Source organism: Citrus sinensis, chromosome 6, assembly GCF_022201045.2.
Source record: "Citrus sinensis cultivar Valencia sweet orange chromosome 6, DVS_A1.0, whole genome shotgun sequence".
Classification (NCBI taxonomy): Eukaryota; Viridiplantae; Streptophyta; class Magnoliopsida; order Sapindales; family Rutaceae; genus Citrus; species Citrus sinensis.
In genome coordinates, this window is record NC_068561.1 from 23,006,968 (window position 1) to 23,251,326 (window position 244,359).

The 244,359-nt window shown below is 34.1% G+C and overlaps 36 protein-coding genes and 2 non-coding genes across 50 annotated transcripts; 23 read left to right on the forward strand and 15 right to left on the reverse strand.

Annotated features, from left to right (window-relative positions):
- The first annotated feature begins 5,689 nt into the window (after nucleotides 1–5,689).
- On the forward strand, nucleotides 5,690–9,031 carry LOC102626318 (glutamine synthetase nodule isozyme). The gene is made up of 12 exons (XM_006482057.4): nucleotides 5,690–5,922; nucleotides 6,523–6,562; nucleotides 6,677–6,780; nucleotides 6,879–6,927; nucleotides 7,051–7,157; nucleotides 7,248–7,335; nucleotides 7,627–7,755; nucleotides 7,868–7,942; nucleotides 8,072–8,125; nucleotides 8,223–8,260; nucleotides 8,344–8,503; nucleotides 8,630–9,031. Exons 1-12 carry the CDS (start codon nucleotides 5,849–5,851, stop codon nucleotides 8,780–8,782), a joined length of 1,071 nt encoding a protein of 356 aa, XP_006482120.1. The 5' UTR covers nucleotides 5,690–5,848; the 3' UTR covers nucleotides 8,783–9,031.
- A 2,122-nt stretch (nucleotides 9,032–11,153) lies between these two features.
- On the forward strand, nucleotides 11,154–19,404 carry LOC102626616 (uncharacterized). 6 transcript variants are annotated; one of them, XM_025100187.2, is made up of 18 exons: nucleotides 11,154–11,408; nucleotides 11,515–11,619; nucleotides 11,997–12,187; nucleotides 12,272–12,376; nucleotides 12,554–12,650; nucleotides 13,217–13,290; nucleotides 13,498–13,509; nucleotides 13,660–13,725; nucleotides 14,084–14,152; nucleotides 14,253–14,309; nucleotides 14,526–14,603; nucleotides 14,813–14,910; nucleotides 14,990–15,035; nucleotides 16,139–16,266; nucleotides 16,838–16,946; nucleotides 17,493–17,555; nucleotides 18,146–18,211; nucleotides 18,866–19,404. In XM_025100187.2, the coding sequence occupies exons 1-18, from the start codon at nucleotides 11,297–11,299 to the stop codon at nucleotides 19,058–19,060; spliced, it is 1,671 nt and encodes a 556-aa protein (XP_024955955.1). In that variant the 5' UTR covers nucleotides 11,154–11,296; the 3' UTR covers nucleotides 19,061–19,404. The 6 variants fall into 6 exon arrangements, with proteins under 6 accessions (XP_024955955.1, XP_024955956.1, XP_052299535.1 ...); XM_025100188.2 differs by lacking the exon at nucleotides 18,866–19,404 and adding an exon at nucleotides 18,321–18,852 and having other exon boundaries at nucleotides 12,550–12,650; nucleotides 13,212–13,290; XM_006482058.4 differs by having other exon boundaries at nucleotides 11,157–11,408; nucleotides 12,550–12,650; nucleotides 13,212–13,290.
- On the reverse strand, nucleotides 19,401–19,781 carry LOC107177551 (geranylgeranyl pyrophosphate synthase 7, chloroplastic-like). The gene has a single exon (XM_015531479.1). It carries the CDS (start codon nucleotides 19,779–19,781, stop codon nucleotides 19,401–19,403), a length of 381 nt encoding a protein of 126 aa, XP_015386965.1.
- Nucleotides 19,782–21,074: 1,293 nt separating this feature from the next.
- LOC102626904 (uncharacterized) lies at nucleotides 21,075–22,713 on the reverse strand. Its single transcript, XM_006482059.4, has 2 exons — nucleotides 22,087–22,713; nucleotides 21,075–21,536 (listed from the first exon to the last, which is right to left on the reverse strand). The coding sequence occupies exon 2, from the start codon at nucleotides 21,517–21,519 to the stop codon at nucleotides 21,319–21,321; it is 201 nt and encodes a 66-aa protein (XP_006482122.1). The 5' UTR covers nucleotides 21,520–21,536; nucleotides 22,087–22,713; the 3' UTR covers nucleotides 21,075–21,318.
- Nucleotides 22,714–22,838: 125 nt separating this feature from the next.
- LOC102627172 (valine--tRNA ligase, chloroplastic/mitochondrial 2) lies at nucleotides 22,839–38,216 on the reverse strand. 5 transcript variants are annotated; one of them, XM_006482060.3, is made up of 27 exons: nucleotides 37,937–38,216; nucleotides 37,763–37,838; nucleotides 37,536–37,662; nucleotides 37,353–37,436; nucleotides 36,821–36,915; nucleotides 36,158–36,249; nucleotides 35,624–35,677; nucleotides 34,602–34,654; nucleotides 34,445–34,506; nucleotides 32,911–32,986; nucleotides 31,705–31,788; nucleotides 30,629–30,777; nucleotides 30,422–30,539; nucleotides 30,187–30,303; nucleotides 29,643–29,857; nucleotides 29,115–29,204; nucleotides 28,555–28,666; nucleotides 27,931–28,041; nucleotides 27,635–27,772; nucleotides 26,566–26,616; nucleotides 26,290–26,402; nucleotides 25,851–25,998; nucleotides 24,977–25,081; nucleotides 24,743–24,844; nucleotides 24,456–24,528; nucleotides 24,141–24,307; nucleotides 22,839–23,426 (listed from the first exon to the last, which is right to left on the reverse strand). In XM_006482060.3, the coding sequence occupies exons 1-27, from the start codon at nucleotides 38,079–38,081 to the stop codon at nucleotides 23,298–23,300; spliced, it is 2,886 nt and encodes a 961-aa protein (XP_006482123.1). In that variant the 5' UTR covers nucleotides 38,082–38,216; the 3' UTR covers nucleotides 22,839–23,297. The 5 variants fall into 5 exon arrangements, with proteins under 5 accessions (XP_006482123.1, XP_024955640.1, XP_024955642.1 ...); XM_025099872.2 differs by having other exon boundaries at nucleotides 24,977–25,084; XM_025099874.2 differs by lacking the exons at nucleotides 37,536–37,662; nucleotides 37,763–37,838; nucleotides 37,937–38,216 and having other exon boundaries at nucleotides 24,977–25,084; nucleotides 36,166–36,249.
- Nucleotides 38,217–38,426: 210 nt separating this feature from the next.
- Nucleotides 38,427–41,234, forward strand: LOC102627672 (pentatricopeptide repeat-containing protein At1g66345, mitochondrial). 3 transcript variants are annotated; one of them, XR_008055849.1, is made up of 2 exons: nucleotides 38,427–40,422; nucleotides 40,930–41,234. XR_008055849.1 is itself a non-coding variant. In XM_052443848.1 (1 exon), the coding sequence occupies exon 1, from the start codon at nucleotides 38,461–38,463 to the stop codon at nucleotides 40,120–40,122; it is 1,662 nt and encodes a 553-aa protein (XP_052299808.1). In that variant the 5' UTR covers nucleotides 38,427–38,460; the 3' UTR covers nucleotides 40,123–40,511. The 3 variants fall into 3 exon arrangements, 1 of the variants encoding a protein (XP_052299808.1); XR_008055850.1 differs by having other exon boundaries at nucleotides 38,427–40,198; XM_052443848.1 differs by lacking the exon at nucleotides 40,930–41,234 and having other exon boundaries at nucleotides 38,427–40,511.
- Nucleotides 41,235–41,365: 131 nt separating this feature from the next.
- Nucleotides 41,366–43,002, forward strand: LOC102628253 (geranylgeranyl pyrophosphate synthase 7, chloroplastic-like). The gene has a single exon (XM_006482063.4). It carries the CDS (start codon nucleotides 41,641–41,643, stop codon nucleotides 42,733–42,735), a length of 1,095 nt encoding a protein of 364 aa, XP_006482126.1. The 5' UTR covers nucleotides 41,366–41,640; the 3' UTR covers nucleotides 42,736–43,002.
- A 2,711-nt stretch (nucleotides 43,003–45,713) lies between these two features.
- Nucleotides 45,714–46,949, forward strand: LOC102628549 (geranylgeranyl pyrophosphate synthase 7, chloroplastic-like). Its single transcript, XM_006482064.4, has one exon. It carries the CDS (start codon nucleotides 45,799–45,801, stop codon nucleotides 46,861–46,863), a length of 1,065 nt encoding a protein of 354 aa, XP_006482127.1. The 5' UTR covers nucleotides 45,714–45,798; the 3' UTR covers nucleotides 46,864–46,949.
- Nucleotides 46,950–49,694: 2,745 nt separating this feature from the next.
- On the reverse strand, nucleotides 49,695–50,910 carry LOC102629106 (geranylgeranyl pyrophosphate synthase 7, chloroplastic-like). The gene has a single exon (XM_006482066.4). It carries the CDS (start codon nucleotides 50,849–50,851, stop codon nucleotides 49,748–49,750), a length of 1,104 nt encoding a protein of 367 aa, XP_006482129.1. The 5' UTR covers nucleotides 50,852–50,910; the 3' UTR covers nucleotides 49,695–49,747.
- A 6,802-nt stretch (nucleotides 50,911–57,712) lies between these two features.
- Nucleotides 57,713–58,854, forward strand: LOC102629396 (geranylgeranyl pyrophosphate synthase, chloroplastic-like). The gene has a single exon (XM_006482067.4). The coding sequence runs from the start codon at nucleotides 57,862–57,864 to the stop codon at nucleotides 58,783–58,785; it is 924 nt and encodes a 307-aa protein (XP_006482130.1). The 5' UTR covers nucleotides 57,713–57,861; the 3' UTR covers nucleotides 58,786–58,854.
- A 691-nt stretch (nucleotides 58,855–59,545) lies between these two features.
- On the reverse strand, nucleotides 59,546–63,195 carry LOC102629685 (glutathione S-transferase DHAR3, chloroplastic). Its single transcript, XM_006482068.4, has 6 exons — nucleotides 62,811–63,195; nucleotides 62,012–62,102; nucleotides 61,651–61,794; nucleotides 61,367–61,484; nucleotides 60,787–60,927; nucleotides 59,546–59,883 (listed from the first exon to the last, which is right to left on the reverse strand). The coding sequence occupies exons 1-6, from the start codon at nucleotides 63,016–63,018 to the stop codon at nucleotides 59,797–59,799; spliced, it is 789 nt and encodes a 262-aa protein (XP_006482131.1). The 5' UTR covers nucleotides 63,019–63,195; the 3' UTR covers nucleotides 59,546–59,796.
- Nucleotides 63,196–72,483: 9,288 nt separating this feature from the next.
- Nucleotides 72,484–75,189, forward strand: LOC102629959 (DELLA protein GAI). Its single transcript, XM_006482069.3, has one exon. The coding sequence runs from the start codon at nucleotides 73,205–73,207 to the stop codon at nucleotides 74,933–74,935; it is 1,731 nt and encodes a 576-aa protein (XP_006482132.1). The 5' UTR covers nucleotides 72,484–73,204; the 3' UTR covers nucleotides 74,936–75,189.
- A 6,659-nt stretch (nucleotides 75,190–81,848) lies between these two features.
- LOC102630256 (uncharacterized protein At4g22758-like) lies at nucleotides 81,849–83,645 on the reverse strand. The gene is made up of 2 exons (XM_006482070.4): nucleotides 83,311–83,645; nucleotides 81,849–82,219 (listed from the first exon to the last, which is right to left on the reverse strand). The coding sequence occupies exons 1-2, from the start codon at nucleotides 83,603–83,605 to the stop codon at nucleotides 82,041–82,043; spliced, it is 474 nt and encodes a 157-aa protein (XP_006482133.1). The 5' UTR covers nucleotides 83,606–83,645; the 3' UTR covers nucleotides 81,849–82,040.
- Nucleotides 83,646–86,683: 3,038 nt separating this feature from the next.
- On the reverse strand, nucleotides 86,684–89,608 carry LOC102630556 (protein PTST, chloroplastic). Its single transcript, XM_006482071.4, has 8 exons — nucleotides 89,445–89,608; nucleotides 89,019–89,319; nucleotides 88,761–88,850; nucleotides 88,122–88,190; nucleotides 87,681–87,786; nucleotides 87,399–87,487; nucleotides 87,146–87,258; nucleotides 86,684–87,032 (listed from the first exon to the last, which is right to left on the reverse strand). The coding sequence occupies exons 1-8, from the start codon at nucleotides 89,462–89,464 to the stop codon at nucleotides 86,930–86,932; spliced, it is 891 nt and encodes a 296-aa protein (XP_006482134.1). The 5' UTR covers nucleotides 89,465–89,608; the 3' UTR covers nucleotides 86,684–86,929.
- A 3,796-nt stretch (nucleotides 89,609–93,404) lies between these two features.
- On the forward strand, nucleotides 93,405–95,732 carry LOC102630860 (protein C2-DOMAIN ABA-RELATED 4-like). The gene is made up of 3 exons (XM_006482072.4): nucleotides 93,405–93,882; nucleotides 95,055–95,150; nucleotides 95,259–95,732. The coding sequence occupies exons 1-3, from the start codon at nucleotides 93,772–93,774 to the stop codon at nucleotides 95,547–95,549; spliced, it is 498 nt and encodes a 165-aa protein (XP_006482135.1). The 5' UTR covers nucleotides 93,405–93,771; the 3' UTR covers nucleotides 95,550–95,732.
- Nucleotides 95,733–110,970: 15,238 nt separating this feature from the next.
- LOC102624703 (transcription factor MYB114-like) lies at nucleotides 110,971–119,230 on the forward strand. The gene is given in 4 exon segments (XM_006482321.3): nucleotides 110,971–111,014; nucleotides 111,016–111,089; nucleotides 111,177–111,306; nucleotides 118,563–119,230. Coding segments are annotated over 4 exon segments (789 nt in total). The 3' UTR covers nucleotides 119,104–119,230.
- A 9,512-nt stretch (nucleotides 119,231–128,742) lies between these two features.
- On the forward strand, nucleotides 128,743–131,569 carry LOC102631172 (GDP-L-galactose phosphorylase 1-like). Its single transcript, XM_025100261.2, has 5 exons — nucleotides 128,743–129,475; nucleotides 129,681–130,045; nucleotides 130,142–130,327; nucleotides 130,426–130,686; nucleotides 131,237–131,569. The coding sequence occupies exons 1-5, from the start codon at nucleotides 129,355–129,357 to the stop codon at nucleotides 131,567–131,569; spliced, it is 1,266 nt and encodes a 421-aa protein (XP_024956029.1). The 5' UTR covers nucleotides 128,743–129,354.
- A 2,956-nt stretch (nucleotides 131,570–134,525) lies between these two features.
- On the reverse strand, nucleotides 134,526–135,423 carry LOC112498675 (calcium-binding allergen Ole e 8-like). Its single transcript, XM_025100262.2, has one exon. It carries the CDS (start codon nucleotides 135,330–135,332, stop codon nucleotides 134,871–134,873), a length of 462 nt encoding a protein of 153 aa, XP_024956030.1. The 5' UTR covers nucleotides 135,333–135,423; the 3' UTR covers nucleotides 134,526–134,870.
- A 2,326-nt stretch (nucleotides 135,424–137,749) lies between these two features.
- LOC102631481 (probable fructokinase-6, chloroplastic) lies at nucleotides 137,750–142,756 on the forward strand. Its single transcript, XM_006482074.4, has 7 exons — nucleotides 137,750–138,191; nucleotides 138,420–138,637; nucleotides 140,049–140,261; nucleotides 140,753–140,950; nucleotides 141,056–141,193; nucleotides 141,760–141,876; nucleotides 142,481–142,756. The coding sequence occupies exons 1-7, from the start codon at nucleotides 138,065–138,067 to the stop codon at nucleotides 142,613–142,615; spliced, it is 1,146 nt and encodes a 381-aa protein (XP_006482137.1). The 5' UTR covers nucleotides 137,750–138,064; the 3' UTR covers nucleotides 142,616–142,756.
- Nucleotides 142,757–142,911: 155 nt separating this feature from the next.
- LOC112498663 (polcalcin Nic t 1) lies at nucleotides 142,912–143,519 on the forward strand. The gene has a single exon (XM_025100202.2). It carries the CDS (start codon nucleotides 143,060–143,062, stop codon nucleotides 143,312–143,314), a length of 255 nt encoding a protein of 84 aa, XP_024955970.1. The 5' UTR covers nucleotides 142,912–143,059; the 3' UTR covers nucleotides 143,315–143,519.
- Nucleotides 143,520–145,356: 1,837 nt separating this feature from the next.
- On the reverse strand, nucleotides 145,357–148,972 carry LOC102607165 (probable serine/threonine-protein kinase PBL7). The gene is made up of 6 exons (XM_006482076.4): nucleotides 147,858–148,972; nucleotides 147,500–147,757; nucleotides 147,227–147,399; nucleotides 147,050–147,129; nucleotides 146,795–146,942; nucleotides 145,357–145,952 (listed from the first exon to the last, which is right to left on the reverse strand). The coding sequence occupies exons 1-6, from the start codon at nucleotides 148,414–148,416 to the stop codon at nucleotides 145,608–145,610; spliced, it is 1,563 nt and encodes a 520-aa protein (XP_006482139.1). The 5' UTR covers nucleotides 148,417–148,972; the 3' UTR covers nucleotides 145,357–145,607.
- A 7,472-nt stretch (nucleotides 148,973–156,444) lies between these two features.
- TRNAS-AGA (transfer RNA serine (anticodon AGA)) lies at nucleotides 156,445–156,526 on the forward strand. The gene has a single exon. It is a non-coding gene; the product is annotated as a tRNA-Ser (tRNA).
- Nucleotides 156,527–156,708: 182 nt separating this feature from the next.
- Nucleotides 156,709–157,599, reverse strand: LOC102624992 (uncharacterized). Its single transcript, XM_025100162.2, has 3 exons — nucleotides 157,250–157,599; nucleotides 156,978–157,154; nucleotides 156,709–156,853 (listed from the first exon to the last, which is right to left on the reverse strand). Exons 1-3 carry the CDS (start codon nucleotides 157,418–157,420, stop codon nucleotides 156,776–156,778), a joined length of 426 nt encoding a protein of 141 aa, XP_024955930.1. The 5' UTR covers nucleotides 157,421–157,599; the 3' UTR covers nucleotides 156,709–156,775.
- A 658-nt stretch (nucleotides 157,600–158,257) lies between these two features.
- TRNAN-GUU (transfer RNA asparagine (anticodon GUU)) lies at nucleotides 158,258–158,331 on the reverse strand. Its single transcript has one exon. It is a non-coding gene; the product is annotated as a tRNA-Asn (tRNA).
- Nucleotides 158,332–160,009: 1,678 nt separating this feature from the next.
- On the reverse strand, nucleotides 160,010–161,875 carry LOC102607460 (pentatricopeptide repeat-containing protein At1g77360, mitochondrial-like). Its single transcript, XM_006482077.4, has one exon. The coding sequence runs from the start codon at nucleotides 161,706–161,708 to the stop codon at nucleotides 160,260–160,262; it is 1,449 nt and encodes a 482-aa protein (XP_006482140.1). The 5' UTR covers nucleotides 161,709–161,875; the 3' UTR covers nucleotides 160,010–160,259.
- Nucleotides 161,876–163,292: 1,417 nt separating this feature from the next.
- Nucleotides 163,293–164,712, forward strand: LOC127903141 (uncharacterized). Its single transcript, XM_052443830.1, has 2 exons — nucleotides 163,293–163,432; nucleotides 163,632–164,712. The coding sequence occupies exons 1-2, from the start codon at nucleotides 163,294–163,296 to the stop codon at nucleotides 164,225–164,227; spliced, it is 735 nt and encodes a 244-aa protein (XP_052299790.1). The 5' UTR covers nucleotide 163,293; the 3' UTR covers nucleotides 164,228–164,712.
- Nucleotides 164,713–164,782: 70 nt separating this feature from the next.
- LOC102607749 (double-stranded RNA-binding protein 4-like) lies at nucleotides 164,783–168,102 on the forward strand. The gene is made up of 5 exons (XM_006482078.4): nucleotides 164,783–165,186; nucleotides 165,389–165,651; nucleotides 166,256–166,466; nucleotides 166,574–167,105; nucleotides 167,576–168,102. The coding sequence occupies exons 1-5, from the start codon at nucleotides 164,988–164,990 to the stop codon at nucleotides 167,631–167,633; spliced, it is 1,263 nt and encodes a 420-aa protein (XP_006482141.1). The 5' UTR covers nucleotides 164,783–164,987; the 3' UTR covers nucleotides 167,634–168,102.
- Nucleotides 168,103–169,553: 1,451 nt separating this feature from the next.
- On the forward strand, nucleotides 169,554–171,543 carry LOC102625275 (transcription factor RHD6-like). Its single transcript, XM_006482323.4, has 5 exons — nucleotides 169,554–170,541; nucleotides 170,657–170,770; nucleotides 170,876–170,941; nucleotides 171,055–171,120; nucleotides 171,227–171,543. The coding sequence occupies exons 1-5, from the start codon at nucleotides 170,035–170,037 to the stop codon at nucleotides 171,347–171,349; spliced, it is 876 nt and encodes a 291-aa protein (XP_006482386.1). The 5' UTR covers nucleotides 169,554–170,034; the 3' UTR covers nucleotides 171,350–171,543.
- A 12,053-nt stretch (nucleotides 171,544–183,596) lies between these two features.
- Nucleotides 183,597–186,543, forward strand: LOC102608055 (U-box domain-containing protein 4). Its single transcript, XM_006482079.3, has 2 exons — nucleotides 183,597–184,089; nucleotides 185,473–186,543. The coding sequence occupies exons 1-2, from the start codon at nucleotides 183,749–183,751 to the stop codon at nucleotides 186,323–186,325; spliced, it is 1,194 nt and encodes a 397-aa protein (XP_006482142.1). The 5' UTR covers nucleotides 183,597–183,748; the 3' UTR covers nucleotides 186,326–186,543.
- Nucleotides 186,544–188,493: 1,950 nt separating this feature from the next.
- On the forward strand, nucleotides 188,494–190,129 carry LOC102625545 (probable aquaporin NIP-type). The gene is made up of 5 exons (XM_015531480.3): nucleotides 188,494–188,709; nucleotides 188,839–189,060; nucleotides 189,146–189,343; nucleotides 189,436–189,497; nucleotides 189,766–190,129. Exons 1-5 carry the CDS (start codon nucleotides 188,575–188,577, stop codon nucleotides 189,953–189,955), a joined length of 807 nt encoding a protein of 268 aa, XP_015386966.1. The 5' UTR covers nucleotides 188,494–188,574; the 3' UTR covers nucleotides 189,956–190,129.
- A 1,597-nt stretch (nucleotides 190,130–191,726) lies between these two features.
- LOC102608343 (uncharacterized RNA-binding protein C1827.05c-like) lies at nucleotides 191,727–193,308 on the reverse strand. The gene is made up of 7 exons (XM_015531514.3): nucleotides 193,210–193,308; nucleotides 193,002–193,116; nucleotides 192,866–192,921; nucleotides 192,446–192,493; nucleotides 192,256–192,353; nucleotides 192,023–192,092; nucleotides 191,727–191,900 (listed from the first exon to the last, which is right to left on the reverse strand). Exons 1-7 carry the CDS (start codon nucleotides 193,306–193,308, stop codon nucleotides 191,835–191,837), a joined length of 552 nt encoding a protein of 183 aa, XP_015387000.1. The 3' UTR covers nucleotides 191,727–191,834.
- A 2,750-nt stretch (nucleotides 193,309–196,058) lies between these two features.
- LOC107177552 (uncharacterized) lies at nucleotides 196,059–197,406 on the forward strand. The gene is made up of 2 exons (XM_015531481.1): nucleotides 196,059–196,935; nucleotides 197,009–197,406. Exons 1-2 carry the CDS (start codon nucleotides 196,059–196,061, stop codon nucleotides 197,404–197,406), a joined length of 1,275 nt encoding a protein of 424 aa, XP_015386967.1.
- A 30-nt stretch (nucleotides 197,407–197,436) lies between these two features.
- LOC107177553 (uncharacterized) lies at nucleotides 197,437–198,111 on the forward strand. Its single transcript, XM_015531482.1, has one exon. The coding sequence runs from the start codon at nucleotides 197,437–197,439 to the stop codon at nucleotides 198,109–198,111; it is 675 nt and encodes a 224-aa protein (XP_015386968.1).
- Nucleotides 198,112–205,011: 6,900 nt separating this feature from the next.
- On the forward strand, nucleotides 205,012–219,508 carry LOC102608635 (protease Do-like 7). Of its 2 annotated transcripts, XM_006482082.4 has the most exons (25): nucleotides 205,012–205,460; nucleotides 205,571–205,641; nucleotides 206,006–206,140; nucleotides 206,260–206,318; nucleotides 206,416–206,452; nucleotides 207,221–207,346; nucleotides 208,399–208,488; nucleotides 209,061–209,126; nucleotides 209,229–209,285; nucleotides 209,365–209,430; nucleotides 209,565–209,672; nucleotides 209,742–209,822; nucleotides 210,451–210,500; nucleotides 210,840–211,005; nucleotides 212,137–212,314; nucleotides 212,414–212,649; nucleotides 213,474–213,656; nucleotides 213,731–213,836; nucleotides 213,968–214,138; nucleotides 214,227–214,306; nucleotides 214,385–214,612; nucleotides 217,195–217,410; nucleotides 217,614–217,771; nucleotides 218,383–218,494; nucleotides 218,980–219,508. In XM_006482082.4, exons 1-25 carry the CDS (start codon nucleotides 205,187–205,189, stop codon nucleotides 219,154–219,156), a joined length of 3,231 nt encoding a protein of 1,076 aa, XP_006482145.1. In that variant the 5' UTR covers nucleotides 205,012–205,186; the 3' UTR covers nucleotides 219,157–219,508. The 2 variants fall into 2 exon arrangements, with proteins under 2 accessions (XP_006482145.1, XP_006482144.1); XM_006482081.4 differs by having other exon boundaries at nucleotides 205,013–205,460; nucleotides 212,137–212,649.
- Nucleotides 219,509–228,039: 8,531 nt separating this feature from the next.
- On the reverse strand, nucleotides 228,040–228,945 carry LOC112498545 (uncharacterized). Its single transcript, XM_025099561.2, has one exon. It carries the CDS (start codon nucleotides 228,576–228,578, stop codon nucleotides 228,126–228,128), a length of 453 nt encoding a protein of 150 aa, XP_024955329.1. The 5' UTR covers nucleotides 228,579–228,945; the 3' UTR covers nucleotides 228,040–228,125.
- Nucleotides 228,946–231,562: 2,617 nt separating this feature from the next.
- On the forward strand, nucleotides 231,563–232,068 carry LOC102609307 (hypothetical protein). Its single transcript, XM_006482083.4, has one exon. It carries the CDS (start codon nucleotides 231,709–231,711, stop codon nucleotides 231,940–231,942), a length of 234 nt encoding a protein of 77 aa, XP_006482146.1. The 5' UTR covers nucleotides 231,563–231,708; the 3' UTR covers nucleotides 231,943–232,068.
- A 779-nt stretch (nucleotides 232,069–232,847) lies between these two features.
- Nucleotides 232,848–233,249, forward strand: LOC107177554 (uncharacterized). The gene has a single exon (XM_015531483.1). It carries the CDS (start codon nucleotides 232,848–232,850, stop codon nucleotides 233,247–233,249), a length of 402 nt encoding a protein of 133 aa, XP_015386969.1.
- Nucleotides 233,250–237,573: 4,324 nt separating this feature from the next.
- On the reverse strand, nucleotides 237,574–239,822 carry LOC102609580 (uncharacterized protein At1g66480). The gene is made up of 2 exons (XM_006482084.4): nucleotides 239,024–239,822; nucleotides 237,574–237,817 (listed from the first exon to the last, which is right to left on the reverse strand). Exons 1-2 carry the CDS (start codon nucleotides 239,636–239,638, stop codon nucleotides 237,755–237,757), a joined length of 678 nt encoding a protein of 225 aa, XP_006482147.1. The 5' UTR covers nucleotides 239,639–239,822; the 3' UTR covers nucleotides 237,574–237,754.
- Nucleotides 239,823–244,359: the final 4,537 nt, after the last annotated feature.

Genomic DNA, 244,359 nt, shown 5'->3' on the forward strand with positions numbered 1-244,359 from the left:
AGAACATACCCTTAACAAATATTCCGACATCAAAATATTCCTTCAAAGAAAACCACCCATACTAGGAAAAAGAAAAAAGAAAAGAAAAGAAAAGAAAAGAAACTGAAGAAGAAGACGAGCATCAAATATCAATTGTACTTTTGTTCCATAAAAAGATTGGTTTAAATTGAAATCACAATATGTACGGGTCCTAGCTCATCGGTTTGGTCTTTGGTTCTGGATAAAGGTACTTCTGTTTTTTATTCTTACAGAATAAGTTCTTGGAATAATACGGCAGCCCATACCCATTGCCACCCAAGGGTTTGTAGTAGTTAACTCGATGAAAAATTTTCTTGTAAGAATCATCTGCAACCCACACGGAAACAAAAGAGCCTGCTGCCCGTTGTCAAGTTGGGCACCAGATGCCGTTGGCCAATTAACGTGCGGATAAAATTGCGTCGTCTGCGCAATTTCCTCGTCAGGTGTCTCTAACAAGAGGACTTTTATCATCAGCTTTTGTCATCAACAAGGCCAATAATACAATTCCCAACTTTTATCTACAAAGCCAAAATCTCCCCTCGCTTTTGAATTTCTGTTTATACAAGTGTTTAATAAACCACGCAATGAGGTTTGCGAAAGAGCGATTTTAAATGACTGATTTTTCACTTGAGATATATAGTAGCCACATAGTTAAGGTGACAGTTGCAATTAAACCAAAATTGCTTAATACTTTTGTCAATTTGCTTGTGATATTTTTGTTTCTTCTTGAATTACTAATGCTGATTAATATACAAATGTTTAGCACACTTGCTTTGAATAATTCAAAGCCTAATGCCAGGGATGTAAACTTTTCGTACAATCTACTCTAAAGTGACACGATTATAGATTATCACTTAGCCTGTAATCTTTATTTTTAGTAAATGTATCAAACAGATATTTTTATTTCACACTAGTTTGTACCCAATATTTTGTTTGACCAATTTGCAGAATAAACATTAATTCGAGTCCATCAATTTGTAACACAATTTGACGTCCCAATAACTTATATTAGTCAATTATAGCCTGATTGGGATGTTTGGCTAGCGAAGAATAGTCCAATTATGCCAATTAACACAACTAATTTATTTTGTCCCATTTCAGCTTATGATCTTGTGCACCCCATATCATTGCGTCATCAGCATGCAGGCATTGATAATATCGTTTGTAATTGCCTGTGGCAGCCGTACTGATGATAATTAAGAAAAAAATAAATTAATGAAGGAAAGAGCTTTTGCAATTTAGATATGGAGAATACAAATTAAAGGATGCGACGCTAAGATTAGACATAGTAGATTGACTTCGAATTTGAGATTCAATGGTTCGATAATCCTTTTCTTGTAACACGATTACTAAGTTTGTAGCCAATTAAGTAACCCGTGATGTAACAAACAAAATGATAAATCCAAAATTTGATGCTTGCCCTTTCAAGTTTCAAGATAATAAAACGACTGTCGTTGTGACCTTTGTGCCTCCCAACGATTATTTCGATGGTATTGGCCTCTCATTGAGAAACAAAGCTGCAAGAACCGGCACTATTAATTAATATCTTTTTAATTGCTGTTTAAAATCATAAAACATTGATCCAAACCCCCCAAAAAAAAAAAAAAATGAAGAGTCAAACGAATTGGCACCACCCATGTATCGAAAATGACACATATGTTGATATATAAAAAAAAAAAAAAAATTAACGAGAAGAAGGGTTGTCTGAATTTTTCGTACTTTCAATTTAAAATAAATTAAAGATGTGAACTATGTAATAATTTAAATTAAAAGGCCAATAGAAGACAATGGAAATTGTATATAACTACAAATGATTAAATATATAGTTTAAAGGACTATTTAACATAATTTATAATCACAAATACTAGAACTTAAAAAAAAAAAGTATGGTTAGGTGGGATTAATAAGAACAACGTGTGATGCTTGGTTTGATAAATCAATGGATTCGGTAATATACTATTAGCATCGTTATTATCGTTAATGATGCAATTAGAATCTCAGACATTAATCGAAGATGTTGATGACACTAACTAACCTGGTAAGTCGTACATTAGGTTGTTGAGGCTTTAATTGTGTTATTGTTTTATTAATGAATAGACAAACTGATATACAATTAAATTACCAAAAGAATCACGCTTCCAACCTGCATATACAATAACACAATTAAAAGAAACCAAAAGTAATCATGCTTTCAATTCTAAAAGAAACCAAAAGTAAAAGGGAAAGAAAGAACTGCAAAAAGCGATCAGATTCGACTTCTGTACAGGTATTGAATACGTAAAATTATTTTAAATTGATTTGGCATAAATAATTTATAAATTATTTTGTGGAAATTCTGACGGAATCTCAACTTGATAATTGGGTTGGTGGTGTGCAGCGTCTTCTCGTCCCTCAGCCGCTGCTTTTGGGCTTTCAGGCCGAAATGTCAATACTTTAGAACCATTGATTTATTTTTACTTTATTAAAAAAAAATTAAGGAAATGTAAAATAATGAATCATTTAGTAGAGCGTTAGACCAACTTTGAGATTATGAATTCCTGGCACGCACGGAAAGATAACATAATTAGAAGACTCAAAGGGCATTTCAAATTCAACGCTTTGAATTTGGCCACATTGTTGATTTTGTCATTTTTGCCTTTTCGTGTTTATTCGAGCAATGTGGAGAAATTAAGGTTCTGTATTTGATTTTATAGGCTTTGGAAAACGCTTTTGGTTCTCTCTGCGCTATTGAAAAGACCAATTCAATCATCATGACTTAAAAAATGTCAAGTTTGTTGCACAATGGCAAAGATGAGAGCAATTGCGGTGATTAATAGAGCTGAAATTAAGATCGACATTTTTATAATTCGGACTGAACGATTATTAAAAATAAGAGAAATTGTAAGTACTTTCACCATATGCCTTTTTTTAAAATTAAAATGGTGTTATTATCTCTCAATCAATTAAATGGAAAAAAATGAATATGTGACAAGAATCGAATTAGTGAAAGAAAAAGTATATAAAAGTAGTTTATCCATAATTTTTTCCAAGAAAAAGATAATATTTTTTATTTTTTAATAAGTAGCTATGACCCAAAAAAAAAAAATTTAATGCCAGTGAAGTCAAGCAAGGATGACTATCTTGCCACTTCGGCCTTGGTCGGAGTGGTGGGCTGCTGCCCTCACAAGCATTGTGAGGGCAGCGGTTCAAGCCCCCACAAAAGCATTTGTGGGGGCTAACGTGCTTATTTGTTTAATATTTCAAAAATTTCCTCTTCCTCGTGCAATATGAGTGGAGTATGGACATCCATCTTCTGTAAGGGATTATTTGTCTGGGCATGTACTTCACATAATTCAATGTAATAATATAAGTCCCAATCATGTATTTCTGATTGTAAATATCAGTGTAATATATCTGCTATAATAGCAGTTGTAATTATCTGTGTAATGCAGTAATATGATGATTAATCAGTATTCAAAAAAAAAAGGACGACTATCTTAGGGTTCAATTAGTATTTTAAATTTTATTTTTTAAAAAAGCATTATAAATAAATTTAGATTAAATATTGGGTTGGATTATTGTATTTTGTGGTACTGTATCCAATATTCTTAGCATCGTTAAACAGCAGCGGAATCAATATTTTATTTTGAGATTGCTAAAACATAAAAATTAGTTATTCTCTTAAAAAATATGTTGAGGAATAATTTTTTTTTTACTTTTTACATTATTTTAAAGGGTATAGACTTACTTCTCGTATACCATTAAATGATAAAAAAATCGATAAAATTTGATGTTCTAACATGTTCAAATTGTGAGTTAATGCAGTCATAGTCTTTATTTATATGATCTTGATTTCTGCATTCGAAAATTTGTAGCTACTTGAAAATAAAAAACTTGAAATTTTAAAAATACAGATTTCGAGAATTTTGCTGAAATTTGATTTTAGCATATGGTAGCGCGAACCAAATATAAGTTAAAATTTTTTAAACAGAAAAACTATCTACTTGTGCGAATAAACAAATGTTGCACAAAATTAAAATATTCTTTTGAAAAGATCATAGCTTATATGTATAATTATACGATCTAATTTTTTATATAAACTACGTAATATATCACCATCGTTTGAATAAAAAAATACAGTAGGAAATATATAATTCATTTTTTTTATTATTTAACCAATTAATTATATTTCATCATATCGATTTATAGAACATTGTTTGTACCACTGTCTGTCTCTATAATTAAACTTATAAAGGGTGCATGTTACATGTTGGCCGGTAAGTAATTTCACGAACTAATAACTTGGCGCGTGGTTTGGTCACTGAATGGTATCGTGATTTAAGTAATTATTGTATTTTCGAGAAAATAAAAAAAAACTTTTTATTGGGTATGATTAATTATTTCAATATATTAAAAAAATTATTGAAAATGCTATCGTAAAAAGGGTTTCAACCGATGTTTTTCAATTGGGAGTTTCGAGGCGGACTGGGGCCCACCCGATAGGAGACTCCAAACCGCAGTGATAGTGGACTTTTCAACTTAGACGACACGTGGCGGTAAGTACGATGTCCTCACCTACAGTAGAGGCCCCACGTCCTTCACCGTACGACCGCATGCTCTGTTACTTCACCACCCACCACACCAGTTCCCAAATTTCAACGACTTTTTCCTGTATATTTATTATTATTAGTATTATTATTTAATTCTCCTTATTTTTTAATTATTAATCACCATTATTATTTTATATTAAAAACATGTTTAAAATACTAAAATATATTGCTTATTAGTCTGATAATCACTTATGATGGTATTAAAAATAAGAGAAATACATCAGGACGGATCATGAATCTAGTATATACGAGATAATTGAAAACAAAATACAATTTAAAAGATCATGTAAATATATTAATAAAATTCTACCATCTTATTCGTCCTGACTCTGTCTTCATCTCTAATACAAACATAACATAAAATATTTAATTATCAATTTTAAATATTCGTTTCAACTATTAAATTTTATGTTATATTTGAGAACTTGTGTTTTTTTTACACAAACTTTTAGAATCATAATGAATAACTTAAAAAAAAAAATATAACAAAATTTGTTAAAAAAAGTTGACAATTGTATTTGTATTTTAAAATTATTATATACTCAATCAAGAACAAAAATTCATAAGATTTTACTTGTTTCAATAAAAGTCAAATTATATTATTTATTGCCGCCACTAAACTTGCAATATCTTTGAAGTATCCTTCTCTATTATAATGTCAATATGTATAAATGGGTGCACTAAAACATCATAACATTTCAAATTTAAAGTATAATGAAAACAAATTCCAAATTTAGTATTTTACCGAACTTGCTTAAATTTCTTAATCACTGATACAAAAGAAATTAAATTCCAAAAAAATACAAAAGAAATTTTTTTCTTTGGAAAAAAGACAAAAATGACTCATCGTGGGGCCATTAGCCAGTCACCGGGTAATTAAAAATCTCTGCCAACGTAGGGCCCCTCTGATAAGATTCTACCTGCACGAGTAAAATAGTAATAAGCATCTTCAACTCCCTTTCACAAGATGACACTTCATTTTAAGTAATTTTTTTTCTATAAAAAAAAAATTTACCAGCAGTTACGATTCCTATTTTATATTTCTATTTCTCCTGGAAATTGAATCAAATACAAAATAGAATTCTTTTTTATTGTCAACACTGCGAAACCGCACTATAAAAGCCAGGCAACAACAGCCTCCTCCGTTCACGTCTCTGTGTAGCACATTAACATCCCTTCAATCACAGCAATCTCATTACCAGTTTCTTTGTTGTGTTAAGAGACTAAAGAGTCTTCGAAACATGTCTCTGCTCTCAGATCTCCTTAACCTTAACCTCTCAGAATCCACTGACAAGATCATCGCTGAGTACATATGGTTCGTTTCTTGTTCTTCTCTTACACTCAACTCTGTTTCTTATTACACTCATTAGTAATTACACATGTGTCTATAAGCTTGTTTTTTATTCGTCCGTGCTTGTTGCTGCGTGTGCTTTAATGGGTGTGTTTTGTTTTTGAGTGTTCTTGTTTTGATCTACAACTAAGGGGCGGTGCAACATCTTTCATACACAGAGTTTTGTTTGATGTTTTCTCTTATGACGCTTTAATATAAATGATCCACCACTGGTTCTATAACATCTGTGTTTCGTTGATTCTTTTTGGAATTTTTTTTGCTTTGTTATATTTGCTAAGAGAGTGGTAGAAGAAAGAACAATCATCTCATTCAAAGCCAAATAGTTGTCGCAGTGTGCTTTTGTTTTTATTATTTCCTGTGACAAAATATGAAAGTTTTTGTTTTCCATTTTATTTTTACTTTCATAAATTAGCAACAATAGAAAGAGGGGCTCTGTGTTTTTACTTCTTGATTTTTGTCTATGTGACGAGTCAACGGTTTTGTTCCGCAGATTTTCATCTTAATACTTGTGTATGGTTGATATGTATGCTGATTTTGTAATTTTGTTTTCAACTTCTTAAATAGGATCGGTGGATCTGGCATGGACATGAGGAGCAAAGCAAGGGTAATGATGAACTTTTTCTTTTTTAGGAGAATAAAAAGAAACTTTTGTTGTTTTTATTAGCTTACTTGTTTCGGTTTGTAATTTATTTTGTGTTTTTTTGGGTGATTTGTATAGACTCTTCCCGGTCCCGTTAGTGATCCTTCCAAGCTGCCTAAGTGGAATTATGATGGTTCCAGCACAGGCCAAGCACCTGGAGAAGATAGTGAAGTGATCCTCTAGTAAGTACTCTGGTTACCTTTTTCTTTCTCCATCATCATTTAGTTTAAATATTTATATGATCTGACATATTTCGTGTGATTTTAATGTAATGCGACAGTCCTCAAGCTATTTTCAAGGATCCATTCAGGAGAGGCAACAATATTCTTGTGAGTTCCATTTATGCACTAAATATTATGCTTCTTATATCTATTTATTCCGTCACAGATTCTGTATTATATTAGTTTTCTTGAGATGAAATTGATTTTTTTTTTTAATGTTAATTGACTTAGGTTATGTGTGATGCTTACACTCCTGCGGGAGAACCAATTCCAACAAACAAAAGACATGCAGCTGCCAAGATTTTCAGCCATTCTGATGTTGTGGCTGAAGAACCATGGTAATTTCTGCTCCTTATTTCTATTTGTGTACTTGTTCTGTATTTTTTTCATAGGCGATACAGTTAACTTGCTGCTTAATCTGGTGACAGGTATGGTATTGAGCAGGAATACACCTTACTGCAGAAGGATGTTAAATGGCCTCTTGGCTGGCCCATCGGTGGTTATCCTGGGCCTCAGGTTTTATTTGTCTTCCCTATACTTACACTGCAATTCTTCGATTTATTGCAATTTCTTTTGGTTTTGTTATTTACTGCATTGGTGGAAAATTTTCCTTATGGTTTGCTTGTGCTTAGACGTGACAAATAATCACACACTTCATGTTTTCCTTTGTCAAGTACTTTCTAATTCAAGTACAGGACATATTATCACTATGATCTCTTACTTTCTGTTATTTTGATAATTGGTGATGTCGTTGATTTATTTTCCCTGATTAGATGTATGATTGAGTACCGTGTTGTGGCTTAACAGGGACCATACTACTGTGGTGTTGGTGCTGACAAAGCTTGGGGGCGTGACATTGTGGACTCCCATTACAAGGCCTGTCTATATGCAGGAATCAACATCAGTGGCATCAATGGAGAAGTCATGCCGGGGCAGGTAAATTATCATAACTTTTCTGCTTATCCTGGTTATTTTCATTTTTTCCCTCATACACTTGGTAGCTAAATCTAGTTTTTAATAATTAAATCATTCTCCATATTCTGTGCAGTGGGAGTTCCAAGTTGGTCCCGCTGTTGGAATTTCTGCTGGAGATCAGTTGTGGGTTGCCCGCTATATTTTAGAGGTAATCTATTATACTCAATATATATATATATATATATATTTTTTTTTTTTGAGAGGATACTTCCGTAACTACTACCGGTATCTATTAAAGATTTGAAGTGTTCTTAATGCCAACATTTGAATTTAACAGAGGATTACAGAGATTGCTGGAGTTGTGCTTTCTTTCGATCCCAAGCCAATTCAGGTCAATATTTGATTCTTAGAGTTTTCTGCTCAAGTATAGTCATTTTTCATTCTTGTATATTGACTATTTGTATCATTTTTAATTTTTTCCCTATCAGGGTGACTGGAATGGAGCTGGTGCTCACGCAAATTACAGGTTACTTATTTGTTCTCTTTGTGTTAATTGGATCACTGGGATAAAATTTCCATATCCTCATGAAATATTCGACAATGCTGCAGCACCAAGTCGATGAGGAACGATGGAGGCTTTGAGGTTATTAAGAAAGCAATTGAGAAACTTGGACTGAGGCACAGTGAGCACATTGCCGCATATGGTGAAGGCAATGAACGCCGACTCACTGGCAAACATGAAACAGCTGACATCAACACTTTCAAATGGGTATAAATCATTTGTGGAGTGATTTAACTTATATTGCGAATTTGAATGTTATTTATGAAGTGTTTTCTTGTTAAAAACTGAACAATCAATGTGTTTTATTTCTCCTCGAATGCTGTCATTTTTCAGGGTGTTGCTAACCGTGGGGCATCAATCCGTGTTGGACGAGACACAGAGAAAGAAGGAAAGGGTTACTTTGAGGACAGGAGACCTGCTTCTAACATGGATCCATATGTTGTCACCTCCATGATTGCAGAAACCACTATTCTGTGGAAGCCATGAATGCTCCTCTAGCAACCTTTGAAATATTTTGTTTGATCTGCTGGCTTTACTCAGGATTCACGAGTTCACGACAGAATTGTGTTCTGCTAAGGATGCTTTATTAGTAGTAGTTCAGCTTTTGTCTTGTTTCAATCTCTGCCCCTGTATTTGCAACAGTGGGTTCTTTGCTTCCTGCTGTCATATTGGGTTGAATAATGTAAACATTTAATTTAATAACATTATGGAAGGGTCAATTCCTTTTGTTCAAAACCTTTGTTTTGTGTTATTTTATTGCAGTCTCATTTCACTAAGCATTCGAATTTCAGATTCATTTGGCACACAAAGACTAACATGGGTGTGCTTCTGATGATTTTAGTTCCTGAAACAAGTTTTCATATTAAGAACGGTTTTGATGTCTCTATTCTTCTTATTCCAAAGTATGAGGCGTCTATGTCCCATGTAATGTGATTCCTGTATTATGAAGTCCTATCTACTGTGCATTATTTCCAACATTACATGACCACAATCTTCCCGTCACGTCTTGAAACAAAAGCAAGGATAAAAATTGACAGAGAACAAGTGGAGTGCAATGAAAAGTCATGATGGGTTTAACGCTGAGGCTTGTGCACGGCAGAGTATGCTCATAGCAATATTAATAGATGAAAGAAAAAAAAAATTATTGACAGGCAGCATATGGCTTCCTGCTCATCACTTGCACATAAATAAAAGAGACCATTCGATAATTCATTCTTTTTCAGGATGATACAGCAAATAGATGAAAGGAATCATTCGGAGGACTGCATTATTTGAGGTTCTTTCCACAATTCAAGTCCAAATAGCAGGCATAGTTACTTCTAAGTCACCAATCACCATTGCACTAATCAAAATTTCCTCTAATCCTATTATGTGGTTATTATTACAAATGAGTCTTATCACATGATTCTTACAAAAGGAAAAGGCATATCATTATTGAATATGTGGTATCTGAGGAGGAATATGGGCTGACACATCCAGCTTGCTGCCTACCCAATCTCACATGCTTTTTCTTGCTTTTATATTCTTGTTTTTTGTGCTTTCTTTGAGTGAACTATTGATGCTTAGCCAGTAGCCACTCTTGTTGGCCTTGAAAAGATTATTTATGGGCATAATGTTTTAAATATTACAAAAACCTCGAAAAAAGAATCATTAAAATTAATTCTTAAAGGATCCAATTTTTTACAAATAGTTTCTAAATAAAAAGATTCTTTGAGAGGTATTGCCAAGAGGATCCACTGGAATCTGGACCTTTTTGTTATTGGTTGTCCACGCTCTCTCCATTGTGCCAAAAATAGCTAATACACGTGCCATGCACAAGATGAAGCTTTTAAATAAGGACCATCTAATTAATTGGTTGTCTACACACACTCCATTACAAGCAGTATCCCATTACTAAATCATACTCAAAGCCAATCTGAAGAATCTCCATATGATTCCAAGTTCTGACCAATATTTAAATGTTTCTTAAGTAACCTGTTTCTGTTACCTGTATCAGTACTTGGCACACCAAATTATTCAAGTAAAATGTGGGCCAATGAGAAAAAAAGGCATGTTTCATATGTTATTTAATGATTTTATATAGTCTTTAGTTGGGAAGGATAGAATTGTAAATACCTGCACTTTGGGCCTAGATCCTGGGCCTTCAAATAGAAGCCTAAGGCCAGGGTTTTTAGGATATATACATGGGTGGAGCTATTGCCACCCCTCAAAGCCCCTCTTAAAACCTTTTTTCTTAATACCACACTAAAATATTTTAAAATTATACAATCTCCTATAACAACCCCTTGAAAATCGAAAATAACCTTATTTACTGGGTTTTCTTCCTCATTCTCTTACATTGGGGTTTGGTGCTACATAAACCCTAATAGATTATAGGTAAAATATGTAGTTGCAATTTTTTTTATTAAAAATAAATTATGGTTCAACTTCTCCTATGATTACTGGCAGACAAAAAGCTTTGAAATTTATCAAAAAGAAAGTTGGAGGCATACAGTGAATTATAAAAGACTTCCAGCAAATATTACAAGCCTTCTATGGCTCCTTGATATTGCCAGCTCATCTTCTCTCTGGCCTCTGCATTAAATTTCACCAAATCAATAAATAAGGAATTATCTCTTTTTTTTTTAATTTTAATTTTCATAATTTTTGTATAGTATAAATTTTGTAATTTCTAAATGCAGTCACAATCAAATAATCTGAATTAGTCTGTTAGTTTAATCGTAAAGTGTGGGTTCTCCACAACAATTTTTGGGGTATACTTAATATCACACCCTAAAAATTTGAATAAACAAGCCCAATTAGCAACAAAAAAGCTCTTATTACTTCATTAGCCAATCATGATGGCACCGTATTAATTACAAATCAAGCCGTGACTAATGAGTACTAATCACAAATCAGGCGCTAAACAATCCCACCTCTTCAGGATTCTGGGTTTAAGGATTTAACCGTTGAACCTTCTTCTTTCCGCTCTCGGTGAAGCAGTGACAAAAATATCAAAATATGTATCTGCGACAGCAAGCAATAGCTAACTTGCTAACAAGATTCCGCCACGTTCGTTCTCGAATTTTCTCTTCTTCTGGCGCTAACTCGTTGCCACTGCTCCAAGTCTCCTGTATGAACAAATCACGCCTATACGCTTTTTCAATGTTAAATGTTTTCAAATAGCAGATTGCATCTTCCATTTATTAAACAAATTTTTTGATTGTCGTGTATTGCAGGCAAAATGAAATTTTCTCATCAGTATGGTTCTGCAGCTGGAGGTTATGCGTGGAGAACAAATCAAAACGATTCTCGTTTATGGATTCTTTTGTTTGCTCCAGCTTGTATATTTTTACCCTCTCGTTTCTTCGCTTTTTATTTTTATTATTTAATATGGCTATAAATTTTATTTTGGAAGTAGCAAAGGCAATTGTGTAGACATTAACTGGTAGAAGATGAAAGAACGAAAATGTAGGCAACTAAGAGCTTGCATGTTCGTAATCTTACGAAATTGAATCTCTCTCTCTTTTTTTTTTTGTTTGTGATTTTCTGGTGCCTGCACTCATATCTGAATAAAATTTATTTAATGTACATCTGTAGCTTCATTTTGAAAAAAGAACAATGTATGTCTCTGTTGTTTTAAGCTGAATTTCGTTTTTGTTTACCCTTGTTAATTAATGTTGCAAATGATTTCTTGGTGACAAATCTGATGCTTTTGCAGCCTTAATTTATGGGATAACTCCAAACCCTGTCTTAGCGGAAGATATTTCAATCGAATCAACTTCTCAAAATGACACAGAAGGGGAAAATGCTTTTGGACTACGCAAAATTGAGGATGGTTCAGTGGTTTCTAATATACACACATCAAAGTGGCGGGTCTTTACTGATAGTGGAAGAGATTATTTTTTGCAGGCTAGTTTTTTAGCTGTTGTGTTGCTTTTTCTTTCATTTGTTATCCTTTCAACTCAGAAATTTGTCCACACTTCCTCTCCATAGGGAAAATTGGCAGAAGCGGAGAAGTTGTTCCTTTCTGCCCTCCAAGAAGCTAAAGAAGGATTTGGGGAGCGGGATCCACATGTTGCTTCTGCTTGCAATAATCTGGTTAGTCTTCTATTTAGACAATTTCAGTCACATAGGATTGATTATATCTTCATTTTATATCTAGCGTAGGCAGTTGGTAGAAAAGCCTTCTTAGGATGGTACCAGTCTTGAATTTATTTTTCCTAAATTTTTATTGAAGAAGTTGTCATTACTTTCTTTTGTTATCCTAATAGGCAGAGCTATATAGGGTTAAGAAGGCATTTGATAAAGCTGAACCTTTGTATTTGGAGGCCATCAAAATCCTGCAGGAATCATTTGGTCCTGAAGATATACGGTAATGCATGCATGGATACCTATACACATTCGTCAATATGTACATGTATGTGCATACAATTTATACACATGTATTTACATACATATGTTAATACTTGCATGCATGTGTGTGCTTGCATACATATGTAGTTACATGCACAACATACATGAATATAAAAAGTACTTGGACATGAAATCCAGCATTGCTGATATGCACATATGTATATAGACAGGTATAATATAAATAATTACAGTCATTGAACCCTATTTTGAAGACTTTTGCATGAACACTATACTAAATACTATGGTCATTTATTTAGTATTTAAAATAACCATATACCAGCCAATTGCCAACAAGTTCTAGCTTTGTCTAGAAAAAGCTACATCAGTTCGAGCATACATCTTCTGGGGGGCCAGAGCTTGACGTTCTCTGAAAATTGGGATGGTCTCTTAGCTTAAGCAAGAATCTGGTTTGATTTGGCTTTTCCCTTGCTTCGCTAGATAAGGAGACAACAATCTGTGCAGTGCTTGAAATATTTGAATCATTTTTGCTATTGAGAAACTTTTAACTGTTTTCATGCAGTATAGGGGTTGCTTTTCACAATCTTGGGCAGTTCTATCTAGTCCAGCGGAAACTAGAAGATGCTCGTACCTGCTACGAGGTAAGATATGTTTTTGATCTACAATGCATTTAGTTTTTGGGAAATTATCTTTATTGATTGTGGTAAGAGTTTCATTTCCCTTTTTTGTAATTTTTTGGAGTTTCAATTAATAATATTTCAGCTTTTACTTTTGTATAATATTACAATATCTGCTGATCTGTTTTGTTTTGTTTTGTTTTGTTTTGTGTTTGGTGATTTCTCAAACAGCGTGCTTTAAAGGTATAAACCAGAAGTGTGTATTACTGTTTAGTGTTGAGAAACTTCTTTAATGCTTGAACTTCAACTTATCCTTTTCCTCCATTTATTTCTTCTGTGTTTTAATGGGATTAATTATGAAATTATGTTCTTAATTACCTTATAATAATCCAGATAAAGGGACGTGTTCTGGGACATGGAAACATTGACTATGCAGATACAATGTATCACCTAGCAACAGTACGTTCTCCAATACAATTTTTTTCCTTAATTTTTTAAAAATTTTTATTGCAGTATTTTGTTGATAAAGTTTTAATAGTATAGTTAGACTTTCACCTATCAGTTAAGCTTTTCAATTAAGTAATAACTTTATGATATAGAGCTAGTTGGCCGAGCATTCTGGTGTTCAAATCCCCCAAGATATTAACTAAATTACAATAAGTTGTATTTGTGGTTATGTTTATGTGCTGCTTGTTGTTTTGTTTAGTCCATGACTCTTGTATGTAAAAGTTGAGGTATTTTATCACGCTTTTTTGGCCTTTATCATTTTTATGTACCCGGCTCATTATTATTGTGTTTGAGTGACTTGTTACAACAGGTGCTGTATCTTCAAGGGAAAGAAAATGATTCTGAGGCCCTTTTTCTAGAGTCTATCAGGATTTTAGAGGTGGCCAAAATTTTACTTAGATTGGTGCTGATTTTAGTTTTTCTGGTATTTTCAAGTTGATATTAGTGGTCTTACAACCATGTATTGTATCCTTGCATAGGAAAATGGTGAAGGGGATTCAATGACATGCATAAGGAGACTTCGTTATCTTGCACAGGTTGGAATTTTACCTACTTGCTGATATAATTATATTCTGTTGACTCAGTAAGGTGTAAATAATTTTGGAAGGATTTCAAGCTCAATGCACCTAATTAAATAAGAGGTTTGCGTCAGACTGTGTGTTCAAACATGGTTGCAACTTTGCATTCTGCTCTAGAATTTGCCTTATTACGTTGCTACTTAATCTTACTTATATTTATACTATTCTTTCTAGACGTACGTGAAAGCCAATCGTCTTACAGACGCTGAGACCGTACAGAGAAAGATCCTGCATATTATGGAATCATCGAAGGTTTTTTTTTTTTTTCTCTCATATTTAATATGTTTATTGTTTCTGTATTTAAAAAAAGGTTCTCTTCAATGATGTTGTTGCTATAATTAAAAAGATTATTTATTGAATTGTGTTAGTAGACACAGATGTTATTACCTTGTTCTTTACTCTGTGAAACTTTTATTTTGTCATTATCAATTACCTACCCTAATAGCAACTTTGTGAGCCAGGGATGGAATTCTTTGGACACTGTAATTGCAGCTGAAGGGCTAGCCCTTACCCTACAATCAACTGGGAGCTTAATGGAAGCACAAGAACTTTTTGAAAGGTGAATAATTAAATAATCTATGAAACGAAAGAAGAGATTAACAAAAGGTCTAACATTAGATTTACAAATTTTCTTATAGGTGCCTTGAAGCTCGGAAAAAATTAATGCCTCAGGACCATATTCAGGTTTGCTTTCTTTGACATATTCAACTCCTCAGACAGTTATGAAAGATAGAGTTGATATCATCTCAATGGATGGACGTGTTTTCATTTATGTCTCTTTCTTTACATAAAAATATGATTGAGGTACCATGACATGGAAAGAGATGGTTTATGGAAGCTGTGAATGTGGCAGAAGTACAGGGAGAATGTGTTATTTCTTTTAACAAAATGTTCCGGTAGCAGATTACTTAGTTATGTGCAGTGGGCTCTAAAGGACTTTAATGGAAAATGAATAGGGAGTAGGAGCCTCAACTTTCTTCGCTGGGCATATTGGTATCCAACTAAGGTTTGTGGTGAAAAAGTGGATTAGCTTCTTCGGATTGCCAGTAAAATAATGTTTTTAATAAGCCCTTGTGATGGGAGGTGGATAGGTGGTTCTCCAGACTACGGGATCCCTTCAGTAGAAGAAATTTGGTAGGTTAAAACCGCCACCGGTACTTTGTATGTTTTACGGGGACCATTGCCTGAGAAATATCTCCACTGCCGATTATCATATCAGGAGAGATGAGACTGTCATCACTTGGTGTTGTATATGGTCAGAAAGTTGAGTATTCATAATCTCACCAGCTCTGCTGTGGGATTTTGGTCTTCAGTTCTTCTCCTTTCGTTGGTTTCTTTGGCGATTTTAGCAACAGTAGCTAGAAGGTGACTTCTTGAAAATTCAACTTGTCCTGCAGAACAGGATTTGTGGGAGAGCATCTTCTAATATATTATAATTTTTCACAGAGTTTCTACATTGTTTCATCTTATATTTTTAGTGATTAGTCAATCTATTGTCTACATGCATATTGCTGTTTTGATTCTTCATGTATCTTCTTTTTGCTTATACAAAATATTTAATAGTGATTAACAATGAGAATGAGGTTGGATCAATACAAGGTATTTGTATAAAAGGGTCAAACCGAATGGAAGTTGTTTATTTTAAATTGATATCAAAATTGTATTCTTAAATACTAATGCCATATCTATTTGTTTGTAGATGGTACATTGTTAATATCTTATAAATCTAAAAGGCAGAATATTATGGTAGCACACCTGATATGAGTTGTTATCTTTCTTTATGCTAGATTGGTGTGAACATGCTTCACATTGCTAGGGTAGTAATGCTAAATTCCAACAGAATGAGGAAGATGAATATTTCTGAAGCAATTGATGAGCTTGATCGGGTGAAAGAACTATTAGACAATTCCACAAGGTTAGTGCAATACGACTACATCTACCTAATTTTCTGATTGTTGGAATCAATATGAAAGATACAATGACTTTTAGAAGTGTTGTAACTAGCATAACAGTCCGTCATTCTAGATACGGTATCTTTGGATGGAGTTCTTGAGACAATCATTCTATTGGTCAGGTTCTTTAATCTTGCTTTGCTTAATTTATTCATTTCATTAGGTGCATTGAATTTCCATAAGCAAGGTTTTATGTCAGGGGTTTCTTTTTGTGTCATTTCTATGTCCGTGGCTTAGTTTTATGCTTCCATTTTGGCATCTTTTTTGCGCTATTAGCTGTCCGTTGAAAATAGGTAGATCCCCTTGCAAAGCTAGTGCCCCAAAATGTTTCACTGATACTTCAAGGATCCCTGGTGCCTCAATGTGTTTCACTCATTTAAATAATGATTAATTGCAATGAAGATGTTATTGATATTATAACTGAAAGTTTATCTGGACAAATTCAGGGCTATGGTGACTTTAGTTTAGTTTGTTGATTTTGTTAAGAATGTATCTTGATATTGTGGATGCATTTGACTTTTCTCTCCTTGATAGGATAGCACGACATGTTTTAAATAAATTGATAAAACAGAAAGGTGAGAAGCAAAATTATGGAGCATCCGGAGAAGCCTTAAGAGAGGGGCATACTGCCTTCATCATCCTGGTACGTTAACGTTCCATTGTGAATATTCCTTGAACTTTTGGTTTCGGTTTTCCAGATTATCCTGTCTTTCTAATTTCTAGTCACCAAACAAGATGTACCCATAGATGTAGAGGTTCTGATAATATTCTTTTTAGTTATTTCCTCCGATATCCTGCACTATGTAATACAATTGCAGGCATTTCCTTTTATCTTTTACACATTAGTACTGCTTTGCAGCTTTTAAACTCAACTTACAAGTGTGTAGAGAAATCATTCATTATGTATATTTATTCTATCTGCTGTTGATTTTATTTTTCGGGTAAAGATATATTTATTAATTCAAAAAAGGTAAGTGTGATACTGGTTGCCACCAAGGGCGTGGTCGGGTTAGTAACAGCACGAAGCTTGTAGCCGCTGACCACCCGGGTTCGATCCTTGGGGGTAGTAAGGGAGAAAAATAAAAAAATTATTTGGCTTTGCCCACCCCCCTTACTTCAAAAAAAAAGTGTGATATTGGTTCACAGATTTTCTCCAACACGTACTGATGGGCTATGGTTGTGTTTCCAGTTACAATCGCTTGAAATTCTTGCACTTCTGGAGACAAACAAACAAGAACTACAGGAGTCGAAGGTTAGTGCATAAATTTTTGCTGAGAGATTTGGAATCACGAATACCTGAATTTTTGGATTTCATGATTGAAGATTTCTTAATTCAATTTGGACATTTTTCATAATGCTGTTGAGATCAGTGACTTCTTAAAGGCAACATTTTTATTACATCCCATGTAGTTTGTAGTTCACTGATTGTTATATTCAAGTAGATAGCTAAAGGCAGATCAGTAACCTGGACCCACCGATCTTGCATCTCCAGCTTGAGTTAATATATTAAAAACTTGAAAACATATATGCATCTCAGGAATATACATTCACCATAATTAACCTCCAAAACATTTAGAAAGCAATCAGTATTTTGTTTCCAGTTTCTGCCTGTTTTTAGTATTTGCCAACATTCTCACTGATGCAGCCTAAAATTGATGCATGATTGCCTAAACAATACTCTGGAAATTGAGAATGTCGTTTTCTGGGACATGATTTGTAAGAAATGGCATAATGTTTACTAGTTCAAACTCACGATTTGACCTAGTTTTTGTTAATTTATTTTATCCCATTTCTTTTCTTACCATTTGCTTGCTAACTACGAATGTTCTTGTTCTAATCCAGGAGGAAATTTTGGCTTGTTATGAGGCTGAAAATGCACTTTTGGAATGCATTTCTGCTTACAAAGAGGTAATGCATTTCATGATCTCTCAGAAAGTGTTCTGCATATTATGTATTTATAATGTCTTGGTAGGTTGTTTCAATCTTTTTCTTATAATTTATTTGTATTACCATGTAGTAAGGTTTCCCATTTCACTGATTTCTGGGGTTGTGTGCCTTTTTTGTTAACTCATGTCCATTAAAAAAACTGAAGTTGGCTACTTTATTGATGAAATATGACTGTCATCAACGAATAAGTTTATTAACAGTTTGCTTGGTTTGCTTGGTGTATATTAATAAAATTCACATTACAAGCCTCTTAAAAACGAGAAGGTATTTTTGCTAAGATTGTTGTGAAGTTTATACTAGGGTTATTGTGAAATTAGAAGTGGAAAGTTTGATTGATCTGGTCCATTTTTCATCGTTCTGAGTTTTAATCTATTTATTATTTTGTCATTTGGAATGTTTAGTTTATTATCTTGATTTGCACTCCTAGAACTTAAGCGTTCTGATTGCTGGCGCCTAGGCTGATATTGTTGGTCAATAATTTTATGAAACATTATAGGCTATAATGATATTGCTTTAGTTACTGAAAATATTTGGACAAAATGGGGAATTACCGAATTTTGTTAGAACAAGTCTTTTCTATATTGGGACAATGGAATTTGAACTTGATTAATGCAGTTTGGAACTGAGAAGCCAATTGGTGATTCTTTCGAAGTAAAGGCTGCATATCTTTCATGTTTGAAGCATCTTTCAAGTTTGATCAGTACTGGTAGAGCACAACGATCAAAGGAAGCAACTCTACAGGGCCTGAAAGACGAAATTAAGCGTATAGAAGCTGAGATTTCTTCTAATAGGAGGAGGCACAAACGCTAAACTTCCTGCTGATTTTGGTGGCACCGGAAGTTATAGCTTCGAAGATGATTGTGTACTTGGATCCCGAAGCAGCGGTGCTCAGCTGGTGCCCGTACTTTGTGGTTTACTGTGAATAAAGTAAGTCACTTGGTTGGCCCAATGGATGGATGGTTGATCATTTTCTTCCACACTTCCACAAGCATAAGTTAATTTTTTCTTCATAGTCTTTTGTAATCTAAGTCCCAAAGTGAGAGTAACATTATCCGGAGGGAGGGAGAGGAAAACCAGCGTATATTTATTTGTTTGGATATGTTGCCTTGTCAACAAATTAATCAAACAAAGAAAGTGAATAATCAGCGAACTAATTTCGACGAGAAACAACAATATTAGCCATATGACACGAAGGTGCGGCCCTTGTAGAACCAAAGTAAGCAAGCTCTTGGTTTGCTTCAGCCACCAAATCCATTGCATACGTCTTTGCACCATCCATACCCACAACATTCACATATGTTGCCTTATCATCGCGAGAATCCTTCTCCATATCCGAAGTATCATCCCACACTTGATAAGCCAGCCCGACGCATTTTCCATACTTGTATAGCCTCTCAGTCTCTTCTTCATTCCCCGCTTCAAATAAAGCTCCACCTTCATCCGATTTCTCTAGGATCTTGCCACATTTCTTCCCGTGAATCGACTCCACTTCGCTCAAACTAACTTCTTTAACCTTGCTGTTAATTCCCATGATCTGCCCTGCCGGACATCCTCCTGAGCCAGCTCACAAGCATATGTCTGCAATGACTCGAAGAAAGGTGGCCTGGTGAAACGCTTTTGGTCCTGGTTGCAATAAGGTCAATGGCAAAGAAGAGCAAATCTTGACAAGCAAGAACTGAGGTAGGCTTGCCTCGTCGAGAATCAACGTTGTCCAACCAAGGGAGGTCATCCAGAGAATCAGCCGTCGTGATGAGTATCTCCATTGCACAAGCCAGTGGCATCACCGTAGAATCATTGCCTCGTTTGATTTTTTTTTTTTTATTTATTTGGCTTTCGTGGCCCTGTATTTTATCAATTTGAAACTCAGCAGCCAAAGGGCAAGGCTGCTGGCTTTTAACTTGACCGTCAGGTTTTCTGCTATGAATAGTTGCTGATCTAGTAATGATGATTTTGGAACAAGGGATGCCTTTTCGGCCTAATGGGATTTCTGAGTGGGATTGTTGTAGAGCAGCAATATTGATGAAGTTGGTTATCAGAGTTGAGCCAGTTGAGCCATATTTTGAAATAGATAGATATATAGCGTTCACTGTTTAGCCAAACAGACTACTGTTAACACCTTCTCAAGTTCTAGGATTTATGTCTTTCTGTGTAGTTATGAGTGTAGAATTTTTTTTGTAATTTAATAGTAATCCCCATTTTAAGAATCTAAAAAGATCCATGTGATCCTAATTCAAAAATTCAAATTCGTATAATTAAAAAGTGGATTTGAATGAGGGATTTTAAAATTTACGCTGATTTGGATTCAAAAGTAGAAGTAAGTAATCTAAATTTTAAAATTCGAACGATTATTTTATGCATTGACTAATTTATGTTTATATTTGTTGATACTTTATATAATTGAATTGATGCTTATTTTTATTCATTTATTTATTTCTTTTTTTGAAATGGGCGAGTCAGTTTAATATGATAATAAGAAAATATTAATGTTTATGTTATGGTTTTATACATTAAACCATTAAAGTGTAGAGAGGATAAATATTTTGACCCAAAATGAGCAGACTTTTAGCTCAATGAAGATGTATAGCTAAATACGACTCTTTTTTAAGATTTGAAATGTCTAAGGATCAGCGCATAATCTAGAAAATATTTTCTAAAAGCATATGCCCTATAAAATTTTGGGAGACTTTGAGTTATATTTAATGTAACTTAGCATTTACTAAAATTTACACTGTACTTTTGATGGATTGTTTGAAAAGAGGTCTCAAATACTTTTGATTATAATGTCGGTAAAATTATATTATAATATTAATAAATAAAACAACTGGTAAATTAGAAAAAGAAGAATATTAATTTATAACACGAAAAACATAACTGAAAAGAGCTGTTGTTTTGATTTATAATACGAAAAACACTAAAATAAATATATTAAATCAGAGACTCGTTGCCATATCGAAATGAACAAACTTCAAAACTGAACAGTAGCTAGCAAGAGCGTGAAATCTAACTATGGCCATGATCCATATATTATTATTATTATTATTCACGACAAGGGAACAAAGCCTTCATTATCAACGAAGCCTCCTTGCTTCCCTTTCACTCTCAAGCAGTGTGAGAATATCGCCAACTCGAACAGGTCCCTTGACATTTCTTGTAATCTGACGCTTTGTGTCGTCCATAAACTGAACCCGAACCTGAGTCACCTGCCCTCTCGATCCCGTCCTACCGATCACCTTTATCACTGTTGCTTTCTTCGGTCCCCCCGTATCCATTTCACAAACCTAATCCACTGGCAAAAGATTATACAAACAGTCAGTCCATTTGGAACCAAAATCAAAATGCATGAACGTACGTGGTTACCCGCGCACTGACATGCTGATACCCAAATTTTGATCATCAAATCGAACCACGAATATCCACTGGGGTATTAAGAATGCGTATGTTTCAATGTAACCAACGTTTATATTTTCTTGTTCCGAAATATTGTAAAGAGTTTATACATAGTCTATAATGACCAAAACCAAAAAAAAAAAGAAAAAGAAAAGAAAAAAGAACAAAACGAAAAGAAAGTCATAACATGCAAGGGCTTAAAGTGTTGAATAGAACGCAGCAAAATATTAGAAAATCACACCCACTATTACAGATCATGGACTGAAAAACTATACCAAGGAACATAACAAAAAGAAATATGAATACACAAACAAATACATAAAGTGATACAAAGCTGATGAAACGATTTTTAAAAGGAAATGTATACACATATAATGAATATCAATGTGTACAGCAAATAAAGGAAAACCCTAGTGTGGAGTTGAAGCATGGAGAGATAGATAGGAAACCTGTTTGTTAATTTGCTTTGAGGATCGGGATAATGTGAATATGGGGTAGGGAAAGATTTGTTATTTTACTCAAAGATTAAGAAATAATAAATGAAGTATTTATATTAGGGTTTGTGAAAGCAATTTGAGTTCCATTTTTATTGCTTAAATATAGAGCATGCAGTTGTTTGTAATGACGAAATTACCCATCATGAATATTTACAATTAAACAAACCAACCCGAGTGAGCGAATATCAATAATTTGCCTATTTATACTGAAACGATTGAATTATCATGGATTGTTAAGTGCTGCAATGTACTGTGATGGACTCAAACGTCAATACTCGAACGGTTTTTTTTTTTTTTTTGTTGTTGGTTGATTTGAAAAGAATTATGAATCGATTTGACATAGAAATGATATCTTTATTCGAAAATATGCAAAAATTCAAGTTTCTTGGTGTCATTACTTCTTTTAATTATGCTATTAATTTGCTGCTTGTATACTAACTTATGAAACCTTTGTTTATGTTATTAAGAACTTATGCAACTCAAACATGGGATCGATCTAGCAGTAGCTGCTGATAGTCAGCTCCGAAACTCAAGCTTATTCATAAAGGCCAACAGTGGCAGTTTAATCTTACTCCGAATCTGGAAATTCTGATTCTATCTCAAGAATGATATAAATATAATTAACTTTAGACTTAGGTTTGTGAACTGAGCAACAATCTATAGCATTTTCCGAAGATGAAATTGGTAAGGAAAAATCATGAATCTACAAGCAAACTAGTATTTTAAAACAAAATTAATTCATTCCAAGTATGTATACACAAAGTTATACATATAGAGAGGTGAACTGTTCCTGGTCTAAAGTATAGACACATGATAAAAGCAATCTGAACAGCAAACAAACAGGGGCCTCAATATTGGCGACGGCAAACAAAAATGCATCACCACATTGCCCAGATACGAAGGAGGTAATGATACATCACCAATGATTCCCTTGGGCAGCCCAGCCCCTGGAAGAACGAAATGAAGTTACTAACACGCAATTCGTCTTGTACTTCCATTGTATGCTAAAGCAGAGAAAATAGCTGAAATCTGTACGAAGTTCCTTGTTGACCTGGATGCTGTGCTGCCTGTCCTTTGAATGGTACTTGGTCAAAATAATGATTCCCCCCCAATCAATCAGTCTCAGTTGTGGCGAGACAACGAAACTTTGTCACTGATGAAACCTATTTTGTAACCATAACTGTTGATCTAAGAAAGGCCAGACGGTTCTTTGTCAGATTTATTTTCTCTTCCGCTTCTGCAGCTTTTTCTTGAACCCCACGAACAACATCCTCTGGAGCTTTCTCTACAAACTGCAGAGGGGAAAACAAAGAATGTAGAGTTGCAATCCTTTTGCACATTTTTGAGCAAAATCTTTAAGATTTATTATATCTATAACTACATTAGCACACATGCACAGAAACATGATGGGAGTATGATTTTCACTAGTTCCATACACGAACTCCGAATGTTTCTATTAATTTTTTCTTTACCGTTCAACGATTTTTCGAAAGAGTTTTATTCGATCTGTAAGCTAGAAATCCATCTACAAGTGATGAATTTTTAAAATACAAGCACAAAATGTTCAGAATCAAATGCATCATCTATTCCTCCCCCCCCCCCCCCCCCCCCCCCCAACCCCCCGCAAAAAAAAAAAAATAGGAAACAACAAAAATTTTATTGATATAAAGAGAAAGTAAAAAGGATGGACTCGTACTCCAAAATATAAAGATTACAAGGAAAAGGGATACAAGTAAACTAGAAACAGCGATTATTTGATTGCAGCTTCCGAATTTGATGAATAGAATGAAAGAAATACCCTTAAAATCAGTAAGGGCAAATACATCATTGTCAACCTAAGACCTATTCTAAAAAATCTCAAAAGGATTGATCAAAGAAATAAAAATATTGTTCATCTGGAATTTAAAACTTCTTCTACGATGTGCTCTCCATAAAGTCAAAAATCCAAAGTGAATGAATGTGTTTGGGTAAAGTATTTGCATACAATGAGTAAATTAAGATCATACCTTGGAAGAACTGAGCCGAGCTATAAGTCCATCATACTCTGATTGCATCTTGGAAAGACGTTTCGAAAGGCGCTGGACTTCAGCAGAAATATCCACCATATCAGCAAGAGGAAGATATGCCTCTAGTCCTTCACTAGCAACAAGGTGGACTGATTGATTTGCATCCCCTGAAGTATAGTGACATTTAACATCACAATAGTCCACAGTTAATCATCCCATTACATGTAAAATATAATAGACACCAGCCAAAAACCTATACAAAATATAATTTCCAGACCAGGGCTATGAGGAAAATCACATTGGAACTACACATACCAGGAGGAGATTCTGTAAAATGGACATTCAGTAAATCCAGCCTGGACAAAAGAGCTAAAACTTCCTTCTCCTTCTGCGTTAAACAATTAATATAAATTTATGAATTCTGACAGAGACAATGCAATAATCTCTTTACCCGGCCCTAAAATTTCTCTAGGTAGCAGTAAGTAGCAGGGTATTTATATCGGCACATCCAAGCTCAAGACTACTTGAAATTATGCCGCACAGTTAGAAATAGAGCACATATTCCCCCCAAGACAGTAGCCTGGAAAATAGACAGTACTTACAGATATATACTGGATGACTTCTTCATTTGCAACTATAGAAGCAGATATACGCTTTGCCGGCTCAACAGAATATTCAGCCCGAGCATTCCGAATTGCCCTCGTCTAACTCATATAAAGAAATTAGTGATTCTTTCATTCCTGTGACTTGGAAAAAGAGAGATAAAATGTACTAATCCAACTAAAGAGAAGGCTGGTGAGGAGGTTTGGAGTGCAAAAAGACTAGATTAATATTACCAAAGATTGAAGATTTTCAAATCTCTTTATTGCGCTCATATGCCGTGGAAGAGAAGTTTGGGGCCATGGGGATACAATAAGAGCTTCTTTCCTTTTTCGGAGTGACTGCTTATTAAATTAAAATAAATGAGGGCCCAAAAAAAAAAAAATGAAGGCATCATGAATTTGAAAAAATAAAAAAAAGGTCCCAAGCAATGGAGATATCAAGAATGCATTTAAAGAATAAAGAGAAGGCAACAAATGCGTGTTTCATATGTAACAGAATTTCCAAGAAGTGCCTTGGGAATGTTTCATATCATCACCTATTAGTTCAAAGTATGATCTTCAATCAACAAGCAAGATTTGGGAATTTTTTTAATAAGAAATAGAATGACTAAAAAGATCAAAAATTCAAAACGCATAAAATACACACAAATGGCTAAAACAAACACAACATGAACAGCAAAAGCTGAATCTTTTACAAGATAATTATAAGATTTCACATTGAGAAATAACTCAATAGCGAACTGTTTTGCTAATATAGTGATTCATATCAAGAAATAAAGTTCCAGTACACTAGCATTTTAAAAAAATAAGCACTTTTAGTATATCACTGGGCTACGCAACAGGAAGTAGCCCTTCCTACCCTAATCCCAACTATTCTCCCAGGAAACCAATGATTTTGTGCATTTTAAGAAGTGTATGCCAACAGGGCACAAGACCCTTGGATAAATATATGATGTCATTAATCAGACTTAAAGACTATTAATGGAAAATTTTAAACCTGGCAAAGATTGGCCAAATGACAATAAACAATTTGATAGCAGAAGGTACCGACAGCAAAGTCCAATCATTAACTTTAGGTTTAAGACAAAAGTACCAAAAAATTCCTTACCTGCCACAGTTCCTCAGTTACAAATGGCATGAATGGATGTAGCAACTTCAGTATGTTTTCAAAAACATATAATAGAACTGCCTGAGCTATTATAGCATCTGAGTCATATTCAGAGCGGTATAAACGAGCCTTACTGGCTTCAATGTACCTGGAAAAGTGAAAATGACAAATCTCAGCAATAAGAATGCTATTTATAGTCCATCCATGGAAAACTTTCGAGTAATGTGTGAATCTCAGCAAAAACATCACTAGGTGTGACCCAAACACTAGACCACACACATCTTTTTCCCAAATATTCTGGATTCAGTGAGTGCGTACACACAGATAGGAATATCAAGTATACAACCACAAATAGATGACCGAGAGAGGATATAACTGCATTAACAATATCAATACACACTTTCCAATGAAATTACTTCAATCAAGTTATTGAACATACCAATCTGCAAAATCACTCCAAAAGAAATCATATGTTTCTCTTCCAACATCTCCAAAGAAATACTTGTCATAGCTTGCAGTGACGGTATCAATAAGCATATGGAGTTTCGAGACCTGGAAGTTAATAAGATTTATTCGTTTATTTTCATGACCATTTTGCATTATACAAACACCAAAAACCAGACATCATACGTAGCAGTGAACTCATTTGATTAGCTAAAGAAACATAATGGTTTGAGAAAGCAGCACATACTACATCATATAATAATTTTCTTACCACCCAACATTCTGGTAAAGGTGCTTTACATAGACACTCCTCTTCATCAAACTGTAAAAGGAAAAGAAAAAAAAAATGTCTAAGTTCAGATAATAAGATGCCTTCAACATCTACACTGCAGATAGCAGACGTGGAAAGAACAAAAACCCTATAATCAATAGAGAATAAGGTCCAAGGACTTCAATAAAAATACAATGGTTAGATATTTCTTTCATATTTCATGCCCTCATACCGTGTGGGCTAAATAGCAATAAGAATGCTATTTAGATACTTCAATAAGAGATGTTGCACATTATGTAAATAAGTTAGGGTGAAGTTCGACTATGAGCGCAGGGCAATAGTCTCAACTCTCATGACCTGACTTTGACTTGGAATGCAGGGAGTTTGTTCCTCCCTGGATATCCGAGTTAGACCTTACAAAAGTGAAGCAGTTACAGACTGTAAATGAGAACATCTGGGACTTGCATCAAACTGCCACAATCTCAGAAACTTAATCTTGCTCTAAATTAGAAGCTTTGAATGATTGTTGTCAGAAAACTTCACTGGCTCCTAAAAATTTGAGTTTGTGCTCAGGAAGGGGTAGGGTGATTGCATTTTGTGTTTAATATTATCAAATCTCCTTTGATTGCACTCAGTGATAAGAGTGACTTACTTGCATGAGAAGCAGGAATTAATGATTGCATTTTGTGTCAAGAAAAACTTAAAACTATGGAGAATGCATAAAAATTATCTAGTTCAGTTAAAATATTAAAAAAAAAATTGCTCATATTCAGTTGCTACTCCCATCTTAATCTGAAGTAAGGAATTTAAAGAAAAATTCATCAGTAATTAATCATATGTTAAGTGATTTTTTTTTTTTTTTGCTAAGAAACAAAGATTAAATATAACTATAAGAAATATGTACAAGGATATCATATGTTAAGTGATTTTGCAAATCGAATATGTGATATTTGCTTCACAATTTATTAAATTCTGTCTAATCAAAAGAAATTCAGAAAGGCAGGAAATGTGTGGAAGTTGTCAAACACTTGCCAGTATCTCTCTAGTTCCCATACGTCAGGACACAAACCTTATAAGCCAGTAAAATTTCCCATCGAGATATATCATTTTGACTTGGCAAGTTCTGTAAAATGAACTTGCCAGCATTCCACAACTTGTTGGTGAAGGCCTTGTTGGCGGTCAATCTCTCAATAGATAAACTGAGGTCCTGGAAAAAAAGAATGTGAAGTTAGATGAGATGGTAAAGATATTCATCAGTCTAGGACCTGCATACATTTAAAACCAGCATAATGTCTAGCTCTAAACTTTATTATTAATCATTTGATCTAGCTTTTTTCTAGTCATTTTAAGAATTTTCAGACAAACCTGACCAGCAGTTCCTAAAGAAATAGTGAACCGTAAAGCATCAGCGCCAAACTCCTTGATCGTATCTATTGGATCAATCACATTCCCTAATGTTTTTGACATTTTTCTCCCCTAAAATTCAGCAAATGATTTGTCAGGGCAACCAAGATAACTATGCTACAAAGCATACAAGATAAGACATGGTTATTAAAAAAGGAAAAACTGAAATTTATTCTCATGGAAAAACTCTTTTGTCTTGTCATTGTTGAACATGCACTTTTATATGCCCATTTGAAGCTATATATAAAGACACTTTTCAGTTTATGAACAGCAACAAACAGAGAAATTTTATTAATCCACTTAGAATTCAAGGTTGCAACATTAGTGTTTAAAATCATGAAGACAGATAAAATTAAAAGCATAATTAAATCAAAACATATCAGAGTTCAATATATGGTATTGTAAGCACAAACCAGCTCTCCACCAACTAAACAAAAAACCATCTGTCCACCAACTAAGCGAAAAACCTGCAGAGTGAAACCTAAACTTTTCTGTAGTAACTAGCCATTCTGGAAGACACATTGCTCTTAACTAGATGACAAAACCAATGTTCAAGCATTAGCTTTGCTTGTGCATTCTACTTACCTGAGAGTCACGAATCAATCCATGAAGATAAACATGGGAAAATGGAACACTCCCCGTGAACTCGATTCCCATCATTACCATTCTTGCCACCCAGAAAAATAATATGTCATGCCTGCCCAAACAAGAGAGAAATATCAGCACCACTGATCATTAGATAACCATTAACGTGGATATGCAGAAGAAAATTAGCAGGCTTCCATCACAAGAAATGGAATTATTGGATGTACAAGAGAGTGAATGAGGATTTAATGCTAGGTAGATTTTCCACATTCCCAGTCTGCATTCTGATTTTGGCACAAAACTTATCAATTAATTGCAAGGCTATGCAGAACAAAGCACATGTTTATTCTATGTGCCAGAAAATTTACTTTAGTATAGAATATTAATGCTAACATAGACAAATTTGAGGTGGTTGTAAGGTTTAAACACATTTCTGCTGTACCTGGTTAATTAACAGGCCATGATGATGAAAATAGTCTTAAATTGGGCAACATTTGTCCATTAACTGACTAAATCAGTTATAGTCCTTAAAACTAAAGTAGCAACAGTAAGATGCATACCCAGTTTCAAGCATCGTTGTTGGATAAAACTTCTTAAAATCATCAGCTGACACATCTGGCCACCCAAGAGTACTGAAAGGCCAAAGCGCACTGCAGATGAAAGGGAGAACTGATGTCCAGTAAAGATAAGTAGTATTTATCACATAGAGAAATTTAATATGTGTACTTGGAAAGAAATTCAAAATTGTATCAAAAGAGAAAAAGGTTAAGGCTGTACAGCTTTAGATCAGATCGTCCACACAGAAAGCAGAATAAACTTGGGGAAGGGAAAAAACTATACAGCACGCATACAAGAAAACAAGTGTATCCATCCCTCCCTAAGCGAAAACATCCTAGCTAAGCAATTAAAATATCAAGAATCAGGTGAAACCAAGAAAAAGCAAGCATGAGAATTATATGCAAAACCGTAATATGATGACCTTGAAACGCAAGTGACTGTGTATAATTCAAGAGTATAATGCATTCATCAACCTTGTCCCAACCAAAAAAAAAAAAAAAATTCAGCATAGATCAGGTTGTTCAATAAACCTCGAAAACCAGGTGTCAAGTACATCCGGATCCTGATATATTTCCACATTTTTTCCATACTTTTGATGGGCTTTCTCAAGAGCTTCATCAGCATTCCTAGCCACTATATATTCCTCTTCTTTTCCAACAATATACCAAACTGGTATACGATGCCCCCACCACAGTTGTCTGCTTATACACCAATCTTTAATATTTGATAGCCAATGATTGTAAATCTGTTGTCAACAAGAACGGAAAAAAGAATAGTTTTCAGTGGATGGTAAAGATTATGATCCATGAAACAATAGCAGGTACATGGGTATTGCATAAATGTCAAAAAGGTACCAGGTTAAAACTTTTTTTTTTTGGGTCCCCAGAGATAGATAAAAGCAAAGGATGTTCCATAAAGAGTAGCCAAACAAAAAAAGAGCAGGGTAGTGAATCCACGAACTGTAGAGTACTGAATATATGAGGTTGAGGAAAGTGGTAACCACAGAGTAAATACAGAAGACACTGTCTGCCTGTATTGGAGGCAAAAAGAAGTCTTCATAATAACTCTACATACCTTCTCAAATCTTTCAGGCATAATTGTTAGTTCCCCTTTCTCAACTGCATGAAGGGCCTTTTCAGCTAAAGGCTCCATGGTAACAAACCACTGCTTGCTTACTAGGGGCTCAATTACCTAATAGAAGAGAGAAGAAACAATATTAGTGAATTTCCATTGAAAGAGGCATCCTCATTCACATTAATTCAGCTTTCAAAATATGAAAGGGCATCAGTAGGATACATAAGTATCATACTTCTCCACCTCGCTGGGATCTGGGAACTCGTAAAGTGTGGGGTTCCTTTTTGACAGCTAGGCCTGTCTCCTCAAGATCTGACCACAATTTCTTCCGTGCCTCAAACCGGTCAAGGCCACTATTGTTCAATAGTTACAGCCAAAAATTACAGGGAGAACATAAAGTTGTTTCATAATCCTCCGCAATTAATTTATTCCAATGTATTACCGGAACAATCCTGCAACCTCGTTAAGTGTCCCATCCTTGTTCATCACATTAAGTATTGGAAGGCCTAGCTTTCTTGCAAGAAGGTAGTCATTATGGTCATGTCCAGGACTTATCTTCAATACTCCAGTCCCAAATTCTTTATCAACATACTGTGACCACAAAGATGTCAGATTATTAACATAAGGTGTTTGGAGTACACTTAACAACCAAAGAATTGGTGAGTTTGCATCTTTTCCAATCCGCAAAGAAAGAGAAGCAAGCAAAAGGAGAAAAAAAAAAAAAGGAATTGCACAATGTTTTATTCAAGAACATTATGATAAATTTCATGTTCTACTATCTACTAGAAGAAAGGATAAAGCGAGGGTGGCTGCAAACTCATAATGACCATAGTAATAGAATATTCATTTTCCTGGAATACAGACTGACAAGCACCATGAAAATATATAATTATCAAAATGGTATAATTTTAAAAGTTTATAGTCTCAGAAACCATGAATTGGGTTATTATGAGATCTTTATCGAGATATACCAAAGGTTCCATGCATGCACAAAGATGTAAGACTATTCCTCAGTAATTGGATGTACCACCTCTTAACAGCTTGCATTTCCTTTACCAGAGACTAACAACCATATAAACCCAGAACTAAACTTGGTTAGCCGGATAGGTTTTCTTACAGTTGAAACTTAACAACATAGAAAAAAGTAACCAAATACATTTCATTATTCAATTAGACAAGAAGTGAAAAATTGCATATAACTCGAGAGGACCTAAAACTCAGGTTCTCAAAAGCAGTATTAAACCTTCCCACAATGTGAAAACAATTGTTAATCCATTCTACTTTCTGAAACCCCCATAATTTACAACCGGCTAATTGTTTTAAAGCAAAAGGTTCATATTTCATACTAAGATCATAAACTTCCACCATATCTAAGTGCCTTATGAAATTATTATTAAGTTTGCAGAATGGAAAAGCCACCAAATGATGCTGAAGCTTCAAGGAAAATAAGCATGATACAAGTAACATAAATGTACAAGTCAAACAGTTATTAAGAAAATGGTGAATGGATACTTTTACCTTGTCGGAGATGATAGGGACATGACGGCCATATGTCATAGGCACAATTGCCATCATCCCAATAAATTGAGAATAATGCTCGTCCTGCAAATGAAGAATAAATATAAAATTTCAAGAATTGATAACCCAAAATGTTTTCCTGAGTCCTGATTCATAAAAATATTCATACGCCAGGATAGGTTAGAGAAATTGAGTGTGTGCGCCTGTGAATGCACTGTATACATAAACATGCAGTGTCAGAGACATCTAAGCACTTTAGTATGGTTAGGAGTGATTATCAAGCTTGTCACCAAAGGCACACCATTTCTCAGAGGGAGTAGAACTTATATGGTGTTCTGCTCCATAAAATTCTACAAAGATGACTGAAAGTTATATTTACCCAAGTCATACTCTTTGGTTCAGCATGCAACAAATCAGCTTAAAAAAGAAATTATTTGGAATATATAAACAGCTTAAAAATAAATGAAGTAAAATTTTTCGAGACTAAGCTCCGACAATTAAGACAAAGAAGACCAGAAGATGCCCGAAATCAGACTAGCTAATGAAGGCGAACCTCCATGTGCGTCCTTCTCTAGAAACCAAATACTTTTGTATGGCCCCCAGAAATAACAGAATGATTATCCCTTTCACCTCCCATACAAGATAAAAGATAAGGAATAATATAGTTTCTGGAAAAAGTCTTATAGTCCATAGAATCATGTATGTAACTGAATTAATGGATTGAAATTACTCTTGTCCTAAATTTAAATTAAACATTGAAAGCACTATGAATATTTCTGTGTCTTTTAGTTAAAGTTATTTGCAAAAATTAATAAAATTCGATCACTGCATTTTATATCTTTGAATCCTTGTGTTGACATTTTACACAAAGTAACTTTTGAGCACCAGGCCCATCCATCTCTAAAACACTAAAGCATTGTTTAGTATTGAGAAGCTGTATCTTAAAAGCTAGTAAATAAAAGCTAAAACTGTATAATAAAAGTTAATAGTGTGGTTAAATATGACTCTAAATAATAACTTTGAAAAAAAATAGTAAAGATATTATAGGTCTTTCATCATACAAGTGAAGTGATGCATCAAATTAACTTGGCTTCCAAATCACAACAGCTAGTGTTCACCAAACACCTTCGTGCTGCAGCTTAAGCTACAACACTCCAACCTAAATACCAAACAGGGTCTAATACAAGGCAAACAAAATTGTCATACCTGAGGATTGACTGCAAGAGCCACATCACCAAACAAAGTCTCAGGTCGTGTTGTTGCTATTGTCAAGAAGTCACTCCTACATACCAGTAAAATCTCAATATCAATAATTATAAATTATTTAAATTACAAAGGATGATAAAAAGTATGTAAAATTAACATAAGAGGCGATGTTCAATCACATGAAAAATTATAAAAGTTGGAGAAACAGAAAGAACCAGATAATACTAGTGGTCTACAGTTCAAACAATTTGTGATATTCCAACATATGTTAGCACAGCAATGCAAAAGACATCTTCCTTCTTCCATGGTACCATTTCAAGAACCAAATGAAGAAAATAGTTCATTTTTGGTATCTTATATTCCATATCTTACTACCTCTTATTATTTTTAAAGTTAATTCTTTCTCACAATTATCCTTATACATGTACGTATCTATGCATGTGACATATAGGATAACAAGGCTCCCAAGAAAAGTTGCAATCTCTTAAAAATTAGCCATGGATTTGCATCCACCAAAAATAAGAGTGCCCATGAGATTCAACCAGAAGCTTCTCTTCAGCATACCCACCAATTATTAAAAAAAGGGCTTTAAAAAATCTACTATTTTAGTTGATAGCCAATGAAAGAGGACAGGATGCTTTTCAAAAATTTTCTTTTCTCTATCTAGGAAACACAGTACTTCCTCTGTTTGAAACCATTTTTTCTGACAGCACTGATTAAAAAAAATAGCACAATCACCTCATTGTAAAGAGAAATATAAAGAAAAGCATTCATCCATCAAGAAATTATCATACTTGTCGACATTATTGACTTCTTTGGATAAGTTCATTGAAGTTTTGTATTAGAAATCAGTAGAACAGTTTTTAAAAGAAAATCTTTCTATTTGTCTTTCTTGTCAGTCTTACAACCAGAAAAATTTATCCACCTTCATTGAGTTGCCTCTCTGATCGGCTAACTGAGGCACTAAATAACTGAAGCATCATCTCAGTAATCCCTATATCGATCTTTACAAAGTCGAAAGGGAAGAAATTCATCGAACTTCACTATCCCAACTTATTGGCAGGTCAAAAGGAAAGGAGATACTTGGATCTTTTGTTGCTTAGTGAGAGATAAACAACTAATGTGTTCTTCTGCAGATTCTGAAACTCTTACGCCATCTGGCCATTTTATAGCTTCAACATGAGTTCTTGTCCCACTGCCCTAAGCTTCTTTAATGAATATCTAACTAAGAAGTACTGATAAATTTTCTTTGACAAAAGGAAACATAATAAAGCCTCCATTTTCTTTGAGTTCAGTGTGGCCAGATTTACATCCCATTTGGTTGTTCAACCATTTTTCACTAAGCAGGTAGCTTAGCTTCTCATATCAAAGCAAAAGCGCATTCCATTTATTATCATAATTAGTACACTTTTTTATTATAAAAAGGCAATTAATTCATTTTGAAATTTTCACAATTTCTAGCGAGAGATTGTAATCTACAAGAACAAATTTTCGTTTGAGAATAAAAAGAAAGAACAGTCAGGTAAATAAATACCTTCCAGCAACGCGGTACTTAATGTAATATAATGTACCAGGTTCTTCAGAATATTCTACTTCCTAGACAGAAAGGCAATATGATGTATGTCAAATGCTATCACTTTGAATAAAAAGTCACTAAGAACAATACCCGCATGAAACCAAAAATAGCATACCAAGTCTGAAACTGCAGTCTGCAGATTAGGAGACCAGTTAACCATGTATGACCCTGAAAGAAATGTCAATTCACCTTGAGAACTAATCATACATAGAATGTCAATTATAAATGAAATATCACTTAATAACCTAAGATTGTAAGACAAGTGGCATACTTGAGCATTATTAAAAAAAAAAATTAAAAAAAATCTAGGAACCTTAAATTTTAAGCAGAAGAATAGTATAGTGCACTTTATGCTATATATATATATATATGAAGAAAAGCATAGTGCGCTCTATGCTATATATATATATATATAGTAGGAGTACCCTCACATTGCAAAATCTCAGTATCTCACAATTTATTTCAGAAAGACAATTACATTTAACCCATTATAAACTTATTCATAAGTTATAGACTTTTGGGTTAATAAACATATATAATTTAAGTGTATCATTGCATTTCACAATTTCTGTACGTGAACTAGGCCCTAGATAGAGTTGAAGATTCATGCAGCCAATACCAAGCAGCTTGAATATACATATTTGTTAATTTATGTGGCGTCTACATGTATAAACCTATAACTATTATTATATCAAATATATAAACCAAATCCCACAACAACCTTGATGTAGGAGCAACTTGATCCCAGACCTTGTCGTGTAACCCTAAGAGAGATTGTAGCAGTTTAGCTAACTAGTTTCCACGATTAAATTTTAAATCTAATACTTCGATAATAATACATTAACTATATCTAGAATGATTGAATGTACCATGCATGCATTGACATTCTGCTATAAAATATGGAGCTCAAACGAGATTTTAGGCGAAAATGAGACAAGTGCAAGCATTCAGATCATAGAACTCGTTGCTAAAATATCAAGGTGCACAATAAATCACGTGGCCACCTTGCTAAAATATCGTATGGGCTATAGAGGTAAGTCCAGATCTAAATATTTGTGAAGTTACGAAACCAGTCAGTCTGAGTTTCTGGTCAGCAAAGGCAACAAGTACAGTGATCTATGGAACTTTGGTCTCTACCTTGATAGATCAAGCCTTTCTCGTGAAGCCTGATAAATGCTTCAACAACAGCTCCTGCAAAATTGAAAGAACATGATCTCAGAACAAGTCAAAATTAAACACTACGAGGTAAATTGAAACTCCACATATATTTGAGCAACAATTCGATAACCACGGTTTTCAAAGACACATCTCCATATACACAAAGACTTTACACATCATGTGCTAATCTAAATAATTTTTTTTTTTTTTTTTGGCTACGAAACAAGAAACATTGTATTTAAATAAAAATCAATTAAAAAAGGGGGTGACCAGCAATGCTGAAGGCCCTAACAAGAGCAAAAACTGTAGATAAGAGAAACGCCTCTACGAACTGTAGCCACAGGACAAGAAAATCACTATCACTTCCCAATTACCAAAGAAAAGGTAGGAGATTTCCTGAACTCTAACAAAGTAAAGGTCCAAACTTCATTTTGACCAAGGGGCACAGACTACACTACTCTCAATGATCACAAGAACTTTCTGGAGCGCAACTAGATAGAAAAACTGTCTTACGACTTAGCTGCTCATCAAGCGTGAACCGTTCTCTTGTCCAATCACAAGAAGCACCAAGTCTTTTAATCTGGCTGGTAATAGTTCCACCATATCTGAAATTAAAAAGAAAAGAAAAAGCAAGAAATTAAGAGCAACCCCACCCTCCCAACCAAATAAATAAAAAAAGTCATACCTGTACTCATAAGGATACATAATGATAGATAAAATAATTGTAACATTAATGGTTAAAATCAATCACAAACCAGCAAGCAAGCAGAAAAAATAATCAAATTTCAGAAGGTGCGGATATTCAATCGAGAAAGTATCCAGATAAACTAACAAAAACTAAATAAAAAAATTGTACAACTTCACTCTTTTTATGTAGACACAACAAAAGAAAAAATAAATAAATTCTATATCATGTCCCGAGAACTGAATCTTATGCTCAATGATTAGAATTTCTAAAGACAGCTCATAAATTAGATTTTGACTATTCTTACCCCATAAAATGATTTAAATCTCTATGACATGTGGGCACAAACAGACACAGCAGAGATGGGGGGGGGGGGGGTGAAAGACAGGGGAACAAATATGGATTTAGCCGAACGCTTTGAGGAAGGTAGAGGATACACTTAATTGGAAAACATGTATTGCTGAAAGAATATGTTATGGAGGAATGCATACTTTTCTTTCCACTCCCAAACTCGTTTTGTGAACTCATCTCTACTCAGCTCAACTCTTTTAATTCCTTCAGCAGCCAGCATTTTTTCCACAACCAACTGCATAAATCATGATAAAGTAAAGACATTTTAGCTTCCAAAAATGAATTTAATCTAAAAATCTCAAAAGTGCGACACTTAGCTAAAATTCTATTCTAGCATACAATATATATGATATAGAGATGTAATCCATGCACGTATCCACTCAAAACATGTATTTTCATGCATGTCTATTTGTATGTGCACATATGTATGTGTGTGTATGCATTTCTGGATGAGTGAGAAGAAATAGAAGCTTGTAATCCCCGTGTTTAAATCATAACAAGTGGCATAGAAGTTAAAAATCTTTGTTCTTGGAGAAATGTTTACCACAAAGAAAATAGAAAATAACTAACTGCATGGCCAAATGTATTTGACAGAAGAATCATATGAATTAATTTAGACAAAAAAGCAATATACTCATGCAAAATAAATAGCCTTTCAGTGTGATAACAGACCTGAGTTGCGATACCGGCATGATCTGTCCCAGGAAGCCAAAGTGTTGGTCGACCCTTCATTCGATGGTATCTAACCATAATATCCTAGCACAGAAGACCATAAGTGGGGATAAAAAGATTATTATAAGCACATGAAAAATGCAATTGAAGACGTAAAATGTCTTTTAAAACCATTTTAACAACCTCAAGAGTCACAAACATTGCATGCCCCATGTGCAGCGAACCGGTAACATTAGGAGGTGGCATCGATATCACAAATGGATCACTTCCCCGTTCAAAATTTGGCTTAAAATAACCTTGAGACTCCCACCTAACATCCAACAATGAGCATAACAAGAAACCATACAGAGGCCAACGGATACAAGAACTAAAGAGCATGAAGCAATCAACATGGTAACATATCGAAATACCAGTTGTATATTCGTTCCTCGGAAGTAAAATCAAATGTTTTTGGTAATGTATCCTTATTGTTCTCTGCGGCAGCAACTGAAATGCAAAAAGAAGCCATAATTCCACTGTAAAAGAACTAAAAGAGAATATAAAAAAAAAATTGTCAAAAATTCAGTGGGGGCAAACAGCGATACCGGCAAAGAATTTTTGTTTGGTACGGTTGAAATTCCAGTGAGGGAGCTTCATGCAACGCTGTCGTTTAGAAAATAGTAAAGGATTGAGTCTGTAAGAAGATAAAAGAGTAGGACCAGAAATCAAAGGACTCATTTGTAAAATCATTTTTGTTTCGGTGAAAAATTAGAAAACACCGAAAACCCCTGGCTTTTGAAGATGGAGTGGCGTTGTGCTAAGCTATGCAGTGCAGGGTTTAACGTTTCAGTGGCATAGAATGGATGTGTAGAGTGCGGACTCAAGTGAAACAAAGTGGATGATGAAATAATTTCTTATGGAACGAGAAGATAGAGCCCAATACATTCGTGGGCTCAGGAAAGGCCCATCGGTGTGGCCCGTTTCTAAAATTCTTACAGGTAAATTTCTTTGGAGGCCTAAAACTATTTCTAATTATTGATAAGCAAATGATGTTTTGAAACTATACTTAACAGTCCAAAATATTAAGTATGTTCTTTGATCCGTCATCCATGATGTGTACAGCAGAATCATGCTTCCACTCCGTCAAAGAATTCAATTTATCATCTCTAAATCATTCTGCAAATCCAGCCACTTACTGTTGCCCAAATTCATTCATAGTACCAGAAAGCCAAAGAGTAACTCACTGGTGACAGCCATTTGTGATTGTTTTAGAAGAGGCTGGAACTGGGACACACTCAGTAAGCAATTCAATTCCATTCATTTAAACGATTCTCTCGTTGAGAATGTATTGCTAGAACTGAAAGAACCTGTCGATGCAAAACGCGCTTTGGGGTTCTTCCATTGGTCGGCTCATCATAAATCCTATCAACACAATCTTTGTTCTTACAGTGTCACTATTCACATATTAGTTCAAGCAAGACTGCTTGTTGATGCCCGTGCTTTAATCGAATCAGTTTTGGAAAAACATATTGGAGATGATTCGAGATTCTCAGTCGTGGATTCACTGCTTGATACTTATAATGTTGCGGATTCAATTCCGCTTGTGTTTGATTTGTTGGTACAGACTTATTCTAAAATGAGATTGTTTGAGGTTGCTTTTGATGTTTGTTGCTACTTAGAACAACGTGGGTTCTCTTTAAGTTTAATAAGTTTCAATACTTTGATTCATGTTGTGACAAAATCTGATAGGAATGATCTAGTGTGGCGAATTTATCAGCATATGTTAGAAAATATAAGATACCCAAATGAAGCGACAATTAGAACTTTGATTAGTGCTTTATGCAAAGGAGGGCAGTTGCAAACTTATGTGGATATGTTGGATAGGATTCATGGGAAAAGATGTTCTCCTATGGTGATTGTTAATACGAGTTTGATTTTAAGGATTATACAAGAGGAAAGAATTGAAGAGGGTATGGTGTTATTGAAGAGAATGTTACGAAAGAATATGATTCATGATACCATTGCTTACTCATTAATTGTTTATGCTAAAGTGAAAATGGGGAACTTGGAGTCAGCGTTGGTGGTGTATGAAGAAATGCTCAAGAGAGGATTTAGTGCAAATTCTTTTGTTTATACTACATTTATAGGAGCCTATTGTGAGTATGGAAAAATTGAAGAAGCAAATTGTTTGATGCAAGAAATGGAAAATGCGGGTTTGAAGCCTTATGATGAAACCTTTAACCTGCTTATTGAGGGCTGTGCAAAAGCAAAAAGGATAGAAGAAAGTTTAAGTTACTGTGAGCAAATGATGAGCAGAAAACTTCTTCCTAGTTGTTCAGCCTTCAATGAGATGATAAGAAGGTTATGCGAGTGTGGGAATGCGAAGCAAGCCAATGGGATGCTAACTCTGGCATTAGATAAAGGGTTTTCACCTAATGAGATCACATACTCTCATCTCATAGGTGGGTATGCAAAGGAAGGTGAGATTCAAGAAGTTTTGAAGCTCTATTATGAGATGGAGTACAAGTCAATCTCTCCGACACTGCCAGCTTACACATCTTTGATTAGTAGCCTTTGCCAATGTGGAAAACTAGAGGAAGCAGATAAGTATTTTAAAATCATGAAAAGTCACTCATTAGTTCCAGGTGTAGATATTTACGAGTCATTAGTCGGTATCCACCTTGAAAAGGGTAATAAAGCAAAAGCCCTTCACCTTTGTGAAGAGATGGTTTCTGAAGGATTGAAACCTAGCACTTCATACCTCTGCAGTGCTAGTACCTGTAGAGGCTAGTGTTTCCCTGGTTGTTGGCCATATCTGCACATAATCTTTCTCTGGCCTGATAGCTGTCACTCAAGATCAAGTCCACGTAATGCTCTCTTGCTTTCAGTTTTTGAAATAGACTGTATATCTTTATATCTTATCAGGCATAATTTGGTGAAAAAATGTCTTTCCACGGAAGTTCTGCTTCCGTGATTGGTTTGTTGATAGGACGGCACTATGAATTGGTGAGTTGCCTGAACAAGTGACTTTTCGTCAATCTCCTTGTCCTTGATATCTGAATCAATTCACAGTGTCTTCTAGCTGTGGAAGGTAGTTACATGTTTCTTCAAAAACCATCTGCTAAGCTCATGCTTATATTTCTATCCTTTTTAATCTTACTTGGGTTGCTTTTACCATTAGTCAAACCTTCTGTTTAAGCTCTAGCTTCAAAGAGTATATATGTGTGCATTTATGTTGATGTTGTGTACAATATACTCAACAGACAATAAGAACGAAGATGGCAGAGTATATAATTGACTCCCAAACTTATATCTTTTAGAAAACACACTCGTGAATTATACACAAGATTTATATTTTTATGATAAGGTTTTATAATGAGAGATGATTAAGATCTGTTATTGTAAGAATAATATTAGAATATCTTCTGAAATTAACATTGAAAAGAAATTGGTATGGCTAAATTGATGATATTAAACAGAGGCACCTGCTCTGCATGGTTGACCCCGTGTTGCAAGTTTTTGCTCATGATTTTGCCAGATATTGCACTAAAATTTGTCCTCAGTGAGAATCTGATACTCCTTTCATTTGATTTTGAAGACCACACGGTAGACTATAGGCCAACACGTGAGCACAAAAGGGAATATGTCTTGCTCAGAATCAAGGTAACAGGTGTGAAATATTTTGGCAGCTTCTGGCTTGGAATCTATTCCTCTTGCTTGTTAGGCAGGCTTCGGAATCATTTCCTCATATGAGTGGGTTTTATTAATACTATTATTTTTTCTTAAAAAATATAAATCTAGTTTAGGCATTTGATTCCCTATTGATGATGATGAATAGAAAGTAATGAACTGAAATGACTGTGAATTTATAATAGAAGTAAGTTTCCATCAGCAAAAATTGTGGGTTCTTGATTTCAGTTTTAGCATATTATTAGTGCAAAAGATGCTTCTGGTTTTTAGAATGTAGTTTATGACAACTACCTGATTATTTTAAAGCCATATTGATATTGACCTAATTAAGGCACAAAGGTGACCTGTCAACACCTGGGCAAACTCTAATAAAAGAAATTAAGAAAGTAATAATAATGAAAACAAGAAGAGACTACATATATAATAGTTATTGTAGTAACAATAGCATAGCCAAATGATACATTAGATTCCAATCCACAACAAAAGGAATAATCATAAGCCAGTGATTTTGGCACCCAATTCAGCATTTATTCCTCGCTCGCTTTCTATAAATAACTACAGAAAAACTGGACAAGATCTCTCATCAACAAATTAATTAAGATCGCCAATCCTGGTTTCAATGGCAATCTCTGCAACCATCCATAGCTATTGCAATTCAGTCCTCCACAATTATCCAATCAGTGATTTTAAAACCCTCTCTAAGATCCGAGTTCTCCGCTTGAAAGAGTTTCCCATGAAAATTAAAGCCAGTTATGCTGCACATTCAGCTTTGGTGCAACCGCTCCAGGCTGAAGAAATTGTCAAGCTGGTAATCATACCTCCACTACCCATTTTCCAGTTTGAAGAATACATGACCAGCAAGGCGAAACGCGTGAACAAAGCATTAGATGAGACAGTGCAGTTGCGACATCCAGCAAAGATACATGAGGCCATGAGATACTCTCTTCTTGCGGGAGGCAAGCGCGTTCGTCCTGTTTTGTGTATTGCTTCGTGTGAATTAGTAGGAGGAGATGAGTCTTCAGCAATGCCAGTGGCTTGTGCATTGGAGATGATTCATACCATGTCCCTTGTCCACGATGATCTCCCTTGCATGGACAACGATGATTTCAGACGAGGAAAGCCAACAAATCATAAAGTTTTTGGTGAAGATACCGCAATCCTTGCAGGTGATGCTCTCCTCTCCCTTGCCTTTGAACATGTAGCAGCCAAGAGCACTGAAATTTCACCTGACCGTGTAGTTCGAGCCATTGCTGAGCTAGGTTCAGCTGTTGGCTCCGAAGGGCTTGTAGCAGGAGAAATTATGGACATTGATTCCGAAGGGAAAGATGTGAGTTTGAATGAATTGGAAAATATTCATCTGCACAAAACAGCAAAGCTTTTAGAGGCTGCTGTTGTTTGTGGAGCGATAATCGGAGGAGGAAATATGATTGAAGTAGAAAGAGTTAGAAAATATGCAAGGTGTATTGGGTTGTTATTTCAAGTAGTGGACGATATCTTGGATGTGACTAAGTCATCAAAGGAGTTAGGAAAGACAGCAGGAAAAGATCTGGTGAGTGATAAGGCCACATATCCAAAGCTGATGGGTATTGAAAATGCCAGGAAATTTGCATGTGATTTGTTGGCTCAAGCCACAGAAGAGCTTGCTTATTTTGAAGTTGCAAGGGCCGCCCCCTTGTACCATCTGGCTTACTACATTGCGAGTAGACAACATTAACTGCTAGCAAGTGGTTTTGTTGGCTTTTGTCCGCTTATCTGTTTGTTATATATATATATATATATATATATATAGATGACGGAGTGACTATGGAAAGATGTGTCCTTACATTTGCAATATACATGCCATAACTTTAATTCGTGTTCGGGGATGAAGTTTCTGTCCATTTACTTACAAGTGTATTTAGTTCTGTCTAAAAGCTTAAGAAGTGTATTATTAAGAATGTATATCAATTAATTTTCAGGGGATGTCCCTCTCTGTTTATAATTGTTATCTAAACACTCATAATTGTTATTATTTAACACCTCAACAACTGATAATTCTCAAAGATTGGTTCGCCATATAAAAAAGAAATGATATTTTATTCAAACCTTATCAAAGATACTCTCTTACAGGTTATTGGCCACTTTAAAATAAGTTATTTATGGTGCGTTTGAGATTAAGATTAAGCAGCTATTGTTTAAAAGTTACCGTATTAAAGTATTTGGTAAACATTAGTTGTTGTACTTTAAAAGTTATATTAATATGATTTTTTACTTGTATGATAGAAAATTTATTATATTTTTAATAATTTTATCAAAATTATTATTTAAAATTTACATTTACTATATGCCTGATATCATCTTGGCTCCAAGTCAATTATCATTCACCTCCTTTCAATGATGAAGAAAAGGGATTATCACCAATAGCATAAGTCACTGATAGAAGATGTGAATTCTTGCACTATACTCTATCCTCCTCTGATCTCTCTGTTGTAACCAGCACACCAAAAACGATCATCAGCACAACCTCAAATCTCTGTTTGTTTTAGTCTGGAGCTGTGCCTGCAAAATAAAGCTAAGACAGTGAGAATATTGTTAAAAAATTTATTCTGGAAATTAACAATTGGAAAGAGATATTTGTAAGCTACATTGATATATACACATGATCATTTATTGCAAGCTATTAATCTGTCGCGCAGCAGTTGAAACAAGGAATATCTGTTGATCAGGATTCTGATTGAATTTAAAAATAATGAAAATCAAACAAGACAATGGCTGGAGTTGAATATTTTTTTGCAACTTCTGGCTCAGAATCTAATCCTCTTGCTAACCCAGGTAGGCTTTAGCATCACTTGCTCATTTGGGAGTTTCTTTTTTTTTTTTCTCCCTAATATGTAAATCTAGCAGGACTTCCTCCCTTGATGATAAAGTTAATAGTTCATTGAAAACAACGAACTGAGTTGCGAATGAACGGCTGATCCATCATAGAAGCATGGTTACCTTCAGAGTGCTTGAAGCATATTATCAGGTGCTCATTTTCTAAGCCAAATTGATGTTGACCCATTTAACTAAGAAACAAAAGGAATGTACATGATAGTTACTGTACTAGAAACAATAACATGATCTCCCAACACAGCACCTATCAATCCATCGCTTTCTATAAATAACTAAACAGAAACTAGCCAGCCACTCTCATCAACAGATTATTAAGTTTACCAAAACCATTCTCAATGGATGTTATCTCTGCAACCATTCATAGCTACGGCAATTCAGTCCTCCACAGAAATCCAATCAATTATTTTAAAAACGAACGTGAGATCCCATTTCCTCACTTGAATCTTTCCCCCATAGAAAATAAAGTCAGTTATGCTGCACACTCAGGCCTCAGCTTTGGTGCCAACATTCCAGGACGAAGAAATCATTAAGCCTGCGTTTGTTTTTTTACCCCTAATATTACATCAGTTGCGTGTGTGTCTTTTACCCCTGATATCACAATGAAAGCTTTGCTCAGTGTACAGATATGTCCTAGTAACTATGTCAAAACAGACAAGCATTAGCTTGGCTTTGTATCTGTTTTGGTTGAATTTTCAAGACTGAGTTCAAAAAATATCCACTCATTGGTTCAAAGCACTTTTATTTTACCATCTTTTGTGAAATTTCTATTCTACCGTTTTCAGTCATAACGCCTGTTGAAAAAGACAGCAATTGGTATTTGTAGGTGGAACGTATTTGGAAACAAAAATAAATGCCTTTAATATACAAAAATAAATCATTTAAGTATACAGTCAACGTAGAACGTTATTAAGTCGATAGTATCCGCTAGTCTATCGGTCCTTGAAGATGTAAGTAAAATTCTTACATTGTATTATTATATTTTTCGAATTGTCTATATCATATCATTAAATCAGTTTCTACAGTAATATTTATACAAAGTGCTTGTGTTATATCATATTTTACAAACAAATGAAAAATAGAAAGGAATATTCAAAGGTCAATTTTGAGCGAAAGTAGGGATTATCACACAGCAATTCCTATTATTTCCTGTAAAATTAAATAAACCAGAAGTTTTTCAAAATTTTACACTGCAGTCCTTTCTGTTAAAATTTTTCACACAAGTCAGTTGATTGACGTTCACCAATTACATCTTAGGTATTTGAGAGGGCAAAATGGTAGCGCCATTTTTCTCCCTCTTTTCTCTCTATAAATCTCACGAGTAATGAATGAGGATGTATTTCTCACATTTTGGGTGTCCAATCTTTCTTCAAATTTAAATGGAGACTCTCCAATTTTCATAGATGTTAAGCAACCGTATAGTCTGATCAAATTTCTTAATTGTAATAAACCAGAACCATTATATTGTGTGAGACTGTGAGCCTATAAAAAAAAAGAAGAAAATTATTTAAATGTTAAAGATAAAATAACAATCAAAATTTGTGTTTTCTGAACTTTTCAACATTTAACGGTAATTTCAAGGTAAAAAAAAAAAAAAAAAAAAAAGAGAATTGAAGGATTAAATTCGTCATTTCAAAAAATCCGTTAAGGGGATTTTAACGGTTAATGTAGGTCAAGGGTCTATCTGTAAAAGAGTTGAACAAGCGAGGTTTATGAGCTGAAACATTCAAAACCAATGGCGTATTTGATTTGGCATAAAACAACAGGGACTTCAGAGTCACAATCCGAAAAAAAAATAATAATAAATAAAGGCATCATTGTATTTTCTATACATAATGTAGAGAAGAAAAACCGGCCGCCTGGCCGCCCCATTCCAGCCATTCTCATCAACAAAATTAAGATCTATACTATGGCAGTCTCTGCAACAATTCCTAGCTATGGCAATTCAACCCTCTTCAGGAATCCTATCAATGATTTCAAAAAATCACCCTACAGGGCTCCAATATTCCGCTTTAAACTATTTTCGAAGAAAATCAAAGCCAGGCATGCTCAAAACTCAGTATTCGAGTCAACGGACATACCTCTACCTACTTTCCCGTTTGAAGAATACATGATCAGGAAGGCAGAACAAGTCAACAAAGCATTAGATGAGGCAGTGGTGTTGCAACCTCCGGTAAAGATACACAAGGCTATGAGATACTCTCTTCTTGCTGGAGGCAAGCGTGTGCGTCCTCTTTTATGTATTGCGTCGTGTGAATTAGTGGGGGGAGATGAATCATGGGCCATGCCAGCGGCTTGCGCGTTAGAGATGATTCATACGATGTCCCTGATTCACGATGATCTCCCTTTCTTGGACAACGATGAGCGGAGACGGTCAAAGCCCGCGAGTCATGAAGTATTCGGTGAGTCAACCGCAATCCTTGCAGGGGATGCTCTGCTTTCCCTCGCCTTGGAACATGTAGCAGTTAATATCGCTGGTGTTTCCCCGGACCGTGTGGTTCGAGCCATTGCTGAGATGTGCTCAGCCATGGGCGTAGAAGGGCTAGTGGCGGGAGAATTTGTTGACATTGCTAGTGAAGGGAAAGATGTGAGCTTGAAGGAATTGGAGTACATCCATGTGCACAAAACGGCAAAGCTTTTGGAGGCGGCTGTTGTTTGCGGAGCTGTAATCGGAGGAGGAAATGCGATTGAAGTCGAAAGAGTTCGAAACTATGCAAGGTGTATTGGGTTGTTGTTTCAAGTTGTGGATGATATTCTGGATGTGACAAAGTCATCGGAGGAACTAGGGAAGACAGCTGGGAAAGATTTGGCGAGTGGTAAGGCCACATATCCGAAGCTAATGGGTATTGAAAATGCCAAGAGTTTTGCAGGCGAGCTGCTGGGGCAAGCCATTGAAGAACTTGCTTATTTTGAAGCGTCAAAGGCGGCCCCTTTGTACTTTCTAGCAAACTATATTGCCAGTAGACAAAATTAATTCATGAACTCAATCAGAATTTGTAGCTTCATTTGTTTTGTTTAATTAAAAGATACAGGAGAGTGACTATGGTGTTTGGTTGGTCAGAGTGTCCTTACACATATGCAATTTGATATTAAAGTCATAATTATGAAATTCTAAGAAAATTTGTATCACCAGATTATTGCCCAATTTTCCTTTTCTGCTGTGAGTTTCCTATAAAAAGCAAAATTCAATGCATAAAATGAGAAATGGTCCGCGATAAGCAATGAGGAAGTCAATTAATGAGTATTATGATATCATTATGAGGAAGTCAAGGAGATTCATGCCGACAGCTGTGCTCACTGCTCATGGATCTTTGAACTGGAGATAATGGGCCGTGTCAGGATTTGGGAAATTGGCATTTACCCCCCTCCATTTTGGGGATTTTCTCACCTTCTCTTCTTATTTTTTATTTGAAAATATCGATATACTGCTACAAAAATTTCATTAGAATTTTTTTTTTTAACTTCTATTCTTCTGTCCAGGGTTGGCCCAGAACAAAAAAAGAGGCCTGGATTCAGGATCGGCAGGCCCTGCCCGGCATGTGAGAGGGCCGACTCTGCAAAACGCCTGGCCCAGTGTTTCAAACTAAAAATTGATTCTTTTCGCAGAAATTACATGATATACCCCCATTTGTGTTATGTTAATTATAAGAGTAATGATACACGTTTCAACATTGAAAAAAAAAATCGCGATTTACGTACTTCTTAATTTACAATAATGATAAGAATATTTCAAATTTAAATCGAATCCTAATGTTATGTATCACTTATAATTTATTTACATAATTTATTTGAACACATTATTGATAGTGCAATGATGTTTTCAAATTTTAATTATGATGGGAGTAAATTAAAGTATACCGTAACTTGAGGGGATAAAGTGAAATTTTACAAAATTAATTAATAAAATTATCTGTTATTCATTGTCTCGCTATTTTTTTCCTTTAAACAAAAACAAAAACCAAAAAACCACTGAGTACTTTTTCATTGTTCCATCGCAATTTTGCCTATAGTGAGCATTTGTTGCTTTCTTTTGGGCTGAAGAACTTCTTTCACGTTAAAAATAAAATAAATAAAAATAAAATAAATGAGATCCATGCCAATATTAATTTCAAGAAGAGACAACCGTCTCTTAGAAGGCAAATGCTAAGTTACAATTATTATAACTTACACCTCTAATGTAAACTATACAAATTTTCACGTGAAAAAATAAAATAAATGAGATCCAGGTCAACATTAATTTCAAGAAGAGACAACCGTCTCTTAGAAGGCAAATGCTAAGTTACAATTATTATAACTTACACCTCTAATGTAAATCACACAAATTATGGGTCTTATAATTTTGTGTGATTCACATAAAATGTATAAGTTACAATGATTATCATTCAGAGGTTCCTCTCTTAGAAATATCATGTGGGTTTTGTTATAAGTAGTTAATTATTAAATTGTATAAAAGTGGGTCCGATATAAAAAGTACGAACTTAGTTTGTTTTTGACTTGTCTCCCTTTTCCTACCCGTCTGGCCCAGTGTTTCAAACTAAAAAATAATTCTTTTCGCATAAATTACATGATATACCCCCATTTGTGTTATGTTAATTATAAGAGTAATGATACACGTTTCAACATTGAAAAAAAAAATCGCGATTTACGTACTTCTTAATTTACAATAATGATAAGAATATTTCAAATTTAAATCGAATCCTAATGTTATGTATCACTTATAATTTATTTACATAATTTATTTGAACACATTATTGATAGTGCAATGATGTTTTCAAATTTTAATTATGATGGGAGTAAATTAAAGTATACCGTAACTTGAGGGGATAAAGTGAAATTTTACAAAATTAATTAATAAAATTATCTGTTATTCATTGTCTCGCTATTTTTTTCCTTTAAACAAAAACAAAAACCAAAAAACCACTGAGTACTTTTTCATTGTTCCATCGCAATTTTGCCTATAGTGAGCATTTGTTGCTTTCTTTTGGGCTGAAGAACTTCTTTCACGTTAAAAATAAAATAAATGAAATCCAGGCCAACATTAATTTCAAGAAGATACAACCGTCTTTTAAAAGGCAAATGCTAAGTTACAATTATTATAACTTACATCTTTAATGTAAATCATACAAATTTTCACGTTAAAAAATAAAATAAATGAGATCCAGGCCAACATTAATTTCAAGAAGAGACAACCATCTCTTAGAAGGCAAATGCTAAGTTACAATTATTATAACTTACACCTCTAATGTAAACCACATAAATTATGAATCCTACAATTTTGTGTGATTCACATAAAAAGTGTAAATTACAATGATTATAACTTAAAGGTCCCCTCTTAGAAATATCATGTGAGTTTTGTTATAAGTAGTTAATTATTAAATTGTATAAAAGTGGGTCCGATATAAAAATTACGAACTTAATTTATTTTTGACTTGTCTTCCTTTTCCTACGGGCAGTGGCACCTTGATAATGAGAGTAGAAAGCATTTAAAGTGATAGTGGACCTTGAGTCCTTGAGTAGTTTCTAGTTTCTATCAATAGAAAAATGCTACACTAGGATTTTTTGCGCATTAACAATAAGCTAAAATTGGGATTTAAGTTGACATTAATTTCAATAAGAGACATCATTGAGATCATGTTTTACAAAAGTCTCTCGAAAATATCATATATTTAATTATAAGTTAGTTAATTATTAGTTCACATAGTAACAGGGTTCTCGAGAATTTTTTATTATAATATATTATTTTACAAATTTATTAAATTATTAATTTAGCACCTTGCCCCAAATCAAATCGAAACTAATCAAATCTATTGTGAAATCAAAGTTATTAATTTATAAATTTGTTGAGATTTAACTGTAAATTAGTTCTGTCTACTAACAATATATTTAGCTAAATGGTACAATGGGGCAGCCTTTGAAACTTCAAAATAAGCAAGCTCTTTAGTGGCTTGAGAGAATAACTCCTCTGCAAATTTCTTCGCATTCTCAATACCCATCAGCTTTGGATACGTGGCCTTATCACTCACCAAATCTTTTCCTGCCGTCTTCCCTAACACTGTAGATGACTTAGTCACATCTAAAATATCATCCACCACTTGAAATAATAATCCTATACACCTTGCATAATTTCTAACTCTTTCTATTTCAATCACATTTCCTCCTCCGATTATCACTCCGCAAACAACAGATGCCTCTAAAAGCTTCGCGGTTTTGTGCACATGAATGTACTCCAATTCACTCAAACTCACATCCTTTCCTTCACTGTCAAGGTCAGTAACTTGTCCTTTCAGGAGCCCTTCTGCTCCAAGTGCGGAACCCAGCTCCGTAATGGCTCGAACCACGCGGTCAGTTGACACACCGACGGTCTTGGCTGCTACATGTTCAAAAGCAAGGGCAAGCAGAGCATCACCTGCAAGAATTGCTGTTGGTTCACCAAAGACTTTGTGATTTGTAGGCTTTCCTCGTCTAAGATCATCGTTGTCCAGTGCAGGGAGATCATCATGAATGAGGGACATCGTGTGAGTCATCTCTAGTGCACAAGCCATTGGCATCACCAAGGACTCATCTCCTCCTACTAATTCGCATGAAGCAATGCATAGAACAGGACGGATACGCTTGCCTCCAGCAAGAAGAGAGTATCTCATGGCCTCGTGTATTTTTTCTGGATGTTGCATGGGCAATGCCTCATCTAATGCTTTGTCCACTTTTTTCGACTTGCTGGTCATGTATTCTTCAAACTGGAAAGTTGGTAGAGCTATCTTTACCGGCTTGAGGTTCATGATCGATTCTGCACCCTGGGATGGTTTTACCGAAGCTAAGTTTTCAGCGTGGCAGGCGTTATTTTTCATGGGAAAGGGTTTCATGTTCGGAAATGGGATCATAAAGGGCATTTTGAAATAATTGAGTGGGGAGTTCTTGAGGAGAGCTGAATGGGTACAGCTAGGAATTGTTGCTGAGAAGGCCATGGAAACAAGATTTTGTGATCTTAATTTTCTTGATGAGAATGGCGCCTCTTCATATTTATAGAAAGCAAGGGAACTGATACTTGTAGAATAAATTGTACAATTAATTTTTTTAACAAAAATCACGGCTCGAAAAATAGCAATGGATAAGTCCTGCGTTGTTGGGTGCCAAAAGTTGACTTATCATTTAAAACCTTGATAAATAAGTACATCTACCTTGATTTGGTCATATTAGTCTTATTGATTAATAGTTGTGTTAAATTGATAGCAATAATAACATCATTGTAAACCTTTAAAAAATAAAAATAAGATCCTTCTAAGATTTGCCGAATGAGCAATGACTCTCCTTATTGTTAGGAGGATTCCTTGTTGCGGCTGTATTTTATAAATGAAAGCAATGTTAGGAACTTCAAAATCTAAATCTCAATTTGAGTCATAAATCTTAATGTAGCATTCATTCAATCAATGGTGATTTAGTACTTTTAGAAACTATAAAATCCATCATTTAACAAATGAGTAAAATATAGTTGACAAATACTCATTTAATCCTTATATTCTGGACAAAATATATGTTTAGTTCCTATATTTTAAAAGTACTTCATAAATCTTAATGTAGCATTCATTCATTCAATGGTGATTTAGTAATTTTAGAAACTATAAAATCCATCATTTAATAAATGAGTAAAATATAGTTGACAAATGCTCATTTAATCCTTATATTATGGACAAAATATATGTTTAGTTCCTATATTTTAAAAGTACCTCAAAACACCAAGTGTTAAATATGTTACACTTATACCTTAATTTTTCTTAAGTTTTACAATAATACAATTGCAACAATATTTTTAAGGACATTTTATTAATTTATCCATAAACAACTAATTAAGTAATACTTAATTAAATTATCCAATAATAATTTATTAGCAAATTAACCAATAATTAGCAATTTTTTTAAAGGTAAAGAGGGGGGGGGGGGGGGGGGGGGCAAGCCTAATACATATTTTACCCCCTTACCACCCCAAAAATCGAACTTGGGTTCTAATAGAGGCTACAGCTGCACTGCAATCAACCCGACCACACCCTTAGGGGCCAATAATTATTAGTTTGAAAGAACTAGTATTTTTCATATCCTCCAAACAATCTTGTCAATAATTATTTATAAATAAATTAAAACCAGCCAACTTGAAGTAATATTCAATACAGTTGCAATAATAGTGCTAATAATTATTTATAAAAAAAGTTTAGCAAAATAATCCTAAAAGTGACAAAAAAATTTACATTTATTTTTATTTTACTTTTAGAGTTAATTTGTTAATTAAATTTTTTATACATAAGTTAATTAATGTCCCTAAAAATATCATTGCAAGGATATTATTAGAAAAGTTAAGAAAAAGTATACTCAACCGTTAACATATTTAACACTAGAAGTGTCTTAAGGTGCTTTTAAAAATATAATAATTAAATAAGTATTTAATCCAAAATATAAGAACTAAATAAGCATTTATTTGGAACATAACATTGTGATTCAAATGTTGAGATTCTTAATATTATTATTTATAAATTAACTAATTAATATGAAGCCATAATAAAAGCTATTTTTTTAATACATCAAAACATGTAAACAACCCTATTTATTTTGATTAAAAGAGAATAACACACAATATAGTAGAGCTGGCAAAATTTGATATGATCGAATTACTTAACATAAACACAACACGAATAAATAGGTATGAATGATCAAATTTCACTTAATTATTAAATGGGCTGGTTCGAGTCCGACACGATTTTTTCTCTTGTCAGATTAGGGTTAAAGTTTTTTATTCATTTACCTGATGACTCATTTCCCGTGTTAGATTATGTTTAAAACCGTGTGGTTTTAAAGTTTTCTCAGACTTTTTCGCACTTTAAAATTCCGAACCAGAAGACTATTATAAATTTTTTATTTTTTTTTTCATGTCGGGCTAGAGTTTCAATATTTTAACATGACTATTGAATAGATTGAGTTTGAGATCACTTAAATTTGACACAATATGAACACGACTACATGGCTCGTTTTGCTAGCTCTACATTATAATATTATACAACAATGAAGACATTTCATGTGAAAACATATTTTAAATACAAAACACACATTTTACGGCAATAATTTCAAGACATTTCACATGAACTTATATTTTACAAAAGCTTCATACAAGAAGCAACATCAAAAATATTTTTTTTATAAAAGATTCTAGACACACACACATGTACATTATGAATCTAACTTTAAATTAATTAATTATTAATTTATATAGTAATTGACCTATATAGAAAAGTTGTGGCTGTTGAAAACAACCTTTAAATTGAATAAGTAAAAGTATTTAGTTGATTTTTTTCCTGCAGTATGGTGCTAATTTTGTATTACTATTTAATTGTATCGTTTTCTTTTTCTCTACAGTAGGTTTAATTCAAAAAATTATTTTTTCTTAAAAAATATAATAAAACCTCAATAAATTAATAATCTCGATCAAATAAATTTTTTTTTTATTTCTAACATGGAGCCAACATGCTAAATTAATACTTCAATAAATTTATAAGATAATATATTTTATAAAATCCTTGTAACTTCATATAAGACCCAATTACTACTTATTTACTAATATGCATATAAATGTATAAAAATAATCGATACTAACAAGTCAATAATACAAAGATAATCAATATTTATGTGCTAGGTATATAGAAACAATCAATTTCTAACATGAAAATAATATAAAGATCAATGAAATACTGGCTAAAAGGTTGAAGAAATCACGTGTTGCAAGGGATGTGATCGAATGGCCCACACTAGATCAAGCTCCTGTGTTGTTTTTTTTTTTTTTTTTTTTTTGAAGAGAAGCTCCTGTGTTGTTAACATCACATATATTTGATTCGTTGGGGTGAGCTAGTTTTCATTCGACTCCTTCACATATATAAAGATAATTAACATTTACGTGTTTTGTGTAAATATTATAGAGATGGGTGAGCTATTTTCGTTGTAAATATTTGTTTACAAAATACTAAAATATATGTTTACGAAATTGGAAACAGGGTCCCGAACATTATAAAGTCTGGAATTCTTGGAAGGAGAAATATTTCGTATCGAGATAGTCAATATTTACAAGCCTATAATGTAGAGATAGTCAATATGCACATGCCATTGATATATGGATGGTATTTACATATCACTAACATAAAAACAGTAAGTATTTAGTAACACGTTAGTAATATAGAGCTGTAGTCATTAGTCAATGTTTGCATACCAGTAATATAAAAATAGTCAATTTATTTGTGATGGCATTTTGTGGAATCATTGCCGATACATCTTTCGTATTGAACGATTTAATATCAATGTTATGTATGGGTTATATCTCTTGACGTAAGATAAAGATTCAGTGCTGAGCTGAGTTTTGCCGAGCACTGAATCAATAATTGTTAGGTAAGAAAAATAAAAAAATAAAAACTCAAAATAAATCTTGATAATTGATTCAGTGTTCAGCAAAAAAAAAAAAAAAATTATCTCGAGCTTTTATATCCAATAACAATAATACAATATCCAAAGATATAACCTTTTATTTATTGTTTATGGATTAGAAGAGAATCATATTTCATTATTTTTGTCAAATCTTACTCATAACCTACAGTTAAGGTAGCGTTTATTTTTTATAAATATTTTCAGATAAATTATTCCTCCAAGTATAAATATCACAACTCAAATCCATATGCGAAAGACAATCTACAGTAAAATTGCCCTCTCCGAATATATGGGAGCATCAAAATTAGAAGTTCCAAATCGCCTTAAGCGATTCATCCGACGAACATGTAGAGAGCGAGACGGCTGAAATTTAGAACTAATTAAATGCAAGCAACAGCAGCTATTAAATCACTTCAACCAAGATATAAGGCAATCGTTTATCATCGGCCACTTCCAAAGCCTGATAATAGCAAATTACATATTGTATTTGTAAAATTACCAAAAGTACGTGTTCTATTAATATTTTTAATTTATTAATTGTATGTTTATTACATCATCGATGCCATATTGAATAAGTAACATATAAATATTTTGAATATTTCAAAAATCTTGGTCATTTGATTTAAATATGAAACTTTATAATATAGTTCGGAGAGGTGGCAGTGGAGCTAAAATCATCGTCGTTCGGTGGTGGGTGGCACGGAAAGTCGTTTTACATTGCTGACACCGACGATGGTTGCCGAAGGGAACGTTGACTCCGGCAGTGACTGTGCCTAATTTCGAATTGATTTAAAGTTTGAAAGTATTAAATTAATTAATTATTATTAATCAAATTATTTGAAATATTTATTAATTTGTCTATCAGTTGCAAATGTTGTTGTAAGGGTATTTTTGAAAATATATGTTTCCATAAACGGAATTCTGGTATTACATATTATAAAAATTTAGGGTCCGGTTGGTATTGTCTTTTAAATGATGGTTTTTTGTTTTATTTTATTTTATTTTATATTGTGGATAAAGAATTAATTGTTGTCAATAAAAATTAGTTTGTCTAGAGATTAAAATCTAAAAACGACCATAATAAAAAGATTTTTGGTGGCTTGTCTCATAGAATTTTATGTAATCAAGACTTATTATTAAAGCTATACTTAGATTAAAAATGAGACGTGAATTGGAGGACAATATTGTTATAATAACATTAAAAAAGTAATGCGGTCCCTATTTTAAGACCTGAGATTGTAATGATTAATAAAATAAATAATTTTTGGTTGGTCGATAAAATAAAATACAAATTATAAAAAATTTAGTGTTTGATATATTGTGTTAAAAACTTGTCGATTTCTCGGTCAACAAGTTCCTGACACGTCATTTCTCATCATCGGCTAGCATGTATGGGAGGTGGATACGTTACAGATTCTGTAACCATACATCCCCCACTCCATGCACTCCACGTGTCCTTGTATGTGAAAACAAAGTATGCAAATGGCACCCTTGGGGAGCTGGCTAAACTGGTCTGTAAGGTCCAGAAGCTGTACCGCATGTATGCCATCTTATACATGGCATCTGATGCAGTAAGTGAAACACATGATTTGTCACGCGTGTCACTTAAACACATAAGGCTTATGCAAGATGCTCAATTGCTGCTCTGGAAATTAAAGCTTGTACGCGTGGGACACGTAGACTTGAGCTATTCAGAATGGCGGTTATGGCTGTTGAAGAAGGGGAGAAAGTTCTGGGTTTTGTAACAAATCCAGAAACGGGTATTGACACAGTCTAGGGATGTTTCTAAATCCATATATGATTATGTATAAAGTCTGAGAGTTTGCTCATTCGATTCTTTTACAGTTCCTTAATAACATTGTGCCTTGTATTCTCACCAATTAGCTAGTGAAATCTATCATCTCTTCTCTCTTCATAGTGGATATATATGGGCTAGTTGGAAGCCGAACCAATATAATATTTTTTTGTTGCTTCTTTGATTCCTGTTACTTCTTTGAGTTTGAGCTTGACAAATTAGATTCTGATTTTCAAGGTTTAAGCTTAAGTTTGGATCTTGGGGTGACTTGAAGTCAACATCTTGCTGGATCAAGCACAACAGATATATTATGATTTGATTTTTTTATTTTTTTTTATAAGATTGGAAATTTACTGAAGGTGTGAATTCATACATTTGTAGCATAAAAACTGATGAAGAATCCTAAAGTGACAATATGGTGGGAAAAATAATCTTAAAATAGTGTAGTGCTGTAGTGTTAATTGAAAAATAATAATATTAATTTTTTAATTAACACTGTAACGCCATATAGTTTTTACAATTGCTTTATGGCCGTTGTATTAAATTCTTCTTCTTTCAAATATCAATACTCTTGCAGCAAACCTCAAAAATACTTTCACAATTATTGGGAGATTATCTACTTCATACAAGGAAAATTACCATTAGGGGCTTGAAGTCATGCCCTCCGTTGGGCTAATGGATTTAATTATATATATATATATATATATAATTGAGGAACCGGATTGCCTCTTGTTATTTATTTATTGGGAAAATTACAGATTTTTCCCTCAAATATAAATTAGAAAAACTTACAATTCCCTTCAAATCTAAAAATGCTATAATTAATGCCTTTTCACTAACAATTTAAGTTATTTTATACTAAAAAGTCTATATGCCCCTAATCAATTTAAGTTATTTTTAAAAATCATAAAAATAAAATATTATGTATGCATTATGACTATTATATTTTATAAGTTGAGTTAATTAACTAATTTAAGAATTTTTTATTTTCTAGACTTAAAACCTAAAACAATAGGACAATGTAGTATTTGAAGGTTCAGTGAAGCTTGCTTTATATGCTAGCAATGACAAAATCAATTGTCTTATGTGAGAAATAAAATTAATATACAATCCATCACGTGATGAAAATTGAATGAATGAAATTGTCTTATTATGAAAAAAAAAATTTTTAAAGAAAATCCAATATACAAATAGTTTATATTTGTATCAAAATTTTAAATTAAAAAATATAAATTAAGTAATCAACTTATCTTATCAAGGATAATATTATCATATCACACAAATATATATATATATATATATATATATATATATATATTGATGGATTTTTATTGTTTGTAAATTAAGTTAAATTGATTTGCAGCAATATGAACTTTTTATTATAAAAGAACTTAAATTGTTAGCATAAGGTAAGTTTTATGAATTTAAAAGGATGAATATCACAATGTATTTTCTATTCTATTTATATTTGGCGAATCCATAATTTTCTCTTTATTTATTTTGCTGTCTCTTTAGTCTATTTTTGACTCGTGTGCGAAAAGTCTTAAAAATACAGCGGATCCGGTGCATAAAAAAATTAACAAACAAATGTCGATCAATTGAATTGTGATGTGCATTATCTGCCAGTAATAAAAAAAAAAAATTGTTCACTCTGAAGAAGCATTGTCGCCGAGAAGAATTAATCAACATAAACAACAGCCTGTTTCACTAACTATCATTTCAATTATGGCTTCAGCTCTGATGACCAGCTCTATGAATACTCCTCTCCATCACCACTCAAAAACCCCATTAGGCCAACCTAAAGTTGCCCCCAACCCCAAGGCGTCCCATGTTCCAAAATCATCATCGTTGGATCAGGCCGAAAACCTCACGATCAAGTCAAACAACAACAACCCTTACCCTGAATTCCAGATTGATGAATACATGAAATTGAAGGCAAAGAAAATCAACAAGGCACTATTTGAAGAAGCAGCAGTTCCATTAATATTGCAATACCCAACTCTCCCCAATCATGAAGGGGAACGTGTTCATGGAACTCTATGCATTGCTTCATGTGAGTTGGTGGGAGGAAATGAGTCTTCAGTGATACCACTGGCTTGTGCTGCAGAGATGCTCATGACTCTGGCTCTTAGCCGTGCTCTTCTTTGTTATGCCGTTGAGCATATGGCAACGAAGACCAAAAATGTTTCCCCTGACCGCCTTGTTAGAGCCATCGGTGAGATAAGCTCAGCAGTAGGCACAAGAGGAGTCTTGGCAGGGGGGATCATGGAAATTAATAGTAAGGGCAAAGACGTGAGTTTGAGCGAATTGGATTTCATTCAGAGGCACAAATGCGGAAAGCTTATTGAGGCATCGGTTGTTTGTGGAGTTTTAATTGGTGGGGGTAGTGAAGAAGACATTGAGAAGCTAAGGAAGTATGGGAAATGTGTAGGGTTAGTGTATCAAGTGTGGGATAATATTTTAGATAATATGAAGAAGGAAGCTGGTGACGATAAGGTAACATATCCAAAGTTGATGGGTGTGGATGGGGCAAAGAGGTATGCCAAGGAGCTGGTGGCTGAAGCAAATCAAGAGCTTGCTTACTTTGATCCTACGAGGGCTGCCCCTTTGTATCATTTGGCTGATTTTTTGGTTTCTCGACACAAGTAAATAGATAATTTTCACTCTTACTTTTGTTTATTTTGCTGGAATGTTAATTGAAAGATGTAAATTAGGTTATGGAGTCGTGAGAATAATAATAACCCGCGAAATATTCCACCGTTTTGAAGCACAAACAGACTCTGGAGGAAACGGCTTCATTTAATTTAAATGCAGAGTGTTTTTTTTTTTTTTTGTGTGATGAAGTGAATTTAGCTTGTTGAACAAATTATTGTATAAAAACTAATGTGACGTGATGAATAAATTCCATAGGTCAAATAACTACTAACCAACAATTATAGTGTCCATTGGTTTCTAAAAAGAGATTATAAGCCCTGCTTTTTTATGATCAAACTTTTCAATTTGCTTTCAACTGTAAGTCCGTAATACTTCATTAGTTTGAATCTTAGATTGATGAACATACTTGCAAGGTAAATTTCATTCTGGTATGTTTTAGATGCATCTGGAGCTACAGAGGAGTTGGGGACGTAAGCTGGCAGAAATTTGATGTGAGATAAGGCAACCTATCAGAAGTTGATGGGTATCGATGAGTCCAAAAATATGCAAAGGAGCTGGTGCCTCGAGCCAACAAACAGCTTGCCTACATTGATTCTACTAGGGCTGCTCCATTATATAACACCTGGCTAACTTCATATATATATGATAATGAAAAATCCATGCTTCGTCGTTTAGAATGGAAGCCAATTAGCCAAAATAAAACACCCCCATGAAGAGGGACTCACGAGATACATTTCAAGAATATGAAAACAGCTTGTAGAGAATGCAATGCTACATAATATTTGATTAAACTGAGATTGACATGAGTGATTTTTACCGTTTGGTGATGTATCCCATCTTCGAGAGAGGATTTTATTTGATTTCAAGACTAGGATACATGCAAGGAAGTTAATATACAAGATCTCATAGAATTTTACCACTTAACCTCAGAAAGGGAAGTTGACAGGATATATATTATACCCAAAGAGTTCATAGGGAAAGAAAAGGAGCAATGACAAAAAGCTACTAACCAAAGACCTTTGGCCGCCAACCAACAATCACATCATCTGGGAGTGCTCTTGTTTTGATAAATGAATCCATTGAGAAAATTGTCTGAATATCAGAGTAATTAAGAACCATTAGAGGCAGAGATAATTGGATATGAAATTGTCATATTTTAGCAAATATTAAGTTCAATTAGTTTGAATGGAAATCATACTTGAGAATTTAATCAATCACTAATATGATTAATCATTACAGATGACAGAGAACCTAACAATTCAATTAGATGTATATAACAAAAGCTGCCCGATGTAGAATAAATGAAATGCTGGAAAAGAGTTCAATTACGGGTGCATGACAAACACGCATATCCTATTGTGAGGAAAACGCACAAATGTTTTATTTATTTATTTTAAATTTATAGGAGTTTGCATTAAAAATATACAAGGGTGTCAACTGGCTGTCAGTAGAATATGCCTTCAAACTATATTGAATTAGTTTTAGATACAAATGCTTTAAAATATCATCCTCCTGAATATCATCCCCTAGAAGATACTGTTCCAACGAATTTCACAAATTGCCTTGCTCCTACATCCATACATTACAGAATTAAAAGATGGGTATGATTGCTACAATCGATAGCTACAATCTACAGGGAGCCCATTTGAAAGATAAACATGAGACTTGCCTAGGTACTGATATTAGCGTTGTTGAAGCTTAAGAGTGGGAAGTAGAAGGATGGGAAGGAAAGGCTAGTCTTGACCAATTTTCTAAACAGTTATTACTAACACGCTCCTATTTAATACATGAGAAACATATTGTAAATGAATTTATTGTTCATTTGATGGATTTTTTTATTCTGCCCAGCACCAACAATGAGGTGATTTCATGTTACACTCACTAAAAGGTAAAAGCTCATTTTGTATGCGCTAATAACTGTCTGTATTCTTCATATGCTGTGTGTTTTCTTTAATGCAACAACCAGATCCAAAGATTTGTCAAATTTGGACATACCTTCATGTAAGACTTCACGTGTGGAAGTGAATCTGGAACCGACCAATTTTTATAATGCCCCAGAGCAATTTCTAGATGATAGAACTTGGGTCCCAGGGACAAATCTGCAGCAGAAACCTTTCCCCCAATGATAAAAGGGCCCTTCAAGAAGGATGAAGAAAAGTTAGTGCAGACCATAGGTGCTACAGACCCTGGATGAAAAACAATATCAAGAATTTGTAACATTGCTTGAAGCATACAGAAGAGATCATGGATGAGCATATCCAGTGATTGTCATTTTCTTCACAAAAAAATATTTTGAGTTATCTTTTCTGCAAACATATTTTACTTTTGAGTGCATATTACTAGCATTATTTAATCTACCAATGCCTTATAGATATTTAGTTGGAACCTATTATATGTGCTGTGTCCTCCAAGATGTAAACAATGCTTGAAGAGAATAATAGCAGATTTTACTGAGGAAAATTACATTTAAGAGATTAGAGGCACAAGTCATCATTAGAGAAAGTAACTAATAACATCCTATCACAGATCATAGAATTATGAGGCAGCATGGAAAGTTTTAAGATAGAAGCCTCACATTTTCCTTGATGTAATCATTGAATGAATTTAGCTCATTCAGCAATGCCTGCTCAGATCCATCACTGGGGTCTTTGCTTTTCAGAAAACCAATAAACATAGAGAAGATCTTTGATCCGCTACAGTAAGAAATTAAATAGCAATCATATTTAATTCATATAATCTAATCCGACAACAATTTGGAACTGTTATTTAGGGGGGGAAATTGTGCACAAGTGAAACAAGGAAAAAGCATTAGCAAGTCCTCAAAGATTGCAATTATATTGCAATTAACATAAAACATACACTGAAGCCTTCTCAGGCGGGGTTCGTAGTGGCGGATCTGGGTATTTTTCTTCCAGAGATTGTGTGATAACATCTGAATCTGGAAGCCACTTCTCATCCAGTTTTATAACAGGAACTTTACCTTCGGGGCTAATTTTTAAGAACCTAAATGCCATTACAAGTATTAGTAAAATTAAAATATAAATAAATAATTCAAATAAGAAAATATAAGAAAACAACAACGATAAAAGACAGTACACAGACTGGAATAAAAACATATTAGTGCACAGATCGGATCCTATTTAATTCCCCAAACTGATAGGTTCAAAGGATTGTGTTAAACTTGAGAAATACAACACAGAAATGACATAGAAGTAATCACCATTCTGGCTTGTTTCCCAAATCTACCAACTTCATGTCATATGGGAGATGCTTTTCCTCGATAGTCAACAACACCCTTTGGCAAAATGGACCTGAAGAATTAACATAATAAATATTTTATACATGATCTCTCAAAGCTGCAGTACTAAACAGAATATATGCAGTTTTGCGATCAACATTTTTAGATATTAATATAAAAATTCTAAATCCTAAAACAAAAAGATGACTAAATTGGGCACTTTCAGAATTGAGCATGTTTACCACACACTTCAGCTGATGTTCTTTCAAATTAAACTAAAACAAAAAGTTTACAAACATACCCCAAGTCATACATACTGTTTAAACTTAATATTTTTTTTTTAAAATTTGTCTTTACCTAATGAACACTGACTTGGCTAGCAATACAGCACTTTCAGAATTGAGCATGTTTACCAAACACTTCAGCTGATGTTCTTTCAAAATTAAACTAAAGCAAAAAGTTTACGAACTCACCCCCAGTCGTACATACTGTTTAAACTTAATATAGTTTTTTTTTTTTTTTGTCTTTACCTAATGAACACCGACTTGGCTAGCAATTGCATATCCTACATTTTTTTTTTGGGGCTTTTGCTTTAATTAACAGCACATTTGGCATTGTGGTGCTATAAGCTTCAGCGACAAAAAGATTTAGACATTTTGAAGTAACTGGTACTGCATTTCCAATATCCATGGTGCATATCAAATTTAAGATTATTCAGATAAAACAATACTCAAATTTGACACTAACGAAGCTAAAGTGAAGAGAGAGTAGTAGTACTGACAGTCGCCGAGTCTGTTGGGAGAAGCGGACGAAGCTTTGACGCAGACTTCAAGAGGATCCGTAGCCACGGCCATCACGGAGAGGTTCCGAGGTCGCTTCGAAACGCCGTAGTTTTTGCAGGGGAGGCGGAAGGAGAAGCCAAGGTGCAGGTTCTTTATAGTTGACGATATTGCACTTGTTGTGCTTGGTTGAATTCTAAGCGTCGACATTTCCTTCCTCTGCCTCTGCCTTCAGCCCTCCGTTTTGCAGTTTATCAATCAATCAAAATCAGTAGATACAATTCTTGATTTGATTGTGTGAGTTCAACACGTGGCGGCTCTAGAAGGCGTGCAGTCTGGATTATATCTTTATTCTTCTGCCTTCGGCTTTCCGTTTGCGGTTATCAGAAGTCTGTAGACAAATAATTATTCTAAAGATTTAAGATGTGCGTTTCATCTTCATTGGGCTCTCTCTGTTTCCTACTTCGGGCCGGCAATTAAGATATTGACGTATTGGGCCCAATAACTAAGATAGCGATTTACGGACTGGGCTTGTCGACATAAACTGTATCACCACCTCATGAATGCAGTTAAAAAGTGGTAGATTTATAAAACCGCGTCACTTAGAAATTACGGATATATTTGGGATTCTGGTGCTACAGATCCTGTGAAAAAAAAAATTATAATTATTAAATAAAAGTTAATAATATATATTAAATATAAATTTTAAATAATAATTTTGATAAAATTATTAAAGATATAATATATTTTTCATCATACAATTGAAAAATTATATTAATATAACTTTCAAGTTACAACAGATAGTGTTTACCAAATATTTTAGTGTTGTAGCTTTTAAGATACAGCTGCGCAACCTCAATCCCAAACGCACCCATCGTTCATCATAATGTGTCGTCTACTTAATGACTTAAATGATTGTTTTCGAAATGAGAAATGTGATATTTTGCATGCTTTTGAATTTACCACATGGAAAATGATCTATGTTTTCGTCTTGAAGGGTGAAAAGGGAAGACATTCGTTTGAAGGGAAGATTCACCACCGGCCTGCGTCAACATTTAAAGACCCACATTCCATAGAAATAAAATCAAGAATTGGGACCCGTAATGTCTCAAAAATCACATGGAAATGGACGGGAGTTGCGGTTTGAGATAAGCGACAAATTGCCCAAAGAAAGAGCCCACCGGTCCAATCTCTCATTTTCTCTTTCGTTTTGGCAAAGGCCAAAGCTGCCTCAAACATCAGTAACATGAAATGAATTGCCTCAATTTGGGACCCCATTAAAATTATTGACATGAGAAATACAGCAAAAACGACTTTCCAATTCCAGTTGATGTTTGCAATAAAGATGTGCATTTGGGGATCATCAAGCACAACTTTTCAATTCCAGTTGATGCTTGTAATAAAGATGTGTCTCTGGGGATCATCAAGCACATGGGAGGTATAGATTGTGTTTTATTGTTTCTCTGGTCCTACTCCTGTGGTTCAATTAGAGATTGGTAGTTGGCTCACAGAGTAGTAGTCCATGCATGGCATGAGTTTTAATATTAAACCTAGATATTAAATTAGAATGTTGAATCTTTTACTTAATTAATTTGCTCTATTATTACTATTTTGCGTCTAACATTGGATTCACAAAAATTTCTCCAATAGAGACTTTCCTTCAATGAAATTTCTTGTTTCTCATCTGTTCCGTTTGTAGAACGGATTGAATCTAATTTTTGCTATGCTTTATAACAGATCATAATACTTTGTCATCTAAAGTTCTCTAGGGTTAGGGTCTAATTACCTTTAGACTTTCTAAAGAAACTCCAAAATACATCGTTTTCTGGCTATCATCTCAAACAAACACTTAAACTCAAGAAAAGTCCTACTATCTTTCTCTTTCAGTAATCAATATCCATTTTTATTTTTAAAGCTATTCCATTTTCTTTTATTTCCTTTTCACAATTGTACAGACGCACACTTCGTTAATTAATCCACCGAATCAATTGTTTTTCACATGCTTTTTTTTTTTTTTATGGATTCTATTCCTCTTTCTAATTTATATTTGATTTCACTCTCTCTATTGATTATTACAATTACTTCATCCATTCTGAGAAAGGACTCAGAATGGATGTGTGAGATGAACGATCTATACGTATAGGTTATCAATTGGATACATATAAGAAGATAAAAGACCTATGTTAGCAATCAATAAAAAGAAATAAGAGAGTGAATAAATCTCAACCATAGAAGTTTAAAACTGCCACGTGTCTTAAGATCTTCAAATAATTAGTAAAAATTAGATTAGGAGAGGTTTGAGTTGTACTGGTTGAACTCCAAGAGTACTTGCAAACGATAAGGTTCAGTTCTTGATCACTAAATCAAGGGTTGTTTAGCAATATAAATGGAAAAAAAAAAGACATATTTAAAGAAAAAATATAATCCATGATTAAGTGTGTAGCAAAAGCTCAATTCAGCATTGAATCATAATTTCTTGCAAAAAGAGACCCCCTTGTTAAGGACAATTTACAAATAGTTATTACTATGGAGATAAATTTCTTAAAATGAAATATAGAAAAATAATGATTTATTACGATGTAAATCTTATTTTTATTAATAATTGATTAAAATTAGAACCAATTTTTTTTATAATTATATAGATATTATTCTTATATAAAATATTACTATAAAGAACTTTTCCTACATTTATAATAAGAAATTTGGCAAAAAAAAATAACTAATTTTGGCTTGTCAATCATATGATTGAAAAAATAGATAAAAAATGAGCATATGATTAAAAAAAAATCAGCATTTAATAAAAAAGAGAACAGATGAAAGTCACCTTTCGTGTATATAGGTCATTGGTCTCTCTTCCATCCATGTCCATGAATATATTTATTGCCAGGTGAGAGTGAAGTTATTCGTACGTTCGTTGGCATTCAATTTCTTTGAAAGCTTTTGCACTCCAAAAATGAACAAACTACAAAAACCCACCAAAACTGGCTTGACGGACAGATGGGGCACAAAACGCAGTGACAGATTCACATGCGCGCCTGATCCGATCAAGATGATGGAAATGAAGGGCCCTGATGTACGGCTGGCCGGTGGTATTGATTATAAAAATGGGGGGGTGGGCCACTGGAGAGGGTCTCACGTCCATCAACTTCAGAATATAAAGCGATGAAGACAGTAGAAAAAATAATAATAATAATAAGAATAAAAGAAACTGACGTAGAGCAATATTCATCACTAAATGAGCAGAAAAATTGAAAATCGAGTTGAAAATTAATTTTGATGAAGTAGTGCCAGTGATCCAGCAAGACGGGACACTTCGATTTGACGCAAATTTGTCACCTACACTCACTCTCCCTCCACCACCACCACCCCTCCCCCACTATCTGCTTCTGCTTGAAATTGTAATCGTTGATGCCACCAATGCATTGCACATTATGTCTGTTGTTTTTTGTACTCAAAAGCAAAAAAATGCTTTTTAGGCTTTAAATTGATTCAACTCCTTGTTGCCAAACGATAATACCGCCAATGCCACACCCATCAATAGGAGGAGATTCACTGTGTGAAATAAATAAACAATCAATCATTGTTGTAGCTTGGATGAGGCTATATATTGACCGTGACGTTTCTTTTTTACCTTGGATAATTTTTTTTTTTTTGAATTTTAATATACATATAAGATGGATTTTGAAGAAACAATAATTCTAACATCAAACTCAAATGCATTAATCTGCAGGGTATGATCAGTGAAAAAAAATATACTAATATTACATGTCATTCTAGAGTGTAAAGGCTCTTTTTAATGTGTACACAATGTTCATTCCATTTTGAAATGAACAAAACATAGTGAAATTTGGTTAGTTACATATAGCCACGGAGTCAACTCATATTTAATGAGTTTATTGAGATATTAACTAGGAGACTTGATTCAACAACTCAATGATCCCAACTTTTCTTTTTCCCCCTTCTTTTGGGTGGTCAATTCTCCCATTATTTTCAAAGTGATCTCATCAAACGTGGCAATACGCATATAATTGTAGCATTACCCAAAAGTATATTATTTTTTTAGAGGGTACAAGTTGGTACTAATCAAACAGGTATTAGGTTAATATCTTGATTTGATTAATTATTAATCTCTTGGTGGAATGTACTTTGTCTGCATCGCTTGCGGCCGGCGTGAATACTTGAGGAACAATAATCGAAATGATCTACAATTAAATAACACAAGCCTTTAACTTAAAATTTAAATCATGTAGACACATGATAATGAATTTTAGCTCCGAGATTGGGAAATTGAATAAATATCAATTTTAATAACAGTAGGCTTTACGTAAATGGGACAGCGTGGTACTTAATTGATAGGGATCTCAATTTATAAAAAATTAAGGAATCTTATTGACTTCTATTTGAACGAGGAGTACTTGTATTGTATCAAGATGCCATGCCAAGTGGGAGATGAAAAAAATATTGGGGATTTGCATGTGAATGCAGACAATCATGTGAAGTTAGGGATTTCAGCTCGATATGTGTTGGCCTTCTTGATTTTGACCATTTTAATCGTTTCAAGTTTCTTATCATCAAATTTTTTTTTAATTGCTTTTGAACGCTTCTCGTTATCAATTTCAACTCTTAATTACCAAATGGAACGAGGCAAGAAGAACAAGAAATCATAAAAACTGCACTTATGAAAATTGTTTCTATTTTTCAGATACATTTTTTAATGTCAAATAAATATACATCTTGATCGAGTTCTTAACCGGCCATATGGTTCTTTGACATGGTCAAAAAATTTTCTTGGTATTTGTATTTGCCAAGATTACATAATACCTTTTCTTCTTGGAACAAGAAATTTAAGCATATTTATCTAGGCAGAATCCAGAAGAAATATACTTATATTGATTCAATCGGTGACTCTCACGTATTCAAATATGTAAAAAGATAAGTAGTTATAGCAAGAGATTTTAATTTAACTGTTATTCCTGACGTGATAATCAAATCTAATACCAAATACTTTCATTAATTTTCTATCTCTCTTAAAATATTTGAGTCCAAAAATCCACAAAATGTTGAATGTTATTTATAAGTCTTAACAGAATGTTTTTGATCTGGCTAATTAATTAAGACTTAAGTGGTGGAGCATTCATTATAATTGATCCATGTTCTTCAACCGCATCCACGTTAAATTCAAATAATTTTTTTAAAGACCTAGGGAGTTTTGTTTTGTTAACTTTGAAAATAGTTAAATATTCAATCTTAAGATTTATTTTTAATACTAATGTTAGATACTTACCTAGTATATTGAGTTTTTGAATAAAATGATTTACTAATTGACGATATTAGTGCTAATATTTCGTATTTGAACTCTCCACAAGTCCATTTATTATCGATTAAATTGTGTTTCAATTATTCCTCATCGGCATACATCCAACTCTCTCATGCTTGCTTTGTGTTAATTTATGTTTTTTTTTCTAATTCTTAATCATTTTTCAAGTCCAACCCTTTTATATATTTTTTCAAACATTTGTCCGATCTCTTGGAATTCACATGATCTTAAAATCAAATTTAAATTTATTACAAAGAAATTACTCGAACTTATATTTAACAGTACTAACATCGAATCCTCATCGTTTTAGGTCCTAACATCCACCCCCACAAACAAATTTAGTGAAACCCACAAATAATTGAGAGCCCACCAAGGAAATTATTAACAAAGGTGGCTTTAAGTATAAATGAATAAGGCAGTTGTCTAAGGTCTCATTTTTTTAGAAGACCTTATTTTTTTAAGTATTTTCTTAATAATTCTCTAATTAATAAATATATTTTTAAAAATTAGGTATCATAGAAAAGCCTACATCTCTCTATTTAATAATTATCATACAATTAAGAATTATTTTTTTAAAAAAAATCAATATTTGGTAACCTTAGTGCTAAAGATATATGATGAATAATATTGTCTATCCATTAATTCATTCATTATTAATATTTTCAAAAGTAAAATGAAATTATTTACCTTTTTAGATTCTTAAGAAAAACTTAATTATTCAATGTTAGAATATTTAATTATTAGTATTCCTTTTAATTTCTATTAAAAACCAAAAATCAATAGATGAGAAAATTTTCTTGCTCTCTTCTCTACAAAGAAAATCATCACATTTATTGATTCATTTAATAAAGAAAAATTAGTTTCTTGAAATACAAAGTTCATATATATTATCTGATCATCAATTCATCATTTCATCGTCTCAAATTTTTATGTGCTACCATTGTAATTATTCTATTTGAAATAATATTATTCTTATTTATTTGTTTACTTTTGTAATGATTGTAACAGAAGTAAAAAAAGACATCTTCTTAACTATTTTTTAAAGTTTTGTTTTAAAATTGTTTTAGGGTCTTTTTAATTATGGTTGAAATTTAAGAATTAAAAATATAATAAACTTTAATTCCTTTCATATTTTCTTAAGTATTGAAATTGTATAATAAAAAGAAACCCCACAAAAAATGTTCGCTTAAGGCTTCAAATATTGTAAAACCGGCGTGGAAATTAATGTAGGTGTAAAAAAGAAAATTAGCAGAACTGTAGCAACCGCATGATTGTTGCATCGTAATAATGCAATACTATTGTGAAAGCCATCATTTATTGTTATTTATGAGTTGTCCTTGTATTTCATAATTAAGGGAGGCTGCTCTAATTTAGAGTTTTCTGATTAGTAATAACAACCCGCATTAGCTACTATGATATTATAAACAAACTAACACATCATAAATGAAAAAGAAAAAAAAATATTGCAGCTTTTTTTCTTTAACGACTATAATTTAAAAATAAATTATAATATAAGGTAAACTTTAATTTATCACTTACTTAGAATGATTATCTTCAATTTCTTTTTCTTTAAAAGTGTAAAAACATCTATTTATTCTCATTTATTATTAAGAAGAAGAAAATATAGTCATCAATGTATTTTCCATTTGTCATTATTTTTAAAGTGAAAATAAGGACAAAATAAAATATTTGTACCGCATTAACATGATTTTGGTTCAACCTAAAACACTATGAGAATTTTTTTGCAAAAGGTAATTTTCTGGTGAGGATGTAGACTGAGTTGAGCTGAAAGTAATTTTTTTTTGGAATAGTGATGATTGAATCAAATCTAAAATCATTAGAAACAACCGTTTGAGGCAGTATGTTGACATTAGACGGTCAAGTTGATGGGTTCGCAGAAACACTAGAATAAGAGAAAATTGAGTGACTTTATGAATGAGTTCACTTGCTCTCTTCGTAAGATCAATATGACCTTTTAATATAAAGATCCCATGAGGATATCTTTGTACTCTTTTGGACATATGGCGAGCCACGATTAGTGATTTTCCTCTTTAAGTAGTGTTTTTAAGTAATTTAACCCCTCTTGTTAGGGCCTTTTAGCATGTTTGGATTGGATAGCTTTACCTTTAGGGACAATCTATGTTGGCAATGTGCCCTAAGATCTAATTGAGCCATTTTGATTGACCTAATGGATTGAGAAGTACCTGATTTCACTAGAGGTAGTGCATGTGATTTTGTTTGTAGTCCTCTTTCCTTAATTTTGATTTTGACAGCTTATAAGAAGGTATTTTGGAGACAGTCCAAGTAGAAACCGTACTAAGATGGTGTTATTTGGTGCTGTTGGCATGGGTGTCATTGTTCCGTGATTCTATATAGATACATGATAACTTAAATATTTTATAGAAGGCATTTTTCTGTCACTCTTAGACAATTTACATAGCTGATGTTGGTTCTTGAGAATCTTCTCATTTTATCTACCCTTCTCAGCTTTTCCTTAAAAATTTATTATTATTATTATTATTATTGGTATAAAATAAAGTAGAGAACAACCACATGATGGTATAGATGTACGTGAGACAACCTCGAGTTTTTCCCTCCAGTCCCCCAGAGAACAATTCTTTGGCGTTGCAACTCTCTAAATAGTAAATTCCTTGATTCCCAATCAAAAATTACAGAAACCAAATTTACACCTGAGAAACACCGAACCAAATCTCTTCTGCTAATTCTTTATTAAAAAAAATAATAAAATTCTAGGTTAAGGGATTTGCAAGTTGTCGCATGGGACCACCGAGATTAGGGAATCTGCGCAACGTGGCATCACCACATGCTGATTGGTCTGGACCAATGTTAAGGAGGAGGTGTCCTCCTGTCAGTGAAGCCTTTTCCTCAGTTTCACTGATTTTTATCATTTTTCTTATTATTAATAATATTTAAGTAATAAACAATAAATTAAAAGAAAGCCCTTAACGTCACTCTCAGAAATAGACACACCGATGATGTTTAATCTTTATAATCTATTCCACCACCGCTGCTGCATAAACAGAAGACAGATCTTAGGAAACGGAACTGGAAATGAAAAACATTTAACACCGTTAAAATAATTTCACTGCGTAATTCTTCTTCTTTTTTTTTTTGGGGGCACAACTTTGAGAACTTGGGTCCCACTAGGATGTTATGACATCCTAAAATCGATGTTGACGTCTGAATCTCCCTCCTTTGATCTCATCTTCACCATTTCGTGGGCCCCAATCAGAACCATGATATGAGTTCCCTTCAGTTTTCAGTTTCTGCACGTGGGATGCGTTGTGCGTGGCAGACAGATTCTGTGTGAGCGGCACCACGTGGCTGTCGAAGGGCACTAAGTTCTATCAGCACGGCGTCTGTGACGTACTTGCCTCGGTAGCGCGTAGCTTGCTAAAGTTGACCCTTTGATCTCTCCTCATGTGGTTATGTAAGAAGTAAAACAGTTAGCTCACTTGAAGCATTAGGAGCGTGGGGGTCACTTTGCTACATTTTTTGCCATGTCGGCATTATAGAATATTATCATTTTATTTTAAAATGAACACTCTATCATCTTTCAATTGCCCAGTGTAATAATAGTTTTAAAAATTTGTGAAAAGAATTATTATTATTTTTTTTGTGTTTAACATGGTCCAAATTAATTTCATATTGAGGTATCATATCAATTATTTCTTGTTGTATTTTACATTTTAAAGAGGAAATTATTATTTTTTATTTTCATAAATCAATCATACTAGTGGAATAAAGCTCATTCTTCAGCTTTTTCTTTTTCCCGTGCTTATATTTTTATGACCAAATAAATAAAATATAATTTAGAAACAATAAGTACGAATATATAGTAACAATTAATTTATGAATACACAATATATATAAATTTGTATTAAATAAAATGAATTGAGATAGTCATATAAATTATTTTTACATTGAATTTACATTTGATCAGTCTCTTAAATTGCCATAATTTTATGAGAAAGTTTAGGTTAATATCTCAGCCTCTCCGTTTTCTTTTGATTTAAGTGGTTTTGTATCTATTAAACTTATGCATAATTATTTGTCATTATTGAGAAAATTAATATTGTTTCTTGGAATGATATAATTTTTGTAATGTTTACAAAGTGTTGAATAATCAAAATCGAATGTATTAAATAGTTTCACTATTTTACTTTTTTAACTTTCGCCTTTATATATAGTGATTGAGTTATAGAATGCATATGGAATAATTTAACTACAAATATGTATTGTTATTATGGAGTAATTCAATTATAAATTTATTAGTCAATTTGGAATTAACTTACTCCAAATTTAGCATGATCAACTGAAAAAATTAATAAGAATTTCCTGGATATATGCCTAAATAGTAAATACATAAATAGAGAGCGTGTAGACGCGCCCAGTTAAGGGGAGTTGAATTAGCACAAAACACTCCTGTAACTCAAAATTGGCAGCTGGACCCCACGTCTCATTCTCATTTCCCAAAAACCCTTAATCGATCAACGTGAGGCCACCAGATTTTCTAATTTGTGGGTCTTTGGTATACACGAGCAGTAGTACATTATCATCAACAACAGCATCAGCAGCAGCATCTTTTTTAGCATTGCGGTGCTGCTACGGCTCTTTTGATGATGCTTTTAAATGCTTGCCGGAGCTAATTTTCACAAACCACCTTTTCTTTATTTATTTACAAAAAAAAAAATTTAAAATATATTAACGTAACTTCATAACCCAAAAACAAATTTTTAAAAATAATAATAATACAAATAAAATAAAGTCCCATTATTATGGCCTTCGTTGTTCCTTATCTCTTCCACTCGCAACCCTCCCTGTTGCTTCATTGGACCTCCCACCCATAACATTCCTTTTCTTTCATCATTTCCTCCTAAAACCCTTTTCAAAAAATGCAAAAATTTTCTCCAATATAAGCCCCCACTTCCCTCTCGTGGCCAAATTCTAGTATCTTTCCTCTACTCCTCTTCTTTTTCTTTCAGAATCAAAGAACCCAACAAAAGAGAACCCTCAACAAAAAGAAGAGAAGAAAAAAAAAGGAAAAATCTCATCATCATGAAGAGAGATCACCAACACAGTTACGGTGGCGGTAGTGGAAGTGGAAAAGGCGATTATTCTTCGTCAACGGGAAATGCAAATAAGGCAAAGATGTGGGAGGAAGAGCAAGACACTGGCGGCATGGACGAGTTATTGGAAGTTTTGGGTTACAAAGTACGATCTTCAGAGATGGCTGATGTTGCTCAGAAGCTTGAACAGCTGGAGATGGTGATGGGCACTGCTCAAGAAGACGGAATTTCTCATCTTGCCACTGACACTGTTCACTACAACCCATCTGATGTTTCGGGCTGGGTTCAGAGCATGCTCGAGGGGCTCAACAACACCGGATTCGATTCACAAGCTCGCCCAATTCAAGATCCTGCTGAATCATCCACCGTCAATTCGATCCTGGGGCAACAGACTAGTAATCAGTCGAGAATTTTCAACGATGACTCAGAATACGATCTCAGAGCAATTCCAGGCTCTGCTGCGTACCCACAACCTGATTCGGAAACCGAAAATAATAGGAACAAGAGAATGAGAGTTGAGATTAATACTGCAAATACAAATACAATAATCCCTACAGAGTTAGCTCGTCCCGTGGTGGTCGACTCTCAAGAAACCGGAGTCCAACTCGTCCACACACTCATGGCATGTGCGGAAGCAATCCAGCAAGAAAACTTAAAAGTCGCGGATGCGCTTGTGAAGCACATAGGCTTACTGGCAGCAGCGCAAGCCGGCGCCATGAGAAAGGTGGCTACTTATTTCGCGGAAGCATTGGCTCGAAGGATTTACAGAATTTACCCACAAGATTGCCTTGATTCATCTTACAACGACATCCTTCAGATGCACTTCTACGAGACCTGCCCGTATCTCAAATTCGCTCACTTCACAGCTAATCAGGCCATTCTCGAAGCTTTTAACAACGCCAATAGAGTCCACGTTATTGATTTTAGTCTTAAACAAGGCATGCAATGGCCGGCTTTGATGCAAGCTCTGGCTTTAAGACCTGGCGGCCCGCCGGCTTTTCGTCTCACTGGCATCGGCCCGCCGCAGCCGGACAACACCGACGCGTTGCAACAAGTGGGTTGGAAACTGGCTCAGTTGGCTGACACTATTGGGGTTGAGTTCGAGTTCCGTGGGTTTGTCTGTAACAGTTTAGCCGATCTTGAACCGGATATGCTTGATATCCGGCCGCCGGAAGTCGAAACCGTGGCTGTGAATTCGGTCTTTGAGCTTCATCGCCTCTTGGCTCGCCCCGGTGGAATTGAAAAAGTTGTTTCTTCCATTAAAGCAATGAGGCCCAAGATTATTACAATAGTCGAACAAGAGGCGAACCACAACAGCCCGGTTTTTCTAGACCGGTTCACCGAAGCCTTGCATTATTACTCGAGTTTGTTCGACTCGTTGGAGGGGTCTGGGTTGACTCCACCGAGTCAAGACCAAGTGATGTCCGAGGTGTACTTAGGGAGACAGATATGTAACATCGTTGCTTGTGATGGAACCGATAGGAACGAGCGACACGAGACGTTGACTCAGTGGCGAACTCGGCTGGGTTCGGCCGGGTTCGAGCCGGTTCACCTGGGTTCAAATGCGTATAAACAAGCCAGTATGTTGCTGGCTTTGTTTGCTGGTGGCGACGGGTATAGAGTTGAGGAGAATAATGGTTGTCTGATGCTTGGGTGGCACACACGGCCGCTCATTGCCACCTCGGCCTGGCAACTCGCCAAGTCCACTCTCGTGAGTTGAGTGAGCGAGTGAGAGAGGAGGTTGAATACTTGGAGAGTTGGAACGAACAAATCCCCAGGCCAAGTATGTAATTTTAGTTATTGTTGTTTCTCCCGTTAATTTTGATTTAATTTTTGTTTAACTGGTTGGATGATGACCTTTGCAATGTAATCTTCTTAGATTTTGAGGTGCGATCAAAATGAGGATGGATGTGTATCTATTTTTTTTTTTTTTTTTTTAACTTTTTAATAAAATGAGATCATCATTCTCAATCACGTACGCCCTTGTTGTCCATTTGATGTTAGTGTCTCTCCGTCTGCCGATTAACACGAGGATTGTAAATCTTTGAAATTTGAAAATTCATGCAAAGAAAATAGAGATTAATAAAACTGAATTCTAACTTAAATACAACTACTCAAGGTGATACAAATACTTATGCCTTCATGTGGGTTTTGGGGGTTGGGTTTCTCTAATGTAAATTTTTTGACTTTTAAAATTACAACTTAAATGAATTTTCATCTATTGAATTTATTTAATTTTAATTTGGATATTTTTTATTTTAATCTAAGGGTAAATTCATAAAAGAGCTAAATATTATTTTTTTTTAAGTGTAAATTTATATTATTAAATTGGATGGATCTAACGAATAAATATGTAAGTCAAAATCTGAAGTTAAAAGAATCCCACCTTTATTTAAATCAACCTCAAAATTTACATTTGGATAAAGAGCTTATTGGTAACATTTTTCCTTCTCCAAACTTCTTTTCTCTCTTTTTTTTTTCCTTCTCTTCAGTCGTTATTTTTACTTTTCGTTTGGATTCTCCTCTAAACTCTTTAAGAAACCCTGCCAAACCTTCAAAAAAGTTTCAATGAGCAACATTTTTTATTTAAAAAAAAAACTAAGATTGTAGCATACAAAATTTCTACTCCAAATATTAAAAACTTGCAAATCAAATGATATTAAAAAAACTCTGATTAGAGTACATTAACTTTGAAATAAAATAATATGTCCAAAGAAGTATCACAAATTAAACTAAAATTTCCAATCAATAAATTCAAATGTTGTTGTTCCATGCTTGAGAGCCTTGAATTGTATGCAGAAATTAATAAATAATCAAACATCGTCGTAGAACACAGCAGATTAAAGCAAAAGTACAAACCGATGCATGTATGAATAATATTATATTAAACAAATATTATTATGTTGAACAAATATTAAAACAATCTGCGCAATCTCTTTCTTTTATTATGTATGTTGAAGGCTTGTACCCTGCTGCTGCTGGATTCTTTTAAAACAAAAGCAAACCAACGACAATGTCTCAAGAAAAGAAAAGAAAAAAGAATTATTAGTAAAAAAAATTTAACGGCGTGTGTTTGTTAGTTTTTTAGTTAGCCAGAAACGATAAGTTTTTGTAATTATTAAGGAAAGTTAAGAATAGATCTAATTTTATCCATAGAATTATGTAATTGCCATATGTCTAAATCTCATATAAAGATTAGGAAAGATTAGATTAGGAGAGGATCCGAATCTCATTCTCAATCATGTACGGCCTTGTTGTCTATTTGTTGTTAGTGTCTCTCTGTTTGCTGATTAACACAAGGGTTGTAAATAATTAAAATTTGAAAATTTATACAAGAAAATAGAGATTAATAAAACTATTCAAGGTAATACAAATACTTATGCCTTCATGTGGGTTGGGGGGTTGGGTTTCTCTAATGCAAATTTATTTTACTTAAAATTACAACAGAAAAGAATTTTCATCTATTGAATTTATTTAATTTTAATTTGGGTATATTTTATTTCAATCTAAGGGTAAATTCACAAAGAGCTCAATATTATTCTTTTAATTTGAAATTTACATTATTAAATAAGATGGATCTAATGAATAAATAGTTAAGTAAGTTAAAAGAATCCCACCTATATTTAAATCAACCTCAAAATTTACATTTGGATAAGGAACTTATTGGTAACATTTTTCACCCACGTTGATTGTTGAGGGAGACGGGTGGGCAGTTCTTGAAAAGAAAAACAAAAATGCAAAGCCAGATGCAATCTATTAAGATGATAAGTGGATAAAGATAAAGATTGAGTGTTAAAGGTTGTCTGTCGTTTAATTATGAAGATAGCTGGTGCCATGGTGGTTAAGGTGAGTAATAATTAAGCTGTCAAAGGAAAAAGGTAATAAGATCAAGATTGGCGTTAAGGTTTATCCAGAAATTGATGATAGGTGGGGAAAACAGAGACTTGTTTTTAAGGTTGGTCTCACCTTATTATAAGCTATTATTGCTTTTGTGTTGAGGTTGTTCATTTTATAAAAATTTGAAATGGCCGTAAGTTAAAAAGTTGTGATTCTTTATATTGAATTCATTATTAAGTTGCCCCTTACGAATGAAATTCCTATCTCCGTCCCTAGTTACTGCAATTGCCTACAGGACATTATAGTATGATTAAACCAATCATATTAATGAATTTTAACCATTAAGGTTTTTTATACTATTATAATTTGACTCGTAGAGAGAATGGGAAAAATGGGAAGTAGAAATGCTAAATGTCAAGATTGATCTATGCAAAGAATGAGTTTAATAAAATTGACTTCATTTTCAACATTTGCTTTCCAACTAAGACTCTCATTATGATCATCTAGACTAATCTAATTCTACAGAGCTACTACAAATTGATTGGCCAAAATGTCAATATCCCCACTATCAGGAAACGCAGCAAAATATTTCTATGGGTGTTAGGCTGTGGAAAATTGTCTAGTGGCTTCATTTGATTTTGACCACTTCCACTAACAATAAGCACTTCTACTATTTTTTTCCTCCTCTAGACAAGGACATAGGGACCCCCCCTCTGCATGAAAAGCCTCTTTCCACTCCACACATTCCAGTGCCAGTACTTTTCGACAAAACTATTCCTTGCTAAAATCTTCCTTTTTCCATAAGTGTGAGAAGAAGCACTTTTTCTTCACCATTTGTCAAAGGAAAAAAAAGGTGCTTCCGATTTAAAGATAGGCCATAACTTTATACCATCTGTAGACTCTCTCGTCTCTCCTCACTCCTCACTCCTCAGTCCACCCTTATTAGAAAGCATGCAATCATTACAATTTCACCATTTGTCGGCTAGAGAAACGTTCAATTCCATCCCAAAGTTTATATCTGTTAAATAGAATGTTAACTCTGGCCACGCCTTGCAACTTTTGATTCTAAATTAAGGTATTAATTAATTTTTAATTATATTATACATATTCCGTATAAATCTTTTTATAAGTTTAATTTAATTATATCTATTTTATGAACGTCACCATCATGTGGCGCCATCTTATAAGAACAATATTAAAATTTATTCACATGTAAATATCAAAATTTATTCACATGACGGCACGTGATTTCTATTTGTATCGTATTTTGAGCGATTACGTGTCAAAACAAATTCCCTTTAGACATTTTGTTGAATAGTTAAGGAAAAAAGAAAACAGAAAAAAAAAAGCCTTATACGGCCCTTATATAAAAGAGAGAAGATCCAAATTGCCAACGTGTTCCGTTATTTTGGCAATATATTTTAAATTGCTGATGGTGTCATCGTGTGATGAATTTGCAACAACCGCGGACTGCATGCTATTGCCGTCTGACGGCATCGGACGGAATAATTGGCTAACATAGTCTTAGCAAATCGGCTCCATTTTTTATTCAATTCAACCCCTCGATTGAACATATAATATAATTAATCATTTCTTGGCATGTTATTTGATTGGTTCAAAAAAAAATTTGTGTCAAGCTCAAGCAAATAAATTTTAATATCGTACTTATACGACGGATGAACTACTGGTATTTAATCAGTATCAGGAGAAGAAGAGATGATCTAGCTTTTGGTGCACGCAACAGCCGGTCCAAAACTATTCAAATACGCAATTGAGGCTAGCTAGGCAAGTAGAAATTCGAAAAACTTTTGAGGTTTGCTATTGAGACGTGTGCGTACGAACTAGGCTTGATGGGTGAACCAATCAATGTGTCTGAGTCTAGGAGCAAGACTGGAAGACCAGATTTTAGCATGACGGGGACAGAATTTTGATTTTTTTTTTTTTTTTATAAACTTGTGATAGTAATTATGAGTTGCATCGCTTACGTATATCTTTTGTGTCATTTGGTTTGGCTTCTTCATTGATCATAAGAAGTGAGCTATTGGAAATAGAGGTTAATTGAGTTTTTAGAAGAGTTAAATGTTTAAAAGTTAGACTAAACGGACCGTAGACATCCATTTGAGAGCTAAACTTGATTGAGCTAAATTATACTACGTACATAATTAATTAAGAATCTTGTATCAAATCTTCGAGGAGGGCACTTCTTGTTCTTATTTAGCTATTTAGTCCCAAGAAGCCCAAGTAGATTCTAGCACGTTCCTGGACCCGGCAGTTTGTTTTTGTCTATGTAAGGAGTTCGGACTATTGGCACCCCTCCAAAATCCTTTTATAATATCCTTTTTAATTATACTCCACTTAACACTAATTTGTTGATGACCTCACTTCGTAAACTGAACAAAACTTCCAAGAATTCTAATTCTCTAAAATGGTAAATCATGCCAATTTGAGAGTGAGAAAAATATATGGATGGTTTTATTTCTATTTGTATTTTGTCATTAACAAAGGGATGCCAATAGCCTGACTCCTATGGGAAATGCATAGACTTGTGCAACGCTCGCGTATCTGATTGTTTAAAGCCCAGGTTTTCTGGCATTCAGGCAAATTTTGATAACTGTTCGAGGCCATTTTGATCAAATTACTGCGGGCATTTAAAATACAAAACCTGAGCCATTAAGATTTGAGTTTGAGTATTAAATGTAAAAGTTGGTGATGGGAACAAACTCAGGGGATTACATAGCAGAAGCCACCGTAGCAAATCAATTGATGCACTGTTTGGGATTAAGATTGAAACTCAATAAATTACTTATTTCGTAATTTGTAATAAAATATAATGTTTGATAAATTTTATAAAAATTATTTATTTAATAATTTTATCTATTTTGACAACAGTTTTTTAATACAGGTAGAAGATTGTTTTTCATAAACATTTTATTAAATAAGTTACTACACATTTTTAAAGTTTTTATTATAACCTTAATATTTAAAAAAATTATGTCTTATTTTTCTATGCACCCCCCATTATATAAGCCATTATATATCATATTACCACCACAATCAAATTATCGCCACAATTACTGTACATTCTCTCTAGTATTAAAATTTTGATATGGTAAGTTTATATTTTATATATTTTAGTTTTATTTTTCTATTATAATATTCAATAAGATATAATATATGATTAATAAGTATTTTTTTAATTATGAACAATTTCACATGAAAGTTAACTATAACTTTTAAAATAAATTTCATAACCATTGCTTTTAACGTTCAGTCTATTTCTACTTTTTCCTATAGTCATGATGTTTACTGCAACAAGTTTAATGTGAATAGAATGCATATTACTTTTTTTATTTTATTTGAATTATAGATTAATATGAATTTTTATCATATTTTGTGTAGCAAATTATGAAGCTCATTATATTTTATCTATTTGAGTTTTTTTTCACTTTATTTAATTTTGTGTTTTAAAAATGAAAAGACCTATCTAAACATCATTTCTAAACATTATTAAACATACTCCAAAAAAATGTAAGGTAATTTAAATTTATGTCTATTTTAATGATTATATAATAAAATATTAAGTTTGAAATAAAATTTACCAAACACACGTACATTATTTTTTAAAATCACAGCAATTACAATAACACAATTTATCAAACACATATTATTATTTTTTAATCAATTGTTTATTACATCTATACAGTAAAAGTAACTTATTTAATTAGTAATTACAATCCCAATCCGACTAAGTGTGTTTGGAGAATTAAAACACCAGATTGTAAAGTCGACCCGTATGGTTGAATGCTTATGAGAGAATTTATATATAAAAAAAAAAAAATCAATGACTGCTTGATTTTTAAGACTAATCAAAAGCTGCCACATATTTACCCTGAATGATGCTGAATTGGAAGATATTATCTCAAGTCAATATGATGTGTCCTCACTTTGTAATTAAAAAAAAAATCATTTGCTTTAATAATTGGATGGTCCAGATGATACAGCACCAACTTAAACTTCAAAATTCAGGCCTTAATCCCATCTACAGGAATTGAATAACATGAGCTTTATGTAGGGATGGGAATTTTTTTTTAATGGGAATTTTTTTTTTAATGGGATGGGATTCGATTTGAGATGGCATTGAGATATATTTTTATTCCGTAAAAAAATTTAGGGACGGGAGTGAGATATTTTTTTATCCCATTTGTATATACAGGACGAGAGTGATATTGACATATTATGTCTCATCTTGTCTCGTTGCCGACTAAGAATGTGAATTTTTCCAATTAGAGGATCCCATCTCTTTTGGGACGAGATCAGAATATATTTTTGTCCCAAAAAAATATAAGAACTGGAGTGATACATTTTTTCATCCCACTTATATATATGAGACGGAACTGAAATTAGTAAATCTCATCCCATCTCATCCTATCATGTCTCATTACCAACCCTAACTTTATGTAACCATTTGACTAATGTCTTTATTTAGAAATTCAAAATGCAATAACTACTTTTAAAAAAAAAATGCAATAACTCAACCATTGAATTTGAGCCTCTCTTTAAACAAAAGTCATATTCTTATACGTATTCATATTCTGTAAGCAATCAATACTTTTTCTAAGAACCGCCCATTTTGCGAGAAATCATCATCCATCAAGTAGCCTGTCATCATCGATAAATATAAATAGAATACAATAATTCAAATAAATGAAGTCCAAAGGAGATGAATAAACTTTAAAAAAGAAAAGAGAAAGGTAGGTAGGTGTGATTGAACAAACAACGCCACGGCATTTCCAATGTATGCAAAAAACATATTATTTGAAATATTCAAAGACCACTTATACATGTAGCTTCTTAATACAACAACAAAGTACATGGGAGATGCATTCGTATTGTTTGTATATGTGGGTGACGGTTGTGAATGAAATTGATGGCCCAACTAACCCACATAACGCAGTAAAAGGATAAAAAGAAAAAGAAAGAAAAAAACCTCAGTGACAGAGAGTTGTTATTTTAAAAGTAAAAGATTTGTTGAGCCATGCTTTCCAGCCACTCCCCTTTTCAGCCACCGTTTTTGCCCTGCCTTCCGTCATCTGTGATTGCAAATGTTTCTTGCACAGGAGAAAGTTTCTTCCCCCACAAGATCCTATTTGCTCTGATGGACTCAATGCTTTAAAGAGAAATCCAAACAAAATTAAGCAAAATCCAAGCATAAGAAACTATTTCAAATAACGAATTGGCCCTACTATATATATTTCTTTTTTTGTTTGATAAAGTACAAAGCAAAGCAGTTGTCTCTTGGCACAGAAGACTATCGAATGAAATAGGGTAAACTTCATATTATGCCTTCGTGAAATACCAATCTTTTAAATTATTATAAACTTTAATTTACCTCTTTTTTTTTTTTAAAGATAAGAGAAAAATAGACGTGGATTGATAAAAATTTTTGTCTTCTTAACAAAAATAAAGGGTAAGTTAAAAATTATAATAATTTAAGTGTTTTTTTAAGATTATCATTTCACAAGGAGTAATGTGAAATTAACCCAATGGAATATTAATATTAAACATTTTGACTAACTCAGGCAGGAGGGTATTAAAAGTGTAATAGAAATAGATAAAATACAAATCCATATAATAACAATTTACAGCAAGATTAGGTGACATGCTAATATAAATGTTATAAAAAGGGGATTTTTTAAAATTAAAATAGCTTATGAGAACAATGACTGATACTTCCCTAGTTATAATAATTCATAACTCAAATTGGAAAAATAAATCTCACAATTATAGTAGACATAAAACACCTAAACACCACCTATTAATTCACCTAATACTAGCTTCAAAATCTCTTTTTTTTCCATATTTTTTAAAAATATTACATATCGAGGTTAATTTTAGATTACCTTCCTCATGAAAATGAGGATCTTCAAAATCCCCTAAAGTTATTAAATCCCAATTTCACCTCATTTTTATTAAAAAAAACAAAAAAAAAACTATCAAACCCAATGAAATGGGGAGTATATTGAAGTTTATAATAGTTTGAAATATATTAAAGATTGTCATTTTCTTAAGGGTAATCCAAAATTTACCCTTAAACCAAGAGTAAAACTCAAAAACAAGAAAAGGAAAAGGAAAGCATTTGGACACCATTGATTGTACTCGTTACAAAAAGGATTGAAATCTATTAAGAACCGAGAATAATAAAACTCACCAGAAAAATGGAAAAAAAATTAATCAGAAAGAAAAGATTAGTGAAAATACCATTTGATCCTTCATTTGCGCAGTAGAGAAGAAACTTATCAACATCGAATCCGAGAACCGGAAGCCGGCCTTCACGAGCAAAGGTCTTCAAAGCAGTGTCAATGACAGAGGCAACAAGATCGTTTCCATTCACAAGAAACCTGATAGGCCCTGCACTTCCAAGAACATTCACAGTAATTAAGAATCTACTCTTCTTCACATTATTATTATTGTGGTTGATGTCATCTCTAGGTTTCAGCTTCTTATTATGCACTTGTATTGGCATCATTTTCTCATTCACATTACTCTTCTTCATTATTTATATTTAGGAGAAAGAAAGGGTTTACAGAGAGGGAGAGAGATAGGGTTTAAGGATCAAGGCCAAGGCAGCGATAGTACCAGGCTTGTTTGCAGGAACCAAAGGCGGAGGAGGGGGAGGGAGAGGACAACACGTGTGGTACACGCACGGGTGCCCTCTGAGGAAGAAGAGAAGAAGAACAAGAGAGAAAGTTCATCAAAGTATGGGGATTTGTTTCCACCATTCAAAAGAATTTTGTTCGTGGGTTCTGTATGCTTGGTTTGATGATTATGATTTATGAAGATGAAGAGAAGCAACTGTTTTGTAAGTTACTTTTAGTTATTTTGGTTACCATTTATAAGTTACTTTTAGTTTTATCAAGTAAAACGAACCAGTTAAGTGAATTACTTTAAGTGAATTATCAAGTAAAACTCCCGCAATACGAAACAGTTAAGAATTTAACAACAATATTTTTATTTATTGTTGCGGCACGTCAAAATAATAATTTTCACAAAATTATTAGAAATATAATAAATTTTTTATTATACAAGTGAAAAATTATGTTAATATATTTTCCAAACTATAACAAGTAGTATTTACCAAATACTTTACTGATGTATCTTAAAAGTTAAAAATGTCCAATCTCAATTTCAAATGCACCATAGATTTTACTTCTTAAAAGTTATTGAGCTGCGTGTTGTCCGACCGATTGGGTAATTTAACGGCTCGTTGTATGGCAGCTAGGATTACATATATTCTTGTTTTTTATTTTATTTTTTATCAATGATAATTACTAATTTTATTTATTTAGTTCTTAATTATGCTGCGTTTAAATGCAGCTACTGGTGTGGTTCACGTTTGCGCAATTAGAAAACTAGGGGAGGTTCGATGTTGGAATTTTACGTTGTTTCAAGAAACATGGCATATGTTCTAGAATTAAAAGATTTAAAGTTGCTTTCTTCTGAGTAACCGGAAAGGGGTGTCTTTAAAAAAATAATAATGATTAAATTAAATTTAGGATGTTACGGCACGTGACATGCGACAATTTGATCGATAGATACTACTACTTAGAATTTTAGATCCCAACGGCGCACGGCTTATTTATGACTCTCAACGCTTAGCTTCTTTAAGTCAAGCAAACCACGTAATAAAAATTAAACATCATCCTTTTTCATTTTTAAAAATTTTTTTTTTGAAAAGATCCTAATTTAGAATTGGAATTCTCTCATATTGAGATCTAATAAAAAGATCCTAATTCAAAATTGAAATTCTCTCTTAATAATATCTAATCAAGACTAAAAAATGATTAGTTACACTTAATGTAATTTACAACAACCCAATATCAAAAAATGATTGTATATAAAATAAACGAAAATTTACCGATAACTATTTTTTAAGTTTGTGATATAACTTAACAAGGCACCTAATCAAAACCTTTGGGATTACATTATTTTTAACAAAAAGATGGAGACTCTCTTCCATTAAGATTGTAATACTGTTGTGACTTTTAAGTTGCAATTAATCATAGATCATGTTTGGAATAAAGGTGTTGTAATTTTTAAACTATAACTGCTATAGAAAAAAGCTTTAATTATGAAACAAAAAAGCTTTAAGTTGATAGTATATAATAACTATAATTTTTAAATAATAATTTAGATAAAATTATTGAAGATATAATAGATTTTTTTTATATAAATAAAAAATCATATTAACATAACTTTTAAGTTACAGTAACTAGTGTTTACCAAATAATTTAATGCCTTAATCCCATACATGTCTATAGTTTTAGGATTGGGTAAAGGGTAAATTAATAAGGATAGTGTACCCATTTCATCAAACGGTTGCCATCAGTCCAAATGAAGCCTAAGAATAAAATTAAAAAAAATAAATAAAAAAAGCGCCAGGTCTAATGGCCGGCCGAAATATCAATGAAACACATATTTTTGTCATTCTATTTTTCTTTCGGAAGAGAACTAGATAAGCCTGACTAGATAAGCCGATTGCCGGTTAGAGAAACCCCACTTGCGTGATTGCAATTTCAACAAATTTGAATATAGTCAAAAGCTTTGATTGTCGTCGTCACACGATCCTTTAATTTTCGTTTGGTTTTGTTTCATTTTTAAATTTTAGTAATGTATTTTCGGCCTTACATGTAGGGGTGGGCAAAAAAACCGTAGTGTTAAAAAAACCGAACCGAACCGACGGTTTTTTCTAATTCGGTTCGGTTTTTATTTTTTTAAAAAACCGAATATACCGTTTGTAAAAAAAATCGAAATGTCGGTTCGGTATTCGGTTCACTTAGCTGAACTGAAAAACCGAACCGAAAAACCGAATTATTTTTTTATTTTATTCAAATCAAACATGTGTTAATAATTTTATTCAAATCAAACATGTGTTAATAATTTTATTCAAATCAAACATGATTTTATTCAAATCAAACATGATTTTATTCAAATCAAACATGTGTTATTTCTCTTTATAACATTATGATTATGTTTATATAGATGGAGTATTGGAGTTTGGTTATGTATTTTGAAATTTTAATATTTCATATTTTGGGAGTATCTTATTAATAGTTAGTAAGATATTAATGATAAAATGTGTTTTGAATACTTTGTATTTATTGTTAATATTTGTAATAAAATTAGGATAAATTAATTGTTGAAAAAAATTATTACATTCATGAGGCTCAATGGACTAAAAAATTAAAAATTCAAAATAAGCTCAATAGGCCAAGAACCGTAAAAACCGAACCGAACCGAACCGATCCGAAAAGAACCGTTTGAGTTCGGTTCTTATTGAGTTCGGTTCTTATTCGGTTCTTTTTATAAAATAACCGATTTAAATCGGTTCTACTTAATTTCGAATCGAACCGAACCGAACCGAACCGTGCCCACCCCTACTTACATGCAAGAAATGTTTATATATTCGCCATTATTTGGCAATCACAAGATCTAAAATAATCAGAAACTCTATGACGACAGTCCGATTGAAGAACCTTAGCCTAAAAAATATTTTCAATTTGTAGGATGGCGCTTTGCCATGGAGTACACATAACAGCATCCTAATTTAATTTCTTGAGTAATGAGAACAGAATACCATCCAAATCATTTGTCAGAATTTTATTTCTAGCCGCAAATCCCCATTATAACGCACAAAAGCAGACCCATGGTCCGATTTATGTAACGATTTCTTTCAAAATTTTAAAATAGGTAAGCTATCACTTGCAGCTACACAGCAGAGAAGTTATAGGTAATAATAAGAACTAAATTAAGTGGAAGAAGATGGTACTCGGGATGCAGGTTGCTCTACACATTAAATAAAACAGGAACTGCATTGAAGCTACTCCACAATTAGTAAGTTATTTTTCATTAATCCTTCACCAACTGTTGGAAATTCTGGTGATAGCTGCCACTCCCCATCAATCAAGAACTTGATTTCATACCTTCATAAAATATTATGGGCTGGAAGAATTAACAAGTTATACTTTTTGGAAAGAAGAATTAACTAGTTACTTTTTGGAAGTCCCTGACATATGTGGACTAAATATAATCATACCTTCCAGGTCTCAGCATTAATGTTGTTGAGAATTTAGTAAATGACCCATTGTACTCTGGTGACAAGTGTTCCCCTTGACTCCAGCCATCAAAGGTGCCCATTACTTGAACACTCTAATATAATAAAAAATTCACTTCAGCACTGCCTGGATTATCTTGCTTTTTATGTAATTACAGATATGATAAGTTCTGCAAATACGGATACCATTTCTCATGAGAAAATAAAATATTAAGGTAACCTGAGCCATGTTTACCTGAGCCATGCCACACCAGAATAAGGGAACCTCCTTGGATTGTACAGCAATGACATCCTTTATCTGTTCCTTTAATTTCTCATGCACAGCTTTACACCGGATAGAAGTAAAGGCAGCACTATTTTGTTAGAACTAATTTGGGAAATTTTGCTAAAAACTAAGGCTCTTCAGAACTAATTTTTTTTTATTTTTCATGTCAAAGAAGTAATTGTCAACCACAAGGACACCAGTGCAAAAATATAATTATGTCAATCTAAAAGAATATGGCTAACATCATCACACCTTCTAAGCGGGAAAGAAGGTGAGATTGAATGAATTTTCCATTGATCTTTCTAGAACCCTCCGGAATGCCAGATTGAGCTATTTCTTCGGCCAGTGAGACTAATGCCTGCCCATTGAATATCAAAAAAGGAGTAAAAATGTCAAAAGATAAAACATTCATTACCAAACTCTGATCTGACTTTAACCCCCAACACATGCAGAAACATAGACACTGCTTCATACATCAAAGGTTTGCCATGGCACTTAAACATTAAATAAAAATAACATAGGTTTAATCCATCCCTTCATAGTCTTGAATAGTCAAATCCTGTGGAGTTAGGTATGGCTTTCACTTGCTTGGATAGCATCTGGAGATCAAACATTTAAAAAGCAGTCTTCACGTTGATTCACTCTAAATTAGCTTATTTAGAGAGAGAGAAACAGAGGGAGTAGAAAGTGAACCTGCATTTCAAGTTCCATAACTGCAAGTTCACTTTTGAAGTCGACTAATGCATCCTCCTTTATATGTAGCTGTAAAGAAAACATACAACAATGCAATGTCAATCGAGGCTTTTCTCCCCCACCACTCTTTAAAATTTAAAAAATAGAAGTCCTAGCAAGAGACCAGCAGTCCAAAACAATTTGCTATTTAAGCATAACATCACAAATTGTACAAAATTGAGACATGCCCTACGAGTAATCATTTTATATTCTGCACTCACATTCTATTATCTGGTACTTTCATCCCGAGTAGATGACAAATTACACATGGATGGTTGCATAAGTAAGTGGAGGAGAAATGAGACCGATGCATGGGCAGGTATCACCAGCGGTCATAATCTCATTTGCCAGGTTAAGGCATATATTCTATTTCCATTTCAAGGGAACAATGATTGATGTCCACAACCACCAACCACATGATAAGTGTAAAAGGAAATTTACACCTCATGATCTCCACATCTTTTGGAATTTTAGAAGAGCATATACCAATAATCAATGTATGTGGTTTCTTAAGAACATACAAAGCATGTTCAACACTTTTGCACCCACTGTCAACAACATCCAAGAAACAATCAAGCAATAGTTTTTTAACGTACAAACCTGGCGCTTGAGAAACCTGTTCTGTTGATTGGCTTCACTTAGTTTGGTCATTAGCTTTTTTCTTTCGGAATCAGCCAGCAGTGACATCAACTGTTGAAAGGTTTACAAATGTAGTATTAGCTCATTATTCCTCAATTACTTCATTCTATGAGTCTACCGCCTACGTGTAAACCAACCCTGGCATCTAATTCGTGATCGGCAGATAGATAATTTTATCAAATAATTCACAAATGCATCGACTGCTCATTAGTTTTTTACCTCATCATTGCTCAAAGGCTGAGATAGAATTCTCTGAGGTGAATCCTCAGAATCATCCTCTGCATCCTCAGCGCGATCTGCGGCCACGCTAACCGGCATCGAATACGCTCTCCATAAAAGACGGCTACTTCGATGATGCCTCCTAATCCTAGCGGAAACTATATGTTCATGAGCTAATTTTTGATAACTCGTCCTCAGATTCCAAGCAGCAGCAACTGGATATGAAACTTTGCGGGCATTTTTCCAACCTAATTCGCTTAAATTACGCGAAAAATACGACACCGTTTTATCTAGACAGCCCCTATTGACAATCATTATAACACAAAAATAAAAATTAGCAGAACAATGAACAATCACTCTAAATTAAGTAAAATTTTAATTCAATAATAATTATCGAAATGAAAAAAATTTAAAACAAAAACTTACCTTGCAGTACCGATCTCCATATTGTCTTCTAATTAATACTAGAAAGCGAATGGAAGTTGAAATTGCACACACTATCTTCTACTTCAGTAAGTTGTGCAGAGGAGATTTTTTTGTAACGAGATTTTGGTGGTTTGTTTCTCGCATTAAGAGAAGCTTCGTGGATACGTGGCGGGTTTTTACATGCTAGAGTTTGTGCTTCACCAATCACAACTTCACATATGGAAAAGAGCACGTAATGCATACGACTGACTGAGCGTGAACACACGTGCATAAACTTGAACTGACAAAAGATGGCTGGGAAATTGGGAATGAACACAACACACGTGCATAACATTACGTTAAGCTAATAGTTTAATGAAATGAATATTATCGGGCGTTTTTTTTATTGAAGTTAGAAATTTATAATTTTTAAGTTATACGATTAAAATATTTAATAAATATTAAATAAAATAATTTAAAAATTATATTAGTATAATTTTTTATGATAAAAATTTATCATATCTTTAATAATTTTGTCAAATTATTATTTAAAAATTATATTTACTATATACTATTAATTTTCATTTTATAGTTATAGTTTTTTTTTTTTTTGCACATCAGCTGTAACTTAAAAGTTACAGCTACTCAATCTCAGATAGGGCCTAAATATCTACTAAAAGTTTTTTACATATCAATTAATTGCCAAATCTTTCTATCAATTATACTTTATCATTTAATATTTCAGCTGTTACTATTTTATCACAAAAATTTTAATATTGCAAAAAATTATTGAGATCACTAGAGTAAGGTGGCGTTTGTTTTTTAACTTAATGACTTAAAGTGACTTAACTTAATTAATTAAGTTAATTAGAAGTGTTTGTTTTTATAACTTAATGAGACTTTTTATATAATTTTGACTTAATAAAATAAGCTAATTTTTTTGGCTTTTTACTTAATGGAGAAATCTGAATTAAGTCAATTACTTGCTAATGTCAAAAATATCCCTGTTTTATAATTTATTTTTCATGTCTATCCCAAAACTCACCCATAGATATTTACCCCACATAAAAATATCCCTATTTTTTCTTTCTTATATTATATACGATAAAAATTGAAATTTATGGTATTTTATATATTAAAATTCTAAAATAATTATGTATTCACTTGAATATAGTTTTACTTATAAATGTTAAAATATTATGGTATTTAATATATTATTTATTTGACATTCAAATTTAATAAGGATACAAATGTAAAAGTACATATTTTCAGCTTTTTAAGTTGAAAAAAAATAACTTAATACTTATTTTTCGAGATTCAGACGAAAAAACAAACATATTATTCAGATTCAGACATTCAGACCTATTCAAAATTCAGACTAATTCAGGTCTATTCAGATTTCAGATAAAAAAACAAACGCCACCTAAGTTATTTTCTCATTTTTTTCTTTTTTTGAAGATTTTTATCCTTTTCTTTAAAAATCGTATTTATAAGCCTTTTTTGTTTCCTTTATTTAAGTTATTAGAATTTTATCATATCAAAATACCTTAAAATAGAATTCTAAATTTTCTAACAATAATTCAAAAATTTTTGTGGATCCATAATCAAACTAATTCATGATATTACTTTCACTTGTACAAAAAAATTTCACCATATTAAGCTCCATTATAATGAAAATAATTAATTATAAAATTATATGAATTATTTTGGAGATTTCACTATAATTTAGCTTAATATGGTAAAATTTGTTTGTACAAGTAAAAATAATATCATGAATTAGTTTTTTATAGATGTATAAAAATTTTAAAATACTATTACTTTGTCAGAAAGCCTAGAATTTTATTTTGGAAATATTTTAATATCATAAAATTCTCATAACTTAAATAAAGAAAAAAAAGCTTGTAAATTGGATGTTTAGAGAAAAAGATAAAAATCTAAAAAAAGAACAAGCAAAATAAGAAATAAATTTCATCTTGAAATTCCTTAAATACTTTTGTGACTTTATCAATTTTTTTAACAATATTAAGGTTTTTGTGTTAAAATAAGGGATATTATCATTTTCCCACCAAAGGTATTCTGACACATCATGTCAGTACCACGGTTTGGTAAAACCATCAATTTACCACCAAACGTTTAAACTGTTAACATTTTCCCACAATTCCGTTAAAACTCAATTAATATGTAACAAAAAATTCATAAAAGGTCAATTTTACCCTTGGAGAGTAAAAGACCATGTAATTAACCTTTTATGAATTTTGTAATTAAATCATCATTTATTGTTCTTTCTTCTTAAAGGGCAAAAATTACCCTTTATGAATTTTGTAAAATTGACCTTTTAAAAGACCATGTAATTTACCTTTTATGAATTTTGTAATTAAATCATCATTTGTTGCTCTTCCTTCTTAAAGGGCAAAATCGTCTTTTACGCTCCAAAGGTAAAATTGACCTTTTATAAATTTTCCGTTACATATTAACTAAGTTTTAACGGAATGGTGGGAAAATGCTAACATGATGTGTCAGAATACTTTTGGTGGGAAAATGATAATATCCGTTAAAATAATAACAACTCAAACATTATATGATTCAATGTACTAGTTCAAAAATCTTAGCGTCAAATTGATATGTCAAAAAACTTTTGGTAGATATTTGATAATATTCCTTAATAAAACAGAAGGATGCATATTGTGAAAAAAGTAGTAACTGGCAAAGTAAAAAATGAATTGAATATCTCTCTCAACCAGCAGAAAATTACATTTGAATATTTCTAAGGATAGCACGTAAAAAAAATATATATATTTTTCATGGAGATTCATGGAGAAATATATTGAATGATTATTTATGGAATTCGAATGAGTGTTTCTAGAAAGTATATTGCTTTTTAGTGTATTTTTAATGGATGCATTTAGTAAAGATGTTTTATAAGAAATTTAGAGGGGGGCTCGTACTAGTAGCTCCACTCAAAAATGTATATCAACAATGATCCAAAACGGACTGGGTGTAATAGAAGAAAAGAAGCTAGGTGGGCTTAATTTAATTTTAATCTCAATTATAAATTTAGAACTTTTGAAATATTCATTAGGTTTTTAAATTATTATTAGGACACTTTTTTTCTTTCTTTTCTTTTTTTCCCCTTACGGGATAATTATGAAATTTTCAAGAAACCCGGTTCACCTTATTTTAATTAAACGCGTTCAAGTCCTTGTCCTTGGCCCCCTACCGTGCATGCTGACAACACGACTGTTGGAAGATTATTAAAAAAAAAAAAAAATTCCAGATCATGCCCCAAAACAACTATTTTTTTTTTTATTCCCCTAAAAAAAAAATAATGTCCCTACGTTACTAACACATAATTTGATTAAGAAAGATACCTTCAAGTCAATTCATAACACCTTTACGTAGAGATCATAGAACCAAAGGATAACCTTAATTTCTATATAATATACATTTAAAAAACATGAAATTAATATATACAAAGAATATTTTCCAAATTCTTCAACCAAACATATCATCACACGTCTAACAACCAAATATTTTCTTTCAAATGTCTCCAGCTAAAAGGTCTTAAACATAAGAACAATAATTATTGTCGTATATACCAACTCGGAATTATTTGACACCTTTATTTATTAAAGATGAGTTTTATTCCAACACCCTCCACTGCCATTGTTTCACTATTTTATTCCAAAGACTAAACGTGGCTAGCGAATTTTGTTCAAAACGTGCGAGTTTTATTATAGAATTTTGCATCTTCCATTAATTTATTCCTAGCATTATGCATTTAATTATTTTAGTGAAACAATAGGGGCTTTATCATTTTCTATTTGTATTTAAATCGAGTTTAAAAAAAAAAAAAGGAAAAGTTGGGTCATGTCGGTCTGGCACTTACTTCGCACCTCTTTTGTGTGGTCTAAATTTATTGGGAAAAAGAACATTTAATAATTATTACACAGACAAAAAAAAAAAAAAGAGATATGTTTTTTGGTTACTACCACACACTAATAGTCTTAGATATCATTTCCCTTCTAAAAGTTCTCACCAAATTGGGTTGTAATCGTGAATTGAACCATTGAAGATTAAAGGTAACAAATCAAGCAGCCTCCAAAGCCCACCAGAATCACTTTACTCATTTAAGCAATTATGAAGTAATTGTCCAAGTCAAGTCAAGTTTCTAAGTCCTTCTGTTACAGCTGCAATAAATATAAAATAATTGATGCACAGAATCAATAGCCCAATCAGCGCGTGACTCTTTGCTTGTGATATAACATTTTCGCTTTACAGCATTAGCGCGAGTGTTTTTGAAAGATAATAAAGGAAAGAAAAGTTTTAATCTTTCATAGCGTTGTTTGCAATGGAGAATTTGATGGGTTTGCTCAGAGTTCATGTTCTGAGAGGAGTGAATCTTGCCGTCAGAGATGTCGTCAGCAGTGATCCTTATGTTGTGATCAAGATGGGAAAACAGGTAACTTTTTCTCTCTCCCCTTTTTCCTTTTGTAATCATTTTTGTGTGTTTAGTTCCACTTCTGGCTTCTAGGCTTGCCGAACTTTGAATTTTTTGATGATGTTTTATTTATCTGTTTATTTTTAGTTTGCTGGTGTTGAGTTGCTCGCTGGTGGTTGCTTGGTTGACTTTGTGCTTTCGTGGTGTTTTTGGCTTTATGGGATTCATACGAATCCCAAAAAAATGAAAAAAAAACAAAAACCATTCCGATGATAGTTGAAGTTTGAACAATTCATGAACATCTGAGATGTTTTGCAGAATCTGCTGGTGTTGTTGGTTCTTAATAGTATCTTTTTTGAAAGAAAAAAAAAATTCCTTAAAGATGATTAATTGTTGCCTGAACTCCTCATCTTCTCTTGAATTTTATACCAGAACCAAAGATGGTCATGATTTTTATTTTACAAAAGTAGACCTTTAGACTCCAGTATGCTGTTCTTAGAGCACTTCAGTCGTTGACAAAGCTTTCTTTTTGAGATTAAAAAATTACCCAGAACATAGATTTTGTTTAAGTTTTGGTTAATGGTTGTTTGGTTGTGTGTCTCCTTCATATTTAGTACTATTGAGTTGGCAGTTTGCTTTATTTGATTGAACCTGGGCCAATTGATAACGTAAGCATGTGTTGTGAAATTGTGGCCTATATTGTTTGGTCCCTTTCTTTTACAGTTTACACAGAAAAGACAAATGAATTTTGCCGACTGAAATTTTAACTTCGATAATTGCCTCCAATTTTTCTTAAATTATTATGGTTTTAGGATTTTTCAAATCTCCAGAAAAGCATTTATGTATATTTGTAGTGATCAGAAAGGACTGGAAATTCTATATGTAAGCACTTGACTTGATCGGTAGTTCTCTAGAGAAAGAGTTCAACTGCTTCTACAGAAAGCACTTTTAACTCGAAAGCACTACTAGATGTTTCTTATCTTATGCTCTGCCATTTGACCCTAGAGGAAAAAGTAAATGTTCACGGGTTGTGCTTGGTTGTTGTCCCTGGCAAAATTGAATTTATAGCTGAAATTTGTTTCCTTTGTTACTAGCAAATCCCTTTCAGATTTGTTTTTCTATCTTAATGATTACTAGATCTCTATGTTGCTTATTAGAGCTGAATGTTTTGAAAATTAAATGCCTTAACGCAGAAGTTGAAGACTCGAGTTGTGAAGAACAATGTCAATCCTGAGTGGAATGAAGATTTAACCCTCTCTATTTCAGACTCTAATCTTCCAATCAAGCTTGTAAGTATTACAAAAAAGCAAATGAAGTTACAATCTATACAACGTACGAGAAATTGAGAATTTACTTTGAAATTGCTTATGAGAATTTGGCTTTAATGTTGACTGCAGACAGTTTATGACAAAGACACATTCAGTCCAGATGACAAAATGGGAGATGCAGAATTTTACATCACTCCATTTTTGGAAGCTCTAAAGATGCGATTGGAAGGCCTCCCAAATGGAACCATTGTCACGAAAATACAGCCAAGCAGGGAGAACTGCCTTGCTGAAGAGAGCCACATTGTCTGGACTGATGGTAAGCTTGTTCAAAACTTGTTTCTAAGACTTCGAAATGTTGAGGTGGGTGAAGTTGAAATCCAATTAGAGTGGATTGACATACCTGGTTCCAGGGGCCTGTAGATGACATCTACGCACTCTCAGCTGCTAATAAGCATAGTGTACAAAAAAGTCTCTGAGCATCATTAACGGGCTCAGTTGGAGTTTCTTCAATCAGTTCCTCTTATTCACATAAATATCTTGCTGCTTACCTTTTGACTGGATTTTAATTATTAATGCTGTGCAAATATTTTGCTGCTTGCCTTTTGACTGGATTATTCTTGTTAATGCTTTGCTATGCCATCAACTTTCGGTGTCGTTGTCAAGTGGTTAATATAAGGCTAAAGAAACTGTTTGATTGTTCCCTGCGATCAAATGTCAAATGGGCAATTTTGACTCTTGCCTTTCATATCATGTTCTCTTCAGACATGATAATTAATATTTGCCGATTCATATATATTGTGCTCTCAGTTTAGTTTATAAACACTGCATGCTGCTTAATTGGGAACTTTTAAGAGTTTCCTTGGAACAATGTTATTCTTAATGCATCAGATTAGTATTGTTGTTTGGTAACAAGAACATATTGAAACCATTTGCTTAAAACATGTTCATTCTATGCCTTGAACCATGATATTGTTGAGGTCAAATGAAGATTTTTTGGCCAAAAATTGGAATTTGTCAATAAACTTGACAAATTAGCAAAGATTGGATAATTTATCAATAAACTTGATAAATTAGCAAAGATTGGATAATCTGTCGAGATAATTTGACAAATTAGCCAAAGAAACACATAACATCTTTGACAAATTGCAAAGGAGTTGGTGCAATAGTGCCATTGATTTTTTAGAACAATATCGAGATCGATTTGAATAAGGGTATCTTTAACTTCGCGCCTTCACATGCCGAAGTTGATTTTCCCATTAAATTTTTCAACATCGATCTTTTGGCCTCCTATAACATGTGCTGAATGACGACTTGACAAATCTCGTCTCTCATCTGAAGTGTCTCTTAAAATAGTTTCGGTAGATCTCTCCCTAATTCTGAAAGTTTCACATTCTACCATTTTTTCAACAAACTATTTCTACTTGAAAAACAACTTCTATGATGTTAATTTCGCCTGAATAAATGAATCATGAAAGTTTCCAGGAGAATGGAGGGGTCACAATGATCCCACTTAAAACCCACTCCTTAAACTCTTATTGTCTTGTTGACAAAATTTTCCTAACAATGCATAAATACACACTACTTACAATAAATTGTCTCCCAAGTGCAAATGGTTGTCTTCACCATATTCGCGAACAGTACCGTATATAGGAATAGTACCGTATACATGAACAGTATCGTATCCCCAAGTACGAATCGTCGGCTTTGATACCACTTGTGTGCGGAATGTGGAATCAAGCGCACCAAATAATCACAAAAAAAGAGCAAAATATAACATGGTTCGGCAATATGCCTACGTTTATGGAAGCAAGAGAAAATAATTGTATAACTAACAATTATTGGAGTACAAAATTTGAGTAAAGAAAATTCATTTTTCAAAACTCAAATACACCCAAAGCACTCACACACACACTCTTCAATTGCTCACACTCTCAGAATTCTAGAATTGCTTCACTTACAATTTCTCTTAAGCTCTCAAATTTTGGGATGATTTCAAATGAAGAATTACCACTCAATTTATAGGAAATCAATGGCACTATTCTACCTACTTCTTTGCAATTTATCAAGGTGTTAGGTGTTTCTTTGGCCAATTTGTCAAGTTTATTAACAAATTATCCAATCTTTGTCAATTTGTTAAGTTTATTGAAAAATTTTAATTTTTGGCCAAAAAATACTCATTTGATTTCAACAAATATGAATGGTGTGGTTAAGCGTATGAATTCAATTTGTTGAAGTTAACAAATTGTTGGTTGCAGCTAACAATTGTGAGGAAGCAAAATCAAATTTAATTTGATTTTGCAGCCGGAAAGAAATAATGGACAAAGGGGATGAAGCTGAAATGTTTAAAAATAATAATAATTAAAAATTATCTTTTTAATTATTTTATTCTTTGCATAGTAATTCATTTCTCCTATGAATAACTAAAGATTTTATTCATTTTATTCATCCCAAAATTTGAGAGCTTAAGAGAAATTGCAAGCGAAATAATTTTAGAGTTCTGAGAGTGTGAGCAATTGGAGAGTGTGTGTGAGAGTGATTTGGGTGTATTTGAGTTTTGGATTTTGGGAAGTGAGCTTTTTATTACTTAAATATTGTACTCCAATAATTGTTAGTACTACAATTATTTTCTCTTACTCCCGTGAACATAGGCATTTTGCCGAACCACGTTATATTTTGTGTCTTTTATTTTCTTGTAATTATTTGATGCGCTTGATTCCGCATTTCGCTTCACAACAATTGTAAGGAAGCCAAATCAAATTCAATTTGTTGACTTTATAAAGAGTGTGTGTGAGAGTGCTTTGGATGTATTTGAGTTTTGGGAAGTAAGGTTTTCATTACTCAAATATTGTACTTCAATAATTATTAATTATACAATCATTTTCTCTTGCTCTCATAGACGTAGGCATATTGTCGAACCACATTATATTTTATGTTCTTTATTTTCTTGTGATTATTTGGTGCATTTGATTCCGCATTCCGCTTCACAACAATTGTAAGGAATTCTTGATAAGTTCACTAGTTCTTAAAAGAACCAAAGAAATAATGATCTTTCAAATTCAAAATAACATTCATTTCTAATTGTCTTACATAGCAAGGTTGCTGAGCTTAAATAGGATAATAGAAACCCAAGATCTTAAAAATACAAATGAAAATATTGAAACAACTCTTTAAATATAGGTTTGTCAAATGATACTTCAAAAGTCTTAAACAACCCATAATTTGTAATGCTAGTCATTGACAAACTTAATGCTAACCTATCATAATTAATGCTATCATTAAAAAACTTAATGTTAGCTCACCATCATTGATAGTAGACTTACTTTACACATTGACAAATTTGAAACAAAACAAACAAATGAAGTTGAATAAACAATGGAGTCATTAGGAATCCTAAGTCTGAACAAGTTGTAATAAATTGGTCATAACTCTTTTTTGAGAACTCTAAATCCATGTTCAGACTTGAGATTTTCAATGACTCATTTGTTTATTCAACTTCATTTGTTTGTTTTGTTTCAAGTTTGTCAATGTGTAAGGTAAGTCTACCATCAATGATGGTGAGCTAACATTATGTTTGTCTATGATAGCATTAATTATGGTAGGGTAGTATTAAGTTTGTCAATGATAACATTAATTATGATAGGCTTGGGTCATGGTTTTTGTTTCACTTAAATCTGTTTAGAACTTTATTGGGAAGTGATTGACACTAAAAAGTGTACATTTAATAAGGATAAAATTATTAATTTTTTACTTATTGTGTCGATTAATGTGTTCATTATTTCTAAATTATTTTAATACTTCCCAAATATATTTTATATTAAATTAATTCATAATTTGTTAATTTTTATCTTATAAATATTTTTCAAGAATAAAGGTGAAATTAGAATTGAAAGCGGGAATAAAGAAGAATTACTGCAACACAATTGAAGAGATGTAATAATAAATAAAATAAAAAAGAGCAAAAGAACAAAAGCATGTGTTGGCCTCCTGACCATCACATTATATATATATAATATAAAATATAAAAATAATAAATAATAAAATAAAATAAAATAAAAGAAGACGATTCCCTTGCCTATAAAAGGCAAGGGGATGCAAGCCAGAGAGGGGAGAAGCAGGAGAAGCTTGAGCTGATTTTTCAAAAGCCGAGAGAAAGTTTAGCTTAAGAGTTTCTTTTTTTCTTTGTTTCTTTTCTTTTCTTGTTTTCGTTTGTATCAATTTTTTTTGTAATATATTTCAAAAAGTTTATCAAATAAAAAGAGTTATGTTTTCTTTCAATATGAGTAGATAATTTTATTAAGCTGAGGTGAAGGGTGAATCTCGAGGTGAAGGGTGAATCTGAATGTTTCAAACTATTAATTATTATTATTTTCTCAAATGAGTTTTTAAATTTACTTAATTCTTTTTTAATTATTTTTATATCATGTTAATTTATAAATTTCACTGAATTTTATGGTATTTTGACATTATGTTGACATATTAATATAGTGTGGAACATTATGTACTTTATTTCATATTTATCCACACACATAAAATTAAATGATATAATAATTAATTGGTAAAAGTAAGGCAAAATATAAATGAGAGAGTATTAAAATTATAGTTTGAATACAGAGAATAGATCCTAAACCTTAGCATATTTTTAAATTGATTTCAAATAATTTCTTTTCCCACAATTAATTTTCTTAGTTTTACTAGATTTAAAACTCCCTGTGGTTCGACCCCGGTCTCACTAGATTATGTTATAACTAGACACTCTTATACTTGAGAGTAATACACTTTTGAGTCGTGTCAGGAAGTTCTCGCATTATTTTCTCAATTAATCTAAAGAAATAATGATGAGATCCATTAAGGGAATACTATTAAAATTTCAACTGATTCTTTGCACATTCATGGAGACCCAATTACAAGAGTTAGAGCAAAAAAGATGCAAGTTGCTTTAAATGGATTAATTGAGAAAATAAGTATTGAAAATGCAATTCAAGATGCAAGACATCATGAATTGGGGTTGGAGAGAAGACAATGTATTGTGGGCATTATTCAAGCTATTGGGCAGCAAAATACATAATTTGGATCAAATGCAGAAAGCGCAGATTCATAATAAAACTGAATAAAACTGGTATTGATTGAGCCAGAAGTAATGTGCAAGATATATATTGTTGGAAAAATAATTAAGTTGACTTTCCAATGCAATTTACAGAGCTGGATTTTGAGTTCTCTAGAAGGAGTTATGACCAATTTATTACAGCTTGTTCAGACTTGACATTTCTAACGATTCCTTTGTTTATTCAACTTTATTTGTTTAGTGTGTTGGTTTGTGATATTTAGTGTGCCACCTGAGTTTTTTTAATTTTGTTTATTCAGTTCAATAAAGAACTGAAAGAGAGAATTAAGTGTGGTAAAAAAAAGTTTGTGAGATCATTAGAGGGTAAAGCTAATTTGTATGTTAAACACGAGAGTTAAATGACATCAAATTGAGGGAAACATGTGAGGGAGTGTTGTGAGGTATTTTTGCTAACATTCTTGTCATATCACAAATATGTCAAAAGATCAAGAACCTATAGACCAATCAATCATGCTCAAAGATATGCAACAACAATTTGAGCACATGAATATGATGTTTAGAGAGATCCATGACAAGTTGGAGAGGTAAGACATTGTTATCGCCAATCTACAAAGAAGGCAACAACCAATAGCTCTTAATGTAAAAGGTAATCAAGGGCATGTTGCCATAGGAGAAGAAGATGGTGATGACCTAGATAATTTTGATGACCAGCCATTGTTGACATGCATGGAAGAGATAAAAGAAGAGCAAGATGTATAGATTGTGATTTGGGGAGTATCAAACTAAAAATTTCTTTTTTTCAAGGTAAAAATGATCTGAAAGCCTATTTAGAGTGGGAAAAAAAAGGTAGAAATAGTATTTGATTGACACAACTACTCTGAGGCGAAAAAAGTAAAACTAGCTACTGTTGAATTTACTAATTATGCTATAATTTAATGGGATTAGCTTGTTTTGAGTAGGAGTCGTAATCGTGAAAGACCAATAAACACTTGGGAGGACATGAAGTTGTTACCTTTGTAGTTTCAACTTCCCAAGAAAGTTCTAAACAAATTTAAGCGAAACAAAAACCATAAACCAATGTTTAAGAAAAAATTAACTAGATGTATAGAGAATGATATGGACGCCACACTCAAGATTTAAATGAGAAAGTGAGTGATAAGTTTATTTTAGAATACTACAAGAATGTAAATTCTTGATAAGTTCACTAGTTCTCAGAAAACCCAAAGAAAGAATGATCTTTCAAATTCAAAATAACATTCATCTCTAATTAAACTTAATCTTGGGTTTAAATGAAAGTTCTCAATTATTTTTCAAAGCAACATTGAGATCGATTTGAATAAGGATATCCATAATTTCGCGCCTCCACATGCCGAAGTTAATTTTCCTATCAAACTTTTCAATATTGATCTTTTGACCTCCTATAATAAGTTCTAAATGGCGATTTGACAAATCTCACCTCCCACCTAAAGTGTCGCCTGAAATAGTCTAGGTAAATCCCTCCTTAATTTTGAAAGTTTCACTTTATACAATTTTCTCAACAAACTATTTTCACTTGAAAAAGAACTTTTATGATGTTTATTTCGCATGATTAAATGCACTAGAAAAGTTCTCAGGAGAATGGAGAGGTCACAACGGTCTCACTTAAGACCCAGACTACTTAGACTCTTTATCGCCTTGTTGACAGAACTTTTCTAGACATGAAAAAATACACACTACTTACAATAGACTGTCTCCTAAGTACAAATGATCATCTCCACCGTATTCATGAACAATACCGTTTACGAGAATAATACCATATACATGAACAATATTGTATCCCTCAAAGTATAAACCATCGGTTCTAATACTACTTGTTATGCACAGAATGTGGAATCAAGCGTACCAAATAATCACAAGAAAATAAAAAACAAAATATAACGTGGTTTGGTAATATGCCTACGTCCACGAGAGTAAGAGAAAATAATTATATAATTAACAATTATTGGAGTACAATATTTGAGTAATGAAAACCTCACTTCCAAAAACCTAAATACACTCAAAGCACTTTCACACACACTGTCCAATTGCTCACACTCTCAGAATTCTAGAATTACTTCACTTGTAATTTCTCTTAAGCTCTCAAATTTTTGGATGAATAAAATGAATGAAATCCTTAACTATTTATAGAAGAAATGAGTTACTGTGAAAAAATTAAAATAATTAAAAAGATAATTTTTAATTATTATTATTTTTCAAACATTTCGGCTTCATCCCATTTGTCCATTTTTTCTTTCTGAATTTGATTTTACTTCCTTACAATTGTTGGCTGCAGCCAACAATTTGTTCACTTCAACAAATTTCTACCTCTGCAAAAATTTGCCAAATTTGAGCCGACATTACCGGACCATTATACTTTATCTCCAAATGATCCTTGAAATGCTTCAAAGTGACTGCATCGTTGTGATTGCTTATGTACCCAGAGTTTGGGATCAAGCCCACCGTAGTTTAAAATTCCAAAGGAAATAACTTAACACAATCGAATGATTTGAATTAGTTTTAAGTAGTGTTGAAACTTAACTTTAGAAACTACCTTCGTCATCATATCTGATGGGTTATCCTTGATATCGATATTTTTCAATAACAAATCACTGCCCTCGATAACATCTCTCACATAATGATATTTCACATCTATATATTTTGTCCGAGCGTGATATGTTGGATTTTTCGCGAGGAATATCGTATTTTCGTTATTATAAAAGACTTCAATATTCCCTTGAATCACTCTCAAATCACCCAACAAGCCTTTCTACCGGATAGCTTCATTTACAACCTCAGTTATTGCCATATAATTTGCTTTCGTAGTGGATAGAGCAATTGTTGATTGCAGAATCGACCTCCAACTAATCGAACTTCAACCCAATGTGAATACATAGCCCATTGATGATATTCGTTTATCTAGGTCTCTGGCGAAATTAAAATCACAATACCCAACATATTATTGACCACAATCCTTCTTGAACAATAACCCCACATTAACTATCACATACAGATATCAGATGATCTACTTCACTACAAACCAATGATTTTTACCCGGATTGTGCATGTATCTACTAACCATGCTCACTGCTTGAGATATATCAGGCCTTGTACACACCATAATATACATTAGACTACCCACGACACAAGCATATGGAATATAAGCCATGTAATCGCGCTCCTCTTGAGATAAATGATATGAAGAAGAGTTTAATTTGGAATGAGGAGTTAGAGGAGTAGAAACTGGTTTAGTTTTTTCATCCATACCAAATTTTTCTAGTACTTTATTCAAATAAGACTTTTGAGTCAACCATACGCTCTCATTCCTTTTGTCTCTATAAATCTCCATCTCAAGTATTCTCTGTGCATCACCCAAGTCTTTCATCTCGAAAGACTTGGGAACTGAAGTTGTAAAAAAAATTATTTGGTTGAAAGACTTGTTTGGAGATTTGAAAGTAATCCAGAAGAATATTGAGGTCTTATGTGATAATCAAAGTGCGATATTCTTTGTGAAGAATCAAACATATCACGCTCGGACGAAATACATAAATGTGAACTATCATCATGCGAGAGAGATTACCGAGGGTAATAGTGTGTTATTAAAGAAGATCAATACCAAAGATAATCCATCAGATATGTTGACAAATGTAGTTTATAAAGTTAACTTTCAACATTGCAAAGAATCAAACACATTATTCATTTTTCATTTAAAAACACCTAAAAACCTTCTCATACTTTTTATGTTGCACGTTTAAAATAGTGCTCCGAATTAATATCATGCAGCAAAGCAACTGGTGGTAATTCAGGAAAAAAGGGGTAAAGACTCAAGTTGTACTTGACATTCACCGCCATCATTGGGAATTGGAGTCCATGATTATGAAAACTGAAAAGGGTCTTTTAGTCTTTTAGCATAAGTAAATGATTGGTAGGCCTCTAATCCAATCATCGGGCCTTCAGCCTTAAAGAGTATTTAATTGGGCTCAATTCTCTCATTATAGCCCAGCCCATCTGGCATTTTGGCAAGCTTGCGTTGTGGGTGTAGCTTAGCTAATGGATCTCACATCAACAAAGAAATAAATAATTAAAATAAATTAAAAAAGAAAAGAAAACTGATGGACCAAATGAGGTTGAGATAAAACAGTACTAATTAATAACCAAGTTAATTGAGTATTTGAGATCGACAAAAGTTGAGCATAATTTAAATTTGGAGTAATGGACATTAATCCCAATTAGTGAGCTTGAAATTGAATAATAAAATAAAGATTAAAGACCACACTAACAATGTTTTATGTTCTATTCTGCAGGCAAATCGATCTACCACTAATTGACATGATAATTCCCAAGCCTGACGTTGACGTAGGATCCTTCTTCTAAGTTCTTTATGTACGTCACTAAAAATTACAGCGGTTACATATATATAAAAAATTTGTGAGCAAAGGACACCAAAGATAAACACATACATATTCGTTGATGAGGATGATCAAGTTTTGTCATTTATGTGATATACGAATGCAATCTTACCGAATATAAACAACACGATTATGGTCACTATCATACGAATTATAATTGTAATCATGGCAAGGGACCAATTTTCCTCTCTTTTTAAAACCTCCTCTTTGCTTATACTCATTAACATTCATCTCTGCTTGCATAATATTTTGGTTATTGAAAATCGATCACACCCGATACACATGTCAAACAATAAGTTAAATATAAATATCCCAAACAAATAATAAAACTCTACTTAAATATATTGATCGATTAGTTATATGTATATGTACCATCAATTTTTAGGAAACATGATATGATTAATGAATATATCATTTAAAAGTTAAATTAAACCAAATACTAAAAACAAACGTACCACAATATTTATATACATACAGATGAGAAGACTGGAATGGGGAGGTAGCTCAAATAGATGAAAATTTGTGACTAAAATTGATTAATTGGAAAGATCAACAATTGATTGATGAAACGGAGAGATTCTAGCTGGTCAAAGTAACTAATGATGGTGGTGATGGTATTGCTTTACTGCTGCCATGCCATGCATCATTGGCAGCAGATTCGATCGTGATAATTGCCATTAGAGGTAGCATGACATGCGTGTGGTCTGATGTGATTAGCTCACCTTGATTACTTAATTTTAAAAATTAATCTACCTGTCCGTGAAAGTGATATATATTTATTTGGTCGATATTAACATAACAGCGAAAAGCAGGTATCGTTTTTGGGAGTAATTTTTGTTGTTGTTGAACTCAGGGATATGTTTGGGTCACAAAAACACGATTCCGTTGCGAGCCAAGAAATCAAACCCGGGTCAGTCGGGTCTCATATACAGAAGAGAATTACAGATGTTTCCATTCAGAAGTTAATGATTTTGGCAGCATTAATTTTGATGACATAAAACAGTGTTTTTGCTGTGTCAGATTCTTTTTGTGAAAAAAGAAAAAGAAAAAATAGTAGGTAAATTTGTCATCAAAATACATGAAACTTGAATTATTGGAAGCATAAGTAGTTTATCCGAGCCATTGTTGACAGATATATATGTGTGTATTAGGTAAAACAGACCTGCAAGCACGACATTATCTATAAACACAAATATTGCAGAAAAGACTTCAAATGGACTGTTAACCAATTTGTTGTACATAATAAATTATCAGCATATCATGTACACGACTTTGCTGCTTTTAGCGGGTAGATAAAAAATAAGAGGTTTATTGTTCCAACTTTATTCAGTGGAAAGAGAATTTTATAATAATAATAATAATTCTCTGACTATATTAATTTAAAGACAAGTTAATGGATTAAAAATATATAATTTTTAATGCATTATAGAATCAAATACTTAGAGTGTGTTTTTTTTTATTGTTTAGTTTTTTTTTTATTTTAATATAATATTAAGCAATTATTATATATAATAATTTTTTGTTTTGAAATTTTAAAGTGCGGAATAATTTAAAAAATCTTTAAAATTATGGAGTTTAATAGTATTATGAAATTAAGTTTTAAGATCGCACAATTTTAATGTTTTATTGAAAATTTTATTATATATATATGTGAGTGCAACACATATATATCAAATCAACGATGCGAGTGCAACACATCAAGAATACGCAATGCTTTCTTTAGGGCTGATAGGGCATGGCCCCTAAATGATTCATAGCCAGAGATGGTGATGGGTCGATCATCAACTATCAAATCATCAAAGCGACACAAACGGCCAAAGTCCTTCCATGGAACGGTCCTCATGCTGCCATGCACTTGACACACCCTTGTTTTGTCGTATTTTCATGACATATTGTTGTTATTGCAATTGACGTCTTCAAGCATGGAAAGTTGGCGGAACTTATTTGCTGGCTGAAAAATGGAGGCAATCCGGGGCTAAACCACTGACCACATATAACTTTAGAGGTCGATTAAGTTGGATTAGCTCAACGGTGAAGTATTGATAATTATTGCACGATCATAAAAATAAATATTAAATACGCACTTATTATGATTCTAACGATTATCATCGATATTTTATCATGACGTTAATCCAACTTATTAACTGTTGAAGTTTTAGGGAGTTGACCCTAGCCACTAAACCACTTCCAATTTAAAGAAAATTAGTAAAATAATGAATGGTGGAGATATTTTCACTCCATTGATTTTTTTAAAATTTATCTAATTTTCAAAAAATAAGTAAAATAAATTCATATTATTTTTTAAATATACAAATCAAACTGAAGTTTAGATAATTAATCCATTAAATTATTTTTATTATTTTTATTTTAGGTACTTTGACTATTGAGATTGCTTTAAAAAAATTATTTGATTATTTTACCATTAAACCATAAAATAATTAAATTATCCGAAGCAATATGAGCCCTTATATCTAATAGTTTAGGTACTTAATTTTTTTTATTAAATCTCCAAACTTCTTGTTTATTCAAAAACTTTAAGAATAACATGAACTAATTGTAATTATTTCATAAAAATGAGGAGGATTTACAAAATTTATGGTGAAAATATCACCGGCCAATAGTAATCTAAGATCAATTTTATATTGGCACCCTTAGTTTTCATATAATTTTGTTGAAGCCTATTATATTTAGTGGCTTATCGATTATAACCATATTACTGACCTACTCAATTTTATCCGTTTTATGTAATAGCTTAATCAAATAAGTGAAATACTGATTTCACTACAGGAGGTAACTAATGAAAAATGAAGATTTATAAAAACAGCAGTGATATTCTTACAATATTTAGCACCACACTTAGAACCGAATGATGCGTTTTGAGCTAAATATTAATTGTCCACACATATTACACACAACACATGCTGCTCACTCGTTGACACAACACGCACTGCTCACTCGCTGCTCCCACCACACGCTGCTCAGAACACATGTCAAAAATTGACTTGCAGCTTGAATCACCACAAGCTGATTCTCACTCTCTCTCCCCGTCGTCGATCGCATCTCCCACATCACTAAAAGGCGTCTTTATTTGGTTGAATAAGCAAACAATCAGATATCTTTTGGGTTGTAATTTTGGTTTTGGTAACAATCAGCAAAAGATCAAGCTGTTCTTATGCAACATATCATGTGCCAGGTTAAGTGTTAATCTTAAATGATTGTTCAAGGGCGGAATCCACAAAATGTACAAATCTTTATATTAACCGCTTCACTGGTACAAGAGCACTCTTCTTTTACTTCACTCAAAATCAATCTAAATGCAATTACTAATCAATTTGAACTCACTTGCCAATACAAATTGATTACAAATGCAAAACTTGACCACATATGCAATCACCACGAGCAACACAATTCCAGCTGAATCTTCACAAATTCAAGCCATAAATTTTCCAAATTTTCGAGGTAAGATTTGTGGAGAGACCCACGGAAAGAGAGAGAAAGCCGACGGTGAGAAGGGAGCGCGGTGAGATTTGTCGTTGGTTGAGAGTGTGAGATTTGGCGTGAGGTAAGAGGGAGAATGCGTGTGTGATGCATGAACTGTAGAGAATTTATATTTAGCTTAAAACGCAACGTTCGATTCTAAGTGTGGTGCTAAAGATGATAAGAACCTCATTTTTCTTATAAAAAGGAAGCTTTTCTCGGCCAATGCATCACCAAGGTGTTGGCTGCTCCTCTTCCTCGTCCACCACGAACAAAGTCACGAACAAGTGTCTTTTGTCACATCACTTGTCGGGCACTCTTTATTTCTACAAGTGTCGTTAAGACACACTCTGTGGGGGCCCACTGTAATCTCCCTTGACTTCGAGCATCAATCATTCAGGGCCCCAGCATCCGTTAGGAATCAGTAGTTAGGAATCCATCATTCATTAAGGTAGCGTTTATTTTTTTGATTGGATTGGAAATCCTGAGGAGTGGGAATCCTAGGATTGAGAGTGTGGAGTAGGAGTGGGAGTAGGTTGTTTACTTACACTGGAATGGAAGCATGGATTAGAGATCAGAATCCAATTTATGTGTTTACTTTGTCTTGGATTGGGAGTAAATAATTTCAAATTACAATTTTATCCTTATTTAAAGAATTATAGTTTTTAATTACAAAACTAATAAAAAATATATTTAATGAATAATATTTATTTTATTATATTTATAAATTTATTATAATTATTAATATTCTTAATTATGAACAATAAATTATTAATTTTAATACAAAATGAAACCTTATTTTATTTTATTTAATATAATTATATTAAATTTATTATTATATAAAATAATAATATAATATTATTTAGTACAAAATTAATATTTTCTTAGAATAAACTATTTATTATTATTAATATTAAATAAATATAGTACTATTATTTTTAAAATAAATATAATAATATTATATTTATTAATTCTCTGTTGATATAATAATATTATTTTAAAATAATTTTAACTTAGAATCAATGCAAATTATTATTTAGTTAAATATAATATTATTATTCAAATAAATATAATAATATTTATTTTATTAATTATAAAATATTAAATTAAATTAAATTAAAAAAAATAAAATGATAAAAAAGGGAGTGGTGGGAGTGGATTCCCACTCCCACCTCCCCCAATGGGAGTCCCACTCCCACTCCCCACTCCAAAAATGGGTGGGGCCCACGGAGTGGGACTCCCACTCTCTTCTCATTTAGAAGAAGTAAACGCTGGAGTGGGAGGAATCCACACTCCTCACTCCCACTCCAGCAAGTAAACACAACATAAATGCTAACTTAATTTTTGGACTCTTTCTATTTCATTAATAATGCTGCTACAATTATAAAGATGACCCGGATGGGATGATACATTCACACATATCTATAGACACTACCGAGTAAAGTGAAATCATAAAATAATTAGTGATCATTTAACCCAAAAATCTTGAGATATATCAAAACGATCCCATGCTTTCAGAACATCCAAATCCATGGTTAGCTAATTACTTTTTGTGTCGTTTTTTTATTGTGATGGAGATGGTGGAATTTGAATTCGTCGAGCTACATTATGTTATTTATGGCACACTTTCGATATTATCTTCATTTTTTAGATCAAATGGTCATCAGTCACGTTGTTAATTAAGTTTTTCATTAATTTTATGACAACGAATCCCTGGGTTTTACGGAAACACTAAGATAAATTAATTAAGAAACATTAGGTTAGCCTCTCTCTATTCCAATCTCTGTTTAATGGTTGTGCCCTCCCGCTATCGGCATTCAATTTTCTTATCAACTTTCTCGGTAAAGGTCTTGTCAGTAAGTTATGTATGTTGGCAAAAGTCTAGGTCCAAAAAGGAGGTAAGGATTTTATTGAGTATTGAATGAATAATTATTTAAATAAACAAATAAATAAAAATTTAAAATAATTTTAACTATTGATTTAGTACTTAAAAAAAATTAACTAAATTTAAAATAATTTTAACAATTGATTCAGTACTCTAAAAAAGTTTAGCTCATCAGTTAATTTTAATTCAAAGTTTTGATTCTAATTCATCTTTTTCAGGCGTTAATTACTTTTTGCATTGTCGGCATTTAGCTGCTTTAGTTTATGCTTTACTCCATTATCATCATAACTAAAACTCATGCACAAGTAGGCTTAAGGCTTACATTAATTATTAAGCGACAATAACTATTCAATGCATGGCAGTGGTATGAAATCAAGAGAGAATCAATTTATTGAGTTATGTTGCACTTGCATAATTGTGGTGTCATATAAGGAGAGGTCAAGTTTTCCTTAGTCAATTTAGAGTAATGTTGCACTAACATAGTTGAGTTTGGATACAAAATTTACATCCCCAACGATAAAGTCAGTTAACATCTAACATATGGTGTGGCATGCATGTACATCATTCTAAACACAAACTATTCATCTCAACTATGTAATTATAATTATTGAAATTTAATAACAAAAAGAAAATCAGAGAAAATGATCGGAATTTCAAGATTTACTTTCAGCCAATGTCCCTACATAGAGCGAACCAAATGAGCGCAAAGTATAAAAAGCGTATTATAATGGGCTGAAATTAATTAATGGATTACTGTTGATGCAGTGTCGGCTGACTTATGGTTGTGAACAACTCCCTGTTGTGAAAAGATCGATTTTATGTATTTTCCAGTTTGGGTAAAGTCTCATAGCAGATATGTGGACAGTATACTCGCACGTCTCCGTACTTACAGAACATCAAGTGTTGGACGATGAGTATAAGCACTATAAGTAGCCCCTTGGAGGCTTTTGAACAAATTTAAACAGCTATCCGTACTTGATTTGTTATCAAACAATGTCGAGTTCTGTGGGGGTACTGAGAAAAGGGTCCTGGACTGTAAGAAGATAATCTTATGAGAAAATGCGTTGAAATGTACGGAGCAGGAAAATGGCATCAAGTTCCTCTACGAGCAGGTATACATAAACATATCAATATGCATTAATGCATGAGATTTTGATTATAATAAAAATTCTTCTGAGTTTATTTTAATTTATTTGCAGGCTTGAACAGATGTAGAAAAAGCTGTAGACTGAGATGGTTGAATTATTTGAAGCCTAATATTAAGAGAGGCGAATTCGCAGCAGATGAAATTGATCTCATGATTAGGCTACACAAGCTTTTAGGCAACAGGCAAGAGCATATGTTATTATTATTATATTAAAATTTTAGAGGTTTTTACTTCTCTATATACTCCTCTCTTACATAAATAAACGAAATCCAAGAATAATGTCTCCTATTGACGCGAGCTTAACTACTTACCTTGCCAAGATTTATTTATTTATTTATTTAATACGTGCATGTGCACAAGTATTCATTAGTTTTTTCTTCCCCCAATTGTTTGTTACCAATCTCATGTTATATTTATTCAGCTAAAAGATTTTTTTTTTTTTTTTTTTCTGAAGGTTCTGTCTTCTGACTAGTATTGGGATGAACTTCAACCCTCGACAGGACTTTTAATACATTTATATTATATTATATTATATTATATTATATTATATAATACACTATTAATTCCAAGAAGAAAAAAACAAAGTGGCGAATGGCCAATAAATCAATTATGATGACATGTATGTCTATTAAATGTGAAATTAAATGTTCACATTTAATAAGATAAAACAAGAACCCATTATTCTTTCAGAGCAATACTTACTGTGTTATAATGGTCAATAATCTATACCATTGCCGCCTGCTTGTAGGTGGTCACTGATTGCTGCTAGACTTCCTGGAAGAACATCGAATGATGTGAAGAATTACTGGAATACCCACATTCGCAAAAAAAAATATTACCGATGCTAAGAAATTGAAACCGGAGGCCCCCAAAATCGCAAAACACAACGTAATAAAGCCTCGTCCTCGAACCTTCTGCAAGGACTTAACTTGGTTAAGGCCAAAGGTGACGGTTCTAGAAAACGTTCAAGTTCAATTGAAAGATAATATTAGCAATAAGCTGCCATCTCCAATAACAGTGGATCAGACAGCACTCGAAAATGATGATATTAAGCGGTGGGAGACCCTGTTGGAAGAGAAAGTAGATGATGGAGGAAGCACTTACTGCTCCACCAGTGGAGAACACAATATAAGCCTAGGTGATGGAGGAAGCGCTTATTGCTCAGAACACAATACAAGCCTTTGTGCTGCATCAGAAGCGGGATGTTATAATGCCGGTGAAGTTGGACAATGTCAATGGAGTGATATTTCTTTCGATGCAGATCTTTGGAATATTCTTTAGTGCAAATTTAGGAAAATATTTATTCAAGAGTACGTATTTTCAATTATATCATGTTAAGTAGTAGCAAATAATTAATTTAGATTATCTAGTTATCGAATAATAAATCATCATGTTAAGTATTTTCTTTCGCATGCTACGACGTCCTTGCAAATTCCAGACCACTGTAAGTGTACGTAATTGTGTTTAAAGCCCGTGGTTGATTTTGGCTCTTTTAATTTGTATAATGCATTGCATGCTCTAAAGTCTAAACACGCTAACATTCATGACAACAAGGCATGCAGCATTGTCTTCAAGCTCTTTAATTAACGTTTTTCATTATATAAATGCCACAAATGTTCTCTGATACAATCTATCTATATCTATATATTTATATAAAGCTGAGACTTGAGGAGGTGATGTGGCATCACCATTTCTCATCTTTGTATATTCTCTATTATCTAATAAATAGAGAAATTTTCTTTTAAATTTAGCTTTTCATCTTCTCATAATTAATTTGATTGTTATTACACAATAATAATTATGTAAAGATTTTAATGAGTCACATTCTTTGTAATGAACATCCAAGGGGGAGTGTTATGAATTTATTAAAATAAATGTAGATATTCATAACATATATCTCTTAGTCTCCCCACTATCTCCCGTTAGCAACCTTTAGCTTCCCTATAACTCCCACTATCTCACAAGGAATTATGATCCATAATTTTTCATTAATTTCATGGAGTGATTATGTAACTATAAAAGGAGAGCTCATCTTTTTGTTTTGTACACACACAATTGGAATGAATAAAATCACTCTATAATATATTCTCTCATTTTATTCTTTATCTTGCGTTGCTTCTTTATTTGTATTGCTGGCTAATAGCTTTTTTTTTATTTTTTATAAGACTGCCTCATCTTAAAAAAAATCAATTCATATTTTTTATCAGTTTCATCAAGTGTAAAGTAAGAAAAAATGATAATACTAAATTCTTTTTTCAAAGCCGTGTGAAGCGCGTTATATTTTCTAGTTATATATATATATGGCTAAATTAGAAAAACAAAATATAGAATATTAGGACAATTTCAAGAATTCACTAGAGCGCAGAGAATTACCTTTGATAGAGGGAGTAGAATTTAAAAATACTTTTTTATAGTGGTTCTTGTTCAAACGATACATATTTTTATTAAGATCCCATGTCAATTAAGAAAGCCAACAATGAAAAACCTTGTGCGGAAAAGCAAATTAAATGCACAGGCAAAGAACAAATTTGTCCATTTGCTCCAAGCTAGCTTCATCTTTAATTCCAAATCACCTTCTGTTTTCTCTCTTGACAGTTTAAGCTTACAACGATTTGTGCATAAATAATAACACAAAAAAGTATATTTTATCCTTTTTTATTTTGAAAATAGGAAAAGAATTGATACACCCTAAATATTTAGAGAAAGGAACACAAAACTCTCTAACGTTTTAAAAAAATATTTCCATCCCAATTCTTTAACGGATCTAGTTAGTTTAAGTAAGTAAAAGGTTTTTTTTTTAAAAAAAAAAAGTAACTAAAAAGTTAATATGAAATATTACCTTACTATTAACCAATGAATTTACCCAAAAACCTCCTCTAAAAATCACAAACCTAAAGCAATTAAATTTCATCGATTATTACCTAGAAAAAATAAAAAAATCCTTAATAGAATTTCCTAACCCACCACACGCCCCGGTACTTGTCCCTTGATGCTACTGCTCATGCCCTGAAATTGTTGCTTGTGCCACCCTTAAGCCGCTACTCTTGCCGCCCTTAAGCCGCTGCTCGTGCCGCCTTTAAGCTGCTGTGGGGCGTGCCACCCTTAAGCCATTGCTCGTGCCCCCCTTAAGCCGCTGCTCATGTCGGAATTGGGAAAAATCAATGGTTAAATTGGAGAGTAAATTAAGTTCCTTGTGATTTTAGAATAATTAATTAATTATAGGTGCATGCTTCATAGAGAAATTGTCTTGTGTTTGAAGCCATGGATAGGATTATATGTTGAACTCGTAGAAATATGACTTTGTAGCCTTTGGAGTTGGATTGCAAATTGACAATAATGATTTTTCATGGGTCTCCTAATTCTGATCTGAGAGCACTTGTGATATGTACATCGCTGCATAATCTTTTGGACTACATGCTTTTATTGTTTGCTCCTCTCTTGCTTTGCCGTTGGCGATGAAATGTTTATATGCTATAGAACGTGGATTTGGTTGCTTATTCCATGTTGTCTCTTTGATTGTTGAAGTCAAGCTAACTTAATTAAAGATTACATGAATTAATTCCAGAAGTTCCGAAGTGAAGGAGTCTTCAGGTCTCACGATGATGTAGGATATACGACAAGGGCACATCAAATAGGCCTAGTAGTTGATTTATTCCAACATCGAATTTGTATACTATATTGCAAGAATCAAAGTCATTGTATCATTCACCGATTGAAAGAATAGAGGTTTTTATATACACACACATACACATTGAATTTTTGTGTAATTAGGCTTTTGAGTCATTAAAAATAATAAGAGTGAAATAGGTATTTAATTTAAAATATATGAATTAAATAAATATTTATCTTGTGAGAAATTCACTAATAATGAAGACACATGATTTTACTTTTGAAAAAAAGATTTGTAATTAATTGGGCAAATTTGGTAATACTGTAACTTTTAAAATAATTATTGTTAGTTGTGTTATAAATATAATCAACTGTGAAGATAATCAATTAAATGTTTGATAAAATGTGTATATAAAAGTGCTATGAGTTTTAAAAATAGTCGTATATATTTGGTAAATCTTATTATTAAATCGTTGTAAGAATGTAAATAACTGAATTTGATGTAATATTGAATAAAATTTATGTATTCATTTATAAACATGTGTGTAAAAAAATTTTAATTGTGTACATATAATAATTGATAACTAAAATAAAATAAAATTTTCTTATTATTAATTTTTTTATTTTGTTATCTCAATATAATTGGTAATAATACTAGATTACTAGTCTTTTTAAAATTAATTATTATATTTTTTAATTAATAAGGATAATTTTTTATTCTTATAATATATACGAGGATATACATGAAACTGTATTAAGTATAAAATTGATTTTCAAAATCTTTCAAAATTAGATTTTGAAAAATTATTCCTTCTCAACTTTTCAAAATCTATTGTAAGATGAAATGATTTTGTTAAAAGTAATTTCTAAAAAAATTTAATAAACACCAAAGTTAATTTTTAAAATCACTTTTGAGCCTCTAAAAAAAAATCCAATCAGCTCTTAATTCTGTTTGGTTGACTTTGTGTTTTTATTTTATTTGAGATTGAACAAACTTTATGCTTAAAACACCGTTGAGTCTGGGGTATTATCATTAATAATTAGCAAAAGGGTTAATTTTTGCCTACCTCCTCGTGAAGTGATAATTTTCAAATTGCTCTCTTACTATTAAAAATATCAAGTTACCCCCCAAAACTCGTTATATTTAACCATTGACCGCCGTTGACTTATAAAAGTGTGAAAGTACTCATACCCTAACAAAATATTCTTGTAATGATATTGTGAGACTAAAAAAAAATTTATGTATGACTAGTCCTTAAAAAATGAAAAAAGTAGATTTATGACTAGTCATTGAAAAATAAAAAAAATTAACTATTAAAATATTAATATGTAAACAGTAAAAAAGAATTAAAAAATAAATTGTTGAAATGACTTAATGGACCTAAATAAATTTATAGTTTTCCTAAATTAGACATGTTAGTTAAGTAAATTACAAAATATGTCATCATATGTAAATCACGATAATACCTCCAAGATCAAATTTCAAAATTACAAGTCATGCCATCTCTGTCTGCTTCTTTCATTTTTCATTTTCTTTTATTTTTCTTCTTTTTTTTTTCATCCTTATTCCTTTGTCTTTTCATTTCATTTGTTTTTTTCTCATCCTTACTTCTTCTTCATCTTTTTCTTTATTTTTTTTTCTTTCCTTTCATGTACATGACAACTATAGAACCATTATTCTAGTATATTCTCACATTAAATCAAAACTAAAACTTAATTTCTATAGATTAGAGTCCAAAACCTAGAAATTAGAATCTATAAAATCCAAAACTCAGAACAACCAATATCTATTAGGAGATTGAAAATACTGGATGAAAGTCACATGTAAAATAAAATATAGCATTGAGTATTAAATTTTGTTGAAATTAACAAAAGAAAGTACAATTAGATGGCTGTGTGTGTTTGTGCAAGTGGGTTTTTAAAGCTACCTTCAGCAATGACGAATTTTACGGAAAAGAAGGAGAAAGAGAAATAAAGAAACAATAACCAAAGTGAACTTTGTCAAAATCCTATCCAAATTGATGCATCAACAATAGTGCTATAGGAATTAGGATGATGGAAGGTGTGAGGCTTTCGGTTTTGAGTTTGGCTGTTTGTGGGAATGGGTTCAAAAGAGTGGAGTCTATTGTCCCTCTAATTTGTGTGATTTGTTTTTATTAGAATACTAATATTTTGAGTTTAGCAAATAAGCAAAGAATTAGAAGATTTCTAGGTTGTGTGCGATGAAGGTGGTTTGGTGAAACTCCAGTAACAATTTTCTTTTGTTCTTTGATTTTCCTTTTTTTATATTTATATTTTCTTTAAATACCTTTACAAAATGAAAAAAAGAATAATAATGATAATAATAAAAAGTATGAAAAAAAGAAAAATATTATTCTTTTTCCATTTATAGCTTTTAATTAATTTCTATATTTATTTTTAAAATAAAATTTTAAATATAAAAAGGTAAAATTTAATCCGTTCAAGAAAATTAGTCATATAGACACAAAATAAAAATATTTAAAAGTATTAGGGAGCATACTATAAATATTTAAAATATTTATATGTGTTTAAAAACCTAGAAAGATTTGGACCCATTAAAATTAGTCTACCTAAGTTTGACATTTTTTCTATTATTTGACGGTTATGAAAATATACAAATACTATTTTATATTTTTGGCCGTTAAAAACAAAAGAGAGATAATGAATTTTGAGAGTAACTTGATGTTTTCAATAATAAGAGTGTGATTTGAAGATTGTCATATCACAGAGTGATATGTCAAAATTAACCCTTAGGAAAATGATTTATTCATTATTCAAAGCTCAAATTGACACCACAAAAGTATCAAACAGATTTGATATTAAACAGCGTTGCGACCCCATTTAAAAACTGATTAGATTATGATCTAGAAATTATTTTGCTTTTCTAATTTTTTTTTTTTTTTGTTATGAGCTGTCTTGCTCATCACCTTTCTAGTGTTAACGTTATAATTGCGAATCATGCGAGTAGAGACCTTATCGACAGATAACATTATGACAATCTTATTGGTTGACCTCTTGAGTCTTGATCTGAGATCAAGGAATAAGAGTGTTTGTAAGACTGTTTGTTTTAAGAGGCAAGTATAATTTGAAGTGGGAAAATGTGGAATGCAATATGTAATTAAAAACAAATAAATTTAAAATATGCAAGGAACTAACTCGGATACATCCAATTTGCGGTTGGGTGGGTAAAGACGTAGGTGAAGTGTACTGTAACTTGAAAAAAGAAATTAAAAAAGAAGTTATTATATTTTTTTTAATAAATTGATTGTATAATGATAATAACTATAGAATTGAGCAACATGTGCATATTGGTTGAGCAACATATAGCATACGCATAAACTACCCCATCATCTAACAAAACACTTGTCACAAAGTTTTCGTAAATTAGAACTCTTACTATATTAGCAGACTTTTCTTTTCGTGGCATGTACATAGGTTTACAGGTTGTAGGCCGGAATTAAATAGGAATTAATCAGAAATTTATGATGTACTTTTCAGGGAATGGTGACATGTTAGACCTTTCAAATTCAGCCTTTTACAATAACACGACGATGGATGGTTATCCAGTTATTAATTTCTATTCTTTAATTTCTTCTTATTCGAATATGGATGGTTATCCAACCTCTCGGCCACCCTTTTAAAGCTGCAGAATATATATTTAAGTAGTACTAAACTTACAAAATTATGACACAGAATTTGTAACAGGATGTGGGTTCAACTTTACTTTTATTATAAATTATCGTTTTGTCCCTTTTTTGTTGGCAAAATGCAATTCTGATATACTGTAATTTGGTTGAATTGCATGTAGATGGTCACTGATTGCGGGCAGGCTTCCGGGAAGAACAGCGAACGATGTGAAGAATTTTTGGAACACGTACCTGCGCAAGAAAGTGGATAAATGCTGCAAGAATAATAAAGAGATGAAAGCAAAAGCTGAGAAGGTGGAAAAGATCAATATCATAAAACCTCAACCTCGGACCTTCGCTAAAAACTCACAATGGTTGAAGGGCAAGGGAATGACTTCAAATAATTTGCAATTAGGAGATTACAATCTCGGCAAACAATCCACCCCGTCTGATGATGATCATCATCATCAACAGCAGCAGGAGAATGAAACTGAATCTGTATGGTGGGAAAGCTTTTTATTCGGAGACGAATTGGATCAACAAGGAATTTCAAGCTTATTGAGTCGGCCAGAAGAGGAATCTACTACGGCAAATATTTTTGCCGAAAAGTCTCCAGTAGTGACAAAGGTGAAGGAAAATAGAGTCATTGAAGCAGGCCAGAGTTGTACGACTGATGACTTCGCTTTCGACGCGGAACTTTGGGATCTTCTCAATCCAAACTAAGAAAAAAAGAAAAATTACTTCAACTTGCTGTCCTTAAATTTACTACTTCGTAATCTATCTTTTTTCCAAGCAATAAATATGCAATTAAATTAAGCAAATTGACTGTCGGTGCAGTGTGTTATTGTTACTTCTGTCGATCGTTAATCAGCTGTTGATGATATTATTGCATGAGATCAATTACTGAAATTTTAGGCACACGCGGTGTGCTTCATAGTGCAAACAAAGCTATCTCTTTCAGGAAATTTTAATTTGAAACGGAAAAGCCTAAATGACAGCACAATGTTATTATCATCGCTCTCGAACTAGGAGTTGCTTTAAGCAGATTGGGGGACTGAAAATGATTGTTCAATATGAAAGATTGTTTTATTATTTATAGCAACATAAATATGTATATTGGTTTGTACATATATATAATAGGCGGTTCTCTTAGTACATGGTTTGATGCCCACGTGGATTTTTAATTATAAAATATTTCTATTCACATCTTTTTTTTTTCCTCCTTCTATAATAAATCTGGACGTGCGAGGGAACTTTAATTAATTACCAAATATTTAGTGATAATCAACTACTAATATTAATTGCATCAACGTTTCCTTCGAAATTATATGACTGATTCACAAATCATTGTCAACCAATCATTATTATTAATTTCTTTTTCTTTTTTTTTACTTAGGAAAATCAATTATTATTATTATTTGTCTTAACCACGAGATATGCTGGAGAGGGCCCCAACTGTGGGAGACGCTTTTAAACCCGTACCACAACCCAGACTAGAAGTTCCCGCTCGAACCGGGTGGTACAAGTTCTCCCAATATAGACGACTTCCCTGCGACTTGAACTGGAGAGCACACCCAGTCAAGCCACTTTAAGGGACTCCATTGCCAGTGGAGCCAACACTTTGTTAAACCAATCATTATTATTAAATTGTTCTTCTTATGTTATTTCCTTTTTTAAGTTAAATCATGTGTGAATTAGTGACTCAGTCTGGTTTACATATTATTGTCACATTTCCCACAAAACATCATATTTTCAATCATGTAAAATTGCAAATGGCCAACAAATTAGATATGACTTGTGAGTATGATAGGATTAAGGTACAATGTGTAACTTCTAATCCATTGATATTGTTGAATGGAATAATTACATGCTTATATTTTTAGGTTCTTCATCCTGATCGCCTTTGAACCGTTGATTTGTTGAATCCAAAATTATAGTTCTGCTACTGATTAACCAGATGCAGAACCGTGTAAATTAACATGCTCCGTATCGTTTTCATTTTCCGTTTAGGTGCTTCCGTTAGAACTGGAGTGTGATCTATTTCCTCAACTACCATATCATTCATATTCGGTGTCTTATTAGGTCACTATTACAAGATCCACACCTAGTAGACTAGAGTGATTGATGAATTTATGATGACAAATAACAACTCTTTTGTCTCATCTTTAAAGCCCTTAATTTATCGATGGAGAGAATCACACGTTCACAATTTGACACCATAAAACTAACCCACAATTACATCATCTTCATAGATAGAATTCAGAACTTCTGAACATAATAATATATAGACAAACATAAATGTTGGCTTTAAAATCTACAAATTAGATAGATAGATAGTAAAATCTTTCTATAATTATATTGTTGGGACTAAATTAATTTTTTTACTTTGAGAAGATTATAACTTAATAGAGACGTAGTTAAAAAAAATTAAAATTTTGACTTAGTTATCCTTAGTGGAAGTGATATAGAGATAAAGTTTGCACTTACGTTAATAATAAATTAAAGGAACATTTAAAATCTAATATATAGACATTGATAAATGAGATAGACATGATTTCATAAAACTAGTACATGTGTCGACCAATATAATGTTGGGAATATATAAAGTCATCTCTAAACACTTAAATCATTGTCCCAAATAATGTTTAAAAAAATTATTACATCTTAAACCTTTAATATAAATTTATTGAAATATACATGTAATTATTACAATCCAGAGGAAAGTTTCTTAAGATGAGTTTATTCTTATTTAGAACTGTCTCTAATTGGGATCAGAAGTTTTTTTTGTCACTGCATAGAGATTATTTGTATTACTATAAAGAGGTTTTACTATATGCAAATTTCTCAAATCAAACCATTGAACGATTAAATGAAAATTATAGCATATGATTTGCACAACCATTTATATGCTGCCCATAATCAGGTGTAATCGTATCATTTAACCATTGCCGTGTTTGTTTCGTCAAGTATACTAATTAAAAGATTCATCAGCTGTGATGAATTGATAATACAAGATCTTCCTCCGGTACTTGGAAATTGGAAGTAACATTAATTAAGGGTGAAGATAATCAAACGTTAACTAATTATCAGGAACATACCATGGAATATGACAGCCACCAGCAATAATGATTCGATGATATTGAGTTGCGAAACCGTCAATTTTTATGAAGTCAACACAAAGCTTTCTATTTTTCTTCATTTAGCTAGAAAAATAATTAGTTGAACGTCTGCCACTTTTTCTATCGCTTTAAGTAAGCGAAAGACAGATACGAGAAGACGGATTCATGTAAATGAAGCATTAATATTTTCTAGCTTCTTTATGTATATACTATATAGCTTGAGAGTGACAGTTCTGTTGAATGTTGATGAATGTGTCATTTCTCATTGAAATTTCTAAGTTTGGCAACCGGAGGAAACAAAATGTTAGAATCTGATAAATGCGGTCGTGTAAATTTAGACTTAACAAATTGCCAATAATTCATCTGGATGATTAATTTGATAAATTCTAAAATTATTTAATACTTCATCCGGACGGGTACCTCATTTTGGATGGTAAAAATTAATTCAAAACTTCAGCAGGTTTCGATAGAGGCTTTCCGCAGCCATACATTTTGAAGAGTGAAGACCAAGTTAACCCAAATTCGGGTTTTCTCCGGTCCGATGTTTTTCTGGCATGCATGGGGGTGAGCGACGTGCATTATACAAATGGCGAAACTATATCGTCTTCCATTGAATTATTGTAAAAGCTTAAGCATCCAAGTGTCATTACCCACTCCCCAACATCCAAACACCTTTTCCCGCAAAAACTTTGAAAATAATAGACGCAAAAGTACTCAAGTCCTATGCTCAACGTATTGAATTTCGACACGCATTAGATGGCAGCCACTGGGTCCGTGTATAGGGCAGAGCGCTGAGCATGCCTTCCCTCCAATCATAGAGTTGGCCCACAAATTACACCATGTGTCGTTTATTGTTTACAACTTGCTCGACGGAGGCAACTACTACGCTCACCGGTTCATTAGCTGCGTGTACACAATGTACTTTACAAAATATATCTCCAGTGATAAGAGCACTAATCAAAGCAACCATCGTGTTGTTTGGGCGAGATAATTACACGTTCACAAAGCCTTTACCATGAGATCCATTTTGTCCTTGTAATGAAAGGACATGCAAAAAGTTACGTTGATAATCAGTAAGTACTAGTCAAGAAATTGACTAAACAATCAATCAGTACAAAGTGAGATGACGGATTTTGAGCTTGCAGTCGTTACTCTTACGCGATGAGTGATGCAACGGATGCTCTTTACGTAATCTGACGTTCATAATAAATTATAATATATAGAAGGCAAACACTACTTTAATGGTATATTTTTCACATAAACAGTGAATGGGTCTCACTCATTCACTGTTTATAAATGAAAAATGTATCATACATTAATTTAAGGTAGTGAGATCCTATATAAAATTATGAGTATGGACAATGTGCCTTTTAAAATTTTCAAATTCTATATATATTCTCCATATTTGAATCTTTTCACCGCGAATTTAATTAATTGTGGGCAAAAGTAATCCCCATTGTCCAATACTTCATAACTAGGCAAAGTTTGTAGTAGCGTAACGTATCACAAGGTGAAATGCTGGATTGTCTTTCTAATTTGTTCTAAAATTCAACCAAGATACCCTTAAAAAAAATAATCAACCAAGATATTGATTTTTTTAATATTAAATTAGAAGGATAAATATCAATGATAATCAATTTGTCCAAGGACAAAATTGGCTCCGTCTATCGTGCCCCTTAGACACTATACCCCTTTATTCGTCTTGTTGTGAAATCACCCTTGGATGAAAAAGACAATATCATGTAGCTATGAAGTGTGCCAGGGGGCACAAGAAGCAAACCGGGAATGCATGTCATTAAATAGGAATTGTTAACGTTGCAATTATTTTATTTAAGGGAACAAGAAGATGTCGGTTTATATAACAATAAATTAGTTAGCTGAAACAAATATTTGTAGAAGCAATTAATTAGTGAGGAATAGTATGATGTATGTTATTTATAGTTTTGTCGTTGCAATTAGCATAAAATCTAGGTGATTGTAGCAATATATTATCGAATGACTAAAAGTGATGTTAATGAAAGTATTTGAGCAAAAATAAAAAACAAAAAAAGAACATGAACCACTGTATGCAGCAATGTTTCCGCCTTTGTTGAGGCCTTCTTCGTCTATCAAAATTCCATTACGGTCGGAACCAGCCGCCCATCTAACCCCAAGCAAAACCGCCGTCGATTTCTAAAAAAAAAAGATGTAAATCGATCTATAACAACCACGAACACTACTGCCTCTGTTCATCATTTTTCACCACGCATTGATTAATACCACCACCATCAATCAACTCGTCTCTACTAGTGCAACCTTTATAATTATTCATCATCACCGATCGCTGTACCGATTGCTATAATTGAAACCCATAAAAAGCGTTGCTACTTCCCTAACATTTTCGACCAAACCACCGATTTTTTGGAAGAACCTCCGCCGCTATCACATTTACCATCCTCAAAACTTTCATAACCACACTACATTAAGATCACTCCCTAACAGCATTCAAAAGCAATTCCAGTCATATTTTACAACACTCTAAGACCAATAACGAAGGTGCAACGGATTGAGATGGTAGCCCAACTTTATGTTACTATTCATTCCCAAATCTTATTTGCGCAATTAGACTTGTTGTAATCTAACATCTTGCTAGCAAACCAACAACTAAAGGGGGCATGGGGGAACGATGATGGCCGGACTCGACGAAATTAGGGCCTTGTTTAGAATTGAAGTTGGTAATTGTAACTTAAAAGTTACAGTATTAAAATATTTAATAAACACTAGTTGTGATAGCTTGAAAGCTAAATTGATTCGATTTTATATTTGTATGATGAAAATTTATTTTATGTTTACTAATTTTGTCAAAATTATTATTTAAAAATTATATTTACTATAAACTATTAACTTTTATTATTATTATTATTATTACTATTATTATTATAATAAAAGTTAATAGTTTGTAGTAAATATAATTTTTAAATAATAATTTTGAAAAAATTAGTAAACATAAAATAGATATATATAAAACTATTGTAACTTAAAAGTTACCATACCTTAATATCATATGAGGCCTGCGTTGTATACAAAGATTTCAATACAAGGAAGTTTGAAGTGTAAGAGTTTAACGAAAAATGATCAAAATATCTTATTGTTTGTTGAATTATACTATTTGTCTCTTTCAAAATCTATCAAGATCTCTTAATTGATTACAAACCTATTAACTTCTAATTTTCTATTATGATTTTAACTATTTTACCTTAAAAACTTGGATCTAGATTCTCTCCCAGGCATTTTCTCTCTTATTCATCCTAAACTTTCAACGATCCATTGACATGTGTCATTAATGAAATTAAATAGCCAAAATTTATTTTATTTAATTTTTATCTAAATAGACATCTAAACTCACATGTGACTCTTATAAAAAATTTCCCCTCAAATTCTTTACCTCATAACTCATGTTGATTTCTAGCAAATTGTTGAACGAAGAAAACTTCTGTTTGAAATTGGATTGGCAATTTCCTTGTAACTCAGCTCACTTGCATCCTCATCGTCGTCCTCATTATCCTCCTCGTCGTTATAGTTCTCGTTATCTTCAAGTATTCTCTTCTTAGCCGAACAATTAGGGCACTTGAAATAGTAGGTAATAGTATTTGTAAGTTTGAAGGATTTGGTGGTAGTGATATCTTTGCCTTTGTCTTGAGAAGATGAAGATGATGACTTAGACTTTGGCCTTATGGACTTGCTGATGAAGCCGCAGTTGTCTCATTCCACAAGCACTCCAACATTTCTATTGCTATTATTCACTTGGTAAATTTGTTTTTTGGATCATACTGGTCGTCGTCCTGATGATATTGAGAATGACATAAAATGCTGCACCTTTTTTTTTGTTCTCCGTTGATATTGAGGAAATGACACTCTTACCTATTAGGAAATTGGTAGGTGAAGCAGAACCACAGTTAAAATGAAATTCGAAGAAAATAAAAAATAAGCACATAAGAGAACACTAGAAAATTACGTTGTTCAGATTTTAACCTAAATCTACGAGCAAAGACAGAAAGAAAATATTTTACAAGTGAAATGATGATTACAAGTATTGAGTAATTTTGCTTACTACTAAGAACCTCAATACACTCAATCTCTCAAATCACTAAAATAAGAGCTTATAATTTTGATGCTCTCAATTCTCAATTTCTCTCTAAAGAAGAGGAAATAAAATTGAAGAATGATATGCCGAGAGGGGAATTGAAGCCTTCTATTTATAGGCTTCATTTCTCATCTTTTTTTTAATAAAATAATTATTTTATTATTTTTCTTCAAATCTTGCGGCTTCTTCTTTCTTATTTTCTTTTTCTTTCTTCTTTCTTGTCAAAGCTGTTTGCGTCTATTTTCCTTCAAACTTTGCTGCACCTTCTCCATTTTTTTTCTTGATTAAAAGAATGTAGCAACAATCGCATTATTCTTCAATAATGGCAGGTACTACCTTTTAGAAAGATGGTGCTTTCCTGTCATTTTTTCACATTCTCCCTCTTGGAGATTTGATTGATAATCTATCAATCTCCACACCATCATTTCTGTTTCGCCATTGTCATGTTGTTTACGTTTTTGCAAGGCCATTAGAGGTTCTACTCCATACAAATTTATCAACATTAATTGGCTTGGTCATAACATCTGCTAGGTTCTTATTAGTATAGATTTTCTGTAAATCCACACTTCCATCTTCTACTACTTCACGAATAAAGCAATACTGAACTCCTATATGCTTTGTCCTAGAATGAAAGGTTTGATTCCTTACAATGTGCAGAGCATTCTGACTATCACAAAACACATATATTTTTTTCTTGTTTGTGCCCGAACTCCTTCAATAACCTTTGCATCCATATAACTTTCTTGCAAGCTTGTGTAGCTATCATATATTATGTTTTTGTTGTAAATAGGGCCACAACGGTCTGCAATTTCAATACCCAGCTTACAGCTCCTCCTGCAAGTGTAAACACATAGCCAGTAGTGGATTTCCTTTTATCAAGATCTCCTGCAAAATCTAAATCAACATCGGAGTTCCTCTAATGTATCTCAAAATCCTCTTCACAGTTTTCCAATGTTCTTCACCAGGATTTACTATGTATCGACTGACTGCTCCAACTGCTTGTGCAATATCTGGTCTTGTACAAATCATAACAAACATTAAACTTCCCACTGCTGATGCATACGGTACTCGGGACATGTCCTTCCTCTTTGCTTTATTGGTAGGACACATACTTGAGGATAACTTGAAATTAATAGGAAGTGGGATAGAAATTGACTTACAATATTGCATGTTGAAGCGTCGCAAGATGTTTTTTTAAGTAGTTCTTCTGAAAAAGCCAAATCTTCCTATTATTTCTATCTCCATAAATTTGCATCCATAGAATCTTGTTTGCTGGTCCCACGTCCTTCATTTCAAACTCCTTACCTTATTGTGCCTTTAAGTCTTGGACTCGATCTTTATTGGGGTCTGCTACCAACATATCATTCACATACAACAGCAAAATGATGAAAGCATTGTCTTTAAACCTCTTGTAATATACACAATGGTCTGAACTGAATCTGTTGTATCCAAGGCTCATGATAAAGGAATCAAATCTCTTATACTAACACATCGGCACCTGTTTGAGACCGTACATAGATTTGTTCAATCTGTAAATCAAGTTCTCCTTTCTTATTTCAGTAAAACCTTCTGGTTGGAGCATATCAATTTCCTTTTCAAGTTCTCTATGAAGAAATACAATTTTTACATCTAACTGCTCTAGATGTAGGTCGATGTAGCACACATTGTCAAGACTACTCTGACTGTCGTGAGTCGAGCCATCGGAGAAAATATCTCGTTGAAATCAATACCTTCTTTCTGAGTATATCCTTTCACCACTAAATAATATTATTTTATTATTATTATTTTTCAAATCTTGCAGCTTGTTTGCCTTCTTTCTTATCAAAGTCGCCAGCCTTCATTTTCCTTCAAACTTTGCTGCACCTTACCTTCTCTATTTTTTTTCTTGATTCAAAGAATGCAACAACAGCCGCATTTTTTTCAATAATGGCGGGCACCCCCTTCCTAGAAGGGGGTGCCTGCCTATCATTTTTTCACATCACCACTCTTATTCTTCTTCACCATGTTAAGCAATTACGAAGGATTGTCTTAGGAGGGAACAAATTTGTGAGGAAAAAAAATTTGACAAGAGTTACATGTGAGTTTGGATGTCTATTTAGGTAAAAATTTATTAAAACAAAATCTTAGCCATTAATTTCACTAATGACACATATCAATAGATCCTTGAAAGTTTAGAAAGGTTAGGAGAAAAAAATGCTTAGGAGAATGTCCAAATTCAAAAACCTTTTATTAATTAATAGTGGGTTTATCAAGGATAAAATAATCACACAAAATTTTGAAATTAAAAATTTTTTTAACATCATTAAATTTGAAACAGTTTTCTTTTTTTTTTTTTCTTTTTTACTAAACTTCTCTAATTTCGTTGAGCTTCATTATTTTTTTTTTAAAAAAGCAAAGATTGTTTTTGGATTGCCAAAGGTATATAAATTTGTTCTTTTTAAAAAAAGAAAAGCAGAAAAAAGGCAATTTGGGGCTTTGGACTTCTCGAGCCGGGCTTCAATGCATTGTTAATTGGTTACTAATTTTAGCCCACAAGTGACATGGGAGGAGAAAAAAAATTAAAGGCAGAGAGAGTTCAAAGGCATTTAAGAAACTGAGGGAGGGAAAAACCTAAAGAGAATTTCGGAGGAAAATTTTAGTTTGGGTTGTGATATGAGTTTAAAGGTGCCTCCCACAATTAGGGCTCTCCCCAGAATACCTCGTGGTTAAGACAAAAAAAAAAAAAAAAGATTTGCCAGAAATTTTAGGACATTATGGACTTATTATGAATTATGATATCACGGTTATAATTTCTACATATTATTGCGAATATAGAATCCTAAGGCTCTTTGACATTTGCCTTGCAGACTCGGAATTAAGAAGATGCAAGTGTATTACATCCACCTGTAGGAATTGTGCTGTGAAGAAATAATTTATATTGGAATTTGGAAGATCTCCCAATCTAATATTGCCCTTTGCATTGTACATGATATAGAAACTTCATAATTTTTATGGCTAAAATCATCGTTAATAAACTTAAGATAATTAAATTATTATTTTATTCACAAAATTTACTCGTGCCATAATATGGAGTTGCAGGTTGATGATTGGAGTTGGAGTTCTTTAACAAAGACAACAATGAAGAGTGCATTATATATATAAAACTAATGTTACTTGTATAGATGATAATTCTCCCTCAGGCACACAAGGCCATTCTACTAATTGATTAGAAGATGAACATGGGATGAATTGAAAGACCGGTTTTTCTTTCAATCTGATGGTAGAATATCTCGTGAATTAATTATGTTATCTACAAACTTAATGTGATCATAATAGAAAATCCATAAACAAAAGGGTGCCAGATATAAATTGACCCTTGTTTCGGCATACAAAATCTGGTACTAACACGACGTTAGTATAAAACTATAAATAAGCTGGCTGCTCCGTATTTTAAATATGAACCCACTTTGGTCAAAGTCGGTTAACGGCGCCACCGCCTGTAACTTAATATTCATAGGAGCCGAAACGTGCATCAAAACCCATTCTACTAATAGGAGAAGAATTCAGAATCTCACACAAAACCAACAAGTAAAATCTCCTTTTCCTCTCAGGAATATTCTGCAGATTATTTATTTATTTTTTTATACATCACTCCAAAATGAAACCCAGTTTTTTATATTCATAACTTGTTTCATCAACGTTGGTGAAACAAAAACAAAACAGCAGTGGCACAATCATTAACCAAGCCTTAACATGTTGACAATTAAGAGGGTTCCCACGGTGGTTTCAAATTACCAGGACCAGGAGGAGACTACTTCCGAAAATTCAGAAGCTGGCTGCGGAAGCAACTGTCTTGGAAATTGCTCCCTACCCGGTATGTGCCTTGCTGCTTCTGTTGTTAAAGAAACTTTACTTGAAGTGGTAAAATGTATTTTTTATTTTTTCCGGAAATACATTGTAATGATTTCGCAAATTTACGTAAAGCAGGCTTGTCTCCTTAGCTTTGCAGCATAACTGGTTAACCAAAATTGTATATTTGTCTAGAACATTAAACTGGTCTAATTTATTGATGATTTCAGTATCAAAGTTGCCTTTATATCAAATCACGAAAGATAAAGTTGATTTGACCGAAGAGGCATCAGGTGAAGAGCCTCGGATGTCTTTCTTGCACGATTTGTTGCTGGGGCAATGGGAAGATCGAATGAACCGTGGCCTTTTTCGGTATGATGTAACTAGTTGTGAGACAAAGATTATCCCTGGAGAATACGGTTTCATTGCACAGCTTAATGAGGGCCGCCACCTCAAGAAACGCGCCACTGAGTTCCGCATTGATCAAGTTCTTCAGTCTTTTGATGAGAACAAGTTCAATTTCACCAAGATTGGCCAAGAAGAAATGCTTTTCAGACTTGATGATTCAAAGTCTCCTAGTGTTGTTGCCATCAATGTCAGCAGACTGAATCTTTCAATGTGCTTTATTTAACAACATTTAGTGTTGATATCTGTTGTGGCTAATAATGGTTATGTCAATTTTGATGATCAGGTGAGCCCGATTGAGTATGGACATGTTCTATTGATACCCCGAGTTCTTGATTGCTTGCCTCAGAGGATTGATCATGAGAGCTTCTTGCTTGCTCTTTACGTGGCTAAAGAGGCAGCTGATCCATTTTTCAGACTTGGGTACAACAGCTTGGGTGCTTTTGCTACTATTAATCACCTACACTTTCAGGTTCTACACTTCTTTTGTCCATATGGACTATCTTAATGATTATCTAATTATGGATGAATTAGTCGTAAATAAAGATTGTTGATTCAACTGCACTGCAGGCATATTACTTGCCTCTGCCTTTCCCCGTTGAGAAAGCTCCAACCTCAAGAATAGTAACAGTGAAAGGCCATCAAGACACACAAGTTATAATTTCACAGTTATTGAATTATCCGGTTCGTGGTCTTGTCTTCGAGGTGGGGAAGTCGTTGAGGGATTTATCTCATGCAGTTGCTAGTTCTTGCATTTGTCTGCAGAACAACAACATTCCTTTCAATGTACTCATCTCTGATTGTGGCAGGAGAATCATTTTGTTCCCGCAGGTAATTCTTTTACTCTGATCTCATAGCTTCATTTTCTGATTTGGCATTTTCACTGGCAAATTAATAAACAATGTGAATGTACCATATAGATATCTTAAAAGGCTCGATTGAATGATTTGGACCATAGACTGTGTCGCTTTCTCTATTTTTTTATTTTATTTCTTCACAGTGAGTCTCTTGTCATAGCCACTCGGCCTTGGGCCGAGTGGTCAGGGCTGCTGCCCTCCAGGCAGCAGTTCGAACCCCCATAAATGTATTGCGGGGTATTTTCTTCCTTAATTAAAATTGAGTGAAGGTAGTCTTCTCCTTTATCCAAGAGTAAAGAGTAGACATCTCTCGAATATTTGTGAGGGTTAAAATCTGGACAGAGCTCCATTAGCATTGATGTAAGTTGATCCCAGTAATAGTCTGATTTGTAAATATTAGTTATAGTCTCATATAATATGAGTTGTAATTTGAGCAATAGTCTGTAATAAAAAAAATAAAAGGTCCCTTGTCATACATTATGTATAGTTTGGCAAAAATACTGAACTCTGCTTGTGTATGCCAGTGCTACGCGGAGAAACAAGCACTTGGAGAAGTAAGCCAGGAGCTTCTGGACACTCAAGTAAATCCAGCTGCTTGGGAGATTAGTGGGCATATAGTGCTGAAGAGAAGGAAGGATTTTGAAGAAGCGCCAGAGGAATATGCCTGGAGAGTTTTATCTGAAGTATCACTCTCAGAGGAGAGATTCCAAGAGGTTAAGGCTTATGTATTGGAGGCAGTAGGCTTGCAAAAGCCTATTTTGGAGGAAAATGGCATAATTCAAGAGGAAGATTCTCTTGATAAGCTACCTGCTCTAGAAGCTCAACGGGTAGTTCAAAATTGTACGGTTCAGCATTGAAGCAGTATATCTTTGGCCAACGTAAGTGGAGAAACCAAGGATTTGTTAACACTTAACAATTTAAAATGTTCTTAGAATAAGATGCCTAACCCACGATGTAATGATTTTGCTAGTATCTTCTTGTTTTTATCTGATGAGTAATTGCAAATTATTAGATTTGAGAACACTGTAGACACAGCTTCGATCCTGTTTTATCAATTTCGAGAATTTCCTTTGCTCATGAGAAGTTCATTCAAGTAAAGTTTTGTAGAATAGCCCACACTAAAATTGCTAACGCATCTACCTTCAATAAAAAGTTGGATTTACGAGGATGATAAATTTAAAAGGTTCTCATGTCAAAAGTAAAAGAAAAGCCAGCTACTATTGCAGAACTGGAAACTAATCGAACCATGAAAATCACCTCTTTTTATTGGACAAGGTCGCTTTCCTGAGGCCTAAAGCATGTTTTACTCGAACAACACTCAAACCAAAAAAAGTAAAGTACTGTCTTTTTTTTAGTATGAAATTTAAATTTAATTTTTTTTCATACATACAATTTGTTTATTTTAAGTTGTTCTTTTTTTAACTTATCACTTATTATTAGACAATTTTATATGAATAGAAAAGGTAGAAAAAATTTACTTTTATCTAAAGTATAAATGAAAAATTTTAATTTCAAATCTAAAAAATATCCTTAATAATTTATGTATTTCCATTATTATATAAAAACATAATATTTTTGTACTATTCTTGAAGTTATTTTTTTAATTACTTTAAATTTTTATTCACATGATAACATTAACTAAACTAAACTATTGAACAAACCAAATTATGTCCGTTGTGATGAATCAAAAATAAAATAACAGTGTTGACTTTTATAATAAAATTTGATGTTATCATTTCATCTTTTATTTAAAAAATTAAATCGAGATCAACAATAATAATATTTTTTTAATGCTACCAAATTAATTAACCTGTGAAAATTATAAATTATGAAGAACAAATATATGTAGCACTTAAAATGATATTTATGTTAAACTACTAACTTTTTAAGTTTTTCTCTTCAGATGTTGAAAAAGAAAAGTAAACATGTCATTCAGACATTTTCATTCAGATCTATTCAGACTTCAACTAAATTCAAATATATTCAGATTTCAGATAAAAAAACAAATGCAACCTAAGACTAATTATAAATTATTTTTAAAATTTTCACTGTTAGTAATACAACATAAATAGTTGTAAGAGTAATAACTATACCTTGCCAAAATACAACTTTCACATGATTTAGGTTAGTTTAGGATTATTTTTGAGAGGTTAAAAATGATTTAAAAGTTAATTTTAGTATTTAGTAATTTATTTTGGATAAAAGCTTATTTAATCCCTATATTTTGAAGTTACTACCTATTTAGTCTCTGCATTTTTAAAGTATCTCAAAACACTCATGCCGTTAAATTATTGACACCTGACTGTTAATTTTGTTCCTTTTATCTAACTTTTATAATATTATCCTCTTATAATAATATTTCTTTTTGACACTAATAAAAAAAAATTATGTTACTAAATTAACACAAAAAATAAAATAGAAATAAAAAGAATCTATATTAATTTTTATGGAAAACTCTGCTAAGGAGTCGATATATTAATTTATTTACTAATGTCCAAAAAAATTGGTAATTTGTACATACACGAGCATCCACAAAAGTTAATATATATATATATATTTTTTCATTATTTAGGATTAAACTAGTAATTTAATTTTTTCTTTTGATTAACATCTAAAAGAAAGAAACATTATTGTAAGAAAGTAATATTTTAAAAGCAAGCCAAAAGAATAAAAAGTAACAATAAGAGTGTTAATAGTTTAACGACAAGAATATTTTGAGGTATTTTAAAAAATACGGAGATTAATCAAATTATAGGACTAAAAAAACTTTTCCCCCCCCCCCCCCCCAAATCACTGGTAGAATTAGCTCATGTTACGATAGATACTAAAAAGTACAGAAGGAATAATTATTATAATTTAATTTTAAAAATCAATTTCATATGTATTATAAAAATTCAAAATTATCCTCATAAATTAGAAAATAAAATCATTAACTTTAAAGAAATTATTATTATTACTAATTACATTGAGATAATAAAATAAAAAATAAAATTAATAATGTAAAATATTTATTTTAGTCATTAATCATCACATATATATATATATACATAAAATAAAAATTATATATATGTGTGTGTGTGTTTATAAATGTGTCAATAATTTTTTTCAATATTATATACAATTCAGTAATTTATATTTTAAGATTTACAAAATACATATGATTATTTTATAACTCACACTATTTTTAAAAATAAATTTAAATTTTATCACACTTATTATTTTAAATGCTATAATATTACCAAACTAATCCTTATTAACTTGAGAAAATTAATTATTCAAAAGAAAATAATAACGCTTTCCACTGAGCAAAATTACTGAGACATGTGACCCTACGATCTCTACTCCCCCAGCCGCTACTGAGACATGTGACCCTACCATCTCTACTCCCCCAACGGCTCCAATTGACTTCCTTGCATCAAATTGACTAGTGGAGGAAACCGATTAAGCGGCACCACAGTATTTATAACGACTCAGTTTCGTAAACATAATGATGCGTTTAATCACAGTCTCAAATCCCAATTCCGCGTTGACATCTACACGTCCTCGTCTCCGTCGTCTTTCTTAATCTTTCTCCACAACTCCACACGTATTCCCATTATTATAATAACAAAAATGTTAACATTAATGTTAATTTAATCCCTCCCAACTTAAAACGTTGACTGAATCATATCCCTATTTGTTAAACGTCTAACTTACAACCAATCAAAAAAAACTTACAACCAATCAAACAGTTCCACGTCACTAGTCAAATTCTTCCTTTCCAATTAGTAGTGAATTAAAAAGTTATTTGCTATTATTTTTAAAAAGTAATCGTCAGTGAATAGTAATCGATTGTGCTGCTAAAACTTAACTTCATTTGCCAGGAAGCCAGAAGACGCGGCGCGTAAAGCATGAAACCATTTGTAGCAATAAGAAAGCAAGTCTAGTTAAAGGATTACTCTGAAGCTAATTCTAAAAAATTCCGTTCAAGTCTAGGGCGCCGTCACCGTTAATCGAACAGAAAAAACAAGAACGGAAATTAAAGAGAAAAAAAAAAAGGAAAAGGAAAAGGAAGCTACCGAAAATTAAAATCCTAATAACTATACACAATTGAAAACCTGAAAACTAATATTATTAGGTCAGCGAACTTAACTTGATGGATGATCATCAATCAATCAATCAGGAACGAGTCATCATCTTCTTGAACTCCTCAAAGTTAACGTGGCCGTCGCCGTCGGCGTCAACCTTCTTAATCATATTAACGCAATCTTTCAACGAGCTCTTCTCACCAAGCTTCTTCAACACGGCATGCAACTCGTTAGCGGAAATCAAGCCGTTCTGGTCCATGTCGTAGAGATCAAACGCGTCCTTCAGTTCCTTCGTTCCGTCGGTGGATCCGCCCGCGAGATGGAACGTGGAGAACTCTTTGAAGTCAATGTAGCCGTCGCCGTCAGTGTCGATCTCATCCATTACGCGTTTGACCTCTTCGGGGGAGGTTTTGGAGCCGAGAGAACGGAGGACGTCCTTGAGCTCGTCGGCGGAGATCTTGCCGTCGCCGTTTTTGTCGAACTTGTTGAATACCTTGCGTACTTCGTCCATTGAGCCGAGATAATTGGCGCCGTTTGAGTTATTTGCTGCCATGATTGTTTTGTTTTGAGAGAAAAGAAAGAAGACTGAGAAAAATAGGAGCTTATACTTCTGCGTGTTTTTGTATTTTTTTAAAATCAGAATTCCATGGAGATTAGTTGGCAATTTATAGAGCAGGAATCACGCGGTTTCCACGCGCTTATGGGCTTAGTCTTCGAGTCCTTGTACGATTGTAACTTATAAGACGGATATTAACCAATAATTTTTAGTGGGTGGGATATTCTCTGGTGCGGTCCGATACTGTGTGTCTGCTGCCACAGTAGCCAATAAATGAGAAATCTTGTAATTTGGAGAAAGTGAGAAGCGTGGGGATTTTGAGCTGTGGAGGCTATAATGAGTTTTGATGCATACGATCGCTGCCTTTGAGCATACGGAAGCGAATACGACTATACAAGTGCGGGGCCTGCAAGCAAGTTTTACTTTTGGCTGCTGCTGATCGTGTCACTGACGAATACCTGTTAACGCGTGATTCTCGTTCCTATGGCTGCATCATGACGCGTGGCTGAGGGTTTTATCATTCATTCAATAATAATAATAATAACAGCGAATAAAAAAATAATTGAAATTTTTTCTCATTAATTTCTGTCATTCATGAAATATCCCTTGAATCCTTCTGTCAAAGAGGCTAATTATCAAAACTCGATACTGGTTTCAAATTCCATCATCAAATCTCATATTAATTGCCGTAGTGATAATTCTGAGTCATAAACAGATCAGGATTCTCTCATGATCTGATTATGTCCTGATCATATATGGAGTAAATAACTTAATTATTAATTAGTTGTTAATAAATAAAAAAATAAAAATTAAATTTTATCCATATACTACTATTAAAAGATACATGGTAAAAATTTTTTAAAAACTCAGTAGAATTCAAATTAGGAGAGAATCATATTCCTCCATAAACAAAACCTTGCTATTATTTTCTTCGTTATACAATTCTCTAATAAGCTCCCAGAACACTCCACATTTGATCAGAGGATTTTAAAAATATTTTCTAAATACCAAAATATTCATAAGAACCATCCATTAGCACAATGATAACCCCTTATTATTATTATTATTCTACATGTGAAAGTCTTCCAGAGTCCGAACATCTAAATAGCGCCATAACGAAAAACTTAAGAAAGAGTTTCTGTAAATATAATATATTTTCATAAGACTAAAATGGTTATTAACGAACAAACGAACAAACAAAAAATGTTGCAAGTAAATTTGCTCGAACGAAATGTAGTTGAAGTGTGCTTAAATATTTATTCATAGAAGTTGAAGGAATTCATGAAACCGCGTAGCCATTGGAGTGAAGCAAGTAAAGAAAAGGACATGGACATGAGCACTTTAGTCAGATTTTTTAAATAAAAAAAAAACAAGAAACATTAAAAAATATATATAAATAAATAAATAGCAACATGGGCAGAGTGCCGTGAATGGAAGCAAAAACACAAGTTGTTGCCAGGCTTGGCAGGTAGGTTAGTTGGTCAATAGTTGTAACGAACGATCAAAGGTTAGTCTTCAAGCATTTCTCAATCAGTCTGATTTTTTGTCAAAACGAGTTGGTGTCTAGAAAACGCGTCTTCTTGTTGAATTATTACAGCCATGAACATCCCGTGGTATTCTTTCTTGTTGGGTCAGGCCGAGGTTTAACAAATGACGGCATATTTGTAAAACCCAATGAGGTTGAGGCCCACCTGTTTAAAGCCACCTAGCTCTAGTTGCGCCCACCTGCCAAAACATTTTTTCACTAATCACAATTTTCATCATCAGTTGACGTTTCTATCACAAATTTTAAAAAGGCCACGGCGATTTTGAAATTGTTTTAAGACAAAACACGAATTATAACTATACACGTAAAGTGATAAATAATAAAAAATTCATTCTAACTTTAAGCGTGCGATTATAAAAGGGTACTCTATCTTAGAGCAGTTCCAACATATACGGACCCTCTTTAAAAATATATACAACTGTCAAATTTTATATCAAATGACCATTACTAATAAGGAAATAAGTGTGTTGGATCAATTTTTTTTTAATTTAATGCTCACCGAAAAACACAACATGAAATATAATGTAAATTGACCCAATCTTTGGGCGGTCATAACATAATCAAATTACATTTTTAAATAAATGACATGTGGTATAACATTATTGTAATTGAAGCCAATATAGTCACCCTGATAATAAGGTTAATATCTTATATATATATATATTTATTTATATAATTGTCCTCATGTGCATATACTCTTTTTTTTTTAACTGCAGACGTTATTATTTTTTTAGTGCGGATATATTCTTAAAACATATAATTTAAGAGAATTAAAAATTAATTCTCTTAAATTTCATAATTTGATAGCGTAAGAAGAGAAAAACTATATATATATATATATAAACTATAAAGCGGCAAACGAGGAGGAAAAGCCGTAGAAAATCCAAAGCGCAACACCCAAAGGCCAAAGCGGCAAACAATAAACTAGTTTCACTTCTCTTAGTTTTCTCCGTTACTTTCTCAAAGCTGTCCCCACTCTTCTTGCCATTTATCCAACACTCTCAAAACGCTGACACTAGACTAAACTAAATAATATCACCACCACCACCACCACCACCAATCCACTCTAATGCTATTGCCAGCAGAAATCCCCACTATTTTATCCGTACATCAATCTTAACGCCTGATCAAATTTCAAAAACCTTCATCAACCACCAATTAGCTCAACGACTAGCTTCTTGCTATGGCTCTTCATTCTACTGCATTTTGCTTCACTGGTGCTGTTTCTTCTTACTCTCACTCTTCAGTTAAGCTCAGTACTCACCCAACGATCAAAGCTTCATCTCCGCTTCCTCGGTTGAATGTTCGAGGTGGGTGTTTCATCTTAAATTTGTTGATATTTTTTAGTTGATGAAATTAAATAAAAAATTTTAGCTGAAGATTGTTATGCATGCAGGAAATGGATCATTTAATGGGTTATTTTAGCTCGATTTGATCTTCATGTGTCATCAAAAGTTGTAATTGGCTTATCAGTGATCAAAACTGTATGTATTATCGTTAGTGCTGAAATTTTATTGTTCAACTTTTATACATGGCAGTGAAAGCACTTCCAGGTGATGGGTTATCTGAAACAAAGGAAACAAGGGAATCTCCGCTCGTGGTTTGTTTTGGGGAAATGCTGATTGATTTTGTTCCAACTGTTAGTGGACTTTCATTGGCTGAGTCGCCAGCTTTCAAGAAAGCTCCCGGCGGTGCACCTGCTAATGTGGCCGTTGGCATCGCTCGCCTTGGAGGCTCATCCGCTTTTATTGGGAAGGTACAGTAATTGATAGTATATGTTCAATTCATGGTAACTTTAATTTGTTTCCTGGGTAGCTTGTTTTCCTCTTCAATTATTTCTTAATTGTTCAAACTTAGTTGGAACTATTGTCTGTCAATGTTTCTGTTTGATTATTCTAGTTTTGTAGAGGTATAAAGAGGGCAAGCGCTTAGGGAAATGAACATCAGGATGACAGGATCAAATCAGAAATTAGCACATGAAAAAGTCCTTTCTGGATATCAAATATTTAATTTACGAGTCTCCTGATTGAGTTTCGTACCTTCTATCTCAGAGAATTTTTATGTTGTGCAAGTGACAATTTTAACTCGTCATCCTATTTTTTTCCAAAACGTCTAGAAGTTTAACAGCCTATTTCACCTGCTAGCATATGCAGATAAACCTGACTCTTAAGGTTCTGTCAATTTTAGGCTTATGATCACTCGACTTTAGTTCATAATATCTTATCTTATTAGTCATGCGCACAGGGCCACACTCTCTATACTCGCTAACTCCTTTGTTTTCCCTTTTGGGTTTCCCTTGTAATGCTTCGATTTCAGTGATATTGTTCTTTCTAGTACAGCAATAAGTTCTGTTAATGGATAAAACTTTTCCATCTTATGTCTTGATTTCTTAAATTTTAACTGCCTCTAAAAGTTTAGTCCCTCATTATTGCATAGCTGATGGCCTTTTTCTCATACTTGCTTTATGCTGCAGACTACTTTGTTCTGTTTCTATGAACATGTGAAAGTTATCAGTTTGCCCTCTCTTAAAGTAAGGAATGCTGCTTAACAGCTATGGCCTATACCAGTTTCATGGCACAGCGTGCAGATTATTATACCTACTGTATCCCCTTCCTAGCCTATGCAGAAACATCATTGTTTCATCTTTTCATCCCTGTGATGCTCTGTTTTTATCCAGTATCATATTACCCCTGCTAGGTTGCAGAGCTGACTTGAGGAGTTTCCACAGTATTAAGACTTATCAGCACAGAAATTTAAATGAATGTTAAGTATTCATTGATGCATCTAATTAAAGGTCATCTAATCATTGTAGAAATAGATGATTAAAGTAACTGCCTATAGATCTTGGAAGCTGAATTGAAGACAGCTTATTGTTCCTGACAACAGAAATCCCTGGGCCAGAATTTGTAAAACATCCACTCTAACAGCCAGCAAAAACAATCAGTTGTGTCTTTAATTTTTTCTATCTAACAACTCTGTAATGTTTTTATCGTCTCATTTCATTCTGTATACAAAAAAATAAATCGATGTATTCAAGGTTATTTCCATATGAGAAGGAGCAAATAATCTACTTCTTGTTCACTGAGGAAGCATATCCTACTGTGTGTCTATTTATGGTGAGTGTGAAGGTTCTCTCAGAAATGTAATGTTTCTCACAACATCTGCAGGTTGGTGCAGATGAATTTGGTTACATGCTTGCTGATATATTGAAGGAGAACAATGTGAATGGTGATGGGATGCGCTTTGACCCTGGTGCACGTACGGCTTTAGCATTTGTTACACTAAGGAGTGATGGGGAACGCGAGTTCATGTTTTACCGTAATCCTAGTGCTGATATGTTGCTTCAAGAAGCTGAACTTGATCTCAGTTTAATTACGAAGGTATTGCAGGATGATACAAGTTTCATTTTTTTTTTAAATGTAATTATTAATACTAACAGACGAGCAAGAGGGAAAAAAAAAACTTATAAAAAAATAGTGACAGAAAAGAGTACTTCTACGGTTAAGTTTGCAGTGACAGAAAGAGCATATATATTAAGTTTGTCCATAGTTTCTTACACTCAGTTTAATAATACTTGTTGTCACATGATTTGCAGCAGGCAACAAGGACTCGAATTCTAAACTCTCTGTAACGTCAGACCTACCAACATTTAATTATCATAGAAATAGTTTGGTAGCTGGCATTGGCATTTTAGTTCATTTTATGTAGAGGTTTCCTTGTTAGGCCTCACTCATCCAAAGGGTGCACTGACAATGTTTTGTTGCCTCAATTTTAGTTATATATAGATTAATACCCTTATTATTTTCTTTTTTTTTTCCTATTTAACTTACTGATTTTCTTATGGAATTTGTTCTTTGATTGATTCCCCCAGGCAAAAATTTTTCATTATGGTTCTATAAGTCTAATTACAGAACCATGTAAGTCAGCTCACATAGCTGCAGCAAAAGCTGCAAAGGATGCTGGTGTGGTTCTCTCCTATGACCCCAATCTAAGGCTTCCCCTTTGGCCCTCAGCAGACAAAGCAAGAGAAGGAATTCTGAGCATTTGGGAGACTGCTGACATTATCAAGGTGGGAACGCTTTCAGATTTTACTTTTTACCCTTCTATGGAACAATGATCAAGAATAAAAAGAAACCACCATGTCTTATCATAACAATTCAAACTAAATTTTCAGATCAGTGAAGAAGAGATTTCTTTTCTAACCCAAGGAGAAGACCCATATGATGATGCAGTCGTTTATAAACTATTTCATGCGAATCTTAAATTGCTACTTGTCACCGAGGGTCCAGATGGTTGCAGGTACTACACCAAGGTAAGCACTCAAGATAGCAATAGCTTCCAAAGTTACTTGTAGAGCAAGATTTTATTTAAGAAGATTTACTGGAACAGCAAGATGTTTTTTGAGAAGATTTACTAGAGGGAATATCAAACTTTTTGGGAACATCATTAGAGGAAATTTCTCAACTTTGTTTCCAGAAAAAGGAATTATTTAATCATACCTTTGGATATTCTTGGTTTTGAAGGTAGGTAAAACTCAAAATTAACATTTTGTTATTTAATTAAAGATAAGAGACAATTGAAAAAAAAAAAACTTCTCCAATTAACTTACAAGGTGTTCTCCTCTCTGCTTTGTTTGAAAGCGCCACCGAAGAAGATTTTTTGTAAAGCAGATCTAAGGAACTTACACTCTGATTAAAAGTTTAGATTATGATGTCCCATAAACCGTACCATAATATGCTTATACTTAGTCTTTTAATATGGTGATCTGAGCATTTGTAACTGTTTGAATGTTTGGTCCAATGTTGTAGGACAGGCATGAAATATCTTATTTTTATAATAATTAGGAGCCTGAAGATTGCTATTCTATAATTTTTCCAGGATTTCAGCGGTAGAGTGCAGGGTTTGAAGGTAGAGGCTGTTGATGCCACTGGTGCAGGGGATGCTTTTGTCGCTGGGATACTATCACAACTATCCACTGATTTCTCCTTGCTTCAGGTACTGCCCAATTTATTTCAGATAATACAGCTTTTTCCTTCTTCATTTTTTTTTTTCGAATGGTTCTCATAGAATGATGAATGTCAGCCATTTGATTGGTTCTCCAACTTCTTTTAATATTTGCCAAATCTTAAGTTGATTGGACACTTGGAGTCATGCCATTGAAATTATTCTCACAATTTAAAATTTCCAGCATAAGGAAAATGTGATTATGAGTCAAATATCTGTAGATATTTAATGAATGCATGTCTTTCTAGTGCCTGATGGATTTTGATTGAACAAAGGGATTAGCAAAAATGGACCCTATAAAAAGTTATTAATGTACTTATAAGAATACGACATTGCATACGGCTTGGTTTACTTCTTGATTATTATGTTCAATGTGGAACTTATTCCCCAATCAAAATATCAGTTAATTCCATTTTACCCATTTCCTCTTCATGAATAACTTCTAAATCAGGATAAAATTTGGATAGCCTCGATCAATTTGGCTCCTTTATTTATTTATTTATTTTTTCAACATATCAGTTCGCATGTTTAAAACTCCCTATACTTGATCAACTCTGTATTACAAGGTTATAATCTATTTGGTTTAATCTTGCAGAAAGAAGACCAATTAAGAGATGCTCTTAGGTTTGCTAATGCATGCGGTGCGCTGACTGTAATGGAGAGAGGTGCAATTCCGGCTTTGCCCACAAGAGAAGCTGTGCTGAATGCCATCCATGCTCCCGTATCGTAAAGTATTTGTTTTATCCAAATTCTGTACAACTAGTTACCAACTTGAGTACCCTTTCAAATTCTTCGGATGGCACGGTGCCACTGCATTCATAGAAACTGACTTTCCTAAATAATATGAATCAGTCCTTTTATATGGAGCATAGCTCAAGTCTTTTAGCCAAAATTAGTTTGATCCATGCTGTAACTACCGAGAATCTATCGAAATTCCATGTTTCCACTTGTCAAAATGCAGTTCAATACCTAAAATTCTCATTGCATTAGTCTCGGGAAAACAGTTTTGAATTTACATTTCTTCAGGTGATCCGCACATGAAGCTCAGCCACTCACTCATTCAAATGCTATCCTTATTATTCAAAAACCATTTCTTTAAGAAGCAAAGCTCTGCATGCTTTTGCCGCATTCACTTGTAAACCAAACTTGTTGATCAGAAGAAACAGAAACAACAATGGCTGATGAAGAACAGGATAAGGCCGACCGCGAGCGTGTCTTTAAGCGCTTCGACTTGAACGGTGACGGGAAAATCTCCGCATCAGAGCTTGCGGATTGCCTGAACGCCCTCGCCTCAGTCTCTGATGAAGAGGTCAAGAAGATGATGGCTGAAATTGATACTGATGGCGATGGCGTCATATCTTACGACGAATTCACAGCTTTTGCAGAAGCCAACCGTGGCTTGATTAAGAATGTTGCTAAGATATTTTAAACTTTTTTCTTTCTCTATTTCTTCATTCATTGGCGATTTTTTTTTTTTAAAAAAGGACCTTTGGTTTTCAATTTTTTGCTTCCAAGTTTTTGTGTGTCACTTGAAATGTCTGTGAGGTGCACTCTTTCATGTGTTCAATAGGGAAGCGATGATACTTGGATTAATAGGGAACTTTTATGATACTTGAATTTTTATGCCATGTCTTATTCTTATAGTATTCTTGCTCATCTAGTATATAGTCAACATATTTATTTACTATAGTGACTTGATCTTGAAATTTGGATTCAATGTTACTTTGAGCCTTGTATTGATTTAAACTTCTTAATTCCAATGCTTTAGATTAATTTAATACGGCATACTAAAATCAAGCCAAAATAAGCATCAAATCATAAATGTTTTAATGGATAACATCGTCCACTTTTTACAACCCAAATATACATGTGGCGTGATTTCAAAACGTCTGTCGAGTACAATTGATGTCAGAGATTAACAAGATAATGCCACGTGCTGATGTCAAAACATGAGCACTATAACTATTGCTTATTAAATTACTTCTTTACATTTTCTTAATGAATTTTATATTTCAAATAATCCATCTCAAGATTGTGAAATGGGGACTCGTGTTGCAAAAGTATAATAAAATGATACCAAATGACGACTATCAACCGCCAAAAGGAAAATGTGTCAACAATATGCAATGAGTATGAATTTTAAAATACTAAAAATGTTAGACCCCACATGATATTTTGTGAATAAAATTTATTGAAAACCAATTATGCAATTCTCATTTTGATAGAGTACCGTCTGAGAAATAGTCAACCAGTAAGAGCTCTCGAGTCCTGAACACAATTTTCAATTTTATAATTAATTTTTAAAAATACCTTATAGAAAGGCCACTACATTTTCCGAAAGCATGTTGCTAAAATGGATTCCCCTTAGGTGCAACAGTGGCACCGTGCCACAGTTGCACCTAGCCGTTGGATGCAGTTGGATGTCAGTGGATCCCACCAATCCAACTGCATCCAACGGCTAGGTGCAACTGTGGCACGGTGCCACTGTTGCACCGTAGCCTGATCCTGCTAAAATATTTAAATTTCGCTATTTATGATTTTCTTTTTGTTCTTTTTAAGTTTCTGGCTATGGAAGTTCTGATAGAACTCTTATTATAGGTAAATATTTTCCCTTGTCTTTTAATAATTTTGTTTATTTTATATTCCATCATTAGCCGCGTTTTTATTATCGGTAAATTTTTTTATTGTTAGTAACAATTTTTTCGTTATAAGTACAACTTACTTATTCATGTTTTATGAGTATATTAGTTGACCCAAATTTGTTTACATATGTGATTATAATATTTTGATTATGGTGATTTAAATTAATACTGTCTTTTTAGTTTTTAATTTCACTATCAATTTTAATTCTTTTCGATATCTTATAATAATGACACATCAAATATCACATCAGTATATTCCAACTACGTGTGTAGTTTTGTCATTAAATAAATATACCGCAACAAAATCAAGTCAAAATATGTATTCATTATAAATGTTTTATTGGACAAAGCCGCCATTCAAACAAAATCAAGTAAATTGTAGATATCCATCTCGAATGGTCTAAAGAATAACATCGTCCATCTTCTTCTAATACTAATTATTATTATTATTATTATTATTCATCTTTTCACCGTTAAAATATAAAAAATAATACTAATAAATTGCTAAAAATAAAAATGTTAAATAAAATTACATTTGTAATATTTTACTAAGGATCCTTTAAAGTGAATGTATTGGTTGAAAGTTTTCTAGAGACCCAATTAAATATAAAACTAAGCAACAGTAAAAAAAAAAAAAATTGTTTTGCACTTCCTTCGCAAATTAGTAAATATAAAAATGATTCATTTTCACGAAATACAAACATAGTGACAAGGATGGTCCAATCAGACGCATTTTACACATATTTTTGAAAAACGGAAAGTAGCAAAACAAAAACAATACCAGGCGCAGCCTTATCAGCCTGCAATAACTCCGAAAGTCAAAAGTCAGTTGAGCAACAATCTTCATGAAAAATAAAACTCTACAGAGCAAGGCCATTACACTTTTCCCATGGTTTTGGCACAGGTAAATGGAAAATATGTACACAAATTATCATCAGACTCCTTTAACTCTGTACAGATTATAAGCACATTTTTTTTCCCTGTTACTAGTGTCTAACACCTCTTGCTCCTAAGCAAGCAACACAGTGAAATCGGTTTAAAAAAAAAAAAAAAAAATCAGACAGTTCGTTTAGTAATGTTTCAACGACAGTAAAGGTGATCATCCTCCTCAAACTCCGAAACTCCTAGCATTGCCAAAGCTAAGTGGCTCTTCATCTCACTTTTTGTTTGTTGTAACTGGGGGTAACAATCAATAATTCCAGAAAAATTGTGCTTTTTCCAAGTACAGTAAATTAACTCTTCTTCCCCTCTAAGTATGGCAATAATTTCATCAATACCAGGCCTTCGAGATTCTTCACTGCTAATGCAGGCAGCTGCAGCTTGAATCACCCGGGCTATTTGAGCTGAATTTCTCGAAGTGCATTTGAGCCGCGGATCTAGCAACTCTTCAACCGCTGCCATTCCTCTATGCAGAATTGGTTTTGCCTGCAAAAACCAATGTAGAGCCTATATTTAGTTTCTTACTTCCATAAAAAATGTTAAGTCGAGAGGCTGTCACGAGTAATTATTAATGGAAAAAGAGAACTTCCCGTTTCCATGAATTATTATTTAAGCAGTATATTTTATTATAGCTTATTCTGTAAACAAACAAAATTCCCGAGGCGTTGCCAATATGAAGCAAATACCATTAAGACTTTTATATCTATATTTCAAATATTAACAACAATCTTTAAAATTTGTCTTCATATGCATTTAAAATGATCTTCGGTCGCTGTTATGAAAGATGGTAAATGTAATCATTTCATTGGTCTTTTAAGCCGCAATGGCAAATTTTGCGATGACAGAATTTGACCGTGACAAAAGCCCGTCAAAAATGTCATGCTTCAAGTGAAGATGCCACAGGCTTACGCTAACAATGCCAAATAGGGCCGATAAGAAAATCTGAAATTTGAAAAATTAGCACAAATTAAGTTTTTCTAGATGATCCAATTAACAACAATTTCATAACTAATATACCACCGATGGTTACTATCTTTTTTTAGTTTCAATATAAAGTACAAAAATGAAATGTCATTTTCATTATTCTCTACCACAAGTAAGTGATGTTTCACTAATGATTTCAAACCTTACACCATTACCCGGGGAAATTGTTCATTGACCAAGCAGTCATCATTAATACATAGTTTACGTATTTTGGGCACTGTCAATATCAAGGCAATACGGGGACCCCCTTCTTTTTTTGAAGTAAGCTAATAAGAGCATTAATTCAGTTACCATCAAGTCAATGCAAAGAATGGATATTTCAAGAATTTAGCAGATTAACCTACCCACAGGACCAAGTTCTCTTCTCCTTGAAGCCTCCTTGCTTCAATCGGCTTTCGTCCAGTTAGCAGTTCCAACAGTACCACACCAAATGCATAAACATCAGTCTTATCGGATACTTTTCCATGTTGGAAGTACTCAGGAGCCAAGTAACTGGAAATTCAAATTGTGTTTCCATTTGTTTCAGTAAACAGGAAAATACTAATCACATTCTTCGTTAACAATTCTGGAAGAAATACCCATAGGTTTTAAAATCATACCCAAATGTTCCCTTAACAGTTTTGCAGAGGAAAGGAACTGAAGGTGCAGAAGTCCAAGTAGCTAATCCAAAATCACATAACTGCACACATATTATCACAAATTAATAAAAATGAAAACATATGACTTACGTCAAAAATAACATCTGGTTCCATAGATCAGTAAACTATATTACTCACCTTAGGTATTTTCTTGGAAGAAAGGAGAATGTTTGAGGGCTTAATGTCTCTATGAACAACACATCTTTCAGTTCCATTGTGCAGATATGCCACTGATTCTGCAATTCCAAGGGCAACCTTATACCTAACAGACCAAGGCAATGTCGAATTACCTCTTACTCCTTTCTTCTTCTCTGCAAATGGGCACAACACATCACAAATCACTCAACATCATACAAACTGAGATCAAATTCCAAAAACTTTCTATTAAAAAGAGCTAAGAGAACAACATACCATGTAAATGGCGCTCTAAGCTACCACCAGAAACATACTTGTATATCAAGAACAAACCCTGTTCTGGATCAATGCAAAATCCCACAAGAGGAACAATATTTGGATGGTGAAGAGAACTAGCAATCATCAGTTCTCTACAAAATGCTTTTGAAGACTCCTTATCTTCTTTGTCTAATCTCTTAATAGCCACTGAAGTTCTCAAAAGCCCAACTTTACCCTTAAACACAAAACTCAAAGCTCCTCTTCCTAAAACTCTACCTATCCATCACAAAAAAGCCAACTACAGTCACATATACAAAATCAAAATCAACCAAAAAAAAAAAATTACAAACCAAACAAATAAACCCATTAGAGTTACCTTTAGAAAAATTATGAGTAGCTGCAAGAATTTCACCATAGCTAAGCCTGATCAAAGAATTGGCCACTGGAGAAATACTCCTCTCAAGAGACTGAATCTTTCTCCATTTGAGCTCTTGGGCACGAGAATCACACAACCCATTTTCCAAATTCACCATTAACACAGTAGCAGAAGCAGAAGCGCCAATGTTCATGGACTCAAGCTCAACCTGAGAGCAGAGACTAAACCTGAAAGAAGAGTGAACTGATTGTGGATCAGTACTTGTCAACTCTGCCCCTCCTGACTCAGCAAGCAACCAAGCCTTGTTATGCTCCAGGTTGCTACCTTTACTCTTCTCATCATCGTCGTTAATGCGATTGTTGTGATTATTGCTGAGAGAAGGCAAGAAACATGATAAACCAAAATCCCAGATCATTTTTCTCAATAAAGTTTTGATTTTTAGCTCATTATAATGCTTGTTATAGACCTTGTACTCACAGTAATTATCTGAAACAATAGAGGAAGCATACAACTCATTATGTTGCGAGCTTTTAGAGTAAGTGTCTTGGGAAAAACCCATTTTTGATGACAAAGTAGATCTCAATGAGAGCACAGAACCCCAGAAACCAAAAAGAAAGAGAGAGAGACAGAGACTGAAAGGGGAAAGCAAAAGAATCAAAATAAAGAAGAGAATTAAAAAAAAGTTAAAGGTAGCCGCTGCTTTGCTTCAAGGGTGGGAGAGAATTTTGAGGGGGTAATGGGTGGTAATGGGCAAATGACAATGCGTCCATCAGTTTGTTTATGTATGTATGTATGTACACAAGAATCTGATTAAATTAATGGCAATGGTCATGGTTTTGGTCTTTGAAAAATAGAAAAAAATGACGATGGGTTGAGGAGTTGGTTTCTTGGTGATGATATGACAGACAATCAGTGTTTATTTAATTTTTAAGGTGAGAAAGAAGAAGATTCTTGTTGCTAACTGCTGAGGCTTAAGTGGACAACCAGAACCCATACCCATTCCAGGTTTCATTTGGTGTGCTTTATTTTTAATGCTGAGCCTGAGCCTGACATTTAGAGAGAATCAACCGGAATATAGGGGAAGCTTGTTTGTGGTCTGATTTAATGGATTTCTTTAATTTTTTTTCCCTTTTTTTTGTTAATTTGAGTTATAAATTAAAAGATTTTAAGTTTTATGACCAAAAATTTTTTGGGACAAGAAAATAATCATTAGAAGACGGCGTGGCATTTAGTTTGGTGACCATCCAATCCAACACCCTCCAACCTCCAACAAGTAACAAACTCTCTCTGCTCATCCGCTGATCTTTGTGTTTTCAATTTTCAAATGAGTTTATAGCTAAAGATAATAATCAAATGATCATTATTATGTAGTGAGTTTAGCTGCCTTTTTTTTTCTTTTTCTTTTTTAATTTTTACATCACTTATCCTCAATTATGATAAGGTTTATTTTTCTCTACTCACCATGCTCATTTTTATCTTACTTTTATAATATTATTCTCTTACATTAATGCTTATTTTTTGGACAATAATAAAAGAAAAAAATTGAATTACTAATTCAATCCTAAAAAATAAAATAAAAACAAAAAGAAAATATATTATTTTTATAAATGGTCCAGTTATGGTGCAACTGTGGTATTATACCATAGCTGCACATAACCATTGGATCTAACTATAGTACATGTGTGCGGTTGGATCGAATGATTAGGTATAACTGTAGTATGGTACCACAGTTATACTATAATTTTGTCCTTTTGTGAAACACTCTCCTAAGGAGTTAATATATTAATGTCAAAAAATTAGTAGTTTAATTTTTTTTACAATATCAATTTTTTCTGGACATATGTGAGCATCACAAAAATAAAGGAACATTATTATAAGGGATAATATTGTAAAAATAATAAAAAATAAAAATTAATGGCAGGAATAGTTTAATGGCATTGATATTTTTTAAAAAATATATAGGAATTAAACAAGAACCAATATCAAAACATAAGGGTTAAACAAACTTTTACCCTTTAGAAAATATAGAATTTCGCACGGAAATAATGACTAAAATTAAACTGTATAATAAAATTAATGAAATTCCATTTTATTGGTCACGTACCACCTTCTACTACAAGGCACCAAAAGATGAGGGTGTTGGTAATTGACTTTAATTAATAGCTAGAAATAATTGTGATTTTATTTACATTCTACTAAAGTTGACTCACTTTTAAAAAAAAATTTAAATTAAATTCATTGCCAATATTGTGTTTGCCTTTTATAACAAAAAACAGAACCCACTTCTACCTTAAAGGAAGATGCATCTCTTATTTTTATTGTCAATGGCGAATGCAACCAAATTTTAATCTAAATTCTAAAATTATACCAACTTTACTTTAAATATCAGCCGTAGTCCTCATCATGTAGTTAAATTTTTTTTGGCCGAGTTTTAACAACCTTTTGTCAAAAACAGTCGAAAATATATTATCTTTCAGTTTCTTTTTCTGCTAAATATTCTGAAGTTAGCATCTCCAAATTTTGTCTCATTTGTTATTGCAAAAAAATTGAACAATTACGCAGGCTCTGTGGATAGAGAAAATTGAATTTTGCACTGTTGTAACATATCTCAATCTCATTATGTTTGTTTTGAAATCGGATCTTTCCCAAAATAATTTATGTGTTTATCAATTTTTTTTTTTAAAGATACGATAAATCTATTGGTTTTAAACACACATTGTAAAATTTGATTTTATACAACATATATTTCTAGTTGACTACGTCAAATTAATGGACCACTAAACTTAATGGAATAAAAATATAGTCTTGAAGTGTTTCATTCTCACGAACATCAAATCAATTTATTTTGTATGCATACGTAAATGAAAATCTTTATCTTAGTCATTACATATTATCTTTCCTCCCCCTCTCTCTATAGCCTATACTCCCCCACACAAACAAATCATAGATTATGATGTCCTATCTCACTTTGACAATTGACAGGCAAAAATTGATAAATCTCACCTCACTATAGGTAAATGTGAGTCTTAAGATTTGTTATAAATTTAGGGTGTGTTCATATATGTCATGAAATGCATGCATTTTGGGTTACTAAGTTTGTTTAACAACAACGTAACGTGCATTGTGGATAAATATATTAACTTAGTTGTTGGGTCATATTAGAGGAGTCGTTTGATACAAAATTAATAAGAAAAAATAATATTTAATAAGTCTACCTATGTGAAATATCGATAAAGACTTGAGACTAAAATCTACTAATGGAGAGATAAGAGAACTTAAAAGTGAGTTGATAATCTGAAGTAATTATTAGAGTTTACCTTAGAGAGAGGGAGAATTGAACTTTGGAAAATCTCGAACTTTGGAAAATCTCCCCTCACATTATATTAGACAAACCATTTGATACAAAAACTTATTAAAAAAAAAAAGCCAACAATAATATTAATACGAACATTTAAGGTAACCTAACTTCTTAATGATGTTACCGGTGATGAAGGTGGGTGAAACTGAAAAGAGGACCCAATTTTGCCTCGTTGCACCTATGAGTTTCGTGAAATTGTGATGATGTGGGGCGCCAAATGGGACCAAGAACATGATAAGAGAGTTCTGGTAGAGGTTGGTCAGTCTTAAATTCTTAATTGCGGTCAAATTCATAGAATTTGATAATCCTGAGTGTGGCCCTTGGCATTTGCACGTGTGGCGTGTGCCATGAGTCGGCACCTAATTGGTACCAACCAAAACCCGAGGGATGTTTTTGAAATTTTATTTTGGGTAATGCATGAGGTAATCCACTTACATTATATATTATATAATCTACCAAAAATGTTGTTACATGTCACACGCACACTGAGATGACACATGACATATTCAATGACTCAAATTCATATCTCTTAATAATAGACCTAGTAAACCAATGAGCCTTTGGTCTAATAGGAGAAGTCTTGCACTTACAATGTTGAGTGCAAGAATTCGAGCCTCCATAAGAGTTTTATGGAGGTTAATTTTAGTACTCCCTCAATTATCAACATAATTGAGTATAAACTGTCTCTCCCTTACGAAATGTGAGTGGAGTAAGCACCCTCGAATATTAGAGAGAGTTTAAAATATATGAACAAGTGTTTCGGTGTGTCAATGTATTGTGATGGTCCCAATTATATAGTATGATTGTAAATATTAATTGTAATGTCAGTAACATCTGTATATAACAGACTTAAAAAAAAAAATAGACCCAGTACATTGATTAACTCATTTCAATGGCTCAAATCCATGTCCTTTGGGTTAGTAGATCCAATACCTTGATTACTTGACGCCTCATCTTAAAAATTCATACTTAAAAAATATCATTATTAGGAACATCATTGTTGATAGCTAAAAGATTTAACGCTTTAGTGTAATCGTTAAAAGTGTGTGTGTTAATATTATTATGAGAAAAAAATATTTTTTTAGTTGAAAATATTTATAACAAAAACATTAAGAACCACACTTTAATTTTTGTTCATTAACTTCTTTTCATCTTTTACCAGTTGATGATATATCAAAAAGATTAGTCAGGATGCATGGATGGGACTCGTTTGGGATATGGTTAATCATGGGCAGTTGATCGATGAGACCCACCTTAATTGATAAATAAACATATCATTGAAACTACGTTGAATGCAAGTGTTTCTTTTGACAATCAATGAATCAAACAACATGTTATGTCCTATGAAAAATCACATGCTGGTACATTGAAATTGAATAAAGAAGATGGAATCATTGTGTTTTCTACTCATGTAATCTCATATAGAAGGTGCCGACTTGTCAAAATCAATAATGCTTTCTATTATTTTTCCTTTACAGCTTTTAGCTAATGTTTGGAAGCTGAGGGAAAAAGTATAAAAGAGGAAGTGACCGATATTGGGTAAAATACGTGTTTCCTTCTACAAAGTGTGAAATTTTAACCTTTTAAGATCATACGCAACTTTATCTTTTTTTGTTTTTTGTTTTTTCCTAGTTTAATTGTTTTTAATACATTTTGTTCATCACATATTTTTATTCATTTGGTAGAATTAAATAAATATTCTTATGTAACTAAAGTTGGTTGGTGTGAGTGGTTCGACACTCTCACTCTTTAAGAGAGGTTAGGGGTTTAAACCCCGCTCTCGTATGTAGTTACTACTTTAACCAACACTTTACCCCTTACAGGTCGACCCGGTACGAGTGTGAATTAGTCCGAATTGTGGTACGAACTTAAATGTGCCTCCCACAATTGAGGCCCACTCAAGACTACCTCGTGGTACGAGCTTAAATGTGCCTCCCGCTCTCGTATGTAGTTACTACTTTGACCAATACTTTACCCCTTACAGGCCGACTCGGTGCGAGCGAAAATTAGTTTGAATTGTGGTACGAGCTTAAAAGTGCCTCCCACAATTGAGGCCCACTCAAAACTACCTCGTGGTTCAGACCAAAAAAAAATATTCTTATTTATTTGATAGAATTAAATAAATATTCTTTCATAAGAAAATCTCGTTATGTGAAACGGATTGATTAAAACAAGATTGGATTAAAAATTTCCATAGCCATCAGTACTCAATCAGATATTAATTTTAATAAATTAAATCCATTAATTGTGAGAAAAAAAACATTAAAAAAAATCTGAAATATATTTGAAGAGAAGATATAATTTTATTAGTGTCTTAATTCTCAAGACAACTTCAATACCGTACCATTAGGCCTAGGATGTTTCTTTGAGGTAACAAATTAAACAACAAAGCCATGAGGAAAAGAAACTAAACGAAAGTTGATGGCCAAAATTGTTAAAAATTATAACAAGAAAAGGCTCAATTGGCATGCTGAATAGTTAAATTAACATGTCTTTTGGGACATCTATCAAACGCGTATCCGACTTGGTTTGTTGAGTGTTAAGTCACCAGCTGACATTACACTCTAATCAATTGCATTAAACAGTCCTTTTCTTGTAAAAATACGGACACATAACCCCCCAAAGACCCATCAATTAGTTATAAATTTCTGCATTTTATTTAGTTCTTAATCTTCTAATTTTCCATTCAAAATCTCTCGTTTGACATTTTCTTGAACTGGGACCTGCATCTTTTTTTGTTTTTTGGTAATATTGTTAATCAATTATATACATTCTTCTTCCATCACTTAATTTCTTGATGTGATTCAAGTACCTCTAGTACAATTTTTTTTTTTTAATTTCTCATATTATCGATCCTTAGCTTATCCCTTTATTTATTCTCCGCATATAAAAGTAATGATAGAATTGTATGTCTCTCATACATATATATTTAACGTACTCAAGGGAACACGACAATCCGACCTCAATACCCACAACCGACCAAACCAAAAAAAAACAAAAAACAAAAAACAACAACAACAAATTATAAAAGGAAGTAGAGAAAACTACATCAAAAATATCATATGTTATTTTTCGTATAAAATGGTTAGATATTATCTTCGTATAAAATGGTTAGATATCTTAGTAGGAAGATCGTTACACCAATGTATTGAAAGGAAGGTCCACGACCACATTAGCCGACTTATCTACTACCATATGACCTTCTCGAAAAACTAAACACATGCAAAACGACTTTTCTTAATTTTGTTGCAAGCTTAAGGACTTAATAAAACAAACATTATAACAATCATGTTTGCATCGGACGGTGACTGTCAAGCGATGGGTGGTGGGCAAGTGGGCCCTTCATTTGCTGCCTGCTATTAAAGTTGCAATATTCTTGTTGTTTATTGAGAATGAAGTAGCGGAGCGTGTAGATGTCGTGAGTAATTTTGATTTCAAGTCGCATGCAATGCGTATAAAAGTTGTTAATCAACTCGGACTCAACGCAGCCGCATGAATGCGTCATGCATGAATAACGATTCTATAATTATTGTCCCCGTTTCGATTATGATTTTGACAATCAAATATATGACACTAAAATTTAAATCACAACACAGATTTTCGTTAAAAATAATCAGTGCAAATAACGAAGTTTAAGAAGAAACTGTTATCCTCTCCTGATTTGATCTTTTTTTGAGTAAATTTTATCAATATAATTGGTGGTTAATAAATTAAAAAGAAAAGATAATTAAATATTAATCATACACTAATACTAAAATACAGATGGCACAATATCTATAAAAAATTAAGAATGCTTAGATTAGGAAATGATCTTAATCCTTTAAGAAGGGAATTACGAGTTACCACTTCGCTCAAATTCACAAACGCGTGGCTTCATAAAATTACGGGCTACGGAGCAGCAAATTTTCATGGTAAGTGTCCGTTATAATTAAGTAACATCAACTTCATTGCTTATTAATTTGGGATTTTGCAGCACCCAAGAAAAATCTTATCGAAAAAATTCATCAACTTTAAGCAAATAAAGGAAATTAAATAAATAAATGGCCGACCCACCGCCCTCCCAAAAATAGTAAATGTTGAATTAATCCTCTCTTTTCTACAGATCACATTGGCTTTGTTTTGTATTCTACTTTTTTAAGTTCTCTTCTTTGAATTAGCACGTTGATCCAGGCAAATCTAATTATAAAGGATAGTTAACTTTGTTAATGGACTAATGGCGCGGAAAGCAATGAAACTCCGATAATATCACAAGAAACTTGGTGACATGGGTTGATGAAATGGAAAAGAATCATCTCCTTATCCGATCTCTTCTGGATTTTTTAAAATCTTCTGACATGTGTCTTTTAGTGGTACTATATGAGTAAAATTCATCTTTTTATATTTTTTTATTTATTAATTAACAATCAGTAATTAAATTATTTATTTAAAACTTGATCAGATCAGAAGAGAATTCTGATCCTGATCAAATTCCTCCCTGCTAGCTAGGCCTTGACCATTTCGCATCACATGGCCAATAAATACAGATAAATAAATATTGCGTGGTCCTTTATCCCATTTCCTCTTGAATAAACAAGTTCGGCATCAATAATAATTAATGTGTTTGCTTGGATGCGTTGCATTTCACATGCTAGGCATGTGAAGTGATGCTATGCTTTGTTAATGCACCGAAATATTTAACCTCTACCTCATGTTTGATACCCAGAGAGAATTACTAATGCAGACTTTTTCTTTTTATGAGGAGCAGCAATTAATGAATGCTTCTCTTGTTAGGTGATAATTTTCAAATTGCTGATGTTGGGTATATAGTTTTGTAGTTCTACTTTTGGGTCTATTGATGTTAAGAAATGAAAGGTTCTTATTTCTTAATATTATTAATGTCAACTTAACTTTAAGGTGCTTATTCTTTTCTTTTCTTTTCTTTTTTTCCCCCTAAAAGGTACCTCCCCTAATATTAAGTTATTATTATTTTTTCCTAATTAGTTAGGAGTATTTATTCATATTCTTGCTATTTTCGTTGATTAGTTATGCTAGGTAGTTAATATAATACAATTTCTCTTAGATTAAAACAAAAATTTCTTTTAAATTTTCTAGGTTTAATTAAGGTCTATATGTATTAAAAAAAAAAGTCTCAATTAAGCCCAATTTTTGTCTAGTATTTCTTTCGTCTTAAATCATCTATCTCGATTGGTCTGATCTTTATTTCACTTGTTCTCCAAGTCCAATTATAAAGTGAGCGTGCCGGAGTGGTTATCGGGCATGACTAGAAATCATGTGGGCTTTGCCCGCGCAGGTTCGAATCCTGCCGCTCACGATTTTCCTGTTTTCATTTTCTACTTAGGTTTGTGGGCTACAGCCCACAGGGGCTTCAATTTTCTACAAATCCAAGCCTAGATACTAGTCCTTCCAAAGAACAAATTTCCCGTCCCAAATAGCATTAGCATTTCTTTACATCTATTTAATAAAATTTTGAAGTACATAGGGAAAAAGTAAATTGCCTAACGTTATTATATAATCAGAGTAGTTCATTGAGTTGAGATATTGAAGAATGCTCATTGCTCAATCATATGCCTCTAATGATCTTTAGCAGTAACTCTCTGGTTTCCTCAACTCTGATGATCCTATCACCACCGTGAGTTCCCTAAATTGACATTAGAAGTGGGGGGAGAAAAAGAAAAAACACGTGCATTAGTAAGCCAATTATACGTCCATTTTTTCCTTGCTAGAAGCCAAAATATCTACCTCAATTCAGTCGGTCCAATTACCTCTAAAACGGAGGAAAAGAGAGTAGCTCCTTTTAATGTAGTGACACTTGTATCACCAAATACAAAGCCAAGGGCATTCATGGCTTCAACCAATTTAGTAAAATTGCCTCTTTTCTTCTCAAATATGATATTTATCCGTAGCTTATTCCCTCCCATGTTAGTCACCTTAACGTCTTCCTAATTAAATCACCAGCAACAATTATATCGTATCAATGAGCAGGGTAAGTAGAAGAACAATTCATAATAATTAAATGGGGGCTTGCTGCTACAACCTCTATTCCGCAATTCTTCATCTCTTCTGCAGCGTTCTCATCAATCTTTGGCTTTGTTTCCTCTTCTTCCAGTGGCTCCACTTGAAGAACTTGGTCACATAGAAACAAGACGCGTCCCTTCAGCTGCCGGATGTAAGTAATTGCATCCTCAATCACGGTTTCCTTTTTCATCTATAATAATAATAATAAGAAGAAGAAAATGATAAGTTTAATTAGTATTATGTATTTTTATCTGTCAACACAACACCCCATGTTAATTAAAATGAGATGGTGATAAAGAAGTTTGAGAGCAGTAAGTAGTTGCATCTGTGGTATTTGGGACTAATGAACGCAATTTCAATAGGCGATCATTGAGCTTCTGGCGGCTCCGCCTTTCGGCCTCAAGGTTCTTGGATTTGTACACTGTTTTATCTTCAGAGTCAGAGCGGTGCTCTCTCTTGATCATCCTGGAATTTATCAATTATCAAATGATTGGTTTCGGAGAAAATGTAGCGCATTGTTTAATTTCTAAGGAACCCTTTTCGTATGTGGTTATAAATAAATGAGCACATTTAGGAATGAAATTGTGGAAATGTACTTACTAAATGAAGCTGATGTGTTGCGGTTATTGACTGGAAAGTACGCACCCACCGGCTGCACAAAGTAGATTGATTCATTTTTCAGGAAAGTGAAAATGGTGGTTGTGGCATGCTGAATATGTGTACCTGCGAGAGAGGGAGAGAGAGAGAGTGTTATGAAACAGAAACAATATTGTGACAGTAGTTGCTGCGAAATAATAGATTATGTGGTGTGGAACAGATGTTGCAGCAAGATTGGAACAAAACACACCATCTTTGTTTGATTCACTGGTGGTTCATGCTGTGAACCAAAAATTATCTTTATAAAAAGATTCAGGACATTTGGGCCGTCAGGACTCCGGAGTGTTACCGGGCGATGTTTTTAATCGGCCGAAAAGTAATTCACTGATATGCCTCTCTAAGCCTAAGGCAGGAAAAAAGGGAAAATGAACGCTAGAAGGAGGGCTTGAACCTCCGACCTTGTGGTTAACAGCCACACGCTCTAACCAACTGAGCTATTCCAGCTTTGTCTTCTTAACGTGCAACATATTTGTTTTAGCTTTTATATATGGGTCCCATATACACAGTGAAAAAGAGAGAGAGGGGAAATCTACAAAAATTTTGAGCCAAGCTGAGAATAGTGATTTTTCGTCCTGATTTGCAAAAATAGTCATTACGGATTTACAGAATGAAGATGATTTTTTTCGGTTTGCATTTTTACGCACTTGCTCCCTCACAAATGCATACCAGACATTTCAATATTTCTTTTCAAAAGACTAATAGAAATCACACCACTGAACAAGAAATATGTTTCTCCGAAGGTCATCGACCATGCTGAACTAAACATATAATAAAAGCTGTCAAGTCAGTTGTTCGAACATATGATAAAAGCTGTCAGGGAGGCTGAAGATAGAATCCAAAAGAGAAAAACCGTCCAAAATTGGCTCTAATACCTATAAGTTGAGAGATCAGCACTGACGAACAGCAAGCTTTGCATTGTATAAGAATCAGATGTTAAAGCATGGCCTGATCTAATACATGTGAAAGAAAACGAAAAAGCTTTTCGACGAACATGATTCATTCTCATAAAATACCAGTATGTGAGATCCACAAAAGTTTTCTTGAGCCATTACAAAATAAAATATTGAACAGCATAAAGAAGCAAATACCAAGGCTTCTCGTTTATTGGGAGTTATTGGGAGTTATCCTTGCCTTTGATGGTGTTCTGGACAGGTTATGCCTTAATTTCTCCCATACAACTTTACAAGTGCGGACTTTCAACCACAGGTGTTTTCCCTCTTGTTTGTTTACTCATTTAAAAATCAAATGCACAATAATTTCCGGGAGCATTACAAACAAAATCTAGATCAAACTTCCAAACACTATTCGTCCTGTGTCAACAAAGTTCTCCATTTAACCCACAAAAATACAGAAAATGTCCCCATCTAATGTTTCCCATCAGACTCATAGAGGTTCAAAAACAAGCTAATAGTAATAATAAATTTTTAGTTTCAAAGATCAAATATCCCCTTTGTTGATTTCAAAAGTCCACAGAAGGTTCCAAGGTAAAACACCTCAATTTCCTGTTTCATTTCTCAGCACAGTTACACTACCATATCAGACAACCTCTAAGGTTGAGTCTCAAATTAACTCCATTTTATGTAGTAAAAGTTGAATACTGTTTAGAAGCCATTTTACCAATCCAAGTACCTCCACACTGATATTAAATGTAAGACTCCCATGCTCTTCTTAAGAGAAGTAAATGCAATGTCATTTGCGTATACTAACAAACTCATCTCTTCAGTATCATCAACTTGCAAACTAACAAAGGCCAAAAGTGATAAAAATGAATAAAGCAAAATAAGATAATATAGGAGGTAAAAGAAACGATTGGAATTAATGACAGATGTATGTAACATACACCTCCAGACTTAGCAACAATTCGTGGTTACTATGCAACCTTTGGAGATTGTCTAAAAAGGCAATAAATTATGAAACTGGCAACAAAAACATCGTACTATTGCATTACATTGCTTAAGAACAGTTTTTTTTTTTTTTTTTTTTTCTAGAATGTTGTAAATATTGCTTCCTTTTTAAGAAAAAGATTTTGTATGGAGTTAAGTTTCAAAGCAAATAGTCAAACACCTCCTCATATAAAGGTTTAAAAAGCAACTCAGAAATTCAGCAAGAACAATCAAATTGAAAAAAAGGAACCTTTTCATTCCTAAGTGCCAATAACAAATATTTCCGGTTGCTCCTTTGGCTATACAGATATACTTTTAAATCATAAAACAGAACAAAAGACCTAACATTCATTTAATGTTATGCTGTCAAATTGTTTTCTCTAGCAAACAAAATTCTATAGGTCATATACAAGAAAAAAAACAATTTAATAGTCAACTTAAACACCGTATTAAGTTATCTAGAAAAATAAAATACTAGGTCTAACCTACCTAATGAGCTTTGCACTTTTTCAAAAGTTCTTCATAAACAGCTTCCTTTCTTGCCTTGATAAGGATCTGTTTTAACTTAGACAATGCAAAAGGTGTCACTTGGATTCCTTTTTCAGCCATACCCTTAGCATATTTCACAGCTTCTGGAAGCATGTGCATATCACAAAGCCCAGCCACCAATAAATTGCCAGTCTCCGACAGATCAGAACAGTGGTTCTCAATCATATATTTCCAAAACTTTATAGCAACATAAGGGTCATCGGAATCCATGTAAACCCTAACCGCTGCACGGCAATTTTCATGATTCAGAACATTCTCATTTTTAACCATCTCATTGAACAGCCCTGAAGCCTCCCATAACTTCCTACCCTTAACCAAGAACTCAAATAGTATATTATACGTTTGTATATCTGGGAATGCCCCATTATAAACCATTTCATCCAGCAACTTCATCGCCGCACCAGTTTCATTAGAATAACAATATAAGGAAATCATCATATTATACATATGAGTATCGGGTCTAAAACCAATTCGCCCCACCATTGCGCCCCAAATGAACTCAGCTCCTCTGAGGTTCTGACCTGTCAAGCATTCCTCAAACGCCAACTTGAAAAACGTCATCCCAGGATTACACCCCCGTTCCATCATTCTTTTCAAAGAATTTACAGTCTCGTAAATCCCGTCACAACCCTTAAGTAAAGTAATCAAATACGAATCATATGCAGGCACATTGTCCGGATCCCACCCAACCTCTATCACCATCTCCCCGAATGTCTTCTTCGCATTAGCCACGTCCCTTTCCTTCTCCCAACCCTCTAACAATATAGCATATGTGTCATTATCCGGCTTAATCCTACCATCAACAACACGTAAGAACTGCCAAGCATCAATAGTTTTCCCATCTCGACAAATGGCACTCAATAACGAATTCAAGGCAAAGACATCATGCTTGCAACCATACTGTTCCATAACATCAAATGTCGTAATGGCATCCTTAACTCTATCAGCAACAACATAGCTACTAAAAACAGAAGCAAAAGTAGCTAAAGAAAGCACGTTTTCTTTCTTCATAGACTTAATAGCATCCCACATTGCATCAAAGAGACAGTTCTTACCCAACAAGTCAACAACAAGATTCCAAGCATAAGGGCTATGCTTGTCATTTAACTGGTAAGCTGACCAGCGGAAGAACTTGACGGCGGGGCCCGGGTGGGAATAAGAGAACTTTAGGACTTGCTCGACGGTTTCTTGAGAAACCCTTATGAGGGTTTTGTCGAGAACGTCCTCGACAGTGGGTGACGGAGTGTTAGCAATGATTTCGCAGAGGGTTTTGATTGTTGGGGGCAAATTTGGGACGTCGAGATGTGAAGCGAAAGTGGATCGCTTTCGTTTGTTGTGTGGGTCCGGAGAAGGGTCGCCGTGGTGGCGTCGTTTGTCGTTCCGGGCCATTGTTTGATTGAATTCGACTGAATTTGAATTACACCGGCTGAGTTTCAATTACAGACAAGTAAGCCCAAGCAGTAAACGGCTTCCGTTTGCGATGACCAAGGATGAAGAAGAACATGTTTCAGGCTTTCATCATTGGAATTTGGATGTAATTTCTCTTTCGGGGTGTGTCGTGTGTGTGGAATATGTATATATATGATTTATTATTATTATTATTATTATTATCAAATACCCATACTGACGTACTAATTAACCATTGAAACTTAAAAAATTACTGAGATCATATACGATTTACTGAGTATTTTTTATTTTCTTTATTTTAATTATTAAAATTTTATTATATTAAAATATCTTCAAAATAGAATTCTAATTTTTTTTAATGGAGTGACACTAATTGAAAATTTTTCATACATTCATAAATAAATTAATTTACGGTATTAATTTCGCTCATACCAACAAATTTGAAACTGGAAATAAAATTTGGAGAGCATAAGTTTAAGTTTAAGTTTAAAGTCATTTTGTATTTAATTAGTGTTACTAAAACCTAAAAAAATTATTTTGAGATATTTTAATATAATAAAATTCTAATAACTGTATTAAAAAAAAGCTTGTAAATAGGATGTCTAAAGAAAAAAATAAAAATAAATTCTTTAAGTACCTTTATGACCTTAATAATTTTTAATAATTTTAAAATTTTAGTAGTAAAATAATAACAACTAAAATACTATGTAATAAAATATAATTGTTAGAAAATTTTGATGGTGAATTGATGTGTTAAGAATTTTTTTGCGAGGAACCTAACTTTGAGGCCAAGGTCTATCTTTAGTGGTAACAAGTGGTGTCTTTAGAATTCAAGTTTTGGATTCGAGTCTCACTAATATGTGTCCGTTAATTAATTTATATAGCTTTCCATAAATTGTCCAGATGAAATTATAAAATAATCAAGCTATCTAGTACATTCTTAAAGGTAAGATGAAAAATAAATTAAAATTTACCTTGCTAATAATGAAAACAAATAACAATAATGATAGAATTAGGGATCGAACATTTAGATATTGCAAGTAACAAGGAAAACAAATAATAATAACAATAGAGATCTGGGATTTACATTTCAATTTTTATCCTAACTAGTGTGAGATTTATCTAAAATTGAAAATTCATACTTAAAGGATTTAGATCCTCTATTTATCTTATCTTTTACTTATCGTTTTTTGATTCATTGAAACGTGTCTTTGTTATTTTGAGTGTGGAATGATAAGTTATGAACTTTAAAGTCATGATTGAGTGATTTTCAAGTATAATTTTATTTTTTTAACCTCCGAATTTAAATCCTCACTTGGTAGAGGCTAAAAAACCTTTGTCATTTCTTACCCTTAAAAATATTTAAAATGATAATTGACGCAATATGTGAAAGGTAAATTGATGAACGTCGGTAAACGTGAGTGTGGAGGGAAATTAAATGGGACTATGTGAACGTGAGTTTGGAGGGAAATGAAGCCGCTAGAATTTAAAAGATTAATTCGTGAGATACTTACTGCTAATAACCCGCTCTGTTTCACTTTTGAGTTTTGACTAAAACAGAAGAAATATGGCGGAGTCCAAACCTATCAAAGTTGACACACTGCTTTCAAACCAACGCCGGCCTCGATTCTCAGCCCCAGCTCCATCTCCGCTTCCGTGTCAAGCTGCAGCTACGACTCAATTGCCGGTTGCCTCCACTCCTGACAGTAAGTCTTGGCATTTTGAATTTCTTTCATGAATTGTTAATTGGGTCTTCTTAGTTTACTCGCTGAGTTTCATTTCTTTCATGTTTTTTTTAAAAAAAATACAATGTTAGGCAAATTTATCTAATTTATGCTCGCCCGCTGACTGTCGAGCTCCAACAAATCATTGTATGTAAAGATCACATATTATAACTATTGACAGGTAATATGGAAAAAATTCGACTAGTAGTATATTGCGGTGGATCCTGGGCGAAGACTTCTAACGGCAGTGACTTCTACAAGGCAGAGGGTACTACAAGACTGAAAATTTATGTACCCAGAAATATAAAGTATCAGGAGCTTCTACGTGTGTTGTACGATGCAATTGGGATAAGTTCGACCGAATTTGTCATTTCAATGAAAATAATACCAAAATTAAAGTTGCCGCCTTATTATGCCAGAAATTCGGTGAAGATAGACAACGATGAACGTGCCAAAGTTTTGGTACGTTTGAACGCTAATCCGGCGCTCACTACTCCTCTTTTTGTTACAATGCATCCCACACATGCTGCCGCGGCAGCGAATAGGCCACATAAAAAATCGGACTACATGGCTGAAGATGCATTTTCAAGTTCTGGGACCAGAGCAGAACTTGATACGCTGATCAGATTCAATCGTGGCAAAAAGCGACGGATACTGACAAGAGAGGAGGAAGTAATGAGGAAATGGCGCGGTCGTCTCTGCAAGCAATGTGGGCATAACCTCAAGACTTGTAATAAGAATTCAGTCTCATTGCACAGCCGTCCTAAAATTAAATAGACTATCATCGCTTATCAGTACCCTGAACCTGTTGTATCAACAGTGTCGTGTTGTACTTAATAGCATTTTGATGTGTTGCGTTTATGAATTTGACGTTGTGGATACGTGAACTGTTGCAAGTTGAAATGCTATTTTTTGGGCAATACTGGTGTCATCCCATAAGATGCAATCTGAGCTTGTGAGTATGAAAATCTAACGCCGACAGGTGAGTCGGTGACTCGATGTATAACATGGAAACTGGAAACCGGAAAGGACCATAGAGATTGAGATGTTCACAAGTTTTTTTTGTTTTTTTTTCTTGTTTCGTTTATCTGGTGAAACACAGAAGAGTCGTGTCGTCAACAAGTTTTTAAATAAATGACATGTCGTTTTTACAAAATTTATGAAGGACGAATTAGTCGACCAATCAAGTTTACGCTTGAATTATGGATGCAAGGTCATATGTTTGTAGACGACTTGTCGTCTCAATAGTAAAATTTTATCGTAAGCCCCGGTGGCCGGTGAGCAAATGAAATGTCTCAGAATTTAGAGACTGAAATAATCCCAACTACCCATTTTATCGACGATCAAATGGAGCAAAAACGTAGGGGTTGTTTGTAAATAAGCTGATCTTCGGCAACTACCTGCAAAGACGGCAAAGCTAAGGGGAGGTTTTTGAAAAATACCCAGTCCAAGAGCTAGGGCAGCCAAACGTGAAACGACAACAGTAAAACTCGTTTTAATCCTCTTTCTCAGTTCAGTGCGTCAGAAAGAAAGAAAAATGGCAGAGTCCCAACGAACCGACATCGAGGCCGTGCTTTCTAGCCTTCCCCAGCCCCAACTCTCAGATCCGTGCCCAACTGAGGCTCAGGCTCAGGCTCAGGCTCCGGCTCCTGCTCCGGTGCAAGCTCGGGTGCAAGCTCCGGCCACGGCTTCAGCTTCGAAGTCGGTTACTGCTCCGGTTGTCTTGACTCCTAATCGTAAGTTGTACATTTCGATTTTCCTTTAGCCGTTGGTTTAATTAATCATTTCTTCACTGTCATCAAGCTGTAATAAGCAAGTTCATCCACTTATGCCTGCGAGTGTAAATCGGTAATTTTTTCCCTGAAATTTCGGTCTATTTCACTGGCCGTATGGATACTGTAATAATGGCGGCTGCATTGGTAATTTGCTTATATTAAGGCGTTCCTGAACACTTAATGCACAAGAATCGTCTGCAAGAGCATGCTCAGAGATCCGGCATACCACTTCCGGTATATCAAAGTCACAATGAAGGGTTTCAACATGCCCCTAAGTTCCGGGCGTCTGTGTCGGTCGATGGAGTTACTTATACTTCTCCCAACACTTTTTCGCATCGAAAAGCAGCCGAACAAGATGTTGCTAAAATCGCCCTGGAGTGCATTTCTAAGAAAATCAAGGATGAAGGATGCCCTCTCATTAACCAGGTTTGTTTCTTTTGCGTGTAGATGATGTTTCACTCACATATACTTCAATTATGTTCTCATATATGTTACTTATTTATTAATCATCTTATGAACAATAGTTATAATGTGTATCAGATGTCTGCTAAACTTCAAGTTTATGCTATCGTAAAAAGTAAAACACATAAGGGCTTATAATACTTGTTTTACCTAGTGTGTGCTTGAGAGTGGATGTAGTCGCAACAATAGAAAATTTAACAAGTTGAGAAAATTTGGTATGGGAGCTGAGAAATATATTTTGTACAAGACCTGCAATATTGTTCTCTGTGGAACCAGAGCTTCTCAAATTTACTTGTATTAAAAGAAGCACAGTTTCTATTCTTGTCTTTGTAGCGGTGATTATGAAATCTCTATTCACGTTTAGACATCAGAGTTAATCAATGTACATATTACAGGGGTGAAATGATGTGTCCTTGTAATGGCACTTATTTTGCTAACATTAGACATGCTTAGTTTTGATCTTCTACCTTTCAGCTTTGAAATATTTGACATCTGGTCTTGTACCTTGTCTTCAAAGCGTTTTAACTCCCTTTTTAACCCTTTTTACTATTTTGGGCTTATTATCCAGGATACAGTATTTTGCAAGTCCATTTTGAATGAATTTGCAGTGAAGATGAATCTGGAATTGCCTGCTTATAGCACCAGGCAGTCAGAAGCTTTGCTTCCAGTATTTGTATCTTCTTTGGTTTTCAATGGCGTCACTTACACTGGCGAACCTGGGAGAAGCAAGAAAGAAGCTGAGCAATTGGCAGCACGAGCCGTTATCCGCACGCTTTTAGGTATTTTTTAAATGCATACTTCATAAAGAATTTGTTTCTGATTTTAATTATAGATTTAGCTGTATTCTTATTTCCATGGTGTGAATTAATTCGACTTTTCAATGTAGTTACTTCAGGATCTGCAACAATACTTTCTGAGATCATTAAATCAAAAGGCAAACTATATGCTGCATTGAACAAAGTCAAGGAATCCAATTATAGCACCCAAAAAATTGCAACTAGCTATGTGCCAACAACTGCAATTCCTAAATCAAGTTCAGGAATACATCCAATACCTGCAACCCCAGAGGCAAGTGTAGGAATGCATTCAATACCCACAATCCCAGAGGCAACTGCAGGAATCCATCCGACACCTGCAATTACTGAGGCAAGCACAGGAATGCATCCAACATCTGCAGCTATTGAGGTTAGCACAGGGATGCATTCAACGGCTGCAGATTCTGAGACAAGCACAGGAATGAATCTACCATGCCATCCGTTTAAGAAACCAAAATTGGAACCACCATCTGAACCTGTTGCTCTTCCAATTCCATTTGTGCCTCCTGTTCTAGGACAGCACTCAGAAGGCGGTTCAAGCTCCACAAACAAGCGGCGTAAAAACAAAAGGAAGGCTAACAAGAAATTACGCACAGATGCTCAGTAAGTTTTAATTTAGATTCTTTATGTCTGCTAAATTCTTCACTTCCTGTTTGGTTTGAACTTCATTTTTGAGGATTAATTACTTTTCTTAGCATTTTGTTACCTTTTATGCTAGTGAATTATTACTGTTAGTCGCATTGCTCTGTTCATCCTATGTTTAGTTGATTAGTTATGTTTATGAGGCTTGCTCTGAGTTTACCATTCTCTTCAAGCCTGCCTCCAGAGAATGAGAAACTTAATTTTATAAAAGAGTTTTGTGTGACTGCTTTCAGGCTGTTCTATTGCTTTTATACTAGTGTTTGTTATGCGATCCTTTTTTCCCCTCATATATGGATTCACTTCTCGCTGGCATAGATTGATGTTGAATAATTGTGCGAATAAGTCTTTCTTATGCTCATGGTAATGTGTTTGCTTATCTTATAAAGGTGCTTCCTTTCTTACTTGAAGTTTCATTGTCATGAAATTTGCAGGCCATGTGTTTCAGCTCAGCCGTTGACTCAAGTTCCTCCTTGTTCTGTAGCCCAATGAACCGCGCAGCTGTGTTGTGTATTGATTTTCCATAGGTGTGGCTCATTGAAAAGCTTAGCTACATTCTTGTGTCTATTCTGTTAGGTCTTGTTCAAACCTTAGTCTTCTTCTTGGACTCTCACCTCCCTTGTAGGATAACATGTACATGCAATTTGTCATTGTTACATATATTATGGTTATTGGTTAACCCCTAGCCTTGTTTTAGCACTACTAAAAGGTCAACGTAGCAGAACTCTGGAATGGCCATCGTATTTATAATCCATCTTTTTTTTTTTTTTTTTAAATCGGTTCTGCTTTGAGGCGATTCAGTACTGGTACAATGGGCAGATCATTATAATTTGTTTAATTCATTTTTCTCCGCGAACAGATAATTATAAAGCAAGAAAATCCAGTCATAGGTTTTACTTGCTTTATTAGACATTTCCTTAGTGACAAGTCAAGAGAGAGAAATCCAAGTAGTGTTTAAACATTTTTCTTCTTATGCTTGTATTGTTATATTAATGAGAAATTAGTAATAAGCTTATAATAATGAATGATGTAGCAAAATTTCAAAGACAAAAACTTATGCTGTTGTTTTCATACGGATCGATGTATGAATAGAAGACACGACCATTTGTTTTTGCTTGTAGTCTTGATTCAATTCATGTAAACTTGTCAGATAGATTCAATTCATTGGTCACATTGTTAATTAGGAAAATTTAATTTCAGTCGATCAAATTATGACTGAACTTAGGTCGATTGCCTTCAATAAATTAAAAAGGGTAATTATAAATGTGAGAGTCTGATCTGTTAGCGATAAGAGTTTCCAAATTCATGGTAAGGACAAATGGACAACAGTACAAATCTCCTTGAGACAAGGGATTGCTCTTGTGTTTTTCTCCTTTTATGAGTCATGAATTATGAGAACCAAAACATGTGGGCGACGATCTTCTTCGGGCTTGCAAAAGATGTTATTCCAAATTCTTCTTTACTTTATAATTTTAATTCTAAGAAAGTCAAAACAAAACCGATTGAATTAATTCGATACCATATTAACCAATCACTTAAAGACTAAGTAAATTAAGATAGGATCGACCAACCTTAATGAAAGATTTAAGTATAAAATATTTTTGTTTGTAGTACGATCTCCACGTCGACAAGACAGTGCTTTTTGTTCAATGCACAAAAACACTATAACGCTAAAATGGTATTACTGTGGTATCCGAATTTCAATTTTTTGATTGTTGTACAAATAATGGGAAACAATAAAAATATTCCTGACCTTTTTAGTATGATTTCCAAATGAGATTTGTGTTCAAGAAATGAGGAAATAGTAATCAAATATATGATAAATATTAACCCCATATAGCAGGGTCAATATATTACTACTTCTTGTTCTTTCATCCTTCAATTTTATCTCATTTCTAACTGGAGATTGAAAAAGCCTCCTATATATAAAGGCTTGGTACTTAAGAACTACTATTCTAAAGCTTATCAAATTACTTTGAACTGAGCTTACCCCTTTATGAAATAATTAACTAGTTAATAATAAGCTAATTGCCTGATTCAACACATTTAGTTAAGCAGGGATTCCAGCTCATGACATGCATGCAAGAAGAGTGTGAAAGCTGTAATAATAGTACTTTAGTAGCTAGAGATATCCTAATGGAATTTTACAGAACACGGCATTCGTATATATTCTGAAAGCATCCATACAACGTCATTTGGAATTGAGTGTAATAATAAAAAATAATTCAGTCATGAATTGGTCCCCATGAACAACTTACACACCAGCATGGAATGTAACATATACAACGAGAGTATGATAAAAAAAAGACCAACAAGAGCAGTAGTCCACGTGTTGAAGTGAAGAAGAAGGAAAGAATGAAGAAGCTGCAGCCTCATCAAAAATCAAAATTACTCACAGATTCTTGAAAGTGAGAGTAGTGTTCAATTTTGGAATCTCAATTCTCATAGCAAACGTGGGATTTGCGCATCATCCGGCGACCCTTCTGCTATCTGCTTAATCAATTTGCTTGTCTCTCTCTTCTTCTCCTTCTTCCTCATTCTAATTTGTATATTCACCTCCGTGCCAGCTAACATTCCCAATACATAATTAATTATAAATAATTCAACTGCTATTTCATTACACTTGTTGTAGCAGTACTAGCACATTTCTTATTCAAACATAACCACTATAATTAAGACTTGCGACTTTTATGATTTTCAGTTTTCTGGAAAATATAAAAATACCCACCTCCATTTATTTAATAGCGCCATTGCATTGAACTTGGAGCCTCTACATATAGGGCTTGAAGGGGATTTGTCTTTCAGCATGTGCCCTAATATTGCTTGTACTAGCTTATAGCCCTAGTTGCACTCAAAGTTGTATATTATAGTTCATTTTCCTTTCGAAATAATAATGGCTCTTGCCAGGGAAACTTGTGCATTCAAAGAAAAAGTTTATGGGGATCTTTCTTCTCCAGGATCGGAGAAGGCTTCGGGATTTGTCAAGAGTATTGGCATGAGCAATACTTCCTCTCCTAGCAGTGCAAATTCTAATGGATACGCGTTTCATAATGCTGAGGAAGTTCGTGATTCTTTGATAAACTTCAAATCTGGGCACGATCATTTCATGCATGCGAATGCATCTAATTTGCTTAGCTTTGAGCAAAATGAGACTAAGGATGATGAGTACTCAATGTGGGAGGGAAACTTCAATCAAATTAATCAAAAGTACAGCTCTGATCACCGCTTAATGGAGGATTTTAACTGCTTTGACAGTGCTAGCAATTATGGGTTCATGATCAATAACTCTGCCAGGGACTGTCATGGGGATTGGTTGTACACTGAAGCAACTGCTGTCACTGATACAATCTTGGAGTCGGGATCACAAGATGCTAGCAGCAGCCTTAAGCGTCCCAATACGGTACTTAATTTCAATTAGTTGCACAAATTTGCTCAATTTTCATTCTCAATTTTTTCTTCTTCTTCATGTTTGCAGTAGTGCTAAAATATTAATAACATTGGTTTCTAATTCTCAGGGAGACAGCATGCAAGCTGTCAAGAAGCAATGCGCTATTGCCGCAACCAAAAAGACTAATAATAAGCAGAAAACATCAGCTCCTCCGAAAGACCCACAAAGTATTGCAGCCAAGGTTTGCTTCAACCTTAAACAATAGAATTAGCAATCATTGAGTGCAAATTAAGCAAAAATCAAACACTTTAGAAATATTGTGCGCTAACAGAATGTTCTCTTTCAGAATCGCAGAGAGCGGATTAGCGAGCGGCTTAAGATTCTGCAGGAGCTGGTACCTAATGGCTCCAAGGCGGGTTTAGTGAATTCCGATTGATATAGTTTATTAAATAATTCTAAAATTAGGTTCCTGCTTAAGTAATTTACTCAAATTCTGAAAGTTGTCATGCATATATGCATATGCAGGTTGACTTGGTGACCATGTTGGAGAAAGCAATCAGCTATGTCAAGTTTCTTCAATTGCAAGTAAAGGTGTGATTCGATTTCATGAACCCCTATTTGTCCCAAGTGCAAAGTTCTTTTATTATCCATGATCACCTAATTTTTAGTATATCCCTTTTATTAAAAAATGTTGCAGGTATTGGCAACAGATGAATTTTGGCCGGTTCAGGGTGGAAAAGCGCCTGATATTTCTCAAGTGAGGGAAGCCATTGATGCCATACTTTCATCACAGAGAGACAGAAGCTCAAGCTCCAAGTAATGGGTTGACTAGGGGACAATAATTGAGTTGTAATGATATCATTTAAATTAGTTTAATGACACAGTTGCAGGCTGTGAAAAGTTTATGTTGGAAGTTAGCAAATGATGAAATTAATTTTAAGTATCTGATCAGTAGATAACATCTTATCTTTCATTTGTCTTTGAAAAATATTATTGTAGTAGAATTTTTCTGCATTTTGATATATGTAATGAAAAGTGAGACTGCAACCTTGTCTCACTTTTCACGGAGAGAATCTATCCTTCTTATTCTATGAACTTCTTGGGAATTAAAGATCATTTTTTAAATCTAAATCATCTACCAATAATTAATCGGCACAACCAATAGTAATGACGATGAGATATTGCACTAGATATAAGATTATCTATGGAGTTATTATGTGCATTTTTGGTTAAAAAAGAAACAACTACATGTAATTGAGCAAGAACTCAGCTCATCGAGTGGGCGCTTGTTAAAACTTTTTGATGTAAATGAGGTTCGGAGTTCAAATTAAACTTCTTGTACTAGCTACCACAAGTACATTACCAGCCAGTTAATTAAATGGATACTCAGAACTAATTTATAACCTAAATTAACAAGACACAAGCAAGCTAGCGTCCATTAAAAGACATTCTTTAATTTCTTGGAAATCACCTGGATTGAAAGCTAAGCTAGCGTCCTCAATTCCATCCGTACTTAAAAAATTAATTAAACTAAGGTAATGTACTGTTGCTTGTTCAGGGTGAGAACATCTTTAAGATCTCTATACTACTATCTCAATGTTCTTTTCTTTAATTTGTCTGCTCGATCGATCAAAGAAGCTGGGGGATGTACCATTTAGCTCGTTCGAATTTTATTTAACAAGAATCACATGGAAAATCACATGCCAGTTCCATAGAAAGCGGTGTACTTTCCCAAAGATACTCAAATTGAATGAACCAAACCAACTCCCTGTCAATATTTGTAAAGAAAATCTTGACACTAGAAGACATGTTTTGATTGCTTTCACAACTTGTGAAATGCTATTTCAATGAAGTGGGTAAAATTTGTGGTATAGAAAAATGATCAAATATCTGTACTTGGATAAATAATATATGCACTTGAAAATTAATTAACTTGTTGAATCAATGCCTTGTTCAACGTATATGTATTTGGCATAAGTTTACCATTTAATTATAAAAATATCCAGCTAGCCTGCTTGGACTCTAATAGAAGTATAGAACTCCATGCAGGCATTAATCAATTTATTGTGAAGAGATTAGGTGATGTTTCCCCGGCCAGAACGGCCAAAAGCAAAAAATTCTTTTGTAACCCTTAATTGGGTACTCTTCGTTTTATAATTACCCAATGATTGTTAACTTGTCCTTTTTACAAAATACAACATTACAACATAAATTATCCTTTTGATCCACCAACGTACATTCAAAAGTCAACTAAATCATCGAATGCATTATACTTAATTATTTTAAAAAGGAAAAGAATCAATTTGCAAACGTTTTGGAGATCATGTATAAAATATACATTATAAAACTGTTACTTAAATCCAAATCCCATAAAGTTTGCATTTGTTTGTTTATAAAAATTAATATGTTACTCTAAAAAAGGCATCTATACATCTCAAGATCAAGATAAAACCAAAAAAAAAAGAAAAAAGACATCGAAACAGAGCGATCATGTAAATCAGCAGCTTATCTGCTTTACTTCATCTGACAGGATGAGATTCAATTCAAAGTACTTTGGATTATATATGCAGTTGCCTAAGATGAGCGCCTTATATCAGGATATGTATATGCTAATGGACTTCCAAAGTATTGCAGTTTGACAACTAGCTATTTTTTTGCTTTCTTTGGAGTCTCTGACGCGTTGTTTCAGTATGTACTGTGATTTTGCTTATTATGGGTAAGGCTCAAGTTTTAAATTAATTAATGCATAATATTTGGGATTTTAGCTGATCTATATTCGAAGGTGGGATTGAAGGTTATTCCCTTGTTAAGAAAAAAGAGTAACAATCTCTCTTAGACAAAAGGAAGATTATGATCTAATTGGGAATTAACAATTAAGAATGCAGCAAGCTGTTAAACATGCAATACAGGCACTAGCACATGCCTGAAGTTGTTGAAAGCACGTAGGTTTAAACTCGAAAGATGAAATGATATGCTACTGGACTGGACCCCATGTGAGCTTAGGGAATGGCAGGGTGGATTTCTTATATATTTTATCTGCCTAGAAAATACTGCAATTATATTAGAGACAAGTAATTATGGCTTCATTTGATGGAATTTGACTTGGGTACTAAACTTTGAACCTTGTAATAATTCCTTTCAATATATTTATTATACGTATACAACGTGGTATTTCTCTGCAAAGCTAGGTAATTCTGTGGGATAGGAACTTCATTCTTTGATGGCCTTCAAATCTGGGTTCGATAATTGCTCAGCTTTGAGCAAAATGGTTACTAAATGACGGAATGGAACTTGAACTTGAATTAGAACAATCAAAAGTACTTCGACTCTGAACCTGGTCCCCGTTTATTGGAGGATTTTGACTCTGCTGCTGCTAGCAATTATGGCTTCATGATCAATGACAGTGCAAAGGAAAGTCTAGATCACAAGATGCTGGCAGCAGCCTTAAGCGTCTCAAGACGGAATTTTCTCAAATAACTTTCTCAAGTCTAGATCACAAGATGCTGGTAGCAGCCATCTTAACTTTCAGTGAGCTTAATTGACCATTTTCTTTTAACTTTCTTATGTGATGACTTCTCTTTGGTACACCTATCACAATGTCCTTTTATTTAAATGGTGCAGGTACTGGCGACAGACGAAGTTTGGGCGGTTGAAGGTGGTAAAGCTCCTGATATTTTCTCCAAGTAAGAGAAGCCATTGATGCCATACGTACTCTCATCATCTCAAAGAGACAGGTCAGACCCAAGCTCAATGCAATGGGACAGATCAGTTGCAATCATTTTATCTTTCTTTGTCTATTTGAAGATCTTGTAATGGATTTACGTGCACTTTGATATATGTAATGAGACTTGAGACTGCAAATCTGCAACACCTTGTCTCACTTTTTAAAGATACAATCTATCATCTACTCTGTACTCATGGTAGTACTTGAAGGTACTTTCTTCATTAGATCCAATAAACCATCTAAATATTATTTGATATAAATTGTTTGCCACTATCTAATTTTCAATAATTCAATAATCCAAGATATATATACATGCAGGTTTAAACTAGAGCCTATCTATAAAGATTCAATCAAGCTCAGAGCTAACAAATTATGTGTAATGTGTGCTCAACGTGAAGCAGCCGTACGGAACAGAAATGTATGTTGCTTAATTATTTATGGTGATGAAATGTAATGTTTAAGGTAGAAACATCAATGCTCTGAGTACGAGATCTCAATCAAATTCATTCAATATCGTGTTGTGTTGTGTGGTTAATTCATTCGTCTCTTAACTAATTTCATTCTAGAATTAGATGAGTGCGGGGAACCATTAAGGCATTAAGCACGTGCAGATTTAATAACAATCACATGGCTGATCACATGCCAAAGCCAATATCCATGCTAGGCGCTACATGCGTGTACACATGTATGTACATTCCCAAAGAAATTAATTCATGATTCCTTGAAATTAATTGAATGAACCTACAATTATTATATGTCGTCGAAAATAAAAATTATGTGCATATATTAAGAAAAAAAATGTTTCTTTAATCTGTCTTGGTATAGACTCAACGCTTACTTTCTATTTCAAGAAATTTCCCGGAAAATCTTCGTGCCAGTGAAGCTTCGATTCTCTTTTCTTTACAATTAAATATTCTTTGGATTCCCCCAATTGGGGTTCTCTTCGTTTTATAATTGCCCAATGATTGATTATATTGTTTACTCGTGCTTATCACAAAAAATAAGTAACAAGATAAAGATATTTTATTATATTCTCATACATTAAACTACTCACTCAAAATTCAACCGAGATCATCCATATGCCATAAACTGGTTCGGACACTGCATATGTAAACTTATTGTTCCAACCTAAATCCCGTAAAGTTTACTGTTATTGTTTTTTAAATTGTTAAAAAGGTCAGTTGTTACATCTCGAGATCAATGCAAATTAATTAAGCACACAAAAGATTAACAAAGAAACATTAAAACACGGTAACTCAGAATGTTGTCTGCTTTTAGTTTAGATGGAATTAGGACGACTAAATTTATAGTGATAATAAAATTGCTTGATCGAAAAGTCTAAAAAGTCTAAGTTGATAGATAAGTATCCAACAATAACATTAAAGATAACTCTTAATAGATTGGTTACTTCTTGTATAACGTGAGATAGAAGCTCGTTTATGAGCCGAAAGATAAAAGCATAAAAGCGAGCCGAGAATTTGAAAGGAAAAATATCAACCGTCCACCTATTTTCTCCAACTTTTTCAAAAATACACAATTTTTTTTTTTGGAATCCACTTAAATTTACATTTTGTTTCACTTTTCCACTGCCATTTTGAATCCGTTAAAAAAGACTAACAGAAACTTAACCAAATGACCATTTTACCCCCCCCCCCCCAAAATAAAAATTACAATTTCACCCTAAAAACGTAAAAAATAATCAGATTAAATCTGATTATTTTCCCCATCGGTCAATAAAGAAATTAATTCCACAACCATCAAATGCGGGGTTTTTTTTTTAATTATATCTGTAATTAGAATGTTAAATTTTAACAGTAATATTAGAAATAACCCAATCTCGCAAACCATCAATTGAATTTAAGATAAATAGAGTTTTATTATTTATTGAGTTATAGTAGTTAAGATTTTTTTGTACTTCATTAACGTACCGATAATGATATTCATCAAACGAAAATTACAAACATAATTTTTCGTTAGTTTTATTATTCATTGAGTTTTGGGGGATAAAATGGTCATTTTGTTAAGTTTTCGTTAGTTTTCTTAACGGATTCCAAACGGAATTGGAAAAGTGAAATAAAATGTAACTTTAGGTGGATTCCAGTAATAAAAAAAAAGAATTGTGTATTTTTAAAAAAGGTTTGAAAAAGCAGGTGGACGGTAGATATTTTTTCAATTTGAAAAGGAGCTTGTATGTAGGTAGAACAATAGGAGAAATCGAACTTGAAACCTTCATTAAATTGATAAGAAAAGGCTCAACACAAGTATTAAATATAGATCTTATGAATAGGCCGTAGTTAATTTAGGGCATGCATTGTTATTGTGGTAAGCACATTAAAAAGAAGATTATAATTGGGAAATACGACAAGCTGTTAAGCATGAAATAGCACATGCTTGTAGGAGTTGAAAGCACGTAGTTTAAACTTGAGAGATGATGCTGCGGGCAGGTATTGTGTCATGTGAGCAAAGGAATGGCAGGATGGACTTCAATTTTATTTTATGTACTTTGAAAATACTTTATAAATTATTGCCACGTGCTAGAGATCTCTTAATACAACGTAAAGCTGGAATGGAATTGAGTGGTTGATGGCCGGCGCTCATAACTCCATGTGATTGATTGAATTGGTGAGAACTGAGAAGTGAGAAGGGTCAGTCTACTTTACAACTCACCACACACACACACACAATGTAGTTGTTGGAGTTTTGAATATATATATATTTCAATTCCTATCAAATTATTGTTTCAATATGTATGATTAACCATTGCTTATATGGTGCTATGTATTATTATTATTTTCTTTCACTGACCCTTCTATAGAATGATTCCTTAGTTTAATATGTAAGTTACTTTTATTCCAATATAGACACCAAGGTAGATTTCTCATCGCAGCAACCCAAATATTAGATAGTAATAAACATGAACCCTTAATTAAATCTGTTAATGGGTTGGTCTGGATGAGTTGGGAAGTAGATTACAAGTTTGTCAACTTACACAAAATTTAGTTTTGAAAGCTCATCATAGTTTGCTAATTCTCCAGGTTTTCAGGATCAATTAATAATGATAAAATTGAACTTTAAGTAAAAGCAAAGCTCAATTGATCCCTGAAGGCGAGGCCGAGGCGGGGGTTGAAAAAGGGCAAAAAGAAAAAAGATGGTAGCTACTGGATTTGTGGGTTAATTAAGTGGGCCGAGGTTAGTTTGAACCTACTGGGCTAGGAGTTCCATACATCTTACAGAATTCAGTCCACGTGCAAATCACGTGAGATAATGACAAATCAGCTTCCGAAATCAGGTGATAGTGAAGTCCAATGGGAACAGAGATTTCACGTGTTTGGTCGAATCATTTTCCACGTGTCGAGATACTTAACGTAAGCAACTTCTAACACGTGGTCAAGAAACTAGGACGGAAACGAGAACGAAAACTTAACCTGTCGTTTGCAGATTCCCTTTTGAAACGTTTTCTGTTTGCTTTTAATGGAGATCATACATTCATATTCTCACAAAAAACAATGAAACGATTGTTCATATTATCAAGTATTACAAATTCAGTAGTTTTAACGTTCACTTGAAAAATAGTAAATCCCGTAACATCCCATGTGTTTTATCGGTTTATTTAATAAACCTTCCCATTTTAAAATCACAGATCATTTTTTTTTTTTCATTGGTGAAGCGTGAGAGAAAGTTTAAGTGTGATGCGAATATGCCAATCCATCCGAAATTTCAATGAAACAACGTGCTGACTTATGTTGTAACCAGACAAAATCATTGCAACTGTGAGAATTAAAATGAAACGAGAGTGCAAGAATCAGTAAGTAGTCACTTCACACTTCCTTAATTTCACAACTCAAGTTGGTTGCCAGGGTTGATCCGTTGGATGCATACTGCTAAATCTTAAATAATTGTAACAATCGTCCACTCAACGGTTTTAGAGACTGCTCTAAAATAACTAGAGCTGGGTTATAATTATGTCAGTGTCAAATTTAAATAAATACATATATAACTCCTTTATTATTCTTGTTAAAATATTAAAACTCGTATATGGTTTGTTTATTACTCGTGTTTACCTCTTTATATAATATAAAAAAAATTAAACTTTAATTTAAAAATGTCAATATTATTCTTTAAATATATGTCATAAATAAGCTAAAATAAATTAAATATAACACGAATAAGTTTATAATACAATATAAATATAATAAGAAATAATTAATTTAGTGTTTAGTATATATATTAGTTTATTTTTATATAATATTATTATATATTAATTGATATTTGTATCATAAATATGTAATTATTGAGTTTATTCAATACATATCACGTCAATATTTTCAATGTAAACAATAAAAAATATATCGTATTGTATACATAACGATAATTATGTCATAAACCCATTATTAACGTCCCTAATTATTGTACAGTACAGACAGAAATTATAGAAGGTCGGTAGATCAACCACATTATTCCACGTTGCTTCAATAATTAACACCTCCAATTATAAGGGTATTGTTCTATTGTACGCAAATTTCTCAATTTTTGATTTTGGTGACGCCCATCACATCAAAGGAAAAATATCTCCCAGCTTCGTCGTGCATATCCTTAACAGTGTTCTTTTTTTTTTTTTTTTTTTATAGTCCATCATACTAGAAATCTTTTCTTTCTTCACTGCTCTGTCCACGTGTTGGCTGCCTCCCTTGTTAGATTTTCTGATCAAATGTTCATTTTTAAATAAGGCAGGTAACGTTAGACTGTTGAAATCCGATGAATCATTCACATTTTTTCAAAATAAAAATAGAAGGAACCAGTCTCTTCCGAGACATCCGATCAATTGAAAGGGACCACAAGCAAGAAAGATTTAAACCCAAAAAAGGGGTTTTTTTTTGGGTAAATTTTTTTTTTTCTTTTCTTTTTTGTGATCATCGGTGAATACTAAAAGAATTGATAGGCTATGTTCAGAAGTTGTGATTAAGTGTAAGATTAGATTAATTATTTATTATATGTTTGACAAGCTTCACTTTGAATTAGATTATAAAATTAAATTTGATTTTTTTTTGTTTTTAAAGAATTTAAATTTAGTTTTAAGATCGTAGGATTAGCAATCCCAATTTACACATGAATTTAGTTAGAATTAATTTTAAAAATAACTCTCTAGTTAATCAACCATTACTTCTATATCTAATGTAATATTTAATTTAGTAATCACTATATTAAAATTAATTATGAAAATTAATAATATCAGTAGTCGGTTGCTTTATATCACTCTAAATAATTTGCTAACTTTTTGATAAAATAAAACATATTGAAAATAGGTAATTATGACTACCTAATAACTAAATTTGCTATATATTTAATTTTTTATTAATCGTCTCTTAAAGTAATTTTAATAAGTATTTTATTATTAAGCATTCATGAATAGTTCATATTTATGTTTAAATGTCAACTTAAATGTTATTTAATATCATTTAAATATAACTTGACATAGTCTAATTTGATATTGAACTAAATATAAGACAATATCATATAATACAGTCTAATCTAATCAAATTTAATCCATTTAAATCCTAATAATTAGTTTAATCTAATCATACGTGTCAAATGTAGCCATAATCCCTCTGAACTTTGTAAAGCAAACAAAATTTAATCCATTCATTCTTTTTTGAGAGAAATTATATTTAGGTAGAAATGAGAAAACAACAGCTTGAATTGAGTGATGCTCGCGTAGTATCTAAGAATATCAAATCAATGCATGTATTATATCCAATATTAGTAATATTATTTAGAAAAATTATCCCCCGACCACCTTAAGAATATCAAAAGTGCAAATGCCCACTACAATTATGGATAATATCACAAAAGCTCGTCAAGTTTTATGTTTATATCATCTAACTATTTTTTTCCCATTAATTCGGATGTCTATCGTTAAAAATTTTAAGATAAAAAACTATTTTGTCCTTGGATTCATTTAAGAAGGGATTTTAGGAGGGTTTAGAGGTAAAATATTCTGTAATTTGAAATTCCTTAATGGTAATTAATGGAGTTGATGGAAAAGTAATTAGTTGATATAAAACTAAAACTTAAAGCGATTTTGAGATTTATTAAAAACGTCTAGTGACTTTTATATTTTTGATATTCTTACCATGGATGGGGCCAATATCCCTATTTATACTATGCTTCCTCAAGAACTGGACTCGGATTATTTACTATGTTACTATAATCTTCTTCTTTCATTTTAGCAGAGGTTTTGATGTGATGAAACGAAGAACTGATATCAATTCAAAATCAAAGAGAGAAGCGCTCAATTTTTAATTTTTAATTTAAAAATGTGTAGAAGACCAATAATTATGGATTTGATAATAATATAGTAAGATAAGACAATTCGAACATGTGGTATAATTTGGTTGAACGGTCTCCTTTCTTTCTTAAATCTCAATGCCTTGAGAGAATAGAAAAGAGTGGTCACGGTGTAATATTGAAAATTCAAACGCTTGATATCGAGTAAGAAAAAGACATGCAAATTGTATTGTATGCATTAATTTAAGAGCAACACTGGAAACCCTACAAAATAATTCAGAAAAAAAAGGACTTTTAAATTGAGTGCATTAATTATCCTGTAGGTTACGGTTGTCCATCAAATTTCTCTTTAAAATAGAAAAAGACATCAAAACAATTATTTATATATGTGTGTGTGTGGGGACATATATCCTCCATTAGTGATTAACTGTTCAATATGCCCTTACTTATGTTGAATCATTTTAGAGAAACACATATACATGCCCACCTGTTGAAATAGTAACAAATTCAGAATCTTTGTTATTGGATGATTATTCTTTGGTGTGTACCAATATGCTCATTTTAGATATGCCTTTTACTGATCACAAATAAATTAATTTCTTCTAATCCCACCATTCTTATGCCCAAAGTAGGCTTTGAATGAGTCTCAAGTCGTTTTAATAACCTTATAACTTTTAGAGTGTTGCTTTAATTAGAATAATCGGAAGACCAACTTGCTTTGCTTTAACTTTAGTTTACCTAAAAAATAAAGAAATACATTTACAGCTGCTCATTCAAAAAAAAAAAAAAGACCAATCAAATTGTAAAACATACACGTAAATCCTAAGTGAAAGGTAACGTATACAAGAAAAGCTTCAAAGATATAGAACCTTCTTTACAAAATATCTAAGCCCTTTAAAAGAATTCATCCATCTTTTTTCTTTTTTTTTTATTCTTCTTCTTCTTCTTCTTCTTCTTTTTGGTTTATTTTTCCTGCTTACATAATTATAGCCTAAATGCTTCAAATGCATATGGAGAACTTGTACTCAAAGAACCCCGCACGTGGCAAAAGTTGATTGAGAGCTGAAAAGAAGAACCCCATGACCCCTCCCGCTCTGCTGAGATTATAAAATAAATTAATTTGCTTGGCTTTCCCTTTTTTTGAGCATGAAGTGCGTTGTTCGGGTGATGGCGATGACTGATGATGATGCATCCAGAGCGGAACATATTGTTTTCATCATTTTAATTGAGCAATTAATTCATGCTTTTAGCTAGCATCATATTTTTGGTGTCATTTGAAATTGAAAGAACGAGAGATTAATTAAGATATGGTCCAAATTGGGCTCACCATACAAGGGGGGTGGGGTTTTAGATCGAACTTAGTTAATATGCGTTGAACTACCAAAAAATATATATATGTATATATATAGACACATACACACACATACATGATACATACATATATACATATACACTCTTATACCCTCTTCCTTTCTCTTCTTTTAGTTTTCTTGTCGAGGTTTGTGTTTGGCAAAAAAATATTAGCCCTTTTTTTCACGTTGTCAATTACATCTGATCGATGAAAAGAAAAATGAAAAACAAGAGAGCCGAATATATTCATTTGCTGATAATTGTTAAAAAGAAAATATTCGACGTAGGGGCCATATATTATTAATAATTACAATCGCAGTACATATTTGAAATAAAAAAGAGCTTTTTTTTTTTTTTGAGTCTATTATATATAAAAAGGAGTTTTACATGCAACATGCAAATAAAATCAACGAGGCCGCACTGTTGAAAATGAGAAGGTTTGAAGTTTATTCGTTTGAACGAAGCGTTCGGCAAGGCAACAAATGCTGAGTGAGGGGGAGATGCATATACTTTTGTTCGGATTTTACTCACGTGGGCTGTGGCTGAAAATGGCCTGCATGTGGAGGAAATTGTGGAATGGGAGTCATGCAGCTCAAGAAAAAGTAGCCCATTTCTTAACGTTGATTTCTGATTTCTTACTTTTCTATTTTGTATGACCATTTTAACAATACCAATGCCATTGTCGTTTCTTTCCTGAATTAACACACTTAGTTATAGGAGTAAATGCCGATTATGAGTGATAATCAACTTAATTTGAAGCTTAAATTGTTAGGTAAGTGTCAAACATTAAATGTTGAGTTAATGCTAATGGGCCCTTAATGTAAGATCTAGGCTTAGTGAATTTCAATTGAGATCGATGTAAGTTTAAATTTAAGATTAAGATCCGTAATATTGACTAATTAAGATTACGGATCTTTTAAATGAATTCATACAAAAGTAAGGTTATGAGAATTGTTATATTCTAACAATACACAAATATACAAAATTGCAAATATGAATACAAAATTTATATGTCCAAATAGTGTGAGATTTGACGGGTTGTTAATTATTAGGCTTAATACAACTATAGTCACCAATTTGTACAAATATTAGTTGCAATATAAAGTTATTAAGATCTGAACCTCTAAATTAATCTTATAATACTGCAATTTAAATATATAAGTTTAAAACATGTGGAATAATATCATTCATTCCTTTTTCTTAATCAATGATGTTAGACCTACGAATTGTCTAAAAAAAACTAATTAATATATATATATATGACATATGTTATTAAATTAAATTTAATAATTATTTAAATGGTGGTTTTATAGATATATATATATATATATATATACATATACACACACATGTTGCTCAGGCGTACTCTAGAATTTTTCATATTTTATAAACTCTTTTTTGGCCGTTGAAAATTTGTAGTAATATAAAAATATAAATAAAAGGGTAAAGGCACAGTCGTTTTCGTCATCATTTTAATTAGGCAACCAGAACCTGGATTCTAGAGCAAATCAAAGCCTAAACGCAAACGAAACCAAACACTTAAATAAAATTTAATCATTTAAAAAAAAAAACTACCACCTTAGAAAGGCATTTTAACCAACACCAACTGGACCCCCCCCCCCTCCCCCAATCCTTTTTTTTTTTTAATTTTTTTTTAATTGTTTTAATCCGTTGCTTAACGCCAACACCACACCACAACCAGACACATATAACAATAACACAAACACCACACTTCTTTCTACGTCTCTCCCTCCTTTGAATCATCCGGATTTTTTTTTCTCTCTCTCTCTCGTGTCAAATCCCCTCGAAACGAAAACAGAAACAGCAAACTAATACGGTGCCGAGCCAGCAGCCGACCCGATGGACCGCGCCACAGACAATCTCTCCACCGCCTCTTCATCGTCCGACACGAATCCCGACACCCCGCGCGCGTGCTCCCCTTCGTCTTCCTCTTCGTTTTCGTCTTCATCTTCTTCTGCGTCGTCGGCCGTCCATCGCGCGCTCCACCTCATCCAATCCGACGACCCTGATTTGAAGCTCGAAGCTGCCAGGGAAATCCGTCGCCTCACCAAAACTTCTCAGCGTTGTCGCAGACAGCTGGCTCAAGCCGTTCAGCCGCTCGTTCTAATGCTCCGAGCTCCCGACTCCGACCACGAGTCCGCTCTCCTCGCCCTCCTCAATCTTGCCGTCAAAGACGAAAAGTACTTTCTTTATTTCTCTTTCTCTCTCTCTCTCAATTTTTTTTAAATAAACTTGCGAGGGCTTAGCTGCAAAAAATTGCAATACAATCGAATCGGTGAAAGCTATTATTGAAAGTATGATTTTTTTTTAATTTCTTGAATTTTGTGGAGATTTCTTGTTAGCTGTGAAGTTTGGAGTTTAGTTTTTTTTTTAAGTTCCTTTTTCTTTTTTGGTGTTAATTTTGAGGAGATATTGTGATGATTATTTAGTTTATTAAATATCATTTTTCCTCCTATTCATAAATTTGGAAAAAGAAAATTCAGCAACGTGACTAGTGAGTCCAATTTTTTATTCTTTGCTTCTCTCTCTCCTCTTTTTTTTTTTTTTTCCAATCGCTTTACTTTCTTCCTTCATACCGGATAAAATATTTTCCTGTAGGAATTTAAAATAATAATAATAATAATATTTAGAAGTTTAAAATTTGTATTTATAAATTGAAGCTGTTCTTCCTTATTTAAAAATTTTGTTATTTCTTGTAGACAAAAAATAATGATTTTTTTTTTTTAATGATGGTCATGAAAGTGTCGGTCGTTGGAATCACGAACGTTTCAGATAAAGTAGAAAACAGTTTGATGCTTTAATTGCTGATGAGAGTCGGGAGATAGATGCATTTGTTGTTTGTTTCACATGTTAGAACTTTCTTTTTCCCTTTTCCCTTTTACTTTCCTGTATCTTTAACTTCAAGTTATCATGTTTTAATAAACAATAGTAATGGCTTTTGTTTGGTGACGGGAGAGGAACCTCTTAACCTTCTTGGAGAGTTAAAACGTTTACCAAAAGACTGATATAATAAGATTAATCTATGAAAGCAATAGGTATTTAATACTTGTTGAGACAATATAGAATTCGTTTCAATTTCTAGACGTTCATCTGATTTTAGCTTGGCTGAAGACCAAGAAAGTTCATGTGGTTGCTTGAGTCTGAGATCTGTCTGTCATCTTTTCATTTCAAATTACTCACGAAATTCTGGGGACTTAACTTTTTACTATAGAAAGGTGTGAGTGAGAGTGAGTGTTGGAGATTGGGATTCAAGTTGCTAATCCGCTATATGGCAGGTCGATATGCCCTGTCCCTGTTCTTGCATGTTTTGTCACTGCTATTTAAACCTGTGTCTGTTTTATCCCGCTCTTCTTATTGAATGCTTACAGGGTTTCAAAGTTTTGTAATTTTAGTTTTTTTTTTCAGTTCTGTTATTTTAATATGATCCGTGTGGAGGTTGATGCTGCCTGATTCATAAACCTTTTACTTTGCTAGCTGATTAATATGCATAAATTTTTGTTTTCCATTGAAGTGTAAAACTTGCTCGTTCCTGATTAATTTTATTTCCATGTCTTATCTTGTAGGAATAAGATCAAAATCGTTGAAGCTGGAGCCTTGGAACCAATCATTAGCTTCCTGCAGTCACCAGATTTGAATCTACAGGAGTATGCCGCTGCAGCTTTGCTCACACTATCTGCTTCTTCTGTCAACAAGCCTTTTATAAGTGCTTCTGGTGCCATCCCTCTCCTTGTGGAAATCCTTAGATATGGTAGTCAGCAAGCCAAGTTTGATGCCGTAATGGCTCTTTCAAATCTCTCAACGCACCCAGATAATCTAAGTATCATCCTTGGAACAAATCCCATCCCTTCTATTGTTGATTTGCTGATATTCTGTAAGAAGTCTTCAAAAACAGCTGAGAAATGTACTTCCCTTATAGAATCTTTAGTGGGTTTTGATGAGGGCAGAATTGCATTAACATCTGAAGAAGGTGGAGTACTAGCAGTAGTTGAAGTGTTAGAAAATGGATCTCTACAAGCTCGGGAGCATGCGGTTGGAGCACTCCTTACGATGTGTCAGAGTGACCGATGTAAATATAGAGAACCAATTCTTAGAGAAGGTGTGATCCCAGGACTCCTTGAGCTTACAGTTCAAGGAACACCCAAGTCTCAGACGAAAGCACGAACACTTTTGCAGTTACTGAGGGACTCACCATACCCAAGATCAGAGCTGCAACCTGATACGCTAGAGAATATCGTCTGTAACATAATTTCTCAGATTGACGGAGATGAGCAATCTGGAAAAGCGAAAAAGATGCTAGCTGAGATGGTGCAAGTTAGCATGGAGCAGAGCTTGAGACATTTACAGCAAAGGGCTCTGGTATGCACACCAGCTGATTTGCCTATTGCTAGTGTTACCTCCGAAGTTTCTTCAAAATGATGTTTTGCATGTCTTTTCGTGAGGTTTGTGAGATAGAATTTTCCACTGTAAAAAGATTTGAAAAATAAGATATAGTGAAAAATGCCAGTCCAGGCCATTGTGGTGGTATTGAGTCGGGTGACTGGTAAGTGTCAATAAATCATATTTTTGGAGTTTGTTTGTAAAGTAACTCTTTTATACCGTTCTATACAGTTACAACAGGTTTCTTTTCTCCTTTACCATTGCTAAATGACCTCAATGTGCTGTGCTGAGGAAGTAACATGACTTGATTGTTCAATGTTGCGGAATATTGTAATTTGTTGGCTGTCATCGATCAAAAAGTGCCGACACATCATGGGTAGAAAATCTCAGGATCAAGGTCAGATCACAATACCGACTTCAGATGAGGTTCTGAGGATTGAAATGTTACAAACTCGTAAATATGACTTAACAAGAAACCCTGCCTGCACACTACTACTGCATATTAAAAATAATAATAGCCTGAAACAGGAGCTCTTTTGAATTTTGATCAATAACATCCTTTTCTTCTTTATGACTGTTGGGTTTCATGAATTTGATAGGCCTGAAGTCGGTGTCGGTCTGGTGTCTGATGAATTAAATTTGCTTGTTTGAGGGTCAAAATCTGTTTCATTGCAGGCTTGAGTCTCATGGAAGTTAAAGTTAGGTTTAAAAAAAAAAGTTGGTGATAAAGAGTAGGAAGTTTTTTGGTTTCTAGGTTTGGAAGTCGTTGCACAGGTTTGTCTTTTAATGGTTTTTGTTTTCTTTATTACTTTTGACATCCGATTGGATCTATATCGTCCAATCTGTAATGGCTAATAATACATCATTTCTTGTGCATATAACAGTGGTCGCACTTTTAGTGGTCGAAAATATTGTTTTTTTCTTTTACTCCTTTTGTTTTGACCACCAAACTCTAATTTTCCATTAAACTAATTTTTGAAGACCGGAAGATTTTTAAATTGGGTTGATTTTCATTTTACCCCTAATAAATGGATTATTTTTAAAAATACTTGTAAACATCAATTTAGCTTCCAATTACGGTTAAGAAGATAATAATACTTTTTATCAGCGTGCCCTTTTATTTGCAAATGATAAATTAATGTTTATAATAGTTTAAAATTGTTTTAAAAATAATCAGTTTAGGAGGTAAATGGAAATTAATTCTTTTAAATTCGGCACCTCATAATTATGGCGAAATTTATTTAAAAAAGAATTTGTGTGGGTTAAGGTGGTGTATTTAACCAATTAACCTCTGACCAATAATTAAACAATGTCACTTTTTATTTTGTGCGTCCCACAATAATAAATTAGAGGGTCTTGGACTCACCAGACAACAAACATCATCGAAGAGTCAAAATTGGCGAGACCCATTTACTTTGCCATGGTCCATTGAGCAAACCTTAACTGGTCCGGCTACCACTGGTGTAGCTTGAAGCGGTACGCAAATCACAGAGTACATTTTCGAAGTTGATAATGCAAATCCGATCGTCCGATGAATTTGATGGGAACACGAAATCATTATCGCGTTGAATGTCAGACAAATCTTAAAATGACGGCTCAAATACTTGCATCAAAGTAAAACTTCCTGTGAATGACAAATGTTCAAAATATTCAAATCTTCTTGATGATGTTCCTTTATTTATTTTGCAGCCACCATGCACGGGTCAAGTAAAACCGTAAAGGCTGATCATGACATCTTTGATTCAGTCGTATATTTTTACTATTTACGAAGAAATTATTGACATTGTCAAATGGCTGCATGATTAGGGGAATTGAACCCAAGCTTCGGATATAGATTCTTCCTCCAACTCAAAAACATTTCTTGGTTGTCTCCAAATATAATACATATATCATGAAACTTTTACCACGTGAAGGATAATGATATCTGGGCTTCTAGACCAATTTTTATGATAATAAAGGATAAGATGGTTTGAATCCATCATCCGCTTGCGTTTGATATTTTCATCTGAATTTTAATTGGAATCATGGGAAAAAGGTGAAATTTTAAAATTCAAAGGTTACATTTTGGATACAAGTCTCCAAGGGAAGCCAAATCACCGATTTTATCTCACGAGTATCCGGATTAAAATTATAACCACTTTGACTTATCTTCAAGCCCCCCCTGGATTATGGCTACGTCAACTCACATTTTCCCCGTGGAAGTAATGCTACCACTTACGTACGTATCTCTTCAACAATTTAAACATAGTTCTGCATAATCTTGCATCCATGGATAATTAACTATAACAATGGCTGCTACAAAGATCGATGGCATTGAAGAAGAAACAAACCAGCTTGCAAAAATGGAAGAAGGCAGACTTACAGAAACCAATGGGCATGCTCCATCTTGCCTGTCACATTCATTTGTTACCATCATTCAAAAGGCCAGTTAATGCCCAAAATACTCACATTCGCTTGTTACTTCATAGTTTATTTATTGGCACAACCGGTTCGGGTTTTTATATAATGTTTTTCCCGTTATTAAATTATTCGTTATCTTTTTGATCGATCAGATGATCGCAGAGTTAATTGGGACGTACTTTATTATATTTGCCGGTTGCGGGGCTGTTGCCGTGGATAAAATTTACGGAAAGGTGACATTTCCAGGCGTCTGTGTGACGTGGGGTTTGATTGTTATGGTCATGATTTATTCACTAGCCCACATTTCCGGGGCACACTTTAATCCTGCTGTTACCATCGCTCTTGCCATTTTTCGACAGTTTAAACGGCGGCAGGTGAGTGCTGTGTTAATTAATTCATTCAAGGCAAATGTTGTTGTAAAGCAATTGACATGCGATTGAAATTGAAAATGTTTTGTAGGTTCCATTGTACATTGTGGCTCAGGTGGTGGGATCGCTCTTAGCGAGCGGTACTTTGAGTTTAATGCTTGATGTAACACCACAGGCTTATTTTGGAACCGTGCCTGTTGGATCCAATGCCCAGTCTTTTGTTGCCGAAATCATCATCTCCTTCCTCTTGATGTTTGTCATCTCCGGCGCCGTCACCGATGACAGAGCTGTGAGTACACATCATTATTCTCATATCTAGCTTTTTAAAGATTTTACATGTTTGAGTATTAATTAATTTTAGATGGCAATGTTTGATTGCAGATTGGACAATTCGGAGGAGTTGCTGTCGGAATGACCATAATGTTGAATGTCTTCGTAGCCGGGTAATTTATCACACACAAATTATATATGCTTATTGAATCCTGTTGTATAACATCAATTAATTTAAAAAAATACTAAATGTGGTTTAGTTAGAATCAATAAAGATGTAGATCAGTGTAGCTAATTGAAATTTGTCGTATTTTAGGTTGGTTTTCGAATTATATGATTTTTAATTCTGACACTGTTAAGTTTTCAGTTTCTTCATTATAGCGTAGATTCTGCAAAACTAGCATACGCTATAGTAATATGATGAAATTTTGTGAATTACAGGCCAATTTCAGGAGCTTCGATGAATCCTGCAAGGAGCATTGGCCCAGCAATTGTGAAGCATAAATTTAGAGGAATATGGTTGTATATAATAGGGCCGGTTATTGGAACGGTGACAGGAGGATTTGCTTATAACTTAATTAAGATTCACCGACAAGCCAACCAACTGCACATCAATTCCTCTGTAGTTTAATGCGCTGTTTATGTTCATATTTTAAATTCCTATTTAGTATTAAGAAATATTCATTGAGAAGCTTGAAATCATCTCTGCTTTCAACTAACCCATATTAGCTTGAAATCATTATTTACATTTTAAATAGAAGTTTTATGTTCCATCATTGTCATTGAATTTATACAAAATTTATTGTCACTGCTAAATCAATGCATCTAATAAGTGATAAATGCTATCTTCTCCTGGTTTGCCCCGTACAATCGGATTTGGTTGTACCCACCAAGTGTATTCGTGAAATTGAGTATTCTGGTGGTGGCATCCGCTAGCCATTTTATCCGAGAAAACGGTACACATCCAGGATTCTGATATTTTGAGAAGTTTATCGTTTCACATATATTTTGTGCAATTGTGTTTTAGTGTTCCCTTGAGACTTAAAACGACGATAAAAGAATGTGTTTATGTTCAACCGAAACTTGTATGAATCTCAAGTGCATTATTTACGATACAGTTTCTTACCATATATAAATGCCCTACATACAATGTATACCAAATTTTCAAGATTCACAAAAACATCATTTCATATGAAAGGTGATTATGAAGTTGGTGAAAGATGTACAAGCTATCTGATAAACATTTTTATTGCATGTAATTGTAATGGTAGTTGCAAAATGAATAATAAATCATCTGCAAAGGAAAAAAAAATCAAATTTGATTATTTTACATTTTGCAAGAAGGGAAAAAAAAAGGGATGGAAGAGCCAAACATACCATTACCTCCAGCTCCAGGTTTTACAACAGAATATGCGAGTCACAAGCGTAAGTTGACTGGAAAGCACTCGAGAATTGAATCACAGAATCAAATCCCCTTGCCGATATTAACCGTCTAGCTGTCTAAAACATTTTGCCGATCGACATTAAACATTGCATCTCTTAAACACATCTCCTATTTAGTATTATAATTAACTAGTCTCAATGATCATTTTCCTAGGTGATTATGATATTATGAAAAGTTTGTCCAAGTGCTTGTAGCAGTCAAAAAACCTTATAAGAGCAATACATTGCAGGAAACATACATCAATTATCAACATACTGAAACTGTCGGTTAATGTTTAAATAATCATCTCTAAAGTTCGACAAAAGCCAAAAATGGAAGATTGTAAAGGGCAACTACCATTTCATATTCAGGGATCCAGAAGCCATTAGGCCAGTCTAGGATTCAATTCAGATGAGTTAACTACTCTGTTTTGAAAATGCAATGGAGGTCAACTCTTCCAGTCTTGATAGAACTCCAGGTCAGAACTTCTGTGGGACCCAATCAACCTGGCGAGCGAAAGAATAGAGAAAACATTCTTATTATTACCATATCATCAAAATATGTACCTAGTCTTCATCAAACTTTATCTTCTTTGGAGCAGGCATGACATAACCCACCTGCAAAACAGCCTAAATCATGAGTCAATAGAACATGCTTAAACTCCTGGCAGTCGAGTTGTTATTGTGTCACTGGATTGCTTCTCTTCTACAGCAGACAACGGTTAAAATAGTAAAAGTACAGCCATGTATCGATATAGGGTAAAATGAGTATGGTTTTTATCCATGTGTGTCTATTTAATGACAATTTTGAAAAACTAACAGAACAACAACAAACTGAACCAATCAACCAGCCTGACTTGTTGACCAACCTAAATCGCGTAATGCAGTTTGGCCTACGTGTCAACTAGATGAATAAATCTCAGAATTCTGAAGACTTCAAATTCTAATACTTATGCAAGAAACATAGGAATTTGTCTGAAACCAGCTTTTCCCGCCAGAAATTAATTAATTAATTAAGAAAAGGGGAAAAAAATGATCCTCACAATTTCAGGGCATTCATACTCAATACTGGCTGCCTCTATCCTCTTTCACCGCTTCTGATCATGGTTCAAGATATTCTCCATCAACTTCTTGCATTCTTCCAAAGTTCTTACCTGGAAAATCATAGTGGAGAAGTGAAAATTCTTGAAAAAGGAAGGTTTTCCTATAGCTACCATTTACAGACGTCAAAATAACAAGATGGTGAAAAATATGTCCGTCAACCATAATAGATTACCTTGTTTTGCCGCTTACATTCCACTTGAACCCAATCGAGTGGCTTGTATCCGTGATTAAAACCTCTCCATCTACAAATCAAGGGGGAACAGATTATTGACCGTAAAATGACAACAAGCTTGGGTATTTCCTTTTTCATACTCTAATGAATTTTCAAGTACGAGTTAACATAGAATTAATGATCATAAATTCATACGCCTTAATGCTTGTAGTAAGAGATTATTGACAGCTTACAGCTTTGGATGAACATGTTCTGGAGGAATAAGATGCACTTGCAAAATATGCTCAAACAGCAAATAACCATGCATGGCATCAGCTACAACTTCTGCCACCTGCACTCAGCAAGAGATGTGTTACTAAAAAAAAGACCAAAGAAATATTACAAGCGAGCATAAAAATAAAATCATGCAGAAATGAGTATAACGTCAGGATCACTAAATTCGATGAACCCGAAATGCTTTGATTTTCCAGTCTGTAGAACATCATATCAACAAGTGTGTTAAACCCAAACTATAAGTCTAAGGCCTTATTTGAGATTGAGGTGCTGTAACTTTTAAGCTACTTGTGAAAAAAAAATTATAACTATGAAACAAAAATTAATAATATATAATAAATATAAGTTTTAAATAATCATTTTGATAAAATTATTAAAAATATAATTGATTTTTCATCAATCACCATACAAATGAAAAATCATATGAACATACTTTCTAAAATACAGCAGCTAGTGTTTAACAAACACTTTAGTGTTGTGCACCTTAAGGGAACAAATATTATCAAAGATAGAGTTTAATGTCATAGGATGAGTATTATTTGGGTAGCCCGTTACATTAAGGACCGTCACCTTTTTATTCCGAGCAATTCTTAGTCTCCTGATGGTACCAAATTGGCTAAAGAAAGCTGCAAGAGAAACCAATCAGCAATGCCAATAACTAAAACACATTCAACACCGTTTTGGAAAATGTTTAATATCAATATACCATGCATTTCCTTCTCATAAAACCAACGTGGAATCCGACCAATGTACAATACTGCAGCTTTATTTACTAACGGCTTTTCCTCAGGGAGTTTTCGCCGTGGCCCACCTTCCAGCGGCTTCAATGGAGCATATGCAATAAATTAGACCAAGGTAGTAATAATAATAATTAAAAATATGAAATTCATAGGACATGATAACAAGTAGCTTACCAAGAAATCTGCTGTGTCTTTTCTGTCACTGGAAACTGGTAACTGTGAAGAAACTTCCTTCAAATTCTTCTTCAATGCTTTCTTTTGCTTGGCCCCCATATCACTGCCCGAAAAAACAAGAGGAATTTAAGTGCTGTTCCAAAGGTTCAAATATCTTTAGCAAATTTTTTTCCTCCCCGAAAAATCAAAACTTTGTTCGTATAAACTAGAATGTAGAAACCTTAACACGTGTATAATTGCAAAGAGGAGGAATTTTTAAATTAAAAGGGTTTATTGATTAAACCCTTTTGCGGGTTTAAAAATTGGGCTGGACTAGATTTGAATTAAAATCCGAATTTGAAGGCCCACAATAAAAGCCTATTTCAGTTGAGCAGGCCTTGAGTGTACGCATAGTGTCAGATGGCAATTGTGTTATTTAACAGAAACAGATACAGTGCATCTCTCAAGTGAAGTCATCCGTGGGGGAACAAGATCCTCTCCTAATCTGAGCATTATTGAGTTTTTAATAATCTTTTGTTATATGTCTTTTAGTAGTAGTGTATGATTAAGATTTAATTTTATTTATTTTTTTATTTATTAACAACCAATCAGTAATTGAATTATTTACTCAGAATATGATTAGATCAGGAGAGAATTCTGATCAATCTGTGCGACCTTTTTAGTTTTTGGACATCTAAATGATGCGCGTACTCTCATGCCGGAGACAGACACATGCGTGTCTCGCAGCCATTTGAACATGGCCGTTACGAAATTCCAAAATCCAGGTCAGATGTTCAGTTCACATTGCAACTTGCAAATTCCAATTCCCGTCTCCCAAGTAGAGTTCCAACACAAGTTTGCATTTGTATTTGTGTAAAATTTAAACTGATTTAAATATGCCATATTTAGTAATTGTATTAAAAAATTAAAACTTTAACCTAACATAAATAATAAAAAAGAAACGGATGACTCGACATATAATTCATTTAATATCTATTTAACATGGTTTACCTTAAATTTTTACATATTTTTTAATTAATATTATTTTATATTTAAATAATGTTATGTACTAATATTATAAAATACATATACTTAATAGGAAATTACACATTTACCATTGAAGTATTAAATTTATCTAGAATTTTACAAAATAAAGCATTATAAATGTTCATCCACACAAATAATCATGTTATTAATTAGGTAAATAACTCAAGAACTTCAACTCTAACCCAACAGATACAAAAATACATATTAACCGAACTTTTTAATAATCGTGTCAAATTTTAATAATCCAAATTCATTTATTTGTATATAGTTTATGTCAGATAAACATGCCATGCCATGTTTTATTATATCTAGACCCAACAGCCATTTTTTTATATTAAGAACAAATCAATTAAATAAATAACTCATTAGTCAAATAAATTCTAATTTATATCAAACTTATTCCTTTTTTTTTCCTTTTTTAAGCTCAAGAGAAAAAAAAAATTTCAGAAGAAAATAGCTTTGTTTTGTTTTATCAAATAGGTATTGTTGATGTTGAAATCTGTTCGTCCTCTGCCCGACCAGATCTTTACACCAACGTTTGTGTTATCAACAATGAGGATCTCAATTTCTCCTTGCTTCAACGATCGCTCTAGTTGCTGAAGTTAGACTTCTCATTCTTTTTCTCACTAAGCCTGCGTTCACAAAAATGGATCAGAGATGTCGGTGGTTTTGTTGGCGTAAACCCTCTGATGCCTAAGTTAGCACAAGGTGTTTACGGAAAAACGGTGCAATTAAGGTTCAAATAATTGCTTAGAATTGGCTCACTATTGGTACTGAAAAGGGTCTGGATACAATTTGGCAGAGTTTTCCCTTCTCTCAGTTTTTTTGTCCCCCTTTCTTCATTGATTTCTTTCTATTTTATAGCCGCTGTCTCACATTTTCGTTTACCCTTCATCCTTCTTTTTTCGAGTAGTGGCAGCCCTTCATGAGACTTTAACTGCTACATTGTGGGCAATCGTGGGATCTCGCGTCTCCCTCGACGGTTCTGGAAAATGCGCAACTATCGTGATTCTGTGAAATCGTGTTTTCGTTCTTTGGGGGATGGGTATTGGCTCGGTATATGCTTTTGGTCGGTGTACTTCTGTGGCTTGTACTCATCTCTGGTTGGCTCATATTTGTAGAAGACTCATTTCCAGTGTTCTGCTCGTATCGTTCGGCTGAGGTGATCCACCCCGGGGTGGGGACATGGCATGACCGAGCTGGTGCTCCTAACACCAGTCCCCCAGTTTCTGGTCTTGCGAGTGAAACAAGTTGAGAGTAGAAATTGATAATAGAATATTACCGGCCCGGGGAACTTCTTATTTGGTCTTCTTTTTACTGGGATGGGCCTGATGTTCCATTTTTCCTCTGGGGGGACTCTGACCTGAGCATGGGCCATCATGAGCATGTCCATTGCATATCTGGGCTCACATCTAAAATGGCCTCTTATAACGGTTAGTGACGTGGCATCTCCAGACTCTTCGTATTTGAAATTTGAAACGACGGGCTATCTATTCCTCGATATCCGGTGAGTGAGCTGGCACCCCCTCACTTAAATGCTAATATTTCCCCCTTTTTGCTTCAAATCCCTAGATTGAAATCGTCATCGTTTTGTTATTCGTCTCTCCGCCGTTAATCAACCCCCTATTCAAACTTTGCTCACATTTCCTGCGTCCGGAGTATCCACTTGCTGGGTGTTCTCTCTGTCACGGCAGCGCTCTCAGTGCCAGTTTATTCTAGGTATAACTTTTAACTTCTTCTCTGGTTGTTGTTGGTTGGGTTCTGTGTTGTCCCTTTTGTATCCGTATACTCGAGTTTGCTTTGTTTTCTTTTGGGATTTTGATATGTCAAATCGGAAAAGAAAGTTAATTGCCGATGAGAGTGACGAAGAAACAAGGGATTCAGACCTTAACTTGTCCATACCCACTGATTTTTTACGTCCCTCCGGTAGTGTAGGTCCTTCTTATGGTAGGGATACCCTTGAGTACCCACGTCCCCTGACCATTTCACCTTCCCCTGAATTAGAACTTGTAGGAAGTAAAGGGGGACCTGCGTCTGGCTCGGGTGAGAACCACAGTTCTGGTGGGGTTGGGGTCCCTAGAGAAGTGGGTGATGGTGAGGGGAGTAGTTCCGAGCCGAGCGGACCTGCTAAGAAAAGGAATCTTGGCCATAGGGTGGAGGAGGATTCTTACCCTATTGATTTCATACATTGTGCCACCACCCCCACTGATCTATTTAAGCTTAGGAACCTATACAACATTCCCAATGAGGTTCTCCTTGTAGTTCCTGAAAAATGTGATGTTCTTAGTCGGCCGCCGAAAGGGTATGTGACGATGCACTTGGAGAGTTTCAGACTAGGAGCTCGGCTGCCCCTTCAACATTATTTTGCCAAGATACTGGGCGGTATGCACCTGGCCCCAGGTCAGCTACACCCAAATGGGTGGAGGGTTCTCTCGGTAATGTTTGTGTTGTGGGAGAGGTGTGGGTTAGAGGAGCCTTCCCTTGTTGAAGTGAAGCATCTGTACCAGCTGCGGAGTAGCCCGAGGGAAGCGGGCTGGTACTACTTTATGTCCAGTTCTGCAAAGAGGAAACCGATCACTGGGTTTTCTTCTTCATGTAAAAATTGGAAGACCAAATTCTTCTTTGTTGGAGGAAACTGGTGTCCAGCAGTTCGGTCGCTTGGTGGGGATATTTACCTTCCAACACATTTTGTCACCCCAGGTCGTTCATTTTTGCCTATGTTCTTAATTAAATTGTCACTTATTGGGTTCTTTAATCTTTTTTGCTATTTTAGAGTTGTGGGGTTTGATCGAGGGGATTGAAGACAGACCTTTGCTTCAGGTGGAAACTGCTCTGGTGAATGCGTCTACCTGCCAAGACCTCATGTCACCAACAAACCTGGTCGGTTTGGGTCTAGTGGACATAGCTGTTGGAATGGATAACAAGATCCTCAGCGCGATGAGCAGAAAGCGTGGTCGGGCTTTAAGCAGCTCCAGCAACCCTCCCCCTCCTCTAAAGAAAACCAGCGTTGGTCCTTCCAAGACTCTTGTTCCTGCTCTGCCTCCTCCTCCACCACGTAAGAGTGGTGGGGAGAAAACTTCCGATAAGAGTCCTGAGGTCAGCATCCAGTCTGGGGGTCGATCCTCTCCTCTCCCATCTCGGGATCAAGGTGACTACCTGAGCCCGTATTAGAAGGATTACAGAAAATCGGTGGGGCCCAAGATGGTGAAGGACATCGAGAGTATGGACCTCTCCGAGCTAGCTGGTTCTGTTCAAAGAGTCTCCTTCAGGCTGGCCACCTTGGTTTCGTGTTACAAGAATGGATCCACGCGCCTTGAGAGGAGGATTCAAGCGGACAATCAGGAGTTGAAGAAAGCTGAATCTGCTGATAGCTCGAAGGAGAAGCTGGCTGAACTGAACAAGCAGATCACGGATCTGGAGGAGAAAATTGCTGTTGCTGAGTCCACCACCTCCAAACTTGAGGGTGAGTTGGGTGACCTGAAGTCTGATCTTCAGGTTACTCAAAGTGAGAGAAATACTTTGAGGACCGCCCTTGAGGGAGAAATCAAATCTCTGAGCGAGCAGCTGGCTGAGCAGAAAGGCAAATCCGCTGATGTGGACGATCGGCTGGATGCCGAGTATGACTCTGGGGTTGCTTTCTCCTATAAGTGCATAATGTCTGTGCTTAAGAAAGAATATCCCGAGCTGGACATGAGCAAGTTGGAAGCTGGAGTGCAGCGGTATATGGCAGAGGTCGGCCAGGCAGATAAGGAGCAGGGTGAGCAGGATCAGGTGGAGGCTCCTTTAGATGGGGTGCAGGAGGGGGAAGTTAGGGGATGTGCTTTTGAAGTGAGTCAAGGGTCCGTGCCTCCTCCTCCCGGTATTGCCGATCTTTAGGTCTATTTTTGTATAGACTCTAGATTTTCATTTATTTTGTAAACATTTGAACATTTATAAATTTTTAAATGCTCTCTATTGGCTTTCTTGTCTTATTTTTGCTCATGGATTGTTTCTGCAAATTAACTTGACAATTTATCTGATTTTGCCTGCTGGTTATTTAATGGACCGAGCAGGAATAGACATCCGCTTGCCTTAGTAAAATTTTCGCAAAATTACCTGCTGGTCGTTCGTTGATCGAGCAGGAGTAGGCACTAACTTGCCTTAGTAGAATTTTCGTAAAATTGGCTGTTGGTCTTTTGTTGACCGAGCAGAAGCAGGCACTAACTTGCCTTAGTAGAATTTTCATAAAATTGGCTGCTGGTCTTTTGTTGACCGAGCAGAAGCAGGTACTAACTTGCCTTAGTAGAATTTTCGTAAAATTACCTGCTGGTCTTTCGTTGACCGAGCAGAAACAGGCACTTGGTTGCCTTTGTAAAATTTCTTGCAATTGCCTGCTGGTCTTCGGTGACCGAGCAGGAGCAAACACTTATTTGCCTTAGTCGAATTTCATGGAATCGCCTGCTGGTCTTTTGTTGACCGAGCAGGAATAAACACTTACTTGCCTTAGTAAAATTTCTTGCAATTGCCTTCTGGTCTTCGGTGACCGAGCATGAGCAGACACTTATTTGCCTTAGTCGAATTTCGTGGAATCGTCTGCTGGTCTTTCGTTGACCGAGCAGGAACAGACACTTACTTGCCTTAGTAAAATTTCTTATAATTGCCTGCTGGTCTTCGGTGACCGAGCAGGAGTAGACACATATTTGCCTTAGTAAAAATTTAATAGGACTGTCAACAGAGGGATTTCATGTTGAATTCATCTTTATTGAAATTTGAATGCATTACAAAAATGCGAAATATATGCATGTGTAACACTTCATCATGCATTTAATAGAAATAACTTGTCAAAATGAAGACTTAGTAGAGTACTTTGCTTACTGGAAATACTTCTTTAAGTGCTCGACGTTTCACGACTTCTTCACGTCTCGTCTGTCTGGGTACGCTAGCTTGTAAGCTCCTGGTCCAGTCGCTCGAATCACCATGTACGGGCATTCCTATTTCGAGTCGAGCACGCCATGGTAAGGATCCCTAGTGTTTTAATTCACCTTCTGAAGCACCCAATCCCCTGCTCGGAACTACCTTACGCGTACTTTCTTGTTGTAATAACGCGTGACCCTCTGCTGACACTGGGCCACTTTCTACGAGGCCCCTTCCCTTTTCTCCTCCAATAGGTCTAGGCTCAAGCAGATCTGCTCATCATTTTGCTCCTCATTGAAATGTTATGTTCAATGCGTTCCTACTCCAATTTTTGCTGGGACTACCCCCTCATGACCAAAAGCTAAAGCAAACGGGATTTCCCCGGTGGCGGTTTTGTGAGTTGTTCGGTAAGCCCACAGTACTCCTGGTAATTCGTCGACCCAAACTCCCTTCTTCTCTCCCAGTCTTGTTTTCAGGAGTTTCTTTATTACTTTGTTGGCTGCTTCCACTTGTCCATTTGCCTAGGGGTGTGCGGGGGTGCAGAACTTCAGGTCCACCCCTAGGTTCCGCAAAATTCTCTGAAGTTGTTGTCGAATTGCCTCACATTGTCTGTGATGATGGTATAGGGGATTCCGTATCTGCAGATGATATTCTTCTAAATAAAATCCGTTGTCTTTCTCTCCGTAATTTGGCTGAGGACTCCCACTTCTACCCACTTGGTGAAGTAATCTATTGTTACAATAGCATGTGTTGCTGCTCCTCGGCCCTTTGGTAACGGGCCAATCAGGTCGATTCCCTATTAAGCAAAAGGCCATGGGGACGTCATAGTGGTCAGCTTTTCTGGGGGTTGTGCAGGAACCTCAGAGAAGTTTTGGCAAGTTTTACAGTTCTTTGCCATCATTTTCGCATCCTGGTGCATGGTTGGCCAGAAGTATTCTTGCCGGAGTGCCTTGAAGGCTAAAGTTTTTGTTCCCGAGTGATTGTCACATATCCCTTCATGAATCTCCCTCAATACATAATCTGCCTCCTCGTCATCCAAACATCTCAAAAGGGGCAAGGTGAACCCTCGGCAATACAGCACTCCGTCAAGTAGCGTGTACCTCGCTGCTTGGCATTTTAATTTTCTGGCTTGCCTTTTGTCCTCTGGTAATACTCCATTGCGGATCGGGTCCATCTAGGATTCTCCAGTGCTTATTCTAATCACCTCTACTTCTCCCCCTATATTTGGTGACATCCTCACCTCTAGTGGAATTGACTTAGGTAATTTTGGATCTGCAATTGCAGCCATCCTAGCCAAAATATCGGCTCGGTAATTCTCATTCCGCGATATCTGCTTTACCTCTACCTCTTTAAAGAGTCCGACCATTTGCTTCGCCTTCTTCAAGTAAAGCCCCAACTTCTCTTCCCTTACTTGAAATTGGTCGCAGAGCTGATTACAGACTAGCTGGGAATCTGCTCAGATTTCTACTCTTTCAGCTCGTAGCACGTGTGGGAGCCCGAGCCCAGTAATGAAGGCATTATATTTAGCTTGGTTATTCGTAAGCTGAAACTCGAATTTTACTGCATAGGATACCTCGACCCCTTCTGGGCTTCGTATTACCATTCCTGCTCCGGACCCTTGTTCACTACGCGACCCATCAACCATCACCAGCCACACCCCCTCTGGTTTCTCCTGCTCAATTGCTTGTTCCTCCCGAATCTCTTCCCCTGGTTCAGCTCGGTCAACTATAAAATCGGTCAGAACTTGGGCTTTGATTGCTTCTCGGGGCTTATAAGATAGGTCAAACTCGCTCAACTCCACGGACCATTTTACCAACCGACCATATGCATTTGGTTTTTGAAGCATTCGCCGAAGGGGCTGGTCAGTCATCACAACAATTTGGTGAGCTTGGAAATATGGTCGGAGTTTGCATGCTGCCGTTATTAGAGCCAGCACCCACTTCTCCATTAGTGGATACCTGGTTTCTGCGTTCACTAGGGCATTGCTTGTATAGTATACCGGGTGTTGCCTTCATTCTTCCTCCCTGACTAATACCGAACTGGTAACTCATTTAGAGATTGCCAAGTACAAAAGCAGTTGGTCACCCTCTCTCGGAGTTGATAGTAACGGGGCGCGGGCTAGGTATTCCTTCAGTTGTCCAAATGCCTCCTCGCATTCCGATGTCCATTCCATCTTCCTCCCTTTCGTTATGATTTGGAAGAAACGGTGGCACTTATCAGTGGCTCGCGAAATGAATCGGTTCAATGGTACCAAATTCCCTGTAAGGCTCTGCACTTCCTTAACTGTTCATGAGGACCTCATTTCTATCATCACCCGTATCTTTTTCGGGTTGGCCTCAATCTCTCGGTGGCTCACCAGGTATCCCAAAAATTTACCCGAGCTGACCCAAAATGCACATTTCTCCGGGTTCAGCTTCATTTCATACCTTCTCAGTAATTCAAAGGTCTCTTCTAAGTGCTTCACATGATCTCTCGGTTCCCTTAACTTTGTAATCATATCGTCCACATATACCTCCATAGTGTGATCGATCAATGGTTTGAAGACCTTGTTCACTAATCTTTGATGGGTAGCTCCTGCATTTTTCAGGCGAAAAGACATCACCCTATAACAAAACAAATCCATGTTAGTTATAAAGGTGGTGTTTTCCTCATCCTGCTCGTCCATGGGTATCTGGTTGTATCCGGAAAAGGCGTCCATGAAACTGAGCAGACTATGACCCACTGTTGAGTCCACCAACTGATCTATTTTTTGTAGGGGAAAGCTGTCCTTCGGGCATGACTTATTGAGGTCCGTGAAGTCTACACACATTCTCCACTTCCCATTGGCCTTCTTTACCAATACTATATTGGAAATCCACTCCAGGTACTTAACTTCTCTTATAAATCCTGCTTTCAGTAACTTTTCCACATCGACATTTATGGCCTCTTAGCTTTCCTGGTTGAAGCACCTCCTTTTCTGCCTCACCGGCCTTACTCCTCTCCTGATCGCCAACTTGTGGCAGGCTACCCTTCGATCAATTCCTGGCATATCCTCATGAGACCAGGCAAATATGTCTGCATGAGACTGTACACACTTCACCAGCTCATCTTTTATTGTTTCGCCCAATTCTGACCCGACCTTAACTACTCTGCTCGAGTTACTCTTGCTTACAACAACTCCCTCCAACATCTCGATAGGTTCCTGGTGACCTTTTTTCGAATCCCCTCAGTTATCTAGAGAGGTAACCTGCAGCGTTTCCTTGGCCACTGTAGCATAGCAGCTCCTTGCCATTCTCTGGTCGCCTTTGACTACACCAACAACTCCATTTACTCTGTGCTTCAGCGCCAGATAATGCATGGACATTACACATTGGCTTATCCTCATGAACGGTCTCCCCAGTATCATCTGGTAAGGGCTTTTTTCCTCTACCACGACAAAGTCCAACATCATCGTTCTTTTAAATGGCTTTATCCCCACAATAATCAGGAGTTCGATGATCCCCATGGGAGTTAACCGTCCCCCTCCAAATCTCTTTAAGGATGTATTTGTCCGTTCCAACTTCAAGTCTGCAATTCCCATATCATCTAGGGCCGACTTAAACAGGATGTAAACCGAGCTGCCCGTATCTACCAGTATTCGTCATAATTCTGTACCTTAATCACCAGTGCATCCTTATGAGGATATAAAATACTCTCTTCGTCGTCATTTGTCCACATAATGGGAACTTACAGCACTTTTGTCTTCTTGGCTGCTGGCAAATTGAAAAGCACTTCTTTGCTGATCATGGCGTATTTCTCATAGTTCTTCTGTGCCCTGTTCGAATCCCCAGCCAATGTTGGCCCTCCTGCTATAACACGGATAGCCGGCTGTTCACGTTCTAGATCCCTCTTAACTCCTTCATCCCGTGTGTATTATGATTCAATGACAGGGGACACTCCATCTACATACTCATCCAAGTATCGGTTCCTCACTAAATCCTCCACCTGAATCTTTAGGTCACGACATTGGCTGATAGTGTGACCTTGAGTGTCGTGAAATTTGCAGAATCTGCTCTTATCCCATCGGTGAACAGGTTTTGTTATAGGGGCTAGAGGGTACAGTAGGCCTCGTCCCTCGATCCTTTTATACAGTTCCTCCATGGAGATTTTTAATGTAGTGTAATGTATATATGCCACGCTCTGGTCAACCAATTGAACTGCTCGGCTATCATGGATGTCACCTCGGGCTGGTATGGCCGGTAGCTGCTCTGGTCGTCCAGACCTCGAATTAGTTGCATTTAACGCTCTGGGAGTGTTGTGATAAGGGTGGGCAGCCATCTGCCTGAATTCTCGCTGCCGCTCTGGGTACGAGGGGCGCGGAGGTTGAGCCCGGTTGTGTTGGAACTGTTGTGATCTCGGAGTTATGGGGTAAGGGCGGGACCGAGCTGATATTCCACCCATTACTGAAGATTCCCCAGCTCGCTTTCCCGACTCGCTCCCATTCGGGGCTCTCCATTCCTTTCATCTCAGCTCTTCCAGCTGTTCACTTTTTATCCTTGCTGATTTCTCCTTTTCAATTTCTATATCTCGCCTCGCCCGTTCATACCCCGCTGAGTAATTCTGTACTAGGGGGCTTCTTAAGTTATACCACAATCGGTCGATTCTTACACTTTCTTTTAATCCCCTCAACGCCTGCGGGTGATTAAAAGCTTCTAGATCCAGCACGGCTCGGTAATATCGTTTTATAAAATCTCGAAGGGATTCATGCTCCTCATTTTTCATCCCCATCAGTTCCATCATGTTGTCCTCTGGGGCCACTGCTTCTCGGAACTGTTCGGCCAACTCCTGGCACATCTGCTCGTACCCCTTTATACTTTCTCGGGGCAGCTTGCGGTACTATTCTCGGGCTCGTCCCTCTACTGTCAATGGGAACACCATGCACCTCTGAGCTGGTGTTAGCCCCTGCACACCCGTCATGTCGTTGAAACGCTCAATGTGCACCTGCGGATCACTTCGCCCGAAGTATTTGAGGTCAGGAAAACGGAAATCTCTTGGGATTACTGTACCCATGATCTCGGTTGATAACAAAGATTCTTCATCTAACATTATCCTTCAGTTCGGGGGCTTCCTCTTGCCCTGTATCTCCTCCATCACCTGCGTTAATCTGCGCACCTCTCTCTCCAATTCTACAGCACGGTCAGGATCACGTGCAACTATCTGATCTCGCTCCTGCTCGGCATTCTGGAACCGCTTTCTGAGCTCTCATTCATCAATATTGCCCCCTTGGCCATCAATTTTCAGTACCCGTCCGGGGCGAGGTTGGTCCCTTCCTTCATCCGCGCGTTCTCCTGGAACCCGACCAGTACATCTGTGGGGATGCACCCCATTAGGTTGGTCTGCCGGCAGAGGAATTTCCTCGACTCTACGCCTCCGGAGGCTGGGTTCTGCTCCTACTTCATCTCTCCCCACGGGGGTTTCACAATCCCTTCTCCGCTCATCCCTCAGCTCATATAGTATGGCCGCGAGAGTCTCCATTTGTTTCTCCATCCGCTCCAGTCGATCTTGCGTCACCCTCTCTCGGGCTTCATTTGTAATTTCTCAGAGAGTGATTGTTTTCACAGTTTCATTGTCCTCCCTCACAGCATCCTTCCTTGACACATCCATCTCTAACCGTTCACTGCTTCTCCAGTAATTACGAATTTAGTGGTAGCTTTTTATTCACTCTCCACAGACGGCGCTAAAATATTAATGACGTTTGTGTAAAGATCTAGTCAGACAGAGGACGAGCAGATTTCAGCATCAATAAGTATATTAATTAAATTTACAAAATCTTGATTTATTAATGTGGTCTCTAATAACATTCAATAATGGAATAATAATATAATGAACACTAAAAATCGAAAGTCTGACTCACTCTCACGCAGATACACACTCTCTCTCCCTTTACGATTGGACTAAAAAAGTCCAAACTTGACTCAGCAGTTAAATCCTCTCTCACTCACTCTCTCTCTCTCAAATCTCTGACAATTCAGAAAAAAAAGCCAAACCCTAAAACTTTCCCGAGAAAATTTTAGAACATACAAACGAAAAGAAAAGAAAAATGGGAGAACGCTTGGGAAGTGCGCTGGCGGGGGTTGATTCGCCCGTGAAGGAGGATATGTGCATGGAGGTAGACCCTCCGTTGCGAGAAAATGTAGCCACCGCCGACGACTGGCGTAAGGCTCTTAACAAAGTGGTCCCCGCCGTCGTCGTTCTCCGAACCACCGCGTGTCGCGCCTTCGATACCGAGGCCGCCGGTGCTAGTTACGCCACCGGCTTCGTCGTTGACAAGCGCCGTGGCATCATCTTGACTAATCGCCACGTCGTCAAGCCAGGTTTCGTTTTGTTACTCCATGTTGATGCTCGAACATGGCATTTCTCCGCTTAATTTTATTTTTTTGGGTATATTTTCTGATTTCTATTTTTGATTCTCGTGGATCTGTAGGACCTGTAGTTGCAGAGGCTATGTTTGTTAACAGAGAAGAAATTCCAGTGTATCCTATATATAGAGATCCAGTGAGTGAACTATCAGTTGTTTCGTTTTGGATTCTCTCGTTGTTGGACCGTTTTCACTTTTTTTCTTTTTTCCTTTTTAAATGTTAAAGTTAATCTAAATATTGAAAGATGGAATATTCTCTGGAAGTGGAAAGAGGAGAAAGTGCTAAGTGGAGAGAAAAGAATGATTTTTACCATTACGTTCAGTGTCTTCATCACATTGACCTCTTGGCATTTAATTCTTCATATAATCGGTTTTTAGTGTATTAAACACATTTGAATGGCATCTGATTCTTTTGGGTTGACATGAGCATGTGTCTTCTGTTCTAACATTTAATGTGCTTCGCATGTTTTTTGTACTAATGTTTTCTGCATTTACTTTTAGGTTCATGATTTTGGTTTCTTTCGCTATGATCCAAGTGCAATACAGTTTCTTAACTACGATGAGATTCCTCTTGCTCCTGAAGCTGCTTGTGTTGGACTTGAAATCAGGGTTGTCGGTAATGACAGTGGTGAGAAGGTATTCACATCACAGATGTTATTCCTCATCAATAATTTACTAATCTTGATGTTTATCCCATAAAAAAAATTGTCTACATTGAATATTTTATTGATACTCTGTAGTCTCTGAATTTGCAGGTTTCAATTTTGGCAGGCACTCTTGCTCGTTTAGATAGAGATGCTCCTCACTACAAGAAGTAAGTGGTACAATATTGTCAATTTACCCATAAAGCTTTATGTCAAATTTTATATCCTCTGTGCATAATAGCTAACAGCAACTGGTAATTGGTGCAGGGATGGCTATAACGATTTCAATACATTTTACATGCAAGTAAGCATATAATATACTGGTTGGAAGAAATCAGATGAATAATATTGGATAATTTGCCTTTCCTTGAGTCAATATTTGGTTTTTTAGCTGTAGCTTTCTCTTCATATTGTTTGGAGTAAGCATATAGTTTACTGTTTTTGGCTTATGGTCTCACTGGATGCATCCTAAGCATATTTATATTAGGCTGGCAGATTTTTGGTCACGCCTTTCTCTAGAAAGGTGAACCAGAAAGATAGATGCACTTTGAACCATTTTATGTCAAAATTGCAGTACAGGAATGAGTGACTACTATGTGAAGATAATCTTAGACAGAGCAGCCTCATCATTGAAAATTTTTATATTTGATTTACTTTTTCGAAGATTAGAACGTTACTACTCAAAAGAGATGTCAATTGCTATAAGGGTTACTCAAAGAATAAGGATGAATTAGAACAGATGAACGTGAGATTACTGCATATCAGAACTGCAAAATAAAGTTATAAGGGCCAGTTCCAGGAAGAAAGAAAGCACTATTGTTTGTGGTTTTTTTTTTTTTTTTGGTTTAATGTCAAAATTCTGGTAACTTTGGTGTAATTATAGCTGTTGTGAAATTGTCCATAGCCTGTTAACCTATGCTAATTTGGGATAAAGCATCATGTGGTTCTGCTATTGACTTGCTTAAACATGCATGTATTGTTGCCAGTTGGTCTTATATTAGTGTAGTTTAATACGGCTTGACCCAAAAGTATTTGCTTTTGGGTTCTAACTTATATTTTACTATAATTTCAGGCAGCATCTGGGACTAAGGGTGGGTCAAGCGGTTCTCCAGTTATTGATTGGCAAGGCAGGGCAGTGGCCTTGAATGCTGGTAGCAAGTCATCTAGTGCATCGGCATTTTTTTTACCTTTGGAACGAGTAAGTTCTTTTATTTATTTGCTTCACCCTTGTGCAACACTTGTAATATTATCTGAGATGGCGCATAGGCTTTGTGGTGATGTAAATAATTTAAACCAGATATCTCACTGTGCTTGGTTTGTGACGAGTCACTTAGAAACCATAACTAAAGTGACTTTAGCAAGCTCAGGGAAGATCTTACATGCTATGGAAGTTCCTCGTGTTAACACTTTAGTTTGAGTTCTAGTTGGAGTAGTTAACTTCTATTAAAGAAATAAGATATTATGCATTTATGTAGATTAATTATGAATCATTTAGTCTACTATTTTTATAAGACTGGTACTTTATTACAATGAGAGATTATATAAGACATGTTATGTGTTTATGATGGTTCTCTAGTTATTGGTTTGCTTGAATTGTGGGTCTAAAAGTTTCTGAGGCATGCACTGATTCAAGGCAGTCCTGTAAGGATTATAAAAGAAGTATCATATTAATTGTTGGTATTGTATTTTTGGCTATTGATATGAATTTTTCGTGTTCTACGATAATGCTAGTATGTGGTATTCAAATTAGCCCTTTTAAAGGTATAACGCCAGATATCTTTGACTGAAATAGTGAAATGCTATATACTAGAATGCTTAACCTCTCCAGTAGATCCTATTACTGTACTTTAGGCCATGGCGTATGTTTAGATTTGAAGTTTTAATTTATGATCTGAATGTGTTCCTCTCTCTTTTGTTACTTAACATGATTTATTATATGGGTTTTCTTTGCATTACCAAGCTGGTCACCTTTACTATTATTATTATTTTTTTTTTGAATTTTAATTTGGTTAAGACCTATTTTGTTAATAATACTAAAACTTTTCATTACACGCATGCATCTGTTCTGGTCACCGTTCAGCACATTTGTCTTTAGGAGTTTTTTAACCCAATTTTTATATTTGTACTTTAGGTTTGCTTTGATATTTTTTTCAATACATTGATTTGAATATCATGAAGCTGTTCAAAGTAGCAATTGTTGGATAAATTATTGTTTCTTGCATCTGAAACACATTGTTGTCTATTTTTCAGGTTGTTAGGGCATTAAGATTCCTCCAGGAAAGGAGAGATTGTAACATACATAAATGGGAGGCGGTCTCTATTCCTCGTGGTACGCTACAGGTTTGTTATTTTTTGATATCCTTGTAGTGACTGACTTTCTTGATATGAAGGCCGATCACATTGGTCCAATATCATACACAGTTCTCTGTATCTACCTTGTTTTACGATAGCTAATGTCCTGTTTTAATACTATGTTCTAGAAACTAATAGCAGTATTGTCTTATAGAGGGCCCATCACATTGGTCCAGTGTTATACACGGTTCTTTGTATCTTCCTTGTTTTACAATAGATGATGTCCTGTCTTATGGTTTAACATGTTAATATTCCCTAGAAGATCAAGAAAATTTTGCCGTCTGGTCTATAAATGCCTTGGCTTTCCTATGAAATTTCTTTCTTTCTTTTCTTTTCCCCCTTGTGCAATTCATCCCTTAAATTCATCCCAAAGCATGTTAGCTATTGCAACATCTTATTATCATAAATTAAAATTGATGAAAATAGGATTGTTGCAGTGAGAAATTGTGGGTTTTTATTTATTTAAATTTTCTCTTGGAATATTAGCGCTTCATAATAGGATGATATTTGTGCTAGATATAAGTGGTTGGCAATGTGATTGTCTGTTATTTATGACGTAGGTGACATTTGTTCACAAAGGATTTGATGAGACACGGCGTCTTGGTCTCCAAAGTGCAACAGAACAGGTACCTAGTTGTTTCCCTTTACCTTTATCATATTGTTTTCATCAATAATTGTTGCCAAGAGTGGGGATTTCTCATTGGCTAGCTGTGTTGTCACTCTTTTAGATGGTGCGGCATGCGTCCCCCCCAGGGGAAACTGGATTGCTTGTTGTTGACTCTGTGGTGAGCAAATTTGGGTGTTTCAAATTCTAAATTGTATATTTAGTAGATGTTTTATTATATGATTCTATTGATATTTCAGGTGCCAGGTGGGCCAGCCCATTTACGACTGGAGCCAGGTGACGTGCTTGTTCGTGTAAATGGTGAAGTAAGTTACACCTTCAGTGGGACTTTTTTTTTTTGTTTCTTTTTCTTTTTAAATGAAAATTGTGGGATAAGTGTGGGATAAGTGCAGTTTTATATAGTGGATGATTTTTCTTTAATCAATAAAATTATTTGCAGGTAATTACTCAATTTCTGAAATTGGAGACTTTGCTTGATGACGGTGTTGACAAAAACATTGAGTTGCTGATTGAAAGGGGTGGCATATCAATGACTGTAAACTTAGTGGTGAGACTTGCTTCTCTTTCTTTTTCCATTATGATCGCAGAACCTAACACTTCCTCCTTAGTTTTTCAGGTTCAGGATTTACACTCAATAACTCCTGACTACTTCTTAGAAGTAAGTGGCGCAGTGATACACCCTCTATCTTATCAACAGGTAGGCTAAATGTTGCAGTTTTTGTCTTATAAGAATGTCAAGCTTTTCTTTTTCTATTTTTTTTTTTTAATTTCTGTATGTTGGGAAAATAGAACTTTTTAGCCTCAGAATCTCAAGAAATCATTTTCTCAGCGGAAGCATTAGCTTGGGTACAATTTGGTAGTCATTATCTGTTTAGCATGCTGTGTAGAAGCTCATAGGAGCAGTACAGTTGTTTATTTGTCTTCCATGTTAACAAATAAAGTTATTTGAAATTCCTATGGTTGGGAAAAGACCATCTTAGGCTTCTCATTTTGTGATTTATATTGCTCCCAATTCGTGGTTCTTTTTGGCACAAATGATGGTTGGCTTGTGGCTTTTGGACCGTTGTATGGTGGTTCCTTTCAATTTCATCACAATGTTCAACTGTTTGAGAGTGCTATGCCGTTTTGTAGTTTATGCTGAACATTCTATGTGATTTGGACCTTTTGTTTAGCGTTCTGCCGACTTTATAGATTGTGTGGTCAAGTATTTCAGAATTTGACATGATTGTCGTCAAGTGGAATACTTTGTTTCTGCTAACATGGTTATCTTTTGGTTTGACTTGAACACAATGTCTCATTATTCTTATATCTGTTTGCTTGAACAGGCTAGAAATTTCCGTTTTCCTTGTGGTCTTGTATACGTTGCAGAACCTGGGTAAGTTTAGATACACTTTACAAATTTTGCTTTTTGGTTTTTTCTATTGTTTACATGTTGTCATGTATTGGCTGTCAAGTCGCTGCTACAGAACTCCTTTTAGTTGTTGGTAGGCCTACATTGAGTATTGAGCTTCTCTTTTAAAAGGTTCCTAACAGCTTCCCCTTTCTCTTGATTGGGATAGTCTTGATTTTTTTTTTTAATTATCTTAAATAAAATTTCATATGCTTCCTATATACACAAAAAAAAAAGAAAAAAGAGAAAAAGAAAGTGAGATTACTCTTTCTACAATATAAATTTTATTTTATGTAATTAAATTATTATATTCAACTGTTGCAGCTATATGCTATTTAGAGCAGGAGTTCCTCGCCATGCCATCATTAAGAAATTTGCTGGTGAGGAGATATCACGGCTTGAGGATCTAATCTCTGTTCTATCCAAGCTATCGAGAGGTGCTCGAGTTCCAATAGAATATAGCAGCTATACGGATCGTCATCGCAGGAAGGTATACAATTTTAACTTTTGCAGATTTTTTTACCAAGTTGATGTATATGTGCATTAGGCATTACTATGTTTACGTTCACAGTTTTGCATGTAATGTATATGATGAATTTTCCTAATGGTTATGTTGATATATTAATTATATGGATACCAACTTTATCTCTTTTCTCCTCTCTTCTTTTTATAAGTTGGCTGAATGGATGATAATATTAAGCGGACGATAGGTGAATGGTAATGAGTAAGTTGATGAGATCTACCTCTTCTAAGACATGTATTTCAGGCTGAAATGGGTTTGTTTTACCAATACACTGCTAGTTCATAATTGAAAACTGAGTTGTATTGGCTTGTGGTTATCAGTTGTGGTTGCATAAGTCTGTCAGTTTGCCCTTTAGTAATTTGTTTTTAGTATTACGTGGACATGTGGAAGGACCATGATGCTGCCGTGGAGCACATCTAGAAAAAAATGAGACTCATCCAACCAGCTCAGTATTCTGCCTCATTGAAATAGTGATAGATACTAGTCTTCTCCTCTATTGCCATCGCTCACTCCCATTCTCACTAGAATTATACGAGGATCTCATTCAATGTACATGCTTCGGTACTGGGATTTCTCTTGCACACTAGAAGTATACAGGATGCTTGGTAGGAAGTATTCAGGGCTTCTAACCAGGACAAATTGTCAGAAGTTCATGCATAGACCAAGTTCTTGGTTTGTCATGAAAATTATTCCATACACCCGTAATAATGGACTATTGATATCTGTGGTTCCCTCAGTTGACTTGAAAAGGTTGCATATCTTTGATTGAGTCATTGTTATTCATTGGCATGAAGGCTCCTTTTAGTTTTACGCTATTATTCAATCTGCCTGGACATGTCTCTTAATAGTGCAACAATATATTCTTTCTCTTTGTGTGTGTGTGTGTGTGTGTGTACATACGTATTTGCCATTCGGTTGAGTATTTTGATTGATTCCTTGAAACTGTCTAGTTTCTGTGGTCCTGGTTAAAGGATATTGTTCCTTTTTGTACGCTTTCTCTGAATGTGCACATTTGTGTTCATTCATACATATATTGTCTTCGCTTTAAATGAGTTGAGCATTTTAATTGATTTTTGGTAACTCTTTCAATGTCTGCAGTCTGTCCTAGTTACAATTGATCGCCATGAATGGTATGCCCCTCCTCAGATATACACTCGTAATGACAGTTCCGGTCTGTGGTCTGCAAATCCTGCTATTCTGTCTGAGGTTTTGATGCCGTCTTCTGGTATCAATGGTGGAGTACAAGGGGTAGCAAGTCAAACTGTTTCAATATGCGGTGAGCTTGTTCATATGGAACATATGCATCAAAGAAATAACCAAGAATTGACTGATGGTGTTACAAGTATGGAAACCGCCTGTGAACATGCTTCTGCAGAGTCAATTTCTCGGGGTGAATCTGATAATGGAAGGAAGAAACGACGAGTAGAAGAGAATATATCTGCTGATGGAGTTGTTGCCGATTGCTCCCCACATGAAAGTGGAGATGCTAGATTAGAGGATTCAAGTACTATGGAAAATGCAGGCTCAAGAGATTACTTTGGTGCACCTGCAGCAACAACAAATGCATCGTTTGCAGAAAGTGTCATAGAGCCTACTCTTGTAATGTTTGAGGTAGTATTTTAATGATTCTCTAAATCTCAACTGTTTATTTATATCAATTTCCTTGGGTTTTTGTTAAGTTATTTCGTGGCACTTTTATTTTCTTTATTGCTTACTAAATTATAATATTTTTCATTATGATATATTGATTTTGTTGTACCAAAATGTACACTTTGGATACTTAAATAAATGGATTTTATGTTTATGCTGGCAACCAGTCTTGTATATTCATGTAAGTTTTTGCTTTTTTGGAAGTATATAATGATTCTTTACTGATGGTGGAATTGGATTGGTAGTTGTTGGTATGTGTTAATAGAGAATTGTGGGTTCTGGTACTCTTGAATTTTCATTGTTGAGGGATTGCTGTAGGATGCAGAAATTTTAGCCACCAGAGTTTTCAATGAAATGAGTTGTGTAATTAATATTTTCACTTTTTTTTCATCTTTTGTTGATATTTTGATTCCATTTTCTTTTTAAAAAAGATTAAATTGATTAATTTTGTTGCCTGTTGTATTATAATTAGTTGAGATTATAATTAGGTGAGGCTGTGGTTATATTAATTTCTGATTCTCAAAGCCCTTTATGCTGCTGCAATTCATTTAAAGACTCTCTTCTATGATCAATTGTGATATTAATGTTTAATGAACAATAATAGCTTTATTGGTTATGCTGTTGAATATTATGACATAGTTTGTTTGGTTTTATTTATTTATTTATTTTTTCCGTTCTTTATTGTAATTCCTACCACTGGTCTTGGTTGAGAAGTGTTTTTGAGAGATCTTGCATGGGAGAAATAATGTCTTCAAAGATATATAAATTGATTGTTCTACTTGCAGGTTCATGTGCCACCCTCTTGTATGATTGATGGTGTCCATTCACAGCATTTTTTTGGGACTGGGGTCATCATATACCATTCACAAAGCATGGGTTTGGTTGTAGTTGACAAGAACACAGTTGCAATATCTGCATCTGATGTGATGCTGTCATTTGCTGCTTTTCCAATTGAAATACCAGGAGAGGTAAACTTGTCTAATATGAATAACTAAAAGCAATTTTTTTCTATGTTAATCAAGGTTCCTACTTTCTATTGCAGGTGGTCTTTCTACATCCAGTTCATAATTTTGCTCTAATTGCTTATGATCCTTCTTCCTTGGGGGTTGCTGGTGCCTCGGTGGTTCGTGCTGCTGAACTACTTCCTGGTAGTTTGACCTTTCGCATTTCTTCCCCTTTGCTTTAAATATCTATTTATTTTTATTTTTTTTAGGAATATGTGAGTTTGATCGTTCTTACTATTTTATCATGTGTATTACCTTCATAATTTATCAAACAGAGCCTGCATTACGCCGTGGGGATTCTGTATATCTCGTGGGATTAAGTAGAAGTCTTCAAGCAACATCCAGGAAATCAATTGTAACCAATCCATGTGCTGCTTTGAATATCAGCTCAGCTGATTGTCCACGCTATAGAGCAATGAATATGGAAGTCATTGAGCTTGATACTGGTAAGGCAGCTAACTTTGCATAAAATGGTTAGCATTTTCTAATAGCTGGTCTCAGTTGAGTTGGTTATTCTCATACGCCATTTTCTAGATTTTGGTAGTACATTTTCTGGTGTGCTGACTGATGAGCATGGAAGGGTGCAAGCTATCTGGGGAAGCTTTTCAACTCAGGTTTCTACAGCTAATTAATTGCTTGTGACACTTCATTATGTCAAATTTTGGTGTTAATGCTTAAATCTCGTATTTCAGGTTAAATTTGGTTGCAGTTCTTCAGAGGATCATCAATTTGTCAGAGGTATTCCAATTTATACAATCAGCAGAGTTCTTGACAAAATCATATCTGGTGCCAGTGGACCTTCTCTTCTCATAAATGGTGTCAAAAGGCCAATGCCTCTTGTTAGGATTTTGGAGGTTGAACTCTATCCTACTCTGCTTTCAAAGGCTCGAAGTTTCGGTCTGAGTGATGATTGGGTCCAAGTATGCTTTCTTCCTAACGCATCATCTTTTTTTTTTTGGGGGGGGGGGGGGGGTGCATTTTTCCAACTTATAGGGATTCCTTTTTCGCTTTAACTCTTTACATTTGGCAGAAATTCTTTCGTATTATATATTTCATTCTTTCATTGTTCTGCTTTGTGAGTCGGTGTCACTTCATACAATGCCAGAAAAAAATCCTTTTTCTATTCACTTTGTGTGGTTCTAAAATCATAAGACACTGACTATGAGTGCTAAAAACACGATCTGATATCAGCTTTATCGTGTATTTGGGTAGTGGCAGGATGAGGAAGTTATGTTTTAATTTGTGGTAAATGCTTCGATACGAACCCCAACAGCTCAACCCCATTTCTTGACTTTTACTCTGCAGTGGAAGTCTTAACACATAAGAACCCAAATAAAAGTTAGCTTTTAATGAATGGGAGATGAGAGAGCTACTTCCAAGAAAGGCAAAGAAGAAACAAGAAAAGAATAAGAATCAATTAAATGGAAAAGAAGAGAGAATTTTTTTCTAGAGAGGTGCACCAAAAAAGCAGAAATTCAACAATTAGGTTGTGCTGCTGCTGTGGGTATTTTGGAGAGGAAGAAGGTAGTGGGCACTGAGTGACACTGCCTCATGTTGTAGTTAAATACCATTATGAGGCTGTCTGTGGTTTAGTGCAATATATCATGGGTGATGTTTCTCAGCTTTAGGATTGTGACTCTGCCAGATGAGACTATTAGGTTAATCTAAAACTTCAGCACCATTCACGAGCCATTACAAAATCTCATCATGTGTGTAGTTGCTCACTATATCTTGGATGAAGTTGCTCATTGGTTGATTCTCGTATATATAAAAATGACCTTGGTAAATGTCGCCCAATTGATATTGAGCGATTGCATATATGGATCGATTTTGTTGCATATTGTAATAGAGCTGAAGTTATGGATTAACAAAACAATTTTATGCTGCACTTCCACACACTATGCGTGAGTAATATCGCCTACTAGATCATGTACACCCCCCAGTTTACAAATTCTTAGCCATCACAATTTTTTCAATGGTTAGGATGAGTGCTGACATGGGAAAATAGGTCCACTGTTTAAATCCATGTCATCCCCTCTCCTAGCAGAATCAATGTGATCTGACAACTAAGATTTTGATTAAAATATGTGTCTGTAGGAACTTCGGTTCAATTGCTGAAAATTTCAGAAGTCCAAACCAAAAAATGTTATTGTTCTTTATATAGCACAATGTTGTCCTTGTTATGGTGAGTGATATTGCCACATAGTGTTAGCACTGTCTAATCCAGATTAAACATCATTCGTAAAGCACTTTATGATCGCCCCAAATATGTAGGTATGCTCTATAAGGTGGGCGACATTCCTCCCCACGAGAACATTTATTACACAAAAGGAATGTTCTAGTGGGGAATATCACCCATCTTGTGAAACACACCTACACTCATGATGTGATTATATAGCACCCTGTGAATGGAGTGGGTGCAGCTTATTAACAAGACAACGCCATATGGCAGTGGTGGTTACCATAAGGTGACCACAATGTTGCTAATTCGATCAATTCTTTCTCTCTCTCTCTCTCTCTCTCGTATCTCATGTGCATAAGCCTGGAAAAAAATAAAGACAAAAAAACTGGTGATGTAATAATAAAGGGGCTGTTCATCCTCATTCTTGAGTATGGGATGCTAGGAAGATTGAAGGATTCGTGGAGAACAGTCTGGATATGTGCTTAGCCTCGGATCAGTTATTAGCGGGGCGTTAACTAGAAGAACAAGCGAATGAGCGCAGCAAGAGGAATAAGATAAAAAAATGCACGTTGGTAAGTGTATCACGAGATACTGTGGGAAGGTTGCCCTTTACGCCAGATATTAAGGATCAGTTCCAATGTTGGCTAGGACCAAAGGCAAATGGCCTATGAGTGCTTAAGCGGGATTATTCGCCACTGTTGAAGGCTTGATAACTAGGATAAATAAGCGAGTCCGGTTGTGGAAGGCAATGGGGTGCATTGACCGTTCCTCTCCTTAAACTAGGGTTCCCTTTGCAAGCTGACTCAGCTTTAGGTGCCATCCATGAAAACTGGTGTAAGCGGCCCATATAGAGAGTAGACTGCTAAAACAGGAGCTTCCAACAATAGATATGCAGTAGGCTGATAAAAATGATGTGAAGTGCTTGTTCCTGAACACATATTTTTCCTCGGGCCGTGCTTTCTTCTCGAAGGCGAATTGGGCATCAATGTAAAATGCAGATATTCTTGTCAAATGGCTGAATGTTGCTTATCATAATGTGAGCAATATAGCCCTTTAGAGCATTTCTCTTTCTCACATCTTGCAGGTAGAAGCTTTGAGAAATGTAATTCAGATATTTCATTTCAATCCAATGGCTGAAAACCATTGGATTAATTCAAAAAAGAATGTAACAAAATTCTCTTATGTCTCCTATGTGACACCATGTCTTTAGAAATGGATACTGCTTGGGCTATATTTACATATGCTTTATGGAATGAGGGTATCTGGATACGTTAATCCTGTGATTCATGCTGTTTAACTATTGATTAATGTTGCTTGTAGGCTCTTGTCAAAAAGGATCCAGTTAGACGTCAAGTTTTGCGTGTTAAAGGTTGTTTGGCTGGATCAAAAGCTGAAAATATGCTGGAACAAGGTGATATGGTGTTGGCAATCAATAAACAGCCAGTTACTTGCTTCCATGACATAGAAAATGCTTGCCAAGCATTGGACAAGGACGGTGAAGACAACGGAAAGCTCGACATTACAATTTTTCGGCAGGTAAGCAAGTCGATCTGCTGTATATAAATTTTAGATTTTAGTTTGCAAGTCTTCATTTTAATAGTGAGTTTTCAGTCAACAAATGGTGCCTGAAGTAGTTATTATCCAATATTTTGTTTACATGAATGGGCATTGAATTGTCATTTAGGATGTTTGAGAGTGTAATTTGAGTTTCTTTATACTTTGAACTTCATGTTTTGCAGGGTCGAGAAATCGAACTTCAGGTTGGAACAGATGTCAGAGATGGGAATGGAACAACACGTGTGATAAATTGGTGTGGTTGTATTGTTCAGGATCCTCATGCTGCAGTGCGTGCTCTTGGATTTCTCCCTGAAGAGGGTCATGGAGTGTATGTGGCGAGGTGAGAATTTTTGCTTTGGCTTCAAAAATTTTCATGCTTTATTCGACATGGTTTAAACATCAATCATTAGAATGATGAGAGTGATGTGTTTGGTTGTCGGCTTATTAAGGCATGTATTTACGGTCTGTTACAAATTCACTCAACTATAACTTCCTCTTAACTAGGCTAGGCCCTGAAATCTAGATGTAAGATTAAGCATGTACTGGCAAACTGTTTGCAAGCATGGGCCTAGTCTAATTTCTTTTTGACAGCATACCATAAAGCCATAACAGGAACTCAACTTTTCTTTATTTTTAGCTAACCATAAGGTAGTCGAATTTGAAGGCCTGTTGAATTCTCTCTCTTCCATTTGGTCTTTTGTTCTCTTTCATGGTCTTCCTAGAATTGCATTTTTTTTCCTTTTCCTCTTTCCTTTAGTTTGAGAAGCTCATTTATTCTTTTTTCCCTTTTTTCTTTTTGGACTTGAATATACTACCATTCTTTACTTCCTGTTTGCTTGTATTTGCCCCTTTGACATTCTTGTCTTCGTTTGTATCAAAGGAGTCATTTCTTTTGCTTTTATTTGTTTGATGAAAATTCTCCTGATGGATATATATTTGACCATGTTTCAGGTGGTGTCATGGTAGTCCGGTTCATCGATATGGTCTCTATGCTCTTCAATGGATAGTTGAAATTAACGGAAAACGAACTCCTGATTTAGAAGCCTTCGTCAATGTGACAAAGGTATATCTTAACATCATGTATGTAATTTTATTTTCTTCTGTGCATGTTATATCTTTTTTTGGCATGCTTGTAAGTACAAACGCGATCAAGAAAGTCACTTCCTGGACCTTATATATACGAAGATGCTTAATGCTTTCACCAAGGGAAGCCACAAATATGTTAAAAGATTTTCTTAAGCATCACTTGTGATCCTCTTGTTTCTGTAATGGTTGTCCATGTGACAGATTGCTGAGTGACTATTGCCAACTTGTAGCAAAGATGCAAGGCTGTACTTAGGTTTCTATTTTGGTATCTATTGTGATTAATAATTATACCCTTTCAATCAGTTCTTCCTGCATCTCATATACTGCTTCATTGCATGCTACTTTTGTACTCATTTCTCCGAGTGAACATCTCAAACGTGTTTTTTGAGTAGTTGAAGAGTTGTTTTGTTAAATTTTGTCCTAGTTGGAGTAATGACCTTATTTGTTTATTAACTAATTTAGGAGATAGAACATGGAGAGTTTGTTCGTGTGAGGACTGTACATCTGAATGGGAAGCCTCGAGTTTTAACATTAAAGCAGGATTTGCACTATTGGCCTACATGGGAGCTGATATTTGATCCTGATACGGCACTATGGCGTCGTAAATCGGTCAAGGCATTAAATAGCAGTTGTGCATAAAGAAACTGTTGATATCTCATATTATGCTTTTTCCTCGGGAAGCAGCAATGTTAAGAGTCGAATTATACCAGGACCTGGGCTCCTAGGTTACAAGTGAAGCAGCACACAGATGCTGTCCTGCAGGTCGGCCAATGATACAAGGCAATTTACTCAACTTAGAGGCCGGCTTCTATATTTTATACAGATTGTATCGGATGAAATTATACTTAGGCACTTAATATATTGGAAACTCATTTACACATGCGAATGCTTGAATAAGAAAAAAAAATGTAAAAGTAAAAGTTCTTCATGTTTAGCCTATTGCCCCCTGAGGGATTATAATTACAGAAGTAGTAATTTCTATGTCTACAAACTGGAGCAAGTTATAATTTTCTTTGATATATGTGATGTGATGTCAAACTCTCAAGCTAAGTGGTAGTTAGGACGTCTTGTCTCTAATTTAAGTGCCTTAGAAGTTATTTCGGAATGTGGAGACTTTATTATGAATTGGCATGTTCCCTCTTCTAAATTTACAGGAGCACTACGTTTTATTCCCACTAAATTAAGAAGGAATTTCTTATTCGGTGGTGAATAAAGGAACTTCCATTATCGTGCGTTGTTGTGGTAGTATACAACTTGCATTTTTTTCTTTCCTCGCCTACTTCCACACCATCCCCCCCACAACCCCTCTTTCTTTCCGTGAGTAGGTATCGTAGTTTTATTCACATAATTAAGAGGTAGTTAGCTCCCAAGATAATCATTCCACAATTTTGAGAGGGAATATAATAGACAGTTAAACTGGGCAGCAATTGCTGTCTCTAGATGTAGAGCAAAATGCTAGATCGATGGACTATATGAGTCTATGAGCAGAGGCTTCCTTTTCTTACTTGGTTAGAACCACAAAAGAAATGTTACATAATTCATGTTTGATAATGCTTTGTAAATTTCATTTTGGGAAACTGTTTTGTAAAATGAAATATATCAAGAAAACAGCTTTGTACATGCGTACTTAAATCCGTCGGTTATCAACAACAGTGCACGAATATTTCCTTAATTTTGGCCAAGTGATTTGAGGTCAAAAGCAAAGATATTGGCGCGAGCTTAATCATTATCTGAGATCAATTCGGAACAGACGGATGTGATTTTTTCATCTGATATACAAAATATCCGTGTGCGGAAAAAACGTACATTTTAGTATTTTAGAGAAATAGACAAGGAAATTTATGTGATTTCTACATTACATAGCATTTATAAGAATGTATGTACGGAAAAGCCTATTATGGTGTTGCGTTGAATTGTTTCAAGAGTATTTATCTTCTTTCTATTTTTCAATTTTGTAAAAAAAACAGAACTGGTCAACAGTGACGACTGCTTTAATCCTAAATTTCTTGCTTTCCTAACAAAAAAGCCATTAACTGTTTGTTGTAAGAGAAAATGATCCCAAGAGGAAGTTTAAAAGATTGGTGGAGGAGTAGGTAAACATCGGAGGGGGGACATTACTTCAACTTGCATGCAACTGCAACCTGCCATTTTAAGAAAACTTTAGATGAAACATCATTAATGAAACGCGTGCTTTTGTCGTTATTTATGCATCATAAGTTTGTTGGCGCAAGTTTACGTCACTAAAGAATCATTTGGACTACTTAACTGAAGCCTTTGGCCCCATTTGTACAAAAACAAAATGGAATGGCAGCATGTAGATTTATTTTTAAAATAATAATAATAATAATGACAATTACGTGGTCATTTTCATGGTAATCAAAATTAATACACAAGCTAGGCAAGTTCTATTTTCATGCAAATTAGCCCTTCACTTAATTAATCATCAACATTGTTGATTCCTGGCTCCAGCTAAGCTGCTACAGATTTCAAATATTAAAAGCAAGTGAAAAGAAACATAAAAATACCAGAATGATGAATGGGAACATAATCACTGATTTCCTGAGAGACATTGCTGAGGAATAGTCCGGCGGAGGGGGAGGATACTTGTAATACCATGGAAAATACTGCAATATTGGGTTAGGAGGTGGAGGTGCAGCCCATATCTCGGTCCCTGGTGGCGGTGGGATTAGTGGCAGCACCGTCATTGGCGGCGGTGGTGGTGGTAATGGCAAAAGTGGCGGCGAAGGTGGTGGAGGGCAGCTTGTGGTGGGTAAAGGTGGTGGTATACAAGGGTAAGGGCAAGTTTGGCTTGGTAGTGTAGTTAGCGGCGTGGATGTGGCTTGAAATTTCGGAAAAAATATGAAGAAAAGAAGAGTTATGGAGACCGCATGGATGAAATTTTGGGCCATGGCATGTATTTTTCTGGCCTTACAAAGAAAGAGTGAAGAAGGAGAGGCTAAGTTTTATGTGCAGTGGGTGCTGACATATTATATATTTCAAAAGGCTTAGGGATAATCATGCAGGAATTATTCAATTAATATAAGATATGAAAATTTTGGAAGTATGGTTAAAGGGGTGTAAAAGTAGCTTAAAATTTGACATTTGATTTGACCCACTCGGTATTGAAGACACAGTAGAACCTGTTAAATATCTAATTATAGGGGGCAGAGTAGGGGTGGGCAAAATCGGGTTCGAGTTAACCCGATCGGATTTCGGATTCATCGGGTTGAAGAGAAACTCATCCGAACTCAACCTGAATTTTAGATTGGATCGGGTCGGATCGAGTTGCAATCGGGTCGGATCAAATTGGATCTAAAATTCAAATAAATTTCGGGTCAATTCGGGTTAAGGACAAAAAAGAGTCATTTTTGTTAATTTTGGGGTTGTTTAATAATTATTTAATAATTACAAGATCACTTTTATGCAATTAGTTCATTTTAGTCCATTTCCACTTTCCTCTAGTGACTGTCATAAAAAAATACATATATAAACTGAAAAAAAATTGAAAAAGTTGTGAGCTTGGAGGACTTGGTGTGTGAATCTCAGTCTCAGTCTCGTTGGAAGAACAACCATGGATTGCTTCGCACGGGTCAAGCAGCAACCGATGGATCAAGCGGCAACGAGTTTCATCGATGGCTTCACGGGTTTCGTCGGTGGCTACCGGAAAAGCAGATCCGATCGAAGTGAAGTGAAGCAATTGTCGATGCAGCAGCAAGCAGATCCTGTCGTCAATGCAGCAGATCTGGTCGAGTGGTGTGCTGTCGCTGGCTCGCTGCTGTCAATGCTGTGCTGATGTTGAGGCAAATAAGAGAAGCAAATCGGAAAAGCAGATCTGTTGTTGCTTGTAGTTGTTTGTGTGAGTTGTGTCGTTGTGAGAAAGAAGAGAGTGAACAAAGTGCCACTCCTAAACTTCATTTTTGTGATTTGCTTTTATCTTTTTTTTTCTAAAGTGGAGCTGTGGTGTTTGCTTGGAACACGAAGAGCGTTTGTGTGAACCATGATGTTCGTATCTGTTCTGTTTAGCCATTTAGGTTTGGTTTTTTTTTTTTAAGCAACCCGATCGGGTTTTCGGATTGGATCGGTTTTGACCCTACCCGATCACAACCCGATCGGGTTTCAAAAATTTTATCCGATCAAGTTTTATTCACAACCCAATCCGATCCGAACCCGAAATTTTTTGAATCGGGTCAGATATTTTACCTACCCCTAGGGCAGAGTTTCCAATTTTGACCAATATTGCACTTGATACAGAAAAATAATAATTTTGATCTACGTTGCTTTTAGTATATAATTAAAATTTGAAAAGTAAACAGGGTGAGAATCCAACGTACCTATATAAAAAATATCTAAATTTTTTTATATAAGTGATGATTATTTTTTAAAAAATGCTTATTTAAATATTATGGGCCGAGATAATACAAGATATAACTTTATGGCAAAATTTCTTTAGAAATCAATAATGAACCTGCGTTCCTAATTGCAAGCAATTTCATTATGATTATGTAGAATCTCTATTATACAGTGTGTGTGTGCGTGCGCGTGCGCGTGTGTAGATTGATTAAAATTTTTAACAATTTTTAATGACTAAATTTGTAGATCAAACCCCTCCATAACCTATAGTCCCTTCACAATCTCGAGCGTATAGGTTTTTCTCCATCCACCAGCACCTCTACTTTCGAAATTTTATAAATATATGATGAATAAAAAATTATTGATACGGTGCATCAACTGCACCGTGTATCTACAACTAGTTTTTATTATTATATATATATATATAACAAAATTTTTGTTAATGGTAAAAACATTGTGTTTAAATATAACAATTTTCTGTAACATTCAATGCAAGAAAAATATAAGTTATATGTAAAATGAAAAAATTGTTTTATATAACCAACCCAAATTAAGATCTATATGTAACATCTTAGTCCACACATTATGCAATCTTTTCGCTCAAAATGTATTCTTTTTTTTGTTCAAAAAAAATAAATTAACATCGTATGTTACCTTTTGAATTATTGCTGTTTTCTCTCGTTTCTTTGACACATAAGAACAAAATTCAATTGGGTACTCAATTATTCAAAAAGGTATCTAGCTACGCTTTGGGTTGTGATACCCATAGCTTCAACCACATCTGTAAAGTGCTGCATTTAAAACTCTTATGTTGTTAGTACTGATCGACTGTACTAAAGTCACTGACAGCTAGAATGTGCATGCACCAAATCTTGGTGAAACTATAAATGCATTTAGTTTAAAAATCGTGTGTATCTGTAATCATATATCAACCATGTAACACATCATAAGGGCGCCAAGTCACCCACAGACTTTGACAATGACATAGCAGCTTCGGGTTTGGCCTTTGCTAGCTATGAGAACGATTATTATGTCTCTTGCAGGTTGCAGCCTTGCTTCAGCAAGGTGTCAACGTCTTTATCAGAAATCAGAACCGTTGGTTTCTTCATGACTTCCTGGAATTTGCACGAGAGTTCTGTTTATTTATTATGCAATATAAACCAATTATCGTACGAATTTGGCTATTCATGTGAGCAGAATATGATTAAAATTTTCATTTGATTAAAATTTTGTTACTGAGATTTAATTTAGATCGGACCTCAAACGTCTATGTATTCCTCTTCGATTTTAGGTGTATCTGTAGCAGAAACAGCATCAGAAAATTAATTAGATGAATTAAACCCTATTAAACTTGATAAAGAAACTTGATAACATTCATCGCAGCGTTAGCAAAATAACATCATTAGAAATATAAGAGTTGATTGTGATCAAAATAAACTATAGAGTTTACAACAATATGTACCAATCATAGCAACAAGGAAAATTAATCTGCGATCAGGAATTAAATCGATCTAAAATCAAGAAGGAAGAAACGAAAAGTATAAGAGTCGAGGCATTCTATGGTCATTGAGAGGTGAATTTTTCGCCCCCGTTGATGATTAGATGATATATCTTTGACGCAAAATGGCTCGTGCAGATGTTCCCCAAGATTTAATTAACTGCAACGTAACCCTCTTGTATGTGCTACCGTACTGGCAATTAAAGATTTTAATTCATCAATGGATGCCCACAAAATGAAGACAAATAGCTGGATGGAAGAACAAACAGCATAATTACTTTGTTGGTTCGTTCGTTCACGATTATAAATATGAGGAGCTTTTGGAAAGGAAATGCCCTAAACTTGAGCATTCATATAGACTTCGATGGCGCAAGTTATTTCTACTACAAATTATTATAAAGTCTACATCTTAGGTGCCAACCACTCAATATTTTCAAATCATAGTGGTATAATATTAAAATTTTATAACATAAAGTGATGAAATATGCGTTAGCGTATGTTATTAATTGATTGTGTTCTTTGTTTCTGTATGTGACACCTATTTCACTGACCTTTGCTTTTAAAATTATAAAAATTAGTGTTACAACTGTAAGCATAGAATATTGTAGGTCAACTTTCTGCAAGGAGAAAGAGATAGGAAAAGCAGCAGCAAAGAATAGGAATAAAGAAAAACAGATGCTTACTTCTATTATGATCTTAGGAGTTTGGAGTCAATTAAATTAGCTGGCTTTTGCCTCTCTTTTTTTTGTTTTATCTTTTTTTTTTTTTAACATCACGTCAATTATCGAGCTTAGAATTGGCTTATCAGTTTATTCTCGTTAAAACTATGGTACCAAGAGAGAATGAAGTTAGTTTTGCTGGCCATGGGAAGCTAACGACGACTTGATTAAAGATAAGTTGAATGTTTTATGTCCATATATTAACGATCACTTTAATTAAAAGTTTATGATAGCTTATTTATGTGCTGAGATAATAAACCATACGTCGTACATGTATCTTTATTATATAAAATTTGTCATATACGCAATGAATTTACGACGACTAATCGAATAACGTTTATTACATGAGTAAAAATTTAACAACTTGTCATGGAAAGTTACATATAAATACGATATATCATCTATTTGTTAAAGTTAGACGAGATATCATACATTAATATCTATTTATAAGAATAAAGAATGTATTTACATATTTTTCTATTTGATATTATAATGACTGGGGATATTTCCACCCCTCAATTTCTAATTCTGTCGGCCACTGATACAACTCTGCAACTCAGAGTTTATATCCTAGATTTACACTTTTCGAGTAAGTGCTGACTCCAGCAAAAAGAAGCAAAAGAATTGAAATTAATGGAGAAACAGAGATAGCAGGAGAGACGGAGAGAGAGAAGAAGAAATATTTGCCATTTTCTTCCTTTCTATGACGTGTTCCCCTCTACATATATCTTTTACCCCTCAACATTACACGTGTAACTAACCAACAAATGAATTATTCAAAGAAAAAACAGTCACAACAAAATAACAAAATCACAGCTGCCATCTTTTCCATTCTCTTTGTGCCTTCTCGAATATTCCTTAGGTAATGTAATCTTTGAGGTATGTTGGTGCCCTGCGCATACGAGCTGGACCTTTTGTGTGCTCCTCAACCAACTGGGCTTCTTTCTCTGTTTCCCATGCTGACTTGTCATTAATCTCGGGCAAGGTTGTATCATTCCCTATCCCTTGAAAATTTACCTTGTCCTCAAGGTGAAGCTCGTGATATAACTTATAAAACTCATCATAAGCCTCCCCCAGGACACACTCCTCATCATCAGTACCCATCAACAACAAGAAGTTGCTGCGGCAGCGATGGTTTGCACTATATTTCTGATCACAATTATAACATAACCCTTTTTCTCTTTTATCCCGTAACTCAGCCGGAGTAAGTCGACGGATTGGTAAATTTGGGGTTGGTAATAATGGAGGTTGAGATGGTGGTTTTGGTGTAGTAATAACAGGGGCAGCAAGAGTATTGGTATTTTTAAAAGTGGAAGAGTTTGATAAAACAGGGGAAAAATTTTGTGGAGCTTGCGGTGTAGTAGGAGACCACTTTGACCAAGAACGACTGGTTGTTTTAGCTTCATCAGATCTAGCCTCATAAGCTCTAGCAAGAGCAAAGGCTTCCATGAGCGAAGTAGGTCGAGTAAACAACAACTCACGACGGATATCGGGTTTTAAACCCGTGATAAAGAAACTAATTAACAAAGGCTCAGATATACCAGTAACTTTGTTCATTAAGTCTTCAAAAGCAGACTGAAATTCCGCAACTGTGGTGGTCTGTGTTAACTTTGAAAGATTCCCTTGATGGTCTTCATACATGGAAGCTCCAAAGCGACTCTTAAGACTGACCAAAAAACTTCGCCATGTGGTTAAGAGATTGTTAGCTTTCATCCATTGATACCAAGCAGCGGCTCTCCATTCCATGTGAAACGATGCAATGCGAAGACGCAAATTATCTGGGGTCCCATGGAGGTCAAAAAACTCGTTGATGCGAAAATCCCACCTGGTCGGATCAGAGCCGTCAAACTTGGGAATGTCCATTTTCATGGAACGTAAAAGCGGGGAAAATTCTGTGCCCCAAGCCGAACCCTCTGTAAACGCTGACATCCGCTCCGATGGTCGTGAAGGGCCACTTAAAACGCCGACAAACCCACGGATTTGAGATTGTAATTCCTCAAAACGGGAATCTACAGTGGACATGTATTGTTGTAAGGTTTGATGCACAGAGAGTGTTTGCTTCTCAAGGAGCTCCTTCATGGCGGAAAGAACTTCAGAATCAAGCGTCTTTGTTGTCTCGGTCATGGTCGAATATATATATATATATAAGAAGGAGAAGAAGACAATGAAAGCACCAATTGATACAACTCTGCAACTCAGAGTTTATATCCTAGATTTACACTTTTCGAGTAAGTGCTGACTCCAGCAAAAAGAAGCAAAAGAATTGAAATTAATGGAGAAACAGAGATAGCAGGAGAGACGGAGAGAGAGAAGAAGAAATATTTGCCATTTTCTTCCTTTCTATGACGTGTTCCCCTCTACATATATCTTTTACCCCTCAACATTACACGTGTAACTAACCAACAAATGAATGATTCAAAGAAAAAACAGTCACAACAAAATAACAAAATCACAGCTGCCATCTTTTCCATTCTCTTTGTGCCTTCTCGAATATTCCTTAGGTAATGTAATCTTTGAGGTATGTTGGTGCCCTGCGCATACGAGCTGGACCTTTTGTGTGCTCCTCAACCAGCTGGGCTTCTTTCTCTGTTTCCCATGCTGACTTGTCATTAATCTCGGGCAAGGTTGTATCAGCCACGGGAAGCTAACAACCACTTAAGACAAGTTAAATGAATTTTACGTACGCGCCATTTACTAGATTAGTAATCGTGACCATTGTTGTACGAACAACTGATTCTAACACAACTCTTAGTAACTTTCTGGCCAATAGTAATAGATGATCATTGCTCAAATTGGCTTAATTAAAACGTTTCTAATATATAATTGCAGCATTAGTTGTGGGGTGCATATTCGATCACGATCACAACATTTAAGATTAATTATTAGAATATGTGGAGAAACCTCCGCATAATGATTTTGTCCACTTATCAAAATAAAATATGATCAATTCGAATGAAGAGAGAAATTAACAAGTACATGTAGCATGTAGGATACTGACACTGTCAAGATCTAAGATATTTGATCACAATATTACATTAATTTTACCAAATTATGAAGAACCCCAACACACCACATGCAGCCAAAAGCAACCAATTTTTAGCCACATTTGGTTGAGCAATCGAGTAAAACCCCCAGTCATCAGAATCAGTGTGGTAAATTTCCCCAGGCTCACCAGTCACATAGATGAACCTGGGTGGCGGCGGTGTCTGCACCTGCGGAGGACAGTATGTAGTCTTTGGCGGCGATGGTGGTGGCGGCGGCGGCGGCGGCGGTGGTGGTGGCGGAGGGGGGAGCTGACCACATGGGTTCACACAAGGGCATGTGCCACACTTTATACTGGTGTCTGGTATCTGCGGCGGTGGCACCAATTCTTGGTCTAGCTTCTTGGAAATATTTGCACTAGCTAAAATTGAACTAATTGCAATTAACAAAATGGGAACAAGTACAACAATACTAAGTGTTTGATGAATTCTTTGTTTTCTAGGCAACCCCATTTTGTTTGGACAGAGAGAGCCAAGAGAGAGAAGGGCCGATTTATATGGATTGATAAAGGAGTAATACTGGGGTTATAAAGTGTTTGTTTTATATGAAAATGCAAAGAGAAAGGAAGAGAGAGTCAAAAAGTGAGGTGGGTTTTGTTATTAGCCTTACGTTGAGTGCATGCGTAGCGAGGAAGAAAGGAAGAGATAGATATATGGAGATGAAAGAAGAGGTCAGCAGGTTAGGTTAATCAAGTAATTCTGGTTTATTCGAAAACTAAACAGTTGAATGGTGAGAGTACTTGAGAGAGACGTGTAGTTATAATGAGAGCTAGACTCATTCAATGGTTTTTGCTGTGTTTTTGAAAGGGAATTGCATGTGTACGTTTTAAATGCAGGGGACCCCTCTTCATTTTGGGTAGGCATATGTAGCATGTTATCATAACATATAGTTTTTCAAGCCAAATACTAGCTGGCCCGAATCTTGATCTTTGTTTTCAGCCGATGATATCTTCCATTTGCTCCCACAATGTGATATTACATCACAACCATGCAGCGATTTGATTATAGGATCTTTTGTCTAAGTTTACTTACTGAATTACCTCATATAATTACATCTTAATCAGCCAGCTAATCACTTCATTTGAAATTGTTAATTTTCACATACCTTGCCAATGATTAGCATCTCTCCTTTTGTTGCAACCACTCATAAGCAATAAGTTTTTGACTGAATAAACAACGGAACAAACACATCTTTTAATTGGAATGTAAAATTCAATTAATTAATATATATAGCTAATTCAGTGAAAAAAAACAATTAAAAGGAGTATATAATAGCTAATACATTAAGAACGTTAGCAAATAAAAACAAAAGAATGCTCAAGCTTTTTTCTTTTTCTTTTTTTTAATGTTGATACTCTACAAATAATAAGAGGCCAGCTGAGCTGAGGCTTGCCGGTTAAGACTTAAAAGAGTATACTTTGCTTTCCCCAAGAAGGAAAAAAAACTTCAAGAGCACATTTCAAAAAGTGCAACCCCGGAACTATATACTCTTCTGATCTTGCTTTCATTACTTATATAGCACTAATTATATAATTTAATAACTAATCAAATGATATGACAGTGTCTAATATTTTAGCTTTGTATCCCACGTACACAATTAATTACAGTCCTCTAATTAACTAACTGATCCACACATGCATGCCAGCACTATAAGGAATAGGAGCCACTGAAAGCTGGAGGGTCCTTTTAATTTCTATATATTCCTGCTGCAAGCATCGACCAGTAAAGTTATGAGGGTCAGAGGGTAAAATTAATCCATTAGTTTAAGAATATTATATGTGTGTCATCACGAATGCTCTCCCGTGGTTGCAAGAGAGTGGATTCCAAAAGGATATTAATTTGGTGAGCAAGTTTTTGCACGTGTATAAAAAAAAATAAAATAAATTGGTAACGCAGAAAAGAATCATATGCCCTGTCAAAGATCAACAAGGAATTTAAACAACCTCTTTCTTCCAAAGGAAATACCCAACAAGTTCTCCACTTTTTAAAGCTACTAAGTTTCTACCTTTTAGTACGTAACGATTGTTGATCATTTGGAAGTTAATTAAACACTCAAACACATATATATGCAAAAGCAAATTAATTAAACTTGATCATCTGAGGAAGAGAGAGGCGTTTAAAGAAGAGAAACGAAGAGGACAAAAAGTTAGGAAATAAGAGTGCATGCGCATTGATGATCGATAGAGAAGCATCACCGGCCATTCACCACCCCCATTCCTCGACCAAACACTGCCCCACCCCACACACCAAGCTTAGTTAGCATCCTTTTCTCATTTTTTGCCCCCTTCCACGGTTCCGCCATACCTCTAATTTATTGTTCTTTAGTCTTTTATCAATTATCTTCTATATTTTATTTATTTTCAATTTGAAACTTTTACAACGTTCATCAAATTTTTATATGGCCAACATTTTTGCAGATGAAGAATAAACGTATTTGCGTGATCTAGCTTTAGGAGAATGCGAAATTTTAGTTTAATCATGCGCCACCCCAGCTCGCTGTTGAGCTCTTCACCACTCAACTTAATAGGTTACTACTTGATGCACCGGATTCTATATTAATTTATCGAAATGGTTCATTTTGGCACGAGGGGAGTGGGAATTTTAGATCAGTTCGTTGTTTGTTGAGGCTGGATCTGGAATAATAAAATCAACTTTTCTTAATTAAATATATACATAGTAGTCATGTGACGACGTATCACTATGTTACTGATTAATATCATATGAATGATGAAATAAGAAATGAAATCAACGTTGGTTCAAAACCCACCCTATAGTTGAATAATTTTCTCCTCCCCCTTACACAAATTTGGGGGAAGTGGCCGAATGCATATCTTAACTCTTTGACTATTACTAAACGGAGTGTCTCTCAAGAGTCCAAAACTCCTGAAGATAAAAGATAGATTCCTTACTAGTGACACGCACCAATTATTCTAAATACACCACCATCTGGCAGCGAATTAAGAGCGAGTTGTGTCGGTGGGGGTATTTAGAACATGCTTCAAATGGTGTTCCAAGTTCCAGCATGGTTTCATAAAAATCTATTGTACTGTCGCAGCGAGCCGAGCCTTCATCTCATCTGAAAGTCGAGTTCGGGCTCCAAGACCCGTTCCGGCAGATATTTCGTACTATTTGTTTTATAATGCAATTAATATTTTTTTAAAAAAGAATTCAACATAACTGTTGACTGTCGTGTCATCTTCTTATCGGTCCATGTGGGCTAATCAGAGAACTCCTGCTGCAACCACGTCAGAACACCCATTAAATGGAACGACATCCCCTAATTCTCCGATCCTGCACGAGAAGAGCTGATGGAAACACGTATCCAATACATTTAATCATCACGATAACACGTGTTATTGCTACTCCCTAACACTGACACGTGTAGTATTCCGATGACAGTCTCTTCAATCACTATAGCCTATAAATTAAAAACACCATACCGCATCAGTGTACAATCCACACCGCGAAACTTTGAGAACAAAATTTGTCGTCGCCTTTATCATCTTATTTCCTGTATTGCCGTCTTTGCGTCTTAATCTTAAATTGTAAGTTTGGTGCAATTAACATCCCAACCCAACTCAAGATGACTGCTGGTATTGGAATTCCGATATGTGTCCAGTGCGGCACGCGTAGCAACCCGTGTCGGTGCAAAGTGTTTGGGCCGACGGTTGGGTTCTTGGCATTTGCGGCCGCTGCCATCGTGGAATGGCCGCTGGGGGCCATGGTTTATTGCTTTAAGCACATGAAGGGTCGTCGTATCATGGCTCATCCTGCCACCGTTGTTTATCCAAGAGTCAGCAATGCATTTCCCATTTGATTAGGCATGTTTTCCCATGTGCGTCAACCTTTAATTTGTACTCTTGCTCTGTTTTTGTTTTCCTGTACGTGATAATAATTGTCATGATAATAATAAACTAGTACAAGACCTTGATTTTCTCTCTTTGATCGGTGATCCTAATTAAGTTATTCAAAGGTACATCTAATCCATTAATCCGGTGCTAAGAGTATATATATATGACTAATATTAAATTATATACATGTAACTTAGGGAGATCCATACTCTCTATATATATATATATATATATATACACACACACGTACACGACCACCATAAACAGCAGAATCTGACCCACATCAAGATTCAAGCCTCAGCAATTAATTAAGTATGGAGTGCCAACGTTGTATTGAACAAAGTGGTATCTTAAATTAATATGCATACATAAAGCCTTACGCTGCAACATGTACTAAATAAAACACTGAAATGGCTATAGGTGCTTTATGGTCTTTGCTTAGAAGCATCTCCAGCTTCTTTTCTTCATATTCAAAACAAGCAAAGTTTTTAGTCTGGTTCAAAAGAAAGACTACCTGACCTGTGACCTTAACTAAAGTAATACAGGTTATTGGCTTTAAACCGTTGCAGACGGTAGAATCCAAGTCAACTGATAAAATCAAATCAATGTCGGGGTAGTGGGGTTGATTAAACTCACCGTGGAAAACACGATGGAGAAAATTCAATCTGCTTTTAATTGCACACCTTACTAATGAGCGGTCATAATACTGCTGCTATCTTCTTATATATAATGCCGAGGCTTAGTGCTCCAAACAGTCTTAAAATTAAAACCCACAATAAATTTTCTCTTTTACAAAACATCCATTCCATCCTTGATGATCTTTCTCTTCTTTTTCTTCAATTTATTTTCGCATAATAATTAATTAATAATCATGGCAAGGCCAGTTATTGACCTCCCCAAGCAAAATCTTCAATTTCGGTCGACACCCTTTTCCTTGCTCTTTGCTCTAATCGCTGTCTTGTCTGTGTTTTCTTTGGTTACATTTCTCTGTGCTTCTCATCGCAGAGCAAAGAACTCTCTCAAAGCTGAAAAGGAAGGAATGAGTTCCCAGCCATCCAGTGAGATGAGGCTTCTTACGAAACTGAACAGTAATATTAGCGGCAAAGCTCATCATTTAGTGAAGTTGATCTCATGGAAGAAAGTGCAAGTAGAAGATGAAGATGATGACGCCGTCTGGAGAAGAACGATCATGAGGGGAGAAAGGTGTCGGCCTTTAGATTTTTCCGGGAAAATTGAGTATGATTCTGAAGGAAATCTGTTGCCTGACTCTTGACTCAACTCGTCCCAATAATATTAAGTGCAAATAGAAGATGAAGATGATGACGCCGTCTGGAGGAGAACGATCACAGGGGAGAAAGGTGTCGGGCTTTAGATTTTTCCTGGAAAATTGAGTATGATTCTGAAGGATATCTGCTGCCCGACTCTTGACTCAACTCGTCGCAATAATATTAAGTCCATAGTTTGATCGCAAAAATGTAAGAAAATTGATCAAAGGAACATTAACTTTTTAGTCTTTTCTAAATTTTGGTTCTCGATGTCCTCTGCGTTAATCACAAGTCAATCCTTCCACAAGGAGACTATGGACTTACATTGGAATGCATACGTTTCATTTTGTATCTAATTTTCTCTCTCCCAATATATGAATGGACAGATTGGTTAATTCACTCTACTGTTGTCATTAGTTAATTAATTGAATTTTGTGCAAACAACTAGATTATTCTAAAATTTATAAATAAATAAATAAATAAATAACTAAGGACTTAAATCTAAATTATCCTGGTACAGACGCGGGGTGTGATTAAATAAACAGTGGTATGGAGTGAATTTTATGCCATTCAAGCCCACTTACTTGGTTATTTGGATTTCAGTTTTGGGTACTGAATTGGGTCGAGTTGGCTGGTTTTAGTTTTTCTTGCGCATCAAATGTCACTGTTTTCTTGGATAGGACTTGCTTTAATTAATTATGAGACGTCGTTTTCTCAGAAACCAAGCGATCATGACATCCACAAGATATTAGCCTAGTGATCACGAAATAATTACATTAAGACTACATTTCAAGCATTACAGGCATTTTATGGTGTCCACGGAAAACCAACCTTTGAAAAGTTCAAATATATAATTTCATTTTCCGAAGACTAATTCTAAATTGGCACTTGGCAGTCACCTCGAGTGAGCTTGACATGATCCAATAATCGCCCGATAAAAACATAATAATAAGACTGTGGTATAGTACCTCAGTAGTTGGATTTAATTTCTCACCATAATTGGATTAAAACCGTAGCTGAATCCAATTTACTAAAATATTCTTTATTAATTATTGTCCTTTGATATTAATGATAATTTTTAAAAAATTAATAACAAAATTAATAATAAATAAATAAATAATAATAATAATTGAAATAGAAATAATTAACAACAATAATAATAGAAATAATTAATAATAATTGCATTAATAAATAATAAATCGAAACAGAGCTGTAAATCAGAATCGGTGCAACGCGACGACGGAATTGAAGGTATGGGACGGAGGCAATTGACGAAATGAGGCAGTTAATGAAGAAGCGAGGTAGCGGAAGACGAGCACGAGGGTGAAAACGACGACGATGGTGGATTGCAGTGTGACGAGCGACGGAGATGACGTGTGACAAAGCTACTCAAGTCAATCGACGTCTTGTAGTTTTAAAGAGAGAGAGAGACCGACAGCTGTTGCAGATGGAGAGAGAGATTTTGGTTGGTTTTGTTCGTCTTTTTTTTTTTTTTTTTGGTGGGAACCGTGGACAAAATTGGGATTATAATGTTTGGTGGGGGGGGGGGGGGGTGGGGTTGTGGAAAACCATCATTACATGGAATGGAGTTTTCATTCCCATGCCTTGGCATGAACTACAACTCCAATAATCAATTCAAAATTTGTGTGAGTCCCATGTAATTCATTTTAATTTAATAAGTAAACAAAATTTTTATTCTAATTCCTCCTTTCTGATTTTCGTTTAAATTTAGTAAACACAACATAAAATTCATGCCTCGCAATCTTTATATATAGTTTCCGTTCGAATCCCAATAAGAGGGGGACTCATTATATACCTCCCTATAAATGAGAGTTTGAGACATATATAATAAATTATATATATCTTTGGAATTCTAATCCGTGAATGATTCAGCATCAGACTAAAAATCATGTGGTTAATCTCCACACATCCAACCACTTGGGGCTTAGCCCAAGTGGCTAGAGCCGCTCCCTCACAAATGTGATGAAAGTGGTTTGAAACTCCGCAGACGCATTGTATGAATTTAATTTAAATGTCCTTTCTTAGAGTTTAAGAACTTGAGTGAAGGCAGTCTTTCTCCCAACTTGGGAAAAAGACTGCCTACACTCAAGTTCTGAAACTCTAACTTGACGTCCCTCGAATATTTGAGAGAATTAAAAATTTAAACAGTGTCATATCAGCATTAATGTCAATAAATTTTAATATATATATATATATGATTGTACATATTAATTATACTCTCATGTAATATGAATTATAATTTAAACAATAGCCTTATGTCATAAAAAAATAAAAAAAAAATTCTCCACACATCCAGTATTTAGTGTCTCTATAGTTCGATGTATTAAGTTTCTGAACGTCACATCGATCGTAGCCTTTTTTTCTTTTTCCCTGTCGTATTGATCCATCATTGCGTAACTTTCCACGTCAAGTCCTTATTATCAAATTTTATCAACTAGCTAAGATGATAGGAAATTGCTAAGGATTATGCACCATACGTTAATCTCATAATGATTATGAGGAACACAAAAGTAAAATTAACAGAAATTATATATTTGTTATTGATAGCAACTGTCAAATCGATGTATGGTATACAGTAATGTTCTATAACAAATTTGTTATCATAATTATAATTATGTTATTAATCTCATAATGTATTATTCCCGAACTCACTCAAATTTGTTTGCAAAAATTCTCCCCTTGCAAGTAATGTTCTTGGTCTCAGGTGAGCCTAGTATTTTAAATTTAAATCCATTTCGAATTGCACGTAAATTTAGTATTGAGTAAAAATCTTGTGGATACTCGTGTTAAAAAATAATTAGATTAAATTTAATTATTTTTCTCATCGATCAATAAAGAAATTAATTCCACAATCATTAAATACAAGGTCTTTTTTTTTTTAAATATGTTTGTACTTAGAATGCTAAATCATAACAGTAGTATTAAAAATAGTACAATCTCAAAAATCATCAATTGAATTTAAGATAAGTAGAGTTTTATTATTCATTGAGTTATAATCTCTAGTAGTTAAGATTTTTTGTGCTTCATTAACGTACCAATAATAATATTATCATTAAATTTGATTATTTTTAGCATTTTTAGGGTGAAATTGTAATTTTCGTTTTAGAGGTGAAATGATCATTTTTTAAAGTTTTCGTTAGTTTTCTTAATGGATTCCAAATGGAAGTGGAAAAGTGAAACAAAATATAACTTTAGGTGGATTCCAGCAAAAAAAAAAATTGTGTATTTTTGAAAAAGTTAGAAAAAACGGGTGGACGGTGAATATTTCCCTTTTTTTAATTAGCTGTCAACTGTAGTTGTTCAAATTCTACTTGTTAATATTGTTGGTAATTCTTATAAATTAATTAAAATATGATATTGATTTTAGTGACAATGATTTGCCGATGACAAAAATATTTTGTGTTATATTGATATATTTTATGTTTTTGTTTTAATGTTAAAACTTTAATTTCTCATTTATACTAGTAAAATCTAGATTTGAGTATTTTATGCAGATTTTTCAGGCCACTGTTATAAATTTATAGTTTAAATTACATAATTTACATTTTTAGGCATTATTAAAAGTATTTTTTTAGGGCAATTATCAACCAACCACCTATTTTTTTGAACTTTTAAAAAAATATACATATCTTTTTTTTGTGGGGGCTAATTTTCCACCTGAAGTTACAAAAATGTATCATTTTTCCATTGCCGTCTAAACTTCATAAGAGAAGTTAATAGAATATTCATAAAATGACCATTTTATCCCCTTAATGTAAAATTACTATTTCTCCCTAACTAAATAAAAAAATAAATTACTTCAAATTTTCTTTGCAATTTAAACATTAGATAATAAGTTAAACAAAATAATCTAAAATAGTTTTGCATTTTTTCCCTCTTTCTACCACATTTAAACAACGTTGATTTTTACTATATATGTGAAATGACAATTTTACTCATATGACATCAGCAAGGTTATAACAACATTCAAACGGAAGTAGAAAAGTGCAAGAAAATGAAACTTCAAGTGGAAATCAGCCAAAAAAAAAAAAGATATGTATATTTTTTAAAAAGTTCAAAAAAATAAGTAGTTGGTGGATAATTTCTCTTTTTTATTTGTGATTTTATATGTGAGAAATTGCAAAAAATCCACTACAAGCCGTAGGTGGATTTGATAATTATTAAAACCCACAAGGAACATATTTAAAAAAAAACACACACAATGGGTTGTAGGCGAATTTGATAATTTAAATTTGTTATGAGTGCATGTTTGGTAATGATAAACTTGCAGTAGATGATAACCATTGCCATCCCTATCCAACAGTGAAAAAATTAAATAAATACCACATTTTAGCTTCTGTAACCTATATATTATTTTGTAACAAATAACAACTCTCAATAATTGTCTGTAATTGAAAAAACCTAGTTATAGTAAGAATTTACATAGAGATGGATACTAATAGAAAAAATATTCATGCTGCGTTTTCCTCCATTTGATCAACTCCATCAATTGCTATTGCGAGGCCACATTTAAATGAATTTCTTCTTCCGTGGGGACAAAACTTACTCGCTTATTCTGCAAAATTGGATAAAACAGAATAAAACTATTAATACAATAAGCATATATAAGAATGTAGAGGCATTGTCATCTAAGTGAGGATATATTATTTAGAATTTGTCGTTCCGATTATAATTAAACAATTAAATGAATTTTCCGATATATAAAGTCTAAAGAGGTGTGTCATGTGTGTACTTCTCATACAGCCATGTGAGGCTACGATGATGATAGCGATTTTGTTTTTCACTTCAATTTTTGGGTGTCACAATTTGACTGAGATTCTTATCTTCCCTTCATTAATGAGACAAGTGGGGGAATAGGACAATATTTAGGCTTATCAAAAAATTCTAAAGTCGTATGCGGCTCTTCTTTATTCTCTAATTCAAGTTGCCGTCGGAGCTCGGAGGCTCACGAGTGGTCTTTAAACAGTCTTATTTATTTAATTGTTCATTTAAGTTTAAATTTTAAAAAATTAAATAATAAAAATTGATTTAAATGTTACCAACCCTTCAACTTCTACCTGTACATGCGTATATACACAAAGTCTTAAGGTTGGTGATGTCTGGAACCGTGTCATCTTCATGGCCATTTTTTTAATCTTTCCTTCTATTAATGGCAAATCTTTGTATATTAATACTTTGATATGCACTAATTAACAAAAAGAAGTCACACCGAAGACTGAAGAGAAAGATTAATAATTAATTAATCTTATCTTTGTTTGCTTTATTAAGTATTATTACCATCTCTATCTGTTAACCAACGGTGGTTATAGTTAAAGTATTGGTATCAACAATGTATGCATATGCCGATGATCATAAACAAAATTTAGGGTGAACAAAAAAAAACAAAAAAAACAAAAAAAGCAATGGATTTATAAATTGGTATGCTTTGACACAATTTGTCTTCTAAAAAACGAGGCATTCAGAAATAATGGAGTCATATTTGTTTGCTTATTTAAATCACCACCTAAATTTATGGTTAAGTTTTAAGACCTATTCGATCTTTAGTTTCCTATTATTTTAAATTAATATAGCAAAAATCACAAATTTAATCACGGGCTAAGCTTACAGTAAATAGTAAATAGTAAATTAAAATTTAGTATTTGCACCACAAAGAGTCTCCTCAAAATCAGGTTTGTGCCGGCTAGAAACATGAGATACTTCTTCAATAGTCAATCCAATACGCACATGGAAAATAATTAATTTCAAAGCAAAGGAAACATACCTCACGCGCCTTAAAATCTCTTCTGACGCCACCTTGACCCGCCTTCCATTCCTCCTCCGGCCGAAGCTCACCACTGTAGCAACGTCCGCCGCCGCCGCCTCCACCGGATTTTTCCACATAAAGATCAACAATCTTTTCAGCCACCTCTCCATCATTTGCACTCTCTTCCATCAACTTCTCAACTTGAGCCCTAGGCAGCCTCATTTTGACCCTCATCTGACCCGTCCCCGGTCCCCGTGCCACCTCACTGCCGTGGCTCGACCTTACATTAACCGCAGTAAGATCCGAAACCGCCCTCCTTGACAGCATCAAGCACTCGAGCCTGTCCTTAGCGCTCATCTGAATCCCAGAACGCACTCTTCTCGTGATCTTTTCCTCATCAGGAAGCTTGGGCAGCTCCACCAAGAAATATACTTTCTTGGGCTTAAGTTGTTGCCGTGGCTCCAAGGGTTTTGCCCTAATGCCAAAATGCTTCACAGCTTCTGAATCCAATAGAACATAACCTGGGTAGTCTTTAACAACTTCACTAGCCTGAATTGGAGTCTTTAATTTTATTGTTTCTCCATCAATCTTCATCACTTTTGCTTTCCTTCTTCCACCTATTGTGTTCCCCATATCTTAATACTTTATTTTGAATGCGTTGGAGCTTGTTAATTATGATTTGCAATTTAAATGCAAATTTCGTGAGGTGTGAATCTGAGGAAATTCTTTGGGATTATTGTGTTATTGAAAGGCTATAATTGATTGATTGATTACACAAGTGGGAACGGTAACTCTCTTCTGTTCAGGAAATTCCATGTAGAGTTTGGTTGCATTATAAATAAAATAGGGCAAGTGCTCTTTTTATTTAATCCCTATAATTTTACTTTATTACTTAATTGGACCTTGAATTTTTAAAATTACCTAAAAAGTCTATGTTAAATTGTTAATTGTAATGTACATGTTTCCTTCTAAATCCATTTATTTATATCTTATCTAAACATGTTGCATATTTAAATTGGAAGAAATATCAATAAAAAATTCAGATCCAACAGTTATGAAAGTAAATACAATAGCGATATTTTAAAAAATATATGGACTTAACTGATTAATTGATTTAAATGATAGGGGCTGAAGAAGCATTTATTCAAAATAAATAATAATAATAATAATTTTATTGAAGAAATAATTGGTCGTTATGTTTGAAAAAGGAACCGTCCTCGTCGCCTTTGAAGATGGTCCCGTCTACCGAACGGTGTCTTTATTCTTTTCACATCTTAATAAATGTGAAGATGAGGGCTTGTGGGACTAGACACGGTGTGCTTTCAACTTTTGGAATGGATAAGAACAATGAAAAGATATTTTTGGCTCTACACTAGCAGTCTTATCTGCAGTTGCTGTATTCATTACCTTCGTGTGTAAAACGAGTTTCGGATCTCAGATGTAGTTCGAATCTTCACTTTTTTGTGTTTTTTTTTTTGGGTTCGAATGCAAGTTTATTAGTATTGAAATACATTTCTTTATTCTTTATTGATTTAACGAGTAATTAGGAATGCATTTTTCAATAACTTAGTCCTCTCTCCATTGATGTGAGCAGGATTATTTTCAAAATTTACCGCTTCACTTAAATTGCAGTGGGAGTATTGTTATATGGATTAATATTATATATATCAGCAATTAAACTTGTTAATTTGGTTAATTACATTAAGAGAGACTTTTAGCAATGAGAGTTAATGAAAAAAAATATAGGGTAATGATATATATTTCTCAAGTTTGGCAAAAACAATATATTAATTCAAACACTCTATGCTATCTAGCTAGTGACATAAATCATTTGAAGAAATATATGCGTGTGTGTGTTTTAATTCTTATCTAGTGCGGGCGCCTATATATATATTCATACTGACATACTTTTAAGTCATGCAGTTTAATAAATTTGTATTTTAATATTATTAAACCACATGACTTTATATTGCATTAAAAATAACTCTATTACGCTGCACAACAAAAAAAATGAGAACGCCCACAGAGAAGATATATATTTAGCTTTCTCCTGCAATGTCATAAAATTTCAGGAACTTTTGTCACTTTGTATTGTGTAAAAACAAGTTGTCTTCTTCTTGTGTGCTTTAATGGAGAATATTTTATTTATAATATTTGAAAGTAAATTTGATTATGTTTTATTATAACATTAATTTTAACTGCATCAAAATATAACTGATTTAAGAGATTCAACTTATTTATGAGATAAGTCATCCTTCAATAAATGGGTGATGCATAAAAATAAAATTTAAATGTTAGGATCATTGATATTATTAATAAAATAATTAAGGATGCACATCAATAGAGACATTTAGTCTTAGGAATTGAAGTTTTAATATAAAATAATTCACATTTGTCAATAACACCAAAGATAATTAAGGGCTTGTTTGGGTTATTTTTGAAAGACTCAAAAGTGATTTTGAAAATTAAAAAGTTAATTTTAGTGTTGGGTAAATTATCTTAAAAATCATTTTAGATAAAATCAATATTGGAGAATGAAATATTGATCACAGCAGCAATTTCTTTTGCCCTTTTATTTCAAAATTTTCAATGTCGGATAAAATCAATACTCTGCCGTGCAATATATAAAAATCATCAATTAGTTAAAAAAAACTCAACTATTGAGATTCTTAATATTGCCCTTATAAAAATCTCGAACAATTGATTAAGCGTAATGGTTGTTAATGAATTGACTCGGTCGATAACAAAACAAAACGAAATTAAATCGAGAATCGATTTGTTGTGTAAGCTTCTTGTTGATTAATAAAATCTTACAGAGTCTTGTCCCCTAAAATCTTATTGGCATGCAATGTGTTACTGAAATTAATTAAGTTCCCAACAAACGCATGATGCGTGTTAAAGTATAAAAATAAATTAGGAGTCATCAATCGAGCGAATCACGGATTCAAGGTCTATCATTTAAATGTGAAATTGGTTATATAATTGGATTATTGGGTTTAATTATCGTGATTTAATTTGTTTTTGTACCCAAATGGTTGAAATTGATGTCATGCAGTCTAGGCAAAGTTTCTAGAGAATTTGACCAAGTGACTACTATGTTACACCGTACATGGTGATGCGTGTTTAAAAAAAAAAGAAAAATAATCGAACAGCTTCGTTGGAAAACTATGTATCATCCACTTAATTAATGGGAAAAAGAAAATAAACGCAAGTCATTCAAGAGAACTTGTGATATTATTTAATACTTTACAGATGATGCGTGTCCGTGGAACAAGTCTTAAGATTGAGACATTGAGTGTACGAATTAATCTCCGTGCTTTTTTTAATTTATTGAAAAAATAATAATGTCGATTCTTAAAAAAAAAAAAAACAATATAACCACCAAAAATGTTATAGAATAGATTATATGTTAAGTTATATAGATATATTAAATTGTAGATTGCAATCCCTTTCTTATAATCAGTTGTATTTAGTTGTTAACGTACGGATTACTTTTCAGAAAAATAAAACCAAGAAAATTCTCTGAATTTAATTATTATATATTTCTAAAATGTCAAAATTTTATAAAAGTTTAATGAAAATAGAAAGAAAGGAATTGCTGAAATTAACTATTGCAGACATTTTATAATTAATTAAGAGACGCGAATTACTTTCTTTGTCTGATGGCTGTTAATCGCCTTATCGTTAAAATTGAAGTTGAATTTTTCCGTATGCCACTAAGATAACATATATATTTTTATATATTTTAGAATAAATTTCTCATACTAAATTTTTGTGCAACTAGTAGTAAACTTGCAAATATTGAAGGTCATGGATGGTAATTCTCTTTTATTTATTTTTATTAATTTCGGCAAGAAAATAGTATTAACTTAGAATTTTATTTTTCTTTATTATTGAAGACACGTAAGTTCGAGCCTGTCGGGCAATTTTATTTGATCAAACTTTCTAAAAAATGATTTAATCGAACGCCGTCTTTGACTGACTAGGGACAAGCTTCATTAAAGATTCAATAGCAATGCATGGTAAACGGACAGTAACCTCGTCTTATTGGTCATAATTAAAGAGGATGGCTAATGAGAATTAGCCAAATGCTCCAGAAACCACGCTAGAAAAGACACATTAATGGAATTATTGTGAAACGTAGAAAATCACAAATCAGATAGTCACATAGACAAGTAAAGCTGTAAAGAATAGAAATCAAAATGATATTTGTTCAAAGTAAAATTTGACTAAAGAAATTTAACTCGAAGACGAAAATCAAAGGGTTTTATCGAACTTATGTTTCTTTGAATGATCAAACTTGAAATATCACTGTAAAAAAGTAAAATTGATTTATGTTTTTACAGTATCAATTACCTTTAATTTGATTTAAGTTAGGTTGCTGAGATTGGTAATTGCTCGTGTTACTAGGGTGCATTCGAGGTTACCTTGTACTTGTTATTTGTACTTCAATTTAAACGCCAAAGAAAATGGGTTAGCTGATGTTGATTTAGCATACAAATTGACTTTGTCACAAATCAAGCACACCAAAAATGACTGAATTAATGTTATGATGTATAGATAATAGACAAACTCTTATGAGTTCAATGATCAAGAAAGGACCAAATAAAAACATCTGATGATGGCGTGCATAAATAATTAACTTTATGGTTCAACTAGACTACGCATACAGAAACATCTAATCAAATGAATGGCAAAGCACATATACGGTGCAATATAGCATAAACATGGATAAATGACTTGCTAATAAATGAAGAATAATGCGCCTCAACATGTTTTTTGAGCACTAGCCAATTTAGAGCACCTTTGAGCCTTCATAAGAGGTTTATGAGGGTTAGTTTCAGTACTTCCTCAATTATCAATATAATTGAGTGGAGACAGTCTCTCCCTTACGAAATGTGAATGGAGTAGGCACCCTTCGAATATTAGAGAATGTTTAAAATATATGGATAAGTGCTTTAGTGTGTCAATGTATAGCCGTGGTCCCAGTTATATAGTATGATTGTACATATTAATTGTAATGTTTGATGTAATGCTAGTAACATCTATGTATAATAGACTTCAAAAAAAGAAAAGAAAAAAAAGAGCACCTTATGTATGGCTACAAGTCCAATGACAATTTTTGTGCATACTGGATCGATGATACAAGCAAAAAACTATGATATATGCTTCTAGAAAAATGTATACATTTAGTGATTCTAATTTGAATAGAAGTGCAAAAGAATTTTTAGAGTAATTTTGATTAATATTAACACTGCATACACTCGTACATCTACTTATGCATGTTGTGGCATAATTGTCGTAATAATTAAAATCTAACTCAATGGTTGAGAGTTAATTATCTTTAATCTATA

What these genes read in the sequence shown, in the direction of transcription:
- LOC102626318 (XM_006482057.4), top strand. Translation starts at nt 5,849, where the DNA reads ATGTCTCTGCTCTCAGATCTCCTTAACCTTAACCTCTCAGAATCCACT. An exon ending in GAGAAGTCATGCCGGGGCAG is followed by an intron (nt 7,756 to 7,867) that starts GTAAATTATCAT and finishes TATTCTGTGCAG; the next exon opens with TGGGAGTTCCAAGTTGGTCC. An exon ending in ACATCAACACTTTCAAATGG is followed by an intron (nt 8,504 to 8,629) that starts GTATAAATCATT and finishes GTCATTTTTCAG; the next exon opens with GGTGTTGCTAACCGTGGGGC.
- LOC102626616 (XM_006482058.4), top strand. Translation starts at nt 11,297, where the DNA reads ATGTATCTGCGACAGCAAGCAATAGCTAACTTGCTAACAAGATTCCGC. An exon ending in AGTCTATCAGGATTTTAGAG is followed by an intron (nt 14,153 to 14,252) that starts GTGGCCAAAATT and finishes ATCCTTGCATAG; the next exon opens with GAAAATGGTGAAGGGGATTC. An exon ending in GCATTTCTGCTTACAAAGAG is followed by an intron (nt 18,212 to 18,865) that starts GTAATGCATTTC and finishes TGATTAATGCAG; the next exon opens with TTTGGAACTGAGAAGCCAAT.
- LOC107177551 (XM_015531479.1), bottom strand. Translation starts at nt 19,781, where the DNA reads ATGGGAATTAACAGCAAGGTTAAAGAAGTTAGTTTGAGCGAAGTGGAG.
- LOC102626904 (XM_006482059.4), bottom strand. Translation starts at nt 21,519, where the DNA reads ATGGATACGGGGGGACCGAAGAAAGCAACAGTGATAAAGGTGATCGGT.
- LOC102627172 (XM_025099872.2), bottom strand. Translation starts at nt 38,081, where the DNA reads ATGATTTTACAAATGAGTCCTTTGATTTCTGGTCCTACTCTTTTATCT. An exon ending in TAACTGAGGAACTGTGGCAG is followed by an intron (nt 25,085 to 25,850) that starts GTAAGGAATTTT and finishes TAATTTAATAAG; the next exon opens with CAGTCACTCCGAAAAAGGAA. An exon ending in AAGTCATCCAGTATATATCT is followed by an intron (nt 24,529 to 24,742) that starts GTAAGTACTGTC and finishes TGTTTAACGCAG; the next exon opens with AAGGAGAAGGAAGTTTTAGC.
- LOC102627672 (XM_052443848.1), top strand. Translation starts at nt 38,461, where the DNA reads ATGCTTCCACTCCGTCAAAGAATTCAATTTATCATCTCTAAATCATTC.
- LOC102628253 (XM_006482063.4), top strand. Translation starts at nt 41,641, where the DNA reads ATGGCAATCTCTGCAACCATCCATAGCTATTGCAATTCAGTCCTCCAC.
- LOC102628549 (XM_006482064.4), top strand. Translation starts at nt 45,799, where the DNA reads ATGGCAGTCTCTGCAACAATTCCTAGCTATGGCAATTCAACCCTCTTC.
- LOC102629106 (XM_006482066.4), bottom strand. Translation starts at nt 50,851, where the DNA reads ATGGCCTTCTCAGCAACAATTCCTAGCTGTACCCATTCAGCTCTCCTC.
- LOC102629396 (XM_006482067.4), top strand. Translation starts at nt 57,862, where the DNA reads ATGGCTTCAGCTCTGATGACCAGCTCTATGAATACTCCTCTCCATCAC.
- LOC102629685 (XM_006482068.4), bottom strand. Translation starts at nt 63,018, where the DNA reads ATGTCGACGCTTAGAATTCAACCAAGCACAACAAGTGCAATATCGTCA. An exon ending in ATGATTACATCAAGGAAAAT is followed by an intron (nt 60,928 to 61,366) that starts GTGAGGCTTCTA and finishes TCCTTCTTGAAG; the next exon opens with GGCCCTTTTATCATTGGGGG. An exon ending in ACGTGAAGTCTTACATGAAG is followed by an intron (nt 59,884 to 60,786) that starts GTATGTCCAAAT and finishes TCTGATATTCAG; the next exon opens with ACAATTTTCTCAATGGATTC.
- LOC102629959 (XM_006482069.3), top strand. Translation starts at nt 73,205, where the DNA reads ATGAAGAGAGATCACCAACACAGTTACGGTGGCGGTAGTGGAAGTGGA.
- LOC102630256 (XM_006482070.4), bottom strand. Translation starts at nt 83,605, where the DNA reads ATGAAGAAGAGTAATGTGAATGAGAAAATGATGCCAATACAAGTGCAT. An exon ending in CGCAAATGAAGGATCAAATG is followed by an intron (nt 82,220 to 83,310) that starts GTATTTTCACTA and finishes TTCTCTTTAAAG; the next exon opens with CATTGAGTCCATCAGAGCAA.
- LOC102630556 (XM_006482071.4), bottom strand. Translation starts at nt 89,464, where the DNA reads ATGGAGATCGGTACTGCAAG. An exon ending in AGCCTTTGAGCAATGATGAG is followed by an intron (nt 88,851 to 89,018) that starts GTAAAAAACTAA and finishes ACCTTTCAACAG; the next exon opens with TTGATGTCACTGCTGGCTGA. An exon ending in TCTGGTGTGGCATGGCTCAG is followed by an intron (nt 87,259 to 87,398) that starts GTAAACATGGCT and finishes TTATTATATTAG; the next exon opens with AGTGTTCAAGTAATGGGCAC.
- LOC102630860 (XM_006482072.4), top strand. Translation starts at nt 93,772, where the DNA reads ATGGAGAATTTGATGGGTTTGCTCAGAGTTCATGTTCTGAGAGGAGTG. An exon ending in TGATCAAGATGGGAAAACAG is followed by an intron (nt 93,883 to 95,054) that starts GTAACTTTTTCT and finishes GCCTTAACGCAG; the next exon opens with AAGTTGAAGACTCGAGTTGT. An exon ending in CTAATCTTCCAATCAAGCTT is followed by an intron (nt 95,151 to 95,258) that starts GTAAGTATTACA and finishes TGTTGACTGCAG; the next exon opens with ACAGTTTATGACAAAGACAC.
- LOC102631172 (XM_025100261.2), top strand. Translation starts at nt 129,355, where the DNA reads ATGTTGACAATTAAGAGGGTTCCCACGGTGGTTTCAAATTACCAGGAC. An exon ending in TGGAAATTGCTCCCTACCCG is followed by an intron (nt 129,476 to 129,680) that starts GTATGTGCCTTG and finishes TGATGATTTCAG; the next exon opens with TATCAAAGTTGCCTTTATAT. An exon ending in GAATCATTTTGTTCCCGCAG is followed by an intron (nt 130,687 to 131,236) that starts GTAATTCTTTTA and finishes TGTGTATGCCAG; the next exon opens with TGCTACGCGGAGAAACAAGC.
- LOC112498675 (XM_025100262.2), bottom strand. Translation starts at nt 135,332, where the DNA reads ATGGCAGCAAATAACTCAAACGGCGCCAATTATCTCGGCTCAATGGAC.
- LOC102631481 (XM_006482074.4), top strand. Translation starts at nt 138,065, where the DNA reads ATGGCTCTTCATTCTACTGCATTTTGCTTCACTGGTGCTGTTTCTTCT. An exon ending in CATCCGCTTTTATTGGGAAG is followed by an intron (nt 138,638 to 140,048) that starts GTACAGTAATTG and finishes CAACATCTGCAG; the next exon opens with GTTGGTGCAGATGAATTTGG. An exon ending in CTGATTTCTCCTTGCTTCAG is followed by an intron (nt 141,877 to 142,480) that starts GTACTGCCCAAT and finishes TTAATCTTGCAG; the next exon opens with AAAGAAGACCAATTAAGAGA.
- LOC112498663 (XM_025100202.2), top strand. Translation starts at nt 143,060, where the DNA reads ATGGCTGATGAAGAACAGGATAAGGCCGACCGCGAGCGTGTCTTTAAG.
- LOC102607165 (XM_006482076.4), bottom strand. Translation starts at nt 148,416, where the DNA reads ATGGGTTTTTCCCAAGACACTTACTCTAAAAGCTCGCAACATAATGAG. An exon ending in TACTCATAATTTTTCTAAAG is followed by an intron (nt 147,758 to 147,857) that starts GTAACTCTAATG and finishes TGTGATGGATAG; the next exon opens with GTAGAGTTTTAGGAAGAGGA. An exon ending in CTTAGAGCGCCATTTACATG is followed by an intron (nt 147,400 to 147,499) that starts GTATGTTGTTCT and finishes GCCCATTTGCAG; the next exon opens with AGAAGAAGAAAGGAGTAAGA.
- LOC102624992 (XM_025100162.2), bottom strand. Translation starts at nt 157,420, where the DNA reads ATGAAAAAGGAAACCGTGATTGAGGATGCAATTACTTACATCCGGCAG. An exon ending in TGAAGAATTGCGGAATAGAG is followed by an intron (nt 157,155 to 157,249) that starts GTTGTAGCAGCA and finishes TGATTTAATTAG; the next exon opens with GAAGACGTTAAGGTGACTAA. An exon ending in TCTTTTCCTCCGTTTTAGAG is followed by an intron (nt 156,854 to 156,977) that starts GTAATTGGACCG and finishes ATGTCAATTTAG; the next exon opens with GGAACTCACGGTGGTGATAG.
- LOC102607460 (XM_006482077.4), bottom strand. Translation starts at nt 161,708, where the DNA reads ATGGCCCGGAACGACAAACGACGCCACCACGGCGACCCTTCTCCGGAC.
- LOC127903141 (XM_052443830.1), top strand. Translation starts at nt 163,294, where the DNA reads ATGGCGGAGTCCAAACCTATCAAAGTTGACACACTGCTTTCAAACCAA. An exon ending in GGTTGCCTCCACTCCTGACA is followed by an intron (nt 163,433 to 163,631) that starts GTAAGTCTTGGC and finishes AACTATTGACAG; the next exon opens with GTAATATGGAAAAAATTCGA.
- LOC102607749 (XM_006482078.4), top strand. Translation starts at nt 164,988, where the DNA reads ATGGCAGAGTCCCAACGAACCGACATCGAGGCCGTGCTTTCTAGCCTT. An exon ending in GGTTGTCTTGACTCCTAATC is followed by an intron (nt 165,187 to 165,388) that starts GTAAGTTGTACA and finishes GCTTATATTAAG; the next exon opens with GCGTTCCTGAACACTTAATG. An exon ending in GATGCCCTCTCATTAACCAG is followed by an intron (nt 165,652 to 166,255) that starts GTTTGTTTCTTT and finishes CTTATTATCCAG; the next exon opens with GATACAGTATTTTGCAAGTC.
- LOC102625275 (XM_006482323.4), top strand. Translation starts at nt 170,035, where the DNA reads ATGGCTCTTGCCAGGGAAACTTGTGCATTCAAAGAAAAAGTTTATGGG. An exon ending in CACAAAGTATTGCAGCCAAG is followed by an intron (nt 170,771 to 170,875) that starts GTTTGCTTCAAC and finishes GTTCTCTTTCAG; the next exon opens with AATCGCAGAGAGCGGATTAG. An exon ending in TTCTTCAATTGCAAGTAAAG is followed by an intron (nt 171,121 to 171,226) that starts GTGTGATTCGAT and finishes AAAATGTTGCAG; the next exon opens with GTATTGGCAACAGATGAATT.
- LOC102608055 (XM_006482079.3), top strand. Translation starts at nt 183,749, where the DNA reads ATGGACCGCGCCACAGACAATCTCTCCACCGCCTCTTCATCGTCCGAC. An exon ending in CTTGCCGTCAAAGACGAAAA is followed by an intron (nt 184,090 to 185,472) that starts GTACTTTCTTTA and finishes CTTATCTTGTAG; the next exon opens with GAATAAGATCAAAATCGTTG.
- LOC102625545 (XM_015531480.3), top strand. Translation starts at nt 188,575, where the DNA reads ATGGCTGCTACAAAGATCGATGGCATTGAAGAAGAAACAAACCAGCTT. An exon ending in TTGTTACCATCATTCAAAAG is followed by an intron (nt 188,710 to 188,838) that starts GCCAGTTAATGC and finishes TTGATCGATCAG; the next exon opens with ATGATCGCAGAGTTAATTGG. An exon ending in GACAGTTTAAACGGCGGCAG is followed by an intron (nt 189,061 to 189,145) that starts GTGAGTGCTGTG and finishes AATGTTTTGTAG; the next exon opens with GTTCCATTGTACATTGTGGC.
- LOC102608343 (XM_015531514.3), bottom strand. Translation starts at nt 193,308, where the DNA reads ATGGGGGCCAAGCAAAAGAAAGCATTGAAGAAGAATTTGAAGGAAGTT. An exon ending in AAGACACAGCAGATTTCTTG is followed by an intron (nt 193,117 to 193,209) that starts GTAAGCTACTTG and finishes GCTCCATTGAAG; the next exon opens with CCGCTGGAAGGTGGGCCACG. An exon ending in TTATGAGAAGGAAATGCATG is followed by an intron (nt 192,922 to 193,001) that starts GTATATTGATAT and finishes TTTCTCTTGCAG; the next exon opens with CTTTCTTTAGCCAATTTGGT.
- LOC107177552 (XM_015531481.1), top strand. Translation starts at nt 196,059, where the DNA reads ATGTCAAATCGGAAAAGAAAGTTAATTGCCGATGAGAGTGACGAAGAA. An exon ending in AACACATTTTGTCACCCCAG is followed by an intron (nt 196,936 to 197,008) that starts GTCGTTCATTTT and finishes TTGCTATTTTAG; the next exon opens with AGTTGTGGGGTTTGATCGAG.
- LOC107177553 (XM_015531482.1), top strand. Translation starts at nt 197,437, where the DNA reads ATGGTGAAGGACATCGAGAGTATGGACCTCTCCGAGCTAGCTGGTTCT.
- LOC102608635 (XM_006482081.4), top strand. Translation starts at nt 205,187, where the DNA reads ATGGGAGAACGCTTGGGAAGTGCGCTGGCGGGGGTTGATTCGCCCGTG. An exon ending in AGTCATTGAGCTTGATACTG is followed by an intron (nt 214,139 to 214,226) that starts GTAAGGCAGCTA and finishes GCCATTTTCTAG; the next exon opens with ATTTTGGTAGTACATTTTCT. An exon ending in TGAGTGATGATTGGGTCCAA is followed by an intron (nt 214,613 to 217,194) that starts GTATGCTTTCTT and finishes TGTTGCTTGTAG; the next exon opens with GCTCTTGTCAAAAAGGATCC.
- LOC112498545 (XM_025099561.2), bottom strand. Translation starts at nt 228,578, where the DNA reads ATGGGGTTGCCTAGAAAACAAAGAATTCATCAAACACTTAGTATTGTT.
- LOC102609307 (XM_006482083.4), top strand. Translation starts at nt 231,709, where the DNA reads ATGACTGCTGGTATTGGAATTCCGATATGTGTCCAGTGCGGCACGCGT.
- LOC107177554 (XM_015531483.1), top strand. Translation starts at nt 232,848, where the DNA reads ATGGCAAGGCCAGTTATTGACCTCCCCAAGCAAAATCTTCAATTTCGG.
- LOC102609580 (XM_006482084.4), bottom strand. Translation starts at nt 239,638, where the DNA reads ATGGGGAACACAATAGGTGGAAGAAGGAAAGCAAAAGTGATGAAGATT. An exon ending in GAGATTTTAAGGCGCGTGAG is followed by an intron (nt 237,818 to 239,023) that starts GTATGTTTCCTT and finishes CCAATTTTGCAG; the next exon opens with AATAAGCGAGTAAGTTTTGT.